The sequence below is a fragment of the Pelodiscus sinensis genome, chromosome 8 (assembly GCF_049634645.1).
Source record: "Pelodiscus sinensis isolate JC-2024 chromosome 8, ASM4963464v1, whole genome shotgun sequence".
Classification (NCBI taxonomy): Eukaryota; Metazoa; Chordata; order Testudines; family Trionychidae; genus Pelodiscus; species Pelodiscus sinensis.
In genome coordinates this window covers 39,229,327-39,475,281 of record NC_134718.1, presented here as the reverse complement: position 1 = coordinate 39,475,281, position 245,955 = coordinate 39,229,327, and the positions used below count along the sequence as shown (strand labels likewise).

Below are 245,955 nucleotides of genomic sequence, written 5' to 3'. Positions count from 1 at the left end.
TAGATCAAATGAATGACTTCTAGTGTCCTGCTTACAACACTCTTGTTAATGCATCCCAGAATGCTATTTGCATTTTTTTGGCAACAGTAATTTTTATCTTGTTTCCCCCCTATTTCAGCTTCTGGTTCAACCCCATTTTCACTGGCATTAATTATATTAGACATGTAATCACCACCAACCTTCTTGGTGAAAACCAAAACAAAGAAGTCATTAGCATCTTTCGCATACCTACCTTTACTGTTATTATTTTCCCCTCTTCATTGAATAATGGACCTACCTTGTCCTTCATCTTCCTCTTGCTTCTAATGTATTTGTAGAATATTTTCTTTTACACTTTCTGTATCTAGCTAGTTTGATTTCGTTTTGTGCCTGGCCAGGGGCGGCCCGTGAGCATAGGCAGACTCGGCAGTTGATTGGGGCACTGCCGGCCAGGGGCGCCCGATGATGACGTCATGGGGCACCTGGGCACCCGATGATTACGTCATGGCCATTGACAGCTGTGCAGGTGGGGGTGCCGATCATGCCTTCTGCCTGGGGCACCAGCTGTCGCAGCTGGCCTCAGGCCACTCCTGTGCCTGGCCTTTATAATTCTGTTCCTACATACTTGTGTTATTTGTTTATATTCATCCTTTGAATTTACTGTGTTATTTTCCCAACAGATGTCTGGGTAGTGGACAGTCCTGTGATTTGGATGATTTTGCTAGTTGTTGGGGAAAAAAAGCTGCATTCACCTTTTCTTCTTGGCTACATAGTTTATAGTAGACCCCCACCATGACATCACCCTTGTGTTTTACCCCGTTTATTCTTAGTCAGAGACTTTCAACAAAGCTCCCCTATTTCTATCTCAGCCTCAATCTAAGTATGTACATTTTTAATATTTTAGACCACGTCTCCACCCTTTTTTCCCTGCCTTTCCTTCCTGAGGAAGCTGTATCCTTTCATATCAATATTCCAGTCATGTGTAAGTCTCTGTGATACCAATTATGTCATAGTTGTGTTTATTTAATAGCATTTTGAGTTCTTCTTCATTCAATGTGCTTATTCCACATTCTTTTTGCTTTAGTATACAACATCTAGTACTAATTTAATTCACCCCTCCAGTTCTGTCTTATCTCTCATTTATCCATGCTGTTACAGCCCATCCTCCCTCTCCAAATTCCAACCAATCTCCCAGATCTCCATCTTTTTTACTTAACTGTGGGCTTTGGTCACCTGCCCCCTTCAAACCAAGTTTAAAGCCCTACTCACTCAGTTAGCCAGTCTGTCCAGATATGTTCTTCTTCCTCAGTAGATGAACCTCATCTCTGTTTAGCACTCCTCCTTCCCAGAACAGTATCCTGTGTTCCAGGAAGATGAAGCCCGTCTGGTAACACCATCTTTGCAGCTAGGCATTCACTTCCAGGTTGGATCTATCTTTGTCTGGGCTCCTACCCTTTACCAGAAGGATAGAAGAAAACATCACCTGCACTCCCAGCTCATTCACCAGTACTCTCCAAATCCTGTAGTCACTTCTGATCATTCCTCACAGTATCATTAAGGCCCACATGGATGAGTAGCATGAGGTAATAGTCAGAGGGCTGAATGATCCCTCCATAATATCTCCGATATGGGCAAGCAGCATCCCTCCTGAGAAGCCATGTCAGAATGACAAATAGATGCCTCCACCCCCATCGGAAGAGAGTCACCAGCCACCGCCACCCTACATTGCCTCCTGGGAGTGGTGGCTGCAAACCTCCCAGCTTCAGGGATACCTGGCTTCTCCTCTTCCATTTTAGGGGTTGATTCCTCATCTCTCATTGCCAGGTCAGTATATAGGTTTTTCATCACCATGGTGGATGGGTTGGAAAAGGGATAGAACACTGCCTAATGCCAGAAATAACCAGCAACCGGTGTCTTCCTTGTGCCAAAGCCAGCAGCCAATGTCCTCTGTGTGACAGAGAGGGATTACACTTCAAACAAGAGTTCGTTTCATAAATAATAAATGTTTACAAAGTTTTTGTAGACTTCCAGTGAAAGAGAAACACACTGATTATTTGAGGCTAGTCCAGTTTCCCAAAGTAATATCCTCACAAGCCAGAATTTGCTTGACTCAGTGACCAACCAGCTTGAAAGCAACTTTTTGGCACAGAAAAGTTGCTAAGAGATGGTCTGGGGTTTAACGGTGACCAACCAGAGCTTTTGTGAAACAAAACACAGCATTGAAAGTGGAATGCAGAAAATATAAATCTCGGACTAAATAAATGCAGGAGGGTAAGATGCAAGATCTGAGACACAAGATGACTCCACAATGTGATTCAAGTTTAGAGGCTTTGATTGAGAAAGCTCAGGAATGTGAGTCTCTTAGGGTGCATCTACACCACACCCATAGGTCGAAATAAGATACGCAATTTGAATAGCTCAAGTTGCGCATCTTATTTTGATCTAATTTTGAAATAGCTGCGTTCAAAATTTGGCGCTGTCCCCACAGTGAGAAATTTTGAAATAAAGTGCTATTCCGACAAGTCCCTTAACTCTTGTGGAATGAGGGTTACAGGGATGCCAGACTAATGCACCTATTATTTCAAAATATATTTTGAAATAATGGGCACATTTAAAGATGTGGAATAGCTATTTTGGGATACTTCCGGTATCCCAAAATAACGCTGCTGTCTAGACACAGACTTACAGTAGATTTGTACTGCGGTGTAAGCCCAAGCTTGGGCTCAGCTCAGGCTTAGCTTCCCTTGCCTGTGCACTGTAACTGTGCTAATCCAGGGTCGCAGGACTCCGAGTCTGAATACAAGTCAAGCTGGAACTCAGGGTTCAAGCCCTACATACAACTCCTCTTAAGTTGAACCCTAATAGTTTTCCAGAAATATCTCATAGTTTCATGGGACAAGTTCTTTAGTCCTCTCTATTCCAACAATCTCCAAACCACTCTCCTGAAAATGAAAGCTACCTCTTCCCCCTTGGCAAATGGTACTAGCTCCAGTCAGTGTTCACCCATTCTGTTTTAATCGGGGATCTGCAAGTACACTCTCAGAGAACCTTTGCAATGAACAGTGAGCCCATCAAGCCTATTGCTAAACAAACTGCTTCATGGCCAAAGGAGTAGATATGTGGACTTTAGCAAAAGCCACCAGTAATGACAATACATAACAGCAGGCAGCTCTGCACTTTCCAGCCAGATGACCAGTGTAGGGAGCATGTTAAGAAGCTGAAGAGTGAGTCCAGCAGGTCCAATTGGCCCAATTGCAGCAGGTCCACTTGCAGAAGAGGTATGACAGATTGGAACAACAGCCTGCTGACAGGCAGAACCAAAGGCTGATGCATTTCACCCAACCAGAGGACAGGGTTTGAGCAAGGGAGCAGGCATTGATGTAAGCCAGGTTTGAAAGACAGCTAAGTAGGAGGGGGAGGGACTGCGTATCTGCCAAGGTATTCAGCACTCAGAGTTGTGTTGCTCAAAATGATCAGCTTTGGCCAGTGTTTTGTTACAAATCACTTTAGTACAGAATGAAGGGGCAGTGAAAAGTTGTCATCCAATTGTGTGAATAAAGAAGAGCAAACCTGTGCTTAACTTGTTCCAAATGAGGGAGTCACCCTCAGCTGAAAGGACTTTGTCCAGCCATGTATCCCGGCTAGATGATGTAGATTCTCCCTAAGGGTCCCCAATCTAGTTTAAACAGTTCATCTCCATTGTTCAAAGATGGAGCTAAATAAGGCTTCCTTAGGAACCTTTTGTTGTTTCAAGAAGTCAATAAGAGTGGAAAGCACTTGTGGTGAGGCAGTGTTTCTGCCCAGCTTGCTGAGAGCTGAAAATCATGAAGAGAAGAACCCATAGAGGTCACAGCAGATAGGCAGATGGTAGTAGAAGGTAACTGTAGCCAGACAGGAACCCCCCTGTAACATCCATTTTTGCTTGCCTGGAGCATACAGGGCACACAGAGCAGTAAAAGCCCTGAACAGAAGGCCCGGATATGCAGACTGCTGTGACCCTGAATGGCTGTAAACAGAGAAATGCCAATTGTTGCGAAAACTGCCTTGGCTGGCACCTATATTGATACGAACACAAAGCCGTCCGCGGGGGAGGAATCTCTTGCCCAGTAAAGAATGCCCAGTACTCACAATTTAGGTATCTCTCTTGCAAGTGTAAATTAAGTTGAAACTTCCTTGTAAGAACTGGCATCACAAAGACAGACCAACACAATTTGGCATCTTAGTTAAGAAAGAGGATACGGGCCCCTATAGTTATAAAGATGGCTCCAGCAGCACACTTACTCTGAGTGTCAATCTACCATCTATCTGCTGGTCGGGTTAGGTGATTGACCTCCCGAGGTTCCACGGGGATGCCCACCTCGTAATCGTCTTTCCTAGGAATTGAGGGACCAGCCCTGGCTTGACCCGCTGGAGTCGAGAGGCACAGAAGGGGGTAAAAATTGTACCTGGATGTGGTCCTTTGTCTTAAATGTACACATAGACTTAGAGCTCTTTAAAGATTAAGCTGTCACTTGGTACCATTATTTCTATTTTCTATCTTTATTTTCTTTGTAACCATTTTTAAGATTTATATTTTGCTAGCAGTTAAGAAATAGAGCAATAGCCATTGTAACCATATGATTTATAAGCTTCTTTAATAAACCTGTAACTGTTTAAGCTTTAACCTGACTCCTTCAGTTGCTGTAACAGAACCAAGCACAATTTAAAAGAACTTCAGCCGGTCACAAGGGATAGATACAGGCAGAGCTGGGCATTTGGATTATGTCGCTTCCAGGGGACAGATCCGTAGGGGCATCTCTCAGCCTTCCCTAGATTGCCCACTGTGAAGGGATCATGTATCCTAGCAGTTAAAATCTGAGATGTAATAAGCTCTTCCTGTAAACCGCGGGGCGTCTGTCAGCCTGTTGGCTGCCCTCCGCGAAGGGACCCCGGTCCTAGCGGTAAAGACACGGACGTTAAACTTCTTGGGGCGCCCTTCAGCCTCCTAGGCTGCCCGTTGCGATGGGACCTTGTGTCTCAGCAGTTACAGACTTGGGTGTGACACACACACACACACACACACACACACACACACACTGCCCTGACCATCGGCTGACAGTAACTGGATGGCAGTGAGGAACCACAGCTGGTGGGATGACCATGTGACAAGTTCTCAGGTGGCAGAGCAAGCAAGGTGCCTTCTTTCCCTGGTGGGAGATGAACTCACACAGATGTACGTCTGAACTCTGAGTTCTCCCTGACAAAGTATAACCACTGTGAGTGGGGGATGGTCAGGAAGCCCAAGGGATGGGTACAGTAAAGCAGCTTTTGGTCGTAGAACTCAAGAACATGAGGCAGAAGGCACTGCCCCTTGCACTCTTTGTGCATGTCCTGCTCATGGTTTTATGTTTCAGGAAAATGCCACATGCAAGATTCATAGTCAATGTTGGGTGACGTCTCTCCTTTCATTGATAGATTCTTTTCCACACGCAGACTCTGTGCTTGTGGATGGGGAAGTATTGCTTCTCAGAAGTGCCCAGTGGTTGGGTGTAATTTTGCCACGATACGGGGGTGACTTGAGCCAGTTCTGTGTTGCATTGTTGAAAAGGAACCCCTACATATTGAAGCCAACTTGCATGTTCTCAGATCCTCCTGGCAGAAGGGTTACATGTGCAGAGCAGTTCCAGGAACAGTGGCTATACAAGGAGGACAGGTCTCAAGAGAGAAAGCTATTCTAGAAACTCCTGCCCATAATGGCTCCTGCTGCCCCCACAATACCATGGCATGATGATCACCCCACACTGTACCCTCAGTCCAGCAGTAGTTGGCCCATTTCAGGGCAGCGTGTGCATTCATTACTCATGAGTAGCTGGGCAGGGCAACTAAACCCAAACCGGCAGGATGGGACGGTACAAATATGGAGGTTAGTACTGCCATCATGTAAGAATTAGGTCCTTGGCCCTGAAGCAGGGCATAAAGAAAGGACAAAAGTGGCTTGTGAAAACTGGGAAGCAGATTAAATTTGTGATCTGATGAGAGGGCATTGGAAGAGACTTGAAGAGGGCCTCAGCTCTGGGTTGGCAGCATATTCCACAGGGCTACAGAGCTTAGGGACAGTAGCAGTTCCTGTGGTCAGAGCTTCTTTGAATTTGATTCAGGTCTGATGTGGCAATCTCCATTGTGGGTGCAGTTCAGCAGAAACTTTATAAGCCCCTGGTAGAATATGATGCGTGATTTTTTTTTTTTTGCTTGTCCTCTGGTCAGGACTAATTCAGCTTCTGATGACCTAGGCTACCCACAACTTGTTATAGATGAGCTACTTTCAAAGGTGGGAGGCAGCTAAAATGGTGTGTGATGATAAGGGTCTTACTAATCTTCAGCTATTGCTTGAAAAAGCAGAATGTGCTTTCTGGTGTACCCTAGAGAGTAAGGCTTTGCATCCAGGGGGTCAGACTAAGACATTCAGGATTCAGAAGAATCCAATACTACGGGTTCTACAGGAAGCCCTGGGTACTGGAGAGGACACAGCCAAAGGAAAGGAGGAGGTCATGAAAACCCATTGATCCCCTTTTATGAGGTACAGAGGCATAAGGAGAAACTGAAAGAGGAGGCTCAGAGGCTTCAGAGCTGACTCTGGAGACTGGACGCAGTCCACCTGTTGGAGCTGTTTCCTCCACCCCCTTTAGGGCTACTGAGCTTCCTCCCAGTATCCAGGATTTATGCACATTATCTTGGATGAGTGGGGATGCCTCAAGGTGTTACCATTTATTTGAAGCACTCAAAGGCAAACTATGTTTGATAGAGAAGGGTCTGATGCTTTAACATCTAGAAGTCAGGCAGGGGATGTCACACACAAGTGCATTGCCATGTCCAGAGTAACAGAGCAAGAAGCCATTGTCTGGCTTGCTAAACCTTTAAATGTCCTTGTACGTAGCTTTCTGTTACTCATAGCTGGGTGAATGATGCGTCTTGGGAGATTTTAGGAGCAGATTGGATGAACACTGGGGGGCTGCATTGTGCATTTAGCTAATCTTTTGCTGTGGGAGATCTAAGGAGAGAATATATTAATACTTATTGTTCACACAATGTCTGTAGTTAAGGAGTTTCATTTTTTAGACTGGCAGAAGTCAGTGATACATGCTGAGATTTTGGAGCTGTGCATAACACTTGTTGAAACTTTTTTCTAAGTTTGAACATGAGTGTCGGAGGATAGATGTGCATTCCAGGTTCCCTCCCCAGAAATAGTATGGGTACCCTAGAGAGGCAGTGCGTCTGATCCACATGGTTATTTACAGCCATAGACCTCAAAAAGCAGCCGTCTTTAAAGGACCATATCTGGAAATACAGTATTGCAGACACTGTGACAAAGTATGCTAAGCTGAAAAATGAATATAAAGGCACAAAGGGAAGCTAAAAGCTGCCAAAGACATTGGCTGAAAACTGCATCACTCTGGGAGAAAAGATAGAAAGTTTACTCTGAGAATGCAGTAGCCAGTAAGTCCTTGGCAAATGTTTTACTTGGCAATGAAAAACTGACACTGTAATCTGAGAAATATAAATTCAAAGGGAGTTTTGTAGAGACGCTCGGACCACTGCAGCGCTCAAAGGGGACTAGTGCATGGGTTAGAGTGGAAGTGCAAGGCTGTGTCTACATTGGCATGATCTTGCCCCAAAGCGGCCGCTTTTGCACAAAAACATGCTGCCTGTCTACACTTGCGGGGAGTTCTTGCGCAAGAACACTGAGGGAATGTCTACACTACCCCGCTAGTTCGAACTAGCAGAGGTAATGTAGTCATCCGCAGTTGCAAATGAAGCCTGGGATTTGAATTTCCCAGGCTTCATTTGCATGAAGCCGGCCGGCGCCATTTTTAAATGCCGGCTAGTTCGAACCCCGTGCCGCGCGGCTACACGTGGCACAGAGTAGCTTGTTCGGATTAGGAAGCCTAATCCGAACTAGCTGTACTCCTCGTTCCACGGATTAGAAGCCTAATCCGAACTAGCTACTCCGTGCCGCGTGTAGCCGCGCGGCACAGGGTTCGAACTAGCCGGCATTTAAAAATGGCTCCGGCCGGCTTCATGCAAATGAAGCCTGGGAAATTCAAATCCCGGGCTTCATTTGCAACCGCGGATGACTATATTACCCCCACTAGTTCGAACTAGCGGGGTAGTGTAGACATACCCTGATGTTCTAATGTGTGAAATCAGTGCTTCTTGCGCAAGAACTCTGATGCTCTCGCTCAGGAATAAGCCCTCTTGCACAAGAGGCCAGTGTAGACAGGCAACATGAATTTCTTGCGCAAGAAAGCCCGATGGCTAAAATGGCCATCAGAGCTTTCTTGCGCAAGAGAGCGTCTACACTGGCACGGATGTTCTTGCGCAAAAGCACATCTCTTGCACAAAGGCACATGCCAGTGTAGATGCTCTCTTGTGCAAATACTTTAACGCAAGAACTCTTGTATTAAAGAGTATTTGCACAAGATCATGCCAATGAAGACACAGCTCAAGTGTTTGAGAGGATTTTTATACAGGTTGAACCTTTCTAGTCCAGCACTCTCTTGTCCATCAACATCCATGGCCTGGCATGATTTTAGTTAGCTGGATGTCCACTTATCATAGGTGTGGCCAAGTTTCCCGTAGTCCCATAAAGTTTGTTTACAGCCACCAGTCCTGGATCTCAGTGTTCTGTGCTGTTATTTAGCTCTAATTTACCCCAATGTCTTTTAAGAGCCCAGTAAGCAGTGGAAATGTTGGTAATGCTGCCCAACAGTATTGATCTGCCGTGATTCGTCAGGTCCCCAGATGCTGGGCTAGAGAGGTTCAACCTGTAATTAAAACAACAACAATAAAACAAAAAAAAGAAGGGAGGAATACCTAGTAAGTGAAGAAAAAAAGGAATAACTAAACAGCCAGCATCTCCTGTCAGAGAAAGAATAGTTTAAATGTAGCTGTTTTGGTTGAGCTGCAGTAAAGAACCGAGAAATCAAAATATCAGTGAAATGTAGCATTGCGAAAATATAGAAATTAAAAGAGCACAGGCCAAAACCAACCATAACAAAAGTTATCTTGACCATGAAAAGCTATTCTAAGCTGAAATAGAGAAATAAATTTGCTGTTTAGATGTGTGAGATGCTTCATTTAGGGGAAGCCAAGTGAAAAATTAAAAAAAAAATGTTATGGCCAAGTTTCTAGCAAGGAGTACAAAGTGAGGGAGCAGGTTTTTGTGCATGTCTCAAATAAAAAGCCATTTCCAAAAGGCAGTTGGGAGGATCCCAGCTATGAAATGGAAAAAGCTTGTCTACCACTATACAGGCAGTCCCCGGGTTATGTACAAGATAGGGACTGTAGGTTTGTTCTTAAGTTGAATTTGTATGTAAGTCGGAACTGGTACATATTGTAGGGGAAACTCTAGCCAAACATTTCACCAGAGCTCAGTTTTATTCTCCCAAACCTCACTTCCCTCAGTCCTTTATTCTCAAGCTGAGGTGTCTGCTGAGAAAAGCTGCTCCACGTCTCCCTGGTCTGCTGGGGTGGGGGTGGGGGGGCGGGGGGGGGGGACGGAGGTGCTAGCTTCACGTCTCCCTGGTCTGCTGGGGGGAAGCAGCTAGTGCGGGGTTGCCTCACCCCATTTGTAAGTAGGGATCCGATGTAAGTCGGATCCATGTAACCCGGGGACTGCCTGTATTGGGTTTGGATAAAGGATGAAAAAGGGGTGATAAATCAATGGTTGCATTGGCTCTCCTAGTTTAAGGCTTAGAAATATTCTGAAAGTTGACTCATTAATGCCTGCACATTAAATGCGATGATGGTTTGACTTGACTTAACAGTACTGCAGTGTCTAGGGCTCCACCAATCAGAGGAGCACCAGCTGACAGGCTGTGGATCTCTTATTGGGGAACTAGAAAAAATTCCTTTTTGGGTAACCTTTCTTGAACAAAGCCAACACTTTACCACTTATAACACCACATTTGTGTCTCATATTGAAAGTGCCTGACTCAGAAGAGTGCACAATACTTGCCTTCTCCAGCCTTTGCAATTTTGGACTGACCTTGTCCCCACTGCCTTTGCCATTGCTATATTGCATTTAGGGAATGTCTAGACTACATGCTTCTGTCGACACAGGCATGTAAATTAGACTACACGAAATAGTCAATGAAGAGGGGATTTAAATATCCCCTGCTTCATTAAAATAGAAATGGCCGCCGCGCTGTGCCGGCTCAGCTGATTGTCGGCACAGCGCGGCAGTCAAGATGCGGATCAGTCGACAGGGAATGCCTTTGTCGATCTCATGAAGTCAAGTACCAAACATCCTCAAATATTCTGGATTTCTACTCTAGTAGAAAGCACCAGTGAAATGTTTCATCCTTTTGTTTATGAAAAAGAACTGTGGTCAACAAGGAAACCACACTGTGGCTATTATTACAAACATTTGTAACAGAAGTATGATGATTACAGCACAATGTTTAAAATTACATAGTCTGCTGTGATAATGTGGAATGGATTAAATTAAAAAGAAAATTTAACCTGAATATCAGGAACATTTCCTGACACAGACAAATCCTTTCCCCTATTGAAACACTTGCAGGAGGAGGAAAAGTTATAACAGTGTAACTAAGTACTTGTGGAATTTCCCATGTCAGAGGTGAAAACAGAACAGTCTGAGCTCTTAAAAAACTTAACAAAACTTAAAAAACAATGAGCTCATGTAATTGCTGTGTCACAGGATCAGCAAAAAAATCTAGTAGCATTGGTATGGGAACTCTTGGGACACATTGCCATCTAGTGGGCATTCCAGTTAATAAAATATTTAAGGAATAAACTTAAAAAACAACAAATGGTCTGGTAGCACTTTATAGACTAACAAAACACGTAGATGGTATCATGAGCTTTCGTGAGCACAGCCCACTTCTTGAACTCAAGCCTCCTGTGGGAAAAGCTGGTATTATGTTTCTGCTAAACAAAAATAACAGAAAATTGCCTTTTTTTTCCTTATGGTATTTTAAGTATTATTTTAATCTTGATTTGGAAATCAAAATAGTTTGCAGAATGACAGGAACAATTACAGAAACTTTGTGAAAAACAAGCATAAAAGAGACTCGATTGAGATACAGAAAATAATTAATTGGATAGTGAAAACTGATCTTTATGACTCATCGCAGAGTAAGGGGAAACCAGCTGACACAAAAATGTTTGTTTCCCTTCAAAAAAGCATAGTCACACACACTACTGTGACACTATAGAGAACATCCACACTACATGCTTCTTTTGGTAGCATGTAATGTACATACACATAGGTACCTCCATGCTCTGGCAGGTCTAATAGCATAGACTGCGAGGCATGGCTTAGGCGAGTAAAGATGTGCTGGAAGGGTGTGGCTATGTGCTGATTACATGCCCTTCTAGTCCACACACATTATCTCCATGCCCACACTGCTATTTTTAGCAGTGTCATAGGTGTCCTGCTGCCTCCCACGACAGGAGTCTTTTTTTCCCTAGAGCAGGGAAAGACCAGAAGCAGAGAGAGGTTTTGCAGGGAGCGGCTGAATCTTCCTCCACTGCCAACTCTCTGCCAGAGCCTTTCATTGCCTTGGTGAAGGCTCCAGCAGTGGAGGGCTTCTGAAGCTTTCCCATTTACTTGCCTCTGCCAGGACCTTTCACTGTGGTGTAGCTATATAAGGCAGTGGGTATGCATCCTGCTTTGCACTGCAGCATGTACCTAGATGTACACAGTACACACCAGCACCAAATGTGTGTAGCATAGACACAGCCTGAGAACACTGACTCCTCACCAAATATTGGATTAAATTTGGGGTCCTGTTCTCTAGCTTCTGACCCGTCAATGGGTTTAGCCTGGGTTAGCTGAGGGACTTTTAATCTCCCACCTTCTTTCACTACAACCTATCATGATAGCTGCTGTCCACAGGTACAATGTGAACTGTCCATGAGGTGAGCGAGAGTAATGGGAATGGGCCAGAGTCTTCTTGGTGCCTGACTTACAAACTTCAGAGCTCAATGCAAAGCTCACCTTTGCTTCCACAGAGTGCTAACTAGAGGGAAATCTGTACACATGTGCCTGGCAACAGAGGAGACCTCAAGGGGCAGCCTAAGACTCCAGGGTGCAGACTCCTTGCCAGATTTATGCACCGGCGGAAGGTGCACAGATACCATAGTAACAGGCTTGGTGTACATTCCCAAGAGGTGGAACTGGACAGCAGTGTAGCTAAAATAGCCAAACTGGTAGAAATCAACCGTCCATCTCCCTAACTCTCACCTCACCATCTCCAACGTGTGGATGGCCCAATCTTCTCATTCCCGTGGTAAAACCCTAGCAATCAGGACCTCTGCAAGGAGTTTAGGTGGCAGGGACCATTACCTCCATATACTGTGGTTGCTGAATTTGCCATAGGCTGTTGTCCCTCCTCTCCCATTCCTGTTGCACCCTTAGCCTTCTCCTAGTATCAGCCCTTTTATTGGCTCCCCCACCCAAATATGTTCAAACACCCTCTCTTGGAATCATTGTGAGCATTAACCTCTACATTCATAGCCAGCTAGGCTTTGGCTGGGAGCCTTCCATGAAGAATGGCCAGTTCCTGACTCCAGGGACTAAGCCAGTTGTCACCAACCAGTGCAATGGGGGATCTACTGGTAGCTCTTGGAACCTGTGATGGGTGATCCTGGAGGTTTGGTTGGGAGGCTATCAAGTGCTGGCACTTAATCTGCCCCTCTCAGCACTGCCGTGCTGCTCCTGCCCTCTTCCTTGGAGTTGTCCCTCACCCCTGGGAGCCCCCGGGTTGCTGTGCAGGACACAGGAAGAAGGAGGAGTGCTGATGTCAGGGTGCCCCTCTCTCCAACCTGTACCCCATCTCCATAGAGCAGAAGGGGGCAGGGATGGAGAGAGTTTGCAGGTTGCTTTGGGAGTGGTGAAGGGCCAGAGTAGGGAGTGAGCCTACCTTAGCATCCTGCATCACCTCCCAGAAGCCACCTGTGGTAAGGAGTGCCCAGCTGGAGCTCGCATTCTGAACTCCGGTCCCAGTCCTGCACCCCTGCTGCACTCCATACTCCTGCCCCCAGCCTGATAAAAGGGAGTGATAATGGGGGTGGGAAGGAGGTGGGGCAAGGGTGTTTGAGTTTGAGGTAGATCCTGGTTTGCACTTACATTCAAAAAGTGATCCTATGCTTAAAAAGGTGAGGGTATGTCTACACTACCAAGTTAATTTGAACTAACGGACGTTAGTTCGAATTAACTTTGATAGGTGCTACACTAGCGCTCTGCTACTTGGAACTTAATTCGAACTGGCGGAGCGCTTAGTTCGAACTAGGTAAACCTCATTCTACGAGGACTAAGCCTAGTTCGAACTTACTAGTTCGAATTAAGGGGTGTGTAGCCCCTTAATTCGAACTAGTGGGAGGCTAGCCCTCCCCAGCTTTCCCTGGTGGCCACTCTGGCCAACACCAGGGAAATTCTATTGCCCTCCTCCCGGCCCCGGACCCCTTAAAGGGGCACGGGCTGGTTACGGTGCCCGTGCCAGGTGCAAGCCTGCCAGCACCCAGCCAGCAGACCCTGCACCTGGCACGGATTGAGCCACCCACCTGATGCCCCCCAGCCCTCCCCCTCTTCCCAGGACCAGGCTGGCGGCTCCCGGGAGCTTGCCCGGGACCGCAAGAGGTGGGCACCTGCCTGGTCTAGTGCGGATCTCATCCACGACCTACGCACTAGGCACAGGAAAGTGGCCATCTAGGGCAGGAGAGCTGCCAGCCTGGCCACCCAGGAGCAGGTTTGCATGAAAATCAAGGTGATCCACTGAGACCCCCGACCCTGAGCCCTGAGCTTACAATGGCCGTCCTGGGTCAGACCAAAGTTCCATCTAGCCCAGTAGCCTGTCTGCTGACAGTGGCCAACCCTAGGGACCCTGGAGGGGATGGACCAAAGACAGTGACCAAGCCATTTGTCTCGTGCCATCCCTCTCCAGCCTTCCACAAACTTTGGGCAGGGACACCACTCCTACCCTCTGGCTAATATCACTCCATGGGACCTCTTCCAAACCTCTGATCATTTAGTTGCCCTCCCCTCTCCCAGCCTCTCTCTTCCCCTCTCCCACCTCCTTTTCCCAGTCTCCCCGAGTTTTGTTCAATAAAGAGAGATTCTATTTTTGACCACACATTTTCTTTATTTTGTACATCAGGAAGGGGGGCTAGGGAGGGGTAAGTGGAAGGAGGTGAGGGAGGAATGGGGTACGAGTCCCCGATGGGGAGGACTGGGCTGGCTCTGTGGGCTTCTGGGGGTGGAAGCTCTCCTGCAGCCCCCCCAATTGCCCCCTCTCCCCAGATGGCAGCCTGCGGCAAGTGCAGCCGGTCTGATGGCCGAGTGCTGTGATGTGCCCAGTGTGGGCACTCAGGGCACTCCAAGCCAGGACTGCTTTGCAAGCGGGGAACCCTGAGAACTGTCTGTCCGGGGTGGGGGTCGGGTCCCTTTAAGCGCAGCCCTCGGCTAGCCTGAGGCAGCAGTTCCACGCTCTAAGTCCTCATCTGATGCCCTGCCAGCACTGCTTCCGGCCATCCTTAACCTCGGTTCAGGGTCCACTCTGTGTGGACATGCTAGTTCGAATTAGCAAAACGCTAATTCGAACTAGTTTTTTAGTCTGGATGCGTTAGTTCGAATTAGCTTAGTTCGAATGAACTAATTCGAACTAAGTTAGTTCGAATTAACGTTGTAGTGTAGACATACCCTGAGAGACCACTGGACTAATCTAATGGGTTCCTAGCCTGTGGAGTCTCCTGGGCACTTGAGGAGACTTAGGCATTGCAAAAAGGCTCACTGTCAACTAAATGCCTTTCCTTTACAGTGCATGCTATCTTTTTAAAGAAGTGTTACAGATCCTCTGAACTCAGCACTTCATTTCTTAGCTCCTCCGGAGAGAGACGCCTTTCAACCAGTGGCAGCTTTGGGTATGTGTAAAGATTTTGAAATACCTATTTCTTCAGGAAAGCATTCTGAACAAGATGCAAACCTGATTTTTTTAGAAGTATGTTTTGCAGAGTTGGTCTCCTCAAGGCTGTTTCCTTTCACAATCCTGATGCCTCATGTTGAGTCACTTTATGCATGTTGAAGCAGTTTCAGTTTCTCCTTCCTGTCTGCTTTTCTGTAATTTGAACACATTCAGTTCTCTAATTTTTTTACGTAATAGGTTTTGTTTTCTAAACATTCTGTCCTGTTTTTCTCCTTTTGAACTCTCCCCTGTTTGTCTTTAATGGAGGCCTTCTCAATGTTGAGAAGAGGCATTTTGAATGTCTGTCTGTGCATGACATAGCCATTATCCTTTGTGGTAAAAGGTGCTTCAAGGTGTAATTATCATTGTTAAGAACCTCACCACTATTCTGCTTGTATATTCACTTCATTTATCTGTGGCAGCATCATGTTGCAATGTAAAAAATAAAAGCATAATGACTAACAGGTTTAACAGTATTCTGGGTTCAGATCTGCAGACTTCTCAGAGAAAATATGACTCACTTCTCGGGGACTTTTTGTTTTAAACAGTCCTTCTGACTGCTTCTTTGGGAAATTCCAATACAGCTACATAAAATTTTGCATACTTCATTGCTACAAATGTAAGAAGTTCATTTTAAGGCTCCCTCTGTTTTAAACTGGACACGCTGTTTGAACAGCTCAGGCCTTAAGAAATGGGTGCTCATAACTTGCATTAATCAATACAATGGAACCAGAGCCTGTCCCTGCACCTCCTCACAAGTGAAGCCAGAATGAGAGCCCAGGAAGGTAGGATGTCTTTAAGCTACTTCATGTGCTCCGCTAATTCTGGCCTGCTCTAAGGGTTGGCATGGCAGATACAGACACTCCCTCCTTCTTGTCCTCCACCTACACAGGAAAGCAGAGTTGGAAAGTCCATAACTAGCCACATGCTACCCCTGAATTGGGAAATTCCCAGGTCATTCCATCCCCTTTATGACAGTGGAGTTGCATAAAAGGACTGCAGCGGGGGACACAATCAGCCCAAAGGTGAGGCGTGGATCTGGATGCAAAGACAACCAATCTTTTTACTTATTACTAATTATTTATATAATATCAGTGTACCAGGCACTGCAGTTCAGCTCCAGCAACTCTTATGATGATGTGCAACATACAGAATGCAGAAGTTATGTCACCTGTCTCCTAGCTACAATTGCATTTCGTAGAAAGCTACTCGAGGTTCCCCTAAAGGAAGGAATACTATGAAATGTCTGACATGCTGATTGGCATTGAAGAATAGGGGTGGGTTATACTGAATACAGAGGCATGTATTACATGTGAAGTCTTGCTCCACGCATGACATGAGATGCTTCCAGGGTCCCTAGGTTAGGACCCAGAATAGTGGGCAGGCCTGGGTCTCTCCACCCCCCCCCCCCCACCCTTTTGCCTATCTTGCCATTCGGAGGACTGGCTAGAGCTTGGACTGCAGCATACCACTGAGGTGAGTGGCTAGACTTGAGAGTGCAGTTTGACACAGAAGAAAGTGGTTGGCCTGAGGACAGCTGGTCCCCTAAAAGGGGAGAGAACTGAGGCACAGCCAGAGAGCCATGCCCAGAGGAGGAAGCCACAATTTGGGAGTAATGCTGATCCAAACAGTAGACACAGCAGTGGTAGCAGCCTGGAGGTGCTGAAAGTTAATTCCCAGCATGACCAGCAGGAGGCACCTGTATGGTGAGTCCCACCCACTTACACCTGTCTTTACCTCTGGACTCAATTCAGGTCCAGCTTTCCTTAAAGCCCTCCCATGCTATGCAGTCCAGGAGGAGTTACTGTATTTCACTAGTAGTGTGATCATTAGTAGCAGACACCCAATACTGATCTCCATATTACACAGTGCTCAAGCCTGCCCTGTAACTGATTCACAACACATGATGCTCCTTTGCCTTGCATCCTCGTAGTCATTTACACTTGGGCAAAGTGCTAGGCTGCGTCTAGACTGGCAAGATTTTGCGCAAAAGTGGGTGCTTTTGCACGAAAAATTGCCGCATGTCTACACTGGCCGCGAGTATTTGCGCAAGAACACTGACTTTGTACTGTACAAAATCAGTGCTTCTTGCGCAAATACTCCGACGCTCTCGCTCAGAGATAAGCCCTCTTGCGCAAGTATTCTTGTGCAAGAAGGCCAGTGTAGAAAGCCATGTTAATTTCTTGCATAAGAAAGCCCGATGGCTAAAATGGCCATCAGCGCTTTCTTGCGCAAGAGAGCATCTACACTGGCACGGATGCTTTTGCGCAAAAGATGTCTTTTGCGCAAAAGCATCCATGCCAGTGTAGACGCTCTTTTGCGCAAATATTTTTAACAGAAAAACTTTTCTGTTAAAAGTATTTGCGCAAAATCATGCCAGTCTAGACACAGCCCTATTGTTTTTCAGTTACCACAGGTATAAATGGGTGCAAAGGTACAGACCAATGGAGAAACAGGTTCATACGCTTTCTGTAGCCAATGAGCCACTGGTAACAATCTGGTTCATGGAAGCCATGTTAGGCAGTGCACTGACTGTGACTAATGGAGAACTGATCTGCAGTGAATCAAAGTGAAAACAGTAAAGGCATCATGTGGCTGAAAAAGCTCAAGCAGGAGGAAGAGCAGCATTCACCAAGCTGAAAAGTCTCATAAGACTACCAATGAACTGAATGAAATCAGTGAATAACGGGAGAAAGGGTTCCAGACTTTGGTGATAAGGAAGAGTCCACCACAGAAGTCATGAGATGTGGGAGACTTCTCTCCAAAAACAGTCCAGGCAGTCTTTTCTTTTCAGCCAGCTGCACATGGATATAAGAAAATTAACATGATGGGCGAGCAAATGTAATACAGTTTAGCAAATCTTTGCACTTCACTTATCTTGGACCTAGGAGAGAGAGAGGTAGAAAAGGAAATAGGTTCAGCACTAGAAACGCTGGTTTATAGGACGCAGGATACTAATGTAAGTTTACAAATTAACATTGCCTTCCCCCAAGTAGTCCTGCAGTTCCCTAGGCTCGTTTGGAGGTTGATAAATTACGTGGCGGCCCAGCCTTACTGACTAGATTGGTCTGATGAAGTTTTCTGGCCTTCATATAGTCCTGAAATGAATGGAGCTCACTGTTTTCACTTCAAAGAAACACATACTATTTCAAGCTCTTCTTTCATTGCTGATTGTATCTTATTAGCCTTTCTCATGTAAATATTTAAAATAGCAAACATTTGGATCTTGGTCTGTCATTTGGATCTTGGTGATCTCTCCTTTAGAAACTGGGGACCCAGTTGTGTTCTTCAGATATACAGACACAGATTGCATTCATGGGGGGCTTTTTTAAAGGCCAGAAGGGACCTTTATTACTATAGAAGGCAATGGAAACTGCACCCACACATTTGAGGTTAGTTTGGGGCCCTTCATGAAATATATGCATATGCTTTCACAAAGGAAAGTACCATATAAAGTAAACTATAAAAACAAGTATATTCTTTATCTTGTAAATTTACACAAGTGAATAACCTCAGTGATTTAAATGGGATTTCTCATGTAAGTAAATCTTTACATGTTTATCAATTACATTAAACTTAGCCTTTAATTTTAAAACAAATTCTCCCCCCCCCACCATTATTGCTGAAAAATACTGTAAACATACCACCAGAGTTTTCATTCTTTACATAAAGAAAATAGCTATAAACCATAACTTGAGCATAATTAAACACAAAGGTTATCCCGTGTTTAGGACTATAAATCTTTAAAGCTTTATTTCAAAACGTTAGCTGACTTGTTTGCATGCAACAGCATTGTGAGTCCTCTGCTTGAACTACTGTATGGTTGCTTTTTTTTATAGTGAATCCTTCCCAATCCTTTTCCTCAAGTAAGAAAATCTCAGTCTTTGAAATGCACATTGATATGTCTGCAGAAGTTAGCCATGTTGTCTGTAATTGTTCATTTTCCTCTTGTTTAGTCAGGAAAATCAGGTAGAAATGATGAAGGAAAGCGCCTTTGAAAGAGCTGATACAAAAACACTAATGTGTTTAGATAGTGTGTCCACTGACTACACATTATGTCCATCAGAATAGCCTTTGTTTACTCAGCTGTACTGACATTCCATTTTCCATTTTCCTGAGTGCTGCAAGTGACCACATTCAGTTTTTTCTCAATTTTATCAGCAACGGCACGCATTTTTAATTCTCTTAGGCTGCTGATCAAACTTCCATAAGCCCCCTTCATCCCGTGATGTTGATACCAGATATGGAATAATTTGATTTTTTGCTCTACTGAATCATTTAAATTATCTTGGAGGGTCTGCTCTATGGCAGTTTCTAAGATTTCACGGTTTCGAACAAAAGCCTTCACTTGTGATAGCGTCATCTCCTCTACAATAGCCGGAATATGGATGCTCAGGTCAACATCTGGAAATATAAATAGTATGTTTATATAAATATAAACACTAGTATTTTACTGATTTTTCACACATTTTAAATAGATCACACCTTTCCTATTCAAAACAGATGGAGTTTAAGGCTAAATGAGACATGAGAGTCAATCTCTTATAGGGAATTCATAGTAGGAATAAGTCTACATTCTTTGTTAGAAAATTTAGACTTTCAAGTATGGACCCATGTCCTTCCTGTGACTTCAAATAAGCCCACAAGTCTTTCTTTAGGGCTTCATCTTCACTGCCAGTTTTTCTGGCAGAAAATATGCTAATAAGGGACTCATTAGCATAAGTTGCAATCTCATTAGCATATTTGCCGCCATTTCTTTTTGCACAAAAAGAAGCAGTGTGAACTTTTTTTGCGCAAAACCCCTGTTTTGCACAAGATTCTTATGCCTGTACTGTCCACACTGCTTCTTTTTGTGCAAAAAATGGCAGAAAATATGCTAATGAGATCACGACCTATGCTAATGAGTCCCTCATTAGCATATTTTCTGCCAGAAGAACACACAGTGAAGGCATAGCCTAGGACTATTTCTCCGTGCCTTCCACACATCACCAAATTTATAAATTCCACACAAACAGATCAGCACCTCTGGCATTCTCTTAGCTGGGACATAACCACGAGATGAAGATACTTCAGGTGCTTGACTCATGCACTAGACAGTTCAGTGTACAGCTGCCTATCTTCTGTTCTTTGTGTACAACTACATTTCAATACTACATGATCTGTAATGGAGCCTTTAAAAGCTGCAAAGTCCAGGAGAATAGAATACATGAATACATGAAATCTGGCAACAAGGCAGCCAACTGATCTACTAACCAGTAGTGGATTTCCTAGTTAGTCCTGTGGGACAAAATCTCCAAAAATTTGCACATATGCAAATTTTTAACAAGCAGGAAGACATCTGAGTGCTTATACAAGAAGAGAGTATTTTTTCAATAACTAATTACTTTTAACATGGATCAGGTAAAACAGGCTGCAGCCCTTCCTGAAGCAAAACTTTCTTGAATTTGAAAACAATGAGAATTGTGTCTTAGGTCTGTAGGATTGTTCCCCTAACTGACATTTATTTAAGAAGAAGAGTTACAAATCAGTGAAAAGTGACAGCATTTCAAAACAGAGCCTGCTCTGGCATTAAACTGAGCAAAGCCTACAGTCTTACACAGTTTCGAAACCATGTTTCTCATGATTCCTTCAGCGAAAGTAAAATGTTATTTCATACCTGGGTGCATGAGAGGCTCCATTTCCTGGAAACAGATACAGAAATAAGTGTAAAGAGAGGCCCTGCAGATTGTAGAGTATTTTCCTCTCTTCCTCCCTCACCACCCGTCACCTGTTTTTCTTGGTAATTGATTTGTTTTTCTGTGTTCTCACTTAATCCCATCTTCTCTTCTTCTTTCGGTGCTATATTCTCTTTTATACCTTACTGGGCAGTGGCATAGACTCCCACTATCAATTTTTTTTAAACACCAATTTACACAGAATGCTAAATGTCATGAAAATTGTGTTTTCTCCGAGCTTTAACCATGACCAATTTTAAACTGAAAAATAAAAATACAGGTGGTCTTTATTTGGACTAGGACAAGGACTTCAGGGTCTTCGCTACTCAAAATGCTTAAGCAATGTATAGAGCATTCTTTGGGAGAGAAAAGATTCTTTGTCTAAGGCGGGGGGAGGGGAAAGGGGGCTTTTACTAGAGTGGAGAGAGTGGCTGTTGCAAAAAGGCAGCTTCCCCTACTTCTATACCTTTCCTTTTTTCACAGCTTAAAGACAAGCAGCTGATGAGGAGAAAGCAGAAGTGATGCAAACCTTGGGTCACTTATGCACATTTCTGCAGTGATCTGACCCTAATGAGTCAGGCTAGCAAATATTACATTTCTTTCTTCAGGGTCCTCTTTAGAAAACTCTGTTGAGCCCCTGCTTTCACGCTCCTTCCTCATGGTCCCCTCTGTTGCAATTGTCCTTTGGCCACAGAAAACTGGATGAACTGAGCTCTTTGGTTGTGCCGACAGATGGGCTGAGGAAGGGAGTAGCGAGGGTCATGACAGAATGACACAATGTCCTCTCTTAGGGTATGTCTACACTGTGGGGCTTAACTCGAAATAAGATACACAAACTGAGCTACGTCAATTGCTTATCTTATTTCAAAATAGCTTATTTTGAATAGGGAGCATCTGCCCAGCACTTATTTTGAAATAGAGCACTCTTCCTCCGACTTCCCTTATTCCTCGTACAATGTGGCTTACAAGAGTCGGAGTAAAAAGTCCTCCAGTTTGACAGTATTTTGACACAATTTTGAAATAGCTGCCTGCTGTGTAGACGTGGACTAAGTTATTTTGGAATAGCGCTAGTTATTTCCAAATGGTGTCGCAGTGTAGACATACTCAGCTGCTGGGCACTGCTAGCCCATCCCACTCTAGCCTATACCGTTCTAGGGAACAATGCATGTTTAAAGATAAGAGTATTTAGGGGTTAAAAGCTTTAACTGTATCTCAGGCATAGATACATAGTGGAGTGATCCAAATGAAATCCCTGACTTCCTAGTTTGTGTATGTAGCTGGGACATTTGGGTTTGAAACTTTCTCTTGCTCTGTATACATTGTACAATACAAAACTCTCTTTTCAGACCGGCTTCTAGGACGCACTTAGACAAAGCCCACTATTTACTTGGTAAAAAATAGTTTGAATTCTCCCCCAAGAGTCTTTCTCTTGGTGGTGAAGTTCACTTCCTTCATATAAAACCAGAATGTTAAGGGAGGGGCCTCCACAATCTACACAGCCCCCATGTGGATTTAAGTGGTGTGGAGGGGTCTTGTGCTGCACCAAGCTGAATTTCAGCCATGCTAAGCAACGATACCTACAACACAGATGGGTGGGCGGTGAACATCCTGACACGGCATCTCCTTGTTCAAATCAAAATCCTGCCGTTTCTTCTTGTCTGAAATAAACCAGGCCAAAGAATTTTTAAAACCAGCATGGAGTATGTATTCATGCTACAATGAAAAACCCACAAGAGGAGAATTATGATAATTAATAGAGTGGTCAATTCAGTATGCAGAATGGATGAAGAAAAGAGACTAACTTACAACAGTACACTGCGATGGCTGCTAGTGATGTGATTATGATTCCAGCCACTAGATAGATCCACCAGAAGTGTCCTGATAATTTAGAGCATTATAACATTTACATCAAGGTAAAACATAGAAAAACACTGCAATACAACAACACATTTGGACCTCTTCACAGGTATATAAAGAGGCCTGACTTTATGGGCCCTTGTATAGATGTGGGGGGGGGGTGTCGTGAGATTCAAGGACTCTTCCCCTCCCTGTTCCTTGCATCAGAACAAGACACAAAAATCATTCCTGTTCTCTCCTGCCTATAGGGACTGCTCTCTCTTACTGCCCCCTACGATACAAGCCTCTCTAAAAGGGGCAAGCTGTCCACATCAGCCAGCAGATCTGGCCAGTCATTGAATTGAGCCCATGTTCTACCCTTGTGCAGCAGTCAGTGTGCTCCCTCTGCATTCCAGGTGTCCCCAGGAAGAATTTCATATGATGGTGCAGCTCCTGCTGCCTCCCTTGGACCTAACACATGCAATCTGACCTACACTTCATAGCTGATTCCACTCTATCCAGCTACATTCCAGGATTCAGTGATTCACCTTTTCTTTTGCATATGGTATCTGTGGTCCGAGTGCATTCTTTTTCAATGGCATCATTTTCACACCTAGAGAAAAAGATGACAAATATTTATATATTTAGCAATAATTTAAAGATTGTTGATTTTATTCCATCTGTCATTAAAAGAAGGCAACATTATCCATGTCCCCAAACCCTGTTTCCAGCTGGCTTTTAATACAGTAAGAAAGTGGAGTTTTGAGTTCAGTAAGAGGGAAAAGTATTTGTTTAGTCCTCCAATGTTTTAAAATTTAGTCTCTAGGGATTCTTGCCCAGTTTCCCATAAGGCATTAGTGATAATGTAAATGATAATACCACTATTTACAGAGTGCTGTCAGGTGGCCTTGTGAGCAATTCATGGTGCTCTATGCATGATAAAACCCAATGAAACACAATAAAAACAAACATATCCTCAAAAATATCCTCAAAATAAAACAAAGGAGGAAATCTAAAAAAAGAAAAAGAAGTGAAGAGAAAAGCACAGAAGAAAGAAGCGCTCTTTCTAAAATAACCCAAACACCTTGGGAGTAAAGTTTTCGTGTTTTGGTTTGGTTTTGCTTTTTATAAGTAGGGTGAGACGATGACTGAGATAATTTTTGGGAAGCAGAAACAGCTGTACCCACTAACCCAGCTGTGCCCAATAACAAAAGCACAATTGCCTACACCCACTAATAGCTGAGGGGGAAGGGTATGCTGGCTATGGGGGAAAGGTACAAAAATAATAAAATGCTGTAAAACTTAAAACAGAAATTCAGTTTTCTCTCAATTTCAGTTGTAATGATGTACCCCCCAGACTTCTCTTGAGTACCCCTAAGGGTACTTGTACCACGGGTTGAGAAACACTGATATAGACTGTGGAGTTTTCCAACTTTGGATCATGGCTTTTAAAGGTAAGCCACTAACTGGCTGTGAGATGCTCTGTTTACCTGAGCATCCACAGGTATGGATGCTCGCAGTTCCCAGTAGCTGTGGTTTACCATTCTTTGCCAATGAAAGCTTCCCGGAAGTGGTGGCCCAGTCCCCACCACTTGCTGCAGCTCCCATTGGCTGGGAACAGTGCACCATGGCCACCGGAAGCTGTGAATGGCCTGCCTGTGGATGCTCAAGTAAACCCTTAAAAGCTGCAGCAGTACCCAAAGTTTGTAGACATCAGATTTAGAGCCTGGGTCTAGGACCCTGCAAGATAGGAGAATCTCAGAAACTGGGCTTCAGCCTGAGCCCGAACATCTACATTGCAATCCAACCACCCTTTAGGTGGACCCCATTAGCCTGAATTGGCTGGTACCAGCCAGCTGTGGATGTCTAATTGCAGTGCAGATGTACAGAGTTACCTGTTACATCAGGGCTACATTACAGCTTATGAACAGGAACCAAATGCATCTCTCAATCTGCCAAAGCCTCAAGGTGAGATACAATCAGTGTGTGACAAAGACCCAAAATTAGATATTAAAAATCTCCTACCAGAAAATTAAAATTTATTCCTTCAACCAAAATAATTTTAAAACCTCAGTTTTACCATTTTAGACTTTTAATTAAAACTAGTTTGTGTGGTAAATGAAGGAATATCAAATTTGTATGCAATATAGTTTGTTTTTGTGACCAGAATGAGATGTATGCAATGTTGTTGTAGCTGTGTTGGTCCCAGAATATTAGATAGACATAATGGGTTATGCAATAGCCTTTATTGGACCGAATATATTACTTTACCCCTCATGTCATTTCCTGGAAAGGAGATTAGAAAAGTATGAGAAGTTTGTCAGTTGAGCCTATAAAAGGAGCCCACGGCTTTCTTTAAAGTTCTCTTCCTCTATAGACTGTCACCTTCTACTTCCAACTCTGCTTTCTTACCCAGCCAATTCTTCATTCTATAACTTCCCAACACGGAACAATCTTCTATCCACTCACACAAAGCTCAAAAACATTTTGAGTAGGGTTGCCAGGTGTCTGATTTTCACTCAGACATGGCCATTTTTTCTGGCCCCTGTCCGGTAAAAAAAAAAAAAAAACCCAGAAAATACAGGATATGTAAAATGTCCAGGATTTTCTGTTTCTCTTGTACGGAAGGCTGGCAGGGACAATCTTCCCCTGCTGCATCTGGTGTGGGCCGGGGGAAGCACACAGCACGGGGATTCTTAAAGGCGCAGCGCCTTTATTTTTGCTCAACAAGATTGGTCTCCCGTTTCTCCCCCCCCCCCCCACCCGTCCCCATATTTGGGATTTTTGGTGAAAGCATCTGGCAAGCCTAATTTTGAGTGGGAATTATTTAAAGTGGCTTCTAAATTTCTGTGTAGATTGATGCATTCAAATAAATATTTGCACACAACTGTGGTCATTGTGCATGCAAATGGGAACCTATAAAATTTTTAGCCTTATCCAGACTAGGGAAAAAAGTGCTTCCCCTCACTGAATGAGCTCAACAAATCAGGCTTAACTCAAGTAAAAATCCTGTTAGATTTAACTTGATCACTAACTGGATCTAAAAAGTACTATGCTGATGTGGGATTTTCACTTAAGTGAGCTAAATTGTTTAACTAGTATCTTTCCTAGTCTAAGCAATGCCTTAGAGGCCACAATGACACTGGGAAAACTGACTGAGCTTGACTAATTCACATTATTATTTAACTATACAAATATTTAAAGACTTCAGACTTACTTGCTGCATGGATCACAGTGTCCACATGGTTCAGAAGAATTGCAAAAGTGGTGTTGTGCACACCTGCATTTTGTGTTGTTAGTGGTGGTACAATGTTTTTCAACTTCAAAACCTAAAATAAATCCCAAAAGTTTTCGACAATTAAAAGATGGTGGTACTCTATTTTAGTGCACCATTAGCAAATGCTATGCTCATGCTTTTAGGAATATTGCTATATACATCAATATGTGCTGGTAATTATAGCATGCATCACCATATTGTTTTCTATACATACCTTCTGATACTGGGAAGAGGAGGGAGGGAAAGAGTTATCTGCAAGCAAAAGCTGCAAAAAAACCCAACCAGCCAACCTAACACTAAGCACTTGCTTTGCTGGAAGAGGTCTAGTATATAACATTAGGAAAAATCTGCCAGTATTTTATCATTCCTCATTCTGCGATACTTGAATGGTCAGGTCCCTGTATATTTAGTTGCCACTTTTGTGATGGCTCCTTGTGCAGCTCCTGCACCTTTTGCTGGCATCATCCTCTGGCACAGTTCCCTGATGTCCATCTACTTATGTGGACTGGACATTGGGTAAAAGAGACACATTGGGCAGCGCCGAGTCACTCTGTTTGCCTAGTTTGAACTAGCTTAGTTTTTCTTTTAGTAAGAAAAAGCACAGGTGCTCTGATGGCCATTCTATGAATGGCCATCAGAGCTTTCTTGCGCAAGAGCATCCAAGGCAGTGTGGATGCGCTCTTGTGTCAAAGCGAATGGCAGTGTGGACGCGCTCTTGCGCAAGAACTTTTTGAGGAAGATCTCTTCCACAAAAGGTTCTTGCGCAAGAAGCCTGCAGTGTAGACTTATCCTGTGAGTGGAGCCAGGAGCGCATTGGCTGACAGCTCCACCTACGGGGACTATCAAAGAGTCATATAACTGCTAAGATTTCATGCAGTTACACAACTATTCAGTTACATGATATCTAACGTCCCTAGTGATAGGTGGACATCTGACTAACTAAAATCATGTTGGTCCACAGATATTGCCAGATGAGAGAGTTCCAAGTTAGAAAGGTTGAACCTGTACCTCGAGAGACATTAAAGGAAAAGATATGCTGCTGGAACAGAACTCCAGCCCTGACCTAAAATTGAGAATTTCAGCAACCACTGAGGGTTAGGAAAAACTATTTTACTAGGTGGATAGTGAAGTACTGGAATGGGTTACCTAGGGAGGTGGTGGAATCTCCATCCCTAGAGGTTTTTATGTCCTGGCTTGACAAAGATCTGTCTGGGATGATTTAGTTAGAATTGGTCCTGCTTTGGGCAGGGGGCTGGACTTAATGACCCCCAGAGGTGTCTTCCATCCATATGGTTCTATAAATTCTGTGATTTTATGTGGTGTGGCCGCAAGGATCTCTGGGCCCCCTCCCACATAATTGCAAAGCTGGAGGGCCAGACGCAATCAGGTACAAAACACTGTAGGATGCTCAGGGACCTGAGCCTCTAATAACTTCAAAATAAAGTTTAAATGCATTAATATTAACACAACAATCCCTTGTTGGAAACTTTTTGTAAGTTAAGGATTTTCAACTTTTTTATGGGATGTATGTTCCCTGTCTTAACCACCTGCAAATGGGCTTCCTCAAATGCCTCTTCTTATGCACAAATTTCTACTATGCAGCACCTCTGAGTTTGAGGAGAAGCAACTTCAAACCTCCTTCAGTGAGGCCTAAAGTGGGAACAGGTTTATGTTGTCCTACATGGTTGCTCTGTGTCATGGGTGTCATTAAAATACTCAAAAAACTGTGTAAAGGTCTGAGAAGGGTGGCCATGTTACTTTAAAAACAAGTAGTCCTTCTGTAACTTTAAAAACAAGTAGTCCTGTAGTACCTTATAACATACAGACATACATATATATATATAATACAGTATTATGAGGAAGTGGGTTTTGCCCACGAAAGCTCATGATACAAAGATAGAGTTAGTCTCTTAAGATGCTACAGGACTACTTGTTTAAAGAAAAAAAAAAGGTGTGTCTGTGAGAAAATCAAGTTGTATCTTGCAATGTTGTCTGTGTGGGGAGGGGACGGAGTGTTAACCACAAGGAATTATTCAAGATAACTTTTGTAAACAAGGCATTAACTAGAAACATTGGGTTTGGTACCTTTTGTTAACACCCTAAAATGTTTGACTATCCAAAATGTTTTCACATTAGACCAGATTGTGAGCCAAGGTAAATGCCAATAGAAGGGACTTTTAGGGCATAAGGTGGGTGTGGCTGACTGCACTTCTGTATTCGGATCCTACATGTATTGTAATAATCTTTGAACAAAATATGCCTTGTGAAGTATCATTTGGAAACTAATAACTCACTGATCAATCATATCACAATGAAAAGCATGTAATGGCACTGTGGATATGTCTACACAGCAAACCTGTTTCTATGTGAGCGTCTATACAGCAATAGCACTATTTCAAAATCATTTCAAAATAATGGGCAGCTTATTTTGGCATTGGTAAACCAGCTATTTCAAAATAGGGGCTCTGTAGACAGGGCAGATGCAGTTATTTCACAATAAGGGTCCTCCAGCCCTTCTCAAGGTGTCCTGCTGGCCACTCTGTCTACACTTAGCCATACCTTGTAGCCGCCTTCTCCTGGAGCCCTTCAAGCTGCAACCTCCAGGGAAAAGACTTGTGGCAGGCAGGAGACCCTGACAGCCCTGAGCCAAACAGCAGCTGCCACAGCTACACATTTTGGGTGACATGAGCCAGTCTGCTGCTCCCACCAGCCCCCCAAGTGCTCCCAGGGAGCAGTCAGATGACTCTCAGGCTCTTGCCCAGGGCCAAAAGAAATGTGCACCTACCTGGTCTGGTATGGAGATCCTGGACCTCATTGAGGTCTGGGGTGAGGAGGCAAACTTCCAGGATCTCCGCACCAGGCACAGGAATGCTGATAGTCTATGGCCACACGACCAAGAGTCTGGCCACAAAAGGACATCCACACCCAGGAACAAGTGCAGATAACAAGCACAAATAGAGCACTCCACCAGGCATAGGCCAGGAGCAGGGAAGGCAGCTCCCACTCCAGGGCAGAACCCCACATCTGCCTCTATTTCGAGGATCTGGACTGCGTCCTGGTCGACGCTACCCAGGATAGCCTCATGAACCTGAGGGATCTATAGGCGCTGACAACCCATGAATGACTTCCAGAGGGAGCACTTTGCAGCACTCTGATCCATGGAGCAGACCATCGACTGCAGGCTTCAGGAGGACATCCAGCTGTGGTGAGAATCCTGGAGGAGCTGCTGGAACAGGGCCGCATCATGTGTACGGCCGTTCAGTCCCTCATTGCCGCCATGATGCCTGCTCCTGCTCCCACTCCTACTTCTGCTCTCACTGTAGCTCCTCCTTCAATGGCTCTGCCAATGCGTTCAGCCTCCGCCCACCCAGCCTGGCAGGAATGCCTCCCCCTTTGGCTCACAAATATTGTGGAGCACACAACCTGCTGCCACCATGTGAGGGATGTTGCACTCCCCAAGGTCCAACCAGGTGAGGAGGCATCCGAACCGCACCTTCAAACACCCAAAAGCGCTCTCCACTACCCATGCAGGCCCTGCTGAGCCTGACATTGTAGTATTTCCAAGAGTTGTCGAGGTGGCCGGTGTATGACTTAATGAGCTAAGGCAAGCATGTGTAGGCCGTGTCCCCCACCATGTACATGGGCATGTCCATGTCCCTGACCCTGATGGTGTGGTCAGGGAAAAAAGTTCCAGCATGCAGTTTCTCAAAGACACTGGAGTTGTGGAAGATGCGGGCATCATGTGCCTTCCATGACCATCCAACGAAGATGTCCGTAAACTGGCCTCAGTGGTCCATGACGGCCTGTAGGACCATCAAAAAATATCCCTTCTGGTTGATGTAGAGAGATGCTCAGTGGTTGGGGCCCTGGATGGGGATGTGGGTGCCATCAATAGCCCCCTGCAGTTGGAGAAGCTCATGTCGGCAAATCAGGTGATGATGGCATCCACGTCGCTGAGGGGGATGACCCTGCGCAGCAGGATGGTGTTGATGGCCCTCACTACCTGCAGAAGGAGACAAACAAACAGAGAATCATAGGGGTACTAGGGCCAGTGGGAGGTTCCCCTAGCCCATCCCACCGTTTCTCCTACACACACACACCAGAAGCAACCCCCCACTTACACCATCCCCGGGCAGGGCTGTGAGGGTAGTTCTGAAAAAACCTCCTGGGAAGGGGCTTGCACCTCCCTCTACTCCCACCCTCCTTTTCCCTAGGGAGCCCCATTCCAGCAGTCCACCCCCCTCCTGGGACAATAACCTGCGAATGCCATACCTTCATGAGCACAGCCCGATGGTCAATCTCCCCACACTGAACAGGTTCCCGAAGGATTGGTAGCTATCTGGTGTGGTGAGCTTCCAGAGGCTGATGGTGGCACACTTCTGGAGGGTGTCATGTGAGTGTCCTGCTGCCTGAGGGCAGGGGCGAGCCAGAAACATATCCTTCCTCATGCTGACATTATGGAGCCATTGCTGGTCTCCCCACTGCTCCATGACGATCCAGTCCCACTAGTTGGCACTGGTGTCCCAATCCAGCTGAATGAGCCGCGCCCACTGAGATCCAAGAAGGGTCTCCCAGAGGAGCTGGGGGTTGGGCTCCTGCAGGCCCTGGGAGGCAGCCTGCAGAAACTGCTGTATGAGTTTCACCACAAGCTGCGATAGCTGTAGTCTGCCCAGAGGCAACTTCGGCTCCATAGCTGGCAAGCTGAGATGTTCACAAGGGCAACTGCAGCAGGCAGAAGAAAAGGCTTTGCTGTCCCTCGAGGAGGTAAGCAAAGGAAAAAAGCCTGAGACACTGCTATACAAGGGGGTCCCTTTAAGCACAAGCCTCAGATAGCCTCAAGCAGCAGCCACATGAAGTAACTGCTGACCTGTCTGAAGTGGTTCCAGGTGGCCTTAAAAGCGAGTTAGCGTCCAATCAGTGTGGATGCTCTATTTCAAAATAGCTAAGTACTATTTCAATGTGCATTTGGTGTGTAGATGTGCTATTTTGAAATAAGCTATTTTAGAAGATATCTTCCAAAATAGCTTATTTCAAAATAGATGTGCAGTGTAGATGTAGTCTATGGCTACGTCTAGACTGGCCCCTAATTCCGGAAAAGTCATGCAAAGCAGGTAAGTCAGAACAGGGAAATCCGCGGGGGATTTAAATATCCCCCACAGGATTTAAATAAACATGTCCGCCGCTTTTTTTCCGGCTTGGGGAAAAGCCGGAAAAAAGTGTCTAGACTGGCGCGATCCTCCGGAATAAAGCCCTTTTCCGGAGGATCTCTTATTCCGGAGGATCTCTTATTGAAAGTAGGAATAAGAGATCCTCCGGAAAAGGGCTTTATTCCGGAGGATCGCGCCAGTCTAGACGCTTTTTTTCCGGCTTTTCCCCAAGCCGGAAAAAAAGCGGCGGACATGTTTATTTAAATCCCGCAGGGGATATTTAAATCCCCCGCGGATTTCCCTGTTCTGACTTACCTGCTTTGCATGACTTTTCCGGAATTAGGGGCCAGTCTAGACGTAGCCCCCATGTACAGTTTTAAACATAAGCTGAAGTTACAGCTTGAATGTGTTTTCCAGACAAGTTTGGGGAGTGGATAAACCATTTGCTGAAGACAAAGAAGAAGCTGACACCTCTAGTCATTAAACTTGACTGGCTGTCACCTGTAAAATTGCCATACTTGGCAGTGAAGGGGGGGGGGGGGCAGAAACAAACATTCACATTTTAACATGCAACAAGGAGCCTCTTTCACTATGAAATCCCATTTCTCCACAATCACAGAGGGAGGAATTTTATCTAGCGGGTAATCCTGAGGGGAGAAACACTTCAAAGGGTAACTAGGCTATAAAAGAAAGGGGGCTAATTCACCCCCTGTAGTCTCTTCTCTATTCTTTCTATCTCCCTCTTACTTTTTCATCTAAAGGAAAAAGAAATAATCTTTGGATTTTAGGAGGGTTTCTGACCTGATAATCTGGTCAGCCATTGTTGGAAACATTTGGTTAGAATTTTACCTTGAACCAAATCTAGTTTGCTAACTTTCCATTCCTAGAAAGTATTTTATTTTTATTTCCCTTGTAAACATTTCTGAATTTAATGACTTATATACTTATACTCTATCTCTTTGTAATTAAGTAAACTTGTTTTATTCTTTAATCAAAATTAATCCAGTGTTGTGTTTAACTTGAGTCACCAAACAATACAGCATAAAGTAGAAAACTGTTTTACATTTGACCCCTTATAGAGGAAAGGGATCTACAATACCTGAACTGCCCAGGACAGGGCTGGATAAAGTAGAACACACATTTTTTTGCAGGGGGGTGGAGAGAAAATATGAGACTGGGAATGTGTTGGCATCATACTACAAATGATAACCAAGGCTAGTGGGAGCTGGAGTTTGACTGGAGTCTTGCTGGCAGGCTCTAACTATCCGCAGATACTCAGGGTGCAAACTGTATGCTCCCTGTTTATGAGGTGCCCAGCTTGGCAACCCAGCGTAGCAAGGCAGGTGATGACACAATCCTTCCCTAGTCCGGATTGCACCTTAGAATGTCATAATGAGCTACCCATATCACATGTCATACTGTGACTGAAAGAGACACCTTCAGGGGCTTCTACATGCCCTCCAACTCAGATGGGTGTGGAGTGGAAAAAGCTTTAACTCTATTATCTCTCAAACTGCCAACAAGTGCACCTGAACAACTGCTCAGGAAAAGCACTGCCATGGCATATTCTTCTCTCCTGTAGAGCAAAGGGGATCCAGGGACCACATTGTGACTGTCACAATTTCCTCTCTGGTTTGTTCTGAGACATCATAACTATATGTTACCCCTTACTTGTGGTACCTGCTCAGTATCATTCTATGGAATGTTTTTTTTTTTGCTTGAGTTGGTATTTTATAGACATACCAAGTATAGTGTCACATGACTTGCACCTCATGCACTCCGGGAGGGCATTGTCTTGTTCCGTGTATGTTCCTTCTGTGCATGGGTCACAAACTGCAGTTTTGTTGGTTTTTGTACAATCAGCACGTTTAAATGAACCTGTAAAAATGCAAAAAGAAGAATGAAACTTGCAGTATCTGTACCCAGAAGTTGTCAGAGGGAAGATCTGCTTCAGGTTTTCTGCTTTTCTTCATCTCTTAAACTTTATAATGTATGACTAGTAACAGGCTCAAAGTTTTCTAAATACTATAGATAAACTAGATGGGTATCTATCTGTACATGTCTTTTGGTAAAGTAACATATGCAGGGGTGGATTTAAAATTTTTATTATTAAAAACAAGAAGAGACTTTTACTAACCAAATGATCTGCCCAATGAAAATACCCATTTACAGGCTTACCTAGGTAACTGTGTGGGCAAAAGAGTATGAATGCATTTTTAAAAATCTCTTTCAAAAGTGTGCATGTTGTAGCTTACATGGACTTGTTTAAAATCCATGGGGAGTTATTGGCATTAACTCAGTAAATATGTGTTTTTCTAACATTCTGCATTCTAGTTAGGTGTTGAACAGATCATGCAAAAATGCTTGCACAGCATGGAATAACCATATACTTCTTTCGGGAAACACCAAAATATAGCACAGAGACTAATCCAAAGAATAGAGATTTCAATGCCCAAGGGATTTCTGAATAAAAATATGAAGCCACTGTAGTTCTGTCTCTTGAGGGCCAGAGGAAGGTCCTATAACACTGTGTCCTAGTAGAAGCTACAGCATATGGAGCAAGAGTACTCAATTATTTTTATTTTCAGGGCCCGTTCAAAAGTAGCTGGTGGTTCAGATTTGGCCTACAGTTCACCTGTTGACTAAGGCATTAGTTTAAAAAAAAACATTTTTGTGACCCAGTTGAAGAAAATTATTGATGCTCGTGACCCAGCATAATTATATTTTTTGACTAGAGTGTGGGCTCAGGAGGTGTCAGGAATGAAGGGTCTGGGATTCAAGAGGGGGCTCCTGGTTGTGGGGAGGCTCAGGGCTTGGGCAGGGTGTATGTGCTTACCTCCATCTGCTCCTGGTGAGTGGTGCAATGGGGGTGCTAAGGCAGGTTTCCTGCCTGTCTTGGCACTGCAGACAATGCTGTGCTCTGCAAGCGTCCAGCAACAGATCTGGCTCCTAGGTAGGGATGTAAGCGAATTGTCGACTAGATGACTACCTGGTAAGCATGTGCTTATTGGATTGCTGAGTAGTGACTCGGCTATTTGCTTCCCCACCCCCTTGCTGCCTCTATCAAAGTGAGGCAGCAAGTGGGGGGAGCAGGAGCCAGTGCTGGGGGGAGCCAATTTAAAAGTTGGCTCCCCCAGCACCATCTGTGCAGGGGGGCAGAGGAGGCAGAGGCATAATGAGGAAACAGCGCACATGGGGACTGATGCAGTCCCCACTCATGCCTGCTGTGCTTCTGCCTTTGAAATGTAGTAAGAGCCATAGCAGCTCTTACTACATTTAAAAGACAGAGGTGCAGCTGGGATAGCGAGTGCCCTACCTCCCACTTATCGACTGATTGAGTTGATTAGATGATTAATCGAAATTTAACATCCCTACTCCTAGGCGGAGGCACACAAACAGCTCTGCAAGCTGCTCTTGACCACAGATATGGGTCCTCTCCAGCTCCTATTGGCCAGTAATTGGCCAATGGGAGTGTGGAACCAGTGCTCAAGGTAGAGACAGTACATGGAGCCCATGCTCTCCCCTCTCCCTCCCGCCTAGGAGCCAAACCTACTGCAGACCTACAGTGAGATGACCTAGTGCCTGACATTGTGCGATCCCATGCTGGGTTGTGACCCAAAGTCTGAAAACCACTGGACTAAGGAGTATTGTGGAAAGGGATCAAGAGGTCATAGTGGACCATAGCTAAAGATGACTCAACAGCATAACACTTTTGCAAAAAAGTGAACTTCATTCTGGGATGCATTAGCAGGAGTGTTGTACGCAAGACATGAGAAATGATTCTTTTGCTCTACTCAGCACTGATTAGGCTTCAACTGAAGTATTATGTCCAGTCCTGGGTGCCATATTTCAGGAAATGTGTCCAAAGAAGAATAACAAAAACTGATTAAAGGTCTAGAAAACGTGACCTATGAGGGAAGACTGAAAGAACTGGGTTTTTTTAGTCTGGAGAAGAGAGATAGAGAGGGCTTGTTAACAGTTTTTAAGTATCTAAAAACAATGGGCTAGGAAAAACTTCCTGTCAGGGTGGTTAAGCACTGGAATAAATTGCCTAGGAAGGTTGTAGAATCTCCATAATTGGAGAATTTTAAAAGGCATTTAGACAAACACCTGTTAGGATGGTCTGGATGTTACTTGGTCCTGAATGAGTGCAAGGAACTGGACTTGATGACCTCTAGAGGTCCCTTCCAGTTCTATGATTTTATACTCCTGCCATAGAGTATTTATCCAGCAGTATGCAATTCTGCCTGTGGCCATTTCCACTCACTACTTTTTCCATAAATTATCTTAAAATGATACCTACCTGGTGCACACATTTTACAGCACATAGTTTCTGCATGATATTCTCCCTCTTCACATTCAAGTTCCCTTTTAGAAATATTCTTCTTTATCGACAGCTTATCAGATATAGAGTGTGCAACAGGCACATCACTGTCATGCTGTGATCCAGTAGTCCAAACACACACCTAGGAGATAAATTATAGTTGTAGGAAAATTGCCCAATCTCTGCATCACAGTAGCACTGGACCCTGAGGGAGGAGTTGAAGATGGTGTGGGAACAGTACCCTGCAGCAAGGGTTAGAGGAGAGGTAGGGAGGGGGAAGAGGGAAACAATGTCTCATTGTGTATTCCTCATCTCAGAGGTGACCCTACACAAAAAGGCTGCAGTGCCTTCATCTAGGCCTGTGAGGAGATCTGGGAGCCAGAAGTGCTCTGAGTGCTGTAAGGCCACCCCAGAGGTGTGTGTCTATATCCCTCAGAGCTTGCAGCTGTTCTGACTGATTGCTTCATTAGGACCTACAGAAGGGTCTGGAAAAATTCATGGGGACACCTGTCGGTTAGCAGGTCTGACATTGTGAAGAGAACTACAAATGCCATTTCTTTCAAGGGACAGAAAGTGAAAGATTAGAGGAAGAGCAAATACAAAATGCACATGAAAAGAAAAAGGTGTAAAGTGTGGGATAGAAATCAGGATAAAATGAGTGATCATAGTAATAACTTTCTAAATGACAGACACGTGCAAAGGAAATAACTGATAATCATGCAGAAACCACACTGACAAACTCTCTTAGCTGCTACTATGTACATGCCACACATGAACTCATAGATCTCTTCAAAACCACCCCAAGCTCTCTCCTTGTTGACACAATAGGGTAAGAGAGAAACAAAACATTTAGTAACATATTTAGAACCAATGTATTACCACAGATAATTCTTCTTAATACAATAAATGCGGATTACTTCTCAGGAACTGTCTTTCAAGTAATATCATGTAGGCACTACATATCGGAACTTCATACGCTGCCCTACACCTGATATTCTTCCTTTTTTGCTTCCCCTGACATTCTAATTTTTCAAAGTATTTCTTTATATCCCAGGTTCACTTTATTCTTTTTCTCTTTGAATTGCTACTCCCATATGACATGCAGTCCTTTGCTATTAAAAAATTCATTATTAATAAAAAAGGAACACTAATGGTAACACGTGATGGTATGCTTGGGAGAGACCACTCACGTCCTCAGTACTACTCATATTACTCAGTGACAGTAAAAGAAGTTACACACATGCATTAAGGGGATGATAGGTGCTTTCTGATCTGCCTTCATACAAATGGATGATGCCATGCGTACTTGGAATGCTTAAGGTATGTATTCTTAAAATGACTCATGGTGGCTTTTTTTTCTTTTCCTAATCTAAGATAAATGCCTTTTTAAATTAAAACTCTAAACATACAATAGAAACAAAATTAGTAGGGGAAACTAACCCCAGAAAACCCCTTAGCATTCATAATTTGGGCCAGATTATCAGTTCCAATTCCATTTGAGCTGCTCAGGCATTAATCTTCTTTCAGGGCTCCTCTCTATTCTGGGGAACCACGAGAACTGAGTTCCAATGACAGGCACTAGTTGGGAAGTCCTTGGCAGTGTGGCAATTGAGCCAAGCTACCTATGGAGCTCAGGAAGCCATGGAGGGCTTTATGGTTCCTCAATGATCCATGCAATTTGTGGATCATAACCTTGGTATTTTCCACAGCGGGCGCAATTCCCATGCACGGAGAACTTCCGAGAAAACAGTATGTAGGACAGTGGTGGGCAATAAATAACGACAGTTCACCAGAGTTAGTTCCTGGCAGGCTGCCGCCACTGTATTTACCCGTTCCTATGAAAGTACCAGAGATCGCAGCTCCTGTTGGCCATGATTTGCCCATTCACAGCCAATGGGAGCAGCGTGGACCAAGATACGACTTTCCACAACACCCATTGGCAGAGAGTAGTGATCCATGGCTAACAGAAGCTGTGATTGACCATATTGGTGGAGGCGCAGATAAATATAGAGGTGGGGGCCCATCAAGGGCTAATCCTGGCAGACCAGATCCGGCTTACAGGCTGGTGGTATTTGTCCACTTCTGATGTCGGGGCATAATTTAATCCTACCATAGCTGTAACACCTACAATATTTGTATGCTCCGTAGTATTCAGTGCACTTGAGTAATAAGAACCAGTGGGGCCAGAAAAAGGACTTGAGTTTAATTTTGTGAAGTCAATAGAGTCACAGTGGAGTAAAACCACCACAATCAAATTTATAAATATTGGCATTAATTTTTTGTCTCAGTTTCCCTATCTGCACAATAGAGATAACAACAGATCCTTGTAACACACAACTATTCTGTGGATAGTTTGGAGTTCTTTCTCAATGCAAATAAGGATTACTGTCTATTGTTAAGACTTGCAGCAACACTAGCAGCTTCTATATCATTGTTGCTACTCTGTGGCCGGATATCATCATGGAAGATTCAGGGGAAGCTTCTGATCTGTTTTTTTTTATACAATATATTGCAGTTCACTTTTCAGCATTTCCTGGTTGGTCAGTGTCTTGCATCAAAGTAGAAGAAAACAGAAATTCATCTTACCAGAAAAAATGTAAACATATGGTGCAAATACAAACCCTGTTATGCAAATACTTATGACGGGGTAACTTTACACCAGTCATCCAGTTGACTTTAATCTGATAATTTATGTGCATACATTTTAAGCACGTGCACAGTGTAATAGATAATAGAATGGATGGAATGCTTTATTGTGAGGGCCTTAACTTCTAAGAGGTCTTTTCTAAATTCCCAGAAATTTGCTGCTTATTAGATACACAATCTTCTTATATAAATTAGAAAATTATTGGCTAATATTAGTTTGCTATTTTCAAGGTATCCAAATGTGTTCCTATTAGATTTAGTTGCTTTCCCTCTATTCTGTATCACTTTTATCATTGTTGTATGAGTGTCTTCCAGCTGTTTATTCAAATGGTCTATGTTTTGTTTTTTCTAGTCTTGTGATAACAAAGAAGGAATATTAAGAGCCTAAGGATGGTCCCCTAATCAAGGTAGGCATCACCTAATGATTTAATATGGAGCAGAGGAAGTACGTTTTCATGAAACACAAATAAGGATGGAACTCACTGTCATGAGATGTGACAGCTAAGTATCACTGGCTTCAAAAAGGAGTGGACCCCCAACTACCAAAAGATAGGTGTGGAAGATAGGGGAGGATCACTACAAAATTGCCCTGTTCAGTATGCTCCTCCCAAAGCTCTAGTAGTACAGGCCACTGGGTAAGATGGACTATGATCTGATCCATTATGGAAGTTCTTATGTTCTTAAGAATCTGTTCCGCAACTGCTGTGCCATGATGAGTGTAGAAGTTTCCCCCTGTGGAATCATTTGCAGGATCAAGGGTTAATAAACACAACTACTCCCATGTTCAGGTGTAAGTAAATTAATTGGGCAGATGCATACTGTAGGGCCCTTTTAAAAAGCGTGGTAAGATCATATGCTAGATCAGAGAAGAGGGAATAATAGGCATTTGGGAGAGATATTTCCTCTCTGGCTAATAGGACTGGGATTCGACACAGAGCCTGGGTTAGATGGAAACATAAGCCCACTGTGTATATTAACGGAAGGGGCATTGGGAAAAAGTTTTGTTTATACCATTATCTATTTGTGCTAAATACTTCCAGGATATAAATACATTTCTATTTTTGACTGTGCTTACGTGTATATGGGTGTGATATATTTAGCGTGTCACTGCAGTTGGTGTGCTGGAGGCATTTCTCCCCTTTTGACACACACAAACTACACGTCCACGGTTTGGATGTTCAGCATTGCTAATGCTATTTAATTAACATTTGGTGTTCTGTGGAGTGGCACAGTTGTTGTACAGCTCCACAGTATACGGTTCCACAGCATAAACTAAGTTACATAGCTGCATTACCAAAATTAATTTTGCACGAGTGATAAATAAAATCTATTGCTAAAATTTCACTATCAATCATCTTAATAATAGCCTCTGCTCTACAAACAATCATTCAATGACAAATGTAATCTCATACTGCAGGAAGATCTTGTGTGTGAAATACAACACCTTATCTCTGAGACAGATGACAGAAGTAACTGAGGATGATTCATACGGTTGTGATCCTCAAACAAAAAGATAGAAAATGTCCGAAACAGTCTTAGTATATCTCCTGGAGTAGATGAAGGCTATGTCTACACGTCAGGGTTATTTTGGAATAACTAACGTTATTTCGAAATAACAAAGAGCACATCTACACAGCAAGCCATTATTTTGAAATAATGTTGACCTGGAGGACTTCTTACTCCGACTCTTGTAACCCTCGTTTTGAGAGGTGTAAGGAAAGTCGAAGGAAGAATGTTCTTTCTTCACCTTCCTGCTGTGTAGACAGCGTGGAAAGCTGAATTAGCTATTTTGACTTACGCTATGCAATTGACGTAGCTCAAGTTGCGTAGCGTTATTTGACTTTTGCCCTTCAATGTAAAAGTACCGGAAGGGAATGAGTAACTCCAATCCTGCAAATACTCAAGAATGTGCTTAAGTGTTGGCAGGATCAGGGTCATACGAAATAAGTTTGATAAACGGAGGATGTCACATTTTCAGGGCCCAATCCTGTTCCCAACTTTCAATTATAGTTAGGCCATTAATATTATTTAATTTCATTTCACTTCTGTAGTCTCTGTGGCCATTAAAGGATTAGTAACTGCCAACTGCTGGGACAGTTTTCTTATCCTAGGAAATAGACGTGACAACTGTAGAAGTCAGTTTTCAAAACCAGAACAGCTGTCCAAAATAGAAATCCACCTGTAAACCAGCTAGTGGAGGGTCCTCCAGCTCCGCAAAACCTTCTCTGTCCTCTTACTGCATCATGTAAGGTACATTTTAACTCCAGTACGCGTTTTACTGCATCGCTTTACTGCACAGAAAGACGCAGTGAGAAAGGTAGGCGAGTTCCCGTCACAGGCTAGGTGGAGTTTTCCCTTTGCGAGCTGTTGAAAACACCGGCAACAACAAGCCGCTTCTAGGAAACCGCGTGTGAGAGTCACGTCCCGTTCGCAGGGGCTCGGGCCAAAGGCGGGAATGAGTTCTGTGCGCTGCTGTCGAGCCCCGACTTGCTCCCTCCCTGGCATCGCTTCCCAAAAGCGATCGAGGGCAAGAGACCGCAGCGCGCGCCGCTACACCTGGGTCCCCCCCCCCCCCCCCCCACCGCGGGCTGCCGCAGCCCAGCCTGTCCCCGAGTGAGCGCGCCCCTCCAGCCCGGGCCGCGCCAGAGGTGTCGCCTGCCCCCCTTTCCTGGGACAGCGGCGCCCGGGGGCCGGGGGCTTGAGGCGCAGCCGTGCGGGGACTGACAAGCGGCCGCCCGGGCCCGGCGCGGCGGGACGGGACTCACCAGGAGCAGGCGGAGGAAGAGGAGCGCTGCGCTCATGCTGCCGCCGGCCGGCGCGCTGCCCGGGCAAGCCCAGCAAAGCGAAAGTGAGTCGCGGCGCCGGGGGAGCTGCCCTCTCGCCGCCGTCCCCCATGGGTGTGTGTGCGCCGAGCCCTGGGGCCCTGGGGCCCCGGCCCGCCCCGCGCGCAGCCCCGCCTCCGGGTCAGCCCCGCCCGAGCCCAGCGCGCCGCGGGGAGCAGGGCGGAATCCCCGCAAAGGGCGCAGGGTGGCTGGGCCAGGCGCTGGGCAGAGCCGCCGCTGGGGGGCAGCTGGGAGGCTCCTCCTGCCACTAGTCCCCGAGCGTTCCTGCTACAGCTTTGCAAGGGGCGGCAGGGGCTCCCGCCCACCTCGCAACGGGACCACGCGGCAAACCCTGGCACTGAGCTCTCACCCTCCTCGGAGAGGGGTTCCTCTGGCGCTGCTGCTCTGAACAGGGCCCTGCGAGAGTTGGATCGGGCCGGCTTGTTTGGAAAGAGTCCGAGTTGTCCCTTGCCGGTGCCGCTGTCCAGAACAGCCTGGCCCTCAGGTGCATCTGAGTGACATTTCGGGGGGTGACCTATGCTATGCTAAGGAGAGAGACACTGCAGTGCAATAGCACCGTAGGTGCAAGGAGCTAGGTATTTGACAATGAATCAGTTGCAGCTAGCAATGTCCCTGTAGGTCCGGAAGAGTGCTGCTAGACTGGCACTTGAAAGAGCTGCAATCAGTTTTGTTCTCTCCAGCAGACTTCCTCTTGGGAAATCTATTTAAAGCCTGATTATTACATGTAGGCACCTCCAGTGGTTGCAGATAGCTGTGGAGTGTGATTTTTCAAAATCCTAAGTGTCTATTCCCATTGGTTTCAGAAGACACTTTTGAAAATCGCATGAGGGGCCTATGTGCTTAAATACCTTTACATACCTTTACAATGTGTTCTTTCGGTCTCAGTCCCAATCCATAAAATGGAATAGTATTTTCCTGCCTTGCACAGGTGTTGTGAGGATAAATAGGACTATTAAAGACTGTGTGGTGCTCACATATTATGTTAATGGGAGCTACAATAATACCTAAGATAGTATTAAATCACTTGTTAAAGTTTACACAGCAACTCAGAGATGGAATCAGGAATAGAGCTCATGTGTTTAACCACTAAATATGTCTCTCATCTGTGTCTGCCCTGCCTTCTTAAGTGTGCAGGTGTGGGAGTGAGGGAATCCAGACAGGAGAGAGGTGAGTGGAAATATGAAAAAGTCTGAAACTGGTCAATGTAATACTCAAGGCTGCTTTCAACTGTCATCCAAAAGGACACTTTGAAGGCTGATAATGTGACCTCTCAGCCATAGTGTTTCACAGCCTTTCACATGCACGAGATGTAACAGTTGCTCCTCTTGTGCTTGCCTTCAATGAATCATTGATCTTCCACACTCTGCCGACAGTGTCTTTTGAAGGTAGTAAGACAGTTTCAATGAGATGTCATTTACTGAAATAGTTAAACAGGTTTCAGTTTATGCCATGATAGTATTATGTTTGCAAGACTGTGGTTGCGTCTGGTATTTCCATTTTAAAGCCCATTTTTTAGGGGTATGTGACTCACCCTTGTATTTGCAAGCAAAAGAGCAGCTGCAGTTTGAGAAATGTTGCTATGCCAGTTAAGCTATGTTCAGAAACATTAAAAAAAGCCTCTCTTTTAAATATTTCAGACATTTTAACCACTTCCGCTTAAAACAAAACTCTTCATCTAGAACTGCTGATGCTTTGAGATGCTCCATCCTAGATACAGAGATTAATGGCAAACTGTCCTACCTCCCATAGTTTCAGTTCATAACAGGCCCAAATCCCAAAATGTTTACACAGTTCACACTCCAGCTTGGTGATTTTAATAGGTACTAGCTTGAGAAAATAGTACAAATTAAGTACTAGATTGTCCTCACCTTCTGGAGGGGGCTCTGCCAGACTACAAAGTTATTGCCAAATTTATCAATCAAGGGAGCAGGATTTTCCTTGAAAACAAACACTCTCCCCCAAATTCCAGTAGAATTGGCCCCTTCATATGTATCATTTTTAGCATAAAAATCAAGATTCTGTTCTATACTGATCTCATCACCCTAGCCTTTGAGTACTTTACAGTAGCTCATTACTGATATGATTAATATCTCTCTTATATCAGTTGTTCTTTCTGTCATCCTCTCACCGGGAGAAGAATTGTGCGTGCAGTGTCATGTGTTTTGTTTTGGTAGGTGTAGTGTATACAAATCCCGTAGAGCCCTTTTAAAAAGCTCGAGTCCTCTAGTGGCCCTTACTGGCTTCTGGGTTTTAGAAACCTTCAGAACCCTGCCAAACAGCCATTTATTTATTTAACTAGGCCTTGCATGTGGAATATAAACCCAGTTGTTATTTAGCCCCCACTCTCTATGTGTTGGTCCTTTAATTACCTTAGTGTAAAGAGCAAAAGACGCAAAAGCAGGATTTTTTAAAAGGGAGAGGAGGTGTTGTTTTTGTTTTTAAAAAGTGAGAGTTCATTAATATATCTAATACACTCTAGTGAAAGTGGTTTCTACACTGCTACCTAAACTGTAGCAGCTTCTTCGGCTGAAGGCTGTGGCCACTGTGACTCTGAATTTATTTCTTTCCCATTCCTTCTCTTCTTAAAGCCTTGTCTCTGCTTAACATGCGAGAGTAACATAACTACAGGCAGTCCCCGAGTTACGCGGATCCGACTTATGTCGGATCCGCAGTTACGAACGGGGCTTTTCTCGCCCCGGAGGACGGGAGCGGCGGGATGCCCAGATGCGCCGCGGTCTGCCGCCCCTGTCCTCCGGGGCGAGAAAAGCTGCTCCCGGTCTCCCTGGTCTTCAGGGAGACGGGGAGCAAAGCCTGGGAGCACGCCCGCAGCGGGACAGACCGGGTGCGCTTGAGCTGTCCCCCTGCGGGCGTGCTCCGCGGCTTTGCTCCCCGTCTCCCTGCAGACCAGCAGACCAGGGAGATGGGGAGCAAAGCCTCGGAGCACGCCAGCAGTGGGACAGCCGCGGCGCGCCTGGACTGTCCCGCTGCCCGCGTGCTCTGCGGCTTTGCTCCGCGTCTCCCAGGTCAGCAGACCAGGGAGACGGAGCAAAGCCGTGGAGGACTTGGGCGGTCCCGCCACCCCCGTCTCCCTGGTCCGCTGGGGGAGGGGGAGTGCAGCTAGTGCCCCCCCCCCCCCAGCAGACCAGGCTTTTCTTGCATACCCCTGGGGTAGAGCAGCTGGGGGCTGCCGAGTTGGTCCCGCAGCGCCGCTCCGGACCAACCCGGCAGCACCCCAGCTGCTCTGCCCCAGGCGTCCTGATTCAGCCGCTGCTGGTCAGTTTCAGCAGCGGCTGAATCAGGACGCCTGGGGCGGAGCAGATGGGGTGCTGCTGGGTTGGTCCAATAGCGCCGAGGAGCCGCGCTACTGGAGCAACCCAGCAGCACCCCAGCTGCTCTGCCCCAGGCGTCCCCAAGTCAGCCGCTGCTGAAACTGACCAGCGGCTGACTACAGGAAGCCCGAGGCAGAGTTGCTCTGCCCCAGGCTTCCTGGAATCAGCCGCTGATCAGTTTCAGCAGCAGCTGACTTGGGGACGCCTGGGGTTCTTAAGTTGAATCTGTATGTAAGTCAGAACTGGCGTCCAGATTCAGCCGCGGTTGAAACTGATCAGTTTCAGCAGCGGCTGACGCCAGTTCCGACTTACATACAGATTCAACTTCAGAACAAACCTACAGTCCCTATCTTGTACGTAACCCGGGGACTGTCTGTATACCACTGCAGCACAGAAACAGCAGCACTTCACTGTAGATGCTATCTATATAGCCCTGTGCTAGCATTATCATTTATTTTATTTAACCATAATGCAAGGATCCTACTGGCCTTTATCTTTTATGACATTGGCTTTGGCAGCTTTCATAAGGATTGAGGCCTATAAACTTTGGAGAAATAGGAATAGAATGTTTGAGGGGGAAATTTGTCCATAATGACACCAGGCAATCAAAGGAATAGGAGCAAACACCTGCTTTTGACTGTTTTAGGATAAGAACATCAGCAAATGTCTGAACAGATGAATGTCCCTTAGAGGTGGTAAGCGGGGATATTAAATATTGGTTAATTGAATAGTCGAATAACCTTGTGAATCTGTTAATAGAATATTCTATAGTCCCTGGGGGCAGGAATGGCAGCCAGTGCACTCTGGCTTCACTCCTGAGAAGCCCTCTGCCACTCTGTGCTGCTGCCTCTATTTTCAGAGGCAGCAGTGTGGGGTGCCAGGTGGGACCTGATCCATGAGAGGAGCCAGTTTAAAAAACAGCCCCCCTTGTGGCCTGGCTGCTTGTCTCCCTGTGTTGCAGCCTCTGATAAAGAGGCAGCAGCGCAGGATGGCAGCAGCCCCTGTGTAGGTCTAAGCTGCTGGATCTGGTGTGAGCTGGAACTCCTCTTCCTGCCCACCTGGCTCCTAATATACTTTAAATGCAGAGCCGCAGCCCTTGGCAAGAGCCAGGACAGAGCCGGGCTGCCTGCCTGCCCGCCTGCCCAGCTCCTAATACATTTTAAATGCAGAACTGCAGCAGGGGTAGGTCCTGTACTTTTTGCAAGCCATGACTGAGCTGGACTCCTGGCCAGCTTGCTAAAAAATTTACTGGCAGGGAGGGGAGGGAAATACGTGTAGTCTATAGCATTAACCTATAAGCGTTTGCTTATCAGTTAATCGGTTAATAGACTACACTATTATATCCCTAGTGGTAAGTAGGTTGATTGAAGAATTCTGCAGTTGACTTAGTGCTGTCTGAACAGGGACTTTGGTCAACTTAACAAATCTGCTCAGGGGGGAGATTTTTCACATCCCTGACAGACATTAAACCAACTTAATTTTCTTGAATAGGCCTAATTCTTAATATGAATTTGGATTGTAGTATTTCATTTTAGAATAATGTAATCTCTGGCCTTAGAATACACTTTTTTGCCACTAGGTGTCTTCAAGCTCACATCACAGAATAGTTATAAAAATCTGGGAGTTGTGCCTCCTGCAACAGTTATACACGGGATCCTAAACTTTTTAGGTCATCAGGCATTCAGTCTTTGAAAATGTATGCTGTGAGGGTGTGTCTAGACTACATGCCTCCTTCGATGGAGGCATGTAGATTAGCCAGATCGGAAGAGGGAAATGAAGCCGCGATTAAAATAATCGCGGCTTCATTTAAATTTAAATGGCTGCCCCGATCTGCCGATCAGCTGTTTGTCGGCAGATCGGGGGAGTCTGGACGCGATGCCCCGACAAAGAAGCCTTTCTTCATCGACACAGGTAAGCCTCGTGAAACCAGGTTTACCTGTGTCGATGAAGAAAGGCTTCTTTGTCGGGGCATCGCGTCCAGACTCCCCCGATCTGCCGACAAACAGCTGATCGGCAGATCGGGGCAGCCATTTAAATTTAAATGAAGCCGCGATTATTTTAATCGCGGCTTCATTTCCCTCTTCCGATCTGGCTAATCTACATGCCTCCGTCGAAGGAGGCATGTAGTCTAGACACACCCTTAGAGTGAACACCTCCAACCGCAGTTTAATCTTCTCCCCACACTAGTTCGAGTCACTGTGCCCTTTATTTCACAATCATGTTGATGACCGAATCATCACAGGGTAAACTGGAGAGAGAGCCAGTAGACAATTACAGGAATAAAACTGACTTTAAAACACATAATAGCAGTGCTCTGCTAATAAAGATTATGATATTTTAATGTATATTTATGATTGCGATCAAATGTCAGGTTTTCTCTCTTTTCTCTAAAGGTGATCTGGCACTTGGGAAAATGGTACCCAACAGCATTATGGCTTCTTGGAGTGACTGTTAGTGTAGTCTTCTCAAAAACTGCCTCTATTGGTACGGTGACCATATTTTCCAAACCAAAAATGGGGACAGATAATCTGACAAAGGATTTCTTTCTTATTTGTGAATGTATGTATATGAAAAGTCTTACAAAAGAATAAAAATTAAATCATATTTAGTTACATATTTAACTAATTGCCTTAATTGAAAAGAATAAAATTACATGAAAAGAAGTACAAAATTCAGCAAAAAATATATATATCAGTTAATACAATATTTGCATTGTCATTTTCGTCCTTCATCTACTGTTGAAATTGATGGCGTATTGTTCCACTTGTACTTATTTAAAGAACTCAGCATGCTCAATAATTGTTTATTCTTCTTAATTTTTTCAAACATCTCTTGGGAAGTCTCTGAGTAATTAATTTGGATTATCAAGAGAGATTTTACATTTCAGTGGTCATCAATGACTTTTCCGATCCCCAAAAGTTGTTAATCGGCGAAAATGACCTCTTGATCGCAGGGTTCATACCTCACAATGAGAGGGCAAATTCACACATTTTCTTTGTTTGTAATACTAATGTTCTCATGACTGAAATCTTTAAGTACATTCGGCCATCTCAGATCTGAAGATACTCTCTCCTTGGTCCCATTCGGCTAGCAGGTTCTCATTCAGATATGTTATGAAGACACAAAGTTAATTAAAAAGATCATTGTGCGACTAAGTGGGAAGCTCACTTTCATAAAGATTCCATGTCTTTTCCAGATCACCCCATTCAGGGCTTTTATTCAACTGAATCCAGGATAATCAATAGAGGCTATGAAGATTTTTCTTCCAAAGTTCTAGTTAAATCAGACAATTAACATAGAACTCCCCCATTACTTGCTGTACCAAATCCAAATTGCAACGAATACAGTCGTTAGCAGTTTTCTTCTACAATTGTCTTACTTTGAGCAGCAAAAACTTAGAATTTTTTCTTTCTTCTAAATTCTGATACAAGCGCAAGTACTCACATGCAGCTTCTGGAGCTGATGTGTTCTGCCCCTCCATTTTTGGAAATAGCATCATGGAAAATAGTGGCAACATTGTGTAAGAATCAGAACCACATTTCTGGCTTAGGATCTTTGAAAAATGTCTTAAGTATAATGGTGGCATTTTCAGCTGATAAAAAATAAGCTCATAGCCGTGGAAACATTATTAGAATTCTTTCAAAATCAGGCACCAGTCTCTGAAATCTAGTGTTAGAATATGACAACATTTGTCTGTACTGCACTTCGATAAAATCACAAAATGATTTCAGTGTGTCTACTCGTACCATATAAATGTGAAAAAAATTAATATTTTTACAATAACAACTTCCACATCAACTGCAAGAATACAGTTATGGCAAATGTGTGTCATGCAACCGATCCCCACCAATGTTCTGTTGCAGCTAGTCGACAATTTCTGGAAAAGATTCTTAGAACCTGTATGCTTTGTACCTCCGAAATTAGTATTAGTACCATCAGCTGACATGCCAACAATCTTATCACAAGTCTGCTGTGGCTTAGAACAGAGAAAACATAATCATTTAATTGGTCACTTGTTTCACCTGGCAGGATGTCAAGTTCAAGTACTTTTATATTAACTCCAGTACTTTCATGAAAATAGCTTACTAAGATAGGAACAACTTTTTTATCTTTGTGGTTAGAAGAATCTATATTAATGGTGAGACATGAAGTTTTGCCTAATTCCTGTTGCAAATTTTTTCGAGCTTCTGGAACAAGAAAGTTTTTCACAATTGCTTCGCGCTGATGAAAATTTAAGTTCAAACAATGTAGAAATTAGCTTAGAGGTGCAATCTAAAGATCTGAAACTGTGATTGTGTTTTACTGCGTGATATGCAATTACCACTTCCTTTGCCATAAGCTCCATTTTAAGAGAATCATCTTTTATAATACAGTTCTTCATTGAAGCACTTGGAAGCTACAGAGTTGACAGCTAACTGATGTTTCTTTGATTGAATATGTGAAGTGAGGCCAAATTTCCCACCGTGACCAATGTTTACCTCACTGCTACATCGAGTGCAAAATGTTACGTGTAGATTGTCATGTTTCTTTAAAAAAGGATATTACTTTTGCAAACCCTCATTAAAAGTACACTTTCTTTTCTTGCACTTTGCACTCATTTTGACACTAAAATAAAATTTTACAATTAAAGTAGGGGACTGTGTCCCCTGCTCACTAGGCTCACTAATCCCCTCTTTCTGGCTGCTACTCTTGCCAACCCTCCATAAAACCCCAACCCTCACGGATGTGGCCCCCAACTGAAACACTCACTCCCCTAGTGCTCCAGTCCCATGGTGGAAGGAGAGGATGGGAGGACTGAGGTTCAAGGCCTCAGGCCAAACTAACTCTTCTGCGGTTCCAGGGATAGTGGATTTTGTGGATCCCCGAGGCTCGGGGGTGGAGCAAAAATGAGGGGTTAAGTGTGTAGGACAGGGCTTTCAGTGAGTGGGATAAGGATGGGGGGTGCAGAACCTGGGCGGGAGATGGACGTTGGGAGAGTGCAGGAGCACGATGTGGGGGGTGTGTCTCTGGCTAAGGGGGAGGGTGCAGGAGCAAGGGAAGGTCAAGAAGCAGGTTGGGAGTGGATAGGGTATCTGGCCAGGGAGAGGTGCAAGAGCCAGGAAGGGTGCAGGAGTAGGCTTGGGGCAGGGTGTCTGTGCAGGAGGGGGGATGCAGGAGTGGGCTGAGGGTGCAGGATGTTGGCAGTGTGATGGGTGAGTGGGCTCGGGGTGTGGGGTGTTGGCAGGACAGTGAGTGAGCAGGCAGGGAGTGCAGGGTCTTGGTGAAGAAGGTGAATGTACAGACTGGGGGTGTGGAGTCTCAGCAGGACTGTAAGTGAGCAGACTAGGAGTGTGGGGTCTTGGCAGGGCAGTGAATGAGTGGGCTGGGGGTATGGGGCATGGGCATGAGGGAAAAAGGGGGGCACTTACTTGCTTTCATGCGGCTCCCACTGTGCCCCAGGCACCTCCTCCTGCTGCTTCTATTGGCCATATTCCGGAGCAGCAGGGAAGGCCTTCAGGAAGTGCGGCCCTGCAGTCCTGTGCGCCAGCTAGGGGAGGGGGAGGGAAAGCAGTTGAGTGCACTGCTGCTTGTAGCTGCCCTATTTCCCCATAAACCACATCCAACAGGGAGCCTCGGTCCTTTCTCTCTCTCCTCCCTCCCCCATATTGGAATTCCCAGGACACTTCAGTGCTTTATGGGGACAATGGGACAGAGTATTCTAAATTGGGACTGTCCTGGAGAATCTGGGACATATGGTCGGCATATCTATGGGGAAGAGAAGTTGATGATGAGATAAATTATGATCATAAGCCCATGAGGAGTACAGTATATTGTGGGCAACTTGCAGCCCACTAGGTAATCTGGTTGTGGATCATGAGACATTTTGCTGATATTGGCCATCTGCAGGCACTTTGTAGCTCCTTTGTAGCTCCAGTGGCAATGATTCACCATTCCTGGCCAATGGGACCTGCAGGAAGCAGTGGCCATCACTTCCCTGTGGCCTGTACTGCTTCCCACAGCTCGCATTGACTGGGCGGGGCAGGGAAGAGACAAAGAGAAAGAAAGAAAGCCAGCAATCTCGGTTAATATTGGTCAGTTTTTAAATTTTTCTAAAACATACAGAATATCCACAAATACTATGTTTTACTTTTGAGATGCTTTCACGTGTTGTGTTTTTTGCCAGTAGAAGTTGGTTCTGTTAAAGATACGATCTCACTCACCTTGTCTCTCTTATATCTTGGAACAAACACAGCTACAACAACAGTTCACATGATATTATGACAGTCATTCTGCATTAATATATACTGTTATTTGGTTAAATTATGTACAGTAACTCACACAAATAGTCCCATTGATTTAAATTACGTTTTGGCCCATGGTTCATATTAGAATTGTTATACAGAGGAATTATGGTTGCCTTGATGCTAAATTATTAAGGCAGGATTGGTATTTTGTACCTGCACAATGGATTTTAGGTTGAGTAGTTGATGAGAGATGTGGACTAGAAGCTAGGTTCTTCAGGTTGCAAGAATTAACTAGGTACCTAACTTTTAATGCTTCTTCCTTTTTTTTTTTGTTCGTATGCTTTCTTCTCTAACTTTATTTTTTACACTAATATTCGATGTTTTTAAAAAGTTGCTAAGAATCAAAATAATTAATGCAACAGGCAATCATATGGTTTAGTTTGATCAGATTTTATATTTCCATTTATCCATTTCAATTTCTAAGTTTGTATTTTTATTTCTAAGTGTGCATGCATGGAAATGAATGCAAGGATCTCAATCAGATCACCCAGTCATAAAATATTTCAGAGGCCCAAATGTACCTCTCTCTTTGTAAATGGAGGAGCACTGACATGGAAGTTTGTTGGCAGGAAGATCGCACATGGGTGGAGAGCTATGGCAGTGGCATATGTTCCATCTTTGCCTAATATCATCCTTTTCATGATCATCAAGTAGTAATGGTACCGTAAGTTTTGAGTCGTGGAGGTGCATCGTATGGAGCATGTTCCCATTAGAAGAAGGCTTAAAAGTCTGCAGCAATTTGATAGTCAAGCTGTAGAATTAACTCAAAGGAAGCCTGTGTAACATTCACTCATGGGGAAGTATTTCACAAAAGCCAGCCATGCTGCTAGAGACAGGATCTTGGAGAAGGACACTTTTGCTTCATGAGTCCAGTCAGGCTCAGAGGGTTGGGACTACAGTTAACAACAGATATGTGGGCTGTACAATCCCGTCTGCTCTCCCGTCTCTGAGGCCACTATCCTTGGCATCTATAGGGCTGATATGTTTGAGGCATTGCAGCAGGAACTTTGCCATCCATAGTAAGTAATCTTTCCCTTCCTGCAGTTTTTCCATAGCAGGGGATGATTAGTCCATAAAATCAATAATTTGGAATAGACCCTTTTGTTCTTGAGGCAAGCTAGATTATATGCATGTCATGTGTGTTACAATTCAGCTTACTGTTACAGTCCTGTGCCCCATGTTTTCTTTAAACAGAACTAAGTTTGACAAGGTCAGTGAATTTTTTGCAGCTGAAAATTTTTTCATACCAACCGAGTGTTTTCTTAAACTGGAAGAGTGAACTGGCTGGGTGCCTAGTGATGCTTGCAGCCAATCGCTGTAATGTTACCATAAATGTAGATATGTTCCATCTCAGCGTTGACTATCTGGCTTTGTTATTTTAATCATGGGGCTACCTTCTTTCCAGTGCTCTGACACTCTTATGTGTGTTCCACCAATGAATACTGAGTTTTGTGCTGATCCCTTCTGAGATTGTGTTATTAAGCAGTCATTTCTCATCCTTAGGTACATGCTCTTATTAAAAATATCACTTTGATTGCTTGATTAAAGGTACTGTAAACGCAGCTGCTTAGTGTAAGCGTTGAGCTCTCTATAGCTCTACAGATTTTTAGCAGCATCAGACAGTTTCAGTACCTGGCCTGTTGTCCATTTTTAATGTTTGGCTTCCGTCAGTCATTCTTGTGAACGTAACAGATCTAAGTTTATGCTTTACATGAAGCTTGGAACAAATAGGGAAAAGCTGTGCAAGAGTTGTGTTGGGAGTGAAGATCCCATTCAGAGATTGTCAAAGACAGGTTTAGGTCTTCCCCTCTGTCTAGAGCAGCAACGTGCAATAATTGGCCTCCTGGCTGGATGCAATTTGCCAGGGTTTGTCCCTGGCAAGCTACTGCCACTGTATTTACGTACAGCTTCGTAGGTATAGGCACTTGCAGCTCCCATTGTCTATGGATCGCTGTTCCCAGCCAATGGGAGATGCAGGAAACGGCGCAGACTAGGACACCATTTCCCGTAGGTCCAGAGGAGGCCCTAGATTAGCTGCCAGCAACTGGCGCCCTAGGCGAACCATGCAATCGGCGCTCCCCCAACCCGAAGGGCAGTTATCGACTGAGGGTTTTGGTTCTGTGCTGGCGAGAGGGGGGCTGGGGATAGAGATCTGTGGCTGGGGGCCGAAGGGCTGGTGATGGAGTTCTGTGGTTGGGGGCCGAGAGGGTTTGGAGCTTGGGGCCAGGGGGTTGGGGATGGAGTTGGAGTTCTGGGGCTGGGCGCTTAGTTTGAACTAGGTAAACCTCATTCTACGAGGACTAACACCTAGTTCGAATTAAGTAGTTCGAATTAAGGGCTGTGTAGCCACTTAATTCAAACTAGTTGAAGGCTAGCCCTCCCCAGATTGCCCTGGTGGCCACTCTGGGCACAACCAGGGAAACTTTTCTGCCCCCTCCCGGCCCAGTAGCACTTAAAGGGGCACGGTCTGGCTACAGTGCCCGTGCCAGTTGCAAGCCTGCCAGCACCCAGCCAGCAGACCCTGCACCTGGCACGGCATGATCCAGCCACCCGCTGCCACCCAGCCCTCCGCCTCTTCCCGGGACCAGTCTTTATTCACCCTTTCCACACCACTCATGCTTTTATAGACCTCTATCATATCCCCCCTCAGTCTCCTCTTTTCTAAACTGAAAAGTCCCAGTCTCTTTAGCCTCTCTTCATATGGGACCTGTTCCAAACCTCTAATCATTGTAGTTGCCCTTTTCTGAACCCTTTCCAAAGCCAATATATATTTTTTGAGGTGAGGAGACCACATCTGTACACAGTACTGAAGATGTGGGCGTATCATAGTTTTATACTTCCCCTCCTCCTTCTTCCCCTGGCTTCCCCCTTCCAGCTCCCTCCTCCCAGGTTTCCCCCTCCCCTCTCCCACCCTCTCTCTTTCCCTCTCCCACCTCCTTTTCCCAGTCTTCCCAGAGGTTAGTCCCCCCCCCCCAGTTTTGTTAAGTAAAGACAGTTTCTGTTTTTGAACACACATGTCCTTTATTTTTTACATCATGAAGTGGGGCTAGGGAGGGCTAAGTGGAAGGAGGTGAGGGAGGAATGGGGCACGAGCCCCTGATGGGGAGGACTGGGGTGGCTCTGTTGGGCTCCTCGGGGTGGAAGCTCTCCTGCAGGACCTCCTGGATCCTGACAGCCTCCCGATTGACTCCCCCCCAGATGGCAGCCTGCGGCAAGTGCATCCGGGCTGATGGCCGAGTGCTGTGATGTGCCGAGTGTGGGCACTCAGGGCACTCCAAGCCAGGACTGCGTTGCTGTCCCTCATCGAGGTAGACAAGCAAGTGGGGAATCCTGAGAAACTGTGTGTCCGGGGTGGGGGTTGGGTCCCTTTAAGCACAGCCCTCGGCTAGTCTGGGGCAACAGCTCCACTCTCTAAGTCCTAACCTGATGCCCTGCCGGCACTGCTTCCGGCCAGCCTTAACTTCGGTTCAGGGTCCACTCAATGTGGACATGCTATTTCAAATTCGCAAAACGCTAATTCAAATTAGTTTTTAGGTCTAGATGCACTAATTCGAATTAGCTTATTTCGAATTAACTAATTCAAATTAAGTTAGTTTGAATTAGTGCTGTAGTGTAGACATACCCCCAGAGGGAAGCCGGCATGCGCCTCTCCCAGGGCGACCTCCCCCCCTCCCGCGGCACAGGGGAAACCGCCCCGTGTTCCTCCTCTCCCGGGGCCGACCACCCCCCCTCTGGGGCAGGGGAAACCCTCGTATTCCTCCTCCTCTGGGACTGACCCCTCCCTCCCGTGGCACAGGGGAAAACCCCCTGCATTCCTCCTCCCCCGGGGCCGACCCCCCCCCCCCGTGGCACAGGGGAAACCCCCCTGCATTCCTCCTCCCCCAGGGCCAACCCCCCCTCCCGCGGGGCAACTCCCCTAAGTTCCTCCTCCCTCAGAGCTGAGGCCCTCCCTCCTGCGGCACAGGGGAACCACCCCTGCGTTCCTCCTCCCCCGGGGCCGACCCCCCCCCGTGTTCCTGCCTCTCCCAGGACTTACCTGGAGACCGGCTTCCCTGCGGCCAGGATGGGGGTAAGGCACCAGAAAGGGAAGGGGAAATGGAAGGGGCAGGGTTTGGAATTTGGCGCCCCATGCAACTTGGCGCCCTAGGCGGCTGCCTAGTTTGCCTATAGGCACAGGCTGCCCCTGCATAGGTCCCATTGGCTGGGAACAGCCAATGGGAGCTGCAAGCACCTGTACCTGTGGAGGAGGCGCAGGTAAATGCAGCAGCGGTGGCCTGCCAGGGGCTAACCTGGTGAACTGCTACTGTTTGATTGCTCACCCCTGTTATACAGTTACTTTTCTCTATACTCCATCGAAGCAATAGAATCCTTTCTTCCTCGGGCCAGCTAGTCACAGAAAACTTAAGAACTCAGGACAAGTTTGATTAAAGGTAGTAGGAAAATAAAGGGTTAAAGCAACATTTTAAAGAGCTATTTTAGGGCACCAAACACATGTGAAAAGGAATGAAAACATTTTTGAATTTTGGGACATGTTGTTTGATTAATCTAAATGCCCATTTGTCATCCTCCCATCTCTGAGGATATGTCTACACTACAGCGCTATTTCGAATTAACTTATTCCGAATTAGTTAATTTGAAATAAACTAAATCGAAATAATGCATCTAGACACAAAAACTAATTCGAAATAGCATTTTCCTAATTCGAAATAACGCATCCACATTGAGTGGACCCTGAATCGAAGGTAAGGCTGGCCGGAACCAGTGCTAAAAGGGCATCAGGGTCGGACTTAGCCTGAGGCAGCAGCCCCCCACACTGAGTTCTGTGCTTAAAGGGACCCAACCCCCCATCCCCAACAGACAGTTCTCAGGTTTCTCTGCTTGCCGGTCTACCTCGCTGAGGGACAGCAAAACATTTGTGTCTCAGAGTGCTCTGCTTGCCCTCACTCGGGACACCACGGCACTCTGCAACATGGAACCAGACCTGCCCCCGGGGACTCTGCTGCATCTCGTGGACACGTTGCCAGCAGCCCGGCTGCACTGTCTGCAGGCTGCCATCCGGGAGGACCATCGAGGGGCTGTCAGGATCCAGGGGCCCTGCGGGAGAGCTTCCACCCTGAGGAGCGCTAACAGTCTCCCCGGTCTGCTCCACTGGGGGCTTGTGCCCCATTCCTCCCTCTCGTCCTTCCACTTACCCTTCTCTAGCTCCCCCTTCCTAATGTCAATTAAAATACATGTATTTTAAAAAATAGAAACCGTCTTTATTTAACACAAGTGTGTGTGTGGGAGGGGTGATGAACCTCTGGGAAGACAGGTGAAAGGAGGAGGGAGAGGGCAGGAGAGAAGGTGGGAGAGGGGAAACTGGGAGGAAGGAGCTGGAAGGGGGAAGCTTAGTGCTCAGGACTGGGGGGTCTCACCGAGCCAATCGCCTCCCACCACTGCGGGGGAGGGGGCCTCGGTGTCCCCGGGGGGATAGGGAGGAGGATGCAGAGGTTGAGGTAGGGGGTGTGGAGATTGAGGAGGAAGAGGTGGGAGGGGGGGCAGGAGTGGGAGGAGGAACAGTAGCTGGGGGGGAGGGGCAGCAGGCACACCACCGGCACGGGGCAGCACGCTCTGCAGCAGGGCCTGCAGGTGTGAGCACGTGGCACGGTCCTGAGCAAGCTGCTCCCAGCAGAGCTGTAGGTCCTCCCGCTTCCAGGCCTGGATGGTGTGGTGCAGGGCTCACAGAGCCCCGAGGTGTTGGTTGGTCCCGGTACCCCTGCTGCGTGCTGGTGGTCCGGAGGAACCCTCGGGTGTGGGTGCATGTCCCAGGCGGAGTAGTGCACCCTGCATGTGCAGCTGGTGCGACTGTGGAGAAAGAAGGGGAGTGGTCAGTTCTCCGTGGGGACACAGTGGATGATGCCCAGTGTCCCCTGCAAGGTGCAGACGATCGTGCCCTGAAGCATCAGAACCGATGTGCTTGCACAGAGACCATGGTCGGGATGTCTGGCTCTCTTTGGGAGTGGGAGCTGCCCTGAGACCGCACCCATGCCCCTGTAATGTGTATAGTGCAGCCGAGGCGGGGGGGAGATGTCCCTTTCCTCTATGTAGAGGGGGCGTGTGAAGGGAGGGCGACCTGCTGGGTCCCGCCCCGGGGTCAGGAGCGTGTCAGGTCTCTTCACACATGTGTGTGCCTATTGGGCCACGGCCCCTGGGTGTCACGCAGCTGGAGTCACCTGCCCAAGGGTGGCATGGCACGTGTTCGCATGTGCACAGGTGGCTGCGTGATCCATGAGAGGCGTGGCCCACGCACGCGGTCCCTGGTCTCCCGCTCTGCCTCCCCCCCCGGGTAGGGGACAGTGCTGGCACTTACCTGGTATGGCCTCCTTGGCCAACCCTGCCGACTCCGGTGCTGGGACAGCTAGTGGTGGCCCCTCTGGTGCGCCCAGGTCAGGGCCCTCAGCTCCCAGCTCGCTGCCTCCCGGGTTGCCACGGACTGTCCCGCCCCCCAGGATTCGGTCGAGAGCCGGGAAGTAGGGGCAGGTGGCAGCCCCTGCTGCAGTGCCGCCCCTGGTGGCCCTGACATATGCCTGCTGCACCTCCTTGACTTTCAGGTGCACCTGCTCCTGGGTGTGCCTGTGCCCCATTCTGGCCATGGTGACCGCTATGTGGCCGTAGATGGCTGCATTCCTCTGCCTAGTGCGGAGATCATGGAAGTTGGGAGCCTCCCCCCCAAACCTCAATGAGGTCCATTTTCTCTGCACTAGTCCATGAGGGCACGCGCCGTCTATGGCCCCTGGCTGGCCCCTGGGTAGTGAGGGACTGGGCGAGAGACAGCTGGCTGCCACTGGCTTACATTGTGCGGCCACTGGCTGAGTGTCTGCGTCTGCTGGCAGGCCTGGCTCTCGCATGTGCCCAGTGGCCAGAGTCTACCCCTTTAAAAGCCCCGGGGCTGGGGGAGAGGAGAAGAGTTTTCCTGGTTGTGCCCAGAGTGGCCACCAGGGGAAACTGGGAAGGGCTGGAGGCCCCCTAATTCGAAATAACTGTCTACACAGCACTTATTTCGAATTAGCTATTTCGAATTTGGTGTTATTCCTCATAGAATGAAGTTTAAGAAATTCGGAATAAGGGCTCCTCTATTTCGAATTTATTTCAAAATAGCGGTTTGTAGGTGTAGATGCAATTAAAGTTAATTCGAAATAACAGCTGTTATTTCGAATTAATTTTGTAGTGTAGACATACCCTGAGTGCTTTACAAAAGTGAAAATTACACACTTAGAAAAAGTGATACTTAGGGGATGAGTCTTCCCTCCAAGTTCTCCTCTCTCTTACCCTTCCTACTTCATGCTGCCTGACTTTAGACAGAAAAGATTTACTAGAGCTATCCCTCCATCTCTTTGTGTGGCCATGCACCATCAGTCTGCTGTGACATCTAACTGTCTCATTTAGAAAGAGACCAGGATGCAGTGATCTATGTCTGAATGTTAGCTTAGACATTAGCAGCATAATTCCTACTCTACTTGCCAAAGTTTAAAATTCCCACCCGGTTGATGGCATGCATTTTAACCAGGGTTGCCATTTTAGGTGTATGATAAAGAACAAGCCTCTTAAACAAATTGTTCTTAACATTAGAGATAAAGCTAAATTTTGTCTGCTTTATGACAGCTCAGCTCTGCGAGGTGGTGGTTTGGGGTGGGGAGAGTGGTGTGGCTTTGCCCATATCCTGCCTTCCTTCCCCCACCTCTCTTACTGCAGTTACCTGCTTCTTCCTGCACACTGAGACCCAAAGTCTGGGAAGGGCATGTGCAGTGGTGAAAGAGGGGATCTTATTCCAACAGGTGACCAAGTTCTATGTAATTGTAAATAGAAAATGGAAACTAATTATTTTTGTCTTCAATAACTTACCAGAAAACAATTATTATCTACTTATGGTTCTTATCACTGATGCAGCTATACTGAAAAGGGGGTGGGGACTAGATTTCTCTGTGGACTAATGCTGATGAGTAGGGAGAGAGAGATGTTTAGTTTTAAATAAGTACCCCACTAAATTCCAGCAAAAATGTTGATATTCAGCTTCAGCCAAATAAAGCTTTAAATATTTCTTTGAAGCCAAATATTTTAAAAGAGGCATCCTTCTGTCTCTGTGTATGTATAGGAATTTGGTTGCTGCATCTCATCTCTTCTCTACAGTCAGTTCTAATGGTGTCCCATGAAGGTTCAATGTGTGTGTATTGGAAATAGGGTGGGAGAATTAGAAAGGGTGAATAGAATGTTGCTTTGCTATCCTTTTGGCAGAATCTTATGCATTTCCTGTTATACTTCTGACTAGCTCAACCTATCACTCTGTGTCAGAAGACTGAAGAATAGTTAATGTAAAATTGTTTTTAACAAAATCTTGAGTGGTGATCCTGGCAATGACAGGTAAGAAAGCCTAACTTGAGTCAGGCATGGTGGGTGAAGAATAGAATAATTAGCCACATAGACTAACAAGCTTTGTTGGGGAACAGTCAACAAGTCTTTTGTAAAGAGAAATCATGTATCACCAATCTATTAGAATTTCTCGGAGAGGGAAGGGTAAACAAACATGTAGACAATAGTAATACAATGGATATAGCATATGCAGACTTTGAGAAAGCCTTTGACAAGGTCCTATACCAAAAGTTCAAAGCAGTCATGGGATAAGAAAGAAGGTCTTCTCCTGGATCAGTAATTGATTACGTAGTAGGAAACAAGGGTAGTAATAAGTAGTTTTCACAATGAAGAGGGGTAGATAGTTGGGTCCCCTAAATCAGAAGCTCTCAACCATTTTCTTTCTCAGCCTCCTCAACGTGCTATAAAAACGTCACGGCCCACCTGTGCTACTGCAATTGGTGTTCTGCATATAAAAAAGCCAGAGCTGGTATTAGGGGGTAGCAATTGCCTGGGGTCTCATGTCACCGTGGTCCCTGTGAAGCTACATTGCTCAGGCTTTGGTTTCAGCCCCAAGTAGCTGGGTCCAGGATCCCAAGTTTAAGATCCATATAGTGGGACCTTGCTTTCCACCCTGGGCCCCACTGAAGCTAATACTGGTCCTGCTGATACATCCAGACTTTGAATACTGCATTCAATTTTGGTCAATCCATCTAAAAAATATTTATTAACACTATAAAAGTTACAGAGAAGAGCAACAAAAAGGATTATGGGCATGGAACAACTTCCATCTGAGGAGAGATTAAAAAGTTTGGGTCTGGTCACCTTAGAAAAGAGATGATTAAGAGGGGATATGATAAAAGTCTATAAAATCATGAATGCTGAAAGTGGAGAAAGAAATGTAATTTATCCTCCAAGAACCAGGGGCCACTTCACCAATGAAATTAATAAGATGATGTTTAAAACATAAGGAAGTACTTCTTCATACAAGGCACAGTCAATCTTTGGAACTCATTGCCGAGGGATATTGTGAATTGGTTCAAAAATGAATTAGATAAATTAATTGAGATTACATCTTTCAATAGCTATTAGCCAAGATGGTCAGGGATGCAACCCATAATAAAGGTATCCCTAAATCCTCTGACTCTCAGAAGATGGAACTGAATGACAAGGGATGGGTCACTAGATAAATTGCCCTGTTCTGTTAATTCCTGATGAAACATTTGGGACTGGGCATTGTCAGAAGATTGGATGCTGGGCTAGATGGACCATTGGTCTAATCCAGTATGGCTGTTCTTATCTTCTTAGACCATTAAATCGTCATTAATTTTCTCTGTCTTGCCCCATGTCAAAGCCCTGTGGATTTGAAGTAACCAATCAAGGGACACATTGCTTCAATCCGCACTTTTGTATGTGAGAACAAAGATGGGTCTCTCATTCTTTAATTATTATGACTGGTGAAGTGAAAGCCTCTTGCCCTTTCAAGTAGATGTTCCGGACCAGATTCTCAGCCTTTCATATCTCTCATTGTACCACACCAGTGAGGCTAGGATTTCACCCCTGAAATCAATTGAACTTTGCTATTGACTTGAATGGGACCAGGATTTTACACCGGGTGCACAAAGGGGACATAAAGTTGATGTTAGGCAGCCACTGGGAAATTCTTCCATTGCTGGGGAATTGTTCTGAGGTGCTGAGCTGACTGCCAACCGCATTAGCCATCAGGCTGCTCTAAGTTATGCAGGGGCCCACATTTGCCCCTGGAACATCCCAGAGTCTGGGTGGTGTAAAGGTGTCCAAAAGCCACACCCCTCTGCTAAAACCTGAAAAGCCTAGCAAAGAATCTATCTGCCCCCGTTGTTTTTTGTTCTGAATTGCCGAGGTGAAGACCAAGATCTGACAGAAAGCTCTGCACATAAATAACTCCACTGCAGGGATACACCTTATTAAAATATTTTCTCATGGAGGGCAAATCAACCTAAGAAGGAAAATAAAGCTCTGATAGAAGCAGTAGCTTATATTGTATATTGTGTAAGCTTTTAAAAAGCACATCAACATTTAAATATTTCCTTGAGCATGATTCCTTTTCAGAGTTTTATGACTTGGCCAGGCTGTTTACAATCTCAGTGGCACTGAACTTCTGTAAGATGTTAAAGGATAATAAGCCTAAAGTATTTTAATTACACACTGTTCAGCTTGGGGAAAGTGTTTATACTTAAAAATGGCTAATTGCATAATTTTCTCAGTTATTAAATAAAGAAAGAACAAACTGGCCTTGCCTGTAAGGGTGGCTATTCTGATCACAGAAGCCACAGTCCCAAGATTTAAGGTCTGTAGAAAGCCTCATCGGCATTTTATTTAAATCTAGTCTCCAATTTGTAAGAACAGGAAATACTTTTAGAACAGTTAGCCTTACAACTTCCTCTCTCACAATATATCTGAGACCAGTGCTTCATTTATAATGAGAGAGGAGCTGGGGCTCACTCAATTAGGTGCTGCGGCTCAAGCATTTTTTTCCTTTACTATCATAACTGACATGGCAAGCCTGGAGGTGCCAGGGCTAGGAGCTGCCAAGGCTAAGCCCTGTAATGAATTAAGCATTGACCGAGACGCTGTCCCAGTGATGTCAGGTAATAAATTTTCTCTACTCAAGTGGATGCATAAGAATGGAGTTTGTGTTTAGCAACAGACACTGCCAATAGACATAGACTATGAATAATAGACATAGACTAATAAGTATTTACAATACAGACAAATAGAAAAACTCACTTTGAGCTTAGCTGGCTTTGTCTCAGGCTCTCAGGGGTAAATCTGTTCCCTTTGATTCCAATGGGAGTTTTGCCAATGGAACAAGAATTTAGTCCTAAATGGCACCATATGAAATAATCAACAGCTTTACAGAACCTTCCTCCTGAACAGAGAAACGTAGCAACCTAATTTAACATTTCTCTGAAATTAGTGAGGGTAAGACTGCTGTTGATGGAAAACTGAGCAAAATAATATTCTTTGGTCTAGATATAGGAGAAATCGTGGGCATGACAAATCCATCTTGGAGGAAAAGAAGAAACATTATTTGTCCACAAAACATGGATAAATGCTCAGGAAACCAAACCAGAAAAAGAGAACTCTTCAATTTAAACACAGTTGGTAATATATGTATTACATTTCTAATTTATCTAGAGTTCTCTCTTAGGGCTTGATCCAACAGTGTTTGAAACAGTGTGATCACATGTGTATATATTGATTCTCAGACAGAGAATTTCTCCATATTCACTATGCAATCACAACTAAGGCTGTCAATTAACGCGCGTTAATGCCTGCGATTAATGCCGAGCACAATTAACATGTTAATTTTTTTAATGCACGTTAATCGCAGGTGTTTCTGTGGTGCTGCTCCTTTGAAATGCCACCAGGGACAGCGCAGTGGGAACCTTAGAAAAGCTGGAGTCTGGGTTCCGTGCAGTGCTGCCCCTTTGAAACGCCACCACTGCGTTTCAAAGGGGCAGCACTGTGGGAACCTAGGATCAGCTACGCGGTGCTGCCTCTTTGAAATGCCGCTGCAGCAGTAGCGCTGCATGGAGCACGGGGTCAGCTGGGGACTCCAGCTGACCCCCTGCTCCACATTGCGCTGCCTCTTTCAGCACAATGCGGAGTCTGGGGTCAGCTGGAGTCTTATTATTGTTTAATAGCATGATTAATCATGCGATTAATCAAGATTAATGTTTTAATTGCGTGATTAATCTCAATTAATTTTTAATGGCTTGACAGCCCTAATCACAACTGATAATGGTATTTCTAAATACTATCAGTTTGACTGCCCAGAGCTTGCAGAAGAGGCTGTCAACACCAGACCAGACTCTCTATGGAATTATTACTTCACTGGACGAAGAGAGTGAGTGTTTGGCCAGGTCTATAGTAGACCCAGAAGGTCAGTTTAAGGTACACAACTCCAGCTATGTTAATAACTTAGCTGGAGTCAACACACCTTAAGCCAAGCTTGGCAAGGTCTTCATAGCAGGAGGTTGACAGGTGCAAATGCTCCTGTCAGCTTCCCTTACTCCTTGTAAATTGAGGAGTATCAGTGCCGGCCAGGAGCACCCTCAGCATTCGATTTAGAGGGTCTTTACTAGATATGCTAAATTGAACGCCAGAAGATCAATACCCAGCACAGCAAGTGGAGACGTGGCCTATGTGTGTGTATTTAAAGGAATAGGAACAAATCATCACATAGGTATCAAATCAATAATATACATTTCAGAAGTTCTCCCTAGTCAGTTATCGTATCATTGTTAATTGGCAGTCTCCTGCATGTGGGTCAGTAGAAGTGGGCCTTGTAGGTTAATCAGCAGAAGGTGTTCCATGAATAACAGGTAGCATGGAAGAAAGCATGAGGGTATTTGTGTGGCAGAAGCAATGAATGGTGATGCTGGGTGAATGGGGGAGGCAACTCATCATACTTTCTTTCCTTGTTGCATTTTAGTGAATAATACAAGCTCTGAGCTTTTATGTTTCTCTGCTCATTCTAATCAACAGCCAAATGGTGTTGTGCAGTGTGTTAATGCTCATTGTGAGGATGAGGTGTCCATTTACCACATATTCAAACTTTGCAGAGGCCATATGTCATGGTCAGCATCTTAAGGAGAGGACTTCCTTCTGCACTAGACAGGGTCTGGCAGTGACAAGGTCACTGTTATGTAACACAAAGCAATTGCTTCCCCATATGGTAGTGGTTCATCCACATCAAAAATCTGGGAGATCAGGAGTGAGAATACTAGTCTAATATTTACACTGGGGAACGGTATATAGAGGACAATAAAGAGTTGCAGTAAGAGCATGTTTCCTTTGTCTCCAGAAGCTTTACCCCCTATTCTTCCAGGGTACGTCTACATTGCATGGCTATTTTGGGATACCTCTGGTATCCCGAAATAGCTACCCTGCGTCTACACAAACCGCCCGTTTTTTTGAAATAATAGGTGCGCTATTTTGGCATCCCAGTAACCCTCATTCCACGAAGGTTAAAGAATGTCTCGAAATAGCACATTACTTTGAAATCTGGTGCTGTGTAGACGTGCCAAATTTCAAAATAAGCTATTTCAAAATAGATCTGAAATAATATATGCAATTTGCATAGTGCAAATTGCATATCTTATTTTGAGTTTAGGGTGCTATGTAGACACCCTCCCCAGAGTTTAGTGACCTGCAGGTAGGACCCTCCCAGCCCAAACAGCTAGAGAAAGAGACTGGAAACTGCACCTTGGTCTTCTCTATGGCAGTGCTCACATACATATTTTAAATTCTGTTGAGATTGTCTGACACAGCAGTTTTACTATCCAATTTACATATGCAAATAAGGCACAACGCTCATTAGGGAGATCAGAAGGCAAGGTTTCCCTCTTCTACTTTCGTAAAGGAACATGGTTAAATGCAGAAGCAGAAGAAGAGTCCTTCTGCAGGTCTACAAGGAGGCAAGAAATGAGGAGAATATGTAACCATGACCCTCAAAGAGGAAACAGAAGTTAGAGGGTTTTTTTGAAATGCAAAAATGCTGCTGTAATCCCAATGCCAAGATTTTCTGAAACCCAGAATGAGGCTATATAAAAACAGTAGAAATTACTGTTGGGCAATTCTCATACACTTGTCCACATATTATCATCAGCCAAACAACAAATGGACAATTACTATGGATAGGGACCATCTAGAACAGTGTTGAGCACCCAAGACTAGTGAGTGGGGCGCATGAGTGGCTCTGCTTCATCTCAGGGGGCTGCATGATTGCTGGTGGTGGGCAGCCTGGGGTTTCATGTGAGGCTGGCACACCTCCTCTCTGCCCTCTTCCCCTGTACCTCTTGTGCACTGGGGCAATGGATCCCCACTCTTCCTGCTCCTCCTCCTCCCTCCCAGTACTTTCACAGTGCCACGGATCCACTGATTTGTGCTCCATCACCACTCCTCCCCCTCTCTCCCAGAGCCTGAACAGCTGATTCACAACATTCAAGCTCTGAGAGTGAGGGGGAGAAGCAGGGACACAGCATGATGCTCGGAAAGTGCTGGGAGGACAGGGGAGGAGTAGGAAGTGTGGGGCTGTCATGCCCCAGTGAATGAAAGGTGCATGGGGGAGGGGAGCAGACTGCGGATCCACGGTCATCAGGTGGAACCCCAGTGCACTACAGGTTGCCCACCGCTGAGGTAGAACACTGCACTAAGGGAAGCAATTACATATACAATATACATTTTAAACGGTAAAAGTTAATATTTACAAACCAACTTTTCATCTGTGAAATTTTCATGACATTGAAATTGAAAATTGAAATTAATCTTCAATGTTTCTGAAAATTTCCCCACCTTCAACTCTTGCCTGAAGTTTGATTAAAGAAAAGCTTTACTTCAGAAGTCACAAATCAATAGATCTGAAGCAGTGAAGTAGTCATTATAGGGTCATAAGGTACCCAACTTTGTATGTATGCATGTATATATGTATATTTCTTAAAGATTTTTTAAAATGTCCTCTAAGGATTGTTTTCCACACTTGCATGACTTCTCTAGGGAACCATAATAGTTTGAAGTAAGGACCAGGTTAAGGCAGATGTGTATGGGATATACTGCACCTATATACATGCATTTTGATTGACTACTGCTAGAAAATGAATTGGCTCTGGAGCAGCTGATGCCTACTTGAAACTATCAAATGAAAATCAGCTGGGAAGACTCCATGTCTGGGCAATTTAAATAAATGAAAACCTTGCTATATCAGTCCTATTAGGTGGGCCTGATTATATCCTCTCAAAAGTGTGAATTATGAGGAACTTCACTGAATTTAATGGAATTATTCCAAGGTAGCATCAGTGTAAGTGAGAGTGTTTAGATCAGAGCAGAAAAGAACTATTCACACGTCAGCTGTGAATATGCTTCTTGGGTTTGGACCAGAAGAATAGATCACAAAGCAATACTCTCTGGAAGGAAGGTGGAAGGGCTGGAGTGAATTATTTACATTCTCCCTCATCGCCTACAGGGCACGGTGCAGGGGGGAATAAACGTTTCCTTAAATCCCCCAGAGCTGACAGGAGGGAGTAGAACTACCTGGCTATTGTTTAGATTTTCAAAAGTAATTTAGGGCTTGAGGGGTGCCTCAGCTTTTGAATGCTCAGCGTGAGACATTGCAAAGGGGCTTGATTTTAGAAAAGGTTTTTGACCTCTGAAAAATCAGGCTCCTTTAAAATGTCTCGAGTTGGGTGATGGAAAAGGGAGCACTAGTCACTGTTGAGAATTTAGACTACACAGGCCCATTGATGTGGTGGGGCAAAGGAGGCAGTTGCCCCAGAGATTCAAAGGGGCCCAGAGCGCCTGGCTGCCCCCACTGCTAGTGTGGCAGAGGCTGGAGCCCTAGGCCCCTTTAAATCAGCAATGGAGCACCACTTTGCGTGGCTCTGAAAGTTGTGCGGGACCTGTTGTGGTCCAGGTGGCACTGAGGGCTGGCTGCCCAGCCCCGCCCCTTCTGGGGCATGGAGCTGGCTCCCCACACAAATAACCCCAGGGCTTATGGTGGCTGTCAGCCCTGTTGAGGCCACAGTACCTTTTCCATTGCCCTGATACTAATGCAAAGAGCCTTGTGAACTACAGGACCTTTGAGGCTGCCATCTTGTGTGAGTTGATTGCCGCTCCAACAGAGCCATTGCCCAACCAGAACTGCACTTTGGCCTCACCCTAACAGTCTCAAAATGCTCCCTATACAGAGCAGGGCTGGCATAGTGCAGGGTACATGGAGAGAATGAGAGAATCATGAAGTGCTGTGTTAAGCTAGCCTTTAAGGCCCCAACAGGTAGCTGAAGCAGTGCACAAGGCACTTACAAGGGACTGAGGATATTTAGCTAGTATTCAGTACTGGATGTACAATAATGGTCTTTGGAAAAGCTTAAGCAAGGAAGAAAGTCTATTCCAGCCTTCCCCAGGTTCTGGCCTTGCTTGAGCCCTTTGGGAAGCACTTATCTCCTCAGAAAGACCAGTGTCAGTTTGAAAACACTGAATTCACAAGCCTGAACACCTGACAGTTCACAGTGGGTCTGACACTTCACAGATACATCACGCTTTAGGACAGCTGCAGTAATTCAAGTTGTTAAAAGATCTTTCTGCTACCTCTAGCTGTTTCTCACCTTTTTGAAAAATGGAGAGAAATGCTTAGTGCCTTCCCTATCACTGGGATATAGGAGAGCACTTGTAGACTGATCAACCAAAACATTTAAAGTGATTCTGCTCTTGCTAACATCATGAAAAAAATCCTTCTATCAAAGGAAGTCAGAGACATTTTTAGCTGAGCCTTATTCCTGAGCAGCCAATTAAAACTAAGTGAAAGATCTGTGTGCAAATCTAAGAAGCTGCTTTTCCCTTATAAAGTTAAGGCATGTAAATATTTTGCCTACAATGAGTAGGGGGTTAATTTATTCCCAGTTTTCTACAGAAGTCAGGATAGCACTGCACTTCCAGATCTCCTTTACCAAAAAAGTATGACAGCTGCAAGTTAATCTTCAGAGTTCTGTGAGAGCATTCTTTAGGGCAGAACTGTAGCAGCAGTCCAGGGTCCAGGCCGATTAGCTGTACAGCTATGGCTAGCATGGATTCTCAACCACATTTTCTGTTGGTGTCACCTTTCAGAATTCACATGAAAATTCACAACTCCTTTAAAAACAAAAGGAATCAGTAATTAACTTTGCCATGGATGTTGTGAAAAATACAGGCAGTCCCCAGGTTACGTACAAGATAGGGACTGTAGGTTTGTTCTTAAGTTGAATCTGTATGTAAGTCGGAACTGGCGTACAGATTCAGCTGCTGCTGAAACTGACCAGCGGCTGACTACAGGAAGCCTGAGGCAGAGTTGTTCTGCCCCGGGCTTCCTGGAATCAGCCGCTGATCAGTTTCAAAAGGCTGAATCTGGATTCCAGTTCCGACTTACATACAGATTCAACTTAAGAACCCCAGGCATCCCCAAGTCAGCTACTGCTGAAACTGATCAGCAGCTGATTGCAGGAAGCCCGGGGCAGAGCAACTCTGCCTCGGGCTTCCTGTAGTCAGTGCTGGTCAGTTTCAGCAGCGGCTGACTTGGGGACGCATGGGGCAGAGCAGCTGGGGTGCTGGTGGGTTGCTCCAGTAGCGCCGGAGAAAAGCCTGGTCTGCTGGGGGGGGAGGGCACACTAGCTGCGCCCTCCTCCCCCCCAGCAGACCAGGGAGACGCGGGCGGCGGACTGAGACGTACTGCGGTCCCGCCGCCCGGGTCCTCCATGGCTTTGCTCCGCGTCTCCCTGGTCTGCTGGAGACCAGCAGACCAGGGAGACGGGGAGTAAAGCCGTGGAGCACGCGGGCAGCGGGACAGCCCAGACGCGCCCCGGCTGCCGGCGTCCTCCGAGGCTTTGCTCCCCGTCTCCCTGGTCTGCTGGAGACAGCAGACCAGGGAGACGGGGAGCAAAGACAGCCGCGGCATGTCTGGGCTGTCCCGCTGCCTGCGTGCTCCGCGGCTTTGCTCAGCGTCTCCGTGGTCTGCTGGGAGGGGCTCCCCCCCCCAGCAGACCAGGGAGACACGGAGCAGCTTTTCTCGCCCCGGAGGATGCGGGCGGTGGGACCGCGGCGCATCTGGGTGTCCCGCCGCTCCTGTCCTCTGGGGCGAGAAGAACCCCGTTCGTAACATAAGTCGGATCCGCGTAACTCGGGGACTGCCTGTACTTCAAGAAGGTGAACCAGAACTTCAGTGCACGCAAGCTTTGCTTGGTACCAATGAGAAGATATGGGAGGAGGTTGGAAGAAGGGAAAAAATTGGCTTTAAACCCTAAGTCCCTGGTCATGCCCCTTCTCTTGGCTATGCTCCTGTCAGGCCACCTCTGCTGAGAACAGCAGTGGGAAGTGGTCTGGGCAAAAAGTACAGAGTTTGGGACAGACTCACATGCTTCATGCACACACTGTTCATATGCAGTTCTAAAGGCAGATTTAGAAATTTGGCCTTTCGCATACTGTATTTAGCTCATGATTCTCAATATCCATGTTTTTCTTTTCTATTTTTCTCTGCTCTGTTTGTGGCCTCCAATTTGTCTGGCATCAAATAATAATAACATAATAAGTTGCCAAGGTAGAGTCCACTTGCCTAGGCTGCTTTTTCTTTCATGCTCAAAGTACATCTCCAGGGTCCCAGAGATCCTCAAAAAGGACAAATATCTAAGACCTACACTACATCCCCTCTTCCTTAAGCCAGTGTGGTGTTATTTCCTTGCTTCCCTAGCACCCAGCTGAAGCAGGGATGTGAATGAAGATGAGCAATTTGCGCTTCAGTCTGGATACAACAGTCATGTTGTTGACTGGCCATGAGAGCATCTGGAGGATTTAGTAATGATCTGAAACTGCTGTCTATTGGTACAGTCTGTTCATCCTCATTCTAGAAGGTTCACTGGCATTAGATACTTCGGCACCTGGTCTGATCTTGGATTTCCTGTCAGCAGTGATAGCTCACAATCTATTTTAAAATCTGCGGTTACCGAACTAGTGACAGCCTTTCTTTGGTGCGGGCTCCTCCCCCCATCTTGGCCATTAATAGCTAACACTTTCAGATTGGACTCTTGCAATGCATTCCAATTGTGACTAGTCTTGAAGACCATGTGCAAGCAGCAGGTGACATAGAGGTTTGCCTGCTTGGTGGACAAGATCAGCACAAACATGTTACATCTGTCCTTACATGTATTGCTTTGCCTGATCCAGTTCAGTTCATAAAGCCACAGGTGGATCTTGGTACCTTCAAAAATTCCTGCTTTTCTCTGTGCACCGTTGCCACAGGTAAGATCAACTATGAGGCTGTGCCTGACAGTCTCCAGTTAGGCACAGCTGAGACCGGGAGGTGGGTCTTCAATTCTTTTCTCATTTCCAGCAATGTGAGTCAGTATGTTAGTGAAGTTAGGCTGATGTCAAACTAGTATGTATCAAAATCAGATCCAGGTGTCTTAAAAGGCACGTCCTGGGATTTGAATTCTTGTGCGCTTTGGTTTGAACATATTAATGTATAGAGAACCATACAAGCTACATCATTTTGGTCAACCATTTATCTGACTATTCTTCTTTCCTGGAGATTTTATTTTTCTGATGGTGATGAGCTGGAGCAATACAAGGAAAAGCCTATTCATACAGACTATTGTGAAAAGTTCACATTGCTTTTTTTTAAAAAAAATTATAGCACATGCCCAGATAGCTTTGTGGTATACCTTTGAGTCCTCTGGTCTATCCCTAATTAATTCTATCTAATGCCTAATCCTTACATCTAGATTGAGCAAAAGGGAATGGCAAAACAGCAAACTGACAGAACACCCAACGACCTATGTGTATCACGCATGTATTATCAGCACACTTTATATGGGAGTGAGACATGGACCTTTATATTCTCATCAGGAAAACAGTCTCAGCAGCTTTCATACGTGTGGCCTTGTCGATCTTTGGAATTCCCTGGAAGGACAGAGTCACCAACACTGAGGTGCTCAAGCAGGCCTGTGTATCCGGCATTTAAACACTCCTCAAACAGAGATGCCTCCGCTCACATGTGAGCCAATTGAACCATCGTGCATCCCAAAGGACTTACTCTATGGCAAACTGGCATTTGGAAAAAGACGCAAAGGATGCCCAACATTGTGTATTTAGGATGTGTGCAAGGGAGACCTCAAAGAAATGGATATGGATGTGGACAACTGGGAAGATCACACTCAAGGCCGCAGTCATTGGAAATGAGCTTAACAAAGGTCTCTGGAGTTACGAGAGGAAGCAGTCCACCTTAGATGAGAAGAAAAGAGGTTGTAGAAGGCAGAGCTGAAACATCAACTTTGAATGTGATAGATGCAGCAAAGATTGTCTCTTTCAGTATGGTCTACACTGCGGGGGTTTTCCAGCAAACCTCCAGTATCCCAGAAAAACTCCACCCCATCCAGGGAATGTGTTTGCTCTTCTGTTTTTTGGGGGGGAGGGGGGAAGGGAGTGCAAACACGCTCTTTCAGAAGTCCTGTCTTCCTTATTCCACGAGGAAGAAGGGATCTTCTGAAAGAGGAGGATTTTCTGAAATTTGGGCCAGTGTAGACAGGCCAAACTTCAGAAAAGCCTCTTTCGAATAGGGTTGCCAGATGGTTTCAACAAAAATACCGCACACACATGACATTACATCACAATCTCCATTACATCTTATTTAGAAAATACCGGACATTTATATTTTCTCTTTTATGTTTTCTTGGTTTGTTTCCTGAACAGAAAGCTCAAATACTGGACTGTACAGTTTAATACTGGACACCTGGCAACCTTTCTTCCAAAAAAAAGCTGTAGTGTAGACCTAACCTCAGGAGGGTCTCTTCAGCCACAGCCACCAAAAAAAACAACAGAATAATTTTTTTACCTCGCTGGCCATGGTCTCTCAAGTCTGAAGGATGCCTACTAATCCTTAAATCTTTACACTGAGAAAACTCCCATTCAAGTCATATGGGAATGTTTCTTGCATTAGGGCTACAGCATTAGAGAGTGATGACTTTGTGAGTTTGTGCACACAGACACACACATCCAGTTAAGAAAAAAATTCATAAAGTAGAGATCTCATCTGGAATGCTTGGGGTACTTTGATTTTCATAATGGTTCAGCAATGCAAATTTTAGAGAATGTTCTTCTTGGTATCTGTTTTTTACTACAAGCCTAATGGCAAAACAGTTATCCCAAGAAAGAGCTTCTCTTCTACAGACTGCCTTTTTAGCAGCTGACTACAGCTGTAAAATCCTGTCATTCCCTGAGAATAATTTTTCTATATGTATGTAGAAAACCTCATTCTGATCACAACAGTGAAGTTAGTTGTGTGTAGATATAAATGTAGTGGACCAACTTTGTCCAGTAAATTACCCTAGGGAAGAATTGGGCCTGATATTGTCAGTGATTTAAAACTCATTTGTGGGAAGAAAAAGAATTCCAGCTCATCAGTGCCTGTCCCCAAGGGTTTGTAACTGTCTGCTTTCCATGTATCTTTACAACCAGTACAGAATTAAAACATTTCTATTGTGCCCTATATAACTACTTGCCCCAGAGAGCCAAATGAAAATGTCCTTTAGAACTCTTATTCCTATTAGCATGATCACAGGAGTCACTGATTTACATGCCTCTTTCAACACCATTTGTGGCAAAGTACAGCAACTTGTGTGCTTACCACAATCATTGTTATTGCTTTTGCCAAATAATCTTTAGCTAATCTGAACATGAAGGCAGAAGTCTCTACTGCATAGCTTTTTATGTTACTTCCTATGTTGCAGATGAGGTGCTTTCAGTGGTGCAGTAACTCCCAGTGCATTTTAGGAGTATTCCTGAAGTTGTAATATGTTTATCTTATACAGCTGTATTCTCCTCGTTTCAGGAGCAGTGCAGTGGAATGCAGTGGAAAGACCCAGGGCCCATGACCACCCAGATCAGAGGTTTTTGTGCTGAGATCCCTATATGGTTCTGCTAGAATGAGAGATGGAGTTGAAGTCTGTCTCTGCTCCTTGTTTGGGAAGCTAGTGGGAGGAGAACAGGCCAAGGGGCTATATAACCTAACAGCTTTCAGATTCACAGTATACGGGTACCAGAGCAACTATTCCCAGCCAAGCACAGTCAGGGTAAGTGCCAGTAAACCAGCAGTATGATAGATTTCAGGAGAACTTTTATTAACAAAGAAAAAGCAGAAACTGTTCAGGAGGATGTAGTATTCTTCTGTAACTTGTCCTATATTTCATATTAAAATAGCACTGATAAGCGTTCCAGTCATTTTATATTTTATTGCCTGTATAGTCAAGATATTTTACAGTGTTGGAAAAAGTTTAGTTCTACCAAGTCATTTAATGTGTCATATCAGTAGTAAAGTATATTAAAAGAGGGTATTTAAAATATTTCCTGATTGGAATATTGACTGTTTCTGTTTAAACATACTGGGAAAATCCACCTTGGTGTATCTGCTTTGGATTCAATAGTTTAAATTGTCCCAGTGGGTCTGGCTAGAGGATTAATGGGTCTAGCTATAGCGTTGGATTCAGTTAATGGCTTATCATGGATGTCTTAGTGCTGTACACTTGCTGCTTGTTTAGCAAAGGTTATTGGGAACATGCTTTGAAATGAGTTGAATATGTGAATGGTTGTGATATAATAATAATGAAGATATCTATTTACACAAAAAACTACCCGTGGTGTAAATGCCAAGTATTCTATATAAGGAATGGAAATTTGTATCGGTCTTTTGGGGGCAAGGTTCTGAGATCAATTCTCTTTCTCTGAATAGAAAGCATGCCACAACAAAGTGGCAAGCAACTAAATCCATGGTTTAATCATCTGAAGGGTGTATAGTGCATGATTTTATTCCACAATGTTGTGTTGTTTGCTACTGTAGAATGTTACTGCCACACTCCATGGCAGTCCTGAGCTGTAAATCAGTGTATGGCTGCAGAGGATCCTGTCTGAAATCATTCAGTTTTGATTTCTTCATCTTTGGTGCTTTATTACTAAATATGGTTTTCATTTAGAGTCCTCTAAGCTCAGAAATGTAGCATTTCCTTCTCCCTTCCCCCAAGTGATTTTTGGCACTGTGCTATTTGCACTGGTTTGAGCAAACCTCTGACCTTGAACTCTGTTCCAAAAGCAGACTTTTGAAAGTCTATTTCCTAATTAGGAAATGGTTTGTTCCAAACTGGGTTATTCATGCATAGTAGATAAGTTGTACTCTATTAAGTAAATGCTGAAATATAAATAGCTCTTTCCCCTAAGAAATGCATAATTGCGTATAACTGTAAAACTCCTCCTTTCTTCCCCAGTGCATAAAACAAAGAACATTTTGAGTTATGTATCATTTTTTGTGTTGGCAGCCAGCATCATCCAGTGTACAGTAGCTGATCTGGGCAGTGTCTTCTGGATTCCTTTTCTGCACAGTGGCAGCACAGATCGAAGGAGACATTTTGGGGACATTTTTCCATTTTTCACTCTTTAGTCTACTCTGCTATTGAAAACATCCAACATACAATCACTTTTTCTACCGCAAAGCTTAACTTCAATCTGACTCCCACCCATGCCTGCATTTCTAACGCTTTGGATTTCTTCCTGAGTGTGTGCAGTCAGCTGTGACTGTTGTCACTGTCTCACTTAGCCCACAACACATTTTAGAAAAATGTAATTCCACATCTAGGCTGTTGCAAGCCAAATAGTGTGTCCAATACTATTCAGAGGATTCTCCCTAACAATATGAACTGCTGACAAATGTGCCTCTGCAGCTTTGCACAATACTTGTTTCTTTCATGGATTTCATTCAAAATATTTCTTCAGAGCGTGTTATGTGTCACTTTCTTTACTGCATCATTTTAGAAAGGGAACTAATTCCAGTGGCATTTAATTCATCAGAGAACCATGCAAAATAATCATGAATAATAGCAGAGTGTGATCTAGACGCATTTGGAATGACGGTGCATTGTGTTTTGTGGCTGTTTCAAATGCAGATACTGTCAATGATTTCTAACTTTAATTTAACGGAAGGACTTCTTTTCTGAGCATGATAATACTGGAAAGGGATTTGATTAGCATAAACCAGGGATGGGGAATCTTTTTTAGGTCGGGGCTAGTAACTCACAGAAAAATCAGTCAGAAACTGCACATAAGTGAGAAGCAAAGTGAGAAACCCTTGACTGAGAAGGGGAAAGACACTCCCCACATTCTCCTTGCACACCAGGGCCTAGGGGGGCCCAGGCTAGTGGATTTTGTGTGCTTCAGTCCTATGGGTGGGTAGCAAGGGGGCTGGAGCACCAGCACGGGCTCCCCAATGTTAAGCCTCAGGGGCCAGTTCCAAGCAAGCTGGGGGCCGCATCCGGCCACTGGTCTGAGGTTCCCCACCCCTGGCATTAACAGTTTTTCTTTTTAAACAAATATGCATATGAAGGGGGTTGTCCATCTTGACCCACTTTCCAATAGATTAGTATTCTCAGCAAAAATTCCACTGTTATAATGGTTCCCATCTGATTGCATTATTGGCAAACTCAAAGAAGACCATGGCAAAATACCCTCTCACACTTAGAAGTGTTCATCCAGGGCAGGGGTTTGGCTGGCAATGGGTAGCACTAGGAAACTTGTACTGTCCCTTCCTATAACTGTACTTTTCCCCCCTAGAGCTCTCTGTCCAGCACCCTTTTTGAACACTGAATTTAAACACGAAACTAGAAATGCTTATGCCATCCTCAAGCCATTTAAACACCATCCTGGATCAGATTTCCTGACCTTCAGTGGGACTTCCAATGTGAATAACATTGAATTCCTGCAGGTGGTTTGGTTTTTGTTATAATCACCTCTCCTTCCTGCAAGACAGGTAGAATATTAGGTCCCACTCTTTAAGATTAGCACTCTCATTTGAATCCTTATACTGTCCATTAATAATACTCTTGTTCCTACTGGATGCCGTGCTTATCGTGACTGGGGCAGGTCCAGTTCATGCAGCAGCCTCTGCATGAATTGTTCAGTTGTCTGTGTGCTGTCTTTGTAGGGCTGTTTTTGTCTGAAAGGCCTGAGGACGTTGACATAGAAGATGTGCGAGGAAGAGGACAGCACTGCTCTGGTTTGTGACAATGGATCAGGACTTTGTAAGGCTGGCTTTGCTGGAGATGATGCTCCAAGAGCAGTTTTCCCTTCCATTGTGGGTCGTCCCAGGCACCAGGTAAATAATCGGTTCAATTATTTAAGCATAGCATGGGATTAAACAGAACTTATTAGAAATAGTAGTGTGTCACCTCCTTAAATATCAACTCCATTTCCAGCACCTCGCTTTTTCCTGCAAATACTCAACAACCACAGTTCAGCTTAGTTTGAGATGTGTTGAGACCACAGAGCCAGCTGTTGTAGCTGCAAGCCCTTCATTTATATGATATTTCTAGATGAAATAAGACAACACAGACTGTGCAAGTCTACATGCCTGAATTAGGACTGATCTATTGTGTGGTGGAAGAAATCCTTTTCCCCAAATTTTTCAATATCCCTTCCTTATGCTATTTTTTCCTTGGCATTCGATCACCCTGTCACTGGGCCCACCATCTTCTCTGTTTTCCTGGGGTTAAAAAATTAGATGTTCATACACATCTTGACCACTCTAAAAGTTGGTTGAAAACATGGCCAAAAAAAAATCAAACAAAATCAATACAAAAGTATTGCCTATTTTTTTCATTGACATTTTAAAACTTCTTAATTTTTTCACCCAGCTTTCCTAGTAATCTGGCTCTGCTTTATTTACTTGACAGCTAGAATGTCATAACTTTAGGGAGGTGGAGGGAAAGAGAAGAGGGACTTATTTCCCAGATTTTACAAAACGATATATCACAGGCTGACTCATATGTGCTCAAGCATTTATTATCTGACTATTACAGAGTTTGCACAGTTCGAGTGACATCTTTAGCAGCACAAGCTAGAACAGGGGAGGGCAATAATTTTCACAGGGGCACCACTTAACAAATGTTGGTATATGGTCATGAGCTGGCTCCAATCCTCAGAAGGGGGGGAGGGGTTGGGGCAGAAGGGGCTGAACTGGGGACTAGCCTTCCCTCCAGTGTTGTCTGGGACCAGAGTCTTCGGAGTAAAAACAGCAAAGGGCTTGTGGCTACCGGTGCCTCTGCGACCACTTTGGCTGGCAGCTGCCTGGAGTTGCTGTGGCTATTCAAATGGTGCACAGCTTCGGCCCCTGCCAGGGTAGCACCGTGATCAGGAGCTGTGAGCCATTTATATAAGATCTTGCTGCCTGAGCCACTGCCTGGAAATTGGATGGCAGGGCAGTATGCTATAAATAGAAAGCAGCTAGATCAAAGTGTTAGGTGGGCCAGATCTGTCCCCCAGGACACATCTTGCCCAGCCCTGAGCTAGAACAAGCATAAGGAAGATATTGTGGGGCTGAGGTACCTAAGTCACACTCTGCTGGCAAGCTGCTGGGGTTGGGGGCTTAAGGATCAGCTTCCATGACTGCTCCAGTCACGGATCCCTGTGCAATGGGAACCCTCCAATGTCTGGGTAATTTAGCTTTAGAACAATTTAGGACTATGGAACTGATCCACATCCCAGTGAAGACAATCACAAGGCTCCCATTGATTTCAGGAGGCTTTGGATTAAGTCCTAGTTCAGTAACATGGTCGGGAGAATAAAGCAGCCCATGATCTGACCATCTTGCTGGAAGTGTTCACGCTTTTCCTGCTCTCCCTTTGTAACTATGAAAGAAACTATCAGCAGGACATTTGCATTTAATCTGTTCTGTGTCTGAGACAGATTAGGCAGCTACTCCCCAGTTTGAACATTTTTATGCTAATTATAAACAATTCAATGCATGTTTTATTTGGTACATTGTAATGGTTTAAGTGCCCTGTATCATGGAGAGGATGGGTGAGACACTCCAAAGCTAAGAGCTTGAAACTTCCACAGCATGAGCAAGAGGAGGTTGCTTTGCCATCAGAGGCTCCCCCACTTCTGGGGTGAGTTTATAGATAATTCCTTTTTTCCATGTTCTTGTTTCTTTTTTTAATCGAGGCTACATTGCTCTCATGCTAATAGCATGTTCATTGTAAGCGCCTTGTGAAAGGACCCTATATTCTTCTCCATTTGTACAGCACCTAGCACAATAGCGCCCAAATCCTTTTTGAGACATCTGGTCACTAAGATCCCAAAATAGTAATTCAAATGCCATTTTCTGCAGCAGATTAAGATTCATTGCTCAAAGGCAGATTAGTCAGAATGAAAATAAGTGTTTGCATGCAATTGAATACAGCTATTTAGAATCATCCACATCCTAGCTCAGACTGTCTCATGGAGCTACTGACATCATAAATCACAAGGTCAAAGTAATCAGTGTCCAAGATGGATCAGTCTGAGATGCAGAGAAGTTGGAGTGTGTAATTATCAGGCATGGACAAGAACACAATACTGTGAAAGCAGCCAATTATATTTACATTGTAAAAAATGCCAACATTTTAAATAGCTAGTGATAGCTGATCTTCCACTCCAGAAAATACAGATATAAGCCCTTGGGCAAATCTGAAAAATGTATTGCTCATCATTATTTATCACTAAATGGCACTATGTAGAGTTTTTCCTCTACAACTGTGTATTTGATTGAGTGATAGTTTCTTCTACCACTTCTACTTATAGAGTGAATTATTATTTAAAAACCCATCTTTAATTGCTCTACATTATATTGATTTTTTTATGTCAGGCTTGTGTTGCTTACTCTACATACTTAGGTATAATAAGAATGTTATTGTATGTGAACTAATTATGCAATTTTGCATTAAAGTAAGATGAAAATAATACTCTGGAAATTAGTAATAAATGAATGTTGTGTAAACTCTCTAGCAGTGTATACAATGGCCTGTTTATTTCACAGTTAGTATTCTGACTAATTAGCACTTCTCACTGATAGTCACATTCTTTATATAATTTATTAGGGCGTGATGGTGGGTATGGGTCAAAAAGACAGCTACGTAGGGGACGAAGCTCAAAGCAAGAGAGGTATCCTGACCTTGAAATACCCCATAGAACATGGCATCATCACAAACTGGGATGACATGGAGAAGGTATTTAAGTATTTTGTTTATATGTATCACCATCAGACATAATTACATGGGGACAATAGCAACAGATTACAAAGTAATTTGAAGGTTGAAGTATCATGCTATCCAGAAATAATGTATTTTATTTTTTGAACATTAGAGCTGGTCTAGTAATCATTAACATATATGTGGTATCAGTGTTATTATTTATTATTTTACTCTCCAATGTGATGTGTACACCTGGCTAGTTAATGTAAGGTATGTTAACATTATACCCATTTTGTAGATGGGGAAGCTGTATCAGAGAGATTGACTTGAATAAGGCCACGTGTTCTGATCCTGCAAAGCATTTAAATTCACACATGACTTTCAAGTCAGTGGGACTACACATGTGAGCAAAGTTATGCACTTGGTTAGCAGGACTGGGGTCCTAATGAATCAGTTGCAGAGCCACAATTCAAATCCAAGACTTAGTGCTTTGACAGCCAGGTCTGTTGCAACAGACTGTTGAAATTTATCTACAAGATGCTGATGATGCATCTATTTAAGGTAGTTTTATAGAATTGTGTAAGCAGTACACTACATCACAAACGTGCTGAGGCCTAGACCGAAGTTTTCCTATGAGCTTTAACGGCAGAAGGATCAATGCCTTAGCAAAATAGTGCAAGGTGCAAACTGATCTGTAATTACCAATGCTTTGGAAACAATCTACTCTATATATAGAGTTTGTCTGACTGTCTGTATGAGCAAGAACTCCTTCTCCTAAATGGTAAGACCTAGGACTACCACATTTGGTATACAGCTTCCTCTTTTCATAACTGAAAGCAATATAAGGGTTTGGTAATGCCAGGAAAATGGGCTGTGTGTAGAATGGGGTTGCTTCTCATAATAAACAAACAAAGAAGAGACAGGATCACCAAATCAAGCATAGTTCTCAAAACTGACATAACTCGAGTGAATGTTGAAAGAGACTAAACCAAGATGAGCCAGAAAAATAGGATGAATCTGCAGTAGGATCGCTCCTCAATAAACCTTAGAGAAAGGAGATAAAATGGAGAAATTTGGAGTAGTGCTCTGTTTTGGCACAGCTAACTCAATGCTTAAGGTTTGAAAACTAGAAGAAAATGTTATTGGAAACCAAATTGACTATAGCCCTTTTTTGTTAAAACATAGCAAACGATAAGGGTGTATAAGGATAAGAAAAATACACTTGATGGAATGAATGTCCATTTAAAAATTTACTTAAAAAAACCTAAAATTTTTTAACAATCTCTTTTTTAAAGAAATCTGAAAAAAATAATTTAATAAAAATAACACTGTGTTTTAAAAAAAACACAAGTATTTAAATAAAACATGTACATTTTCCTTTTATTAAAAAAAAAACACACCCAAAATCCCTTAATTGACTTAGAGACCCAAACAACACCAGGTATTTCTGCTAGGCTGCGTCTACACTGGCCTCTTTTCCGAAAGGGGCATGCTAATTTTAAACTTCAGAATAGGGAAATCCGTGGGGGATTTAAATATCCCCCGCGGGATTTAAATAAAGATGTCCGCCGCTTTTTTCCGGCTTGTAGAAAAGCCGGAAAAGAGCGTCTAGACTGGCCCGATCCTCCGGAATAAAGCCCTATTCCTTTGAAGTAGGAATAAGAGATCCTCCGGAATAGGGCTTTATTCCGGAGGATCGGGCCAGTCTAGACGCTCTTTTCCGGCTTTTCTACAAACCGGAAAAAAGCGGCGGACATCTTTATTTAAATCCCGCGGGGGATATTTAAATCCCCCCGCGGATTTCCCTATTCTGAAGTTTAAAATTAGCATGCCCCTTTCGGAAAAGGGGCCAGTGTAGACACAGCCCTAGTGTTATATAACAAATTAAATATAAATAAATAATGTACAAGATGTTATTGTTCATCAGAATGTTAACTCCCTCCCTGCAGCTGACATGGCCAAGGTTTTATATTTGGTAAGAATGAAAGTTAATAGTGGAAAGGTAATAGATAAGTATTTTTTTAAATCCTGTTAATTGAGTTTATTTAGAATAAAAGCAAATTGCTTGTGGGGCTAGTCACAGATTCTTAGGAAACAATTGACCCCAGAGAAATTCTACAAACAAGAAAGGGAAGTACCCACCCATGAACTATAGTCTGCATGTAGGGGTATGTCTCCACAGCAGAGCTTAACTCAATTGTGTCAACTGAAATAGCGTATTTTGAAATAGGGAGCGTCTAATTTCGAATCAGAGCACTCTTCCTCCAACTTCCCTTATTCCTTGTACAATGAAGGTTACAGGAGTTGGAGTAAGAAGTCCTCCAGCTTGACAGTATTTTGTCACTATTTTGAAATAATTGCCTGCTGTGTAGATGCAGAATAAGTTATTTAGGAATAGTGCTAGTTATTTCAAAATAGTGTTGCAGTGTAGAAGTACCCTAGGATACAATTTTCAGTAGCCCCGTAATTTACTGAATGCTATTACAGAGTCATCAAGATATTACAGCTAGAGGCCAGCTCCAAATTCACATTGGCAACATCTAGACTGGCATGATTTTCCGGAAATGCTTTTAACGGAAAAGTTTTCCATTAAAAGCATTTTCGGAACAGAGCGTCTAGATTGGCATGGACTGTAAGCACTTTTTGCGGAAAAGCGTCCATGGCCAATCTAGACGCGCTTTTGCGCAAAAAAGCCCCGATGGCCATTTTCGCGATCGGAGCTTTTTTGCGGAAAACAAATCTCAGCTGTCTATACTGGCCCTTTTTCACAAAACTTTTGCGCAAAAGGGACTTTTGCCCAAACAGGAGCAGCATAGTATTTCCGCAAAAAGCACTGATTTTTTACAGTAGGAAGTCAGTGCTTTTGCGGAAATTCAAGCGGCCAGTCTAGACACAGCCATTGAGGGATGTTGGGAAACTGATTTGCAAGGCTATTTTAACTTCAATCTTTGGTAGAACTTGTGAGGAGTCTGCCCCAGGTTTGAAGAACCAGATTCATTCGGGTCTTGGATCCTAATATGTGTCCTATTTACTGATGTTGCTCACTAAAAAGAGTCACAAAGTGATTGTAGCAAAGATCAGTTTGTAAACACAAAAACTGATAATTGCCTGCATAGGTGGAACTTTAATTATAATTTATTCCACCAACAAAGAGTCACTTGGCAGTCTCTAAGTTGCTCATGTACATATATTTTCATTGACCTTTCCTTCTGGAGTAAGAGGTTTCCTTTGCTTCTCTAAATGGAAAGATAGCTAGTATGAGAAAAAAAATGAATTCAAAACAGAGCTGTGATCCAGGTTGTTTGGGTGGATGCTGTTTTACTGCACATTTTTTTCCAACAATAAACTAAAGGTCTTTATCTGGTTTTTTTAAAGCTCAATGCATTTATTTTGTATTAATTTAGGAGTCCCAAAACTGATTTATAATAAGCAAAACATTATTAGTGGTAAAACCAGAAGTAGGTTGCTGATGCTGATCATGTAGTTCTCCACTCTGAATTCAGCTGTGCCCATCAGAGATAACTGCTGTCAGATATTGTTGGCCAATTTCTGGGGCAAGAAGCACTTGCATCTATGGGGTATGGTACATGGCTGGAAGTAATTGTGATGCTTATGGACAGTTGGTGGCTGATGTTGCTTCACTTTGCCTTTTCTTATTGTCTCCAGATCTGGCACCATTCTTTCTACAATGAGCTGCGTGTTGCCCCTGAAGAGCACCCTACCCTGCTTACTGAGGCTCCATTGAATCCAAAAGCCAACCGAGAGAAAATGACCCAGGTGAGCATAGAATAGAGTAGGGTCACCATTGGCAGTTTAGAAAGGCCAGAGTGCTTCCCCTGCATGAAGAACACATGGCAGATGGGGAACCGAATCAACTGAGAGACAAGCAACAAAGGATACATTTTCATACTTAGAGAATCACATGAATTGAGATCACTCACCTCAAAATTTTCCAGTAAGTTAATGAATGAAATAATGTTACATCCTAGAGAAGCAAAACCATTCAGAGTGAAGGTGTCACTGTACTTTGATCAGCTGTACTAAAACTCCAATAAAACTACTCACTTTTGGGTTGCTTTGTCCCACAGGTGACACAAATTTAGAAACTGTAGCTAGGGTTGAATATAACATAGCCACCAGAGCTCTAAATTTTGTCCTTTGCCCTGGCTAAATTAGATTTCCTAACCATATTTTTAAAAAGCTATGGTATAATGAAAGGACCAAGAACCAGACCCTTTTCTGACACTGTAATGGCATTGAGATGCTTTCTCTGAAATAATTTCAAACTCTGTGGAGTCTGTATGACTTGTATATGAGCATTGCAGTTAGACTCACAACAATTGTACATCTTATGCTATTAATACACATGAATATAAAAGAGTAGGTAAAGTGGCAAGTTATCAAATTATTGTTTGTAGGATTGTTGAAGCTCTGTTGGTCCCAGGATATTAGAGAAACAAGATGGGTGCAGTAATGGCTTCTATTGGAATAACTTCTGTTGGTGAAAGAGACAAGCTTTTTAAATACTTTCAAAAGCTTGTCTCTTTCACCAGCAGAAGGTGGTCCAATATAAGATATTACTTCACCCAACTTGTCTTTGTAGTTGTCATATTTGCATGTTTCCATAGTTAAATCTTTTTAAATAAGTTAATGAATCAATCAATACAAGTAGCCACATTTCAGCTTTTAAAACCTTTTTTAAAAGTGAAAGGCTATTTAAAAATAGAGTAATTCATTTTTTTTCCATTCAATATTCTGATTCCAGTTATTTGATTAAAATAAAATACTATAATGGAAGCGGTGTGTACATGTTTGTGAGAGCCAGAAAAATGCACAACCGAACAACTCCAGAATTGTTGAAACCCTATCCTCTATGTATAAAATTTAGACAAAATACCCCTTGATTTTTCTCTCTACTGCTGCTTGTCAATAATTTGGACCAACTCATCCCCCTTCTTCCTCTCTAACAAGTTACTTATTTTTTGTAATTAAAAAATGCCTCTAGCAACAGCAGTTTGGTATTGTTACATTTCAGATAATGTTTGAGACCTTCAATGTACCAGCCATGTATGTTGCTATTCAGGCTGTTCTGTCCCTCTATGCTTCTGGACGTACCACAGGTATGTGACTCTGGGATCTATGGGAAGGGAATATGTGAAATTTAAACAGTTTTTCAAAAAGAAATCTAAGGCTTACTGACACACGTACTGCCTTCTCAAAGGGATTGTGCTTGACTCTGGGGATGGTGTCACCCACAATGTGCCAATCTATGAAGGCTACGCCTTACCCCATGCCATCATGCGTCTGGATCTGGCTGGTCGAGACTTAACTGACTACCTCATGAAAATCCTCACTGAACGTGGCTATTCTTTTGTGACTACTGGTAAGGACTACAGTACATGAGCACATTTGTTTAACATGTACAATTCCTGATAGTCTGAAAGAGCAGTGGTTGTTCTAGAGCTGCAGCAGAAGCGTAAAGAAATTGAGCAGAAAACAAAATACCCACCCAGCTTTACTGAGAGAGGGTTTATTTTTACAAATTGTTTGGAAGAGCTGGTAGGGTATAGTGATGAATAATCTGTTAAAATGCTTGAATCTTGAACTCCCATTCTAAAGTCTGAGTCCTGCCAACAGCTGAACGTGAAATTGTCCGTGACATCAAGGAGAAGCTGTGTTATGTGGCCTTGGATTTTGAAAATGAGATGGCCACTGCTGCTTCTTCCTCCTCCCTTGAGAAGAGCTATGAGCTGCCTGATGGGCAGGTGATCACTATAGGTAATGAGCGTTTCCGCTGCCCTGAGACGCTGTTCCAACCCTCCTTCATTGGTAAGTTAATTGATTTCTTCTCTCAGTAAATGATGCTAGTAGCTTATTCCTGTGCGCTTTTAAATCCTATCTATGCTTGCTCCACGCTCATTTACATAGACTGCACATAAGGTGCTTATAGAATAGATGCATATGTTTATGTCCATTTTCAGTTAATGTGGTTCTCTAAATACCACTCCTGTCATGGAGTTTAATGTGGTCACAGGTCACCAGCTAAGTGACAGACACTTTCAAAACAAAAACTAGTGTCCTCTTTCGTATAGTGCACAATCAGCTGCTAAGGTTTAATAGCCTGAGACCAACAAGTCACCCCCCCATTAGTAGATAATATGAAAGCTAATACGTGTTGAGGATCCAAAACCAATGCTTCAAAAAATATCCAAGGGTCTAATTCAGATCTGGCTTAAGTAGATCACTATCATTGGGGTCCTGCCCACCACAGCCAATCAGAACTTGGCCTGAAGGTTTTATTTCTGCTTTGTCAGGATCATTGTTCACTGATCATTGATTCCCTGGGACTCTGTGCACTTCCTATAAAACCATAGCTACCAATGGATATTCAAATTTCACTTGGGTTTTCCTTCTCTATCCTTGGACCATTAAATGGAAGCTGTAAATAACTGTATTTCTGACCCCTTCTGGTCTCTCTCCAGATGCCCTCTGCTAGTGAACAGTCTGAGTATAGGATCATAGAATAATGGAATAGTAGAACTGGAAGGGATCTTGAGAGGTCATCAAGTCCAGTTCCCTGTCTTCACAGCAGGAGCTAGCACCGTTTAGATCATTCCTGCTATAAACTGCTAAGAAACTAAATAGAATGAACTGTAGGTCCCAGGAGAGGGCAGGAGTCTCAACCAGAAATAACAGTTACTTACCTAATGTTCCTAGGACAATAACTCTGAGCAGTTTTTCCAAACAAATGATTTCAGTAAATCTGTAAGGAATTATTACAGTCTGTTTGAAATTGAATGGAAAATTCCAATGTGGACTTTACTCCTCTTGTTCTTGTTTTAAACAATCACAGAAGCAGTCTGTGCCCCAAATAACTTCTAACCCATGGCCTGGTCCAAAACTACATCACTCAGGCTATGTTTTGTTTTTGTGCAAAAACTCGCAGAGTGTCTACATCTCAAGTGCATTTTTGCGCAAGAAAATTTACAGTGAATTGACAGAACAGAGGAGTTTTTGCAGTATAGGTATTCCTCTTTCTATGAAGAATAATGCCTTTTTGCACAAGAGCTCTTAAGAAACATCTTGGCACCAACATACTCCCCAGAGATAACAGGGACATACCAATGCAGGCTTAGGACAGGGTCTAAAATGACATCATGATGGATAAAAATGTTTTGATCAAACCACCATGTACGAAGTAATGGGCAGTATTTAGGTAATGTCAGGACTGGCAACCTGATACGTCAGGAGTGATAGATGCAAACAAGTCACACGTTTACAAAAATGTACCTTAAGGAGGTTGGCCTTGTCTGGGGCAACAGAGAATCTCACCATTCTAAGTAGCTTAGCTGGCTGCAGAATGACTCTGCACAAGCCTTGGAGACTGGTGCCTTCTAAGCAGTGGCTTCTATTAATTTTACTTAATGCTTTAAAGACTACTACTACTTATTGCTTATTCTGAACCATTTTTTTCCACAGGCATGGAGTCTGCTGGCATTCATGAAACGACTTATAACAGTATCATGAAGTGTGATATCGACATCAGAAAGGACCTGTATGCAAACAACGTCCTGTCTGGTGGTACTACAATGTACCCAGGTATTGCTGACCGGATGCAGAAGGAAATCACTGCTCTGGCTCCCAGCACTATGAAAATCAAGGTATAGCACAATTATTTATAGACAAATTTTTACAAAAATGTGTGTATAGGGTGTGTGTGTGGGGGGGGGGAAGCTTCAGTTCTTTCATATACATGTTTTCTTAAATAATCACCAATATGTATCCTGCATGCAAGCAACAGGCCAGTTTTGCCACCCTGATGCATAATGAGATGTACCTTACTCTGGGCTACACTAACTGTACAATCTTCCCCAAGTAAGGGGTGGCAGGTAGGTGCATTGCCACAAGAGAGCAGAGATTAAATTGTGACTGAATCCCAATTATTTCCGGCATGAAGTAAATTATTGCACTCCTTTCTTTGTAGTAACTTATTCCCCCACTGTGCCTGGCCAATGACAGTCACATATTAGATTGAGCTCTGTGTAAAGCACAGCTTGAGTATGCAGAGCTGTTCTTAAACCCCAATAGCTTACTGCTTAAAACACTAGGACATGGGAGATCTAGGTTCAAATCCTCCTGCTGGTGTAGAGTAGGGACTGGAAGCCACGTCTTCCACCTCTCAGGTGAGCACCCTAACCACTGGGATAGCTCTCACCCTCTCTGTCCTGTTGAAGAGGTTTCAATGGTTATTTAAGGATTGTATTCCAAGAAGAGAAGGGACTGGAATTGGGGTCTCCCATGTGCTAGTGCCCTAAACGCCAAACGATTTAGTCAGTCTTGTCCTTTCGTCCAGTGGACATTTAGGAGCTTTATACAAAATGGGGCAGCTTCCACAGGAGGGACTGAGACCAACCCAGATTACACTATAGCATCAATAGAGCGCACTTGGGTGTAGGCCTCTGCTTCACAGTGTGAGCATTTAAAGCCAAGCCTCCCACACCCTAGCTCAGTGCTCTGACCAAAGAGCTTTGGGGAGGGAAGGGCAAAAGCACCGGCTCTTTATCCTCATTTTTCTTGAGGGGGCTGGCCTGGCTCAGGCACTTGACTCCAAGCGAGGGTTCCAGCCTTTCTGAGGGGCAGGGCTTAGACACACCCCCGTTCCTTGCCATTTTTGGTGGCTAGCTTAGGCAGTTCCTCCTCCACTTCCTGGATTCCATGACTCTGTTAGGTGACCGGTTTGCCCCCTGCAGTAATCAGGGCACCTGGGTGCCTTAGCCAGGATTGTGCATTCCCATGGCAACAGGGCACCTAAGTCCTCCTTGTGATTCCTACTCTTAAGAACTTTTGAAAATGTTTTCCAAAGTTAATGTGTTTCCCATTGATACCAGGAGTCTAAAGACTCACAGACTTGGCATTGCTTTCCCTGGACTTTGATCAGGCTTTCAGGAGTGCCGGAAGCAGTCTAGAAATGAGGAAGGGGCCACCGAAGCCCAAACTGTGGCTCCACCCCTCCCTTTCCCCATAGGCCCCGCCCTCACACACTCCTCTCCACCCCCATGTCACCTCCCTTTAAGAAAGGAAATGGGCTGTGGCCTCCTGGCACTCCTCCCCCCGTTCTGGTGACACTGCCCTCAGAGCTCCAAGCATTTCTAATCTTTTCTTTCCACTGATCACTTTCTAAAAAGATCCTCTCCTGTCACCACAATCCCTCCCTTCCTTGGCCCTGGGGATATTGTATTTTCCATATCAACAGGCAAGGGCTCCACAGAGAGAACCACTGTCCATCTCTCTGCACATGCAGGATTATTCCTTAATGTATTTTCCAATCCATTAGCCAGTTTAAATATTTCAAGAGTTGTAGGGGCTTCCCCTTCTTCACTTGCAGCCACTTATACTGCTTTTACTGTGTGTGCGTGCTCACTTTCAGTGTCAGCTAGGCTCTGCCTATACACTATGAAATATTGGATCTTACCCCCAATAAAAGATGAGCAATGCCAGCAAAGTGCTGATTTTCCAGAGGGGTTTTATTAACACTAAGTATCCTGGCTTTATTAGTTTTGCTAGCAAATATGCTTATCCCATAACACAAGGTGGTGTTTTTCCTTAACAGATCATTGCCCCTCCGGAGCGTAAATACTCTGTTTGGATCGGTGGCTCTATACTTGCCTCCCTGTCTACCTTCCAGCAGATGTGGATCAGCAAACAGGAGTATGATGAGGCCGGCCCATCCATTGTTCACCGCAAATGCTTTTAATCCGCTTATCTACATATTTTTCGCACAGTACTGTGAATGTATTCAGGAAGAAATATAATTTCTTATAATTTCATTCCAAAATCTTTCATACTAATGGCGCTAATTGGATACTATGTATTTTTTGAATAAATAGTAAATATGCTCCTTATAACCTCTTTTATTTTACAAATGTGTGCACTCTTTTAGGGCATGTCTACACTGAGGAGGTATTTCAAAATGTCTCCCCTTATTTCGAAATAACAAGGCAAGTGTCCACACTACCAAGCCTGCTGTTTTGAAATAATGGGCTTGTTATTTCAAAATAATCACTCCTGCTTGTGAAGAGGAATAAGCTTATTTCAAAATAGTTATTTCGGGAGTTATTTCATAACCACCTGGTCATATAGACATAACCTTAGGCAACATCTACATTGTGCTCTCCTGCGCAAGAACATATGCAAATGAGTCGCAGCAATGAATAGCACCATGCCTCATTTTCATACTTAATGAACTGCCATTTTTGCACAAGGGGAGCTGTTCTGCCTGAAAATAAGCAATTATTTAACAATTTTATTCTTACTATATCTATGGAAGCTCATGCCTGAGTCACTGAAGATATCAGGAAAGTGGATGCACAGTTGTGTTATAGTTTTGTCAGTTCCACAATATTAGTAAGACAAGGTGGGTGAGGTAAAGTCTTTTATTAGACCACCTTCAATTGGGGAGGAAGCGAGCCTTTCACAGTTACACAGAGCTCAGATGCAGGTCAGTTCCTTTGTAAACTCAAAAGCTATACTCTCTCTCTTTCTCTCACTCTTACACCAACAGAAGTTGGCCCAATAAAAGACAGTATCTTTCCCACCTCGTCTCAGGCAAATATATACTGAGTTTGTCAAACTATTGGTGAATACATTTCTCAGCAATTGCAAGAGAGCAACTGTAACTACCTTACACCAAAGTTGGGAACAATCATTAGAGCTCTGCATGGATACACAAGTGTATCCGTAGATATGCAGCTGTCCACAGATAACTGTGGATTTGCAGAGCTCTATACTGGCCTCTGAATCCCCGCAACTCCCCGTTTGGGGAGAGCCATGTGGGCAGCTGTGGGGAGTCTGTATGGAGTTGTGGAACCTGCACCTACCCATGGCTGGGTGGGGATGGGAACCCTGGTCTCCCCTCTCTCCCCCTGCTCTTCGTTGTCCCAAAAGTCAGTTTGGGGCTCTCATCAGGGCAGAAGCCTGTGCTTAGCCAGCTACTGGAGACAGGTAAAAGGAGTTCTGAGGCTTCTGAGTGCACATTCCTCCTCCAAGTTGATCCGATGTCTGACCTAGTCACCCCAGGAGCATGGGTGTTGAATACCTCAGCTGCATGTGTTAGGCTGCATGTGGTCGGTCAGGTGTACAGACCACAACTGTTGAAAAAAGAGCTGATGCACAGAAAATACCTAATGACAAGGCAGTTGACTGCACGTGTTTTACCAGTTGTTTGTTGCTCACTTTACTGTATCATGTTAGTCAGAAACATTTACAGATTTTGCTTTAATATACTGTGAACTCTGTCTTGACAGAACAAAATAACTTCAAAATGGCAAGAGCAATAAATATCAAACCATTAAGTCTAAAACGTATAAATATAAAACATCAGTAATTGCTGAAAAACACCATAGGAAAATCTGGCAGCAATTTTGCTACTTGGGGCCCCTATTTGGAGGGCCACTTAGCTTCCATCCACATCACCTCAGATCCAGCACAATTATTTTTGTTTCTTTCCCAACTACATGTTTACAGGTCTGTAAAAGAAAGCAAATAATTAGTTCCTGACAGCAGCCAATTAAGGTAATATATCATTTGAATATTAGGCAAAATTCCATGAGGATCAGCTCCAAACCAAATAATGAAAGAGCCGTTCCATATCCTGTATGTTCTTTCTGTTTTCTTCTACGTGACAGCTAAAAAACCCCAATCACTTCATTGTTCCCAATACTTTCCAAGGTGCTGAGTAACAGCCCTGGATACCGGCAATAAAATAGTAAGCCATTGCCAGGAGCACTGCAAGTTCTCTCATATGGCTCTGCCAGTGTTCCTCACCCCGATCTGCTGAGACCACTTCTAGCATAGCAAAAAGGCTAGTTCTGACGCCAGCTATATTCACATCTTCATGTTTTTGCTCAGCCTGCTACTAACAGTGAAAACTGATGCTCTCAGTGTTGTTTTATGAGGTCGAGGCTTGTTGTATCCACAGACCTAAAACCCACAAATGATTTCATGTAGGCCACAAGCACCCATAAGCTGGCAGTCACTTTTTGTTTATTACCAAACTAATGAGATAAGAGGAAGCCCCAAACCATGTAAGGTTTAGATAAGCACAAGCTTTAATATGTTATGTATTAAAGTGACTTTACAGAATAGTGCTGAAGAGTTAAATTTTGGCACAGGTTTTACTGTATCTGAATAGGCTGCTTATATTTTGGCTGGAAAAGCAGGAAAAAGTGGATGATGGGTGCCCACTATTCCCCATCTGGGATAGACAGAGAGCTTTAACTATACTCCCACCCCTGTAATGCCACTAGTCAGCAATACTGAGCTAGTTTAAGATGGGTCACATTTTTTCAGCTAATGTAAGATTAGCTGCCATTTGTTACTCCGATGGGGAAGCAAAGATGGATCTGTTCAACACAGGGTTCCATAGAGAAAATTATCCTTCATGGTGACTAGCTGTTAGCTCTGCAGATTTATTGGCCATCACAACTAGGAAAGTCAGTTGTGATTCTTTGTTAGAAAAAAAAATCTGTTAAGTGGTAATGAAAAACTTCTGTGGGAATTCTCTGGCCCTGGTGGCATGGGACTACTGTCCAGCTGTTAAGGAAGGCAAGAGGAGTATACTTTCCATGCTCAAGGAGCAACTGGAAATCCTAATGTGGGAAAGCTGCTTTTCTGGCGGATATTTTATTTCTCAAATTTGGCAGAGAGCTGTTCGTAACATTTACTGGTTACTGCCTGTCTAGTAGTGAGAACCTTTGTTTTACATTTTACATGGAAATAATATCTATAACCAAATTAAATTCTTTAGGTTTGGCTCTCTGGTGCAGTTATAGATAAATTAGTTTTAGTAGGGAACCACGAGTCTCAGAATCAAAAACTTTATTTAAAATAGAGTAGTGGTTAAAGTAAACAGAAATTACGATGAAACCATACACTGCAGTTATATTCACGTTTCAAGTTGAAAGAGTTCATCCAAGGGTGGTCAGTCCTTGGAGGAGAAGAATGGGTGTATAATCCTTCCATTAACAGCACCAAGATGGTAAATGTGTACTCTAATTTAAAAGTGAGTGTGCTACTCTTTTTTATAATCACTTAGGGTATGTCTACACAGCAGTGTTATTTCAGAATGACTGAGATTATTCTGAAATAACACAGTGCACACCTACACTACAAGCCTTTATTTCAAGCAGAGGACTTCTTACTCTGACTCATAGTAATCCTCATTTAACAAGGAGTAGGGATGTTATATATCAGTTAATTGAACAGTCAATTAACCTCATGAATTCTCATCAGTTACTTGCCTATCAGGCATGAATGGCTCTTAGAAGGAGGTATCAGGAATGCACCTGTTAGTGGGGGATAGGACTCTGAACTAAACATGGCCCAAAGGTATTAAAGGAAAAATACACTTGAACCTCTTTAATCCAGCAACCCTGGGAAACAGTGTATACTGGATTAAAGAATTTGCTATGCCAGAAAGGGTGCTGTGGGTCTAGGCATGAGGGTGATGGGAGTAGGGCACGTAACTGCACTCCACTCCTGGGGGCACATGTGGGTCTGCACTCTCCTCTCCCCTCCCCCCCCCTCCCCACTGCTATGGGAGCAGTGGGGAAAAATCTCAGGGGAAGCACATTGCTGCACTGCCATTGCCCCAGCCAGAGGAGAGGGGGAGCAGTAGTGTGCAGAGCCACTTCCACCTCTGTCTGCCAGGATACATACCATGGGTGTTCCCAGATTAGGCACATCCGGAGCATGGAGATTCAAGTGTATAAAGAAACTCAAACTAATGCTGTTTACAATACAAACATGGGTGAAAATGTGGAGGAACTGATGGTTTTCTAGGAGATATGCTCTGGTTCAAACAGGAATTAATTCTGGGAATGCTATGGCCTGTATTGCAGCAGGTCAGATGAGAGAGTTACAATGATCTTATCTCTGGCTATTCTTTTGGAACATGTTAAAATATTTTTAAAGTAATATACCTACATTAAATAGTCGAGGCTCCTTAGTATGTGGGTGAAACCCCTTCTTTTTACAAGCAGAAACTTCAAGCATGCCAGCATTAGTAAGTCTGAAGATCCCAGTGCTGGAAAGCAAAAGAACAAAACTCAAGGAGTGTTGTAGTATTAAAAGAACTTGGTTCAAACAAGCATTAATCAGTCAAACACAAATTACTGCATTCAATACAGATTAAGGGGGTAAAATGTAATTGTCTCTGATGTACAGGAAATCAGAAAAATGATAAAAATGCACCTGTCTGGCATTAAAAGTTATGAGTCTATAAAATAAAAAATGTCTTGCCAGCTACAGCTGATGTATACTCTGCATTGAGTCTTTATTATTAGTAAAAAGAAATTCTACAGAAGACCAAAGAACCATCTGACTACAATTAAAGTCACTATGATTAATGTTCCAAACACTGAATAAAAAATAGATAATCAGAAATAGAAGTGGAGGGGATGGACCTATATAAACTCTTACTCACTGATTAGTCCCTATTCACAGGAGTAGTCCTACTGAAGTCAGTAGTACTACTCCGGTGATGAAGGGTGCTCCTGTGGGTATGGAGTTAGCAAGGTTGTTACAGAAGACCTTGGACCCATCATATGATGTACAACCATTTGCTGAAGACAGTTACTTTTGTATACTTTTGTGAATCCAGACCTTAGACCTTTGAAAGGAATAATGAAAGACCAATTTCCTATTCCCTGCCAATATGGATTAATATGGTGTGTGACCCTGCTAAATTTACTGAAAGAGCAAGAAAAGGGGGAGAAACAGATTCTTGTTGCTTCGCCACTATCCAGATCATGGCCCAACCATGTTCCAGGGTGTTACTGCCAGTTCTGGATCACAGGAACAATCATAGCCAGCAATGCATCCTGTACATGGCAGTTTTGCACAGAGGTTCTGGAGAACTACATGTAGCTTTGCACATATTAGGGAATATGGAGACAGGCTACTATCCGCCCTGTGGTACCAAAGAGCTCTGTATGCTGGCTGTATTCTTTAAGCCATGATGAGTTAAGAGAACTCGCAGTTTCTCAGTAAAACTGCATTGCTAGCGATTGCATGCAGGTGTTTTTTTTAATCACTGTCACACTTTATGCTTCTAATTATAGATTGTTTATGAAGAGTTAATGGATTAATTGATGTTACAGACATGAGTAAGAGGTGCAATAGATGTTATAAGCATAGCAGCAGAAGGTATTATAGAAGTTTATAGGCTGTAATTACATGCAATCTATTGACCTGCTCCACATGTCCGTTTTTAAAAGCATGAAGACGATACCCCACTCAGCTTTTCCTAAAGACTAGATTCACAAGGGGGACATAGGCATCTGTAGAGGCAGTTAGACACCTAAATTCAACATTTAGGTGCCATTCAAATTCACAAAACCACTGCTGACACTAACCCTGAAGAAATCTACATTTCTGCTGGTTAAAGTGTGACACTGTTGCAAAAAAGCAAACATGATTCTGGGATGCATTAACAGGAGTGTTGTGAGCAAGATACGAGAAGTTATTCTTCTGCTCTACTCTATGCTAATTAGGCCTCAACTGAAGTATTATGTCTAGTTCTGGGTACCACATTTCAAAAAAGATGTGGAGAAACTGGAGAAGGTCCAGAGAAGGGCAACAAAAATTATGAAAGGCCTAGAAAACATGAGCTATGAAAGAAGACTGAAAGAACTGGGCTTGTTTAGTTTATAAAAGAGAAGTACTGAGAGGAGACATGAGAGCAGTTTTCAAGTATCTAAAAGGGTGTTATAAGGAGGAGGAGAAAAATTGTTCTCCTGGGCCTCTGAGGATAGGACAAGAAACAATGGGCTTAAACTGTAGCAAGGGAGGGTTAGGTTAGACACCAGAAAAAACTTCCTGACTGTTAGGCTGGTTAAACACTGGAATAAATTGCCTAGGGAGCTTGTGGAATCTCCACCATTGGACATACGTAAGAGCAGGTTAAACAGATAACTGTCAGGAATGACTTAGAACAGTGCTCGGTCCTCCCGTGAGGGCAGGGGACTGGACTCGATGACCTCTCAAGGGCCCTTCCAGTTCTAGGATTCTATTCTATGATAAGGTTGCCAACTTTCTATGCACAAAAAAGCAAACACCTTTGCCCCACCTTTCTCTGAGGCCCCACTTCCACTCACTTCCATTCCCCCTCCCTCTTTTGCCTGCTCTCCCTACACTCACTCACCCATTTTCACCAGGCTGGCTCAGGGAGGTGGGGCCAGAATTGAGCAGTTCAGGGCATTGGATGGGACTCTGGGCTGAGGCAGTGTGTTGCGATGCTAGAGGCAGTGAGGGCACCAGCTGGAGGTGGAGCTCTGAAGTGGGGCCAGGAATGAAGGATTTGAAATGTAAGAAGGGGCTCCAGGCTGGGACATGAGGGGTTTGGAGGGCAGGAGGGGAATCAGGGCTGGTGCAGGGTGTGTGTGAGAGCTCCAGCTGGGGGGTAAAGGTTCTGGTGTGGGAATGGAAATGAGGGATTTGGGGTGCAGGATGAAGCTCTGGGCTGGGCCAGAGGCAGGGGTGCAGGAGGATGAGGCTCCAACCAGGAGTGTCATAAAAAAGACTGATGGTAGGCATGTGTCATGCCTCCTACATCCACCCCAGTTCTCAAGCTGCTCGATCATGAGCTCTGGTGGGATTCTCACACTAGGTTTTACCTCATTTACAGGACCTCATTTGGAAGGTGTGCTACAATTACACTCAACCTGCACAATGGACAGCTAGGAATTTTCAGAACTGGCTGGGGAGCACACATCCCCCAACATACCCATTAGCTCAGAGGTTAGGTTGCTCCTTTAGCATGTGGGAGACCCAGGTTAGACTCCCCACTCTGTCTGATTTGGAGTGGGAACTTGAACCCAGCTTTCCTACCTCAGAAATGAATGCCCTCAATTTCAGAATGGGGGGGAAGAACAGGCCCCTGGATCCCACTCTCCTGCACCTCCCCTGCCCCCCACACACTGTCCTACATCCCAGGTGTATGCCCTAATCAAGGGACTATATTGTCTCAGTTTCTTACACTAATGCTGCTTCTAAGGGGAACCCAGAACACCAAATAACTCAGTCTACACTGCACAGTAGCTCGAAATAGGATACACAATTTGAGCTACGATAAATTGCATATCTTATTTTGAAATAGCTTATTTTGTAATTTGGTGCTGTGTAGACAGTGCCAATTTTCAAAATAACTATTCCAAAACGTCCCTTACTCCTTGTGAAACACTATTGGAATAGTGAGCCCAAAATAACAGACTTGCTGTGAAGACAAGGGACAGCTATTTCAGGATACTCTGGTATCCTGAAATAACATAGCAGTGTAAACATAGCCTCAGTGCTTAGGACATGGAAAACCTAATCCAAATCAGGCAGAACAGGGATTAGAACTGAGGTCTCCGTATCTCAAGTGAACACCCTAACCCCTGGGCTATAATCAGTGGTGGGAGAATGGTACTTACTCTGGTTTCTGCTAGGAAAGACTGCCCATTCTTTAGCACCTAACACCAGCAGAGGGGTCAAGGCTGTGAATCAGAGACACAGATAGGAGCCTCTGGCACCTCAAGGTACTTCTGCTCTGCAGTGAGCCACCTGCAGCTGGTCCATGCCAGATGACTCAGGCCCCTGGGCTTGGGCTGTGGTGCAGAAGTTTGGGCTCTTGCTACAGCCCAGATTCTAGGACTTGGGCTGCAGCCTGAGCCCTAATGTGTCCACTGCTCTTAAACAGCTTCTTAGCCCAAATCCTGCTGGCACAGACGAGCTGCAGGTGTCTACTTGCAATGCAGACCTATTCTGACTGCCTCTGTGCATCTGCACCTGCCTTTTCTTCTGTATTTCACTCCTGGCTATCTCAGGTGGCTCCCAGCTCAGTTTGCTGGCTTCTGAGAATCCCTTTCTTATCGCCTAATTCACCCCCTAGGGAGCCAACTTGGGTCCCTGAATTGCCTTAGGGCAGGGGCCCAGCAGGATAATTTGCTGATGGGCCATGAGACAGTTTTGTTTATACTGAGCATTTCAATAGGCATGGTCCCCGCAGCTCTCAGGGATGTGCTGGCTGCTGTTTCCTGCAACTCTCATTGGCTAGGAACAGTGAACCATGGCCACTGGGAGCTTTGGAGGGCCATGTGTGTGCAGAAGCTCAATGTAAACAAGTGGTCTCTTGTCCGCCAGTGGATTTCCTGAGTGGGCTTCAAGCATGGGCTTCAAGAAGGGACCCAAGGGTGCATGTTGCAAACCTCAGCCTTGCAATGCCTAATAGGAGTGCCAACTGTCCAATCATGCAAACCCAAAGATCCCTGTCCCACCCCTCCTCCAAGGCCTCACCCTCACTCATTTTCACCAGTCTGGAGTGAGGGAGAGGGTATTGGGTGCAGGCTCTGGGCTGGGGCACAGGGTTAGTGTATAGGAGGGGGTGTGGGATGCACACAATGAGGAGGAATTTTAGTGTAAGCTCTAGGTAGGGAAGGGGGTTGGAGTGCAGGAAGAGGTGAAGGGGACAGCAGTTACCTCGAGCAGCTCCCAAAAGCAACTGTGACAGCCCTCTGGCAGTAGCTCCTAGGTCACAAGGGCTAGGGTGCTTTGTGCATGGCCCTTGTCCGCAAGCACCGTCCCTGTGCTTGGGGTGGGGATAGCATGAGGAGATGCCCTCACCCACGAGCTGCAGGGATGGTGCTGGCCGCATCTGGGAGTGGCATGGAGCCAAGAGAGCTTGCCTTAGCTCCACTGCCATGCCAGACTGTTAGTGCCCAAAACCGCCCAGTTTGGCTGAAATAGCCTCCGGGAGATGGAGCATGATTCTAGAAGACTCCCAGTGAAAGCAGGAGAGTTGGCAAACCTAATGCCTAAGCCTCTTGTGAATCGAGACCTTAGACCTTGTAATGCTGAGAAGAGCAATGCTTACATACTTTTACAAATTTGGTCTGTAACAAAATGTATTTTAAACAGTTTTTAGTTATTTATTTGTATTGTATTTATCTCCACGCTCCCATCACTTTAGTGTTTTTTGCTAAGAACAAGCTAAAAAACTTATACTGTCCTCCTCCCCTTCATGGAGAGTGCAGTTTGGATTTAGTGAGACACCTGATAGTTCTACTTCTCATAGAGCTCACTATCAGTCAAACGTGGTCACACCTGCCAAGTGGAGTGAAGCGAAGCATCACCCTTTACAAAATTTTAAAATAGGAAACCAAGTGAAATAAAATAAAATAAAACTGTACAGACAGGCTCACTGGAATGTAAGCCTAGATCAATTCAAAACTCAAGGAAATACTTCAACCTTTTCTCCCCTTCACCTTAGTTGACATTCAGATGCTGTTTTGCAGGTGATCTAGTTTCTGAGATAGCAGACTGGGAGAGAGAGCTAAATATTACTTAGAAAAAAACAGAACTCACTCATTATGTTTTGGTGAGCAAACAATTGCAATAGCCTCTGGTAACATTAGCTGATAAGAACAATGAGTATGAAGATCAACACTGGATAAGAACGCAGTTTGTGTTGGATGCGTCTACAAAAAGAAAGGGAAAGCTCCGCATAGTGAAAGTATTTCTTAGTCAAGGTAAAAAATCCATTCAAGAAGAAACAGGATTTTGTAACACGAGAAAGTGTTAGCATTTCCCCTGGATTCAGTTTTTATTATTTGCTATTAAAACCCAAACTTTTCCCCAGTATAATAAAGCTCTCAGGATAACTTTTGCAACAATGCAAAAACTAAACGCAACAGTGTCATAAGTAAATTCATGAGTGTCTGGTATGTAGGGTGGGGGAAGGTTTCTGCCTTCCCAAACCGCTAGGTATAGCTCTGCCCACACTTCCCCCCACAGTGCCTACTGTAGGTGTTCTGAGGGCAGAATGTCACTGCCCCCAGCACTCGCCCTCCCTCCCCCAGTGCTCCGGGGCTGGCGAGGCTGGATTGGCCCAGGCCACACAGCACAACGCTCCTTGTCTCCTCCCTCCCCAGTGCACCGTGCGGCACAGTCCAGCCCAGCCCAGCCTCTCCAGGCCCAGAGCACTGGGGGAGGGAGGAGGAAGGCCATGCTGTGCCATGCGGTCTAGCCTCCTCCCTCCCCCGGTGTTTGAGAGGGTGGGCTGGGCTTGGTCATGCTGTGCAGTGCGATACGCCTTCCACCAGGGCTGGGAACGCTATGGCGAGCGCGCACCCACTCCCCTCCCTGTGATTGGAAGGGGGAATTGTTGCCCTTCCTCCTGAGGGCAGGAAATGGGCAGGGCTGGAGGTGGACTGGGGGCTTCCTTCTCCCATCCCTCCCTTCACCGACCACCCATAAGTAAATTCCTAACACCAGGTGCATGAAGGCTTACAAAAACAATTTTAAATTCTTATAAATATCAGATTAATGTTCTTATGAAAAGAAACAATGCTAGACTGAAAGGGCATGTGTGAGTATAATAGGATAGCAGGCAGAGAGAAAAGGACTTAAGTTATTTGTTCAAAATCCCTTAAAATGGGATCATATGCCAATATTTCAAATAGAAAGTAAAAATTAGAACATAATTAAAAGTAATTTTCATTAGAAGGTAAAAAGTGTGAAAATGAAAGTGTGAAGCAAGTTGAAATTTTACATGGTGTTCACATGGTACACCACTGTCTTTGGTTCTAATGCAAACATACATTGAATAGCAAATTGCCAGAGCAGAGTGGCCACAGTAATCAGTTTTCCTGCACAATTAACATTTTCAAGATTTACACACACACACACACACACACACACACACACACACACACACACACACACACACACACACACAATATCCAGTGCCAAATCAGGACCAAAAATTGAAATCTTAAAAATGTTTAAGAATGGAAAAAATACCAAAACGATTCAGTCCAGTTCAACTGAAATGTTTTGTTTCGAAATTTCAAATATTTTGTTTCCAATTAACGATTTTTTACACTATAAATTAAACTTGCTAAACAAAAAAATACTTTAAAAGGAAAAAAATCAACTTTTCTTAGAAAAAGTCAAAGTGGGATACTGTATTTCAAAAACTTTGACAAACTTTTATTTAATTTTTTAAATTAAAGGTCCTTAGAGGTTCAGGTCCTTGACCCTCTAAAGAAGTCAGGAATTACTTCACCGTTTATTATTTTAGTCATTAATGTACTAAGTATTAGAAGTTAACTTTTTAGGTGATTTACTCATTTCCACAGATATGTATGTTTTGTGTTTCATTTTAGAATTTTATGGAATACAAGATGAGCCTAATTTGCAATAGAAAAAAAAATCTAAGAGCTATTCTAATAAAACAGAGCCTCAAGCTTCTTTTGCTTGCAGGTTTCTTTTTGTCGTGTTTGCTATCATTAAAAAATTCTTCTTCACCACTGATTTACAAAGAAAACTCTGTAATGCACTCAGTCAAGCCCTCTACTTTTTAATATTTATATCACAACTTTTCCTTCTCACCATGCCTGGAATAAACTCACAATGCTCAAAACTACTTGATCCAAACTCTACAGTTCGATAATCTCCAAGTAATGGTTTTAGAAATGTCTCATACAGATGGACCAAATGCTGCATTCAACTATATCTTGTATATATTAGGATTTTAAATTCTCATGTGTTATTGTAACAGCTGAATGAATTCCATATAAACTCAACAGAGATGTCCTAGTGGACTTCCTGAAATCTCCGGCTCTTTTCCTTTCTGAGAATACATGTCAGACATGTATACCTCGTTCAATACCATTTACATAAGACAGAATTTTGGGCCAAATTCTGCCAACAGACAGACAGCCTCTGTTGTCTTAAATAGAATTTGAACAGGAAAAATTGGGCCTACTGTATCAATGAAACACTTTACAGCTTCCTAGAAACAAAAAACAGCTTGTATGTCAAATCAGGCCACAGCAGAAAGACTGAGAGAGAAAATTAGTTTAGATCATGCAAATTACTTCCTTTCACTGGAGTTTCCAGTGCTGGCTTTATATAGCCTATGTAGCCAATACAGAGAAGTCAAGATCCATAAGGCATACATACATGGATCCAACCCAAAGTGAGAAGATCGTGTTGATCCTGAACGCTGAATAATTCTTCCACATTCTCCATGTCACAGTAATCTGGCCCTGCAGACTGCTTTGGCACTATCACATGAGTAATAGTAAATTCATTATGCGTCTGTAAAACACATGGTAAGAAAATGACTTGAATTGAGGGTATTAGAATTAATAAATGCTGAACATGAATCTTGAGGAAGAAAACCGGTCAGATCTTCAGCTGCTGTAAATTGCAGTAGCTTTACTGAGTTCAATTAAACTATGCCAGTTTACACCAGCTAAGAATCTGGCCAGTATTTCATCACATCAGTATTCAGAAAAGCAACAAACATATATGAAATGTGTATGCACAGAAAAATGGTAAAAGGAGAGATGATGTCTGTTAAGAATGGAAGCAAGAACATTAAAAATATGATTCCTTTCTTTGAAACACAACATGCTTCCCTGTTTTATTGTTCTTGGCTTTTATCTGTCTCTAAAGCACTTGGATATCTACTTAGAAATACTCTGTACAGTACTTGCATGTCTATGGATCAGCTTCAGTGGTGCAGTCGCCCTTGCTCTGGCAACAACCTGATAATTAAGTACTGCTGCAAAATTAGCTAATTGACCACTAAGCATTATTTAGCATATAGGTAAAAACAAAGAGCAGTGATTTTTGTTTTATTTGCTGAAAGTGGTGGATTTTTTTGTAGAATTTGATGACACCCGACAATAGCTTCTAATATGTTTAAAATCCAGTTTTCTTATAACTAAGCCTCATATTGTTTGATGAATTCCTGGGAATGTTCTTGAAAAATCCTGTAATAGAGTTTAATTGTACAGCTTCATAACAGCACATGACCTCAATAACTATGGAAATTAAGATCAAATAGGTTTGTAACAATGCAAACGGCTCACCACAATTCAATAACATAGTTAAACAGATATTACACATAGACGGCTTGTCTACACTACTGCTTAAGTCAATGTAAGTTCCATCACTCAGAGGTATAAAAAAAGCCACTCATCTGAGCAACACTCTTTCCGCCTCTTGTTGAGGTGAAGTAATTCTGCCAATGCGAGAGCATATGTCTTCACCGGATGAACTATAGTTGCATCAGTGGAGCTGTACTGCTGTAGCATGGTAGTGTAGACTAGCTCTTACACTTCAGATCTGCTTTTGCTTTGATATCAGTTCCTTACAGAAAAAACAGTACTATCCAAAGTGCCTTCCCCATACAAATGTGATCATATAACTGTACCAGTTTTCCACAGAGAATTCCACATGTCTCTATTCCTCTTACTGTATTTGCCTCAGCTAGCAGCAGAAATTTGTGACAAAGATCTGTGGGTAAAACTACACCTCGGAGTGCTTCGGCCACTTGATCTAATAAACAAGGAGAGAGAGCATTTATAATCTAGTCTTTGGTGTGACATTTTCTAATCTAAGAGGTTTAGACAGTTACAGATCAACTGAACTGACTTACACCTAGGCAGTGCCATACTTGCCAAAAAGAATTTTTTAATCGGAACAAGGGGGCTGCACCCCCTGTTCACTATGCCTGCCAACCTCTTTCTCGGTCGGGCAGGTCCCAGGGCTGAGGCTGCCCTGGCTCTTTCCCCAGCTGCTGGGAAAGGTCCAAGGCCATCCTGGCTCTTTCTCCCCCTTCGGGAGGGGCCGAGGCCATCCCAGCCCCAGTTTTCTCCCACCCTCTAGAGATCAATGCTTTCCCGGCCCTTGTCCCCCCTCCCCCCAACGGTCTCAGCCATTGGCTCCCCTAGTGTCAGCCCCCAGGGAGAGTCCGAGGCTGCCCCGGCTCTTCCCCCTTCCCCCCACCCACACTCCAAGAGGCTGAGGCTCCCCCTGCCCTTCCCCCCTGCCCCTGGGAGGGGTCAGGGCAAAGCCGCACTGGGCTGAAGCCATGTCGGGCCCTTCTATATTATATGCTATGTTAAGAGAAGTAGAGAGAATTACAGTCCAAATGGCACTTACTCTGAACAGTGCTTAAAGTGGCTGCTGGCTTTAATGCCTGGTTTACTGAAAGAGACTGTCTAGCAGAAACAGAGGCATCATTCTTACTGGCTTTGTCAGAAAAAGTGGTGGATAAGGAGCTATTCTGATGCATAGAAATGCAAGATAGCACACTCCCATCAACCATATTCTCTTTAATTTTCAGATCTCGGGCTAGTTCTTGCTTCTTAAGTTGATCTTCAAAGAACTGAAACTGCTCTGTTTCAAGCTGCTGTTGTCGCATCTGTGCAATTCTCTTCTTTTCGGCTTCTATCAATCTCTGCTGCTCCAGTTTCCTTAGGAATTCAGCTTTACACTTGTTCTGCAAAGTATGTAAATTAAAGGGTAAAATCCTTTAGACAGTACTAAAAAAGTCACAAAATGGTGAGGGGAAAGCTACCAAATGGATTAACCAGTTATCATTGGACAATAACGATACTGTCTGGAACACATTAGCCACATTGCCCAATACAATTGTGTCCATTAAAGTGCTCTAAAATAATGAACACAACACATGAGACAGAAGACCGAAATCTTCCATTCTGCACGCCTCTTCACACATTATGCATTTACCTCACTACTGATAATATATGCCCCTAACCCAATTATAATTTGGTAGAGATAATTGCAGTCTAAAAACAAATATATATTTTTTTAATTCGGAAGCACAAAAAGCCTTTATAAAAGGACACATATCTTCAGGTGGATTTCACAATAAAGTTCCCTCTATGGCATTTTCTCCTGCCTTTTTCCTTTCTTCACTCACTTTAAGTTCCCTTGCACTGCTTCCAAAAACCTAGGGTATGTCTATACTTAAACTGCTGCACAGGCACTGCAATGACAGGAAGGGTGTTCTCCCATCACTATACTTAATCCACCTCCCCATGAGACGGTTGCTACACCAATGGAGGAATTCTTCCGTTGACTAGTACTGCCTATACCAGGTGATAGGTCTTCAAAGCTACGCCTGTCAGGCATGCGGAGCAGTGCCAATGTAAGTTTTCCATGTAGATGAAACTCTTAACCTTGCATTTTTCCACACTGCTTGTTGTTCTGACTCGGTCACAAAGGTCTTCACTGTGTTCTCATCTCCCTCCAGATGCCCAACCCCAACTGCTATTCCACAAACTGCAGGGAACCTTCAGGTTCCAACATTCCTTCCCCACTTCTGTTAAAGGGACAGCAACACAAATTTTCAAATGTAAAATATGGATACTTCATCAATGACTAACATCGAAAACTAAATAAAACCTCAGAAACAAATTATAAATGGGAACATGGGTTCTTGTTCCAAACTGTAAGAGACATACTGCAGGAGAAAGAACAGCATTCCTTACGTCCTCTACCTCTTTCCACTGCACGTTTTTAAACTACAAATGCTACGCTCAGTGACTCCATTAGACACTGAGGGTATATCTACACTACAAAGTTAATTCGAACTAACGGATGTTAGTTCGAATTAACTTTCATAGGCGCTACACTAGCGCTCCGCTAGTTCGAATTTAAATCGAACTAGCAGAGCGCTTAGTTCGAACTAGGAAAACCTCATTTTACGAGGATTAAGCCTAGTTTGAACTAGCTAGTTCGAATTAAGGGGTGTGTAGCCCCTTAATTCGAACTAGTGGGAGGCTAGCCCTCCCCAGGTTTCCCTGGTGGCCACTCTGGCCAACACCAGGGAAACTCATCTGCCCCCCTTCCGGCTCCGGACCTCTTAAAGGGGCACGGGCTGGCTACGGTGCCCGTGCCAGGTGCAAGCCTGCCAGCACCCAGACAGCAGACCCTGCACCTGGCATGGATCGAGCCACCCACCCGATGCCCCCCAGCCCTCCCCCTCTTCCCGGGACCAGGCTGGCGGCTCCCGGGAGCTCGCCCAGGACCGCAAGAGGCGGGCACCCGCCTGGGCTAGTGCAGACATCGTGGACCTCGTCCACGATCTCCGCACTAGGCACAGGAAAGTGGCCGTCTAGGGCAGGAGAGCTGCCAGCCTGGCCACCCAGGAGCAGGTGTGCAAGAGAATCAAGGTGGTCCACTGAGACCCCTGACCCTGAGCCCTGAGCTTACTGGGTCAGACCAAAGGTCCATCTAGCCCAGTAGCCTGTCTGCCGACAGCGGCCAACCCTAGGGACCCTGGAGGGGATGGACCGAAGACAGTGACCAAGCCATTTGTCTCGTGCCATCCATCTTCAGCCTTCCACAAACTTTGGGCAGGGACACCACTCCTACCCCCTGGCTAATACCACTCCATGGACCCAACCTCCATGACTTTATCTCACTTCTCTGTAAACTCTGTTCTAGTTCTAGCCTTCACAGCCTCCTGCAGCAAGGAGTTCCACAGGTTGACTCTTTGCTTTGTGAAGAACAACTTTCTGTTACTAGTTTGAAGCCTGCTACCCATTCCTTTCCTTTGGTGTCCTCTAGTCCTTCTTTATGGGAACTAATGAAGAACTTTTCTGAATGCACCCTCTCTACCCAACTCCTGCTTTTAGAGACCTCTATCCTGTCCCCCCTCCGTCTCCTCTTTTCTAAGCTGAAAAGTCCCAGTCTCTTTAGCCTCTCTTCATATGGGACCTGTTCCCAACCCCTGATCATTTAGTTGCCCTCCCCTCTCCCAGCCTCTCTCTTCCCCTCTCCCACCTCCTTTTCCCAGTCTCCCCCAGTTTTGTTCAATAAAGACAGATTCCATTTTGGAAGACACGTTATCTTTATTTTGTACATCAAGAAGAGGGGCTAGGGAGGGGTAAGTGGAAGGAGGTGAGGGAGGAATGAGGCACGAGCCCCCGATGGGGAGGACTGGGCTGGCTCTGTGGGCTTCTGGGGGTGGAAGCTCTCCTGCAGCCCTCCCAATTGCCCCCTCTCCCCAGATGGCAGCCTGCGGCAAGTGCAGCCGGGCTGATGGCCGAGTGGTGTGATGTGCCCAGTGTGGGTAGTCCGGGCAATCCAAGCCAGGACTGCTTTGCAAGCGGGGCACCCCTGAGAACTATCTGTCCGGGGTGGGGGTCGGGACCCTTTAAGCACAGCCCTCGGCTAGCCTGAGACAGCATCTCCACGCTCTAAGTCCTCCTCTGATGCCCTGCCGGCACTGCTTCCGGCCATCCTTAAGCCCGGTTCAGGGACCACTTAATGTGGACATGCTAGATCGAATTAGCAAAACGCTAATTCAAACTAGTTTTTTAGTCTGGATCCGTTAGTTCGAATTAGCTTAGTTCGAATTAACTAATTCGAACTAAGTTAGTTCAAATTAACGTTGTAGTGTAGACATACCCAGAGGGAGTATGACTTTTGAGCTCTTAAATAGCAATCTAAATACTCCCACATATCCACCAGAACCTAGCCTAACTTTGTAGCTTTCACAATGCCTTGATGCATGTCAGAGTTCAAGTGAATACTAGTTGTCTTGTGGTCTAATTTTTCTTTTTCTTTGGGGAAAAGGGGCCTATTTAAATACTCATTAGTACAGTATCTTACTTTTTCAAATAAAATAGTATTAACCAAACCGTACTAAACTGCAATAGAGGCTTTTTCTGCAGTAGATAAAGACAGACAGTAAGTATTTCTATTATGTAAATACTAAAACACTTACATATTTATTTCTAAATAACCACACATATATACCACTTATTTTTAAATCACTGGTTTATTAGAGATTCAAAAGACCCAATTTCTAATAGTGCCTAAACTATTATGCAATAGTAACATTTTGATTTTTTTGCTCATACAACTGCTTTTTATTTGAATTTTGATTCTATAATACTTATTAAATCAGTTAGTTATAAGTAAACATTAATACGAATAATGTTTTAAAAATTAGATGTGAATTCAGCTAAGACTTACTTTGTCTTGCATATATTCTTGGTATTCCACGTTATATTTCTTTAAAAGATCCTTCTTCAAGTCATCTGTCCTTGGAAATGCGACCTCTTTCAGTTTCTTTTGAGATTTAAGGGGGAGGAGAGGAGAGTTAAAAAAAAATGTAAAACTGCTTTCCTGCCTTCCAAACAAACAAACAAACAACAAACAAACAAACAGTTAGCTGGGAAGGAACACCAGCTGGAATGCAGATTTTCAAAGGCAATCATTTCAAAACAAAAGTTAAACACACTAAATTACAGGCATGTCAAATATATAAGGCCATGTCCACAGTTATAAATTGGCACAATCCATTGAAGCAATGCCAGTTTAAACCAGCTGAGATCTGGACAACAGATTTCTTTTAGGAAAGGAAAGTCACTTTTCCAACCAGACTGATGCCTCAGAGACATAAATGACATATGACAATGGAATTACTGGCTCAGATGACATCTAGTTCTAGGTTTCAAATCAGTTTTGGCCTAGATCCTGCAATGAGTTGTCCAGAAGGAGCCTAGGTCTCCACTCAGATGTAGGGTTCTGCCTATGGAGAGTTTACTGCAGGAAGGGGGAGGGGGGTGTCTTTGATATTGCACATTTTAAGGCCTTAATTAAAGTACTTAAGCATGTACTTAATCCCATTGATTAACATAATTTAAGCATGTGTTTGGGTACACTTCCTGAATCGGGATGAGCTCCTAATTCAAGGCCTAAGGCAGAACAAGAGTTGGAAGTATGGTTGCCAGATGGTTTCAACAAAAATACCAGACTCACTTGACATTACATCACAATCTACATTACATCTTATTTAGAAAATACCGGACATTTATATTTTCTCATTTATATTTTCTCAATTTGTTTCCTGAACAGAAAGCTCAAATACTAGACTGTCCGGTTCAAAACCAGACACCTGGCAACCCTAGTTGGAAGAAAATGATGTGGACCAAGCCTCAAAAGAGACATTATTAAATGTATTGCATTTACAATGATTGACTTCAATCACATGGCACTTTACATTCTTGCTTGGCTTTACTCACATAATTACTCCTACTGAGTTCAATAACTTGTCCCCATAGGTGTGGGGGTGTTTTAAATAACTAACAAAATGGAAAATTTAACAACAGTGTAGCATTTTGCCAGATTAATTTGAGTTTATACAAATCAGTGCACAGGTGCTACTCCATGTCACAGTACACACTTAGACCAGAAAGCAGCTACAGGTTGCACCTCCCTGGTCCAGCACTCTCAGGACCTGACTTGTCCCAGATGAGGGATTTTGCCAGACCAGGAAAAGTCATTTCTGGCTGCCCTGCTGATGGACCCATCCCCTGTCCTGACATCCCCCTGGACTGCTTAGCTCCCCCATCTGTGCTCCCCTCCCATGCTATGTGCCACAACTATCTGATCCTGGAACACCTGTGGCCCTGCCAGACCAGAGAGTCTCAGTTTATAGAGCTGCAACCTGCACTTCCTTCTGGCTTCACTTGGAATGCCCTGTGGAATGGTACCATAAGGTAAAGGGTTTGGCAGAAGAGATAGTTTTCCATATTTCAATGAATATCAACAGACAATTGCCAGTATTTTAAACTGAGGAAGGGATTATTTTAAAAGTTTATCCTTCAATTAAAGCAATGATGAAACCAATATAGTAGCAGAAAAACTGAGAAAAGCATAAAAAGGAAATGGAGTACATATCTTAGTATTAAGGAAAGTAGAAAATACTTTGGCTTATAAGCACACGTTAAACAGATAACATACAGTACGCTAATGATTCCAAATGACTTCTTAATGCTTAGCTTCCACTCAAGTCAATGGCCATTCACTTAAATGGAAGAAAAGATAAGATGCAACATGCTTTAATTTAATGTATTTAAAACATATGTACCCTTTAGATAGAGCTGCTAATTTCCTACTCACACAAAACCAAACACTCGTCTTGTCCCTTCTTTGAGCTTCCACCTCTGCCTTGCCCCTTCTGAGTCCCCGCCCCTGCTCACTATAGCCGCCAACCCTCTTTTGCTTGCTTGCTCGCTCACTCACTTTCACTGGGCTGGCTCAGGTGGTTCAGGTGCACGGTGGGGTGAGGGCTCTGGCTGGGGCCAAAAATGAGTAGTTAAAGGTACATAAGGAGGCTCCAGGCTGGGCAGTGGGTTGGAGGTGCAGGGGGGGTGAAAGCTTTGGCTGTGGGCTCTGGGTTGGGGCTGCGGATGATGGATTTGGATTATAGAAGCAAGCTCCAGGCTGCGATTGAAGGGGTTTGGAGGGCAGAAGGAAGATCTGGAGTAGGGCAGGGCTGGGGCCCATGGGAGCTGCAAAGTTGGTACTTAGGGTGGGGGTAGCATGCCGAGCCCCTGACTACTCCTATGAGTAGGAGTTGGAGGGGGACATCCCGTTGTATCCAGGGGCTGCTTGAGGTAAGCACCACCACCTCCACCTCTGAGGCCCTCTTCCCCTAATTCCCAACCTGACGACCCTACATTTAGAAATATATGTAACTAAGTTTCCAAAAAAACCTACAATATTGGTTCTATTCAGTAATACCAGTTTTCAGGAGTTGCAATTAGTTATCCCAGAAATGATCAAGTGACTAAGCTGAAATGAAACTTTGTTGCTAATGGAGCTAGTTATAGGAACTTAGTATTGTAGGCTGGGTTGGTTCCATGTGCATTTGTTTGTATTGAGAAAAGAGCAGTTTAGTTGGAGAGCAATTTAAGAAATGCCAGGAAAAAGCCGTAGTACCTTCATAATATCCTGTTTTTCTGGTACTGCACATTGCTGATAGTCTCGGTGACTAGGCAACTTTTCTACAAATAAACTAGAAAATTAAACACACATATTTTCCAAAACAGCTTTTATGTTGGGAGGAAAATAAGTTTTGCATATCACAGATGTTCTTGAACACTGCATTCCAATTTGATTTAAAGCCATTTTCTACACTTTCACGGGTTTAAACCATGTCACTGAAGTTCCAGCACTGATTTACATGACACAAATCTTAACCCCCATAATATCATTTTCTGTCGTTGGCTGCACTCTTCCTTGTTCTTTGGTAGCAATGGATAATAAAGGGACTAACTAGAACATGGCAACAGAAATCACCATGCGGGGCACTAGCTAACCTTGTAACAAAATCTTAACAGCATCACCCTTGTCCTTCCATTACTTTTTCATTCTGAACACACTTGTTAGGTCTTGTCTTATTAAGTTCTTCATGCCAGTGAATATTCTTTATTTTGTGTATGTTCATGAACTACTGCAGTGGAAATAATGATAGCCTGGCAAAGGTATAGGAGAGGAAGCTGCCAACAGAGAAAGTCTATAAAGACTTCATGTGAAGTCATGGCATGCCAGATTGACATGCATTACTGCAGCCCACTTTAGACCACACCAGCCTGTGCTGTGAGATGAAACAAATTAATATCTATTGTGCATGTAGTAGGCAAATCAATATCTATTGCACATGTAGGATGCACACTGGATAATTCCATTTCCAGCCATCCATAGCTTTCTTTGAAGTTCACCTTGTAGACTGGAAATTTCCATGCCCAAATCTATTCCCAAAAATTGTATGTGTTTGTTTAAAAAAAATGCAACAATGTCTGAACAATCAGGATACCAGACAGAGTGAGGAAAATGTCCAGTCATCATTATATATTTAATTTTTTTTAAAGCTCTACAGCTAATCTGGCTTCTTAGAAAGTTTAAATCTGATGTAGACTTAGCTTTCAGGAAGTAAGTGAGAGTTCTGGTGAAATCTGTTTTGAATTTGATGGAGTTATGACCTTTTGAAAAAAATCACATGGTAAGCATGCACGGGACCTTTTGAAATGGCTCTTTCATTCAGGAAAAAATTCTGTTTAATCTTTGTGTGGAAGAGGAGTAGAATGAGAGAGTAAAAAGCTCCTCTTTTTTGTGGCCTATTTGATGTCTGAGTAAAATTACCAAATCAATCTAGCCAACAGAATCATTTAGGTAAAAAAAAAAAAAAACCGTACAGATTTCTCCTTACGTTATAAATTTATTATAAAGAACAAAAGCATTTTCCAGGTTTCCTTCCTCTAGATATACAGATGCCATGCGCTCCATCTCCACTCCGGATCTAAAGTAACGACGTGGAGTAATATCTTCACTGATTGTGATGTTACAGGCAAGCTTGCTTAAGGCACGTACTCGCTCCTCTGGGCTCACTGAAACATCCGTGTGGTCAGGCATAGCCACTAGCTTTTCCTGAAAACAAGCAACATATCACAGGTTACATTTCACCTTGGATGGCTGACCCCATTAACACATGACTTTGTTCAAGATACCAAGGGAAATTTAAATTTAAACAAATATAAATCAATCAATAAATAGTCCCAATTGTTAGTAACAACAAAAAGGCTTTATCGTGCTTCTTCAATGGCACTAGAAACAACAAATAAATTATGTTAAAATACATATTTTCTGAAATAAGATAAAGATAAAATTAAATTAATCAGAGTGAAACAAACCAAGGAATAAGCCTGATTTGACAGCTTCCTAGATTTGCCAAGATATGAATTCCCATCAACTGTCCAATTTGTATAGACATTTGCCTATTTTTATAGACATTTAAAGTATTCTCCCTACGCTTGAGCTACACTGGGAACTTACCCAGGCAAAGCTACATCTCCTAAGAAAGGGATGGGCAATAAGTGGTCTTTGTGCTGGATGCAGTCTGCAGGTACAGCCCCTGACCACTCCTGTTGGCTGCAGTTTGCCATTCTTGGCCAATGGGAACTTTGGGAAGCAGGCCAAGCCTGCACCGCAACCCAGAGCTCCCATCTGCCAGGAACAGAGAGCTGCAACCCACAGGAGCTGTGAGTAGTTGTACTTGCGGACACTCAGGTAAATAAAGAGTCTGCTGGCCTGCCAGGGACTAACCCTAGTGAACTGCATGTGCCCCACAGGCCCCTTATTGCTCACTCCTGTTCTGAGGACATGAAAAATCCAGATCCCTGAGAAACTTAGCTATGCCAGCACTACCCCACCTCCCAGTGTAGACAGTACTAGATTAACACAAGAATTCTTTTGTCAACCTAGCTACCGCCTTCAAAGAAGTGGTGTACCTTCAGCAATGGGAGAAGCCCTCCTTTTGATACAGTTGGTCTCTACATTAGAAATGCCACAGCAGTGCTGCGCTGTAGTATTTCAAGTGCAGTCAAGTCCTTACCTTTGGATATAATATTTACTATTGGGTGCAGTCTGATAACAGGAATCAGAAATTGCAGGAAGTTCATTTCAATGTTAACTTTATGGATTAAAGTATTGCATTTACAGCTGAGCAAACTAAAGCTATTTGACAGGACAGGAACAGAAGCCAGCAAGAAAAGCCATGTTTTTAAAAAGGCTTAATGCATTTTCTCTTTCATACTATTACTTAAAATATTCTGATTACTTGAAATTGTTGCTGAGAAACTGCTTCATCTTATTATATTTTAAATGCTTTAGTCTTTCAATTCAGAATGTGTAAATATACACATGCCAGGAGGAAGCGCACAGTTAACTAAAAAAGCAAAGAACCCCCAACAAACCAAACGTATCAAGTATAATATTTTTTTAAATATTTAAATTCCAGGTTGCCACACTCCATAGTAAGAAGCAGCTGGGCAGAGAATAAGGGAGGTAGCAGGGTTATGGTGGCTGGAACCTTGTAAAAAAACCTTGAACCACCAGTCCACACAACAAGCATGAGTGGCATCATACAGTTTGCTGTTTTTTTTAAAGTCAGGGTGCCAAGCATTTAAATATCAAAATGTAATACATACCAACGAACTAACAGTGAAAGGCTGTTCCATGTTGCCGACAGTCTGCAAACCAAGATTACTATTTCTTTCCAATCTCTCCATCTGGAAACAAAGAACAAAATGAAGGGAGAGGGTGCAGAGGGAGAAGGAAGGAAAATTAATGCAGTGTTCAGTGGCTGCAGTAAGTTGCCCCCTGAGTCATGGTTTATTAGTCAAAAAGAAACTTCAGAACACATCCACTGATTGTCACCATGTGCTAATATGAAATAGGATAATGAAGTCATTTTAACTGGAAATATCTTCAAACATCTATGTTCTTGAGCCATGTCAGTTTAAAATCAAACACAACAAAATAAAGTCCAAATGTGTGTTTTAATAAACACGTTACTATAAGTGGCTTCAGAATATAACATTTAATTAAGTAATTTTAAAATAAATTGATTTAACAGTTTGTTAACATGCAATTTAAATGATTAACTAATATCTTTCAAACACCAAGTGAGGGGGAGAGGGAAAGAGTTCAAACCAAAAGTTCAAAGACTAATAACTGCATTTATTTTTCCATCAGTATATACCATGATAAAAGTACAGTGTGAATCTGAGCGCTTTTTTTTTTCCAGCTGAGCACTTTTTTTCCAGCAACTGTCCTAGCTTAAATATGGAAACTACATGTTTAGTAACTAAACATAAAATAAATCTTTCCAGCACCAGCTGAACTGTCTAGAACACTGATTGATTGCAAGTTGACTGCAAGAAGTGATTGGAACTCATAAATTTTACATGCTGATTGATTGCAATTTAACACAACATTTCAGTAAAAGCAAATACTAACAAAAAGTACTGTAAAGACAAATATTTAAAAGTGCTGCGGTCATCAGCAAAAATTGTTTCTGACAAGGAAATGATTCATTAAGTTGTACTTATATAAGAATCTGAAGCTGTTGAGGTGGGTGCTCTAATTCCTAACACTTCAGTGCACCATCTAGAACAGTGTTTCTCAACCTTTTTTATAAAGTACCTCTTTAAAAAAAAAAATTATACGCACCCCCAGTACCTACAGTTTTCAGACACACAAAATTGTTTTCTATCATTGTAACACAATTTGTTTAAATGACTTAATTTTAGCCAGGCGGGTGATAAAATTTTGGGGTATAAAAAGTACAAAAATAATAATACACTGTAAAACTTAAAACAAAAATTCGGTTTTCTCCAAATTTCAGTTGTGTTGATCTAGCTCCCCAGACTTCTCTTGAGTACCCCGAAGGGTACTCGTACCACAATGTTGAGAAACATTGATCTAGAAGACTGGTCTTGAATGTCAAAGGTTGTGTGTGATATAGAAAATGAATATTATAAATATCTAAAGGCCAGATTAGTTCAGCAGAGAAGCCTCAGACTCAGAGGAGTTGCAGCAAAGACTTACTGGGGGCTTCTCTCTCCACAGAGGCTTGTTCGAATCCTGGTAGAAGTCAGAACAGCCCCACTGCTTTTTTTCCCAGTGCTGGAGATATGTTTCTCTCCTTTTTACAAATAAATAATTGGTTATGCTTTCTGCGACTCATTATTCCTGTCTTTGTCTCTTTCTTGTTTTTCTAAAGGCTAATCATATCTAATATTAGGTCATCCTTTAAAATGGTTACGGTCAAACATGGCTAAAGTTAGAATCAACAATTTCATTTCAATTACTAATTGGTCTGTTTTCTCTCTTATTTTGTTTTGTCCTGGATTTACTTGTAAATTCCTTTACTAATCCATTTGTTCCCTTTGACTAGATTTGCCCCCAGCTTCCATCCAGAACACATCACACGATCTGTTGTTGACAGACAAGCCCTAATATACAACCGGATCTGCTCCGATCCCACAGACACAGACAGACACTAACATGATCTTTATCAAGCATTCTTAAAACTTAAAGACCCTCCTGGGAAAGTGAGGAAACAGATTGACAGAGCCAGACAAGCACTCTGAAGTCACCTACTTCAAGACAGATCCAACAAGAAAAATAACAGAACACCACTGGTCATGACCTACAGGCCACAACTTAAACACCTCCAATGCATCATTGACAATCTACAACCTATCCTGGAAAACAGTACCCCTCTCTCACAGACCTTGGGAGACAGGCCAATTATTCCCTACAGACATTCCTTTAACTAGGGATGTTAAAATGTGTTTGAGTAACCGTATAATCACAATTTTTTTTCCTGCTCTACAGAAGGTACAGGCTAGATGAGCATTTCAAAGGAGCTGAAGGAAGCTAGGTGCCCTTCTTCTAAATTTCACTAGGAGTTAGGCACATTAATAATGTAGAGTACTTTGTGAAAATTTAAGTAATGGGACACAAAATCTTGCCTTGATAGATTATTTGAAAATAATCAAAACAGCAACAGGTGCATTCCAACAGTTCAGTCTGCACAGAAGATGGCTATTTATATGTAAACATGGGCTTTTGGAATAAGTGGTCACTATCAGAATGATTCAGCTAGCATAAAGACAGCAACAGCCTGTTTCAGACAAAGATGTGAGAAGCAGATAGACTAAATTGATTTAAACCAAGATCTACTGATACTGTGTTAGGACTGTGGTAAGATCATGTTTGGTAAACAAGAGGCAGGTGGGACCAGAAATTAAGCCTAATTGGTGGACAAAATAATGAGGGCATGAGCTATTCCACCATCACCCCTTCCATGGAACACTACTACCAATACTACACTTCCTTCATGTACACTTTTTTGCACAGCCCATCTCCCCTCCATCTCCGCCCCCTTCCACTATCTGCCACCTGTCCTGTATATCTCAGCTTTACACGTGAACCTGAAATTAACCACATGACACCAGCAGGGTGTGATGAGACAGACCATCCAGTGCTGCTCTGCCAGAGAAGGAACAGTGAAGGAGAGGGACCTGAGAAGACCAATTAACTGGTGCCTCTGCCAAGGAATGCAAACAACAGCTGTTGTGGCCGACCACTTATAGAATCATAGAGCAATAGAACTGGAAGGGACCTCGAGAGATCATCGAGTCCAGTCTCCTGCCCTCAAAACAGGACCCAGTACCGTCTAGATCATCCCTGATAGAACAGAAACTTAAATACCCACCTGGGGAAGTGAGGAAACAGATTGACAGAGCCACACAAGTACCCTGAAGTCACCTACTTCAAGACAGGTCCAACAAGGAAAATAACAGAACACCACTGGTCATGACGTACAGGCTCCAACTTAAACCCATCATTGACAATCTACAACCTATCCTGGAAAACGATACCAGTTTTTGTGTTTGAATATCCAAAAGCTTTTGTCCATGAGCCACGACTGATGGATTTTCTAGTGTGTTTGCCATGGCGCTAAACAGGCTGAAATCTTTGTGTTCCAAAGTGTTTAATCTCGGACAGTAGCCGAGTCTGCTAACACGTTTAGCTCTCTGGGGGTACACTGCCAGTGTTCTGTTAATTTAGAGGGAAGAGAAGTCTGGATGATCCCGCAGGAATCTATTTAGAGAACCTGGTCTCAATGCTGGCTCTGCACACAGTGCTCCTGGTCAGCAGCACACCACCACTGGAACTGACTAGCCGGGTCTCCCTCGAGCTCCAGCAGTCCCTATGACCACCCCCTCCGGAAAGCTGGTGAGCAATACAAGAGAGATTATAGTGGTCAGAGTCATATTCATTTCACCTACTTTCCATGAACCAGAATAGGGACAAAATGCTTCATCCCAATCTCCACTCACATCTATCTTGTCTCCTCCACCTCCTTTGTGCTCATTTGCCATTGCAGAAGCCATTCAGCTGGCAGAGCAGCCATGCTGTGTGGTACAGGTTATGCACAAAGGGGGAGATCCTACATGGACATGACCCAATGTGCAGTGCTGGGTGCACAGGTCTGGTGCTGTTTGTGCAAGCAATTAAAGCTCTCTGTGCTATAATTTACAAACACACAATTCAACCTGACTTCTACAAGGATATGTCCGTGAAATTAAAATAGATTTTCCCATAAAAGCAGCCAAAAGGGTGTAATAAAATAAGCTCTTCCATTACTTACACTTTGATGTTAGTTTTCAATTCTTCAGATTAAGAAAGCTACTGCAGTTCAACTGAGTTCAGAATTTGGTCCAAGATCATCTATTTTACCGGTTTTCTAGGGCTGTCAATTGATGTGCATCAATGCCTGCGATTATCGCAGGGAAGGATCAACGCATTAATTTTTTGAACACGTTCATCGCAGGACTTAATGCTGCACTGCCCCTTTGAAGCACCGCACCGGCGCTTCAAAGGGGCAGCGCATTAGGAGCCTGGAATCAGCTGGTGTTCCCAGCGGACCCCGGACTCCATGTAGTGCTGGACCTTTGAAGCACCTGTCCAGTGCTTCAAAGGGGCAGCGCAACAGGAGCTGGGGATCAGCTGGACATTCCAGCTGATCCCCAACTCTGCGTTGCGCTGACCCTTTGAAGTGCCACTCCAGCGCATCAAGGGGGCTCTGCGTTATGCTATCCCTCTGAAGTGCCCGTCTGGAGCTTCAAAGGGGCAGCGTATTACGAGCCAGGGATCAGCTGGAGTGCTCAGCTGATCCCAGGCTCCGCCTTGCGCTGCCCCTTTGAAGTGCTGCCGTGGCCTTTGCAAAGGGCAGCGCTGCATCGAGTCGAGGTCAGCTGGGGACTTCACCAGGGTGGCCTTTCCAAAGGGAGCTGTACTGAGCCTGGGGTCAAGTGGGGACTCCAGCTGATCCAGGGCTCCCACGATGCTGCCCCTTTGAAATGCTGCGGCAGCATTTCAAAGGGGCAGTGCACGCTATTAATTAGCAATTAAACATGATTAAATTTTTTAATCGCTCGACAGCCCTACTGTTTTCTAATTGCAGATTTCTATAGTTCTGTAACAGATTCACATTTTATATACCACTGCTACCACTGTAAGAATTATTCTTCAACAGAGATATTTCTGCAGTTACAATAAGAAAGGTTTGTTACAGTGTGTCCTAGAGCTCTGATATCCAGCTGCAATACTGCAATTGGCACACAAGTCATCAGCAATCTGAAGAATGACAACATAATTTTTACTCAGCTGCACTGTTTAGCCATGATAGTAAAACTAGATACTCATTAATTACTGATTTTCTTACTTCCACCCAGTGTAATTCACAGGCCTTTCGTTTGCTATATTGGACACTAAAAACAACATATTAAAATTATCTTTATATTCCATGATTCTTCCATACATTCTTAACTTTATGAGGCCTGATTTGTTTCCGTTTTTCATCTGTTTTGTGGTATCTACATGCTCAATTTATAGATTGCTAAACCAAGCTACTAAAAACAATTGCTAACAAAGGCAGATAGATGAAATGGAAAAAAGTTGTTAGAAGTAATGGCTTAATGGGCAAAAGAAAAATTACCACTGCTAAGAGAACAGCAATCCCAGTCATTGTAAAGTGAAATCTGAATTCATTGATAAAAACAGTAGTAACCCTCAGCAACAGAAATACTATCAGAAATGGTGCTACTAGAATCAATGAAGTTAAAATACCACTTGCAAAATTAATCTTCAAACTGTGCGCTGTAGCTCTACTAAGAGGAAAAGGATCTGCATTTTTCAGGGAAAAAATAAAGGGGTAAAGAACAGCATGGAGGGACTGGAACACTTCATAGGCTGCTAGTGACCTGCAGTGCTGGAAGCAGCTTTCCTTGCAGATTTGCTGGTTTCACAATTTCATGGCAATTTCCCCTTCAGGGATAACGCCTTAGCACAGTGTTTCCCAACCTTTTTTCTATAAAGTACCCCTTTAAAAAAATTATAAATACCCCCAGTACCTACAGTTTGATACACAATTTTTCCCCCTACCATTGCAACATATTTTTTTAAACAACTTAGTCATAGCCAGGTGGATGATGAAATTCTGGGGTATAAAAAGTACAAAAAGACTAAAGCACTGTAAAACTTCAAACAAAAATTCCAGTTTCTCCAAATTTCAGTTGTATTGACGTACCCCCAGATGTCTCTCGAGTACCCCTAAGGGGACTCGTACCACTGGTTGAGAAACTGCCTGAGCAGATCAGGTCGTAGTCCATAATTGGGGCTCCTAGATGGTATAGTAATACAAGCAATAATAATAATGATGGTACAATTCTCCAAGTGTGGATTTTGGAACCTTATTTTCCATCTTACAGGATGGGATGATTGCACTTATATTTCTAGTTCATTTTATAATCTTTTCTGGTAATTTAAGATACCAATATAATCATAATATAATCTCTCTTTCTGCCCTACCACCCTACAAATATGATTCAGTTCTGTGATGATCTGGAAGCCTATTTTCACTGCCTCCATCTAAAGGAATATTTCCAACACACCAATGAACAACACACTGACTGTCAAGATCCTCTCCCCTCCCTTCCCCCCCAACTCCACAAGAGGAAGGCCTCTATGTGGACCCTTCCTGACAGACATAACAAGAGTCTTGACTTCTATATTGATTACTTCCACAAACCTGCATGGGATGGCATTGTCAACAAACAACATATAACATTGTGGTCTCCAAACTTTTTAAGCACAAGATCACTTTTGAATTTAAGTGAAATCCAGAATCTACCTCAAACCCAAATACCCTTGTCCCACCACCTTTGTGCCTCTTCTCCAAGACCCTACCTCTGCTCACTCCGTCCTCCCCCCCCCCCCAGACTCCCTCCCTTTCACCAGGCAGGAGCAGAGGGTTGGGGCACAGGCTCTGGTCTTGGGCTAAGGAATTTGGAGCATGAGGGGGCTCTGAGCTTAGCCTGGGGCAGGGAGTTGGGATGCAGGAGGGGGTACAGGGTACAGTTTCTGTAAGGGCATTTGGGTCCAGGGGGCTCAGGGCTAGGACAGGAGCTTGGGGTTCAGGAGGGGCTTTGGATTCAGGAGGAGCTTCATGACTGGGGCACGGTTTCGGAGCTGGCTCAAGCTGGACACTGCTTACCTCAGGTGGCTCCTGTGTGGTGGTGCAGTGGGACTAAGGCAGACCCACCCCTGCCCTGGCCCTGCACCACTCCCAAAAGAAGCCAGCAAACTCCATCCCAAGTCCTGTTGTGCCCCTTCTGTTCTGTGGAGATACTATACAGGGTGAGAGAGGGGGCACTCTGACATCAGCACCCCATCCTCTTCCTTCCCTGCACAGAAAGCAGGAGGCTCCCGGGGAGCAGCAACAAGGCAAAGGGCAGGAGATGCGCAGCAGTGGGGGAAGGGACAGCCAAATTGCTGACACTTGGTAGCCTCTTGGCCAAACCAGTCAGGATCACCCGTCAGAGGCTCCAGCATCTACCAGTAGATCCCAATCTACTAGTTGGTGTCCACTGCTATAACATATAACCTCAGTCCTGCAGAGCGCAATGCTATATCCAGCCTAAAAAACAATTCTAACATTATAATCAAAGATGCTGACAAAGGGGGTGCTGTAGTCATCATGAACAGAACAGATTACAAACAGAAGACTGCCACACAACTCACCAACACCAGATTCTACATGCTTCTCTCTTCTAATCCCACTAAAGAACGCTCCCCCCTCCCAAAAAAACCCCCAAAAACCCTCTAGACCATCTGTTCATGAAACTCCCTGCTACTACTTGGGACCAAATCTATACAAACACCCTCCTACCCCTGGCAATCCCTAATCAGGAGTTTTCTATCTGCTACCTAAGATCCACAAACCTGGAAATCCCAGACATCCCATCATATCAGGCATTGGCACACTTACAGCAGGATTATCCGGTTATGCTGACTCTCTCCTCAGACCTATGCTACCAGCACTCCTAGCTACCTTCAAGACACCACGGACTTCCTGAGGAAAACATCAGTAATCTCCCTGAAAACACTATCCTGGCCACCGTGGATATAGAAGCTCTTTACAGCAACATTCCACATGACAGGCTGTCAGGAACACTATCCCTGATGAGGCCACCGCACACCTGATGACTGAGGTCTGTGACTTTGTCCTCACCCACAACTATTTCCAGTCAGGGGACAATTTGTATCTTCAAGTCCGCAGCATAGCTATGAGCACTCACATGGCCCCACAACATGCCAACATCTTTACGGCTGACCTCAAACAATGTTTCCTCAGCTCTCTCCCTCTAGCACTCTTAGGGTACGTCTAAACTACATGGCTCCGTCGACGGAGCCATGTAGATTTGTTGTTTTGGCAAAGTCAAATGAAGCCGCGATTTAAATGATCGCAGCTTCATTTAAATTTACATGGCTGTCGCGCTGAGCCGACAAACAGCTGATCAGCTGTTTGTCCGCTCAGCGCGCTAGTCTGGACGCTCCCCTGTCGACATCAAAGCCCTTTGTCGGCAGCCCCGGTAAACCTCATCCCACGAGGAATAACGGGGCTGCCGACAAAGGGCTTTGATGTCGGCAGGGGAGCGTCCAGACTAGCGCGCTGAGCGGACAAACAGCTGATCAGCAGTTTGTCGGCTCAGCGCGGCAGCCATGTAAATTTAAATGAAGCCGCGATCATTTAAATCGCAGCTTCATTTGACTTTGCGTATGTGTCTAATCTACATGCCTCTGACGACAAAGGCATGTAGTCTAGACACAGCCTTACTGTGCTTGCACTACATTAACGACATCTTCAACATATGGACCTACAGGAAGGAGACCCTTGAAGAATTTCGCAGGGATTTCAATAGCTTCCACCCCAACATCAATCATAACCTGGACAAGTCCACACAAGAGATCCATTTCCTTGACACTACAGCAGAGGTGGGCAAATTTGCCTCTGCAGGCCAGATTCGGCCTTCCACGCAGGTGTATCCAGCCGGTGAAACCCCTGCTGCTCCCCAATAAGGGCCTGGGGCGAAGGAGCTGCGTGAAACTTCCTTCGCCCTGCCCCAGCCCTGCGATGAGCCTGCAGCACTTCAAAGTGCCATTTGCTCCTCGCAGGGCAGGAGGAGGCTTCCCGCGCTCCCCCGCACCCAGGCCCTGATTGGTCTGAGGGTGGGGGAGCGTGCCAAGCCTCTTTTAGGGCATGGGTGCCTAGTGGGGAGAGAGGGGCAAAATTTTTTGAAGTGGCTCCCAGGCAAAAATTATTGCCCACCCCTGCACTACAGTACAATTAAATGACATCCACATTTCCACCACCTTATACTGGAAACCTATTGACCATTATACTTACCTAATGCTTCTAAATTCCATCTAAGGCACATTTCCCAATCAGTTGCTTACAGCCAGGCCCTAAGATACAAACAGATTTGCTCCAATCCCGCAGACAAACACCTACAGGCAGTGCTTTTGTTGTTAAAAAAAAAAAAAAAAAGTGCAGGGGAAAAGGTGGTGGGGCCGACATTGCCCTTTTAAGAGACGTGGCCCCTTTAAGAAATGCGGCCCAGCCAGCTGTTGGCCATTTTCATTACACAGTATTGTAACAAAAAAAGCACCGCCTACGGGATCTATCAGGCATACTTATAATTTAAATACCTACTTGGAAAAGAGAAAAAAAACAGATTGACAGAGCCAGACAAGTACCCAGGCATCAGCTTCTTCAAGGCAGGTCCAACAAACAAAATAGCAGAACACTGCTAGTCATCACCTATAGCCCCCAACTTAAACCCTTCCGGGCATCATTAACAATCTACAATCTATCCTGGAAAACGATCCCTCACTCTCACAGGCCTTGGGGAACAGGCCAATCCCTGTCTACAGATGGCCCTGTAACCTGAAACAAATTATTTCCAGCAATCACATAGCACACATCCATAATACTCACCTAGGAACCTACCCCTGCAATCAGCTTCAGTGCCAGCTTTGTCCACACATCTATACAAGCACATCATCACAGGACCTAATCACATAAGCCACCACATCAAAGCCTCATACACTGAACATCCACTACTGCACGATTTATTTTAGGGAACGTTTTTTGAATTACATGACCGTCCCCAGAACACGATTTCCCCAGCCAGCCCGTTGCGAGCAGCGGCACAGGACTTCCCCCGCCTCCCTGCAAAGCGGCAGAGGGTTCGCCGCTCACCGCTGACTCCCCCTCACCGGACGCCTTGCCCCCTCTCCTCCGTCCCCACTTGCAGGCTGGCGGCTGGGTTTCCCCAGCTGGCCTGTCACTGATGGCTGCGTGGTGCTTCACCCACGTCCCTGCAAAGTGGTGGAGGGTTCACAGCTCGCCACGCCGTTCCCCAGCAACCCCGCCCCCCCCCTCGCCAGATGCAGTGCAGGTCCCGGCAGACCCATCACAGGGGCATACTCCCAACCCAATCCCCCTCCCCTCTCCTCCCTTTCCCTTTCCCAGAGCCAAACACCTCCCCTCCCTGCTGTAACCCAGTCCCCTTTCTCCCCCAACCTTATGTCCCGGTCCCAATAGAAACCACTGCTTGAAACGCAACCCCCATTTTCAACGGGAAAATTGACTCCACATAACACGTTTTCACTTAACATGATCATTTTCTGAAACATATCTATAGTGTTAAATGAGGAATTACTGTATATTGGCCAAACTGGACAATCTCTACAAAAAGGATTAATGGACACAAATCAGATATTTGAAATGGTAACACACAGAAACCTATGGGGGCCATTTTAACTTGCTAGGGCACTCACTAATGAATCAAAAAGTGACTAACAAAGCAATTTCAAAAACCAGCTGGAGAGAGAAACTGCAGAACTTGACTTCATATGCAAATTTGACACATTTGACCAAGGTTTGAACAAAGACTTGAACTGGATGGGCCATTATACTCAACACCCGTGCAGTGTAGACATTCCCATAGAGTTTAGCAAATAAAATTAATCGGGAATGAGTGAGTGAGTGCATGCAGCACAGGCTACAATGTTAATGACACCTCACCCTTTGGGTAACTTGGTTAACTATGATATACAGCCATTACCAAATCAATCATTCTTGGGTGGCACAAGGTTTGAAAATGTTTGACATCAAGACAATACAGTTACCTGGTTTTTTAAAAAATGATTTAAATGGCTCTTTCATCATTTTGACTAAAATGGGGGTGAAGTCCTTCTTGAAAGAATGGATTTACTTCTAACATACTAAGTTTACTACAATGTACATTGTGGTCAAGCAGCAGTAAACAAAACAACCAAAGAGACAAACATACAAACCTATATGTTATTTTTACAAACGGAACTGAAGATGTACAATAAAACCTGCATCTTCCTACAGAATGTAGCCTAAATGAATCAGAAAACTTCATGTAAATAAATGGTCTGAAAATCATCATGTAACATTTATCAGAAGACTTTAGAGTGCTTTAACTAGCCCCATTTTTCTTACATAGAACACAAAATTGACAGATACTTGTAACATTTAAACTTCTTTTATGTTTTCTTTGTGGGGGAATTCTCGATACTATTCTGCAAACACTTGCATACATGCTTAACTTTAAGCACACCATTAGTCCCTTTGACTTTAGGCACCTGAATTAACCACCAATCAATTCCATATACAGGTAGGCTGAACACTTTTTTTTTTTAACTGGAGCAAAGTACATCCTTTTAAATTTGGCTTGTGAAAAGTGTTTTTAAAATGTTCATGACTGGATTATATTTCTAGACTAATTAACAGAGCCAAGCAAATATTTTAAAAAATACTCACCGGATCATGATATTTGTCAAATAAATTATTTAGCAAATATTTGACCAATTCTGTGGGAATCTAGACATTTGTATCAATGCGTAGTAATGGAACAATTAACTTTTTTTCCCTAAGACACAGGTATTCTACTGCCTATTTATTATTTCTAAATGAGGAGAGTTATTTCGAAATAACTCTTTAGTGTAGATCAGGCCTAGAGACTAACAAGAATATATATATATACACTATCATGAGGTTTTCTGGGCAAAATCCACTTTGTCAGATGAGATGAACTTGAGTGAAGTAAATGTCAAGACATTTTAGAAAATAAACAACCATGTAAAGAGGCGGGGAAAGTATTTTCAAAAGGAACACTTAAAACCACATATCCTGCACCAAACTGGGTTACTCAGACTGTATCAAACAGATATTAAAAAATAATTTGAACTGAAATGTAAAAGATTTGACCAACCATTCAAAATCCATCTTACTTGTGTGGATGTAGACGATATTCTGTAAGCACTTGTCACAACAATTACTGATAAGAGGATTTCTGCTTTTTTCCCCCTCAAGCTAAAACAATTTTCCTTCAAGCAAGCAAAAATCTTATTGATAAAAATATTGTTTAAAAATGCCATAAAGCTGGTTTCTGATTCATCACATTTTAAATCAGGAAATATCCTGTAATATCCAGCCATCAGGAATCTTAGAGACAAGCACCCATTGCTTTGATATAACAAGAGATACTGGGAATTGTGACCAGAAAAATGTTCTGAAAGATTTAATAAATTGATAATTGTTAAAGTAAAGAAAAATATTTTATTAGAAAGTAACACACAATATCAATGTAACATTTGACAGGGAAATGAAATCTGAGTCAGGCAAGTATACAGAAATCTGTTTAAAGTTTAAAGAAAATAAAAGCCAAGTGTTTTATTTTTTCAAACAGTGCTTCAGCTTATTTAACAGAATTTGCCTAAGTGGCCCAGGATTTAATTATATCTTTTCACAGTGGGCTATTAATTCCCCCAAATTGGTTATCAATTTTTGGAAGATGCCTTATCACCTGATCTTGCACATATCTTATTTATGTATGTTAATGCACATGAGTCGGTCCGTTGCAGTGTTTCCTCTAAGATTTTCCATCCATGAATGGAATGAGTTTTGTCTTGTGCACCTATCTATATTGAGGTCATGTGCACTTGTTTGGATGTGTGCCAATGTGTCACCCAAGTTATTAACAAAGATCTTATGTGTATTTTTTAAAATGCTATGAAAGAAAGAGTACTAAAACAAAACAAGGTATATGACTTTAAGTGTTTATTTAATATGAAGTCAAATAAAAAAAAATCATACTGCAAAATTTTCAGTAGCCAACTTTCTCTGTTTATAGCCCTCTTCTAGACACTCCCGTGTCTGTGTGTGTGTGTAATGTGTAAAGAAGGGAAAACAGAATGTGGGGCCAGCAATGATGTAACAGTAGAGGATTTATATTGTGTATCAACTATTTCCTGCTCTTTTGTTTGGTCTGGTTTTGTAATGGCAGTGGGCCTGCTGAATGCTGTGTATGTTTTACTATTTTATGAAACATTTACAAATAAAGGAAACAATATTTTCACGAAAGTGTATTGCTATCTCAGCATTACATTATGACATCATGATTAGAGATGATAAAACTAAACGTGTTTAGGAGCAATTAAGCACAGTAAGAAAACATTATTTCTCTGTTTAGCTAGAGCTACATTTCAGTACATTCCATCTGTACATCCATTTTACCCCCCACCCCCACACAACCCAAATTATTCATCATGTCATTCTGACTTACACTGCAGGACAGTCAAGCCCATGCCTTAGACAAGCACTATCCCCCACCAAGAAATGAAAAGCCACAAGCACTATCCCCCACCAAGAAATTAATAAGCCACATTTCCCCCAAAAGCAAATTCCTATGGGTACTATTCCCTCTTTTTCATTGGGCCATGCAAGTCCATGCAGCTCCCAGCTCTAGCCCCAGCTCCAGGCACTGCCACATGACGTTAGCTCCTGGCCCACCTCTGCCTGCCACCACAAAGCCCCCAATTTCAGCCCCAGCCCTTCCCGCCATCATGCAGCTCCCAGCTTCGGGCACAGCTCTGCCCGCTGCCACATGGCCCCTGTTCTGAGACTTGTTTTGTCCATTGCATGAGGGCCTCCACTCCAGCAGTCGCCACACAGGCCCCGGCTGCAGCCACATCTTCGGCAGCCGCCACGCAACCCTGTCCGCCACTCTCCCACCGACAGCCACCTACTTACCTTCCACATTATGGAAACAGAGTGCTGCTGAGCGGCTCTGCTGATGAGGTGGATGGGATTAAAAATCTTAGTGCGCACCTACACGGGCGTGCACCTTAGAGGGAACTATGGTCCGTTGTATTACTTACTTGAGTAAACTTACTTGTATGCATGTTTGCAGGATCAAAGCATTACACCGCATTATTTATTTCTTTATCACATATTTAAAATAAAAATAGTATGTTTACAATTATTTTAATTTTGTACTAATATGTTCACTACAATTTGTGCAACTATAAGCACGCCGCATCTACAAGAAACATTTTCCGCCATATCAAGTTAGCTATGGGACTCCATAGGAAAGGTTACTGGATGACGCTGACTGGTTCCAGTTAAGCAGTGCTCCAACCACATGGAGCCTGCTGCAGACAGAGGCTGTTCCAGGCATCCGTAGCAGCCCCTTTTTGTGGCGGGTCCTGCCTGTGATGGTGGGCCACTCCAGCCTGGCCATGTGGGTAGGAGGTCTAAACGTTAAATCGGTTAAGCAATTACATGGGATTTTACATCCCTAGACTCCATCTCATACTAGCAAACAATGACCTGATCTCAGTTATTCATCGCTACTCCTGGACTACAGCAAGGGAATTTAACTGGGCAAGAAGCCTTTAGTACTTATGAGACTCCAATTAGAAAAGACGCACACTACCGTAAAAGCTCCATTCCCTATACTGACTTCTCATAAAATACTGAATCTAACAGTATCTAAAAGATCAATTTAAGCTCTAGAATGCATATCAGGGATGCGGGAATGGCCCCATCACTTTTAATAGTGGAAGAGCTATGCCTCCTCCCCAGGGGCAGATGACCGTTTTGCGGGGCCCAGGGCAGCATAATCTTGCGGGGCCCCCCTTTGCCATGGTACATGCGTGGTGACGCAACGTGCATGTGCGGTGGTGCCACGGTGCATGCGCGGAGCTTTTTGAAGCGCGGGGCCCGGGGCGGCCGCCCCACTCGCCCTGCCATATATCCGCCCCTGTTCCTCCCACCTTCCCCTTCCTCCCCCCACATACACTTTTTACTGTCTGAAATGCAAGCAACTGGGGAGAGGGTGGAGAGGAGCAAGCAGGGGGCATGACTTGGGGAGAAAAGGCAGCACGAGTGCTTGGGGTGAAGCTGCAACTTGGAGTCTTGGGGAGATGTTTCGGACATCAGTGGGTGGGCCCCTCACTTTTAGGCGCCTTCTGACCCAATACATATCATGCTCAAAAACTGTGCTCCCCTGAGAAAACTGAACTCATATTAAAGGTAAAACTCCTCTGTGCAGGAGACAAACCAGGCCAAGACTTTGGAATGAATTCCCCCTGAGAAATAACACCATCACAAACCTTTCATTTCAGGTGCACATTTCTTTGACTTTGCCTTCTCTGACAAACACACATCAACATGTGCATATCATAAATAAACTGCAAAACAAAACATTCTGCTATACACTTTCCCCCAGGGAGAGCAAAAAAGAGCAAACACATGACAGATGTTAATCTCGTAGCTTAATACAAGACTGAAAGGCACTCAGATACTGTGGTGATGGACTGCAGTACAAGAGTCTGCACACTTTAAAAGTCCCAGGATTTCAGACATTGAGGGCATGTCTTCTCTACAGGATGGATTGATGGGCAGTGATCGATCCAGCGGGGGTCAATTTATTGCATCTAGTAGACATGATAAATCCATCTCCAAGCGCTCTCCCATCAACTCCAATACTGTATCAGAACAAGAAGTGTAGCTGACAGGAAAGCATCAGCTGTCAACTTACTACACTGAAGACACCATGGTAAGCAGACCTAAGCACATTGACTTCAGCTATGTTATTCAGCTAAAATTATGTAACTTAGATTGACAGCTCCCGTTATTGTAGACAAGGCCTAAAATTCAATATTAGTTCAATTTCATTCTTTTGAACCCTCTTCTTCTGCTCTCCAAACTGATAGTGCTTCTTGTCTGATTATGTGTGCAATTTTTAAAAAATTATTGCCATCACGCTGCTGTTCTTTGCTTGATTGTGTACCTATATAAGGCCTGGTCTACACTTAAAATGTAGATCGACCTAGCAATGTTGGTCAGCAGTGTGAAAAATTTTACATTCCTGAGCGCCACAGTTAAACTAACCTAACCTAACCTCACCTCTAGTTAGATGCAGGTGAACTGAATGGAAGAATTCTTCCATTAACTTAACTACTGCTTCCTGAAAAACTGGATTATCAGCACTGACCAAAAATCCCCTTCTATCCTTTTAAAAAAGCATCTATACAATGATGTTAGAGCCACATAGCTGTGGCTATGCAGCTCTGCCACTGCAGTGCCCAGATCATGGCCCAGAAAATGGCGGCCGGACGGGAACATGCAAATAAAGCCCAGGATATTTAAATCCCAGGCTTCATTTGCAACTCTGGTTCCCTGATTTGCCTACCTAGCTCGAATTAACGAGCTAGTGTAGATATACCCTAAGGTACTTCAGGACCACTGTTGTTTTTTAAGTTCATTTTAAGTCAGAGACTAACACTGATAACTTTTGACAGTCTCAGAGGGGTATGACAAATAGTCTAGTAGCACCTTAAAGACTAACAAAACATGTAGACGGTATCATGAAGAAGTGGGTTGTGCCCACAAAAGCTCATGATACTATCTACATGTTTTGTTAGTCTTTAATGTGCTACTAGACTATTTGTTGTTTTTTTATGGTTTTTCCTGTTACAGACTAGCTGGGGTACTTTTAAAATTTATGACACCATGTTAGGGCTGGCCATGCCCCATCTGTGCTCTGGCACATCTCTGGGCATAGCTGCTGGAACCGGGAGTCTGAGGTGCTGCCTCACCTCCAATTCGTTTCCACTCTAAGCAGGGTGTTCAGTTCATTCCAAGGCTCTCGGCACCCCCTACCCAGGCTCTGGCCACCGGGATGACTGGGGTACAACAGGAGGTGAGCACTAATGGATCAAGACATTCCTGGTTGCACTCCTGGCTACACACTGTGGCATTACACGTGGGGTGCAGCCAATAATAAGCTGCCCCAGGAAAACAGGGGGAGGAGGATGCCGTCCCCTGCAGCCGCTGACCCCCGAGGAGGCGATTTCTCACTTACCCTCCCCGCCCAGCCCATCAGCCCGCAGATGATGCGATAGTCGGTTTCATTTCCTCCCAGCGCATCTGCGCCCTTCAGCGGGGGAGGGGCAGACGGACCCTCCTAGCAGCCGCAGCGAGGAGAGGCAGATGCTCACGAGCGGGGGAGGCTCTTACCGGGAAGCCGGGCTGGTTCCCCGGCGCCGGCTGCTGGGGCTCGCACCCGCGGGACGGCGACAAGCGGGGGCTGGGGGCTGCTCCGGCGCGCCCGGCGAGGGGCCGAGCCTGAGACGGGCACGACACCGGCGGCTCCTGGGGCAGCGGGATGCCCTGCCCGGCCGCCCGCTCCAGGAGCTCAGCGCGCCCCGCCGAGCAGCAGCAGCGCCGGGCAGCCCCGCGCCTAAGGCAGTGCGGGGCGCAGAGCCGGTTCGGCGGCTCCCGAGGCGAGCCCGCCGCAGTGAGCCCAGCCGCGGCCCCGGCAGGGGGGAGGAGCTCTGCAGCCCGCCCCGCCACTCAGGAAGCAGCATGGCAGGAACAGCCTCCCCCGCCCCGCTGCCGGCTGCCTGCCGGGAGCGAGCCTGGAAATGCCGCCTGGGAGACACGGGCAGGGTGGGCCCGCGCCAGATCCGGGCCCCCCTCGGGCGGGAGCGAGGGAGACGCCCCCCAAGGGCAGGGCAGGGCAGGGCAGGGCATGGCGGGAGGCCGGCTGGCTGCCGGTGGTGCCCGCCGCAGGGCGCCAGGCGCGGGCAGGTGTGTGGCACGGCAAAGCCCCTGCCTCGCAGCGTTCCCATCTGGCTCCCTGGCCGCAGCCCACTAGCTAACCTTTCTGGGGCCGTGCCCATTTGGGCCCGATGAGCCCGCGGACCTTTGCACTGGGGAGAGGTGCGCACCGTGGGGAGAGGGGTGTGTCGCTCCTGATCACAACTCTTCAGGTTGGCGTGTATTTGCAAGATAGAGGCTCACGAGGTGAGCCGTGTGTCTCACGTGCCATTCACCTCTTGGAGGTCGAACATGTGCTAACTCAGCCAACGATTTGATACAATGCACGTTGGGGCCAGCATGTTGTGTGTTTTGCCTGCAATTTTTTTTTTAAAGGACAGAAAGAAATGTTTTGAGAAAAGCATCAGGAGAAAAGGGAACACACAAGAGGCAGTTGAAATAAACATGCCCACTGTTTGAATCTAGCAAGCAAGATTAGCTATAGAGGAATAAGAAGGAAGGAACTTTACTGTTTCTTTTACATAATAAATAATAAATACTTAGATTAGACAGATTATAATATACCCAAAATGTAGATGTTTTAAGCTATCACAGTAGCCCCAGTGTGATGTTCTCTCTTGACTCTCCTGGTTTACATGCTTAGTACTACTCAATATGCAGCAGTCCAAAAAAAAATTAGGAGTCATTGGGGTAGATAATAAGACAGAAGATATCATAATGCCACTATATAAATCAGTGGTACACCCACACATTGAATACAGCATGTTGTTCCGGTCACCCCATCCTAAAAAAGCATTTGGCATGAGCATTAGAAGAAAGATATGGGCTAGATGGACCACTGATTTACTCCACTATAGCCATTCTTATGTACATGCAATAAACCCTTTCTACTGCTACACTGTAGCCTTCTTCTGCAAAAGCTTATGCAAATGAAGCGTAAAGTGGAATATTGCCGTGCTTCATTTGCATAATTAATTAGCAGCCGCTTTTGTGCAAGAGGCTTTTGCGCAAAAAGGAGCTGTGTAGACAGATCCTTTTTGCGCAAAAACCCCCTCTTGCTCAAGAGCCATTCTTCCTGAAAAAATGAGGAAGAACAGCTCTTGAGCAAGAGGGGGGTTTTGTGCAAAAAGGAGCCGTCTACACAGCTCCTTTTTGCGCAAAAGCCTCTTGTGCAAAAACAGCTGCTAATTAATTATGCAAATGAAGCAGGAAGATATTCCACTCTGTGCTTAATTTGCATAAACGTTTGCATAAACTTTTGCAAGACCTATTGAAGTCAATGCGTACATTTGAGCGTGTGTATAAATCTGCAAGATTGGGCCTTCTGCAGCCCTTATACTCTGACCCTGCAAATGGCTTCACTAGTGGACTTCTGTGCCTGCTCAGAGCTCTAGTGACTGGAATCAGATGTGTGATATGGGCCTAAACATACAAAAATCCAGCAGAAGAACAGGGGAAGGAAAAGCAACATAAAAACAAAATGATCACAGTAGCAAGTTCTAATCAGTTCAGAACTAGAAAATATAAAATTCATACTTTTGGTTTCCAATGGCCTATCCCTCCAAACAGATCAGAAAAGGAAAGTGTGGTCCAGTGGTTAGGTACCAGGATGAGATCAAGGAGACCAGCCTTCATTTATCTGCTCACCAGAAAATCCTAGTATGCTCTTGGGCAGGTCAGATAGTCTGGTGAACTAGGAATAACAGGAGTATTGTGAGGGTAAATCTGTTAAAAATATGAAATGCTCATCTGCTATGGTATAGGGGGACCTATATTTGTACCTAAGGTAGATACATAGGGTCTAGCTGTGGCTATATGGCTAGGGAAATATAACCAAAATGAAGCTATTTTAAGATGGGTGCAAAACTGGCTGGAAAACTGTTGCCAGAGAGTAGTTATCATTAGTTTACAGTTATGCTGGAGAGCATAATGGATGGGGTTCTGCAGGGATCGGTTTTGGGACTGGTTCTGTTCAATATTTTCATCAATGATTTAGATAATGGCATAGAGAAAACATTTATAAGTTTGTGGATGATACAAAGCTAGGAGGGCTTGCAAGTGCTTTGAAGGATAAGATTATAATTCAGAATGATCTGGACAAAATGGAGAAATGGTGTAAGCTAAATATAATGAAATTCAACAAGGACATATGCAAAGTACTTCACTTTGGAAGGAACAATCAGTTTCATACACACAAAATGAGAAATTAGTATCTAGGAAGCTCAGACCCCTTGTGGACAGGGGCTGCTGCTGCCCCACACTGCTGCTTCTGGTACCAGCCTGCTGGTTAAAGTTTTAAATGCAGAGCACTCTGGGGGTGTAGTTAACCGGGACTGATAAGCAATCGCTTATTGGCTAAACGGTTAGATGGTTAGCCACTAACATCCCTAGCATGTACAGATCCTCTTGCATGATCATAGCTATATATTATATACAAAATTCCTTATCTCTAATTCCCAATAATAAATGAAGAGATATTTATGCAAAATTGAGATTCAGTGATAGCTAAAACTTCAGAGGGCGGCAGGCACCATCATAAGCATCCAGGAACCCATCCCTGCAATCAGTCCCAGTGCCAACTCTGCCCACACATATACACAAGCGATTTCATCACTGGACCCAACCACATCAGCCACCAAATCAGAGACTCATTTAACTAACGTGATCTATGACAGTAATGCCCCACTGCATTGTATATTTGCCAAACTGGACAGTCTATATGCCTATGGGAAAGAATTAATGATCACAAATCATATATCTGAAAAGGCAACACACAAAAACCTGTTGGAGAACACTTTAATCTTCTTGGACTCTCATTAATGGATCTCCAAGTTGCTGTTTTGTTTCAGACCAATTCCACATGCTAAATACACAGAGAAGGGGTGGAACTTAACTTTATTTACAAGTTTAATTCTCATGCAAATGGTATGAATCGTTGTGACGGACCGGGCCGGTCTGGGCACAGCTGAGGGCGTCCGCTCAGTGCGAATTGCTCAACCTCGGGGCTCCTTACAGTCCCCAGACTGGTGACCTCTCCAACCAGGCCACAAACCAGTCCCACAGAGCGCTTCAGCTGCCTGCCTGAAGCCTCACGAGCAAAACCCCTCTGGCACCCCAGCAATATCCATGCCCCAGGTGGCCCCGGGCCTCATACACAGGTGGGGGGTCTTAGCACCCAATCCCACCTACCCCGAACAAGTTCTGTCCGGTTCCAAGAAACCAGCCACAGATCCTTGGTCAATTTACCCTCTGGACCTTACGCACAAATCATGCTGAGCCAATCCTTTAGAATCTATCCTCTAAAAGTTTATTACCACAAGAAAGAAAAGCATGAGAGTAAGGTTGCTAAAGAATCATACATTACATGCACCGAACCTCCCAGTTCTTGATGCAGGCTCTAGCAGAGATGTTACAGCTGCTGGCTTAAGAGTTCTTGTTACACATCCTAGGATCAGGATGGGTCCATAGTTCTTTCTGGCTTTTCGATCCCTGCACTGCTGCCTCTGGGATGAAGTGCTGAGCTGAAGACCAAGATGTAGTCCACCACATGGCCTATTTGTCCCTCCTTCCTGGTCTCTTCTTGGCTACAGCAGGTCACCTGGCCCACGGCTTATTCCTGTGTCCCCTGCTGGTAGCCCTTAGGTATGAGTCACCACTCATTCTTTAGATGTGTCCTTGGCCCATTGAGTGCCATTGTCCCACAGGCCCTCGCTGATTAGCATGTCCATAGGCTGGGCTCTGCCCACTGCTCTACCACATGCAGAGAAATATTCAGTATCTACACAGATTACAGACTCCGAACTACACACACAGACATTATACAATCACATGACTAGCGTACATAAGATTAGCAGACAGTAAGCTTCTATTCAACACCTCACATGGCCCCCTTTTTTACCATTTTTGGGGCCAACACCCCTCCATGGGTGCAGCAGTGATCTGGCTGCTCCCCTCAAAATCCAGTAACGTGACAATTGTGATCCAAACAAACAAATGAAGGTGCTAATGGTTCTTGATGTCTGTTTAGAATCTGGTGTTGGTCAGCTTCCTTTCCAAATGCAAACTAATGGTTCTTATCAGCCTCTTGTAACTATTTAGTCTTTAAGGTGCTACTAGACCCGTGGTCACGAACAGGTCGATCGCGATCTACTGGTTGATCACGAGGCCTCGACCAGTCGCTCGCGAGGCATCCTGTCTGCCCCGCCCCCATTTCCCTCCCACCCCCGAGAAGCCCCACTACTTATCTCCAGTGAAAATAGAGTCGTGTCGGCTTCCCGGGGATGGACAGAAGTCCCGCAGCTTAGTGCCACTTCCGGCGATTCCAGAAGTGCACTAGCTGCTCTGCTGGGTGTACTGTGGGAGGGAGCATCGGCTCCCTGCACCACACAAGAGGGGTGAGTCAGCCCTGCGGGAGGCGTGCAGGGGGTTTCCCAGCGCACGCGGGGTAGTTGGCCCTGGGGCAGGCGTGCGCGAGGGCTTCCCTGCACGGGGGTGGGGGGTTGGCACCGGGACAAGCGCGCGCGGGGCTTCCCTGTGCGGATGGGGGAGTTGGCCCTGGGTCAGGCATGCGCTGGTTTCCCTGGGGGGGGAGAATCCTGGGAGGAGGGAGATGCAGAGGACTCTCCGCCTCCACTGGCACCCCACTCCTCAACCCCCTCTCCCCAGCCACAGAACGCTGTCCCCACTCCCCTGTCCCCAGCTACAGAACTCTGTCCCCATTCCTGTCCCCACTCCCCAAACTCTGTCCCCACTGGCACCCTGTCCCCAGCTGCAGAAACCTGTCCCCACTGGCACTCTGTCCCCTGCTGCAGAACCCTGTCCTCTGCCCTCCCAGCACCCTGTTCCCTCTCCCCTGCCCCCAGCCGCAGAACTCTGTCCCCACAAAATGTATAATTATAAATGCTTCGTTTTAGATTTAAATAGCATGAATAAAAAACAGACCATTTATTTCATAACTATAAATACGTGACTTTAATTTTATGTATCGCATAATTTAAAAATAAACTATTTATCAGAGTGTGTAAGTAAGGGCTGGGGATAGCAAGTGATGGACAGGAGGAGAATAGAGAGGGCGGGGCTTCAAGGAAGGGGTGGGGCGGTAGATCTTCGCCTGTTCTGAGATTTAAAAAGTGATCTTGGGTGTAAAAAGGTTGGAGACCACTGTACTAGACTATTTATTGATTTTTTAAGTCTTTCCTGTTACAGACTAACTCTGCTATCCCTCTGAAGCTTATCTACTCACCCTCTCTTTTTTCTTCCTTCCCTCCATTTTTTTCCTTCTCTCCTCTCCCCCTTTCCTTATTTATTCTTGGATCTGGACTTCCAACACTGCAGTCATCTGAAAAAGTGGGTTGTACCGACAAAAGCTCATGAAACCATTTGTGTGTTTTGTTAGTGTTTTAAACTGCTACGAGACTATTATTGATATCTAACTTTGCCTAGTGAGAAATATTTTTAAATCTCAGAGGAGTAGCCATGTTCATCTGTAACTTTAAAATACATCATTTAACCCACTATAGCCGTTCTTATGTACCTGCAATAAACCTTTTATGTCTGCTGTACTAACAGTAAAACAAAGCAGGTTATTATTATTTAGTTAATATCCAATGTGCAAAGTTTTTTGCTGATGTATGTGCCAGTTGAAAACTCTATAATCTAAGGCCATTATCCCACAAAGATTTACATGTGTGTATGTATATAGATTGACAATCTATAATCTATCCTGGAAAATGATTCCTCACCCTTAGGCCTTGGGAGACAGGCTAATCCTTGCCTATAGACAGCCCCCCCAGCCTGAAGGAAATCCTTGCCATCAGCCACACATCACACCTCAGATACACTCACCCAGGAATTTACCCCTGCAACAAACCCTGTTGCCAGCTCTGTCTACATATCTACACAAGCGACACCACCACAGGACCTAACAGAATAAGCCATGACATCAGGGGCTCATACAATTGCATATCCTCTAATGTGATATATGCCATCAAGTGCCTATAATGCCCCTCTGCCCTATATATTGGCCAAATCAGACAGTCTCTACAACAATGGATAAACAGACACAAATCAGATATCAGAAATGGCAATACACACTACCGAATTACAGAGTGAGTCTGCAGAATTGGAATTAATCTACAGTTTTGACACCATTAGTCTGGGCTTGAACAAAGACATTAACTGGTTGGCACATTACAAAGCCAATTTTTCTTGCCTTTAACATCTGCATTTCCACATGAAATGCTATATTTGGAACACATCCAGCCCACTCAAGAGGGAAAGGAATACTTAAAATATATTGTTACACACATACAGGAACAGGCTGAATTAAAACACATAATTGTATTATGTAATATATATATGTTTCTCACCCATTTTTTCTCAAAAAGTTATTAATGGGATTCCATCTATCTGAAAAGTTTCCAGGCTATTATTTTTTAACCATATCCCATTTCAAATATAACTCTCAAAAGTGTGGCATATAACCAAAGTTTGATATTTAATCCAGAGGAATCCTTTCCCCCATAACCCACCCAAGGTCCTGTCAATTCTGTCAGCCAGCCTGCACATCCCAATTTATCTAACAGTGCACCAATCTTAAAACGTCTAAGCCAATTTTTGTTCCCAAACTGTACACCAGGTGGCGCTGTCCATTTCTGTTCAGTAGAATAATTAGCAGAAGGACCACTCAAACAGAGCCAAATACTTGAAGTTGAAACAGAAATACTAAAGGTAATGGAGCTGTTACCAGCTCAGTTTGGAGACAACATCCACAGTTTCTCTTAGGAACTGAAAATAAAAAATACTGAATTATTTTTTTTAAAGTATCTGATGCCTCTCCTAGCCAAAGCCATTATGGTTATTTTCCTTTAATTCCCTCCTCCCCTTCCCCAAAGTTACTGACTATTTCTGCAATCTGGAAATTACTGGTGTAGAAAATGGAAAAATTTCTTAGATTATTTTATTCTTTAATTTAGGGGATTTATGGTCCATTACTGATTTACATAGATTTTTAAGGCCAGAAGGGATCATAATGTTTATCTAGTCTTATCTTGAGCATAACATATGCCACAGAATTTTATCAAGTGATTCCTGCATCAAGTCTATCTTCTAGTATAGCTCATATCTGGTAGCATATCATCTAATTTTGATATGAAAACTTCAAGTGATGGAAAATCCATCACATCCCCAGATAAATTTTTTCAATGGTTAACTACCCTCACTGTTTAAAAAATTGCATCTATTTTCAAAATGAATTTGTCAGCTTCTGTTTCTATCATTGATAGCCTAATAATCTAGAAAACAAAGGTATAACTAGTATCCAATCTTCCCGTATCAGTCCATATGGACCATGATCAAATTAACTCTGAACCTTTTCTTGGATAAACTACTGAACTTCTTTAGTCTCTTATTATAATGGCAAGTTTTCCAAACCACATATTATTCTTTTAGCTTTTCTCTTGTAATTTGTCAGCGTTCTGTTTAAAGAACTGAGCACGATATTCCAGTAATGATCTCACTAACACTGTATGAAGAGGTAATACTGACTCCCTACATCTACTCTATATTCTTCTGTTTATATATCCAAAAATTGTGTTAAGGTTCTTCACAGCTGTCCCACGTAAGGCTGGGATAACTGCCTTGGGCCCTGCATTTCAGGGGGATGTGGGCTCCAGATGGCCTGGGGAGTTAGCATGGGGCATGGTGCTAGCAGCAATGAGCAACCTGGTCCCAACCTACGTTGCCCCACCCTGCTGGCTCCCAGCGTCACTTGGGAGAGAGGTGGAAAGCAGAAAGAAGTAAGGTAGGGGCTTGGTGGAAAAGGTGGAATGGAAGCAGAGCAGGGCCTGGGCCTGCGATGGGGGGAGGGGTTGTCCTGAGCCCCATCCTCCCCTATGGATGTCATGCATTATAAAGTCAAATATCTTACGGAAGACTGTGCATACTATATCAACACAATTACTTTTAAACTTGTAAGTTCATTAAAAAAGATACAGCCTCAGAGGAGTAGCTGTGTTTGTCTGTAACTGAAAAAAAATAAAAAAAGGAATGGTCCTGCAGCACCTTAGAGACTAAGGGTATGTCTACACTACCCCGCTAGTTCGAACTAGCGGGGTAATGTAGTCATCCGCAATTGCAAATGAAGCCCGGGATTTGAATTTCCCGGGCTTCATTTGCATGAAGCCGGCCGGCGCCATTTTTAAATGCCGGCTAGTTCGAACCCCGTGCCACGCGGCTACACACGGCACGGAGTAGCTAGTTCGGATTAGTCTTCTAATCCGAACTAGCTGTACTCCTCATTCCACACATTTAAAAATGGCACCGGCCGGCTTCATGCAAATGAAGCCCGGGAAATTCAAATCCCGGGCTTCATTTGCAATTGCGGATGACTACATTACCCCCGCTAGTTCGAACTAGCGGGGTAGTGTAGACATACCCTAACAAAAATGTAGATGGTATCATGAGCTTTCATGAGCACAACCCACTTCTTCAGATGAATGGAGCAAGTGGTCCAGAGTTACAAATACATAGCAGAAAAAGAGGGGGTTGAACAAAAACATGAACTGGATGGGAAGCTGTATTCAACACCCTAATGACAGCAAAAGCTAAGTATCAGGCATTCACAGCCCACTCTATGGCCTCATTTAGCACGGACACCCTAATCGACAAGATTTTTTTCCCTTTTCTTTCCCTTCACATCTCCCCTCTTTTCCTACTATTTATTTGTACCTCTTTACCCCTTGCTCCATTCATCTGAAGAAGTGGGTTGTGTCCATGAAAAAAAGATAACATTTGTCTGGCCTCAGGTGAGGAGAGATATGTGGAATCCCAGACAGCATAAGGGAGATGCACTGAAAGGAGTGGAGGCTGGGAGCAGACTGCGGGCAGGGTTGGGCTGTCAGTTTGGGAAGGCATTGTCTTCCCCGGCCTATTACAGCTGCCACCCATGACCATTTCTATGATTTTACCCACGACTAATGGCTGATTAACTGGCCTCTCCCATTTTAAATATTGGCATATTCGCTTTCCACCCCTCTTCTGCAGCTTCCCCAGGACTCAGATTTGTTAAAATTGAACATTAATCATTCTGAGATATCTCCCAGCTAGTTCCTTTAAAACTGTGGGAGGTAAGGATGTTGAATCCCATTAGTTACCCAGTTAAGCATTATGTTTAACCAACAGGGTGGTGGGGGGCTGGAGCAGCTACTCCAGCTGGGCTAGAGCATCCCTGCCTGCAGTACACCCAAGCCAGGCCCACCATGATCAGGTATTACTTTGGCCATGCTGGAGTGCCTCCCTCCCACCACGGCGGACCTGTGGGGCTGGAACAGCCCCCTGCCAACTATAGGTGAGAAAGCTGCTCCCACCCTGACCGGTTAACCAGTTAACCATTCACATCCCCAATGGACAGATTGAATTTTAAAGCAGTCAGTTATCTCATTTCACCTATTCAATAGTTAGTCATAGGGCTGAGAATGATTTATTTTCTTATTTGTTAGGACAAGTCTGTTTGGATCCACCCATGTCTGTAGTGACTAGTTTATATTTGGTGAGGGGGATCCTTGTATTTCATACAGGCACAAAGGCTAGGTGTTGACTGCGGCGTTTTTGCAGAAAAAGCAACGCAAAGTGTGGTCTGCATTTTGCGTAGCTTTTTCCGCTTTTTTTTTTTCAGAAAAGCCTCCTCTTTCAGTGGAGAAAATGTGTTCCTTGGACGCGGTGGGGTTTTTGTGGAATACATCTGGTATCCCACAAAAACCCCATAGTCTAGACATAGCCAGAGAGTTAAGAATTTTAAGAGTTTGCTCTCAAGTCCTTTGGCAGTGGAACAATCTGTTACGCTACATAATGTAATGAAAGGTGGATATTGTTCACTTTCTGAAGGTCAAGAAACAGAGGGTTTACCCAGAGTGATAGATGTGATTAGTGAAACTCTGAATACATTCTGTCATACTACACAGCTCCACCCTACTCTCCTCCCACTCCCATAGTAACACCTAAACTGTGTGTCATTCCACCTACAGATTTATAGCAATATGTAAATAGGGTGAGTCACAGTCCCATATAGCAAAAGAAAAGGAATTCTCTAGTTATTTTAATCTGAATGGTGACTTTCGGGGTGAGTACTTCATGTTAATACCACAGGTTGATATACTCCACTCCAGTGCAGGGTGTTGATGTAAACTGGGAGATGAACTGGAGTAGGGAGGAGTTCAAGGAGGTACAACAGCAAGGGAGAAATCCAGTACTTGATTGATTTTTTATTCACATTAAATATTATGCCTATTCAAACTCTATGTGAAGTATGAACTTTATTATGCAATATATCCGTAAGCATGATATCCACTTTCCCTTTCCTAGTACAGAACAAGACAAAAAAATCAGAGAATTGTTGGCCCTTTTGGAACAAGACACGTCACCCTTTGTTCTTATTCTCAATAGGACAGAAGCCACAAAGTGCCCATAGCAAAACTGGACATTTTCTCTTTGTTCCTGAAGGGAGTGAAGCCAGTCTGCTCTCAAAGAAGATAGTGGCACCCTATGTTGGTAAGGGGCACAAAAGAACACTGAAGGATTGTGGATTAGATAAGTGTCTCTTGAGTACAAAGAAGGGGGTTGATAATTTTTCACTTTCCCTTTTACCTGCACCAAGAATCACTATGGCTGCTTAAAGACTAATTTTCATACCCAGGAATATAGAAGAGTTTGCAGAGATATGAGATGCTTAAATTGTGAAGACTATGGTAAGTGTGAAGGATAGTGATCATTTATTGTAAGTTTGCCTGGGCGGATTCCTTGCCTTCACTAGTTTTTGCAAAGCTCTATATAATACAGTACTGGTGATACTACATAAGCAATAGTTTTTGTACCACAGCCTTGAGTCCTTTTCCAGTGTTTGGCCTATGTCTGCATTACAACGTTTTTGCACAAAAACAGCCATTTGTGCACAAACACTGGTGGAGCATCCACATCACAAGCACTTTTTTGTGCAAGAAAATCGATAGAACAGAGGGCTTTTGCTGGTAGAGTTATTCCTCTCCCCACGAGGAATAACTCCATTTTGCCATACAGCTCTTGCGCAAGAAGGCAAGTGTGGATGCTCTGGAGGGGTTTTTGTGCAAGAAACCCTATCAGAAAAAGCACAGGTGCTCTGATGGCCATTCTATGAATGGCTATCAGAGCTTTCTTGCGCAGGAGTGTCCATGTAGTGTGGACGCTTTCTTGAACAAAAGCACATCGCTTTTGCGATGCACTTTGAGGTCTGGATGCGCTTTTGTACAAGAAGTTTTTGCACAAGAACTCTTCCTCAAAAGGCTTCTTGTGCAAAAACCCTGGGCTACGTCTACAGTGGCATGAATTTCCGAAAATGCTTTTAACAGAAAAGTTTTCCGTTAAAAGCATTTTCGGAAAAGCACGTCTAGATTGGCAGGATGCTTTTCCGCAAAAGCACTTTTTGTGGAAAAGCGTCCGTGGCCAATCTAGATGCGGTTTTCCGCAAAAAAGCCCTGATAGCCTTTTTCACGATCGTGGCTTTTTTGCAGAAAACAGAACTATGCTGTCTACACTGGCCCTTTTCGGAAAAAGACTTTTGCCCGAACGGGAGCAGCATAGTTTTTCCGGAAAAGCACTGATGACTTTACATGAGATCATCAGTGATTTTCTGGAAATTCAAGTGGCCAGTGTAGACAGCTGGCAAGTTTTTCCAGAAAAGCTGCTGATTTTCCAAAAAAACTTGCCAGTCTAGACACAGCCCTGCAGTATAGACCAAGCCTTGATGAATGTGTCCACCTTGCATCTCTAATTCCTTCTTTTCATTACTAGAGTCTTCAGAATCATTAGTTGTATTTCAGTTTGAATTAATATTGCATTGGACAATGTTTTTCTTTTCTCCTTCCCCAGAGAAAACTTTTGTTCTGGAATATGACGCATATATTCTCTACTGTTTTATTCATGCTGTTAACAACATTAAGGAATGATTTGGAAAAAAAAAACAAGTCAATTTCTGTCGATGCTAATGTATACACTAAGGATGTTAAAGACTAGTTGACTACTTGACTATCCGATAAACATTCACTTATCAGATAGTTTTTTGACTAGTCGACTAGTCTCTAGGCACTTCCACATTCCTCCTTTGAAAGGCACAAAAGCCCCTACTGGATGCCTTCTTTTAAATGCTTGGTACTCTTTGTGCATTTCAAAGCCACGGAGTCCGGGATCAGCGGGGGACTCAGAATGTCCTGCTGACCCTGGGCTCCATGCTACGCTGCATGCTGCTAGGAGCCCAGGGACAGCTGGGGACTCCCCAGCTGACTCCAGGCTCCCCGGGAAATGCCTCAGGGAGCCCGGGATCAACTGAGGAGTCCACAGCTGACCCTGGGCTCCTAGCAGCATGCAGCTTAGCATGAAGCCCAGAGTCAGTGAGGGATTCTGAGTCCCCTGCTGATCCCGAGCTCCATGGCTTTGAAATGCACAAGAGCCCCTGCTGGGGACTCTTGTGCATTTCAAAGAAGGTACCCTCATGCAGCACAGAGTTAGTGGGGCTTCCCACTGGCCCCAGGCTGTAGTTCCTCATGCCTCCTTTGAAATGTACAAGAGCCTCAGCAGGGGCTCTTGTACATTTTAAAGGAGGAATGCAGAAGTGCCTATCAACTAGTCAATTAGTCAATGGAAATTCCATCGACTAGTCGACTACTAAATTAACCACATTTTAACATCCTTAGTATACACCTCTATTTTTAACATTAATGTGGGTAATAAGTTTGGGTGATAAAAAACAACCCTGGGACAAACAAATACATAAGCAACTTCACAATTTTGGAAAGTCCAGTTGTTATCAGTAGGACTACTCATGTGTCAAATTGATTGCAATCATAATTGTTTTCAAGATGGGTCATGGAAGGTATAAGGGGGTAGACTTCATATTCAAAATGATTGTAATGAGACATATTCCAGATACGAAGATTTTTTAGCTAAGTGTTTGTAATTATTCATAAATTGAGCTGTTGTTGGTGTTCTTTCCTGATGGAGATTAGCATGAACAAATGCAAAGATTTTACAAATGGGACAAACTTTTCAATATTTCTTTAATTTCTCAGAAAAAAACGTATGTACAACGTAGGTAATAAGTAATAGAATGCTCTTGGCTCAGTGAAGCAGACTGTTGCATATATTTTACAGTATTCTGCATGAGGAAACAGCAATCACAATTCTTCCTAGAAGTAGCCAATGCAGATGATGGAATATCCCCTCATCTGCATGGACCATATTAAAACTAGAAATGTAGATTAAATCTGAAAAAATTAGTACAGGTAATTCCCTTTTTTTTCCACTTCATTGTCTCTAATTTCTATGATTGTGTAGTAATGGAAGTGTATTTATCTGATAAAGCAAATCTGCACTTCCCTTTCAATGGGTATGACAACACCACTTTTGTTCACTTTAATCTCATTTTCTACAATCATGGTCGTTACGTTGTAAGGCCTCATTTTTATTATTTGGGTGATAATCTCACACCTACTTCTGTAAATTTTTGTTAGAGGTCTCAAGTTTCTTCATGCATTTTCTTGTGAAATTTGTCTTCTCTCGTGTGGCTAGTTTACCCTTTTTTCTTTTAGGGAACCTGCTATTGCAAAATACTTCTAGCTGTTGTAACTTGTACTGCTTGTGTCAGCCTCGCAGTAAACCCACAGTCTCATGTTTACCTCACTGGGTTGGGCTTCTGAAAACGTCATCATTTCATACTCCCTGATTAGGAAAGTACTTACCACACATGTAGCTTTGGGAAGGATCATATACCTACATTGTTCATGGCCCAAATAATTCTGCAAAGAGACTCTTGAGATTAAATTTTAATCAACTTTAAACAAACTCAAGAGCAATTGAAAGTCAAGAAAAGCTACTGGCCAAGTGAACTGCGAAGGACTTGAGGCAAGCTCCCAAAGAAAGGACATGGGGATACTTTATTCAGAGGTATGTGGCCATTTCCTATGAGGTATATGAAACTGCAGTAGATCTACATACATGACATTTAGGTTTCTTTCAGAGGCTCAGATTAGGAACTGAAAATCCCATTTGATCTAAATTACAATATTACATGTGGCTAAAGGTACTTTTTTTGTACAAATAAAATATAGGACATGGGTTGTTTCATTTCCAGAGAGGAAGGAGTTAGTCGTTAGAGTAAGCTTCAGCTCTGCATTCAGAGCAAAGCCATTTGAGGTTCTGTTTGACATGTTAGGGAATGTACTGAATGGTCAGTTTGTCTTGGGTGTTGATAAAGTACTATTGCCCTAAGGGCCAAATCCAGAGGCCATTTCTCTTTACTGAATGGTAAAGAGTTCTCTCCTCTTTTCCACCACTACCTTAGCTTCTGTTATGGGGAAACAGAAACTTTTAGCAGAAGTGTTGTTTGAGTTTGCTAGGGAGTAGACTTCATATCCAAAGATTTTTTAGCTAAGTGTTTGTAATTATTCATAAATTGAGCTGTATGGTCAAAATGTCTAGTCAAAGGCTTTCTATAATGCTAGAGAAGGAGCTGAACTTCTTATTTTCTCCCTGAACATTGATTACAATATGGTGGGTTTTTCTGGTGGATATATCACAGAATATACATGCCTCAAAAATTAAAATATGGAAATGTAATAAAGTTCTCATTTAAACAGTAAAGAGCTATTAAATGAAAGGGAGAAGGCATATATACACACACAAGCTCAGTTCCACCTGTTCATAAAAGTCAACTAACTGGTTGGACTTCATTCCATTTTAAAAGGAAGTTATTATAAGTCTGTCTGCATCTTGAAGTCTTTACTACTCTGACAGAATTTTGGCTTTTTTACATTAAAAATAGGCCCCGTTTGTCTGACAAATCAAAAACTTAAACTTAAAGATGTTTAATTAGAGCACAGTCAGTGTAATTACAAACATTTTTTCATACTTTGTAGAAAACAATTCTAAATTAATTTGTTATTTTCCAGTAGAATGTGTTTTTAGGGAGTAGTTTTCTTTGCAGAGCAGGGCTCCTACGTGACTAATGCAAATTAACAATGACGTAAATGAATGACAATTATAGTTTCTGGACAGCTGGGATGCTGCCAAATTTTTCTCATATTGCAGAAACGGTATAAATAATTGTTTTATTTTCTAGTTGTTGTATTCAACATTGATTCTCACCTAATTTGTAGAATAGGTGTTTCCGGAGAAAGTGTCTGTGCTTTAGGGGAAGTGCAAATGGAAATTTATGAAATACCCCTACGAGCCCCATGCAGTTTTGAGAGGCTGTAGTTATCTGTACTCTGGGTCATAGTTACAAACCAGCTGCACCGCTGTCCCCTCTGAGTACATCCCTTCAGTTGCCAGGCCATGCACTTTCCAGTGCAGGAAGCAGTCTCAAGTTCTCTCACTTGGGAATACAACAGGGTTATAGCATCCTCTGCATCAACTGCTTACCCAGCAAATCCAATTGAGCTCAGCACCTATGACTCTTCGCTTCAAGAGTCCATGACTAGTGGTACATGATCATAGTAGGAAGAAAGCATAGGAGGGTGAAAAATTAAACAAACATGTCTACAGGCACATTGAGCTTACTCTTGAGAATAAACTATGCAGAACTTGCCTTCTTCAAACAGCACAGGCAGACATATGGGGTGCCAAAACACCTGCCCCAAAACTACCTCTTTTCAAGCACAGCCCCTTTTTAAGCAGCTATAATCCTCTTGATCTCATAATTCCAGACTTGTTTCTTGTAATGGCATTGTCTCAGAACAACTCCTAAGTGTTTGCCAAGGGGTGACTTATCAGTAGCCTTTTTCTTCTTCTTTGTATCTCACAGCACCCTATTAGGCTAAGCCAATACATTCATACAGTAAACAGATAATCAGATCAAAAGCCAGTAGTCATAAGTTAGAGATCAGTTCCAGGAGAACCACTGCATTCTAATCTAACAACATGCTTTCAGACTGATGAGCAAGATCTGTCATATTGCCATCAGTATTTCTGCTATGAAGAGAAGTTTAATTCACTAACACCTGATGCAGTACCCAGTAAATCTCTGTCTGTCTGACTTCAGTGGGCTTTGGACCAAGCTATCGAGGAGCCTTGCTCCCCATTTTAGATTAATTCTATTATTATGGCAGGATCTGTGCTGATTATTGTCTGCCTCTGCACTATTCTTACAAGTTTCCACAACAAATGAAATGAAGTCATACAAGTAACTGCAGACCCTATAGAATCAAGGGCAGGCACTTCTACAGAATGGCCCGTTTCCCACAATCACACACATGCACCTCTCCCAAATGTCCATCTGGATTACTTACCTTGTATAAGGACTTCTGGTGTTTTGGAGAAAACACTTTCTCCTTCCTAGATGCAAAGGTCAGTCAACATCAGTTCTGTGTTGCCCACCTATAAGTTCTGAGACTTTTTAGAATGGAAGACAACCGGAGAAGGCAAAGGATGGCATCGGGAGAGAGAGGACTATGGTCCCAGAGGATTAATTACAGCTTTTGGAAAATCCAGACTATTGCTTCTTTCAGGGTTTAGGACCAGGAGCCTGACAGAATTGACTGAGCAGGATTCCCCTCTTTCCCAGCCAATTAGTACAAGCTCTGGGAAGGCAACTATATATTCTCTCTTCCTTCCAAAGATGATCTGCCTGCTGAACCCTCCTAAGTCAAGAGTGAAAGGACTGGCTATGAAAAGACGACCGCTTGGAGGGGATGCTGGCCGAAGCTGGAAGGTGGCCTAAGTTACAGCTTCAGTATCAAGGAAGAATGCTCAGGGAGACCTGTCTTAAGGAGAGCGGCAGAGTGATTGTCTGAAGTACAACCCAGCTCCTTCACAGATCACAGCATAAATGCCTCTGCCTCATTGTTCAGGGTCTTCTTCAGAAGAGGCAGGTTCTCATCCTACTTAATCTGAGCTCTTGCTGTGCAACAGTGGAGTTGTGTTTCTTGTGGATGTGTTCAGTATCTCCAGCTCCCCCTTCAGCTCCTGCTTTGTTCCCGGCTGCTCAGACTTCAAGGTCAAGAGTCACAAAAAATTTCTTAGGTGCTTATATTTCTGCCTCTGAGCATGTTTACTGAAACCTAATATCGGGTACCTGGATGCTTAATCTCAGGACTGTCGACTTGAATTTATGGGTAGAGGTTATGGCTTGCCATTGGCCACATCTATCAAGAAGATATTTAGCTCCTTGTCTCAATTTAAGCTACAGAGTGAGAGAGTTCCAGCTCAAAAAAAGACTCTCAGAGTGCATGGCAAGGGCACTCAAGAGGACAATACCAATTGATTAAACCCTTTATTAAAACAAATGAAAAATGACAAAAATTATGAAACACAGGGTTATTGCATAGCAAGAGCATAATGCAATTCCAGGCCTCCCTCTGGTAACAGGAACGTTTACACAACCTGGCTAGGGGAAGTACCACCATCCTAACCACTGGGTTGAAAGCTGTGAGGTAGTCCCCCTTTCCGTCTTCTTGTTCAAAACAGTGTAGGTGCCTAACATCAAGACAAGGTTTGTAGATGAGATTCCCAAGGGGAGGGAGGCACAGGCTTAGCACACTTCTTGGCTTGGCATGTCCAAATGGCTATTCTAGGCTAGGGCCATATAGTGTGCTGGCTTTTTAAAGTCCCATTCTGAGGTACCTATCTCTCTCCATTCACTGGATAGAGAGCCTAATCCAGGCTCAGTGAATCCCAGTGATATTTCCAGGAGCCTAAAAGTTAGGCCTGGCAACATTGGTGCTGCTGTGCTTAAGTTTTTGTGAATCTAGCCCTAAATCTCTGAGATTCACTGTCCTGAGATTCCATCTTACTGATTACCTTCATAGGTTGCTTCTTTTCCACCTTCCCCAAAGTTGTCTTTGGATCAGCCAGTTGTCTTTTGGGTTTTGTAATCTGAGCTTTCAACTCAGCACTCTGGTCATGCAGATCAGTGAAGTTTTCCTAAAGCTTCCTGGAAATTATCCCCAACACCAGCCAGTGCTCTGCTTTTCAAGAGGGATGTTCTCTCAGAGCTGCGATTGTGGCCTTGTGCCTCTCTATGTTCATCTTAATTTAGTACTGCCAAGAGACATCATACAAATAGATCAGGAGACAATTCATTTCTTGAGAGCAGCTGTAATACAAGGTTCTTCACACTGTTCAGTTAGGCTAAGTCTACACTACAAAGAAAAGCCAGAAAAAGATATGCAAATTGCGAACCGTAATTTGCACATCTTTTTCTGCTTTTCTTTTGAAAGAGGTTTTTCCGAAATGTGGCGCATCTACACGGTGCCAAATTTTGGAAAAACCTTCTCTTTCGAGCCGTCCCTTCTTCCTCATGAAACAAAGTTTACAGGGACGGTGAAAGAACTTGGCCACTTTTCTGATTTTTTTTTTCAGAAAAGCGGACGCGTTCCTTGGACATGGCATAGCTTTTCTGGGATACTTCTGGTATCCCAGAAAAGAGCTGCAGTCTAGGCGTAGCCTATGTGTGCCTCACCCCTAAGGCAGAGTCCTCTTCTCTGTAAGGATTTGTCCACACAGCAACATTATTTCAAAATAACAGCCGTTATTCCAAAGTAACAATGCAAGTGTCCACACAGCAATTCCCTTATTTCAAAATAAATTCAAAATAATAGATGGCTTATTCTGACTTATTCCAACTTCTGTAAATCTCATTCCATGAGGAATAATACCTATTACAAAATAGCTATTTTGGAATAGCAATTGTGTGGATGCTCCACTGCTGCTATTTTGAAATAGCTCCTCCCCAGGGCCATTCAAAGTAATTACTCCCCAGTGCCTCCTGGGGCTCTACGTCGAAGTAGCATGTCCACATTAGGGAAGCCTGCCTTGGACTAATTTTGAGGCTTCTGTAGTGTAGACGTGTTATTTCGAAATAAGCTATTTCAGAGTATTTCTTCTGGAATAGCTTATTTCAAAATAAGCGTGCAGTGTATATGTACCCTTAGAGAATAAAACTGTTTGCTAAATCCCTAGCTTGTCCTTCAAGTCTTTAGTACCTGTTGTTAACTGGTATTAGTCTTGAACAGTTTGCAGTTATCCCAGTTCTTTGATTTTTTTTTCCATTAAAAAAGGACAAGATACAGCCTGGGTCAGTCACTAACAATTTCAGGGAAGGCTCTTTGTCTGTCAACTCTCTTGGACTTCAGAGGGGTAGCCGAGTTAGTCTGTAACAGGAAAAACTTAAAAAACAACAAATAGACTAGTAGCATCTTAAAGTCTAACAAAACATGTAGATGGTATCATGAGCTTTTGTGGGCACAACCCACTTCTTCAGACGACTCTCTTGGAGACATGCGTCTCTCCCACTTCTTACTGAGATATTTCCAGCCTTCACAATGTTGTGCTCACCAAGAGATTCTGCTCAAGCAGGCTTGTGAACTTTCTCTTCAAAGGTTTACCAGTGTCACTGCTTGTTACCACACAGCACTTCCTATGCAAGCCTATTTTATTCTTAAGGTAAAAGCAGAGAAAGAAACAATAAACGAAACTATCCACATGCAAATAAACTTACCAGAGTTCACCTCAACACTAACATGGGCTCTGAAAGGAGCAGTCTTTTGAAACCTCACGGGTGGTTTCAAATTCATCACAGCTTCCGTTCAGAACAAGTACATGATCTTATGGGACTTCAGTAAGCCCAGTCCTTCCAACTTTCCCTAACACTCAGAACTGTCCTTGGATCAGAGATTCTGTCCATTTGTTGGACCAGGAAGAAGGCGCTGAGGCTGTTTAAAATCAGATTATTGATGCGCAAATCCTTTGCGTTTGGTCCCCAGAGAATCTAGTTTGAACCAATATATGCAAACCTCTCCAGGGGTGGTTTCAAAGGGCTGATAAGCAGAGTCAGTATGAAACTTCAGGCATGCCATCTCACAACGCAAGAGATTGCCTTTTTAGTACAGTGCACCCCAAATACTTTGAATTTACATCAGTAATGCTAATTCAATTCTGTAAGATTTGTCCAGTATGTTGTTCTATCTGTCACAACACAGATCTCCCTACTCAAGGGAAATTTCTTCTCTGTGGTATTCATATTACGTAGGACAGTCTCCACCCTTTCTATTAAGAGACGCAGATGAAGACTGCAAGGTCTGAGACAAAAACTAGAGGTAAACCTTAAATAAACCTGAAGTGTTTTTCATAACATTGTCATAAAGCAAAAATACCACTAACGCGTGTAACGTTTCTGCCAGGTGGAGCCAGCAGCAGCCTTGGATGGATTCAATATCTAAGGGTTCATTTGCATCCTTCCAAAACCAGCTTGAGCTCCCACCCACCTGGGAAATTCACACACCAACCCTGGGTACCTCCAAAAGATAATGCTTTCCCACTCACAAGCACAGAGTCTAAGCACAGAAAATAACTTTTAATAAAAGGGAGGGAATTTACTTGATAAATTGGTATTAATTTGGGAAAACAGCACAGACAGAGTGCATAAACATAAACCATGAGTATAAAACCCACCCCAAGTAGTTTGGGCAGTGTTCTTTTCCTCTCAGGTTCTTAGGTCCAGCAATGTAAATGTCCCCTTCACATGCCCAACCCTTCTCTGCACTCCACTTACACATGCTGCCATTGGTTAGTGCAGATCCAGAGTTCAGGGATGTATGCACAGAGTTCACCTACCAAACTGGGTGGGGGAGAGGTAAAGGGGCATCTTATTCACTCTGCTGGTCACTTGCCATCTGCCTGCTCCTGGCTCTTTGCCACTGCCCTGCTGGCCATGTGTCACATATTTTGGTTGTGACTTCTGCCCATCAGCCTCAACTGATTTCAGCTCCTAGTGATTTAAACTTTTAGCAAGCAGGGTAAAAGAAACACAGCTCCAATACAATTTATCTAAGAAAGAGGCTCCTAATAATGCTTATTTAGCTCTATTTGAACAGTGGGAGCCTAGGGTAGGAGGAATGGACACAACCAGTGAAACCAGTCCAAGAAGGGGATAGCTTCCTGATCGAAATCACTTTTCCTCAGCTCCTCTTACTCGTAGAGAGCTCTGAAAGTAGAATCTTGGTAAACGGGCTCATTCTGCTAACTGTGAGGCTACGTCTATACTGCAGCGCTATTTCGGTTATCCTGAAATAGCTATCGCACATCTTCACAGCAAGCCCTTTATTTCAAAATATAACGGGCTCAATATTCACACGTCCCTGTAAATCTCATTCCACAAGGCATAAGGCCGTTTTGGAATAGTGGTTTATTTCGAAATGTGACACTGTGTAGACAGCGCCAAAGTATGAAATAAGCTATTTCGAAATAAGATCAAAATAATATATGCAACTTGCATAGCTCAAATTGCGTATCTTATTTTGAGTTACGGTGCAGGATAGATGCACCCTGAGGCTTTTGCTTGGAACAGATTTAGCACAGACCTACTTTTCTGTATTCCCACAGAATTACAAACAGTGGTAACCATATTTCAGCTATCCCTGCATGGCTGGTATTGGGTCACAAATTATGTTGTTTACAATGAGCAAAATACCACTCCATCTGCTGACTAACAAATTTAAGCAAAGCAGGAACTGTATTTACACAGACACACCTATGGTCTCCTTTCTCCCCTCTCCCTACCCCCACGCCTACGGCCCTGCTTCCAGCCAGCTGTAAGGAAGCATTCCTTCAGATCCTGCTTATACATGTCCTGACCCTCCAAGCTTGCAGTCTATAACCCAGCCAGCTCCTTTTTTGGGGCTTCTCCATTTATACGCTATTTGTCATTTTATTTGTGCTCTTCTAAATGAGAGACTTCATCCACCCAGTTTTAAGCTAGTCAAAAGGCACAACCGGACAGTGTCTGCAAAACAGCTGGCTCTCAAGAGGAAAGGGTAGTTTTGAATAAGTCTTAAATAACACACAGGAGCTAATTGAAGACGTGACAGTAGTGAAGTCAGGAAGTACTAGTGGCCACAACACAATTTGGTTTAGCATCGAAGAGGCGGTTGTCACTTTTTGGTACCCTACTTTAAGAAGGGAAGGTTTCACTAAAGGAAGCCATAAAATTAAAAGTAAAGAAATAAAATCCCTAGAGGTGACATGGATGCTACTTAAAAACAATAACAGAGCCTCAGAAGGCACGTTATAATGCTGAACAAAAAGGGAAACAAGGCAGGCAAGGAATGTGCCATTATAGCTAAATGGCAAGGTCTGAAAAGCTAGTCAAGCCAAATGGAAATCTTTTAAAATTAGGAAATCTGACTAGTGAAAACAGCAAACAGTAGTATAAAATAGAGCAGGGAATAGTAACAAGGAAACTAGAAGAGCCTAATGAATTTTGAAGAGCAAACATCAAAAGGGATAAAACAAAGAAATGGGATTTAAGTATGCCTGAAGGAAGAAGGCTGTGATAGAGTTGCTAGGTCTGCTGGATCACTGGGCATTAAAGGGAGTAGCTGAGGAAGACAAGGAGATTGCAGAGAAACTACATGACTTTTTTGTATAAGTTTTCACTGCTTAGGCTGTTGAGAAGATTCCTACTTACGACCTGCTTTTTTCTGGATTATAAAAAATGAGGAACTTTCCGGAAAGGTGTATACAGTGCAAAAACACATGCTGCAGGGATCTGATTTCTGAATCATAGTAATGATTATTAGTAACTAATTATTCTACTAGAGTTGCTGGAGCACATGTAAAGTTCCCTAGTGCACTTTAACATAGTGCTATTTCAATATCAGCATTCAGAGGTCTTTGAATTGAATTAGGATTGCTAGAAGAAAAAAGCCCAGTTTATAAGACATTGTATTACTTGTATTTAAGCTTCCTGACCAATAGTTGCAGACGTGATGTGATCCTTTCTTGATTTCTTTTAAAAAAGTTTCCATTTTAGTGACTATTCTGAAAAGTGACTGCAAAAACTGCTTCTTACTCAGCAGTTCTGATCCAACAGGATTCCTCACCATCTGTGAAGGTAAACACCTGCTTAGGTTCATTAGTGGGCTGAAATCCAGCATTTTTCAAACTTGAACTCAGTTGAAGCTAGTAACCATAGTAAAACTAAGTGAAAAGGGTGTTTTGCAGGGCTAAAGCGGACATCTTTATCAACACACACACACAATCTCTGACCTAGAGCAGCAAAAAGCCACCAAAAAGAGGAATTTAGGAATTGCTGAATGACAGCATTAGTTTTCAGTTCTGTCTGGAGTATCACCTTCCAGCTGCACATACAGAAATTAATAGCGTGGTTTATTACAGTATTGACAAACCTGGTACTTTCCTAAACTTTACACTGTAATAGGCATATTCACCTTGTGATTAGTCTCACGGCACCATCTGGTGGAAATTAGCTATCATTCAACATTCATCTAAAACAAGGAGTTACTTTAAAGATGAACAAATTTATTAGCTTGCCAACCCCACCTCTGGCTGCTATGCTCACCAACCTCCCCTGGCTGCTACTCTCGCCAACTCTCCCCCCCCCCCCCAAGGCTGCTACACTCACCAACCCCACCCCTCTGGCTGCTACACATATTAACCCCCCATCTCTGGCTGAACCCCGCCCCCAGCTGCTACACACGCCACCCCACCCAGGTGCTACACATGCCACCACCCCCAGCCATCTCAGGCTGCTATGCTTGCTAACTCGCCCCCTCCCCCCCAATCTCTGTCTGCTATGCATGCCAACCCCTCTCCCTCCTCAGGCCACTATATGAACCAACTCCATCCCCCCTTCTCTGGTTGATATGTGTGCCAACCCCCACCCCACATCTCTGGCTGCTATGCTTGCCAATCCCCCCACCTTCTGGCCATTTCACTCTCCAACCCCACCCCCATCTCAGACTTCTACACTCGCCCACCCCTCCATCTCTGATTGCTACGCTCACCAACTCCCCTACCCATCTCAGGCCACTATGCTCTACCATTGCCTGCTCCTGCACCCACCCTTGTTCCTGAACCCTCCCCCCTGGCCAGACACTCAACCCCCAGCCTACTCCTGCACCCTTCCTCCTGGCCAGACTCTGCACCCTCACCCTATTCTGCACCCCACCTCCCACCCAGGTCTTGTACCCTCACCCCTAACCCACTGGCAGGGAGGGGCGTGTGTGGGAGGAGGGAGGAAGGAGGCCACACAGATCCTGCCTCCCCAGCCCCCGGAGCAACAGGAGTGGGGAGGAAGGGGGCTGCGTGGCTCCTGCCTCCCCAGAGCGCCTGTGTGCAGCTCTTGTCCATGTGCAGCTGCTGCAGCAGCTCTCCCGAGGGATGTGGGGCAGCCGGGGGGGCATGCTCAGATGGCAGAGGGGATGCAGTGTGGCTCGGTGGGATGCGGGGTGGTCTCAGATGGCAGAGGGGACCTGGTGTGGCCAGGTTCGGGCTCAGATGCTGGAGGGGACCCAGCCCCAGCAGCTTTGCCCCAGCAGTGCAGCCCATGTCCAGAGGGGACAGCGCCAGGTGGCTGAGGATGGAGGTGGAAGTGGGTGGTGTCAGCAGCATGAGGACGCAGATGACGTGATGATATATACACACATAACTATAAATATATATATAAATAAGAGAGAGGGATATTAGGGCATAAGCTTTCATGAGCTACAACTCACTTCCGTCGTTACTGAAGAGAAAAGAAAGGAAGAAAAAAGGATACAGAGATGAGTGTACACATCAGTGCTAATTAAATCAGAGTGGCATGTGGCTCTCTCCAACAGTGATGGAAAGGTGAGAGTACCTGAAAGGGACATTACCTGTTGTAATGCAAGAACCACTCTACTCTAGGGATATTTTGAAATAACCTCCCTTTTTTCAAAATAAGCAGAGTCTCTACACTACCAAGCCTGTTATTTCGGAATAACGGGCTGGTTATTTCAAAATCTGTACTCCTGCTTTCCTCAGGGAATAACTTTTATTTCAAAGTAGCAGTAGGGTGGATGCTCCACTGCTGCTAGTTCGAAATACCCAGGGCTTGCCAAGCGTCGGTGAGCCCCGCTCGCCAGCCGCGCGGTTCGGCACACTGCGCATGCGCTTACCGTGCTGCGTGGCTGTGCCAGCTTGTAATCTACTTGAAACAGGCGAGTAGATCACACTAATTGTCGAGCCCTGGAAATAACTACTCCCCAGAGTCATTCAAAGTAATTACTCCCCAGTGCTTCCTGGGCCTCTTAGTCGAGGTAGCATGTCCACATAAAGGGAGGCTCCCCCGTAGTGGGGACACGCTATTTCAATTGTGTTATTTCAGGAGTTATTTCGAATTTTGTCTAGCGTAGACATGCCCAATGTATCTATTTAAATCTAGTTTCAGGGTGTTACATTTGCATATGAATTCCAACCCAGCAGTTTCTCTCTGCAGTCTGCTTTTTGAAGTTTTCTGTCTGAGACTGGCAACTGTGTGACCCAGAGAACTTAAAGTGCTCCTGCACTGGCTTTGGGAAGTTACCATTCTGAATGTTTGATTTGTATCCATTTATTCTTTTGCGTACAGGCAATCCCATTTGTCCAAGGTTCATGGCAGAGGGGCGTTGTTGGCACATGATGGCATGTATTATATTAGTAGATATGCACATGAATGACCTTTGATTCAGTTAAGTTACTGTATAGCCTAAAGCACTATCGAGGTAGTCCATGTCTTATGATACATGGTATAAAGTACACACAACTATAAGCAATTGTACTATTGGATCTGTTGAGGGATTTTAACATTTTTTCCCCTGATGCAAGAGTTTGTAATGTTGATTTGTAACATTTTACTTTATTTCTGACTAGATCTTGACCTCCCACTGATGTACATCTCCCATTTCAGCCCAATGGAATCTTGACTCTTTCCTTTCCAGGAGAGCTGAACTAGGCCCTCGCTTACTTCTGTTTCTGAATTTTATGAATATTTGTTCCCTGACCAGTCCTATATAAATGTTTCAACACCATACTGTATGCATCTCAGAATCTGCACTCACCTCTTTATTAGTTAGCCCTTAATCTCTTTTCTTAGGGCCTGTGAAATACCGAGCACCTTGCAGAAAGTGGGGACCGAGGGACCTCACATCTACTTGAGTGGGAGCTAGGGTTATTCATATCATCTAGAAAGAAGTACTTGGCTCTCCCAAGGCTCAGGCCTATAACATTTCTTCCCCTCCTTTCCTCAGCCCATTTGCCAAGCAGCTTATGATAATGACTTCAATCAAGTTCAGCTGCTGTTGGAAGAAGATAGCAATTATTTGAATGTTCAAGATAGCTCTGGTGGAGACACCCCTCTAATCTGTGCCTGCAGACAGGGACATAATAGAATAGTCAGCTACCTTCTGAAATGGAATGCTGATGTGAACATCAAAAACAAGGTGAGTGGTAATGGCCAAGTACCCCAGGAATATCCTCTTGTCTTTAATGACACCTGACTACATTTTGCAACTAGGAGTGGAGGAAAACGTTTGCATATCGCCAGCCACAGAAGTTCAACAATCACAAGTTAGACCTAAAAAGGTCATGAGATTGGCTCCCCAAAACTGTGATTTTTAAATGATTTTTTATGCGGTCTCCTGAGTTTTGAACTCATCCACCTCCAGAGTGTGTGGGACAAAGGATGGGAGAAATTGGATTTTTGGTCATTGCAGCCTCATAGCAGTTAATGTTGTGACCCAGCTTGCACATCAACTGCATCACACCACAATTCTTCACCCACCTTGACCCCTCCCCTCACTCCCTGTCTGCTCTTCCTGTGGCTTCGGTGGCTCTTTACCTCTCTCAGGCCTGGCAGGAAGACAAGTTCAGGGGACGTTTGTGGTGTGTGTCTGTGTCTCTTTCTACTCAGGGATGGCAATTCCAATTTCTTCTCTCCCTTCCCAGGACTGCTGTTGCAGCATTAAGGAGGAGGAGCAGACCAATACATTTTTCACAGTAGAGGAAGACGGAGCAGAGCTGCTACTCTCTTACTGTATCTCCCACCCCCTCCAGAAGCTTCTGTGCCTCCTGAGGGTGTGGAAAGCATTCTTGGCCTCTGCAGTAGCTCTATTTCACTGCTTAGTCCAAACCCCTCCCATTCCCTCTTTTCCAGTCTCACCCTACATCTACTCCGCTACCCCCTCTGACTAGGGAAGGGCTCCTGTAGACTACATCCCTCTTTTGAAAAAGGGATGTAAATGAGCCCGATCGAAAGTGCAAATGAAGCAAATAACTCGTGTTATAATTGCATCCCAGAGGTCTTTTGAAAAAGGTATTTCAAAAGTGAAACCGCAGCCTAGACGTGGTTCTTTTGGGGAAAAAGAAACCCTTTTTCGAAAGATCCCAGACTCCTCATTTTTTCAGGAGTACAGGATCTGTCGAAAAAGGATTTTTTTTGAAAGAACCGCATCTAGACTGTGGTTTCACTTTCAAAATACCCTTTTTCGAAAGACCTCTGGGATGCAATTATGCAAATGAAGTGCAGGATATTTAAATCCCCGCTTCATTTGCACTTTCAATCAGGCTCATTTACATTCCTCTTTCAAAAGAGGGATGTAGTCTAGATGAGCCCAAAGATCTCTAATGACACAGATTAGCAATTAGTATGGGGCACTTCACAATGGAGGCTATTCTTGCTGTTCTGCCCCTAAAGGTGAAAGTAATATCCACATGGGAAATATAGAACACTCTTCCCCACCCAGAACTGGAGAGGTTAAGTTCAGCTGCCAGTCCCAACCCCCCTGTGAAGCTCCCAGACTGTGGCTTTGTGCCAATGAAATGTATTTCACTTAGTTGAACAAGATACACATGTCCTTGTTTCAACATTAATGAAAGAGAAATGTTCCAGATATATATCTGGTCAGAAAGCTGTGAAATATACTAGGAGTGTAATTAACTGTGCATCTAATACTAACAATCGATATTTCTTCTCTGTTTAGAAAGAGCGCACATGTTTGCATTATGCTGTGAGAAAACGGTTTAGTTTTCTTGACTACCTACTCATTATCATCCTAATGCCCGTTCTGCTTATTGGCTATTTTATCATGGTGAGTACAAACTGAGCTAGAAGGACTTACCCTACATTTTTTGTCATCTTGAGCCCCATTGTGGGTACATTAACTTCCTGGCAGTGGCATGCCATCCATGTATGCAAGACATTTGTTACACATCCCACTGGTGTATCATCAATGTATGCAAGGCACTTGTTACATGACCCAATAATTTACCATCGGTGTATGTGAGGTATATGTTATACATCCCAGAAATCACACAAAAATTCATGACCAAACTGGTAGCCTGCAGACCAATTTCATCCATCTCCCCCACTGCACACTGTAGAAAGAGCCAGCATCCTCCACACAGCATGACCTCATGTGAAGGCTACACCATAGGAAGGAAGCCATTTTGGAATTACTTAAGGCATGAAAATATAGAAGCACTACAGCATACCTTGGGTACCAGGACTAGATGCTGTTTCATTTTCTCCTTTTCACACTCTTCAATAGCTTTGACATGGGCTTTTATGTGTCAAGTAATACTTCTTCTTGGTTTACTAATAAAGTTCTCAAGGAAACAGGATTTCCCACTCTGCCTTCCTATCTGTCTCAGATCTTTGGTACAGGTTCCTTAGTTCTGCTTTGGACATCCTGGAGGCAGGCAGACTCCTCAGGTTCTCTATAGAGCTTCTATAGCTCATAGGTTTATTTCAGGCAGGTGGGGGGAGTCAAGTCTCATAAAGACGGGAGGAAGTATGTATGAATATTCCTTCATCCTAGAGTCTCCCAGACCTCTCCATTGCTAACTGACCTCTCTCACCTTTTGTAAGATGCCCATTCCCAGCTGGATCTAATAATTGAATAAGGCCACCTGAACCCCAGCCATTCAGCATCAGTGGAGAGGGTAGTTGATCATTACAGGGAAGGTGGGGCCCGACATCCTTAAAAGAGCCAGTCAGCCTGTGACACCCACCAATCACAGATTAGCTACTGCAGGCAGGACCCTGTGCTGTAGCTCATCCAGAGTTGTAAATATACACAAAATAACCATGGGTTGTTAATGTCAAATTCAGGACTGAGTGAGAACTGTAAAAACGTGTACAGCTCTCAGGATTTGGCTCATGAATACAACTGGCATACTGCTAAGGCATTAGTGTCACATTTAACTATATTGCACAAATAGGGCACATTCATTGGTTTGAATAGCACACTCACAGCTAGCCCAAATCTGCTTACGACCACGAGTTATCTGAATGAACTTTCCAACTGTGGTGAACTTTTTTCTATGTGTTAAATAGATATCAAAGACTAAGCAAAATGAAAACCTCATCAAGATGTTACTTCGAGCTGGCACAGATGTTAATGCTACAGACTATGTAAGTGGGTTTGTACATTCACGGAGGTCCCTCACTGATGTGGTGTATACAACATTCAATTTAGTTAATTAGAAAAGGTAACTTTCAGGGGCTACTAGGTAATGCTTTCAGGGGAAGATCAAGGAGAGGTTGTTTTGATACATTAAACTTGTCTGGCATTGCATCTCACTGTTGTCTGGTGTTCCCAATAAGATGTGCACTTGTGCGGCAACTCAGATGAAATTTAAATGCTGCCCAGCGGATTATCAGAGTGCCCACAGCTGGCAGCATGTATTTCTACTGGAGGTGCACATTCACACATGCCTCAGTGCACATAAAATTTATTCTTCACATGGAGGGAAAAAATCCACATGTAAATGAAAAAGATTATAGGGAACATTGTCCCTTCAATTGTAGGGTGAAATTTGCTAAAGTATACAATTTTCTCCCCTTTGGCACCCCAACTTGGCTTTTATTCAACACAGTTATTCGTCTTGCCTATAGATTTTTATTTACTATTGTTTCCAACACAGCTTTTAAAACAAATGTGAAATGTTAGAGACATTCCCCTTACCCATGTGTGTGCTACATTTGACTGTCAGCCACCTTCCTGCTGTGGCAGAGGCTTAGTCAAATGCTGGGGAACAATGTAGTGTCACATTGCCACAATACCCTTAAAGGAGTGTGAGCTGTAAAGGAAACTTACCTGAGTTCAATCACCAGTCAGCCATTAGCGTGGAGTGAACATGCTCTCACTGAGCAGTGAGGGTGAATAAGCTCTCACTGAGCAGGGGTGATTGTGTGTAGAACAAACTCTGTGTAGAATTTGCCAATAGGTGTGGAGTCAGGTAGTACAAATCTCCTTGCAACGGCACCAGAAAGGACTTGATTCCCTAGATTGGGGTGGTTAGACTTTATAGTTTTTCTTAGTAATATCATGGTATCAGAGACTATATGAACAACTGGGCTAGAGCCCTATATTCATCTAGTGTCAGAATGGGTTTAGTTTCCAATCCTATGTATGAACCATCAGCCTGACCTCACAAACATCCACGGGCTTGGTCTCATATGAGTCAACGACACTCCCAACTTTACTGGTTTTCTGTGCTGGTGGGGGATGGTCTGATCCTACAACCTTTTAGTTTTCAGAGGGCTCTGGGTGACTGCTTCTCCTTCCTGGTCTCATCTAGAGATTGCTGGGTTCATATACCTACATCCACCGGGGCCTTTGTAGTTAATAGCCTCATTCTCTCTCCTCCACGTAGAGCAGAGGCAAAGTTTCAGTTCTTTCTTCAGCCAATTTTGGCAGTGATATACCATCTAGGAAAGGTCTTGCCATTCAAAAGCAGTCATGGGCAGGGGTGGACTGGCAATCAAAACAGGCCCAGGAAATGGGTTGAGAACAGCCCACTTTTTCACATCAAAGAATTTTTAAAAATTTACTCTTTGACCCCCATTAGCCACACCCCTGACCCCCTGTTAACCACACCCCGGCCCCCATTAGCCACACTCCCTGGCTCCCATTAGCCAGCCCTCTGGAGGTATCACTCTTGGGACAAGATGGACACATGCCCAGAAGTAAAAGGTGTCATGTGACCCCTTTAAGGACTTTTCCCACCATCCTCCTACCAATAAGGATTAGTTTGGCCCCCACCAAACCCCTCTCATGCAACTATCCTGCAGTTGCATTAACCCAATGTGTGTGATATTAACTCAGGGGTGGAGAGGCTGGGGGAAGTGTTCCCTCTAAGAGTTTCCTACCATGAGCAGAATTAATTTTGTGTTGTGCACCACTACTGAGTTCATGTGGCTTGTTTGGATGTGCCACTGTGGCACCCAAGTTATTAATATATGTCTTATAAACCTCCACCTTTTCCCTCTGCTGCCATTTGTCCTCCCCTGGCTCCATCAGCTCCCCTGATGCCTGCTGCCCCCCACTGCTCACCCTCCTCTGCTGTCCTGACTCAGACCCCTGCCCTTCTCACTGCCCTCAGCCCTCCTGAGACCTGTCCCCCTCCACCAGCTCTTCTCTCTCCCCTGTGCCCACTCCTCCAGTAGCCCAACTCTGATCATGTGACCTACCCCTCCTCATCCCCTCTCCTAACACCTTCCTCTACACACCTGCCCTGCCTCTCACCTCTGATGCTGGTCCCTCCCCTGCAGGTGTCTGCCCTTCTGCTTCACCCCCAGAATCCCCTGGCACCTGCACCTTCCCTTACCCCTGCCCCCTCCTGATTCCCCCCTTCCTTCACTGCCCCTACCCCCTTTGCACTCTTTTTCCCTGATGCCCACCCCCTCACCACCCTCTGCCCCTCTGCCCCTTATGCCCCTCTATGCCCTCACACATGACTTGCTCCATCCCCGCCTTCCTCATGCCCACCCCTTCTTTCAAGCCTTATCCCAGCACCTCCCCCTCTAGCCCCCAATGCCCTTACCCTCTCCTTTCCCAGCATCACCCTGTCTCCCCTCCCACTGACACCTCCCCTCCTGCCCTTTTCCTCATTGTCTCCACTTGGCCCCCTGGCATTTATCTCTCCTACACCCTGTCCCTTGGTGCCTTCCCCTTTCTTCTCCTGACCTGCCTCCTTCCCCTCAGCACAAGCCCCTTCCTCTCCCCCCCTTCCTGTTTGTGGTGCTGGAGTCTGTGATCTGGCCGCAGCTGCTTTCAGGGCTCCAGACCACATGCCGGGCCTTGAGCTGGGCTGTGCAGTGCAACTCTGGGCGAGTGCTTTTGAAGTCCCAGGGCTGTAACAGCATGCCACACCTGGGCATCTCCCCTCTCATCTGTTGTGCGGCGTTTGAGCATGCTGCGGATATGCTCCCTCGGCCCCACCGTGCCCCATACATGGCCGGCAAGCAGTGCCAGGGAATTTAAAGTGCGGGGCTGTGGTGCCCTGTCACAATCCCCCTCCTCCTCCTTCGGAGGACGGCCCACAGTGAAATTCCCAGTGTCCCGCTGGGCCACTCCGCCCCTGGCCATGGCTTACTTTCTAGGGAATCCCAGATACTTCTGTAGCAATCATACAAAAACTGATGTGGTATGGTAGGTGCAGGCATGCTTCTCTATTTCTACTCTGCTCTTACAAGAATGCAATCCTTTCTTGTTTGTTTAATGACCTAAGGAAGCAAGATGACATAGTCACTGAGGCCAACCATTACAGGGAAACATGATCTCGAGCTAATGCTTTATAACTGCATTTCCAGCATGTTAAACAACTAAGTTTTTAAAAACCTGCAAAGCTTATATTACATGCTTATATACCTGTCTAGATAACATCCCCCTAGAAAAAACAGCATACCTGTCAATGTTCCTACAAATTTTTTCCATCCATGTGTGGTTGTAACGATTACCGTATTGTCTCTAATATGTACTGAGCTTGAATTTGTAATCCTGTTAAAATTTCCTAAATACAGAAATAGTTACATTCACAGGACTGGACACAAACATCCGGTGATACTTCTCTACCCAGGCTATTGCCTAGATTTGTGGTACCATGCACTAGAAGCTTTGCTCAAGGGCAGCTGTCCACATTTAGGCACTGATCACATTAGGGGGTTGTGGGGAAGATGAGGCATTGTACCATGCCAAAGCAGGGGTTATGTAGCCAGCTGTGAAGATATTTGTGCTGTAGGATAACAGTGTAGCCTGAACCAGATCCCTCAATCTCTATCTTCTCAAGCATGGCAGAGAATGAAATCTGGGCCTGTAGTTAGAACCATATTTTGTGGTTTAGACTCATCTCTGGCAAACAGTAAAACGATCAGTCTTGACACACCATCACTAAGTGCCTTCTGCCCTGTATCACATATGGCAACGTCCTCCTTTTTCAAGAAGCACGCAGAATAGCTTCCAACCTACAAGTACCATCGGCAGGTGGGCTGGTGGTACATTCATACAGAGAAATGCATGTCTAAAATTTCAGCTTAAAGAATGGTAGAAGTAAACTTTACCTGCATTTTGTTTACTTTCAGTCTGGGAACACAGCCCTTCACTATGCCAGTAAAATGAAAAATCAGTCAGTCATTCCTCTACTACTTGAAGCCCATGCAGACCCTTCTATAAAGAATAAGGTAAGGAGATAACTGTGTCTATGAGCATTTTCCTGCTAAGCTTCCAGAAATCAGGTGGCTGGTACTAGAGGGGGCAGGGTGCACTGCTCCCCACTTCCTGGGGAGGACAAAGTATGTGCCCCACTGCCTTTGTGAGGAGAGAGCAGCTTTAGACTGTAAATAATGCTTAGCCTGCACAGCTCCAGCTATTTGGGGGATGTATTGATTTAGTGCATCTCCTAGGGTGTGTCTAGACTACAGAGTTTTGTCGACAAAAGTGGACTTTTGTTGACAAAACTATACCTGAATCTACACTACTGCTGAGTTCTGTCGACATAACGTCGACAGAACTCAGCAGTTTTGTCGACGCTGGTAAACCTAATTTTACGAGGCATAACGCCTTCTGTCGACAGAGTTCTGTCGACAGAAGGTGTTATTGCATGTAGGGTTGTGTCTAGACTACAGGGTTTTGTCAACAAAGCAGCTTGCTTTGTTGACAGAACTGAATGTAGTCTAGACGCTCTTTGTTGACAGAAGCTTTGTCAACAGCATCTGTCGATAAAACTTCTGTCGACAAAACCCTGTAGTCTAGATGTACCCCTAGAGGCCTTAGCCATGTCCCTGCTAGTCTAGAACTTCTCACGTTCAGCTATGATGGATGGTTGCAGGCCTCCTGCTGGAATGACCTATGTAGGTACCCTCCCCAGGTGTATTTTCTGCTGCAGGGAGCCTTGCACACTAGGTGATGCCAATGTAAGGGGTTTACAGCAACTTCCATTCCCAAGGGAGACTCATCCATCACTATCAAACGTTAAAGGAAAGAACTGATTTCTTGCCACTTACCAGAGACTTGCAAGTATCTTGGCAACACTACTCCCTTCATTTATCATTGTTTCAGCACCAACTTCTGACATCAACCAAGTTGAATAACAGGATAAGTGTTGATGTGATTGAAATAAAGGCCATGGCCCACTGATTATCAGGAAGCAGGCTCAGTCTCACTTCACTGAGACATCTAGAAGTGCTGGGGATTCCTATCTGCATGGGTCAGACAATACAGACCACCTAGATGAACACAAACTGGCTGCTCTGTCTCATGAGGCTGTGTGTGTGCGCGCACAGCAGTTAGGCATGTGTTTGCAGCTCTTGTAGACATACCCAAGCTGACTTTAATCTAGTTAGTAAAAGTACCAATGGCAACAAGGATGAGGCAGCACCTGCTCCAGCTTGAGCTATACTTGCCTGCTCTGGGACCTGGGTGCTTAGAGAACCAGCCTGTACTGATGTCTGTGCTGTCTGTCACAGCTTCACTACCACCAGGATTGGTGCTAACTAGATTAACCCTGCATCATGTGTGCCTCCACGTGCTGCGCTCACATCTTAGATTGCAGTACAGACATACTTCTACTCAGCCGCCTGCTTCCATGACTTATCACGGCATGTTTTGTCTGTTTTTTTCAGAATGGGGAGACTCCGGTGGATATAGCAAGAAGATTAAAGTTCATCAACATTGAATATATGTTAAAGAAGGCATTCTAGTGCATAATGGGAGGATACTGTATTTTATAATATGCCAAAAGAAAAATCCCACTAATTCGTTGTTTCTTAGCAAAAATTACACTGGAATAAAGATTTGTAAATATATTTTATATGTAGTTTAGATTAAGTTTGTCAGGGAAATACAAAGTTTATCAAACATTATTTTATTGAGTCATGAAAAGGATACATTTCATTATTTGATGAAGAAAAAGTATATATCCACTTTTTCTTGTGAGAACAGATAAAATAGCACTAACTTTTCACAGAAACATCTTAGTAAAACACACACACACACACACACACACATGCTGAAAACCTGGGTATATACATCAATGCACACAAATATTATTTGTCATGTATAGATATGTCTCAATATTTATAATAAAAATTACATTTTTTACTGTTTCAATAAAAACTTTGTCTTCAATAAAAACAAAAACCTATTTATTGGCAAAAATAAAAAACTCACATACCTGTACAACTTTCTGATGGCTTGCTTATTACCTTGGTGAAATTCATATAAATCTAACTAATAGTTGAGCTTTAAGTTTGTGGGTTATGTGCCTCCTGTATCCTCTGTTGCCTCTTGATTGTTGACATCTTATGTCCTCTGAGTGTCATTGCATATTTACACAAGGAATTTCACAGTTTAGATGCCCAACAGGGAAGAACAATTTTCTGAAAACTCTTCTAGTAAATATTATTTACTCTATTTTTACAACTTCACCTTTGTTTATATGCAAATATAAAGCTTTCATGTTTATATACAGTATTCAACATTCTTTCTGTAAAAACATTAAATTTTTAAATGGTATGGGTGTTCTTATACTTTACACTTAGGGCCTCGTAATCTGGCCCTGCCCTTATGGCTGGAGGTAATGATGCAGCAAGTCCGCCTCAGTTTTCCCCTCCGGCTATACCACTTTTGAATCCAGCCCTTTCCAGGGCTACAAAGTCTTATCAAAGTTTAATCAAACATAAAAAATGAAACCCAACCTTCAGCCAGGCCAGGGTCAGCAGGCCATCTCTCCCTCACGTGCACGCCTCCTGACTACAGTCTTTTTCCAGTGACTCCACTGTCGAGGGCTCAGCATGCTCCCCTCACTCAGGGGTTCAGACAGGCTGCAGCTCATCTGGTCTTCTGCCTCCAGTTCTCCATGGCAGTAGCCTGTCTTCTCTTCTCACTTGTAGATTTCTTAACCTTCTTTCAGGCTGCTTCCCAAAGAGGAGAAGCGCCTCTCCTTTGGCACTCCCTTCTAGCTGCACTCATCGAACTCTGTGTAGGCAGCCTCAGTGCCCGCTCCCCCCAGTAACTTAAGTTTTGCTAGCTCTTCTCCATTTGATCCAGATCAGTTTTGGAAGGGGTGGGAGGAAGGCAGGAGTAGCTGATCTATCGCCCACCAAACTTTGAAAGCCTCCCTCCCCCAGACATGTGACAATATGGAATACTTATTGTCGTCTGTTTGGTGCTTTTTGAAGGGGAAAAAGGACAAGTCAAATCAAATCCTTCCAAGTTAAGTAACAAAGGGACAGCGTCTTATGTGCCAGCGACACCCAGTGCAGGATGAGCAAAGTGGCATAGGGAGCTGCTTACAGATCCCTGGTTCTCAGGTCAGGGTCAGGGCCCTTAGTTACCCCTGTGCAACTCCAAATTTCACCATGACATAGCTCGTCTGAAGAAGTGGGTTTTGCCCACGAAATCTCATGATATGATATATACTTTTTCTTCCTCTCTAAGGTGCCACAGGACTACAACTAGTTTTTAAAGTTACAAACACAGCTACCCCTCTGAGACTTTTTAACATGCATGGCAAAGGGGCCTTAATTCAACATCATGGAGGATTGCTATGGAAGGCTGGGAAATTCGAGAACAAGCATGAATGTAACTTTTTTGGCTTCTTACTGTTTTGCTCTGTGTTTGCAATACATGTGGAGGGGTTAATATTGCAGATTGAACCTCTGTTAACCGGGATTCCCTGGTCTGGCATCACCCGTTGTCCAGCAGGACCATGGATATTCCAGGACCAGAGTCTCCTAGTGGAGGGCTGGTAGCTGGGCTCCCTGCAGCTGGGTTGCCTGGCACGCTGCTGCTGGACAGCCCGACAGGACTGGGAGCATAGCAGGACAGCCTGATGGGTCCAGGAGCTTGGTGTGTTGCAGTGGGGCAGCCTGGTGAGGCCAAGAGCTTAGCATGCCACAGCAGAGCTGCCCAGTGGGGCCAGGAACCTGGTGCACAGGGTGCTGGGCTGCCCAGTGAGGCTGGTGGCAAGGTGGAGTCGGCCAGGAGGTCAGCAACTGGTCCGAGACTGGGGGGTGCCAGATATGAACTTCCCTGGTCTAGCAAAATCCCTCATCCAGGACTGGTCAGGTCCCGAGGGTGCTGGACCAGGGAGGTCCAACCTGTACTTCTGGCTGCTGTATTGTCTGTCTCCCCCCCTCACTTCTCTTTGGTAAAATAATAACCAACCAATAAAAATCTTAAAATAAAAAATGTGTCCCCCTTTCCATCAATCACTTCATTTAAAATGGCAACTAGGTGATAAGGTTTTCACTATTGCCACCTCTGCATGTTCAAAAATCTCAAGTCAGACTGTCAAAGAGTCATGCAATTGGCTTCAAAATCATGAGGCTAAAATAACAAACTGTTTTCATGTCAGAACAGTAATCAAGGGATTCCTAAACACCTAACGCTATTGAGGCTGAGATACTCCCAATGGATAGAATATCCCTCCTCCTCCCAACCTGTTCAGAAACTACAGTATTTGATATGCAGTAGAAGAATGTTCATTCTTATATTAGCTTGAACAATTAATACTGAACCAGCGGCACACACAGAGATGATTTAAAGTTTTTGTTTATTAATTGCAACATGTTAAAATCACACATCAGAACTCAAAGCATAGGAAGTACACAGTTTACTGCCTTCCTTGAGCATGTATTTTCCAAGTGGTCCATACCATAACCTCTGAGTTTCTTGCTGTTAATAATATAAAAAGCCCCACAGTCTCCCAGCAAGGTTTTTAAGACATAAGTACTCAGCAAGAACAGGTTTAATTTTTCAGCATCCTAAACCACTGAATGAACCACCAAGGGCAGCAAAGCAAAAGCATATGAAATCTTTAACTGAAAACAGAACCAAGAACTTCACTCACATGAAAGCACTGAGCAGCTCAGCCTGCTCACAGCTTGCTTGAAGCTGCATTACTAACAAAAGAAATTCACTCTGGGTAGTTAGTTAAGCCTAAACATCAACATATATTTCAGTTAGTGCCTCTTGCTTAGTAATTATCACATCAGATCTGCTTGTGGAAATCAAGAATCTGAACTTTTAGCATGTCTTTTGCTACAGTGTGGAATGGATGAAAAGTTTATGAATGCCTGGAAAACTGAAAGGAATCTTTCAATACGAGTTAACAAAACCTAGCACTTGTGATCTTTTAAAGTACTTTACAAACATTTACAAATTAATCCTCAGAACTAAAAGGTAAGTATTACTATTCCCATTTTGCAAATAGGAAATTTGAAAGAGAAGTTGAGCTGCCAGAGGTTGTAAAGGAAATAATTCTCATATGCCAAAGTTAATTTTTTTGGCCTAAGAAAGTTGACAATCTCTTCAAAAGCTGCCCAGTAAAATAATATGCTATTGTCTGGAACCAGATGAATGTCATAAATCACCCACTGGCAGACTGTCTCATAGAGAATAAAGCATTTCAAAGAAAGTGATCTCCTGTAGTATTACATGAGGTATGTATGTGACTGTTGTAGCTTCATTAAGGATTCATCTAAGAAAGGCAGCTCAGTTTCCTGAAATTCACCAGCAGGTTGGAAAATAGAACAGAGTGACAAATGTAGCAAAATACAGGCCAGTCACCATCAGACCCTTCACTAATCCCATTATAAATAAGTTTCAAAAAAGAAAACTGAATAAGAAAAACACCCCTATTGCCAGGCACAACAGAAGGATCAAATCATTCAACCTCTGGAGCTACAGTGTGGTTTAGAGCTGCTCCTTCATCATCTCAATGATTTTTGCATACATGCGCTTAGGTGCATCGAGACCCCAGATGAAATCTAGATGTTCCCAATCAGGAAAACGCATATGGTAAATGAGATTAGTAATTCGATCAAGTAATGCATCCAAGTCCCTTGAGTCTGCAAATAAGTCACGTTCAGCACTCCAAACAGCAATGGGCATTTTCATTTCTTCTATCTTGTATATAGGAGGGGTAGTCTGGCAAAAAGGGAAATGGTTAGACATGAAAACTTGTAAAACTACACCCATTTTTTTAACAAACAAATTCTGAAAAGACAGAGGCCTATTCTCTTGCTTTCACAGTCTGATAGAATTAAAATATTAGTAAAAATAAAGCCTGCTATCTTAGTCACTTTCCATCTTGTTAACTGCAACAACAACCCTACTGCTGGATTTTTGCATAATGTATGAATATAATTTCTTTAGTCATTTGATATCTGGATTGAGGGTAAACTTTAAAATTAGAGGCATCAATTCCAAAAGACCAAAAACCAAGTTTATAATATAGGTGTTAAAATACATTGGTTCATCATACAAATTTTGTAAGAAAATATGTTTGTATCATCTTAATATATCCTAGCATTCTATTCACATCATATAGGATTGCTATGCATTGAGCAAAATACAAGCCATTTTTACTTACACTCCATTTGCCCATGTACTGGGCTGTTACAGTTTATTTCTAATTAAAATGGGGCATTTTATGTCACCTTTTTATTCATAGACTTTTCCTTGGTACTCATTATTACAGTATCTCACAACTTTAATGAATTCATCTTCACCCCAAACCTATAAGGAAGTATTAATCTGGGAGACATTAAGTGCATTTCTCAAGATCATACAGGAAATATATGGCAGGGCCAGAAACACAATTTGGGTAACTTTAGTCTGAAACAAGGATTGTTATTCCTCCTTGTAGCTACACACACATGCAACTCTTTTACATTGATCTTTGTTAGCAAAGTGTGCGTGCTTTATATTGCTTTGTTTTTAAATGGCATATTTATTGGTACCTGTTAGTAGCTGCTAGACTATTGGTACCGTCTCATTGGAAAAGGAAGCATTAGGGGTTGGTTCAAAAAACAAAAACAAATCCCAGAGAGAATCATGGAGAAATTGGTGCATCAAATAAGCATGCTGCAACACTCAGATTGATCCCATATGTACAATGCCTTCCTTTTTAGTTTGCATCTGGTAAACTTTATTTGAAATATTAGCTTTTATAACATTTTTTCAATCTTGATTTTAGCCCTTAACAGGTAAGAGCTTAATTCTTCATTCCTTTGCCTGTGACCATTCCTACTGGGAAGTCCCAGGAGAATTATCAAATGATCATTTGGTAAATAAGTCTCCATCCATTTTTTGTAATATTTGGTTTTGTATCTTAACCTTTAATAACTGAACATGTTCGCATATCTGCATAAAATCACTTTTCTTCACATTTTCATCCACAACTTTTTAACCTCACCAGAGTAAAGTATCATTGACACATCTTATAGAAATGTGTTTTTATAGTACTAAAAATTGAGATTTCTAATCCTCAATTAAAAAAAAATTCTTCAAAGCATTTTCAACAAAAAGTATGTTAGCCTACCTGATTGTATTTCTCCATGTTCTTTTCCTTGGAGCCATAGTCATAAGATTGCAATTGCTTTGAATACAATACCTATGAATTATATAATATAAAGAGTTATAACCATAGCAAAAGTCTGGATAGGTCATCGGATAAAGAGAGAATACAACATCTTTCATCCTGTTAAAATTTGGGATTAAATGTTGCTCTCATGCTGTTCTGGTGGTTAACTGCTCTCACTTTTAGAAACATATACTGTACTTAATTTCTAACCTAAATGCAATTCTCTTCAATTTTGAGCTAATATATCATATTATATCTTTGTCCACTAGATTACAGAACCAAGTGCTTATCAGAAATCTCCTTCCCATTTAAATATTTACAGATCCTGAACTGGAGGACTTTAAGAAACCAAACAATAGGCCAGATTACTCTTTTCTGTGACTCTAATGACTTTAGTTACACTAGAGAAAAATTTGAACCTATGATATAAGTATCTTCACTGATTTCAGTTACTCCAGATTTATATCAGTGTGAGATCAGACCCATTGTGTTTATCAATTTAGCTATTTTCAGTTAGTTAGATATGAATACAATTTGTATATTAATATTAATATTGCAGTAATGCCTAGAGGCAAGCAGATTAGAGGCCTTTGCTGCTAAACATTGTAGGAAATTATACTGGTGGTCCTCCACAGTGGGGCATATTATGCATCTTAATCTAGAAAGAATCAAGGAAAACAAATTTTATCCTAAGGGTGATGAAGAAGCCATTTGTGATAATCTCTGTGGGTACGTCTAGACTACATGGCTCCATTGACGGAGCCATGTAAAGTAGTTTACTCGACATAGTCAATGAAGCGGGGATTTAAATAATCCCAGCTTCATTAAAATAAAAATGGCCGCTGCGCCGTGCCGACGATCAGCTGACCCGGCACAGTGCGGCAGTCCATGATTCTGTTTGTTTAAGAGTGCCTCCTAAATGGTGAGAGCTAGGACCACCAAATATGGTTGGTAGTTTCCTCTTATACTAACTTAAAGCAAGGTCAGGGTTTGGTTGTGCCAGGAAAATGTGAAGTGCCAGGAATGGAACTGTTTTCCATAACACAGAAAGGAATGGGTCACAGAAAAGAGGGATGTGATATTGGGAGTGATCACTGGGGGCTGCAAGTACAGGGGAGAGCTATATTGCAGAGTGACCACTGGGGACAGCCACATGACCAAGAGAGTGGCTAGCTGGGGCTTGCCATCTTGCATGCCACCAGGTTGGGTTAGAACCCCAGAGAGTCCTGGATTTGAGCCGTTTAATCTGTATCCCATTGCCTAGCCATTAGAGCATTCTCCTATTTAAACCCTTTCCCTCTGTCAGGCAGAGTGGAGAATTAAAGCAGGTATCCCACAGACCAAGTGAATGCTCCAACCACTGAGGTAGAAGATGGGCACCACCTCTTCACCCAGTTTTGGAATGACTCTTCATCCAATAGACAGCCTCTGAACACGTCCTCTGGATCAGGCCCGGCAAGATAGGTAGTTGAGCATCTTCCCCATTTATGGCTCACTCTGCAGCTTATATGGGAGACTGGCATCCAGGCACTTAGAAAAAGTCACATGCATACCCAGAGACAGAGATATGTGTGTGTAGGGAACTTTCACTAAAGTTACAGAATGAGTTTAGATGCCTATAGGGTAAGGTGTCAGAGGAGCCTAAAACTGGGCCTAGCACACTTATACTACATAAAATACACAGGAATTATGATTCAAAAAATATACAGGAGTCAAAAGTTGAAAAATACCTGCCGCCAATGTAAAATATTCTGCATAGATGTTCCAGCAGGTGAATGTGCAACATACATGGGTAATCGACTCTGAAAATAAATTACTAATTGTTATCAATATGAGATCCACATGTTTATACTCAAAGCTTTAAGGACAGAAGCGATTATCGTGATCATCTAGTTTGACCCTCCTGCATATTGTTTAGCCTCAGAACCTCACTCACCTATTCCTGTGACCAACCCATAACTTCTTGATGAGTTAACGAAGTCCTCAAGTCATGGTTTAAAGATGTCAAATTACAAAAGAATCCACCCTTTACATTAATGTAAGTGACCTGTTGTAACCACATGTTGTAGAAGAAGGCAACCCCCACTGACAGGTTTCTAAACCTAGAAAGCACCAGATTCACAGTTGCATCAAAAAAGCTTAGGAGCACATTACCACTTAAAATATAAAAACAGGGAAATTATGAGCAAGTCTACTAAATAACTGAATTCATGCTAAGAATGTACAGGTCTTTTTGGCCACTAGAGGGAGCCCATGTTGTGTGAAGTCACTATTACTGAATAAACAGTTTCTGCAAGTAAAAAAAAAAATTAACTAGAGTTTTCAAACCAGATATATGCCTCACTTCACAACAAAATCATATATATGAAGAAAAACAAATTATTTTATGTGTATATATATTCTAGCTATATTAGTACACCCAAAGAAAATTACTTAATATTGTGAGACAGTAACATATTTTCCATCAAATTTGGTTTTGGATTGATTTTCACATTACTGACTTATCTTATGTCAAAAAAGTATTTGTTTAGCTTTGCCATTTAGAAAAGCTAACCTTTTCCTGAAATGTCTGTTCTAAAGCATAACAACATCTTTCTGCAGTTAATTTTTTATATTGAACTTATGAAATGTTTTAGGCCAGTGACAGACCTTTGTAGGATTTATTTTATTATTTGGATTTAAGATACTACCATGAATCTCAGTTGTTAGACACATGTGAAATACTATCACTGATTTTAAAAAATTGGTTCTTTTTCTTAGAGTTAGAAAAAAAGTCTTAAATGAATTATTCTGTTTTTATTTAACAAAAAACAAAAGAGGACAAAGACATAAATCCAGGTAAATTTGTAAACTTCATGCCATGCCCTACTACCAATGTTCCCTTTAATCATTTCCACCCATGTTCAGCATTTTTCCCTGTCCAGGTGTGAAATAAATATTTGTGTGCACCAAGACATGTGCATCACCAGCATAAAAAAAAAACCTAGCTGTGGACACTGCTAATCAGTTGAGAGCATTTGAATCTCTTATGAGTGGCCACAAAAGTGCCCAGCTTATAGGGATCACTGCACACTACACATTTCTGAACAGACACTCCAATAGAAATCTACAAAGTTTTCTATAATCAATGACATGGTATGGCCCACCATATTTCTTTAGATAAAAACAAGCTTCCAATTAATGTCTGCAGTACCTCTGGAAAATGGAGTATTACTTCATTCTCATAGTCTGATAAAGACTGATTATTAGCTTTATGGAGAGAAAAAATTTTATTCTTTACATGAGTTTAATTACACTACACTTCGGAGAGGCAGTTTCTCCTTACTTCCTTCAGGGTACAGTACATTCGCCCTGCCCCTGTTCAGCTGGCTGGTATATGCATGTGGTATAGTCATGACTTCACTCACTCCAGACACCTCTGTAACCACCATGTCATAAAGGACATGTCTACACTTCGAAACTATTTTGAACTAATTACATTTAATAACTCTTGAAATAACAAAATCAAAATAGCATGGGATGCTATTCCAAGAAGGACTACTAAACAGGGATGGGGTTTACCTTTCGATGAAGGGGAAGACCATATTTGGATGCAGACTGGCTAACCTAGAAAGGAGGGCTTTAAACTAGGTTAGACAGGGGCAGGTGACCAAAGCCCACAGGTAAGTAAAGAACATGGAGACTTGGGAGTTGGGTCGGAATTGGAAGGGAACATGTGCTACAATAGCAGAGATAAAGGAGGGACAAAGCAGAACTGGGAGGCAAAAAATCAAATCAGTATCTTAGATGCTTATATACAACTGCAAGGAGTATGGGTAATAAGCAGGAAGAACTTGAAGTGTTAACAAATAAACACAACTATGACATAGCTGGGATCACAGAGACTTGATGGCATAATACACTTGATTGGAATATTAGTATAGAAATGTACATCTTGCTCAGGAAGGACAGGCGGAGAAAACAGGGAGGAAGTATTGCCTTATATATTAAAAATGTATACACTTGGACTGAGGTAGAGATGGACATAGGAGACAGACTTGTTGAGAGTCTCTGGGTTAGGTTTAAAGGGGTGAAAATCAAGGCTGATGTCATGCTAGGGGTCTACAACAAACCACCTACCCAGGGAGAAGAGATGGATGAGGCTTTTTTTAAACTAACAAAATCATCAAAAGTGCTGATGAGGGAATTCAACTATCTAGACATATGTTGGGAAACTAACACAGTGGGGCACAGACTATACAATAAGTTCTTTGACGTCATTGGAGACAATTTTTTATTTCAGGTTGAGAAAGCTACTGGGGGGAAGCTGTTCTAGATTCGATTTTAACAAATAGGGAGGAACTGGTTAAGAACTTGAAAGTGGAAGACAGCTTGGGGGAAAGTGATCATGAAATCATAGAATTCATGATTCTAAGGAATGGTAGAAGGGAGAACAGTGAAATACAGACAATGGATTTCAGGAAGGCAGATTTTAGTAAACTCAGAGAGCTGATAGGTAAGGTTCCATGTGAAGCAAGACAAAGAGATAAAACAACTGAAGAGAGTTGGCAGTTTTTCAAAGGGATATTATTAAGGGCCCAAAAGCAAACTTCTGCTGCATAGGAAAGATAGAAACTATGGCAAAAGACTGCCTTGGCTTAACCAGGAACTTTTGCATGATCTAAAAATGAAAAAGGAGTTATATAAAAGTGGAAACTAGGTCAAATTACAAAGGATGAATATATGGAAACAATACAGGTATGCAGGAGCAAAATTAGAAAGGCAAAGACACAAAATGAGATCAGTCTAGCTAGAGACATAAAGGGTAACAAGACGACACTATAAATGTATCAGAAGCAAGAGGAAGACCAATGACAGGGTAGGCCCATTGCTGAGTGAAGAGGGAGAAACAGTAACAGGAAACTTGGAAATGGCAAAGGTGCTTAATAATGTCTTTGTTTCAGTCTTCACCAAGAAGTCTGACGATGAAGGAATGCCTAACATAGTGAATGCTAGTAGGAATGGGGAAGGTTCAGAAGATGAAATAAAAGAAGAACAAGTTAAAAATTACTTAGAAAAGTTACATGTCTGCAAGTCACCAGGGCCTAATGAAATGCATCCTAGAATACTCAAGGAGCTGACAGAGGAGGCATCTGAGCCTTTAGCTATCGTCTTTGAAAAATCATGGATGATGGGAGAGATTCCAGAAGACTGGAAAGGGGCAAATATAGTGCCCATTTATAAAAAGGGAAATAAGAACAACCCAGGAAACTACAGACCAGTCAGTTTAATTTCTGTGCCAGGACAGATAATGGAGCAAGTAATTAAGAAATGCATCTGCAAACATCTGGAAGAAAATACAGTGATAGGTAGCAACCAGCATGGATTTGTATAGAACAAATCATGTCAAACCAATCAGATAGCTTTCTTTGATAGGATAACAAGTCTTGTGGATAAAGGAGAAGTGGTGGACATGGTATACCTAGACTTTAGTAAGGCATTTGATACAGTTTTGTTGATAAGAAGATCTTGTGAGACAAATACAACTTAGATGGGGCTACTATAAGGTGGGTGCATAACTGGTTGGATAACCATTCATAGAGAGCAGTTATTAATGGTTCACAATCATGCTGGAAGGGCATAACAAGTGGAGTTCCCCAGGGTCTGTTTTGAGACCAGTTCTGTTCAATATCTTCAACAATGATTTAGATATTGGCATAGAGAGTTTGCTTATTAATTTTGCAGATGATACCAGCTGGGAGGGGTTGCAGCTGCTTTGGAGAACAGGGTCATAATTCAAAATGATCTGGACAAAGTGAAGAAATGATCTGAGGTAAATAGGATGAAGTTTAATAAGAACAAATGCAAACTGCTTCACTTAGAAAGGAACAATCAGTATCATGCACACAGAATGGGAAGCTACTGTCTAGGAAGGAGTACTGCAGAAAGAGATCTAGGGGTCATAGCGGACCACAAGCTAAATAAGAGTCAACAGTGTGATACTGTTGCAAAAAAAAAAAAAAAAAAAAAAAAAAAAAAATCAAACATGATTCTGGGATGCATTAACAGGAGTGTTGTGAGCAAGACACAAGAAGTCGTTCTTCCGGACTACTCTGCACTGATTAGGCCTCAATTGGAGTATTGTGTTCAGTTATGAGCACCACATTTCAAGAAAGATGTGGAGAAATTGGAGAAGGTCCAGAGAAGAGCAACAAGAATGATTAAAGGTCTAGAGAACATGAACTATGAGGAAAGTCTGAAAAAATTGGGCTTGTTTAGTTTGGAAAGGAGAAGACGAGAGGGGACGTGATTGCAGTTTTCAAGTATCTAAATGGGTGGCACAGGAAGGAGGGAGAAAAATTGTTCTCTTTGGCCTCTGAGGATAGGACAAGCAGCAATGATCTCAAACTGTAGCAAGGGAAGTTTAGGCTGGACATTAGGAAAAATTTCCTAAGTGTCAGGGTGGTTAAACACTGGAATAAATTGCCTAGGGAGGTTGTAGAATCTCTATCTCTGGGTTTATTTAAGAGCAGGTTAGATAGACATCTATCAGGGATGGTCTAGATGGTGCTTGTCTCTGCCTTGAGGGCAGGGGACTTGCCTTGATGACCTCTCAAGGTACCTTTCTGTTCGAGTGTTCTATGTCTACACTATGGGAAAGCCTTAAAATTAATCCGAGGCAGGCTCCGTTAATGTGGATGAGCTTTCTCGACTTAGAGCCCCAGGAAGCACTGGGGAGTGATTAGTTTGAATTACTCTGGGGAGTAGTTATTTTGAAATAGCAGCAGTGGAGTGTCCATGCTACTGCTACTTTGAAATAACGATTTCAAAATTAGCATTATTCCCTGAGCAAAGTAGGAGTACAAATTTTGAATTCCGGGGCCCATTATTTCAAAAAAATGGGATTGGTAGTGTTGACGTTCCATTTATTAATTGGACCTAAGAAGAAGTTATTTTTGTAATAAAGCCTTAGTATAGACCAGGGTACAGGGAAGAAAGGATTGGACTTGCAGATCCAAACACTTTTCTTATTCTTGAGCCTTAGGGTGTGTCTAGACTACCTAGTTTTGTCGACAAAAGTGGACTTTTGTCAACAAAACTATACCAGAGTCTACACTACTGCTGAGTTCTGTCGACATAACGTCGACAGAACTCAGCAGTTTTGTCGACGCTGGTATACCTCATTTTACGAGACATAACACCTTCTGTCTACAGAACTCTGTCGACAGAAGGTGTTATTGCCTGTAACACTGCATCCAGACTACGGAGTTCTGTCGACAAAGCAGCTTGCTTTGTCGACAGAACTCAACGTGTCTGGACGCTCTTTGTCGACGGAAGTTTTGTCGACAGTATCTGTCGACAAAACTTCCGTCGACAAAACGCGGTAGTCTAGACGTACCCTTAGAGACATGGACCAGGCAAAAATAAGACACCACATACACAGAAGGGGAGGGAGTGCTTCTTCTTATTCCTCCTCCTCCTGCCTGGCTATGTTGTCAGAAGGCAAGAATGAGCTGAGAGTTAGACAGGATAAAGGTAACATGAATCTTAGGTTAAGAAAAGAGAGCAAATATTCTTGACATATCGTTCATGGGTTAAAATTAGAGAATGGCCCGTTATCAAACTGACTCTCAATCATTAACACCTTGTAGTTGGGTAAATGAAGTTCAGATCAGGGGTTTGTATCAAGCAGTTTTAAGGATAGGGACATCTGTAAAATCTGGATCCAGGTTTGGATTCAGACTGTCCGCCCCAGCATGCTTTGATAGGTTTGAACCTAGTGTTCTAGTTGATCCCACTACTAGTTAAAAGCCACTTTGGCATTTGTGAAACACGTCATCACAAAGTTCTTATTCTCTCAGAACTGGGGAACCAACAGCCTGCACTGGTCCCTGGGCAAGGTGGGTGGGTGTCCAGCTCTGTTCTCCCAGAAGAGGCGGGGCCACAGGCAGAAAGAGTGGGGCCAGAGAAGCCAGCCCTCTACACTGCCCAAAGTGCAGCAATCCTGCACATCCCACAACCCCATGGAGTGCGCAGCATGGCACTTGTGTGGCAATTTAAAGGTAGCAGTGGTGGGGGCCAGGAGACAGGGGCCTCTTTACACCTCCCCGCAACCCTCAGTCGACAGACCTGCTCAGAACATCACTGAGTTAGGCCAAGTACTAGGCATATATTTCCCCATATGAAAGTAGCTATGTGCCACACACATAGAATACCAACACTATTTACTTCAGAAATTATTTGAGTGTTATTTGTTTTATAATAGTCTGGATCATACTTACCGCATTTAAGTTTTGTTTATTGTGTCCAGTAAAAGAAGAGAGGGTGCATGCACACAACTTTTTCATTTTGGTACATAATAGAGCTAAAGGCTTTTTCAGTTGTTCATTCTGATGAAAGACTCCTTTTGTTCCAAGTATAGTCTGAAAAGAAAATTATTCATTCTATTTTTCCTTACCACAATAGGTGTCTTTTTATAGTTCCATTTCATACAGATATGTTGCCACCCTAGTCTCAAATGTGAGCTAAGTATTCAAAGCTTGACAAAACCTTCTGCCATCCTATAACACTTCAGCCTGAATCCTGGCCTTTTTTCCCCTCAGTTTAGTGAGTGATAATCATGAATGAAATTTTCTGACATTCTCAAGACAATGAGCTCTGTTTCAGAAAATGTGTTAGTTGCACACATACATCCCAGCTTCATGTCATGCTGTCAAAGTAGTTATCTAGCCTCTGCTAAATGTTCAGTTATGATGAATTATGGGAAATAGGAAAGACCTTCCAGTGAAGCCAGTGTAGGAGATTTCAATAATTTTAACTACATGAGAAGTCTGAAGAGTCTGCCTTATTATTATGATTAACATCATTAGGAAGAAAAACAATTTGACTCCAATGCTACATTTCTTAAAGGACCACACAACCCCTTTTTTGATCCAGGTTGTTAGCCAAAATTTCCAGTTAAGGGAGAAATTTATGATAGAGTTGAGGAGCCTTTGATGTAATCCAGTTTATTTACAAAGAATGTAGACAGTTCTGTTTCTCTGAAGCCAGGAGAGCCAACATAGCTAGAGATAGCCTCCTTGCTCTCAGCTGCAAACCCTCCCTCACTTCCCTTTTTGCCACCAGCCCATCCAAAAACTCTTTCTAGGCTTCTCTTGGGGCCAGACACCATGTTTTTCTAGGCTGTGGCGGGAGCTTCCTTCTCAATTTGTTTTTGTATGCTTTTCACACCTCGGTTTCTCGGTCTCATGCACACACTATTCAGACAATACCTGGCAAGTGCCCTCTGTCTACACACAGTTCAAATTCTTGAGTGACCTTGGATGTGCCTTAGTTTTGGGTGGAGCTCACTATTACTTCACAACAGAACTTAACTCAGGGCTACTCAGCATGGAGCCCACTTGTTTGTGGCTCATGATACAGTTTGGGGTTACGTAGGGCTTAACACATGGTCCATGGGTGGGATCCTTTGAACATGGCCTCTACTGGAAACACGCTCTACAACAGCAAGTCAATATGATGGTCTTCTGTTGATATGCGTTTTAGTAGTTAAATTCCTGGACTTTCATTGCTCATTAAAAAAGTGCTGTCGGGTGAAAATTGGGTAAACATTGCATTTTATTAATATCAACAAAACTGACTAAAATGGGGCCTGCGTGTTGTGTAGTCTTGCCTTAATCTTTGTATTCATTCCTGTCAATGTGAAAGAAGCTATTTGTAATAGTTGCATGTATATGCAACCACACTTAAGTTGCGGCCCTCGGCAGGTGCTGTATCATTGTGGCCCCTGGGGCTTCCTCAGTTGAGTAGCTCTGGCTTAACTGTTTCTATCATCTTAAATGATGATGAGGGGGGAGCTGTACCCACCAGCATCACAATGAGGTTATGAGATTTCAGTGATTTTTTTTAAGCTATTTGGGAAGTATCTGCACTCGTCTATAATTATGACTAATTTAGATTTAATTAATTTTAATTTACTTTTAATATAATTAAACTCATAAAATTAATAAAATAATAGGACTTATTTTTAAATTCCCAGAAAGTACATTCTGTTCTCCAAAAATAAGAGCTGTCATTTTGAGGAGGATATTCTATAGTCTTCATCTCTAGCAAAGTGGTTCCAGCTTTAAATATTAAGCTCAACTCACTTTTAGCTACAGAACTACAACCTGCACTTTTGTGATATTCTTCTACCCCAGACCAATGTTGTGGTAGTGATATCTTTGAAATTGCTTCCGGTATAATTTTCAAGCTTGCTTTGCATATAGAATACTATAAACTGAGTTAGTATGTGTGTATATGCAGGCTGAGGGGAGCAGTTCTCATAGTGCCCATGGAAGGGCTTTTCCAATTTAACTTCCACCTCTCTCCATAGACAGAGGAACAGAATTTTAAGAAGTTGCATGACATGCTGCAACTGTGTCTCATGTCTGGTCTCTCTGAATGCACCTTTCAGGTCTGATGCCTTTTTTTTGTCCTGGGGTAGAATTTTACAATTCTCCCACACTTAGGCTATGTCTCCTGTGACGGGGTCAGGCCAGGGAGCTGCTGCAGAGAGGGCCTATTTGAAATCATGGGATGGTGGGCGGGCAAAGCCCGCCCACATTCTAAAAGCCCCTCCCCAACCTTATGGGAGGGACACTGAACCCATGTTCAATTGAATCCGGGGGACAAAAAATGACAACAGGGTCAAGGAGTGCGGGTCACAGGTTTAAAATAAGGGAGCCGGATGGGGACACTGAGCAGAGAACTCCGGACAGCGCCCACTGCTCCTCAAAGCTGTCGATGGAGCCAGTGGACGCCGCCCAGAGGAACTCTGCCCGGATTCGTGACACGAGGGAAGAATGGAAATAGGCCCCACGGTCGCAGAGAACCCCCTTGTCTAACATCCTCCTCCTGCTATTATAGATGGCAGCTTTCGCTAAGGCCAGGAGGAGGTTGACGAGGAGGTCTCGCAACTTTGTGGGGCCATGGATTGGGTGTGTGTAAATAAAAAGGTGAGGGGAAAAGGCAGCCTAAAAGGGAAAAACTCCTGTTAGAAAAGCAGAGAACTGTAGCCCAATTAGATGCAGCTGGGAGGGAGCTGGCTCAGGCAAATTGGGGCCAGCTGACTTCTCTGCTGTCTGTCTGAGGGCCTTTAAAAGCCTCAGCAGTTGGAAGCTGGGGAGGAGAGCGAGAGGACGAAAGGAAGGTGGTGGAGAGGCAAAGAGGAAGAAACCGGAGAGAACAAGTTTGACCAGCATTAGGTAAAGGCAGCAAAGGAGGGAGCCTGTGGGCTCCTGGCCTGGGCTCCCTACCACTGAGACCCGCTGCAAAATCCTAACTTGGGGGGGCTAAAGGGAGGAGGCCTCACCAGTAGTGGCTTGGGGAAGAGGCGCCCTTGCCACACTCCAAAGAAAAGTTGGAAAAAGATATGCAAATTGGAAACTGCACTTTGTGTATCTTTTTCACTTTTCTTCTGAAAAAGGCTTTTCCAACATTTGGCCCATCTACATGGGGCCAAATGTTGGGGGAAAACCCTCTTTCAGAACATCCCTTAACTTCATTCTACAAGGAAGTACAGGGATGCCAAAAAAAATGTCTGCTTTTCCAAATTTTTTTCTGAAAAAGTAGATGCATTCATTGGACGCAGCAGAGCTTTTCCGGGATCCCTCTGGGATCCCGGAAAAGCTCTGCAGTGTAGACATAGCCTTAGACTGGGTTCTGGGCTACAGTTCTCTACATATGAACCATGTGTATACAGTGGTTCTGCCTGGGTTTGGCCACATGCAGTTCATCCCTTCGGGAGTCTGACTGGTGAAGTACAGAGACCAGCCTTCTTAGACAGAAGGATTTTTTTTTTTTTTTTTTTTTGCAGTAGGAACATGACTTTTAGGTTAAGTCTAGACTGCAAGCCTCTTTCGAAAGAGGCTTTTTCAAAAGAAAGCACCCAGGCAGTAGTCTGGATGCTCTCTTTCGAAAAAGCCCTGTTTGCATTCAAGAATGCCTTTTTTCGAAAGAGCACTTTCAAAAAAAGGCGTTCTTCCTTGTGGAATTAGGTTTGCCGCCGTCGAAAGAAAAGCCGCGTTTTCGATTTAATTTCGAAAGAACGCGGCTGTAGTCTAGACACAAGTGAAGTTTTTTCGAAAAAAGGCTACTTTTTTTCAAAAAAACCCTTGAGTCTGGACACAGCCTTATAGAAAAACATTTTAAAGAAACAGTCTATCTTGCCATACTGCAGTGATAACTAGGCTGGCCTCACTACTTCAGATACCCAGAAGTCTGCTGTCCCAGTCTTGTTCCCCTTAGCGTTCTCTCTTGAGAAAAGGTCACTTTAAAAAAACTGCAATACTGCTTTTGTTCTTCTAGGCCAGGGTTGGGCATTAAGACAGTGGCAGTTCACCAGTGTTAGCTCCTGGTGGGCTGCTGCCACTATATTTACCTGTGCCTCTGTAGGTACAGATGCTTGCAGCTCCTGTTCCCGGCCAATGGGAGCTACAGGCAGTGGTGTGGACTGGGATACCACTTCCCACAGCTCCCATTGGCCAGGAAAGGCCATCAGTGGTCAATGGGAGCTGTGATTGCCTGTATCTGCATAGGCACAGGTAAATACAGTGGCAGTGGCCTGCCAGGGGTTAACTCTAGGGGACTGCATCCAGCCTTTGGGTTGGTATTTGCTCATTGCTATTCTAGGCTTAGCCGGAGATCAAAGTAAAGGCTTCCGGGGCAACTTGACATTTACTGGCCCCTAAGAACTTGAGTGTTTAAGGGGTGAATTGTCTTGAGCCATTCTTTTCTTTCTTGCATGCTTTTCATACAGACTCTTGTTGAGTTAAACTAATATACCCTAATAACCAGGCCAACATGCAGTATTTGTAAATCTTTGGAAAGCAGCTCCAAGTCCATCATAGAAATATTTGAATAAGCAAATATTCAAGGTCAGATTTTTAGCTGTATTGAGTTTACCTCCCAACTCTTTTAGCCTCTGTTAGAATAATCCTTGGCTGTTTCTTTTAGGCAGAACTGTTCAGGTGGAGTTGAAGCCAATAGATGGAGGAATGACATACCTTGAGCATTGTTTCAGGAAGTCTCAAAAGCTTTATCACAGGGCTTCTGGCAAATGTAATTGTGGCTATTGGCCCCAAGGCAAAGAACATTTTTATTCTTTGAGCCAACTCTGGCAGAAGTGAAAATGCGACAAAACCTGAGAAAATATAAATGATTTTGTGTTATTGCAAATCAATCATCGACAATTAAAATAAATAGTTACTAGGAAGCAAACTGAAGGTTAAAATCTGTAAGCCTTTTATCAATTCAAATTCTATGCATTTATTTTCCATGTCTACTGAAATAGGACAAAAGTAATTGGCTGAATCTGCAGCAAGGGAGATTTAAATTCAAGATTAGGAAAAACTTGCTAATTATAAGGTTTGTTGAGCTCTAGAATAGGCTTCCAAGGGCACTTTTGGAATCCCCATCATTGGAGATTCATAATAACTGGTTGGAAAAATACATGTCAGGAAAGATCTAGGTTAACTTAGTCCTGCTTCAATATAAGGGGCTGGACTTGAGTTTGAGGTCCCTTCCAGTCCTATGATTCTACAGTATCATAGCAAAATATTCATCAAATCTCCAATAAGTCTTCATTGGGGAAAAAAAATAAGTTTTTTGGGGTATTGTTCAGATGGAGTTAGATGGCCAAGAGCCAGATTATAGTGTCAACCCATTGCGATGTAGAACCAAATTTTCTATTACCCTGATTTCTGATGATTCCAGAATCTTTTCTATTAAGTTTCCAAAATTCCTGTAAAATATTTTCTGAGTTGCATAGTGCTCAGTTTCTAAAACACTATCTATATGATTGTAAATTTATAACTATACATATTGGTCCAACAACAGAGAGACCCAGGCACAAAGATTGCCAGTGGCCAATGGTGAGCTGAGGGCAGGGAATCCTGCCAGCTAGGGGCATGGAGCCCTGCCATGGTTGGAGTGAGGCCGGTCCAGAGAGAAGCGCTGCCGGCCGGGGGCACGGAACAGAGCCCACACTGGCTGGGAACACAAAGCACCTGCAGGAAGGGTGGAAAGTGTGGCTGGTGGCCTAGAGAGGAGCCTAGCCAAAGGGCTGGGAGCAGCAGAACCCAACAGGCGAGCTGGGGGCAGTGCACTGGCCAGGGCCACTGCCAGGAGGAGAGCCTGGGAGAGCCCGAGGCCTGACATTCCTTGGTCTAGCAAACTCCCTTGTTTGGGACTGCTCAGGTCCACAGGGTGCCAGAACTGGGAGGTCCATCCTGTAGTGTAATTCTCATGAAGTTTCAGTTTTCAATTGTGACTCTTAGTGTAGAGACCCTCCCTACATGGCGCACAACTTGAAGATTTAATTGTTCACATACAAAAATATATTTAAAAGATTATTAAAACTGTCACTTAAATTCACAAAGCTGGCTAATGTTCAGATAAGAAACACTCTACTGTGACTACTCATTCAATTCCACAGTGTTCTAAAGAGCAACTAAAATGGCCTTATGATGCCTATGTATGGTACTATTTGTATTCTATGGCTGGAATTTTCGAAGGTGCCTATGGGAATTAAGCACCCAACTTCTATATGTGCCTTTGAAAATCCCCAGCCAACTGTATGTTTTATCATGTTTGTCTTAAGATTCTAAGAATATTCTTACTGGAGGAGGAAAAGGGGAAAGAGATATTAAGCAAAAGGAGTGGTAACCTGCTTCTTGCACTGCCATATCCTCCTCCCCCTCCCCCCCCCCGCCATCTTTTCCCTACCCATTTTCCTTTTTCAAAGGGAAATGGTGCAACATGGCGCATAAGCCTATATCTCCCCCATGGCACCGCCACCAATGGATCCCAAGGATAAACCAGTAACCCTCAAGTGACTATGAACAAATCATGTCCCTCATTGCATTCAGACACTAGAGAATGAATTGACTTTCTGTTCTGATGCTATGATCAATAAACAATTTGTAGATATTGATTTAATAGCTATAGTACAACCAATTTGTTTTTAAATAGAATAGCCAACACCAAACACACAACAATCATGCATTAGGCCCCACTAAGACAATAAGATTGGCTTGAAATTTAATAATGTTTAGATTCTCTTTATCTGCCCTCTGGTATTTGAGCCCCGAGAAGTTGTGTTTTTAATCTTTTCTCCAAAACATGAGGGTTAGAAAGTGCTTTAAAAAAAAAATCATGAAAGCTGAGTTTCTCAGCTAATAGCACTGACTCAAGGAGCTACCAACAAATATTGTGAGGCTTGTGATAAAAATCACAGGTGCTGGCAAGACTAGAATAACCAAAGACCGCAGACAAGCTTTCACACTGATCACCTGCAAAATAATAGGTTATGACATCACCAAATCCTAACGGGATGTCAGGAGCCAATTTGTTTGCTTAGTTCTGGAAAAAAAAAACTGTTCTGAGAAATGTTATCCAAATATTGACAATTTCAGTTTAGAAAATATTTCTATCTTTAAATTTTAAGTGAGGGAGAAAGGGCATTAATAACTGAAGTCCACATCCTGCTTTCAATATACTGTGAGGATGTAAATCAAACGCTATGGTACACCAGATTGCATTCCTTAACCTACCTACAGTTGTGCCCTCTGAATGGGCAATATAGTACAGCTGCTTTTGTCCCGTTTTATTCATGGCAAAGTAGAGAACTGCTGGAATGTCATATTTACCAATCTCATCAAAACTACAGAGAGGAAACACAAAAGGCTTAGATGCATTAATTACACTAGTCCCAACTGCATTAGAATGCACATTAGTAAATCTCAGGCTTGTTAGCTAAGTCAAACAAGAACAATTCAATGATTAAGTGAAACCATTTAGAGCAGTGATGGGCAACCTATACTAGTGAGTGAGCTGCATGAATGTCCTTCTTCATCTCAGCAGGCCATAAGATTGTCGTAACCAAGACAGTTTCTCGGAATACGGTAGTTTTGCTAACTGAGCTTTAGTGCCTAGAATTTATAGGATATGCAGATTGAACCAAAGCCTATGCTTGGATTGGATGCAGAGAGAGTGCATGGCTCACAATCAATATTGTGTGCAATTAGCACACACCTCACTTTATATTCCCTTGTTTTACCTGTGCGTCACTTTTAGTAATACCGGTAGAAAATAAAACCTATGCAGATTGAAACCAGCAGATTCTGGCAACCCTGTGCATGGGCAGTGGTAAACAAAATGTCCCGTGGGCCACACATAGAACCCTGATGGCCACATACAGCCCTCAATATTGCCTACTACTGATTCAGAGGCTTGGGTTCACTTCAGAAGGTAAGGCAGCTCTGACTCCAGAGATTGAGGCTGATGTATGTCAGCTAGAATGTTCTAGAACAATGTTCTAGACCACCAAGCCATGGACCTTTCCCCATGCCCTTGAGGAGCTACAGACAGGAGAACCCTTCAGTCTCATACCAGTTCTGATATTTGAACTCTGAACTCATTTGCTGCATTACCAGGTTGTCCATACCACTTTATCCTGATTCTCTACTGCAACCCTTCAGCTGCCCAAACTCACTATCACTTTCCAGAGTGTTACTTATCTTCCTTTTCTTCCCTCTCCCCAACTCAGCTCAATATCTGCCTCCTTTTCACCACACCCTTTCCTTACTCCCTAATCCCTTCCCACCATTCTTCTGTCACACTTCAGCCCTAATGAATGCCCCTTTCCAGATGCCTTTCTATCATCTCGTCCATCCTGCCGGTTCTTTGTAGACCACTTCCCATCCCATGGGTCACTATCAATCTGAGCTAGGTATGGACTAATAATTTGAAAGGGAAAGAGCCTCATTATCTATTTCCCCCAACCCAGTCAGTCTCCAAGGAGCCATACAGTTCCATTTTTAACAGTTCTCCATAATTCACTTTACCTGAATTCCCAGAACTTTTGTTGGTCAGGTTTAAGTGTTTTGTGTTTTGTAGACCAAGTGTTCCCTCTGCTGTTTCCTATCCAAACATCAAAGCCAGCATCTGCTAACAAGAAGCCCAGGCTATTGTTGTACAGGTTTGAAATCCAGTGGGTAGCATCTCCGACGAGTGGATGTTGCAAAAACACTACAGGCTTTTGCCCTGAAAAGGAAGAATATTTTATTAGGGCACAGTAATAACTACACAGTTGTGTTACAGAGCTGGCTTTAAGAGGCCCTTATTTTGTAAAATTCTCATTCAAATGACAAACCGCAATTACACAGAATAGAAACTAAGTACAACTGTTTTTCATGCTGATTTGATGAAAAGTGAATCAGAGAAAGAACAAGAAGAGCTCAAAATTGACTCTTGGCAATTTCTTACTGGATTGTGTCATCTTTGCACCTCTTTTGCATCAAATCTATATCTCTATGACCTGCCCTTTGCCCATGTTGTTGCTCCTCATGCTGATTTCCAAGAATACGAGTTATACATGGAAAAAATATCAATGGAGTATTTTAGAACTTTTGAGTCAGAATGGCAAAATTGTGACTCCAAGAGAGATAACAAAACAAACGTAGGGGAAACCTTTCTCCAAATATGCCTGTAATCTGGGGGAAAAGATCCTCAAGTGGGGCAAGAGGAGACCTGGGTTTCAAATCACATCTCTTCTAACTATGAAATTCCTGCATGCCATAGGGTGGCTGGTTCCTCTAAATGAGCTATGCTAGAACTTCTGTTTACAGGGCTACTGCATGTTGTCTGTGTAATATTCTAGCTCCCAGAAGGTGTCTTATTGAGGCAAGAGAGCCTGCCATGAAGTTCTTGGGGTAACTGGAAGGAGAGTGCCACTACTATTATTATTGATTAAGGCCATGAACCCCAAGTTAGAAGACAGCAGTGAAGGAGTCTGGAAACCGAGAACTTAGATATCTAAGTACCTTGACAAGCCCAACTACATCATGCTGCCACTCAGGATAATCCAAACTGGTTTAGTCACACTGTCTCTAACCATGAGAAACCACAGACCTCTTCCCAAAGAATCATACAATCATAGGACTGGAAGAGACCTCAGGAGGTCATCGAGTCCAACCCACTACCCAAAGCAGGACCAACCCGAACTAAATCATCCCAGCCAGGACTTTGTCAAGCTGGGACTTAAAAACCTCCATGGTTGGAGATTCTACCACCTCTACAGCACTTCACCACCCGCCTAATGAAATAGTTTTTCCTAATATCCAACCTAGACCTCCCCCATGTAACTTAAGACCATTGCTCCTTGTTCTGGCATCCGTCACTACTGAGAACAGCCTCTCTCCATCCTCTTTGGAACCTCCTTTCAGGAAGTTGAAGGCTGCTATCAAATCCCCCCTCATTCTTCTCTTCTGCAGATGAAATAAACCCACATCCCTCAGCCTCTCCTCATAGGTCATGTGCTCCAGCCCCCTAATCATTTTGGTTGCCCTCCACTGGACCCTCTCCAATGTGTCCACATCCTTTCTATAGTGTGTGTGTGGGGGGGGGGGGGGAAGGGGGCGCAGATGCAATACTCCAGATGTGGCCTCACCAGTGCCAAATAAAGGGGAAAAAATCACTTCTCTAGATCTGCTGGCAGTGTTCTTCCTAATGTGCCCTAATATGCCATTAGCCTTCTTAGCTACAAGAGCACATTGTTGACTCATACCCAGCTTCTTATCCACTCAGGTTCTTTTCTGCTAAACTGCTGCTTAGCCACTCTGTCCTGAGCCTGTAACAATGCTTGGGATTCTTCCGTCCCAAGTTCAGGACTCTGCACTTGTACTTGTTGAACCTCATCAGAGGTCTTTTGACCCAGTCCTCCAATTTGTCTAGGTTACCATGGAGCCTATTTACATCTCTCCCATCTTAATATAATCTGCAAACTTGCTGAGGGTGCAATCCATCCTCTTATCCAGGTCATTAAAGATGAACAAAACCAGCTCTAAAACCAATCCTTGGGGCACTCCACTTGAAATCGACTACCAGCCAGACATCAAGCCATTGATCACTACCCTTTGGACTCAACAATCTAGCCAGCTTTCTATCAACCTTACAGTCCATTTATCCAATCCAGACTTCCTTAACTTGCTGGCAAGAATATTGTGGGAGACCGTATCAAAAGCTTTGCTAAAGTCAAGGTATTTTACACCCACTGACTTCCCCATGTCCACAGAGCCAGTCATCTCATCATAGAAGCTAATCAGGTTGGTCAGGCATGACTTGCCCTTGGTGAATCCACAGCCCAAGGTAGAACACAGGATCTCCAATAACTATTTACTAGTCAGCAAGAGTCTATGTAAATCATTGGGATAGCATGTATAAAGTTCTCTTCTACTGGCAGGTCTCCAAAAGGTGGGGCAGTTAGTCCTGAGCTCAACTGTAAAAGTGTAAAATATGGATTGGAAGACCCCATTGCTGATCTTGCAAAGTGATGGAATGGTTGCATATGAATCATAGTGAAAAGCTCTTTAAAATAGACCTTTGTATAGGAAAACTTGAGTAATCTGTAAATTAATGTGACTCACCAGCTGAAATATGTAAGTTGTCACACACTTTGCTTGAGTAACCCATTGCTCAGTGCTTCTGGTGTGGCTCTCTGGAACCAATCCATAGAGGACGAGAGTCTGTGATGGCTCTGATTTACTCTTTAGTGCATGCTTTTCACACTGGAGGTCATCCATTCAATCCCAAGTGTTGATCCAAATGGTGCCTATAATCTTTATTGGCGTGTTTGAAGATTAAAAAATATGCTTTGTAGTGGCCGGGAAGGTGTAAAGAAATGGGCAGATCTGCTGCTGCAGCTACCTGTGGCTGCATCCAATTTCCAGAAGTCCAAGAGAGATTATGGAGTGTTTTGGAATGAGTGATGACAGAGACTCCTTCACTAAGGCTCCTTCCAGCTGACTGGTTATTTCATCGCTGCTAAGAATGGAAGCTTATTCTTGGTGTATTTCCCTTGAGTAACCTGGGCAGCATTGAGGCAGATTACCTCCCCAATTGCATGGCATGTGCAACTGTAAGGTGTGCCAAACTGCTGCTAGGCACATCAGATGACCATTAGAGTTTTGCACTAGATGAAGCTGAAGGATGTGTTAATATTTGGAAATCTCTTGGAGAAGGAAGTAAAAGCCTCATGGAAAGTTGAAGTCCGGTACACAAATGGTCAGTCACGGGAAGGTGAAAAGCAATGCATGTGTATTTTCCTTCCTAAGAAGTTTTCAGAGGAAGAAAGTTCTGCTGAAACCTTAACTGCCACCAACCAGAATTTTTATTTGCAAATATAACTAGAGGTTAATAACATGACACTCTGGCTGTTGTTACCTGGTGATGATGACTCTTGGAAAGACAAGGTGTGGTGTTTTTACTATTGGGTAATATATAATTGTTGTGCAGCAACAAGAGCTGGTAAAGAAGGAATTTCCATCTGTACAAAGTTCTGAACAAATATTCTATTTCAGAACACAATTTCAAAATCTTTTGAAAGAATTTTTTTCAAAAAAATGTTAAGATGTTTTTGAAAGAACTGAACTTGCAAGCCCAATCTCCAAGGCTCCTGATTTAGCCATGGCTCCCAGAGCTTCTAGGCACCCTCGTCCTGCTTGGACTTCCAGGCTCCCAATTGCACCACAAAAACTTGGCCCACCAAGCCTTCCTATCATCACACACATAAACCATACCTGTGTTCCCACCGTTCTTCCCACCAGGAATTCTGTTAACACTGAGAATATACCCATCTTCTGTTGTAACTTCATATTCCTCACTGGGGTATCCATGGTACCTGATAATTTCACTCTGCAGGAAATCAAATAAAGGTTTATCTACACATACCCTCTTTCACATTGTTCACACTCAGAGGTCTCTTGTAGGAAATTTTGGTCCCAATCCACATATCCACTGAAGCTGTTGCTCATCATAGGAGAGGGAGAAGGTGACCATACACCATCTTTGTGCTCTTCCAGTTCCCAGGGATGTGAAGTACCCATTCATTTCCCCAGGGCTCTAGTTATACAAACTAGTAATGATCCCAAAGTGATAATTGAAGTACAGAAAAGCTCTGCGCCCTCCTTTTAAGACAGTGGTCTCCACAAGTTCACCTTTTCAATTTAAGTGCAATGTAAGATCTACCTCAAACTCAAATACCCTTGTTCAGCTTCCTTCTCTCACCTTCTTTCGAGGCCCTATCCCTGCTCAACCCCTTCTCCGAGACCTCACCTTGCTCACTCCATCCCCCTTCCTCTCTCATCCTCACTCACTTGCACCAGGTGGGAGTAAGGGTTGTGGTGAAGGCTCTGGTCTTTGGCCAAGGAGTTCTGAGTGCGGGAGGGTCTCCGGGCTAAGCTTAGGGTGGGGGGGGGGGGGTTGGGATGCAGGAGGGGTTTCAGGGTGAAAGCTCTGGGAAGGAGTTTGGAGTGCAGGGGAACTCACGTCTGGGGCAGGCGGCTGGGTGTAAGAGGAAGTTCAGGACTGGGACAGGGGTTCGGGTTGCAGGCTCTGGCTGGGCACTGTTTAACTGAGATGGCTTGCAGGTGGTGGAGCAGTGGAGTTAAGGGAAGCTTACTCGTGCCCTGGCCTTGCACCACTCCTGAAAGCAACTGGCATGTAAGCAGTGGCTCCATGGTGCCATGTGCTGCCCCTCATCTACAGGCACTGAGCCCACAGCTTCTACTGGCCACAGTTCTCTGTTATTGATTAATGGGCGCTGCAGGAGCACTGTCTGCAGACATTCTGCCTTTCTCAGAGGCTCCAGGAACATGCCAGCCACGTCCAGGAGCAGCAGCTACCACGGGGATAATTACTCCTGCCATGACAGGTTAGGCATCTTAGAACTCACTGTGCAAAGACTTAAATTTATGTGTAATAGAAAAATGAAAATTATGAAGTGCACAGACCAGTCACAAATAAAAAATAATGCACTTTGCAAGCAGTAAAAGTAGTAACAATATACATTGGGGGGGGGGGGAGACTTATGTTGGGTCAGGAGATGAGTGTGAAGGACAGCGTGTGTTTGTGAGTGACAGATACACACTGTGTGAGAGTGACAGAGATTTGCATTGCCAAGCTCCTTCCATCCCCCTCTTTCTGTGTGGGTACAGAAGCAGGGGGAGAAGGGACACCCTGACATCAGCACCCCCTCCATATCCCTCCCACACTCTGAACAGCAAGCAGGAGGATCCCAGGGGGCAACTTTAAGGCAGAGGGCAGGAGCAGCATGATGGTGAGGGATGGGGCAATGAAGTGCCAGTGCTTGATATCTTCCTGGTCAGGATCACCTGTCAGAGGCTTCAAGATCTACCAGTAGATCCCAATCTACTGGTTGGTGACTACTGCTTTAAGAGATGGCCAAAAAGTGCTGTTGCTGCAATATGCTGTAACACTGTCATACCAGCACAGCTGAGACCCCCTTAGGAAATGTAGCCTCTAGACCAGATAAAAGTCATTGCTACACCCCTAAAAATTATCAATAATTACAATTAATTCCATAAAAAACAACAAATAGTCTGATGAATCTGAAGTGGGCTGTGCCCATGAAAGCTCATCTACATGTTTTGTTAGTCTTTAAAGAGCTACCAGACTATTTCTTGTTTTTTAAGTTTTTCCTGTTACAGACTAACTCGGCTACCTCTCTGAAACAATTAATTCCGTACCATTAATTAATATTTCAGATTTTTCAGAAATAGCCATCACCGTAGTGTTGGTAGCTAGGTACTGAACAGATTTGAATTCTTTGCTGATAGGGTTTATGGCTAAAAATTAAACAGGACGTCTGACTGAATAGAATTAGGTTAATATTTTTTTCTGATTATTTTCAACTTTTGGACTTCTGAATAGATGAATCCTTTTAGTGGTATTTGATCAGAGATGGTCTAATACTAGTCAACTAATATATTTTACTTATTATGAAATTGGTCAAGTGAGGTATTCACCAGATATTTTTTTTCCTACTATTTGACTGGCTCTTCTGAAAATTCAGAAATCTATTAGCAGAAATGGTTTTGAATATAGGGCTTATTTTCAAACAATGCCATTCTAGCTAGGTGTGTGGATAAAGCACCAGTAAAATGTATAATAAAAGAGTGAATTGTGTTATAGCCTGACTCATAGGCAATTCATTCCCTCTTCATTCAAAACCCTCTTTTAAAAAAAAAAAAGAGAGATGAACAGGTTCCCTGGATGCTGGGAAGCAACATTCTACTTTGAAATGTGACAGTCAGCATAATATGACTATATTCATCCGGTTATGCAAGCTTGCTATAAAGCTTTAGGAGCTTAGTGCTCTTTTAATGCTAGAGTGCATAATAATACTTTTGCAAGAAATGCATGGTCCTTTAACCTGAAAAATGATGGTACAACTTACTCATAAAACTGTCACCTTTAGCCTGGAACAATTTTTAAATGATGCAGACAGCAGGCTTGTAGCTTGATCCCTACATTGTCAGGGAGCCTGTAAATCAGAACCCAGTTTTTGCGGGAAGATATTTAACTTCCTATATGATGTAATGAGCATCTATGTTATTACAGGGGAAAGGTTAATTTATTTCTGATTGGAAAAAAAGTCTCCTCCAACTGTACTGGGGATCTGACTGTCTGGCAATCAAAATCTCCAAGGCGAAGCATCTGCATCTTGAAATTCCTTTCCTGTCCCAGTGCAGCAGACACCGTCACTCACTCCAATCTCTTCTCAACCCCCTAACATGCACATAAATATGAAGCTCTGTCAGAGGAAGCTATTGCCACCTCTAACTAACTCTGACTGGGGCTTACAGTTGCTACATAGGCAGTTTGTTCATACATGGAGAGACTTCCTTGGATTTCTGTAGGAGCTGGATCAGGCCTTAAGCACACTGCTCATAAACAATGCAAACCAGCAGCAGAGCTGGGCACAGGATTCAGGAGTTTTGACTCCCCATGCCCCAAAACAACTACTCCTCTGTCCTTTCAGACAAAAGTGAGGTGATGGCAGCAGCAGCACCACACTCACATGCTGTCTCATGTGATTTTATACAAAGATACATCTACTGTTCATGTGAATGTAGCTTGGCCTCACTGTGATCTGGATCTAATAAAATTAGTTTGGCACGCAGACCATGATCAGTGATTTAGTATTAGTAATACAGGTTGTACTTCCCTGGTCTGGCACCCATGGGACCTGACTGGTCCTGAACTAGGGAATCTGCCAGACCAGAGGAGATCAATGCCAGTCCCTCTAATGTCGCTGGCTAAGGGGTTCTGTCCAGCAGCAGCAGAGGAGATGGCATTGACCGAGCGTGGACTTGGGGAACACTTAAGGGAAGAGGCAGAGCCCCCCAGCTTGGGGCCAGAAGCAAAGTCCCGTGGGGTTCCTCATCCTGCCTCTTTCCCCTCCTGCTCCTATTCCTCCTCCTTCCTCCCTGAGCTATTGTGCTCTGGAAGCTCTGGGAAGGTGGGGCAGGCATTACTGAGCACAGGACCTGGCTTTATCCTGTGAGTGCTCTATCCCAGGATCACCCACAGAAGTCCGGACAATCACGGTCCAACCAGTAATGCAATCCATATTTTAAGGCAAGAAAATTATGTCACTTACAACATTCATAAAACATTCTGGATCCACATTTGCCTTCTTTAGCATTTCTTCTATATGTTTAGGTTTCCATCTCCTGAATTCTTCTGAATAGCATAGTTGGAACAAATATGCCAATATAACAAGCAGCTGCATTCTGGGTCTGTTTGAAAGAATTCATTTATTTGTTAATAGGAATACTATGAACATACTGTATCTCTCTGCTTTAAAAAATGGTACTATTTATTTTTATAGTAAGAAAGAAGCCCAGAGTCTGTCTTGGAATTACAGACCAGCACAAGGACCAGCTGACTTGTATCCCTGGCTTGAGCGAAGCAATGCTGTGAAAATGAAGAAAGCACTACTGGAAAATGCTAGTAATGATAACTGTACCCTTTGTAGGGGGCACGAGACCTCTGGTTGTCAAGATGGGGAGCAGTGATTTCTACTTAAATACTTCTAATGCTTTTGTAGCAATCACCATGAATACTTTCTGTCTTAATATAGGCATATGACAATGTCCCTTCCTCTCAGAAATGAACCTTCCCCATAGTAATCCGTGCCTTGTCACCTAGGGCATGTCTACACTAGGAAATTATTTCAAAATAATTAAATCTGAAACAACTCCCAAAATAATTATTTCAAAATAAGCTTATTCCCCCAGGAAAGCAGGAGTACAGATTTTGAAATAACTGGCCTGTTATTTGAAATAACGGGCGTGGTAGTGTGGATGCTCCACTTATTTCAAAACAAGGAAGGATTATTTTGAAATAACTCGCTAGTGTACCTCAGCACCTAGAGATTAGACTACTACAGCAAGCTCTCCCCTGGGTTGATTGTGAAGGCCACAGAGAAGTTTTCTGTTTACCGTTCCACGAGGAGTAACGGTAGTTCGAACTACAAAGCCTAGTTCGAACTACCTAGTTCGTGCCGCGTGGCTACACGCGGCACGGGGTTCGAACGAGCGGGGATTTAAAAATGGCGGTGCCCCGCTTATGCAAATGAAGCCCGGGAAATTCAAATCCCGGGCTTCATTTGCAATTGCGGTATGCCTACATTACCCTGCTAGTTTGAACTAGCGGGGTAGCTTAGACATACCCTCAGTGAACATGTGTGTTTGGGTCTGAAAATGTACTTTCCATTGGAAGAAGTGCGAGCCGTTTATGGCACAGCCCGACATGGTGGGTAGTGCGGCTTTGCTGGGCACATGGGTTAACTAATCAGCTCCCGCAGCATGGAGCAAATTGTGCTCATGCACAAAGGAGCAGAGCCAAAGCCACTCAACGTCCCCTTCTCAGCTTTCTGGACCTGTTTGTGTTCCCCATGGCACAGGAACTGCTTTTGTGGAAAGCCCTGGTGCAGCTGTATGAGGACAGGCTTCCTGCATGCACTTCTGTCCCTGTGCAGCAAAGTGTGTTTTCTGCTCTGGCTCATAAAGACCAGGAGTTTACAGTATGGCTAGCCCCATACTTTCCAAAATCATGAGTCAAGCCCATAACAATGTAAAAGTCTTAAAATGAATGAGATTGGTTTTTTTAAACAATAAATGTGGAATTCTTTATATTTTCATCCTAGTTTGAGCCCTTGGATGCATCTGATTTATGTTTTCAAGTTTTTCTCCACAAGAGTGGAAGTAGAAAATTGCCTTGTTAACCAAATTCTTATGCATTGTCTTGATTGAAAAAGCAAAATACCAAACATCACAAGCCTCCTGTGAACTGGCAATACTGGCTGGTGATTAAGGCTTGACAAAGTCATTCCAATAAGTCATGGGGGAGGGACTGTTGTACAAGCCAGTTTCTACATAAGCTACACTTTAAAAGAAATGCTCATGAGTATCGAGATAACTTTCCAAATGTGCTGATGCTTCAATATCTTCCTGAGCCACCAAGCAGCTAGATAAGAACACAAGGGCTGTAAAACCACAATGGTCCAACCCCTGGCACCTGCATGTATCCCAAGCAGCCAGTCAGAGAGCTCCTTCAGGCCTGGAAACGAAGGAAGTCAAATTCAGCTCCAGTCCTTCTGCTTACTTTAGAGCAGGGGTGGGGAACCTTTTTCTAGGTCTGGGGCTACTGACCCACAGAAAAGAAATCAGTGGGGGGGCCACACACAAGTGAAACAAACCATCCTTCATTGATGTGGCCCCTGAGTGAGAAGGAGAAAGATGCTCCCCACATTCCCCTCACACACGAAAGCCTAAGAGGACCCAGGCTGGTAGATTGAGTGTGCTCCACCCCTGCGGTGGTGGTGGGGGGAGGATGGGTGTGCGTGTGTGTGTGTGTGTCTGGAGTGCCAACACAGGCTCTCCAATGCTGGGGTAGAGCCCTGAGCCTCGGGGGCCAGATCCAAGCAAGCCAGGGGCCTCATCCAGCCCTCGGGCCTGAGGTTCCCCACCCCTGCTTTAGAGACAACTTGGGTCAATGCAAATAAATAAAATAAAACTTACTGATCCTTGACTTCAGGGATGGTGCTTGTGGGCCAGGGCACTGCATGAAGCTGGGGGGGACATATTGCTGTTTCTCAGGAGCTGCATGAGGTCAGTGCCACCTGGAGCCACCCAAACCCCCTCTGACACCCCAAACCCCTGTCAAACTCTGAATCCTGAGCCCCCTCGCACACTCCAACCCCTTCAGCCCCAGTTTGGAGCCTCCTCCTGCACCCAAACCCCTCCTCCATGGCCCCACCCCAGAGCCCACATCCCCAGCTGGAGCCTTCACCCTCTCCTGTAACCTAACACCCCACCCCAGCTTGATGAAAATGAATGAATGAGCAAGGGTTGGGAAGAGCAACAGACTTAGGGGTAGGAGGACGGAGCGAGTGGTGGCAAGGTCCTGGAGAGGGGGTGGGTTCCTGGAGAAGGGGTGGGGCCAGACCAAGGTGTTTGGTTTTTTGCAATTGGAAAATTGGCATCCCTATGTAGGAAATACGGATTCAAGTCCCTGCTCTGGGCAGCAATGTTTTTCACAGCCCAAATGAGCCCCCAAGCCATTTGTCGATTGACTATTTTTGGATCTGTGTCTCTCTACCTACATTTCAGATAATATACAATCAAAAAAATTCCAATCAGCTCTTATAATCACTCTATACCAGTATAACTTGCAGAATCCTGTAATGGATGTTCATATTAACGCTCAGTGGTCTTTTAGCTTAATTATATACTAATTACTGAGGGGCAAATCTTGTTTCCTTCAGTATGGGAGTGGAGTGTCCTCTGGTAGCAGAACTTGTGAGGTTCTGCTGATGTCCTAGCTTGTTTCTGCCTAGCTGTGGATCCCAGGTTGGAAAGACTGAGCCTGAGTAACTCCTTCCTTGCAGGCAGAGATTTTCCTTAATGGTCCATTTATTACTATCTTCTCTTGTTTGTCTTTTAAATCAGATACATGGTATTGAAGGGACTAACCTGCCATCACTCCTGCCAGTTGCAGGAACAAGGACTCAAGAATATTAGTCTGGAAGCAAGCAAGCCCTGCTACTAATGCTTGAATTGAATGAAATAATTCCGTCTGGTTCTGGCTCTGCTATTCAGTTAATTCATATTTTTTCTAAAAGTTGACAAGGTCTCATAATACTACCAAGGCCCTGAGCACACAGTAGAGAGTTCTTTAACCAAGCATATAGAGGATCAGCAAGAACACACAGAATGCTGTTTGTAAGGCAAACAAGACATTGATTGAACATGTTATATTAAATCAATCCAACAAAAAAACACCACACAAACAAGGGAGAGATCACCCCTAAAGCTTAGCAATTAAAAGCCACCATATGGCCAGCCTTGGGACAGTTCTCCTCCATGTGCTGGGTAACACCTAGATGATGCTTTCTAGAGCCTCATAGGACAGTCCTCTCAAGATATAGATATGTGTATGCACACCCTACACCACATACACCAACCAGCACACAAATACAAGCTATCTCTATGCACACCCTATCTCCGATGGACTGTCCTCCTGAAAATCTGTTAGTTTACACACCAGCCATACGTATTGGTCCTAATCCAGCAGCAATAAACGCAGGCACATTCTGAAAAACTAACCTGTGGCTGAACATCCCGTGTCCTGCAAATGGAGGGGGGGAAGGGGAGTGGAGGAAGGAGGAGGCAGGGAAAGAGAGAGTAAGTAAAAAGCAAGGGCAAGAGACACTATCACAAAATAGCCAAGTGCTTAGAATATTCCTCTGGGATGTGGGAGATCTGGGTTCAACTGCCTGACTTGAATTAGAAAGATCAGTCTCACACACACCCATTGGGCCATTCCAGGGAGGAAGTGGAGAACTGCTTTTACAGCAATTCCATCCTAGACCAGAGAAACTTCCTATTCGCTACAAGTACTTTCTGCAGAAAGTTTCAGTTTTAATGAATTGGAAGTGTCTTTTTTTTTTTTTTAAAGCAAAGTACTTAAAATATTCCCAAGCAACTCTAGGGGGAAGTACCAGAGCTATTCCTTCATTCTGCAAGGGGCTGATGGATCAGCAAGTATCTAACCAGTACCATGGGCCCATGCCATTACTTTAACCAGTTCTGAGAGATGCAAGCTGTATCCAGTTGACTGACGCACAAAATCATAAATGCTCTTAGCTCCAGTCACAGGCAAAACTGTCATTTCTCAGCTATAAAAATCCACATTGTAAGGATCCAAAAGGCCCCTTCTATCCAGGCTACATGAGTATTTCTCAGTAAGAACCCCCCTTAAAAAAATTGCAGAAGCCTGAAACAAGGCATCTTCTAAGGGTTATTGTCCAGTTCTCCCAGCCTATGATCTCCTTATATGGTGAGTTTTCACAAAAAACAAAACAAAACAAAACAAAAACACCCCCACAAAAACAAATAAAAATCTACCTACATACTCACAAATATTGGACATGCTGACACTCTTTACAGTACAACCTCTGCTTGTTACCAAAAAAACAGTATTACCAACGTTAAATTGTGTGTCCAACTTTTGCTAGTTCAGCTGCACCCTGAGAGAGCAGGGATTTGCGCTCCTCAATCTTCAAGGTGGTAAAAAAAAAAAAAAAAAAAAAAAACAAGCCAAGGAAGATGCACTTGTTGATCTCTTATCACCCTCTAGCAGGAGAAGCAACAATTCATATATGCACGTATCTCCTCTCCCAGGACCACCAAACAGAGAGCTCTTATTAAACATTCAAAACACATCAGAAACAAAGACATTATTCATTCCTTGCAGATTATTCCTATTCATTAACTGGTGACAAAACAAAGAAAATATGAATGCACATACACAAGAAACTTAACTTTGCTTCAGCTGTCTCAGTCCTTGCTTCTGTCTCTAGTTCTCAGGCAGACTCCACCCCAACTGATTCATTGTGGGAAACATACACCTGTTACAGGTAATCAAAATGCATTCATTACTTAAGAGCAGCAGTGACGACTAATGAGTGCTGCCAGCCCATGTAGCAGGGTGTAATTAAGGCCTTAAAGGATAGTAATATAAAAGTAAAAACAAAATGATAATGAAATTTGTTTTCCCTCAGCTCAATAGTGGTATGGAGGGGGAAAACAGTCTGTCCCCTCTTACCTCTGATTCTTATCAGGCTGACTGCATGAACCTGTTGGGATTTCATGTTGTATATTTTCATAAATTTACTTCTGAGATTATTTTAAAAAGAACTAGTCTAATTTTTTATAGATTTTTACAAATATTCACTAAGAAGTAAATGTAATCAAAACATATGGCCTCAGAAGCAACCCTTTTCAAATTATGATTTTGAAAGTAACATACAGAGATAAGTGGTAAAATATGTATTATAGTGTGATGTGAAATTATTCCATAAAGAGATACAGGGTATGAAATTTTTGCTCTGTCTACAAAAGTCAATGGCAAAATGCCCATTAACTTCAGTGGGGTAAGGATTTCATATATAGTATTAGGAAAATGATGTGCAGCAACAATTTCTGAGCAGGCCAGGTGTCAATATAATTATTATTTTGACTCCTTTGGTAGTAAGAATGTCCTATATTTAATTAACCAAGTGATCATAGAAGGGGTATACAGATTATAATCCTGAGCAATGTCAGAATGTCTTGCAAATCTCAGAAAAAAAAAAACATCTGTGAAAATGAGCTGCCCTCCTCTTAGTAATGACATTGTCAACCTCCAACAGGGTTAAGGATATTTTTAGTTGTATGAAGAAATACATCTATGTATTTGCTTGCTTTTTCCCAAAGTCCACAAAAATACATATGTAGCTACAATCACACACTATTTTTAAAGGATCAATAGCAGATTCACAGGAACAATATCTCTGGTTTAGTATCTGGTTTAGCATTGTCTCCAGATGTTTCCTTAAGATTTAAAGTTAAATTGAACAGGGATATTAATATCCAGCAGCTGTATATCTATGTCACCTGGGGATTCTGAGCTTTCAAAAGCGTGGTGTAGATTGTGCGTCCCTTAGAAAGCTACAGCCAAATCTATTTGGGTGGTGCTTCACTCTATACACTGAGCACCCTCCCCTGATGTGGCTGCACAGGGGCAAAGCAATGCTGCTGAGATGGAGTCTGCTCCTGGAGGATTACGACATAGAGGTGGTCCATGGTAAGGGGAGTGCTAATATTATAGCCAATTCCCTGTTGTGAAGAGAAGAGCCTGAACTTGCCTAAGTCACTGGCTAAGTGACCCTGCTCAGTTCAAAGTGGGGAGAGGTGTGATGGTGTGGGGGTTCTATTCCCCTTGTTATGTTGCATGTGAGTTCTACTGTACTTTAGGAACCTCATGAAAAAAATAGCGAAGGGGAGCTGCCCTCCACTTAGTAATGACATTGTCAACACCCAACAGGGCTAGTGATATTTTTAGTTGCATGGGGAAATCCATCCATGTATTCGCACTGCACCAATACCGAGATAGTGACGGGAATTTTGGGTGTGACTTCCACTGAGGGAGGCTGTCTCCACCTCCGACATGTACCCAATGACTAATGACCTTCATGACCTGAGCCTTGGAGGGGGAGTGACCAGGTAATACCTTTTGCCCAGGAGGGCAGGACAAAGACCAGAGGAGGAGCCTGGCTGGGAGGCTGGGCCCATAATGCTAGGAGTGGAGAGTCTGGGATGGCTTGAGGTGGAGGAAGGGAGCCAGCTAGCTCTGGATACCTTCTCTCAGGGATGGATTGTACTGACTGCTTCTACTTACTGTGCTGACAAGTCTGTTCTACGCTGTGTCCCTGTTGACTAATAACTTTCTGTTCTACCTGCTGGCTGAGAGTCACAGCTGACTTCAGGTGGGGGAGTAGGGCCCGATTACTCCCACACATCTTTGGTGACAAAGAGCTACTTCTGTCATTAGCTAGCTTAACTGATACCCCGGCACAGTCTGCCTAGAAGACTTTGATATAATATCAACACCACACTGGGGCGCAGGGAGTTGTCTTGGCTCAGCTAGCTGAGAAGACCCCATCCCCACAGCTCTACTGGGTATGCTCCAAGAGTGGAGGCAGGCTATAAAGGCCCCTGGAGCTCAGTCTGGGCTGACTGTGGAAGGGGAAGGCGGCACGGAGAAAGTTCTGGAGCCAGAGAAGCAGACGTCACCAGACCACACAGCAGCAGGCAGGCTGAGAGAAGCTACCTATGAGCCATGACCCCGGAGTAGGATGGCAGAAAAGAACACCGACCAAGGAACGGTAGGAACTAGCGCAGGGTGGGGAATTGTTCTCTGGGCGCTCAACATGTTGTGGCAGGATTCCCTGCTGAGTGGGCAGTGGTCTGTGCCACTGCCAACAGGGCACTGGGCTGGGGCCCTGTGGAGTGGGAGGGCCCATGTCCCCCTATTTCCTCTGTAGCTAGCCCTTGTGGGTGAAGTTTTCCTACAGGCATCTGGACTGTGGCCATTAAGCTGTATTTCTCCTATTAGAGGAGATATGTATATGGCCTCTGGCCTCTAGGCCGTATTTCCCATAATAGAAGGGACCTGCATGTGGATTGTTGCTACTAGGCTATATTTATCCTTTTAGAACAGACTTGTGAATGGTCTCCGGCCACTAGGCCTTACTATCCCTAGCAGAGAAGACTTGTGTACAGACTCGAGCCCCAGAACCACTCTGCCCTAAGTAAGGGGGTTTGATGTACCAATTGAGATCATTGGAGGGTCTTGTAAATGGGCTTAGGTGAAGGCCAAGTCATTCATAAAAGGGGATTAGACCCTTAGGGGCTTCCATGGGTAGGTCAACCCTCAACTTGGACTTTGACTTTAGTCACTTAAAAATATAAAAGTTTGTATGCATTTAAATAAAGATGCATCTCTGAAATGAAAGTATGTCCTTAAACTGGCCAAATAAATTATATTTGACCATTCTATCAAGAAATTAGGTAAATCTAGTAAAAATCACTAAGAGCCCAACCTTTATACAAGGATTCCTAGTCTCCCAAGAGTATCAAAAAGTTATTGGAAAGGGCGGGGGAGGCAAAAGGACAAGCTAGAGCCTGAACATCTATATTGAAACTGTGTAGCCCCACAGCCTGAGTTCCAGTCAGCTGACATGGGCCATTTTGGAGTGTTTTATTGCAGCATGGATACACCTTGGAGTAAACCATCAAGAGGGTCTCTGTCTTATAATAATTAATTCTAAAACCAGATAATTTCCCAAAAAGTCTACACTGCTTCAGTGTGTTGGGGAAGACTGTTCTGAGGTTCATAGAGAAACGTATTAGTATATCACTCAACCTACCTTCCATTTCTCACAGTGCTGAGATATGGTGAGATAGAACAAGTTGCTGTCACATGGAGAAAAAGAATGCACTGGGAAGTCATCATTCATATAGACATAAAGGAACATATGACCAAGCTATTTGACCACGAAAGAGAATGGGCCCTTTTCACGATAAACAAGTTGGAAACCGAGGCTTGGCTGCTCCATGTTCAATTGATGAAAATATAAAACAAATGTGGAAGGTGATAGTGAGCCATATTTATTGTAATTGCTGAAGAAATGTACAGACACTTTTTCTTAATGTAGAACAGAGGAACTAAGGGCTGGTCTTCACTTTACCAGAGGATGCTGCTGCAGTGATCAGTCCACTGGTTATGATAAGATGGGTGCATAAGTGATTGGATAACCATTCTCAGAGAGTAGTTATTAATCATTCACAGTCATGCTGCAAGAGCATAACAAGTGGGATTCCACAGGGGTCTGTTTTGGGACTGGTTCTGTTCATTAGCTTCATCAAAGATTTAGATGATGACACAGAGAGTACAGTTATTAAGTTTGCCAATAATACCAAGCTGGGAGGGCTTGTCAATGCTTTGGAAAACAGGGTCATAATTCAAAATTATCTGGACAAAGTGGAGAAATGGTCTGTAGTAAATAGGATGAAGTTTAATAAAGACAAATGCAAAGTACTTCACTTAGGAAGGAACAATCAGTTTCACAGATACAGAATGGGAAGTGACTGGACTAGGATGGAGTTCTGCAGAAAGAGAACTAGGGGTCATAGTGGACCACAAGCTAAATATAAGTCAACAGTGTGATGCTGTTGCCAGGGGTGGCCCTAGCTGCCAGCAACTGGCGCCCTAGGCGAACCATGCAATCGGTGCCCCTCCCCCAACCCCAAGGGCAGATATCGACTGAGGGTTTTAGTTCTATCCTGGGGAGAGGGAGGCTGGGGATGGAGTTCTGTGGCTGGGGGCCGAGGGGCTGGGGATGGAGTTTGGGGGCTGAGGGCCGGGGAGAGGGAACAGGGTGCCAATCGGGGGAGAGAGTCCCCTGCACCTGCCTCCTCCCAAGATCCCACCCCCCCAGAGAGAAGCCGGCATGCACCTCTCCCGGGGTGACCCCCCTTCTCCCACGGCACAGGGAGACCCCCCCCTGCATTCCTCCTCCCCCGGGGCCAACCCCCTTCCTCCTGTGGCACAGGGGAACCCCCCCCCCGCATTCCTCCTCCCCTGGGGCAGACCCCCTCCCTCCCGCGGCACAGGGGAAACCCCCCCGCATTCCTCCTCTCCTGGGACTGACCCCCCCATGTTCCTCCTTCCCTGGGGCTGACCCCCTCCCTCCCACGGCACAGGGGAACCCCCACCGCGTTCCTCCTCCCCCAGGGCCACGTATCTAAAAGGGTGTTACAAGTAGAAGAGAGAAAAAATTGTTCTCCTTTGACTCCTGATGATAGGACAAGAAGCAATGGACTTAAACTACAGCAAGGGAAGCATAGGTTGAACATTAGGAAAAACTTCCCAACTGTCTGGGTGGCTAAACAATGGCATACATTGCTGAGAGATTCCACAACTTCCCTATTTCTGGAGATATTTAAGAGGAGGTTGGATAGACATCTATCAGGGAGATTCTAAATTGTGCTTGGTCCTGCCATGAGGGCAGGAGTCTGGCTTGATGTTCTCTCGAGGTCCCTTCCAGTTCTAGTATTCTATAATTCTATAATTTTTCTCATCTGCTTAGATAAATCGATCTCTAAGCACTTTCCAGTCAACACTGTACTTCCCCAGAATGAGTAGTTACTGTCAATGGGAGAGCAGCTCCCATCAACCTTACTGCATGCAAGATGCTGCAGTAAGTGCATCAACTTCAGCTATGCTATTTATGTAGCTGAAGTAGGTCAACATCGGGGGTTAGTGTAGACTAGGCCTAAGATAGTAAACAGACCTTCACTGATTGGTTGAACTAGGCCAAGCAAGTCTAAATTGGAATGGGGAGGTTGATTCGTAAATCTTGCCAAAATGCTCTGCTCCAGATAATAGGCCCTTTCTGTATTCTAACCTTCCCCAATATAGGGGGAATGAGTCAGAACAACCCCCATGCCCATAAACTAACCAACGAAGCAAAGCATTAAAAGAGGGTTGTCCAATACAGTTCTTACTAACTAGTCTCTTTCCATCCTTTCCCCATTCTCTTCTGACTTCTGTTTATCTCTTTACCCAACACAGACAATTCCCTTTTATTTTAACAAGCGAACATACCATACCTGGGACTCTTCCAGCTCCCTGTAACACCAGAAAATGAGCCCTGCAGGAAGAGGGGAAAGGAAGCATCTCAGCCAATTCTCGAAGGTACTTGACTACCATCATAAGCTAACACAAATCAAATGCTGGATTCAATGGGAAAATTAACAACCAAATATATAGTACTTACTGATTCTTACTGACTTTTTACATCTAATTTGAGTGAAACCCTAGTTAACAAGGTCATAACATTTTAGTTTTGTTTTTCTGCATGGGTCTGTCTAGACTACATGCCTCTACCAACAGAGGCATGTAAATTAGACATACCGACATAGTCAATGAAGCGGGTATTTAAATATCCCCCGCTTCATTAGAATAAAAATGGCTGTTGCGTTGTGCCAGCTCAGCTGTTTGTCGGCACAAAGCGTCAGTCAAGATGGGTATCAGTCGCCAAGGAAAGCGTTTGTCGACTGATCCTGTTAATCTTGTTTCACGAGGCATAAGGGATTGGTCGACAAAGGCTTTCCTTGGCGACCGATCCTCGTCTTGACTGCCGCTTTGTGCCAACAAACAGTGGAGACGGCACAACGCGGTGGCCATTTTTATTCTAATGAAGCAGGGGATTAAATCCCTTCTTCATTTATTATGTCGGTACGTCTAATTTACATGCTTCTGTCAGCAGAGGCATGTAGTTTAGACATACCTCATCTGTGTTACTTAATTTAACATTCCTCTCCCCTCCCTCCCGCTCCCTGCCAAGGGGAAAAAAACTCCAAATCCACAAAATTTTGTGTCAAACACACACTAGATAGGAAATTGGCATCATCAAAATGGTTTGGGTTAAACATATCATTGTTCTAACAGATTCCCTCCAAACCAATGACTCCTTCCCCTCTCTCTGATTCCTTAAGGTAATTAACTCGGAGACCAGCAGCTGCAATGCTTATTGTGCAAACCTTGCTTAAATCTAACTCCTACTGTAATCTAAAACCATTGATGAAAACCTAGATTGTAATGGTTGCTGTTGCAACATGTTTTCAGCGATGCCTTTACACACGCTTTACATCACACTAATGAAATATTGCTTCTGAGAAGAAATGCAGATGCAAATCATAATCAAAATGACTTATGCTTATCACAGAAATAACTCTGACCTGAAAAACAAAGATGCATATCCTTGGACAGATGAAGACTTCAATTTCTTAAGTGAGGTGAGTTGAATCTGGGCAAACATCACATTGTCATCCACAGTCTCTCTGGGGGCAGTCAGGACAGGCCCACTGTGCTGTCTGTTCCATCTTCTATCAACATCATATAAAGTCAGTAGCTGTACACATACAGAACTCACACTTGTCAATTGAACAGCATGTGTACCAGCAGCAGTAAAACTCAAAGCTTTCTGCTACAATAAACACAGACTGCTTCCATCTGCACTACAGGAAAATATCCCTTGTCTGTAAGAACTATTAGGTATATCTCTGTGAACCAGGCAGACAATCTAAAACATTTAAATATTCTTGAGTACAGCTTCTGGAGCATCATTACTCCTGGAAATCAGCCACCTCATTTTCAGAGATACAGAGCATCTAATTTCAATTGGAGATGGGGACATTCAGCATCTCTGAAAATGAATAACAAAAATTTCATTCATCATAGGAAACAGCCTAAAAAGGGGAGGAATAGACGGCTGACACGTTAATGATATTGTTGACCTTTTTCAATCCAGAGAAGCTAGTCAAATCTTTGGTCTCCAGGGATGTCCCATTGAGAAGTAGAAATTGACGGAGTCTAGAATACTAGTTCTTGTTTATCTACAATGAATGTACAAAGTTCTGTGTCTTTGGGCACAGGGAAGCAGCTTCTTCTGCTCACAACACCAAGAGCACTCTTTTAGCTGTCAGCCCAGAAGCCTCTTCTCAGGATTCTTCCTGGGCCAGACACCGTATTTCCAGCAGTCACTTCAGGCTGTGTTGGGGGTGACCACCCATCCTGTTTTTAATGGGACAATCCCTTATTTAAGCCTTCTTGCAGGTATCCCGTCCTTTTTAAAAACAAACGTGGAAATTTTCCCTTGTTTTCTGCTAAAGCACCCCCCCTGCTGGTCAGCCCATCTGTAGCAACCTGGTTGTGGCTGGCAGGTGAATGCTGGCAGGTGGTGCTATCAGACAGGGCGCAGAGGCAGGAAGCCAGTGGGAGGAGAGGCAGCCTATGTGTGATAAAGAGCTAAGGGTGTGTGGGGGTTAATGAGAGGTGTGTGTGTGTGTGTCACCCTGCCCCTTATGCACCTTAAAGCAAGGTTTCTCAACAGAGGAGGTATCAGCCAGCCCTTGCAGGCCGTGGGGTTAAAGCCTGATCCCTGGCACCAGCTGCAGGACGGAAGTTTTAACCCCTGGTGGTCCCTCCCACACTGAATTCCCAGTGACCCCCAGGCTGAATCCCTGTCCCTGATGGCTCCATGGGGCTGATTCCTTGTTCCCCGCACCACCCTCCCCACTGAATTCCCAACATCCCCCAGGATGGAGTTCTCCCATTCCTTCCCCCAGATTCTAACCCCATTCCCGATCATGCACGTCCCTCAAGGGCTGAAGCCTCAAGCCCTGGCAACTCCTGCAGGGCTGAAAGCAGGAGCTGAGGGGCTAAAATCCCAATCCTCATAGCCCCCAAACTGAAGCCAGGAGTGGCAGGGCTGAATCCCAGATCCCTGGTGCTCTCCATGCATCAGAAGTCCCTGAGCCCATGGGAAGAGATAGGGGGCTGGGCATGTTGACTCCCCCAACTTCAATGGCAGTGTGGGGCACTCCTCCCTGCCTCCTGGCCAGTTTGGAGTCAGGAAGCAGCTGCTCCTCTGGCCGGTGCCATAGTGCAGGCAGCCATGCCATTCCTTTCTCTCCTGCTGCTGGTGAAGGGGCTTGAAGCTGGCCCTCAGCTCCCAGTCCCTTTTTCTCACATAGCCGGTAAGAGCAGCAGGAGTGAGGAACCCAGCTCCATGGCTGACAGAGCCCTCAGGGAATAGGGGCCACAGGGGAGTCCTCCAGGCACACAGCCTCTAATTCCCGTCCTTGTTCCCTGTGCTACCCCCTGTCCAAACACAGCCTCTAGCCCCCTGCCTGCCTGCCCCCTGGACTATGACCCTGCTCCAAAAATAGAAGCCATACTACACCTGAGTAGAGAAAGATGTAGCCTAAATGGATCTTGGATCCCATCAGAGCTATACCTGAGGGTGCCCCTCAGCTCACACCCACAAGTCCCCCTTTCTCCCACTGGGCCCAGGAGGTTTTATAGCATGTTGGGGGGAGGGAGATACCACATTGTTCTGATTCATTGCCATTAAAGTTGCTTGAATTCAATTTTACTGGGTGTTCCATATTTACCACAGGGAAATATGGTCACCCTAGGTCAGGGGTGAGCAATAATTTTTGCAGGGGTCTACTTTATGGATTTAGGTACATGGTCACAGGCTGGCTCCCTGGGTCCTCGAGTGAAAGAGGTGAGGCTAGGGCCTACAAAGAAAGAGTGAATGTGAAATAGAGACACTGTATGTGAGAGACAGAGTGTGTGTGTCACAGACACTGGGAGGGTATGTCTACACTGCAAAGTTAATTCGAAATAATAGCTGTTATTTTGAATTAACTTTAATAGCATCTATACATGCAAACCACTATTTTGAAATTAATTTGAAATAGCGAAGCACTTAATTCGAATTTGGTAAGCTGCATTCTACGAGGAGTAACACCAAGTTTGAAATAGTTATTTTGAATTAAGTGCTGTGTAGACACTTAATTTGAAATAGGGAGCCTCCAGCCCTTCCAAGGGAGCCCTGGTGGCCACTCTGGGCACAACCAGAAAAACTTACTCTCCTCTCTCCCAGCCCTGGAGCCATTAAAGGGGTAGACCCTGGCCACAGTGCCTCTGGCAGCTCCAAGCCTTCCAGCCCAGAGCCAGCAGTGGCCACCAGGGCTGCGACCACAAAACATGAGCCAGTAAGCCACTGGCATCCAGCCTTCCACCGCTCCCCAGAAGAAGTCTGCCAGCTCCCAGGAGCCTGATAGGGTCTGGAGAAGGCGAACGCCTTCCTGGTCCAGGGTAGAGATCATGGACCTTATTCAGGTTTGGGGGGGATGCCCCCAACGTCCATGATCTCTGCACTAGACGGAGGAATGTAGCCCTCTATGGCAGGATAGCTGCCAGCCTGGCCATCAAAGGCCACATGCGAACCCAGGATAAGGTCTGCATGAAAATCAAATTGTCCAGCGAGACCCCCAACCCTGGGCCCTGAGCTTCCCCTCCCCCTTCTTCCCCTTGCTTCCCCTTTCCAGCTCCCTCCTCCCAGGTTTCCCCCTCCCCTCTCCCACCCTCTCTTCCCCTCTCCCACCTCCTTTTCCCAGTCTCCCCAAAGGTTCACCCTCCTCCCCCCCAGTTTTGTTCAATAAACCCAGTTTCTATTTTTGAACATACTTGTCTTTTGTTTGACATCAGGAAGGAGGGGTAAGTGGAAGGACATGAGGGAGGAATGGGGCACGAGCCCCTGGTGGGGAGGATTGGGGTGGCTCTGAGGGCTCCTCAGAGTGGACGCTCTCCCGCAGGGCCTCCTGGATCCTGACAGCCCCTCAATGGACACCCCCCCCCGGATGGCAGCCTGCAGCAAGTGCAGCCGGGCTGATGGCAACAACCCGAGATGCACTGGCGTGCAGGGGCAGCTCTGGCTCCATGTGGCCGAGTGCTGCAGTGTCCCGAGTGCGGGCATTCAGGGCTCTCCAAGACAGGACTGCTTTGCTGTCCCTCATCAAGGTAGACAAGCAAGCGGGGAACCCTGAGAACTGTCTGTCCGGGGTGGGGGTAGGATTCCTTTAAGCATGGAGCTCAGTTAGCCTCAGGCAGCAGCCCCACACACTAAGTCCTAACCTGATGCCCTGCCAGCACTGGTTTCGGCCAGCCTTAACTTCGGTTCAGGGTCCACTCAGTGTGGACGCGCTATTTCGAAATAGGTTTTGTGTATAGACGTGTTCTTTCAAATTAGCTTATTTCAAATTAACTATTTTGAAATAAGATCATTTGAAATAGTCTGTAGTGTAGACATACCCGGAGAGAGTGTGGCAGTATGTGTGTGACAGTGACAGTTGTGTGTGCGCGTGGCACAAAAGAGAGTGTGGCACAGACTGGATGGCTGTGACAGTGACACAAAGAGTGCATGCTGGCTGTTGCTGGGTAAGTTTCTGTGAGAAGCCACACTCTGTCTCTAGGACAGGGAAAGCTGCCCTGCTCTGTTCTCTCACTCCTCCCCTGCTCTGCAGAGATAGCATATGTGGGGAAGTGTGTAAGAGAGCACTGAAATCTTATAAACAGTATACTTAAGGCAGGCACTCCTCTGAGTCACTCACCATCCGTGCTTCAGACTGGAGCAGCTCTGCTGTGTGTCTCTCTCTTTCCAACCTCGCTCTCCAGAGATAGGGTACAGGGATAGGGGAACACCCTAATTGCAGAACTCTTCTCTCTCCTCTTCTCCCCCCACCCTTTCCCACTCTGCACAGCTAGCAGGAGAATCTGGGAGCAGCTCCGCTGCAGGACAGAGCAAGGTGGGGCAAAGGGAAACTGAACATATTACAGGTTGTAGGCAGGGGCGGATGAGAGTTTTGCAGGGCCCAGGGCTTATTGAAGCATGGGGCCCGGGACAGCAGAATTTCATAGAATCATAGAATCATAGGACTGGAAGGGACCTCGAGAGGTCATCGAGTCCAGCCCCCCGCCCTCAAGGCAGGACCAAGCTCCGTCTACACCATCCCTGACAGATGTCTATCTAACCTGTTCTTAAATATCTCCAGAGAGGGAGATTCCACCACCTCCCTTGGCAATTTATTCCAATATTTGACCACCCTGACAGTTAGGAATTTTTTCCTAATGTCCAATCTAAACCTCCCCTGCTGCACTTTAAGCCCATTACTCCTTGTCCTGTCCTTAGAAACCAAGAGGAACAAATTTTCTCCTTCCTCCTTGTGACACCCTTTTAGATATTTGAAAACCGCTATCATGTCCCCCCTTAATCTTCTTTTTTTCAAACTAAACAAGCCCAGTTCATGAAGCCTGGCTTCATAGGTCATGTTCTCTAAACCTTTAATTATTCTTGTCGCTCTTCTCTGTACCCTTTCCAATTTCTCCACATCTTTCTTGAAATGTGGCGCCCAGAACTGGACACAGTACTCCAGCTGAGGCCTAACTAGTGCAGAGTAGAGCGGCAGAATGACTTCACGAGTTTTGCTTACAACACACCTGTTGATACAACCTAGAATCATATTTGCTTTTTTTGCAACAGCATCACACTGTTGGCTCATATTCAACTTGTGGTCCACTATGACCCCTAGATCCGTTTCCGCCATGCTCCTTCCTTCCTTCATGCATGTGCCACAGCCACAGCCACAGCCACAGCCACAGCCACAGCCACAGCCAACAGGTAGTAGCGCATGCACGGGGCCTATTGAAGCGTGGGGCCCGGGGCAGCTGCCCCACTCACCCTGCCCTATATCCACCACTGGCTGTAGATATGCACCTCTGCTAATCATCTGGGCAGGCCCGAGAGAAATGCTTGGCAGGCAGCATCCGGCACCCAGGACTGATTTTGCCCACTTCTGTCCTAGCTTGTGTCCTCTTTTTTCTCTCTCTCATTCACATGCACATGCACATGCACATATACACATGCAATAATGAACCAAAAGCTCCCAGGCAGGTTTACACATCCATTTAGGCTTAGTCATGGCTTCAGTTTATAGATATGTTAACTGAAGAGTAATTGCATAGCTACTAATCTCAATGGCGTTTTACCTAAATCAAAAATATAACTGATTTTTCCTAATGTACATGTAGAACACCTCTATACCTCAGTGATGTTCACGTTAGAAATGCTGATTCTCATGGGAGTTAGGAGCTTAAAGGTCTTTGGGGACTTGGGTCAAAGGGATTAGATTGAATACAATGACATAGTCAATCAATGCAGCAAAAAATACAAAGCCATGCAAAACAAAGGTGGCCTGGGAGTAGAATTTGGAGGACACACATAGCAGCACAGGGGCCACAGACAGATAATCAGTACTTTTCAAAATACATTTAGGACCAGCATTCGCAGACAAGAGCTAGCAGATCTTTCTTGTTTCATCCTGATGAATGCTGAGTGTAGGGCTATGGATTCTGCCATTTCTGAACAGGGGATAGACAAGGTACTGCTCAGCCCTTCTACATACTTGGCACTGGATTCGCTTCTGCCTTCTGAAACAGGTGTGAAGTTAAATATATAGGTGTGAAGTTAAATATGTAGCTCTAGTTACTGAAATTCACCACCAGGATAGAAAATATGCTACAACAGATGCAGTGAAAATAAAGCCATTCATAGTAAATAATGGAGTCAGTAGAAGAGTTAACTTTTTTATAAAAAGGAAAATGGGCTCCTTTCCATACACAGAGAAAACAAGCCTCCTCAGAGGAAAAGCATTGTTACTGTGGGTGCTTTTATGGATTCTTCTCCATCAGGTCAACGATTTCATTGTACATGCGCAGTGGCGCATCCAGCCCCCAGATGAAATCCAAATGTGCCCATTCAGGAATGTTTTTATAATGAACAAGATTAATAATTTGAGGGAGTAAAATATTAATATCCTTTAAGTCTGCAAGCAAGTCTTTTCCACCAGTCCATATTGCAGTTGGCACTGTCATATCTTTTATCTTGTATAAAGGAGGGGTGGCCTGGAAAACAGTGAATAGGGTAGAAAAGAAAGCCTTGAAATGACAGCAAATTTTAGACATAGTCATTCAGTAAATCCTTTGTTAAAACCGGGAGGGAAAATCCCCCTTATATCCTCCCCACCCTTGGGCTCTCTTCTCAATTGCTTTTATGTTTCCAAAGTTAATACAGGTTGAACCTCTCTAGCCCACCCTAAGGACCTGACCAGCGCCAAACCAGAGAATTTGACAAATCCCAGGAGGTCAATATTATCTAGCAGCATTACTAGCACTTCCACTGCTTACTAGGCTCTTAGAAGACACTAATGAGTAAATTAGAGCTAAATAACAGCACAGGAACCAGGACTGGTGACTGTAAACAAGATGTATGGGACGGTGGGAAACTTGGCTATAGTCATGATAAGTGGACATCCAGCTAACTAAAATCAGCCAGACCATGGATGTTGCTGTACCAGAGAATGCCAGATTAGAGAGGTTCAACATGTAGCACTGTTATGCAAAAAAATCTTTATACTACCTGAGCATATTTCGCCATATTCTTGGTTCGACTGCGCCAGTTATAAGCTTGGAATTCCCCTGAATGAACTATCTAATATGAAGAGCAAGAGAGATAAAAAGTTACAATTGTAATATACAAAACAGTTTATCAGGAGATAAGAAATAAGTCATAGACTATTTCACCTCAAAGCCTTTGGTTGGATTTCAACCTATTCTATGTTGACCTCGACTAAATTTAATCACATTTCAAGGCTATGCAGAGGCCTACATTAAATTACTGGTCTCAGAGCCAAGTGAATAGGTGCCTCTGGCAACTTCCAAGAAATTGCCAACACAATAAATAACATTGTTAGCAAAATTCCTGGTCCATGATTAGCCACTTTGTTAGTTATTATTATTACTTATATTAACTGGGCTTTGGAGACTAAACTATAGGACCTTTTGGATGCTGGGCTCTGGGTTTTTTCCCCCTTGAGCCTCTATTCAAGATTTAAATATATGCTCTAGTCCCAAAGGAATTATTTGGGGAAATTCTATGGCCCGTATTATATAAGAAGGTCACATTAGATGATCACAATGGACCCTTTTGGCTATGGAAGCTATGAATCTGTATCTATTTTTTTTTTTTTTACTGATAGAGGCTGCACATATAAAAAGTATAATTAGGAAAAATTATCAAATGTGCACACATCCAAAATATGCATTTAGCCATCCAATGCTCTTGTTGTATTTACAAATTGGACAATAGCATGTGCATGTGTGGACAGGTAGCTAGCTGAGATGTGAATAATAGTGCAAATGCCCAGGTTCTACTCAAGAACAACTATGCTAGGTCAGAACAATGATTTATCTAGGCCTGTATTCTGTCTTCTGACATTGGCAATGCCATATGCTTCAGAAAGAATGGACAGAACAGGGCAATTTATCTAGTGTTCCATCCCTGATGATCCATCCCAGTTTCTGGTAATCAAAGGTTTAGGTACACTCAGAGCATGGGTCTGCATTCCTGATCTTGGTTAAAAGCAATCGATGGACCTACTCATTAGCTATTTTTTAAATCCAGTTTACCATTGGCCTTCCAAACATCCTTATTACTTTAATTGCATGACCCTTGTTTCTTGTGTTATGTGAGGGAGTAAATAACACTTCCTTATTCAGTTTCTCCGCACCAGTCATGATTTTCTATACCTCTCTCGTATAGCCCCTTAGTCATCTCTTTTCTAAGATGAAAATCATTCCATACCCCTAATCATTTTTGTTGCCCTTCTCTGTACCTTTTAAATTCGAATACATCTTTTTTGAGATGGGGTGACAAGAACTGCATGGTGTGCGTGTATTGTGGATTTACATAGTGACAATCTGATCTTTTCTCTCTTATGTCCCTTTCCTAATGGTTCCTAGCATTCACTTAGCTTTTTTGATTGCTGTTCCCTATTGAGAGGATATTTTCAGAGAATTATTCATGTTGACTCCAAGATCTTTCTTGAGTGGCAACAGCTAATTTAGACCCCATCATTCTGTACATTTAGTTGAGATTATATTCTTCAATGTAAGTTATTTTGCATTTATGGATATTGAATTTCATTTCCCAGTTGTTGTCCAGATTTGTCAGTTTTGTGATATCCCTTTGTAACTCCAGCTATGGGCTTAACTAGCTTAAGTAATTTTGTATCTGCAAACTTTGCCACCCCACTGTTTCTCCCTTTTCTGAAATCATTTATGAATATATTGAACAGCACTCATCCCAGGGACCCTGTTATTTACTTCTCTCCATTGTGAAAACTGACCATTTATTCCTACTCTTTGATTCCCTATCTTTTAACCAATTACTGATCCTTGAAAGGACCTTCCCTCTTATCCCTTCACTTAAGAGACTGTTAAAGGCTTTCTAAAAGTCTAAGTGCACTCTATCCATTCAATCAACCTTGTCCACTTGCTTACTGATCAATAACTCTAATAGATTGGTGAGGCATTGTTTCTCTTTACAAAAGCCATGTTGTAAAGCCACTCTTCCCCCAACAAATCATATTCATTTCTATGTCCCATAAGTCTGTTATTTACTATACTGTTGTCCAATTTGCCTGGTTCTGAACTTAGACTTCCTGGCCTATAATTGCTAAGGTTGCCGCTGGAGCTTTTATTTTTTAAATTGGCATCACATTAGGTATCTGTGATTCATCTGGTAGAGAGGCTGATTTAAGCAGAAGGTAACATGCCACAGTTAGCAGTTCTGTTATTTCATATTTGATTTTCTTCAGAACTCTTGGTCCTGCTGACTTCTTATATTTAATTTATCAGTGTTTAATTTTATCATCTTAATCTGTGACAGTTCATCAGATTTGTCACTTAAAAAGAATGGCTGAGATATGGGAAGCTCTGTGACATTCCTTGCAATGAGGACTGACTGAGAAAATCTATTTAGCTTCTCTGCAATGGACTTGTCTTCCTTGTCTTCCTTTAGCACGTTAATTGTCCATTGGCTCCAGTGATGTTTGGCAGGGTTCAGAGGGATAGTTGTATTAGTCTGTTTCAACAAAAACAAGGAGGAGTCCTGTGGAACCTTAAAGATATTTATGGTGCCACAGGACTCCTTTTTGTTTTGGCATGCTTCTTGCTTCTAATGTGCTTTAAAAGCTGTTGCTGTTAGTTTTTGTGTCTTTTGTCTAGTTGCTCTCTAAATGCTTTTTGGCCTGCATAATTATACTTGGCAGAGATTATGGATATTTCTTTTTGCATCTATAGGAATTGACATCCAATTGTTAAAAGATGTCTTTTTGTTTCTAACTGCCTCTTTTACTCTGTGGTTTAGCCATGGCGGTAGGTTTTGGTCCTTTAATTGCTTTTTTTAAATAAGGGGGATACATTTAGATTGAGGATTTATTATGGTGTTTTAAAAAAATTTCCATGCAGCGTATAGGCATTTCAATTTTGTGATTGTTTCTTTTAATTTCTGCTTAATTAGCCTACTCATTTTTTGTGTTTCCTCAAATGTATTCATATTTCCTGGAGGAATTTCAACACCCATTGTTTAAGTGACAATAAGAAGTATTATTTTTGTTGAAATTGCATTTGTAAACCACAAATTAGGTGAGTTTTCTACCCATTAGCTATAACTTCATTTCAGAATACTAAGTACACTCAATTTGTATAACATACAGTGATTAGTACCTACTTTGCAGCCTAAAAGCTGAACAGTACCTGGCTCCAGTGGATAATATTTTGCGCAGAGGTCCCTGCTGGGGCTCGAGCTACGTACACATTAACACGACTCTGAAAGAAAACATTTAGTGAGGAATCAATTCAATCCCCATTTATCACTGAGTAGTGCCTTTTTCCCAGAGTATTTATGGTGATGGCAGTGAAACTAATCATGGAGTAAGACACTCAATATGAGTAAAGGTGGCAGGATCAGGCATAAGTACTTCAAATGAGGGAACGCATTGGCTACAGAAAAGCGTTATGCAGAATTTTTCATGGCATTACCATTTCAAAGAATATTAGCTCAGCCATTTAGATAACAAGGCAGGAGATTTATCCAAGAGACTACAGAGTATTTATTTAATTCACACTTGTAGGGATTAATAAGTAGGATTTCAGATACAAGGTGGAGCCCTGGATGGATGTTCCAGGAACATGGTAACTCCCATGAACGATAGAGACAAACCCTGAGCCATGTCCTTAAGAAGCTGTTACACAGTCCATAGTTCAACAAAACTCTGATTAAAAAAATCAAAGGGGATTTTGCCTGAGAAAAGCACAATATGAGGGGCAGAGTGTTTCATCTAGAATGGCACACAAAAGGGATCCTCCACACATCAATCTCCCTGTTGCTTAAAGTCTTTCATCCTGGGACCCGTGGAGAGACCTCTGCAGTGCTGAGGAGCCATGTAATGGGAAGGGCTGGATGAAGAGAGCTCATTCGCACTGCTCTTCCCTTCCTTCTAACCCACCTGCTAAAAATGGGACACACCTTGAGGCTTAATAACTTTTTCTGTGGTGCCCCTGTGCATTGTAAAACCCTGATCAGAAGTTCTACAAGCAGCAGCCAACAGGATAAGCTCTCAGCACAGAAGTGAGAGAACACTGCAGCACATTGCCCTAAATATTTGTGGGTCTGTGAAAATTGGTGGATTCCGAGGACTAACTTGCCTGCATTTCTGGCAGGTAGAGCAAAGCCCTCCCCTAACACAGTAATATAGTCTTTTGAGGGTTTTCCTATGTCCCAGACCATTCCTGATTAAGGACTTCAAGATTCAGACCTCAGAGTTTCAAGTTAAAAATGAATGCAAATTGAATATAGGGGCTAGACATCTCAAAACACAACGGCAGCCAGGTTGGGTTGTACATACCATATTTATATTGTTCACATTGTAGCCTCCCAGAATGAAGAAGACATTTCCACAAAGCTTAGCAAAAATGCTGCGGCCACAAAAAGAAACAATTAGCTTTCTTAGCCATTCACTTTGGTGAAATAATTCCTTTCTGCCAAGCAAGCCCTGTAAAAACACAAAGGTGTTGCTCACTTAGGGTGCATATACACTGCACTTGTAGCTCAAAAAAGGATACGCAATTTGAGCTATGCAAAATAGCTTATTCTGAAATTTGGCGTTGTCTACACAGTACTTATTTCAAAATAAATCCCTATTCCAAAACGTCCCTTCCTCCTTGTGGAATGAGATTTACAGGGCCATCAGAACAGTCAGCCTATTATATTTTGAAATAATGGGCATGCTCAAAAGACACAGAATAGCTCCTGTATCCCAAAATACCACTGCAGTTTAGACGTAGCCTTTCTGAATTGTTCTATGAATTTTTCTTTCTGTAAAAATAAAACCTGTTTTACTGTATTACCCCATTTTTATTTCCTCCCTTTCTTTATTGATGATGCCCATATTTTTCCTCTCCCCGCTAATCTAGTGACTACATACTACTTGAATATGGGGACAGAAGTTGTTTGTTTATCCATCAAACAGATATAGCACAGGCTCTGCCCAATCAATGTGCTTCAGATTTTTTTTGTATGTTTAATGATAGACTCTTTCAAGTTAACTCCAGTTTTGCTTTTGCTCCTGAACCTGCAAATACTTATGCACATGAGCAGTTTTGCACAAATAAGTAGCCCCATTGACATCAATGGGATCACTCACACTTGCGTAATACTTACGCATGTGATTGAGTGTCTGTAGGACTGGAGCCACAGCAATTCTTTGGGAGTTACTGTAAATAGAGGCAAGTATGTTTTTTCAATCATGAACTTAACTTTGTGGAATGTAATAGTCTCCTTTTGCATTTTTGGACATAAGAGAAAGACTCAAGGAGATCAATTAATTCTCCCAGTGTTGTGGGTGGAGCTAAATATATGTAAACTCAGACATTAACAGACCCATACATTTCTAGTTAAATGTATGTTTTCATTCTATCCATTCTAAAAGTCAGAGAAATATTTAAACCAAGCAAATATTTTAAGTGGAAATATCACATACCCGAAGCAACATTTCAGGAAGATGCAGGAGTTTTACTGCAGGGCTTCTGGCATATTTAACTGTAGTTACGGGGGCTAAGGCAAAATACAGTTTGATTCTTTTAGCCAGCTGTGGCATTGTTGAAAATGTAATCAAAGCTGAGAAAATTCAAGAGACAAGTTAACTAGAGCAACTTTCAAAAACTAAAATATTATTGGTATTTATCATATTCCATCCTGCAGCTTCAAACTTATAGACAATACTATAGCTATTCAAACACTTGATTAACTATTAAAGTAAGTGTTCATCCTAGATTTCATTTGAAATTCCACTATCCTCCATGTCCTACAGGCTTGTAAACTATTGTCTTACATTCACCTCCTACACTGATACTTTTCTTGTGTTCTCTCTCCACTATTTCTCCAAAAATTCAAAGTACACGTTCTTTAATTCTAAAGATGCAAACAACTACATATGCTATTTCATTCTAAAGATCCCAAACAACTGCCTCATCATATTGCCTTCATTTTTATCCTCCAACTCACCCAATCCCTCTGTTTGTGGTCATCTCCACATTTTGCTTGCATTAACGTTAAGTCTTGATCCCCCCGGTTAGATCCAAAATCCCTTGCCTAAGAACCCAATGGAACTATTGTGCCAGATTGAACTCCACATCATTGGAGATACAGCAGGAATGCATTTGGCCCATTCTGTGTTGTTCTTCTGACAAATAAAAAACTGGCTTTGTTCAAGTTTCCTAAATTTTGCTGCTGTCAGTTTAGGAAGTGTTTTTGCATCTGAATTTTAGGTCACTCATAAAAAGGTGTTTGAAAGATGGAAATGAAGTCTTTACTGCAGTGTAGATATGATTCCCCAGTTAGGGACCTATCAGATTCCCAGTACATTTTGGTCAACTTCATAGTAATATGATTTTGAAAATGGTAAATTGCATGATTTCAGCCATTTCAACCTGAAATTTCATGATATAATGGTAGGGGTCCTCTCCCCAAAAAGAATGGGAGGTGGGGGAGTAGGGGTTGGAGGCTCAAGATTATTGTAAGAGAGTTGTGGTGCTGCTATCCTTACTTTTGTGCTGTTGCCTGCAGAGCTGGGCTATCAAACAGTAGCTTTCCAACTTGTCCAGTTCTGAAGGCAACAGTGCAAAAATAGGGGTGGCATGATAAGATATCACCACCCTTCAGTGCTGCTGCTGGCTAACAGCTGCCACTCTTTCGCCACCCAGCTTTGAGGGCAGCAATACCATGACCCCCCTCCCAAAAATAATTTTGTGACCTCCTGCAACTCCCTTTAGAGTCAGGACCCTCAATTTGAGAAATGCTGGTCTTCCCCATGAAATCTGTGTAATAAAGGATAAAAGCACACAAAGACCAGATTTCATGATCTGTGACATATTTTTTTTGGCCATGAATTTGGTAAGGCCCTAACCATAACATATCAGTTTGCATTCCTTGTAACATTACATACCTATAGTGGCCCCCTGTGAGTAGCCAACATAGTACAACTGCTCTTGTCCAGTTTTCTGCATAATAAAGTTTAGCACTGCTGGAAGGTCAAACTTAGCCATCTCATCAAAACTGCCGAGAGAAAGGATGAAAACATGCATGCATAAATTAAATCCATGTGAGTTAGCACAGGATAAGGGAAATCCTGGTGTGTCAGATGAGAGAAAACAAATTATTTTGTGAATAATTCTATTATTTTGGGTACTAGGCCCTTGTGGTCCCTGGTGTAAAAGAGGCTGTTTACTAATTTCCAAGGTGCTTTCTGCTCATACTTGAGGGATTGAGCAAGAGCCAATTGAAGTCAATGGAAAGAATGTTTTTAATGACTGGGAGCTTAGGCTCAGACTACAAGTGCCTAATCTTTCTTTGTAGAAGGAACAAATAATTACACAGTAATAGAATCACTCTGAGGGAGATATTGGATTATATAATGTACTGCTAGAGTCAAGTCTTCAAACATTCGTTAAAATAAACGTGCACTGGCAGCCCTAGTGATGGAAGTCTTCTGTTTGCCTACAGGGAAGGTATAGCGTGGACACAAGCAGAGCAGTCTTTCCTGAGCCACCCCACTGAACCTCTGCAGTGTCTAATAGGCCAATGAGGACTTCAATTATTACTAGTTATGGTAATATGTTTAAAGTGTGAACGGACCACTGCCAACTAATTATACAGCATCACCTTCTAAGCCATCAGATGTCAACAAATTTCACTCGCTGTCAGTCTGGACTGAGTTCAAACCAATGACCTAGATGTACTCAGACACCACAGTGATGCGTGTTTTATAAAAGTCTAGATAGATGAGCCGAAAGAAAAAAAAAGAAAGATTTTAATAGCCCAAGTCCCTCCGAATGCTATTTCCCACGGTGCTCAATAATTCAGTCTACCTGAAAGACCAGAACTCCTCTTTCTCAACAGAAAGATTCATGTGTCGTCTAGACCAGGTGTTCCCTCTGTTGTTTCCCATCCAAACGTCATAGCCTGCATCCGCTAAGATGAAGCCCAGGCTGTTGTTGGCCAGGTTTGTGACCCAGTTGCTAGCATCTCCTAGTAATCCATGTTGGAGAAACACAGCAGGCTTTACAACTGAAAGAAAAAAAAACTTTACTGGCTGCTTTATTAATATGGTAATACAAAGGCACCCGCTCCAGTACTCAAAACTTGTGATTCCTAGTTTTGCGTTGGATTAAAGGTGAACTACTAAGGATTTATTTTAAAAGTGAACATCCCTTTCTCAATTTGTGATGAGAGAAAATGAATGCCTGGGACTTTTAAAAAGTTGATTTTCTGTTTTTTCTAATTTTACTGAAATTGTACTGGTTGGACGGGGAGATGAGAGTCTTAATATCTTAATTTAAATAGCAAAGACATGGAATATGTAAAAAAGGTTTTCTTTATTCAAATTTCAGAGGGGTAGCCATGTTAGTCTGTTTCAGCGAAAACAACAAGTCCTGTGGTATCTTAGGGTATGTTTGCACTGCACCATTATATCAAGATAACTAGTGTTATTTAGAAATAACAATGTGAGTGTCTAAACAGCCATTACGTTATTTCAAAATAATTTCAAAATAATGGATGGCTTATTCCAAAATCTGAAAAGCTCATTCTACGAGGAATAACGCCTATTCTGAAATAGCTATTTTGAAATAAGGCATGTGTGGACGCACCACTGTTGCTATTTTGAAATAGCCTCTCACCAGGGCCATTCTAAGTTATTCCTTCCACGTGCCTCCTGGGGCTCTAAATCAAGATAGCATGTCTCCGACTTATTTTGAGGATTCCCTTCAGTGTAGATGTGCTATTTTGAAATAAACTATTTCAGAGTAACTATTCCAGAATAGTTTATTTTTAAATAGTCATGCAGTGTAGACATACCCTGAAAGACTAACACATTTATTTGAGCATAAGCTTTCATGGGCTAGAACCCACTTCATCACCTGCATGAAATAGAAATGTCAGTTTGGCAGGAATATATACACATACACATGCAAAGATGGGAGTTTCATTTCTATGGGGAAGACCAGTACTAAATAAATCAATTCAATCAGGATGGATGTGGCCCATTCCCAACAGTTGATAAGGTGAGAATACCAAAAGGGCAAAAATTACTTTTTATAATGAGCTAGCCACTCTCTAGCAAGCATTCTTAAAATTACAATACCCACCTGGGGAAGCAAAGAAACAGACTGACAGAGCCAGACAGTTATCCAGAAGTCGCCTACTACAAGACAGACACAACAAGGAAAGTAACAGAACACTACTGGCCATCACACACAGCTCCCAGCTAAAGCCTCTCCAGCACATCAACAAGGATTTACAACCTATCCTGAAAGACAATGTCTTACTCTCACAGACCTTGGAAGGCAGGCTAGTCCTCACTCACAGACAGTCCTCCAACCTGAAGCAAACACTCACCAGCAATTATATATCTTACTACAGAAACACTAATCCAAGAACTGATCCCTGCAACAAGCCCCATTGTCAACTCGGTCTGCATGTCTACCCCAGAGACAACTTCATAGGACCTAACCACATCAATCACACCATCAGGGACTATTCACCTACTAATGTGAATATGCCATCATATGCTAACAATGCCCTTCTGCCATGTACATTGGTCAAACCAGACTGTTTCTATGTAATGGTATGTCCACACTTGCACCCTAATTCAAACTAGGGATGCAAATGCAGGCATTTGAAATTGCTAATGAAGCAGGGATTTAAGTATCCTGCGCTTCATTAGTATGATCTTGCCAGCGTGCTAGTTCGAATCACAGCTGATTCGAACCAGGAAGTGCGCACCAGGACATGCTAGTTTGAACCAAGGAGTTTGGTTCAAACTAATGCGTTCCGGCATGCACTTTCTGGTTCAAATCAACTGTGATTCGAACTAGCTCACCAGCGAGATCACGCTAATGAAGCACGGGATATTTAAATTCCTGATTCATTAGCAATTTCTAATGCCTGCATTTGCATCCCTAGTTCGAACTAGGGTGCAAGTGTAGACATACCCTTTGAGGATAAATGGATACAAATCAGACATCAAGAATGGTAATATTAAAAAACTGGTAAGAGAGCACTTCACTCTCCCTGGACACACAGACTGCAGCATGAAACTGCAATTCATGTGCAAACCTGACACAATCAAACTGGGTTTGAATATTGACTGGGAGTAGCTAGCTCACTACAGAAAGTAATTTTTCCTCTGTTGATATTCATACCTTTTCATCATCTGTTGGGAATGGGTCACATCCTCCCTGACTGAATTGACTATTTTAGTACTGGTCCTCCCCATAGCAATGGAACTCTCCCATCTTTGCATGTGTGAATATAGCCCTGCCAAACTTAAAGTTTCCACTTCATGCATCTGGCAAAATGAGTTCTAGCCCACGAAAGTTCATGCCCTAAGAAATCTGTTAACCTTTAAGGTGCCATATGACTCCTTGTTGTTTTTATTTAAAATGTTAATTTGTCACTGAGGTTAAACAAGTGTTTACAAAAGCAACCAAAACACAAACCATGAAACTTAAGGGTAAAATTGGGATTACCTGAAAGTGGGTAGTTGGGGTAGATTGCAGCCTTCACACATTAAAAAAAAAAATCAACTGAAATACTAAATCCACTATGATCAGAATACAATCTTTGATTCATTCAAGGACACATTTTCAAAAATAGGTGCATATGGGTGCCAGAACAAGAGCTGCAACAGTACTTTCTGGCTTGCAGCAGTTTGTTCCCCTACCACTCACTTATCACCAAATTCTTCTCACTTTACTCCCAAAAACATTTCTGTCAACTTCAGTGTGACTATGCATCTAAGGCAAGCCGTATTTGAGCCCAAACATATGCAGATTGGTAAAGCAATTTAGATACCCATTTTTCAAAATGTATCCTCACAAACTTTCCTTGTTTTTTGGAAATAAATCATACCTGTATTCCCCTGATTTTCTATTCCATAAGGGATTCTGTTAATGTTAAGAATATAGCCATCTTCTGTCACCACTTCATATTCCTCACTAGGGTACCCTCTGTAGGTAATAAGCTCACTCTGCAAGAGAAAACACAAATGCTTTTGCTTCAGATGGCTTATGGGTGTCCATTTTCTACACACTATGTATATGGAAGGATCTCTATGGTGAGAAAAGATTGTGACTGAGGATACAGTCCCTGTGTTATTAAATGTCCATAATAAAATGTCATATTTTAATGACACATCCCTCAAAGCCACCCTTCTTTTCTTTCATTCTCCACAATACATTCTGGAAGGTTTTAACTGGAGTGTTGTAAGCAAGAGATGAGAAGTAATTATTTCATTCCATTGTGCATTGATAAGGTCTCAACTGGAGTACTGTGTCCAGTTTAGGGCATCACACTTTGGGAAAGATGTGGACAAATTAGAGAAGCAACAAAAATTATTAAAAGTCCAGAAAATTTGACCTACATTGAAAGATAGAAAAACTGGATTTGTTTAGTCTAGAGAAGAGAAGACTGAGTCTTCAACTTTGTAAAAAATGGTTATAAAAAGGAGTGTGGAGGAAAGATACAAAGTATGGTAAGAGACCACTTTGGCTTAACCGGGAGAACTTACATGATCCAAAAATTAAAAAGGAGTTGTATAAAAAGTGGAAACTAGGTCAAATTACAAAGGACGAATATAAGCAAACAAAGCAAGTAGGTAAAGGCACAAAACTAGCTCAGTCTAGCTAGAAACATAAAAGATAACAAGACATTCTACAATTATATTAGAAGCAAGAGGCAGACCCAGGATAGGGTAGGGTAGGCTCATGGCTTAGTGAAGAGGGAGAAGCAATAACCGGAAACTTGGAAATGACAGAGGTGCTTAATTACTTCTTTGTTTCCATTTTTGTCAAGAAAATCGATAGTGACGGGATGCTTAACATAGTGACTGCTAGTGCAAATGGGGCAGGTTTAAAAGTTAAAACACTCAAAAAGCTGATAGAGGAGTTATCTGAGCCTTTAGCCATCATCTTTGAAAAGGCATGAAAGTTAGGAGAGATTCCAGAAGACTGCCAGGGAAGATAATGGAGCAAGTAATTAAGGAATTCATTTGCAAACAACTGGAAGACAATAAAGTGATAGGTAACAGCCAGTATGGATTTGTAAAGAACAAATCATGTCAAACCAATCCGATAGCTTTCTTTGATAGGATAATAAGTCTTGTGAAAAAGGGAGAAGTGGTGGACATGGTATACCTAGACTTTAGTAAAACATTTGATGTGGTCTTGCATGATCGTCTTATTAATAAGCTAGGAAAATATAACCTAGATGGCCTACTAGAAAGTGGGTGCATAACTGGCTGGATAACCATTCTTAGGGTATGTCTACACAGCAACATTATTTTGAAATAACTAGCATTATTTCAAAATAACTTAGTCTGCATCTACACAGCAATCAGTTATTTCGAAATAATTTCAAAATACTGTCAAGCTGGAGGACTTCTTACTCCAGCTCCTCTAACCCTCATAGTATGAGGAGCAAAGGAAGTCAGAGGAAGAGTGCTCTATTTTGAAATAAGTGCTGTGTAGATGCTCCCAATTTTGAAATAAGTTACGCAATTGATGTAGCTCAATTTGTATAGCTTATTTTGAGTGAAGCCCTGCTGTGCAGACGTACCCTCAGAGAGTAGTTATTAGCGGTTCACAATCATGTTGGAGGAACATAACAAGTGGGGTTCCGCAGGGGTCTGTTTTGGGACCAGTTCTGTTCAATAGCTTCATCTATGAATCGTAATTTGTGTATCTTTTTCCACTTTTCTTCTGAAAGAGGCTTTCCCAACAATTGGCCCATCTACAGTGGGCCAAATATCAGGAAAAAAGCCTCTTTGGAACATCCCTTTTTCCTCGTAGAATGAATTTACAGGGATGCCAAAAAATGCATCTGCTTTTTTGAATTTTTTTTAGAAAAGCAGACATATTCCTTGGTATCCTAGAAAGATTCTGCAGTTTAGATGTATCCATACAGAATGGGAAGCAACTGTCTAGGAAGGAGTACCACAGAAAGAGATGTTGGGGTCATAGCGGACCACAAGCTAAATATGAGTAAACAGTGTGATTCTTTGCAAAAAAGCAAACATAGCTCTGGGATGCATTACCAGGAGTATTGTGAGCAAGACATGAGAAGTCATTCTTCTGCTCTATTTTGCTCTGATTAGGCCTCAGTTGGAGTATTGTGTTCCATTCTGGGCACCACATTTCAAGAAAGATCTGGAAAAATTGGAGAAGGTCCAGAGAAGAGCAACAAAAATGATTAAGGGCCTAGAAAACATGACCAATAGGGAAGACTGAAAGAATTGGACTTGTTTAGTTTAGAAAAGAGAAGACTGAGAGGGTACATTATAGCAGTTTTCAAGTATGTAAAAGGTTGTTACAAGGAGGAGGGAGAAAAATTATTCTCCTTGACATCTGATGATAGGACAAGAAGTAATGGGCTTAAACTACAGCAAGGGAGGTTTAGGTTGGACATTAGGAAACACTTCCTAACTGTCAGGGTGGTTAAACCCAGGAATAAGTTGCCTAGGGAGGTTGTGGAATCTCCATCTCTGGAGATATTTAAGAGCAGATTGGATAGACATCTAACAGGGATGAATTAGACGGTGTTTGGTCCTGCTGTGAGGGCAAGGGACTGGACTTGATGATCTCTCGAGGTCCCTTCCAATTCTTGTATTCTATGATTCTAAGTGTTGGAATTAGCTATGCATTTTTGTTATTTTAAATTTATAATCTACTTTGCTCTTCCTGTTTTCACTTGCAACCACTTAAATCCTACTGCTTGTACTTAATAAAATCATTTTTATTTACTATGAAGTCCAGTGTAAAGAACAGTTACCTGGGGGAGCAATCAATATGTATAGCCCTCTTTCATTGTTAAAAGGAGCTTACCTAAATTATGTATTTGGGGTTCTCATCCCCTTTGGGGAGTGGTTTCCCTGGGAGTTAGGCCCCAAACTGCATTTTCCTCAGACCTGAAATGTTTCAGTGTCTGTGTTGCTCCTCGAGCAACCTGGGGTCCAGCTGAAAATGGTTGTTAACAGCCCTGGGGTCCAGCTGAAAATGGTTGTTAACAGTAGGACAGAAATTATAAAAAGGAGAGACAAGAACCTCAAGGCACCCCTTTTTTCTCCCCTTTCCATTGTATTTACAGAACCTGGACTCTGTGAGAAGGGGTCTGGACCAACAGGATTTTGCCAGAAAGACTTCTGAAAATATGTGATGAGAAACTGCTTAAATCTGATATAGCTTGTTAAGTTAGGTATCAGTAAATATTGTATTTTTCTTGTAACCATTTCTGATTCTTATGCCTCATTATTTGAACTCACTTAAAATCTCTGTAGTTTATCTAATATAGTATGTTTAAATTGAAGTATCTGGGATGGCAAGTTGTGCACATATTATTTATTTCAAAGAAATAATGGACCTAATTTAACTTGTGTTATTCATAAGAGGATTGGGCTAAATTACATACATTTTTTAGGGTAAAAATATAAGATGGGTGTGTTGGGGTCATCTTGTAGTATAACCAAGACTGGTGAGAGCCAAGTGTGGCTGGCAGAGTGCAGTAACACACAGACACTCAACATGTGGCTTGAAGAGTGAAAGGCTTCTTTGTGAGCTGCCCAGGTGGGAGCTATGTCAGCAAAGCATTGTAGGCACCCAATATTGCATGGCGAGGGGGACACGGCTGTTCATGAGTCAGGATTGGACCACAGTGTGTCACAGTGACTTTCCCAAGGTCACACAGGAAGGGCTAAAGTAGAAATAAGCTACATAACTTGAGCTACACTACTTGCGTAGCTTACATCAAAATAGCTTATTTTGAATTTGGGCACATCTACATAGCATTTATTCCAAAACAGAGCACTCCAACTTTCTTAATCCTTGTAAAATGAGGGTTATAGGAGTCAGAGTAAGAAGTCCTCTAGCAGGACATTATTTTGACATTATGTTGAAATACCTGCTTGTGTGTAGATGCACACTTTGTTATTTCGGAATAATGTCTGTTATTCCAAAATAACGCTGCTGTGTAGACGTACCTGAAGTGCGCAGAGCCAGCTCATTGCTCTGAAACCATCACTGTCCCAGAGCCATAACATTTGCTGCTGGAAGGCAAAGTCATTTTACAGATATTCAGCATTCTCTAATGACATTTACCCTGCAGAGCAGTAGGATTGAGATTTTTTTTTGAGAGAGACTAGTAATTTAAAGGGATTTGATTTTCAGCCAATGGGTGCATAGCATTTTTTTTTAAAATCAACCCCCATTCAAATATCACAAATCTCTTCCAAAAATGTAGGCTGAGGAAGTCTGTTGTTCCAGAATCCTCACTGCTGCCCCTTTCAGCTGGCAGGCCGATGCTGATGCAACAAACAAACATTCAAATAGGAATTTTTGCTATGACATTTCAGTAAAGGAAGATATAACTTTTGTACTGTCTGCCTATCATGATCTGGACTGCTATATAAGCATATAGAAAGGAACATCTGGCAAAATAGAACAATAGTAAGTTTTGAGAAGAGGGGAAATGTTAACTAAGTCATTTCACCTACACCTGTTAAAACAGACAACTTTGAATAATAACACTGTGCTATCAGCAACACATTCCATTCATTTAAAATTTATTCTAATGAGTAACTTACAATGTTCATGTATGCTTCAGGGTCCACATGATCTCTCTTCACTCTTTTGAGGCCCTCTGGGGATACAGTTGCTTGTAACAAATATGCGACTGTAATGAATAGCCACATCTTGGTTCTGTGTAAAACAGAACATTCACCTGTTAACAATGTTGCTCTCTATGCACTTAGGATAGAAAGCAAGCACTGGCACTCCTGTGTGATGAGCAGTGAATTGCTGGGAGACCAAGTTGTACCGCTGTAAGCTATCTGACACAACCCCCAATTGCATATGCAGTACAAGCAGCAAAAACTTTAAGAAAAAAGCAAAGGGAACTTGGCAGCAGTCAGGGCTCTGTAGTTCATCCAGTGCTGGATGAAAACATCTGTAAACACCAGGTGTGGAGCAGTACTTAGGGAAAGGGTCCTATAGATATTCTCATGGAGCACACACCATTGGAATGATATAATTGTGTATGTTTTTTAACGAAAGTTTAAAAATGTAAAAAAAGTTCAAAATGCTTTAAGTGACTCAAACCCATTTTTTCTGTGTCACCAGTTCTGAAATAATTTCAAAATGTTAAGTTTTTTTTCCCCATTCAGGATGGAAACAATTTGCAATATCTCAAAAATTCTTGAAGGATGGGAAAACCATTTCCCCCTTAACTCTAATAATAATTGTTTATTCGGTCTCTGATTCCTTACATGTAACTCTTTTTCTTCTTTGATATCTATCCTGAAAGATAAGTAGGACCTGGAATAGGTAGGAGTAAGATTAAATGAATAAAGAAGTTTTAGTTGCCTCATTATAGAATCCTGCTGCTTAATCTCTTAAAAGGATTATCAAATAACTATACACAAGGAGTCAGCAAAAACACTGAATGGATGATCAATATGTTATGCAATAGGTCTGACTATTAACAGAAGCAAGAGTTGCATAGTTGCTGTAGTCAGCATTTTTTAAAATCAGATGACTTATGTAACAACCAACAAAAGATTTCAGCACTTAAAGGTAGGCACCCATTTTTTAAAATCTTGGCCAGAATTTGTAATTTATACATATTACCTAAATGTCAGAGTTTCTCTAGTTAAGAGAATACGAGGGAGGATCTTGACAAATTCAGCTGAGAGCAGCAAGGTCTAACTATACCATGAGAATAAGAATGCAAGTGGATGAGGACAAGATAAAGGGTATTTATGAAATGTGTTTTTCATCTGTGAATGTCTCTGAATCATTTCAGAAAACCAGTAATGTACATATAAACTGGCCCAATTTCATTACAAACACACTGCAATTGCTGCTCCTCAGGCCAAAGATACACACTCTATACACAAGGCATTTGTAAAAAATATTAGTAGTCATTTCAGAAAAGTTGACATAAAGGGTTATTTTTTCTCTTAGAACAAAAGTTACACACATACACTCATATATACACAAAGATATACTCACTGTAAAAAATATTAGGTCTAAAAAAAGTTATTTTATTATGAAATGGAGAAATACATTTTCAAGGACTTTTAGATCAACTCATCCTTCCTACTCATCTCTCACCTCTCTATGTCTTCCAAAAAGATTTACAGACCAGAAAAGAACAAGTTGGACAGTCACCCTTTATCAGAAGGCATCATTCAGCAAGTAGCAATTATTTTGTCTATGTAATTAAAAATACCCTATGCACCTTAGAAAGGTTACTTCTCAACAGCTCATGCTAAACCATTAGTCAATTTTTGTTTTGAAGGCCATTATACAATTCTAGGACAGAGTTAAGTGGAAGTATTACCAACCTTGTGTTAGATTTCACTTGTTGCACTCAGAGATTCCAAAGCAGGAGTGATGGCAATTTTGAATTGGCCCCAATGTTTAACAGCAGCACTAGGTAAAGGAGATAAACAATGTGACATGGATCACACAGAATTTTTCCAATAATGATGGCAATAAGCTTTGGTTTCTCTCCACTTCCTTCTTCCTTGGCAAGTTAGCAACACTTCAGCTTATTCATATTAAAGGAAGTGCACCGCTCTAGTGCTGCTTATAAGAGCGGTCTCCTTTGACTCTAACAGAATGTCGTAGTTTTTAAGGGAATACCAAACCTCTTGAAGTGGAACAGCCTCGTCAGGAATTTCAAATACAAATACATTCACAGATGCCAAGAATTCCCTTTTTTACTGCTAACCTGCCAAGTCAAATATATTTGTGTTCTATGGAGGGAATAGAAGGTAACCCCATTCTTCAATGTTGTGAGAAATATGAAAAATTATGTTTTTTTCTCTTTTATGTACATGTTGTGATTCCATACTGCTAGAGTGATGCAGAAGCAGCTAAAAGGGATTCCTTTGTTCTGATTACACATGCATACCACTAGACTCCTTCAGGGTGTAACCTTAATGTTCAAGGTATTACATAATGTAATAGTCAGTGTGGATACAGGCCCTAGAAAGCACGACTTATTGAAATGGCTCATGGTGTAATGTTCATCACATTCCTAGTGCCCTCAGTTGTAATGGGAGTCATTGGGCTCAGCCTCTGGCAGAAATGGGCTCAAATGGGCTCAAACTTATTACCCAGTGGGCACTGTGACATACCCTTCGTGTAATGCACAGTGCTCTTTATGTCCCAGAGTAGAATTTCACAAGGATATTGGCTGAAAGGCTCTCAAAGTGAATTGCCAAGTACCTTTTAACTGTAAAAGGCTCAGACAGACTGTGACAGATGTTAGAAAATGGTGCTCAGTATTCAAGCTTTACCAGAAATAAATACTAAGCAGTTTCAAAATTCAGAAGGATTTTCCCCAGCATGGACGGGGCTGAACTAGTTCCAAAGCTGTTGATTGGCTTCCCAGATCAAGATTGGAAACTTTTTGGACGAACCATCTCTTTGGCTTAAGTTGGTACAGCACAGTGGGACCTTGGTCCATGATGGAGACTCCTAGGAACACCAAACTACAAATTATAAATAGTAATAAGAAATGTGGTCAAAGCTAATTTCTTCATAATTTGACTGTAGCAATAGCGTCTCTTCTTTATACTATGCCCACTTCAATTTGGTATTTTTAAATCTTAAAACAAATCATTCCTTGTTACAGAGGTTTATTCGCTATTTAAGTTTCAATCAGACACCATCTTCATGCAGAAGATAAAGAATGAGCCAACTTCTTCAAAGTTTTGTCTGTATGTTCTCCTTCAACTTTTTAAATAATTCTGTTTACTGTTATTTTTAGTTCATGCAACTTCCCACTTCAGGTTAGGTTTTGGTCAGGACCAGGTGTATTTGAAATACCATAAGAAAGATTGTTCTTTTGCTTTGTTCAGCTCAAATCGAAAAGAGAAGGAAAGTTTTAGAAGACATTCTGATTCAATGAGATTTGAGATCACAGAACCCTGAACTCAGGTCCTGACAGGAAAGTAAAAGAGGAAATATCTTGACAATACAGAAAATCACTAGGCAGGTGAAAGAGGCTGGCTGGAGGCACAACCCCTATCTGGAACTGCCTCAGTCCCAAGTCTCAAACCACCCCAGGCACCCATTAAGGAGAGGGGGCTGAAGCTCCCCTCAGTTCACAAGGGAACACTACTGGCTGTTCCCCTTTGTCAGAGAGCAAGGGGAAAGTGCACAATTTGCTGCATTCCTCGCTCAGGTAGGGTGTGCAGGGATTAGATGAACCTGGACCTACCCCAGTCGGGGGCATGCATCTTTCCCCTGGCTGTACCCGCTGGAGCTGCAGTGGCCATGGAGAGATGCGTCTGTAATGGCTCCAAGATGCTGCGGTGAGAGAGGGCTGTGGTTGTCCTCTATCCCCAGGGTGGCCTGCATACTGAACTCTTCATCCCCACCCCTACCCCAGAGCAATGATTTCAATGAAGAAAAACAGAAATTAATTAGTGAAGGGCCTGAGCAATGCCTGGTAAATGTGCTAGTGTATTTATAAATGTTATGTCCATCACTGCATTTTGTCTGGGATTTTAAGCCTTTTTTTTGTTTGTATTTGCTCCTGAAGACTTTCAGCTTGTTTCTGAGAAACCCATACTTTCTCCTCTCAGCATGAGCTCCAAGTTTCCTTATCTTTGAAGAACAACATGAATTTGAAGAATGGATTGTTCAAATATGTGCTTACCTTTGAATGCCTCACATCATTCAAATTCAAGGTGTGGTATTAACTGTTTCTGAAAAAAGCCTGATTCATTCTTCTGGGGAAAGTTGCATCTTATCAAAGGCCATGGAATTCACAAGGACATGTTGGTACAATCAAACAGATGTGCCAGCTCCATAAGCATTGATATATTGATGTACTGACTATTGAGGACATAGTCCCTTAAGCTCAATGGGACTATATCAATTTTAAGTGCTTAGTTTAGTAGTAAATGTTCATAGGATTGGATACTTAGGGCTTACTTCTCCCAAGACTCATAAACATGCTTAATTTTATGCACATGGGTAGTCTCAGTTATAGAAATTATTTATTGTGGTACATTACCCTTCCAAATAGGGAACTTTTTTTGGAGCACAGGAACCACTTTACCATCAGAACAGATGAATGTAAGAACTGTCATACTGAGTAAGACCAGAGGTCCATCTAGCCCGATATCATGTGTTCCAACAGTGGCCAATACCAGATGCCTCAGAGGGAGTGAACAGGTAATCATCAAGGGTGCATTTTCACTGCACCCATAGCTTGGAATAAGCTACGCAATTTGAGCTACACAAATTCCATAGCTTATTTCAAATTAATTTTAAGTTAATTTCAAAATAGCTTATTTTGTAATTTGGTGCTGTTTACACAGTGCCAAATTTCAAAATAGAGTGCTATTCTGAAATGTCCCTTAATCCTCATGGAATGAGGCTTACAGAAAGGTTGGAATAGCAAGACTGTTATATTTTGATATAATGGGCTTGTTTAAAAGACATGGAATAGCTATTTTGGGATACCTCTTGTTTCCCAAAATAGTGCCATAGTGTAGATGTAGCCCAACTTACTCCCTCTCTCCTGTCTCCTAGAGGCTTGGGACACCATTTCTGCTTATCCTGGATAATAGCCATTGAATTTATCTAGTACTTTTTTGATTCCCGTTGAAGTCCTGTTCTATAGAACATCCTTTGGCAAGGAGCTCCACATATTGGCTGTGCATTGTGTGAAGAAATATTCCCTTTTGTTTGTTTTAAACCTGCTACCAATTAATATCATTTGGTTCTTGTGTTATGGGAATGAGTAAATAACTTTTCTTTATTTACTTTCATCACACCAGTCATGATTTCATAGACCTCTAAAATACCCCCCTTATTCTCCTCTTTTCCAAACTAAAAAGTCCAAATTTTATTAATCTCACCACATATGACAGCCATTCCAAACACCTAATAATTTTTGTTGCACTTTTCTGAACTTTTTCCAATGCCAAGCTACCTTTTTTTGAGATGAGCTGACCACATCTGGATGTAGTATTCAAGATGTGAGCATACCATGGATTTATATAGAGGCAATAAGATATTTTCTGTCTTATTCTCTATCCCTTTTAATGATTCCTAACATTCTGTTTGCTTTTTTGACTGCTGCTGCACACTGAGTGAATGATTTCAGAGAACTATCCACAATGACTACAAGATCTCTCGAGTGATAATAGCTAATTTAGTCCCCATCATTTTGCACATATAGTTGGGATTATGATTTCTAATATGCATTATTTTACATGTATCAGCATTAAAATTTGTTTTCCATTTTGTTGCCCAGTCACCTAGTTTTCGGAGATCCTTTTGAAGATCTTCACAATTTGCTTTGGACTTAACTATCTTGAGCAGTTTAGTATCACCTGTACATTTTGCCACCTCACTATTTACCTCATTCTCCAGATCATTCATAGGTACATTGAATAGGGTTGGTCCCAGTACAGTCCCTTGGGGAATACCACTAGTTACCTCTCTCCATTTTGAAAACTTACCATTTATTCCTACCCTTTGTTTCTGATCTTTTAGAGGACTCTGCCACTTATCCCATGACAACTTACTTTGATGAAGAACCTTTGATGAGGGACCTGGTCAAAGGCTTTCTGGAAATCTAAGTACTCTCTAGCCATTGGACCCCCTCCTTGTCCACTTGCTTGTTGATTCCCCGACCCAATGGATTCTAGTAGATTAGTAAGGCATGATTTCCCTATATAGAAACCATGTTGACTTCCCTCCAACAAATTATATTCATCTATGTGTCTGACAATTCTATTCTTTACTATAGTTTTGACCAATTTGCCCGGTACTGAAGTTAGATTTACCAGCCTATAATTTCCAGGATCAGCTTTAGAGCCCTTTTTGAAAATTGGTGTCACATTAGCTATGTTCCCATCATTTGCTATAGCAGATGATTTAAAGGATAGGTTACAAACCACAGTTAGTAGTCCGACAATTTCACATTTTAGTACTTTCAGAACTCTTGGGTGAATGACATCTGAACCTCGTGACTTGTTACTGTTTTATTTATCACTTTGTTCCAAAACCTCCTCTATTCACATTTTAATCTGGGACAATTCCTCAGCCATGAAGAGTGATGTAAATAATTTATTTAGTTTCTCCACAATGACGTTCTTGTTCTTGAGTGCTCCTTTAGCATCTCGATCATCCAGTGGACCCACTGGTTGTTTAGCAGGCTTCCTGCTTCTGATATACTTTTTAAAAGTTTTGCTTTTACTTTATGAATTTTTGGCTAGCTATTCTTTAGGTTCCTAATTATATTTTTACACTTAATTTGGCAGTGTTTATGCTCCTTTCTATTTTCCTCACTAAGCTTTAACTTCCACTTTTTAAACAATGCCTTTTTATCTGTCACTCCTTCTTTTACTTGGTTGTTAAGCCACAGTGGCACATTTTGATTCTCTTACTGTGTTTTTTAATTTGGGGTATACATTTAAGTTGAGCCTTTATTATGGTGTCTTTAAAAAGTTTCCATGCACCTTGCAGGGATTTTACTTTTGGCACTATTCCTTTTTATCTCTTTGTAACTAACCTCATTTTTGTATAGTTCCTATTTCCTCATTTTTATGTAGTTCCCCTTTTCATAGGTTCAATATTATGGTACCCCAGATGGTAACAGAATACATTTTGAATTAAAGTAAAAAACTAAAATTCTAGATCCAAATACCTCCTTAATTTGGTAGGTTCAAAATGCAGTTTGGAGTGGATCAGAGTCATAATGCACAGCCGCCACCACTACCACCAAAAAGTAATGGAGACAGGTAATAAAATAATTGATAACTAATATAAAATCAATGAGACAATATCCAACAGCATCTTGATTGAATTTTCAGGACTCTATAGATGCTCAAAATGCCTATCTGAATGTTGATGTTACTTCTATATTATTAAAACAATCAATTTCAGTTAAAAGGAATAGAAAAGGAAGGCATTCTGATTTTCTTTTATAGTATTATGAGCTACAACTAATCTTTAATATATGTTCAACAATTTATTAAAGGTAATGTTTCAAATAAAGTTTACAGGATATAAATTAAAAAGGAAGGCACTGTAAATCTGGGGTCAAACTTGGGTAATGAGGAAATACAAGTATTGGTTTACATGGTTAACGAGATACACAGTGTACATAACCAGCATTGGTTCAGATTAAGGTTGGTGAGTTTTTTCTAACTGCATCAGCAAATAAGCGTTCTCAGGAATGCTGCCCATAAAGGATATAGAATCACAGTTTGTGGCTGTAAAGCACATGGGCGGAGTGCATACCTTGGTCTGTTGGTGGCTTATGGGTCTTCCTGGAGACATATATAGTCTGTCAGGGAAGGAAGAGGGCAATATCCTAGTCATGTCTCTTGTCTAAGTCTTGTGTGTCTGCTGCAATTAATCTTTAATAGAGGTTCCTACATATGTACACTTGATCTTAGCCAGAAGACTGAGAACATTGTCACACCCTCCAACTGGTCAGGAAAGACTGGACTTACAGGCACGGGTTTTTTTTTCTTGTGGAGACAGAGATGAGTTAATCTTGTATTCTATATTCCTACTTGTGTTTATCACGAAGAATACACACTCAAACAGAGATATTACCAGGGCTAGCAAAGCCAAAGTATCTGTTGCATATTGCATAGCCAATACCCTTGTTCAGAACTCCACTAATATAGCTCTCTGAACTCTAATTTTAAGTCAAACTGTTCTTTCAATTGTAGTTTTTTACAGCTCATTCCTTCCAGTGTTGCATTGCTCTATTATAATCCCTTCTCCTACACATCAGGTCCTTTAGGCCTAATATTCAGAAGACTTCCTCCACCTACATATATGCTGCTTTGCTTGTGTATGCACAAAAAACACACCTGCAGGTGCAAAATCACCCATGGAGGTAGGTGTTGGGGATCCTTCACTTGCACACTCCAGTGAGTAATTTTATATGTCAAACCTATTTACAAAATGTGTTTCACGTGGAAAGATTCCATCATGTGACATATCTGGCAAATCCATTATCAGGGTCTCTGAGTACTGCATCAGCCTCATTGAGCATTAATTCTGCAGCAGCTTAATTGCAGAGATTAAAAAAAAAATTTATAGATGAAAGCTAATAGAGTCAGTGCATGGCCCTGTGTCATTTGATGTGAAATTCAACTGATTTTTGTTCCACATTCAGTTCTCACTATGCAGCTTATTTGTACATTAATAACACAATGGCCACTACTTTTTCTCCTTCCTTAATACATAGCTCAACAAAGCAGGATAGACCTCCTGGGGTCATTAAGAGCATGACTGGTGTATATAACTCTCAGTCGTATTGGGAACAAAGGCATTTCCAGAAATCAACACCTTCAAAACCATTTTTCATTCCAGAGGATTGTGCAGCTAGATATTATATATTCCCCTTAAGCTCATGTTTAAAAATATCACCTCTCATCAGATACATTCGGGAGTATGTTATTGACATAAAGCCACATCAGAGCATTAGCTCTGAAGAAGAATTCTCCATAAAATCATCAGGGAGTTCTGCTTTTTTTTTTTTTTAAATGCCCAAAGTTAAAGGTGTCATCCTCAAGGAAATCCACCACAAAGTCCTATTTCAACTCATGCATTGATGAATGGAAATCAGGATAGAGGCAGATGAAGTCAAATAATTTTTTCCTCTATCATTATGTCTTATTCTCCTTGGGAAACTGGACTATTTAAAGTTTTTGGCTCTGCATTAGTTGTCATTCAATCTGATTTAATTTTCAAGAATTTGTTTTCTGTGATTAACCCAGTATTTATCTCATTGTTGCTCCGAAAAGTACCATTAATTTCCTTGTATTTCCCTGTAATCAAATAATGGGCCCACAGCTTTTTTTAAGATGAGCTGCACCCAGAGCACCACCACTAGAATGAGGGAGGAAGCAAAAGTTACATTTACCAATAAATCCTGGAGCTGGTTTTAATGTTTAGTACAACTTAACGCAACCTCAGAGTTGTCCATCACTCCAAGGGGATGTTCCAACAGTCATCAGTTATTGGAATCCAATGGCATCCCAGCCACACATCCCTTTTCGTTGATCAGTATTCTGGGGACCCAAGGAGGAAACTCCCCCATAGGGTAACATTCTGCAGCTGGCCAGGCCTGTATAGTAGTTCAGATAAGTATTGTCAGAAATAGGTCTTGCACATGGTTTTGTTAATGTACAATCATGCATACAGCACAACTCCCTATTCCTGCCCTTCTGCTACTAAGCTGTTGTCTCTTGCAATCATATCAGAGTTTTTGTAAGAACAAATTCCTTCTACTTTTGCATGGCCACATCTTGACTTGTAACAGTTGCTACTTTCCTGGTTGTTGTGCTGAATTCAGAGGTGTTTCAACAGGACTAGATTCTCTTTAGCCATTATTGTCTTCTCTTAGCTAAGAAACAATTAAGAAACCAAAGGAATGAAAACACTCCAAATAAAATCCTTAGAACAAAGAGGCATATGGAGTAACAAGAATAAGTCTGTTCTTTCCAATGTTTCTCTTTATACTATAAAGAAAGAAAAAAGGTAAGGATAATAATGGTAGAAGTTATGAAGCTTTTCCTATGAAATATATTTTCTAAACAAAACAAAACAAACAAACAACCCCCAAACAAACCCCACTTAAAACACATCTAAATTTAATCTCTTTGCTCTGAACATTAGATTTCTCTAAAAGTTAACACAGGATGGATGTATCTAAGGTTAAAAAATATGCTTTTTCTGGTGCATATAAAATCCATATAAATACATAAGCACAAAGAAAAAAGGGATCTTTTTTTCCATTTCTCTCCATTTTGAATACTATATTTATTACTTATTTGTTTTATCCAGAAATCAAGGCATCATTGTATTCAGGAAGAGGCAGACCCTCCCTCAGAAATCTCATTCTTAAGGATTATGACAGGACACATAATATGGATAAACAGACAAACACGGGGATACGTCTAGACTATACGCCTTTTTCAACAGAGGCTTTTTCGAAAGTATTTTTCGAAAAAGGGGCTAGCTTGCATGATGCGGATCAAAAAATCAATCCGCTTTTTCAAAAAAGAGCGTCCAGACTTCTGGACGCTATTTTGAAAAAAAAAAAAAAAGGCACCTGGAAGTGTTTGCTTCTAACAGGGCATAGGGGCAGCCTTTATTTTCAGGTGCTGCTGCATGCTCTTTGCAGAGACGTGAGCTTAAAGGGATTCCCCATGACAGCCGTTGCTCTGCTCCTGCTTCTGGCTTGCCTACCTCTTGGAGGGAAAGCAAAGCTGCTGCAGTGCTTGCTCTGGTTGCCCTGCTTTCGCAGACACCACAGCAGTTTATTTTGAGGGTTTTTTTTCTGCTTTTCACTGTGTTTTGGCAATGGAGCCTGAGCTGCCCCTGGGCAGGTGATGGCCCCACATTGTGATGCTGGAAGTTCTGCATCTTCATGAGCCCATCATGATGTTTGTGGCAGAGCTGGATTCAGAGCCCAGCTTTGAGCCCCTCACTCGGGCTGCAGCCCCACTGCCTTTGCCGCTGAACTTATTCCTGCAGAGGCAAGTTTGGAGGCTGAACACCCGTTCAGACTGATGGGACCAGCTTGTTATGGAACAGTGGGACGATGAGGCTTGGCTCCGAAACTTCCGTATGCAGAAGTCCACCTTCCAGTAGCTCTGTGCCTGGCTTGCCCCTGCCCTACAATTCCAGGACACCCACTTGCAGCTTGCCATCCCCCCGGAGAAGCGGGTCGCTATTGCCACCCCCGACCGCTCCCGCTCCGTGGGACACCAGTTTGGCTTGGGGAGATCCACTGTTGGGGCCATCTTGATGGAGGTAAGTCACACTCTGAGGACAGTCCAAGGGGGGAGGCAGATAAGGGGAGCAGTCAGGACCAGGAAGAGGGAATGGAGAATGGGGGTGGCAGTGGTAGAAATCTTCCTGGCCTCACCCTGCCATGTTGTGAGGAGTGTGGGAGGGGAGATGGGGGGTTGTCAGAGGGGGAGGCTCTTGGGGTCTGGGAGGTGAAAGGGTGGGAAAGCACCTCTCATCAGCTCACGTAACTCCTCTAATATCCTGTTATGTGTGTTTCTATTTGTCTCTTTCTGCAGGTGGTGACAGCCATCAATTCAGAGCTGCTTCACAGGACTGTCCGCTTCGGAGACCTGGATACCATTGTGGCTGGATTTGCAGGGCTAGGATTTCCGAACTGCCATGGAGCACTCGACGGGATGCACATCATGATCCGCGTACCACCCCATCGAGCAGCCCAGTATATTAACAGAAAGGGCTACTTTTCTATGGTGCTGTAGGCCCTGGTCGACCACCGGGGACAATTCACAGACATTTATGTCGAGTGGTCAGGCCGGGCACACGATGCCCTCATCTTCTGGAACTTATATCTGTACCGCAGGCTTGGACATTCTTTCTGGAGTGAAACTATGCAGTCGGGGATGTGCAGATGCCTATGTGCATCGTGGCCGATGCAGCGTACTCCCTTATGCCCTGGCTCATGAAGCCATTCACAGGCCACCTGCATGCGAGCAGGGAACTGTTCAACTCCCACCTGAATTGGGCTCGCTTCCAGGTGGAGTGCACCTTTGGCCGTCTGAAGGGAAGGTTTAGATGCCTGCTTACTTGGTTGGACACAACATCCCTGATGTGGTTGCTGCATGCTGTGTGCTGCACAATCTAGTGCAGAGGAAAGGGGAGGCCTTCCTCCCAGCGTGGGGGACACAGGCTGTTGTAGAGGGGAGGCACTTTGGTGGCAAGCCCACTAGCTGGGATTGTGCATTCAGGAAGCCCTGAGGGAACGATTCTCCCAAGAAGCCTGATGAGTTTCCCCAGAGCCTTCCAAATGTGGGATTGCCCCATGCCCCCAGTGCCTTCCCCGCCTCCCCCCCTAAACCCCTCCCGGCCCCACATTCACATTGTACACATTCACACTGAGAACAGAGACAGGTATTGTTGAAGACATGTTGACAGTTTATTTCACTGTTGAGTGTTTCAAAAACTATAAAACTCTTTTGTTCAGAAAAAGAAATTGTTCATTAACAAAGTACAGTGCTTTCCTTATTGAGTCTCACAGGTAGGAAGGGAGACGTCAACCTAGAAGCAGGGAGGGAGGCTCAGGGCTGAGGATGCTGCCTGGGTGACGAGCCCCTGCCACCTTGGCTGCGGAGGCCTGCTCGGAGACACCTGCGCTTGCGGGCTAGGACAGTAGGGGGCTGGGCAGGAGATGGGGCTGTACCTGGGTCTGGGATGGCAGGGGGTGAAGGGGCGGCAGGGGGTGGGGGTGAGAGGGGGCAGGCTGAGAAGGAGGAGCAGGAACAGGCACAGGACCGGGGAAGGCCATGGCCTCCCGGATATCAGTGCAAATAGCAGTGCGCTGCTGCACAAGCAGGTGGTGCATGCAGGAGCAGGTGGTGCCTCGCAGCCATGCGGGTGCAGGGGTAGGACGGCCCTCCTTGAGGTGAGCCATGTGTGTGCCCCCACCAGGCTGTGATCAGCATGACATGTCATAGCACTGCACCATCCACTTTGCTGACGCCTCCCCTGCTCTGCGTGTGTTGGCTCCTCACAGCACTCACCTGATGTTCCCTCTCCCATGTCCAAAGTTGTCTGGGAGGCCACCTGCATCTGGGTGTCTGGCTCCAGGGTCAGGGTCACTGCTCCTGCTAGTGTCTTCCTCCTCCTCCTCCTCCTCTTGGAGCGGCTGGTCCTCTGGGGGTATCACCCTGGAGCTGCGGCCACTGCTGCACAGGGGTCTTCACCCCAGACTCCATAACCTTCTCAGGAGACAGGGGTTCCTCTGTCCCCAGGATCCAGTCCAGGTCCTCATAATAGGCACAATACTGTGGTGCTTTCCCAGAGTGGGAGCTGCACTCATGGGCTCTAACATACCCCTGCTGCACCTCCTTGACCTTTGCCCTGACCTGCTCCAGCGTGAGGAGGTGGTGTCCTTTTTTGACAAGGCCATCAGTCATTCTGGCGTAAATGTCCGTATTCCTCCTCTTGGACTGCAGTGCCTGAAGAGACTCCTCCTCAGACCAGAGCCCCAAGAGGGCTTTGATCTCAGGGCCAGACCAGGAGGGTGCCTGGTGTTTGGTGCCCCTGGCTTCTTGTGGGGATGTGTCCCTGGAGGGGCGAGGGTGTTTCGGGGGGCTTGTCCCTGGGACATGGCTCTGAGTGGCCCTACCAGGAAGAGCTCAGCAGTCAGGGTCCTGTTTGGAGCTGGCTTGCTGCCACAATACTACTCCTGGGTGCCTGTGGCTTTAAAAGATGGCTACAGGCAGGAATAATAGAGATGAAAGGTCTGGCAGGAGTGTACACCAGGGCTTCTTCCTGGACGCCTTTATTTTCAACAAAAAATCTTCCCCGCATCCAAACTACCCTTTTTTTTTTGACAGATCTCTGTTGAAAATAGTGTTATTCCTCGTAAAACGAGGTTTACTGCTGTCCACAAAACCGCTGCATTCTGTCGATTTATTGTCGACAGAACGCAGTGGCAGTCTAGACGCAGGTAAAGCTTTTTTGAAAAAAGGCTACTTTTTTGGAAAAATCCCTGTAGTCTAGACACACCCAGGGAGGCCAAAAGAAAAGGGGCAGTTGGAATATTTACATTAAAAAGCAGTATCAATTACCATAGTACTGATATATTTCTCTGCAAATATAAATTCCCAGATACCTTCAGGGAAGTGTCTGATTTTTGCTTCATGAAATTATTCCTAGTTAAAGCAAAACTGCCACCAAACTTCTGGGAACAATGCAGCAGCAGATCCCCAGATAATTTAATCTGACAGCATCTCCCACCTCTAATCTAAAATTAGACAGCCAAGTTATTAATAAAAAAGGAAAGCAATAATTGCAGTAATAATTCTACATTATTTCTGAATGAAAGGGCAGGTATTTGGGAGCTGGAGTGTAGAATCTCAACACTGTTTTTTCAGTGTGCAGTAATGAAAGGCAACCTCAGAGAAGGAGAAAGTCTCTTCGCTCCATAACCCTGTTCTTGGCCTGAAGAAGTTTTCCTACCACAGTCCTAGCCTGGGGTGACCTCCCTTTATTCCTCAAACCCTAGCCCACGGAGACCAACAAACCAAAACTAATGGCAGCCTGAGACAGCCTCCCCTCCACAACCCAGCCCTAACCCTACCTGCCTACCTGCCTCAACCCTACCTCTATTCTAGAGAACCCTGTTCACCCTAACCAAAATCCTAGCCTGAGAAGCCTTGTCCTTTATAAGGCCTTACCCCAGCTTGAGGAGCCTCTAACATTAACCAAATGACAAGTACCTGCTCTCTAGCCCAAGGTGGCCTGCCCTTCCATACACCCTGCCCCCACCCTAGGAAGGGACTTCCTAATGTCTTCAATGCTAGCCCTAGCCCTAGCCCACGCCCAAGAAGCAATACCTACTACAACACTAAGCTTAGAACAAGGAATCACATCCCCCCAACCCTGCTCCAAGCCCAGGGAAGCCCTGAAACTTCAAATCAAGCCCATGAAGTCCTACTCTCCAACCCTAACTTTAGCCGAAGGAGCTCCACCTGCCCCAAACCTACCTCTAATCTTTGGTGCCCTGTCTGTCCCTATCCCTGGAGAGTCCTACCCTTCGCAGCTCTAAATCTACTTTTGGGAACCACTTCACCATCCACCACCTTAATTACTGGATGAGAAGTCCTATTTTGCACTACTCTTATGCGAACCCAAATTGATCTCCCATTCCCAACTGTAGCTTGGGAATCCTACCTACAAGAGTCCTAGCTCTTGGAGCCCACACTACTCCAGCTGTATCCCCACAGAGACCTATTCTCCAAAGTCCTAACTCTGTGAAGCCCCATCACTAACCAAACACAAGCCCAAGGAACCCTCTAAGCCAAGGCCTGAAATCCTGACCTCCCTTCACTGAGCTTCTATAGAAACTTTTTAGCTATAAACAAAACACAGGCCTTGCAGGAGGCAGGATCCAAGATAACATCAACCTTTAATGGAAACTCTAAAATAGGTGGTAGTTGGAGCAGCTATTGTGCCCAATGCCAATCAGGAATATTTTCTCATTGTTAGAAGTTCTACCCAACTACCCATGTGTAACTTTACAGCTAATAGCCTCAAATACCTTGGTATCTAATGCCAAAATCCACCCTTACATTTTTAGACGTAATTCTGTAACTGTAACAAGGTTTTTTAAGTGAACTGAACAAGTTAACCATGAAGAAGGCACAAGAAGGCATCACTCTTCAGTTTTACAGTATTTCTTCATCAGGTGAAGGGTTTTACTCCGAACAGGCAGAAATGCTTTGAATCACCACATGAAATTTAGATGATTCAGAAAAGGATTATGGATGTGCTAAATGAGACTTCTTGTTTTAGGAAGGAACATGGCAACCTCCTTTGGGAGAGCACTCCAAATCACAATTGGCACCTTCATAACAGTGCCATGGTACATTGGAGGAGTACAAAAAGAGCCACACCTTCATAAAAGAAACCAAGTCTAAAAAGCATACCGGAAATAATTCTTTTAAGTAAATCTTCAGATTATAGAGTGAATATCTTGAGCAAATAAATGCTTGATGAATTAGCCCTGAAAAGATGTTACAAATATTTTTTGTACTTCTGTGATTAATCATAATTGACCTGTTTTAGTTACTACTTTCACAAGCAAGATTTCAAACATGATAGAATAGTGGTTTGATCCATTTTTGATGTGGTGAACTATTTTAATGAATGGCATGAGAAATCACACAAACCTTATATAAAAAGCCACCTTTCACTATCCTTATTAACTATAGTAAAAACATGCTGCATAATATCTATCATTCTGTAGCTCTCCAGTCATATAATACGGAAGATGACTTCTTGGGACAGGTATCCTTACAAGTTTTAGTTTGGGTGGCTTGACTCACATCTCATTTCACTGTGCCACTGACAGATAGAGTCACTTGCCTCTCTGTTCTTCAGATTTCCCATTTCTAAAACAGAAACAATGATACTCATCTTGCTGGGCAAGTGCTTTGAAATCTACTAATGGAAAGTGCTGGATAAAAGGTAGACAATGCAATTGAGTTGTCTCATCTGTTTTGAATTTTTTTTCATCTACACATCCAAAGCACTGACTCACTGCTTTACATCTCACATGAAGAATTTTCTTTTCTCTAAGATTAAGCCTGACCTACCTACCAGTTTTGCTGCCTGAACTGCAGCTTTTTCTGTGAATAAGTAGAGGACTCCAGTTTCTAGAGCTGTCTGTCAATCATTTCACTTCATTAGCAAAATCTTTACAAGTAAAGCAAGGGTAAATCAA

At 43.4% G+C, this 245,955-nt stretch overlaps 6 protein-coding genes and 1 long non-coding RNA gene across 16 annotated transcripts; 3 read left to right on the top strand and 4 right to left on the bottom strand.

Moving 5' to 3' along the window:
* Nucleotides 1-15,480: 15,480 nt before the first annotated feature.
* On the top strand, nt 15,481-38,417 carry LOC142830408 (uncharacterized). Its single transcript, XR_012905625.1, has 3 exons — nt 15,481-15,727; nt 15,835-15,967; nt 38,239-38,417. It is a non-coding gene; the product is annotated as an uncharacterized LOC142830408 (long non-coding RNA).
* Nucleotides 17,963-40,782, bottom strand: FAS (Fas cell surface death receptor). The gene is made up of 9 exons (XM_075935104.1): nt 40,652-40,782; nt 35,220-35,382; nt 32,660-32,794; nt 25,710-25,821; nt 23,041-23,105; nt 22,463-22,534; nt 22,238-22,314; nt 20,599-20,623; nt 17,963-19,346 (listed from the first exon to the last, which is right to left on the bottom strand). Exons 1-9 carry the CDS (start codon nt 40,685-40,687, stop codon nt 19,021-19,023), a joined length of 1,011 nt encoding a protein of 336 aa, XP_075791219.1. The 5' UTR covers nt 40,688-40,782; the 3' UTR covers nt 17,963-19,020.
* On the top strand, nt 40,711-88,189 carry ACTA2 (actin alpha 2, smooth muscle). Of its 2 annotated transcripts, none has more exons than XM_075935103.1 (9): nt 40,711-40,734; nt 75,256-75,426; nt 78,188-78,316; nt 81,947-82,057; nt 83,316-83,400; nt 83,502-83,663; nt 83,918-84,109; nt 85,760-85,941; nt 87,891-88,189. In XM_075935103.1, exons 2-9 carry the CDS (start codon nt 75,298-75,300, stop codon nt 88,032-88,034), a joined length of 1,134 nt encoding a protein of 377 aa, XP_075791218.1. In that variant the 5' UTR covers nt 40,711-40,734; nt 75,256-75,297; the 3' UTR covers nt 88,035-88,189. The 2 variants fall into 2 exon arrangements, with proteins under 2 accessions (XP_075791218.1, XP_006121509.1); XM_006121447.4 differs by lacking the exon at nt 40,711-40,734 and adding an exon at nt 72,204-72,361.
* A 1,299-nt stretch (nt 88,190-89,488) lies between these two features.
* Nucleotides 89,489-158,024, bottom strand: STAMBPL1 (STAM binding protein like 1). 7 transcript variants are annotated; one of them, XM_075935095.1, is made up of 11 exons: nt 157,887-158,024; nt 111,925-112,005; nt 110,148-110,365; nt 108,878-108,953; nt 106,124-106,219; nt 102,275-102,614; nt 101,544-101,668; nt 100,283-100,420; nt 97,682-97,794; nt 92,264-92,363; nt 89,489-89,805 (listed from the first exon to the last, which is right to left on the bottom strand). In XM_075935095.1, the coding sequence occupies exons 1-11, from the start codon at nt 157,914-157,916 to the stop codon at nt 89,749-89,751; spliced, it is 1,374 nt and encodes a 457-aa protein (XP_075791210.1). In that variant the 5' UTR covers nt 157,917-158,024; the 3' UTR covers nt 89,489-89,748. The 7 variants fall into 7 exon arrangements, 6 of the variants coding, with proteins under 6 accessions (XP_075791210.1, XP_014428206.2, XP_075791213.1 ...); XM_014572720.3 differs by having other exon boundaries at nt 101,586-101,668; XM_075935098.1 differs by lacking the exon at nt 157,887-158,024 and adding an exon at nt 129,678-129,701.
* Nucleotides 143,325-164,860, top strand: ANKRD22 (ankyrin repeat domain 22). Its single transcript, XM_006121449.4, has 6 exons — nt 143,325-143,543; nt 155,645-155,836; nt 157,376-157,483; nt 158,731-158,808; nt 162,760-162,858; nt 164,299-164,860. The coding sequence occupies exons 1-6, from the start codon at nt 143,523-143,525 to the stop codon at nt 164,374-164,376; spliced, it is 576 nt and encodes a 191-aa protein (XP_006121511.1). The 5' UTR covers nt 143,325-143,522; the 3' UTR covers nt 164,377-164,860.
* Nucleotides 164,861-167,216: 2,356 nt separating this feature from the next.
* Nucleotides 167,217-199,874, bottom strand: LOC102457200 (lipase member M-like). Of its 3 annotated transcripts, none has more exons than XM_075935100.1 (10): nt 199,743-199,874; nt 194,527-194,665; nt 190,643-190,757; nt 186,911-187,109; nt 185,618-185,727; nt 183,071-183,207; nt 178,307-178,447; nt 171,776-171,847; nt 170,004-170,075; nt 167,217-168,607 (listed from the first exon to the last, which is right to left on the bottom strand). In XM_075935100.1, exons 2-10 carry the CDS (start codon nt 194,656-194,658, stop codon nt 168,374-168,376), a joined length of 1,212 nt encoding a protein of 403 aa, XP_075791215.1. In that variant the 5' UTR covers nt 194,659-194,665; nt 199,743-199,874; the 3' UTR covers nt 167,217-168,373. The 3 variants fall into 3 exon arrangements, with proteins under 3 accessions (XP_075791215.1, XP_075791217.1, XP_075791216.1); XM_075935102.1 differs by having other exon boundaries at nt 194,527-194,667; nt 199,758-199,836; XM_075935101.1 differs by lacking the exon at nt 199,743-199,874 and adding an exon at nt 199,352-199,487.
* A 12,929-nt stretch (nt 199,875-212,803) lies between these two features.
* Nucleotides 212,804-238,750, bottom strand: LOC102457445 (lipase member M-like). The gene is made up of 11 exons (XM_006121451.4): nt 238,597-238,750; nt 231,026-231,113; nt 229,265-229,379; nt 224,542-224,659; nt 221,499-221,697; nt 220,577-220,686; nt 219,113-219,249; nt 217,979-218,125; nt 216,828-216,899; nt 213,649-213,720; nt 212,804-213,134 (listed from the first exon to the last, which is right to left on the bottom strand). The coding sequence occupies exons 3-11, from the start codon at nt 229,370-229,372 to the stop codon at nt 212,901-212,903; spliced, it is 1,197 nt and encodes a 398-aa protein (XP_006121513.2). The 5' UTR covers nt 229,373-229,379; nt 231,026-231,113; nt 238,597-238,750; the 3' UTR covers nt 212,804-212,900.
* Between the last annotated feature and the right edge of the window lie 7,205 nt (nt 238,751-245,955).

Coding starts and splice junctions, on each gene's coding strand:
- FAS (XM_075935104.1), bottom strand. CDS start 40,687: ATGAGCGCAGCGCTCCTCTTCCTCCGCCTGCTCCTG. Junction 23,106..25,709: donor CACTGTGATCCATGCAGCAA/GTAAGTCTGAAG, acceptor CTTTTTCTCTAG/GTGTGAAAATGATGCCATTG. Junction 22,535..23,040: donor TACCATATGCAAAAGAAAAG/GTGAATCACTGA, acceptor CTAAATTATCAG/GACACTTCTGGTGGATCTAT.
- ACTA2 (XM_075935103.1), top strand. CDS start 75,298: ATGTGCGAGGAAGAGGACAGCACTGCTCTGGTTTGTGACAATGGATCA. Junction 83,664..83,917: donor CTATTCTTTTGTGACTACTG/GTAAGGACTACA, acceptor TCCTGCCAACAG/CTGAACGTGAAATTGTCCGT. Junction 85,942..87,890: donor CCAGCACTATGAAAATCAAG/GTATAGCACAAT, acceptor TTTCCTTAACAG/ATCATTGCCCCTCCGGAGCG.
- ANKRD22 (XM_006121449.4), top strand. CDS start 143,523: ATGGGGATACTTTATTCAGAG. Junction 155,837..157,375: donor ATGTGAACATCAAAAACAAG/GTGAGTGGTAAT, acceptor TTCTCTGTTTAG/AAAGAGCGCACATGTTTGCA. Junction 157,484..158,730: donor TTATTGGCTATTTTATCATG/GTGAGTACAAAC, acceptor TGTGTTAAATAG/ATATCAAAGACTAAGCAAAA.
- STAMBPL1 (XM_075935095.1), bottom strand. CDS start 157,916: ATGAAACAGCATCTAGTCCTGGTACCCAAG. Junction 97,795..100,282: donor TCACTTTGGGTTGGATCCAT/GTATGTATGCCT, acceptor TTCTTTTTGTAG/ACGCATCCAACACAAACTGC. Junction 92,364..97,681: donor TGCTCACCAAAACATAATGA/GTGAGTTCTGTT, acceptor TTTGCTTTCCAG/CACTGGGATCTTCAGACTTA.
- LOC102457200 (XM_075935100.1), bottom strand. CDS start 194,658: ATGCAGCTGCTTGTTATATTGGCATATTTGTTCCAACTATGCTATTCA. Junction 190,758..194,526: donor CAGAATGTTTTATGAATGTT/GTAAGTGACATA, acceptor GATTTCCTGCAG/AGTGAAATTATCAGGTACCA. Junction 178,448..183,070: donor TTCCTGAAACAATGCTCAAG/GTATGTCATTCC, acceptor TTTTCTTTTCAG/ACTATACTTGGAACAAAAGG.
- LOC102457445 (XM_006121451.4), bottom strand. CDS start 229,372: ATGTGGCTATTCATTACAGTCGCATATTTGTTACAAGCAACTGTATCC. Junction 218,126..219,112: donor TTCCTGAAATGTTGCTTCGG/GTATGTGATATT, acceptor GTGTTTTTACAG/GGCTTGCTTGGCAGAAAGGA. Junction 213,721..216,827: donor ATATTATCCACTGGAGCCAG/GTACTGTTCAGC, acceptor TCTTCATATTAG/ATAGTTCATTCAGGGGAATT.